This window comes from Oncorhynchus tshawytscha, linkage group LG29 (assembly GCF_018296145.1).
Source record: "Oncorhynchus tshawytscha isolate Ot180627B linkage group LG29, Otsh_v2.0, whole genome shotgun sequence".
In the NCBI taxonomy this organism is placed as follows: domain Eukaryota; kingdom Metazoa; phylum Chordata; class Actinopteri; order Salmoniformes; family Salmonidae; genus Oncorhynchus; species Oncorhynchus tshawytscha.
In genome coordinates, this window is record NC_056457.1 from 6579299 (window position 1) to 6867656 (window position 288358).

General features: G+C 42.3%; 2 protein-coding genes across 3 annotated transcripts; both read left to right on the forward strand.

The window, feature by feature from the left end:
- Positions 1 to 24334: 24334 nt before the first annotated feature.
- Positions 24335 to 203592, forward strand: sugct (succinyl-CoA:glutarate-CoA transferase). Of its 2 annotated transcripts, XM_024393146.2 has the most exons (15): positions 24335 to 24517; positions 29094 to 29142; positions 29341 to 29414; positions 31221 to 31306; positions 34629 to 34679; positions 39506 to 39626; positions 43722 to 43813; positions 44524 to 44667; positions 61040 to 61135; positions 85130 to 85201; positions 85406 to 85503; positions 88894 to 88996; positions 179709 to 179772; positions 201267 to 201338; positions 202605 to 202708. In XM_024393146.2, the coding sequence occupies exons 1-14, from the start codon at positions 24382 to 24384 to the stop codon at positions 201287 to 201289; spliced, it is 1209 nt and encodes a 402-aa protein (XP_024248914.1). In that variant the 5' UTR covers positions 24335 to 24381; the 3' UTR covers positions 201290 to 201338; positions 202605 to 202708. The 2 variants fall into 2 exon arrangements, with proteins under 2 accessions (XP_024248914.1, XP_024248913.1); XM_024393145.1 differs by lacking the exon at positions 201267 to 201338 and having other exon boundaries at positions 202605 to 203592.
- An 8294-nt stretch (positions 203593 to 211886) lies between these two features.
- On the forward strand, positions 211887 to 212222 carry LOC121841296 (uncharacterized mitochondrial protein AtMg00860-like). Its single transcript, XM_042308445.1, has one exon. The coding sequence runs from the start codon at positions 211887 to 211889 to the stop codon at positions 212220 to 212222; it is 336 nt and encodes a 111-aa protein (XP_042164379.1).
- The last annotated feature ends 76136 nt before the right edge of the window (positions 212223 to 288358 follow it).

Genomic DNA, 288358 nt, shown 5'->3' on the forward strand with positions numbered 1-288358 from the left:
AAAAGGCCATGGTGGCAAAGTAAATACAATATAGCAAGTAAAACACTGGAATGGAAGTTTTGCAATGGAAGAATGTGCAAAGTAGAAATAAAAATAATGGGGTGCAAAGGAGCAAAATAAATAAATAAATAAAATACAGTTGGGAAAGAGGTAGTTGTTTGGGCTAAATTATAGGTGGGCTATGTACAGGTGCAGTAATCTGTGAGCTGCTCTGACAGTTGGTGCTTAAAGCTAGTGAGGGAAATAAGTGTTTCCAGTTTCAGAGATTTTTGTAGTTCGTTCCAGTCATTGGCAGCAGAGAACTGGAAGGAGAGGCGGCCAAAGAAAGAATTGGTTTTGGGGGTGACTAGAGAGATATACCTGCTGGAGCGTGTGCTACAGGTGGGAGATGCTATGGTGACCAGCGAGCTGAGATAAGGGGAGACTTTACCTAGCAGGGTCTTGTAGATGACATGGAGCCAGTGGGTTTGGCAACGAGTATGAAGCGAGGGCCAGCCAACGAGAGCGTACAGGTCGCAATGGTGGGTAGTATATGGGGCTTTGGTGACAAAACGGATTGCACTGTGATAGACTGCATCCAATTTGTTGAGTAGGGTATTGGAGGCTATTTTGTAAATGACATCGCCAAAGTCGAGGATTGGTAGGATGGTCAGTTTTACAAGGGTATGTTTGGCAGCATGAGTGAAGGATGCTTTGTTGCGAAATAGGAAGCCAATTCTAGATTTAACTTTGGATTGGAGATGTTTGATATGGGTCTGGAAGGAGAGTTTACAGTCTAACCAGACACCTAAGTATTTGTAGTTGTCCACGTATTCTAAGTCAGAGCCGTCCAGAGTAGTGATGTTGGACAGGTGGGTAGGTGCAGGTAGCGATCAGTTGAAGAGCATGCATTTAGTTTTACTTGTATTTAAGAGCAACACAGTGTCCAAAGAAGGGCAAGAAGTATACAGAATGGTGTCGTCTGCGTAGAAGTAGATCAGAGACTCACCAGCAGCAAGAGCGACCTCATTGATGTATACAGAGAAGAGAGTCGGTCCAAGAATTGAACCCTGTGGCACCCCCATAGAGACTGCCAGAGGTCCGGACAGCAGACCCTCCGATTTGACACACTGAACTCTATCAGAGAAGTAGTTGGTGAACCAGGCGAGGCAATCATTTGAGAAACCAAGGCTGTCGAGTCTGCTGATGAGGATGTGGTAATTGACAGAGTCGAAAGCCTTGGCCAGATCAATGAATACGGCTGCACAGTAATGTTTCTTATCGATGGCGGTTAAGATATCGTTTAGGACCTTGAGCGTGGCTGAGGTGCACCCATGACCAGCTCTGAAACCAGATTGCATAGCAGAGAAGGTATGGTGAGATTCGAAATGGTCGGTAATCTGTTTGTTGACTTGGCTTTCGAAGACCTTAGAAAGGCATAGTAGGATAGATATAGGTCTGTAGCAGTTTGGGTTAAGAGTGTCCCCCCCTTTGAAGAGGGGGATGACCGCAGCTGCTTTCCAATCTTTGGGAATCTCAGACGACACGAAAGAGAGGTTGAACAGGCTAGTAATAGGGGTGGCAACAATTTTGGCAGATAATTTTAGAAAGAAAGGGTCCAGATTGTCCAGCCCGGCTGATTTGTAGGGGTCCAGATTTTGCAGCTCTTTCAGAACATCAGCTGAATGGATTTGGGAGAAGGAGAAATGGGGAAGGCTTGGGCGAGTTGCTGTTGGGGGTGCAGTGCTGTTGACCGGGGTAGGAGTAGCCAGGTGGAAAGCATGGCCAGCCGTAGAAAAATGCTTATTGAAATTCTCAATTATGGTGGATTTATCAGTGGTGACAGTGTTTCCTATCTTCAGTGCAGTGGGCAGCAGGGAGGAGGTGTTCTTATTCTCCATGGACTTTACAGTGTCCCAGAACTTTTTTTAGTTAGTGTTGCAGGAAGCAAATTTCTGCTTGAAATGTTCTGCCTGTGTATAATGGTTTCTAGCTTCTCTGAACAGCTGCATATCACGGGGGCTGTTCGATGCTAATGCAGAACGCCATAGGATGTTTTTGTGTTGGTTAAGGGCAGTCAGGTCTGGGGAGAACCAAGGGCTATATCTGTTCCTGGTTCTAAATTTCTTGAATGGGGCATGTTTATTTAAGATGGTTAGGAAGGCATTTTAAAAAAAATATCCAGGCATCCTCTACTGACGGGATGAGATCAATATCCTTCCAGGATACCCCGGCCAGGTCGATTAGAAAGGCCTGCTCGCTGAAGTGTTTCAGGGAGCGTTTTACAGTGATGAGTGGAGGTCGTTTGACCGCTGACCCATTACGGATGCAGGCAATGAGGCAGTGATCGCAGAGATCTTGTTTGAAGACAGCAGAGGTGTATTTAGAGGGGAAGTTGGTTAGGATGATATCTATGAGGGTGCCCGTGTTTAAGGCTTTGGGGAGGTACCTGGTAGGTTCATTGATAATTTGTGTGAGATTGAAGGCATCAAGTTTAGATTGTAGGATGGCTGGGGTGTTAAGCATGTTCCAGTTTAGGTCGCCTAGCAGCACGAGCTCTGAAGATAGATGGGGGGCAATCAGTTCACATATGGTGTCCAGAGCACAGCTGGGGGCAGAGGGTGGTCTATAGCAGGCGGCAACGGTGAGAGACTTGTTTTTAGAGAGGTGGATTTTTAAAAGTAGAAGTTCAAATTGTTTGGGTACAGACCTGGATAGTAGGACAGAACTCTGCAGGCTATCTTTGCAGTAGATTGCAACACCGCCCCCTTTGGCAGTTCTATCTTGTCTGAAAATGTTGTAGTTTGGAATTCAAATTTCTGAATTTTTGGTGGTCTTCCTAAGCCAGGATTCAGACACAGCTAGAACATCCAGGTTGGCAGAGTGTGCTAAAGCAGTGAATAGAACAAACTTAGGGAGGAGGCTTCTAATGTTAACATGCATGAAACCAAGGCTATTACGGTTACAGAAGTCGTCAAAAGAGAGCGCCTGGGGAATAGGAGTGGAGCTAGGGCACTGCAGGGCCTGGATTCACCTCTACATCGCCAGAGGAATATAGGAGGAGTAGAATAAGGGTGCGGCTAAAAGCAATAAGAATTGGTCGTCTAGAACATCTGGAACAGAGAGTAAAAGGAGGTTTCTGGGGGCGATAAAATAGCATCAAGGTATAAGGTACAGACAAAGGTATGGTAGGATGTGAATACAGTGGAGGTAAACCTAGGTATTGAGTGATGAAGCGAGAGATATTGTCTCTAGAAACATCATTGAAACCAGGAGATGTCATTGCATGTGTGGGTGGTGGAACTAATAGGTTGGATAAGGTATAGTGAGCAGGACTAGAGGCTCTACAGTGAAATAAGCCAATAAACACTAACCAGAACAGCAATGGACAAGACATATTGACATTAAGGAGAGGCATGCTTAGTCGAGTGATCAAAAGGGTCCAGTGAGTGGAGAGGTTGGTTGGGGGTCACGGCGATTTAGACAGCTAGCCAGGCCATCGGTAGCAAGCTAGCATAGGATGGAGGTCTGTTGTTAGCCACCTCTTGCGTTCCGTCAGTAGATTAGTGGGGTTCCGTGTGGTAGAGGGGATTAATCCAAATCACACAACAACAAAAATAAAAACAATAGATATAGTTAGAGGCCCAAGAAGAAAACATAATAATAATAAAAATAAATAAATTGTCCGATTGTCTATTCAGAAAGTAGCCGGTAAGACAGCTAACGGTTAGCAGGCCGCAGGCACGACGGAGGAGCCAGCCGGATCTCCTTCGGGTAGATAACGTCGGCAGTCCAGTTGTGAAGGCCCGGTGGGGCTCCGCGTAGGCAGTAAAACGGGTCCGGATAGGTGACTGCAGCCCAGGAGTGATTGATGGAACTCAGGAGTGAGCTGGCTAGCTCCGGAATAATTGATGTTTGCTCCGGAATCGACGAAGTCACACGGATAGCAGCTAGCTAGCTGTGAGATCCGGGTATGAATGTCCAGAGAGCAGTTGAAATCCAGGGACATGGAGAGAAAAATTGGTCCGGTATGTTCCGAGCCGCGCTGCGCCGTACAAAACTGGCGATAGATTTTCGAGCTAAAGGATAGCTGATGACCACAAACCGTGGTTAGCTGAATACTAACGATTTGCCAGTAAAGAAACTAACTAGCTTCTGAACTAGCTTCTGATTAGCTTCTGGGCTAGCTTCTGGCTAGCTCCTGGCTAGCTTCTGGCTAGTTTCAGGCTAGCTTCTTGGAGGATTACAGATTTGAGGTAAATAATACTTTTTTATAAATATAAATTGGTAAGGCGGGTTGCAGGAGGGTGTTTTGAAGATGAGTTGATGGAAAATAAAAATAAAATGTACGTGAAAAAAGTTGTAAATATATATATATATACACAGGACACGACAAGACGAGGACAAAAGACGTCTGAACTGCTATGTCATCTTGGTTGCAATAAAGTGTCCCACCCACCACCCGCCAACCCCTCTTTTACGCTACTGCTACTCTCTGTTCATTAGATATGCATAGTCACTTTAACCATATCTACATGTACATACTACTCCAATCAGCCTGACTAACCGGTGTCTGTATGTAGCCTCGCTACTTTTATAGCCTCGCTACTGTATATAGCCTGTCTTTTTACTGTTGTTTTATTTCTTTACCTACCTATTGTTCACCTAATACCTTTTTTACACTATTGGTTAGAGCCTGTAAGTAAGCATTTCATTCAGCGCACGTGACAAATAAACTCGAGTTTGATTTGATTTGCCCCCATCTACATGTACAGATTACCTCAACTAGCCTGTACCCCCGCACACAGACTCGGTACCGGTGCCCCCTGTATATAGCCTCGTTATTCTTATTGTGATACTTTTATTATTACTTTTTATTTTAGTCTACTTGGTAAATATTTTCTTCTTCTTGAACTGCACTGTTGGTTAAGGGCTTGTAAGTAAGCATTTCACGGTAAAGTCTACACTTGTTGTATTTGGTGCATGTGACAAATAAAATTTGATTTGATTTTGATTTGAATTAAGCATCCGAGCTTTAGCATCCACACTTTAGCATGATATTGCCCCAACAAAAGGGGTCTAACTGCACAATGTTGCCCTGAGGCAACGAACCAAAAAACACCGTTTTAGTATATAAATGAAACCAAAATAAGTCTTTAAACAATCAAACATACTTCTTTGCATACTCATGCATATAATTTTTTTTATATAAAGTGATTTCAATTTAAACATGTTAAAAAGTGATTTTATCTTACCAATTGGTGGCACTGTGTCCCATGCGGCTTTGCTTCCTGAAAGGACTTCTCCACCACCAGACAAAAGGCCACACCCACTTCAACCCCTCATTTCAGTGGACACAGACATGTCAGGGGATATTATATATATATATATATATTTATTTATTTTTTTAAATTAAAGGGGCGGTGTGAGGTCCAAAAAGGTAGTCAGGCAACACCATGCCATAGAGGATTAAGCTAAAGTGTACTGTTACGTTAGCTGGGTGGCTCTCTAGCTGACGTTATTATTCGTATCTCAGAGCCGTTTGCTTTTCTAGTTAGAGCCTAATGTTAGCTAGCTAACATTGAACATGGTTAGTTAATTCCCAGAACTGTGGCATTGTTGGCACTGTGTTCGTTGTTGTTTAACTAGCTAAAGTTAGCTGGCTTGCGCATTAGCTAACGTTACGTGATGTGTGTACAACACCCGTTGAATATGGCCGGTGTCAGTAAACGTCTGCAAAAAGGCGTAATGAAATTGTTGCCACCAGAGGCTGTTAGGCTATTTTCATGTTATCAGGAGGTAAACAAATCATTGGCCAGAGTGTCAAGTGTGCGCTCCGAGAGCGAAACGAGATTGTTGGGGCTAAAGCTTAAGAGGCTATGAACGGTGCTGAATGGGTGTAGGCCAAGAAGAGCTCTTCACTAGATACCAAAACATTCAAAGGCCATTTTCTCAAAAGTGAGTTTACAAGTTGATCAACTTTCAAAGCAGAATTACTTTTCCATTGTTCCTCAAATGCCGTGTATGATATAAAAACCAAGCAGTCTCTCTCGTTCCCTCCCTCTATTTCTTTCTCTTTGTCTGTCTGTCTCTCCCCCTTCTCCCCATTACTAACCAATCCTGACTGCCCTATAAGTTATATGTCTACAGGTCTGAGAGGAACAGAGGGACACTTCATACAAACAAGGATCATTTGTCAAATGAAAGACAGTAAAGACTAAAAGCCCCAGGTTTTAAAGACAGAACAACTGCCAAGCGAGGGAAGGAAGGACTGAATTATCTGCTAGGCGATCACCACAGCTCTAGAGAAATGCTCAGCCTGCAGCTATACAGAGTTTGCGTCCAAAATGGCACCCTATTCCCTATATTGTGCACTACTTTGGACAGGGCTCTGGTCAAAAGTAGTACACTAGGTAGGGAATGGGGTGCTATTTGGGACGCAGGCTCTGTATAGCTGCAGGCTGAGCATTTCTATAGTGTTTTCTTCACCCCCATTGAGGATTGCACAGCCCTGGCCTGGCTACCCTGAGGGATCGTCTGAGACCAGCCACCAGGACAGCTGATGAAACTGTGGGTTTGCACAACCAAAGAATTTCTGCACAAACTGTCAGAAACCATGTCAGGGAAGCTCATCTGCTTTGTCGAAAAATTACTGAGGATAATAGCGAACGATATTGCCACTCCTATTTGCTACATCTTCAATTTAAGCCTACTAGAAAGTGTGTGCCGTCAGGCCTGGAGGGTAGCTAAAGTAATTTCGCTACCTAAGAATAGTAAAGACCCCTTTATTGGCTCAAATAGCCGACCAATCAGCCTGTTGGTAAAGTTTTGGAAAAAATTGTGTTTGACCAGGTAATACTGTTTTACAGTAAACAAATTGGCCACTGACTTTCAGCACGCTTATATGGAAGGACCTTAAACAAGTACGTCACTTACACAAATGACGGATGATTGGCTGAGTGAGATTTGTCATAAAAAGATTGTGGGGGCTGTTTTGTTAGACTTCAGTGCGGCTTTTGACTTTATTCATCATAGTCTGCTGATAGGTGTTAAAACTTAGGTGTTATGGCTTTACACCCACTGCTATATTGTGGATAAAGAGTTACCTGTCCAACAGAACAGAGGGTGTTCTTTAATAGAAGCCTCTCCAACATAATCCAGGTAGAATTAGGAATTCCTTAGGGCAGCTGCCAAGGCCCCTTACTTTTCTTATCTTTACTAATGAAATGCCACTGGCCTTGAGTAAAGCCAGTTTGTCTATGTATACAGATGACTCAACACTATACATGTCAGCTACTACAGTCAGTGAAATCACTGCAACACCTAAAAGAGATGCAGTTAGTTTCAGAATGGGTGGCAAGGAATAAGTTAGTACTAAATATTTCAAAATCTAAAAGCATTGTATTTGGAATAAATCATTCACTAAACCCTAACTAAATCTTGTAATGAATAATGTGGAAATTGAACAAGTTGAGGTGACTAAACTGCGTGGAGTAACCCTGGACTGTAAAATTGTCATGGTCAAAACATATTGATACAACAGTAGCTCAGATGCGGAGAGGACTGTCCATAATAAAGCGCTACTCTGCCATCTTGACAGCACTATCAACAAAGTAGGTCCTACAGGCTCAAGTTTTGTCGCACCAGGACTACTGTTCAGTCATGTGGTCAGGTGCCACAAAGAAGGACTTAGGAAAATTGCAATTGGCTCAGAACAGGGCAGCACGGCTGGCCCTTGGATATACACAGAGAGCTAACAATAATATGCATGTCAATCTCTCTTGGCTCAAAGTGGAGTCGAGATTGTCTTAATCGCGACTTGTATTTGAAAGGTATTGACAGGTTGAATGCACCGAGCTGTCTGTTTGAACAACTGGCACAGAGCTCAGACACCCATGCATACCCCACAAGACATGCCACCAGAGGTTTCCTCACAGTCCCCAAGTCGAGAACAGACTATGGGAGGCGCGCAGTACTACATAGACCCATGACCACATGGAGCTCTATTCCACATCAAGTAACTCATGCAAGCAGTAAAATTTGATTTAAAAAACAGATAAAAATACACTTTATGGAACTGCGGGGACTGGGAAGAGACACACACATGTACGTGCATATACACACATACGATAACATAGATTTTATGTTGTAGATATGTGGTAGTAGACTAGTGGCCTGAGTGCACACACTTAATATTTTGTGAATGTATTTTAATGTTAAAAAACATTTATAACTGTGTTAATTTTGCTATTTTAACTCGTCAAAATTGTGTTTTTGCATCAAAACTCTACACACAAACCATCAAATGATTAGCTCTTATACACGCCAACAACACACGGATGTGACAAATGTAAAACACTACTATCTTATGTCTTTTGCATGTTCAGTGGAGTCCACGGCAGTTTGTCATAGCACCCACACGTACATGTACTGTATGTGCACAAATATACACCGTATGTATGCATATTCAGTATATATTTACACTATAAACAGAAATGTAAGGGGTGGAAATAAAATGTATTTCTTTCTGAAACATATTTTCATCCAGTTTACAGGATGAACAGAAACAGACAAAACAAATACAGTAGAAGATTAACAAATAGGCTTGTCCTTGTCCTCCTACTTGCCCTCGTCCCCCTCTTCCTCTCACTCCTCTTCCTCTAACTCTCTCTCCAAAATTGGCCTCCGTTCTTGTCCAAACCAAGAAAGCCAACCTGAAGCATATTTATAGTGCTCAAGCTCTGATTTATAAGCGAAGAAATTAGCTATAAGTGTTTTCACACGTGAGCACTGGGTGTAGGTAATCGGTAAATGAGTGAGGCATTTGGAATGGCAGTGTTTTCCAAACCAAACACAAGACCTGTTAGTTTTGAATGATGTGTCTAATGTAGAGAACTGTGTTTAGTGTTTTGCAAAAAAGTGTGTTTTACAATTGCAAACTGAGTATAAAGCAGATAATGTTTCTTGAAGTTTTGAGTGTGCCTCAAGTACCACTTTATGTGTAAGCGATTGTAAAAACAACTGTAAATGATTTCAGTGGGCAAATGCTCATCTTCGATGGCCACTTGCACGCTGGCGAAGTGTGCTCTTCATGGATGATTCTCACTTTCAACTGTACCAGGTAGATGGCATTGTGTGGGCGAGTGGTTTGCTGATATAAACGTTGGGGCCGTGCATTATGATGCTGAAACACGACGTTGTGTCTCTCCAATTTCATGGTATCCAATTGTTTTAGTAGCTATTATCTTGTCTCATCGCTACAACTCCCGTACGGGCTCGGGAGAGACGAAGGTTGAAAGTCATGCGTCCTCCGATACACAACCCAACCAAGCCGCACTGCTTCTTAACACAGCGCCATCCAACCCGGAAGCCAGCCGCACCAATGTGTCGGAGGAAACACCGTGCACCTGGCAACCTTGGTTAGCGCGCACTGCGCCCGGCCTACCACAGGAGTCGCTGGTGCGTGATGAGACAAGGATTTCCCTACCGGCCAAACCCTCCCTACAGTCCTCTCTAACAAGAGAGGAATTTGTTAAATGGCCCTAGCGTTATGAGTTCCCTGAGAGGTCAAGAGCATTTGCCTCCAACACAAATTTCCCTGGAGTCATTGGAGCCATACATGGCACAAACATCCCCATACCAGTACCAACAATTACGATACATACATAGATACATACATGATGAAAACAATGTGCTTCTTGGACATCTATACTAGCTGGCCAGGCTCAGTGCATGATGGAAGAGTTAACAGAAACTGCCTTCTTTACATCCACCTCAAACACACACAGTTTCACATCCTGGGCGATTCTGCATACTCTCTGAAAACATCTCTCCTCACGCCATACCACAATAATGGGGCGGCAGGTAGCCTAGTGGTTAGAGCGCTGGACTAGTAACCGAATGGTTGCAAGGTCTATTCCCTGAGCTGACTAGGTAAAAATCTGTCGTTCTGCCCCTGAACAATGCAGTTAACCCACTATTCCTAGGCCGTCATCGAAAATAAGAATTTGTTCTTAACTGACTTGCCTAGTTAAATAAAGGTATAATAATGGCCATCTAACTGCACAACAGGAAAAATACAACACAGTTCCACCCAGGTTATTATTGAGAAGGCTAAGATACCTTCCCTTGAGAAAACTATTGTTTTTAGAGCTGCATGTATTCTGCACAATTTCATCCTGAAGGAGGAAGCAGAAGACATGGATAAGGATGAATGGGGGTCAGAGCAAGCTCTCCCTGTTGCCCCAGAGAGAAGCACACAGGCAAATAGTTTTTACCTGGGATTTGCCCCTTTCATATTTATTTTGGTCCTGACTAAACTCCCCAGTCCCTGCCAGTGACAAGCATACCTATAACATGATGGTGCCCTATCCATATATTTTATACTTATATATTCTCATCCCATTCCTTTACTAGATTAGGTTTTGTTGTGGAATTGTTAGATGTTATCTGTTAGATACTGCTGCACTGTCGGATCCAGAAGCATAAGCATTTCGCTACACTTGCAATAACATCTGCTAACCATGTGTATGTGGCCAATAACACTTGATTTGATTTTGATTTGATTTGAACCAAAAGTTGTTAAATTTGCCCAGAAAGTTACATTCGTTGCGATATTATTATTACTAGCAGTATTACTTATTAAGGGCGTTGTTGCCAATAGGATGGATGATCAGGATTTGTTTTTGCACAGACTTTCACTCTGTCCCACAGGCCACTAATGTGGAGTGAATGTGATGTTGTTGATCTATGCACAGTTTTCTCACAGCTCAGGGAATTAACTCTGTGGCCGTTTTAAAATTATATTTGGTATCATAGTGATATTCTGAGCAGATTCCATTCTCTCCTGCAGCTCAGTTAGGAAGTATGGCCAAATCCTCGCAGTGCCAGGGTGATATAATACACCATCAACAGATTAATTACCATACTTAACCATACACAGGGATATTCAGTGTCTTGGAATTATTTTGTAACCTCTGATCTGTGCCCATCTAAAAATGTATCTCTGACATGTTTTTAGTTAAATCTAATTTGTGGCTAGGAGGTTCAATTATTGTTTGAAATTCACAATCCAACTTAGGGACCTTACAGAGACAGGGGAGGTTATTATTAAATCCTGAGAAGCACTACTTTTACAAACAGATGGACGCCATTCAATAAATTGTGATTATAGGCTCAAAATTATAAGGTTCCACTGTTGAAGGTACATCCTACCCAAGTCCATCCTAATATTCAGGGTCCTCCCACTGTAATGTTGATACCAATTGTCTCAGAACTTTGCGCCTTTACAATCTCCAACCTTTCCCTCTGCATGTCTAGCATTGTCATTTGGCCTCTAAATTCTTCCAAATACTTATTAAACCACTTCAGAGGATGCTGGGATGGTCTTTTTCAGAGGGTGGATTGCCTAGAAAGTTGTATTTGTATTTAGTAAGGATCCCCATTAGCTGCTCCCACTCTTCGTGGGGTCCAGCAACATAAAGGCAATTATGTACCATTTAAAATATTATGTGACATTTCATAACACTTTATGCAATACATGTACTGTGTTCCCTCAGGCCTCTGCTCCAATATCACATATTTACAATACAACAGCCACATGTACGTGTGTGTAGAGTGTGTGTAGATTGCATGTCTAATCATATGTGTCTGTGCATGTGTGTGTCTCTTCACAGTCCCCGCTGTTCCATAAGTTGTATTTTTATCTGTTTTTAAAATCTGATTCTACTGCTTGCATCAGTTACCTGATGTGGAATAGAGCTCCATGTAGCCATGGCTCTATGTAATACTGTGTGCCTGCTATAGTCTGTTCTTGACTTAGGGATTGTGAAGAAACCATTGGAGGCAAGTCTTGTGGGGTATGCATGGGTGTTCAAGCTGTGCCCCAATAGTTTAAACAGACACCTTGGTGCACCTTGATACCCCTGAACCAGCCCCACTCCCAACTGAAGAAGGAGGTGAGCAGCATTATGTTAAATGACATGTCAGTTGGCATAATTGTAGGGGGTCAGTGGGAAATTATTTTTTTATTATTATGAAAAAAATTAAATGATTAAATCCTTTTCAATTATAATATACATTTTTTCTCCACATAATGATCATTATATGAAACAAAAACAGCCTATAGTCTGTATTGGATGCTGGACAGTTTGAAGCATTAACTGACTCAGTCTTTATAAGTGACAGCCAATGTTAAAATAATACCTTCAAGTCATATGGCCAAGGTATGTCTCCATGGCTTTTATGCAGACTGAAATATGGTCATTTCCTGACATCTAGTGGTGGTGATACACATCTGCTGGTAATTTGGGTCAATATTCTGCAGGATTCAGTGCTGTTTAATTTTTTCTGTGGTGCATGCAGTTATTTTAAATCAACAAAATGGTAGTAACTGAAATACTGGTTATGATGTTATTACAAATGGTATTATATCACAGGACATATCACATGCGTCATATACACTCTACAGAGCTAGGACCCTCAAGTGATACAGTTTTGTCAGGGAGTGTGGAAGTTTTATATTTTAATTTTATTTCACCTTTATTTAACCAGGTCGGCTAGTTGAGAACAAGTTCTCATTTACAGCTGTGACCTGGCCAAGATAAAGCAAAGCAGTGTGACATAGACAACAACACAGAGTTACACATGGAATAAACAAGGCAATAACACAATATACAAGTCAATGACACAGTAGAAAAATAAATAAAGTCTATATACAGTCTGTGCAAAATGCATGAGGAGGTAGGCAATAAATAGGCCACAGGAGCAAATAATTACAATTTAGCAGATTAACACTGGAGTGATAAATGAGCAGATGATCATGTTCAAGTAGAGATACTGGTGTGCAAAAGAGCAGAAAAGTAAAAACAGTATGGGGATGAGGTAGGTAGATTGGGTGGGATATTTACAGATGGACTATGTAAAACTGCAGCGATCGGTTAGCTGCTCAGATAGCTGATGTTTAAAGTTGGTGAGGGAAATAAAAGTCTCCAACTTCAGCAATTTTTGCAATTCGTTCCAGTCACTGGGAGCAGAGAACTGGAAGGAAAGGTGGCCAAATGAGGTGTTGGCTTTGGGGATGATCAGTGAGATATACCTGCTGGAACACGTGCTATGGGTGGGTGTTGTTATTGTTACCAGTGAACTGAGATAAGGCGGAGCTTTACGTAGCATAGACTTATAGATAACCTGGAGCCAGTGGGTCTGGCGATGAATATGTAGCGAGGGCCAGCCGACTAGAGGTCGCAGTGGTGGGTGGTATAAGGTGATTTGGTAACAAAATGGATGACACTGTGATAGCAAACTGGATGCAGTTTGCTGAGTAGAGTATTGGAAGTTATTTTGTAGATGACATCGCCGAAGTCGAGGATCGGTAGGATAGTCAGTTTTACTAGGGTAAGTTTGGCGGCGTGAGTGAAGGGATTAGATCCAAGATGGCGTAGCAGTCAGACGTCTTGTCGTGTCCCTTGTAGATATCGTTTTTTTACATATTTTTCTTCACATATCTTTTAAATCATTTTGCTAAACCTCAACTTCTAAATACTCTCCTGCAACCCGCCTCACCCAATGTAGCGCGGATCTGCTTTTTTTCCCTAAAGTATTTATATTTACTTCGGATCCGGAACCCCTCAACTGAAGCTAGCCAGCTAACTACCAGCTATCAGTCAGCAAACCATTGCTAGCGGTCTTCAGCTAACCGGTCATCAGCTAACCTTTAGCTCGGAAAGCTCTCGCCAGTTCGAACAACGCGACTCTAACCAGAGCATAACGGACCGATAATTTTTTTTATCCCCGGATTCCCACCGCAAACGGAACATTTTCAGCTGGATCTTCACAACTAGCTAACTAGCTAACCGCAACCCCGGATTACTCCTGGCTAGCGTTTCCACCCACTTAGCTTGAAGCTAGCCCAGCCAGAGCTCCTGTGCTACCACCGAAGCATACTCCTGGGCTACAATATCCGGACCCACGACCGGTCTATCGATGTCACCGCATGAAGAGGCATAAACAGACTCACCCCATCGCGACGTCCCCCAAAGGCTAACGTTCTAGCCCTTGCTATCTCCTCGCTTGCTAATTCGGCCTTCTAACTGCTAGCTTGTTTAGCCCCGGCCTACTAACTGTTAGCTTGTTTAGCCCCGGCCTACTAACTGTTAGCTTGTTAGCACAGGCCTGCTAACCGTCTGAATCGCCGCGTCCCAACCACTCACTGGACCCATATTTACTTTCAATCTCTTTTCGATTTTTAATTTGTTTATACCTTCCGGTAACCTGCCTCACCCAATGTGATACGGAATTTTTAGAACACACTCAAGAACCTCCAGAAGCTAACCAGCTATCTAGCTACAAGCTATTTAGTCATTGTTAGCCACTGCTAGCGGCTTTTACCTTTTACCCTCCGCACAGCCAGCCATTTTTTTTACCTGGATAATACTCGCCAGTCTAGCTTCCCTGCCCCATCCACCGCTGCCCCCTGGACACTGATCACTTGGCTACATAGCTGATGCATGCTGGACTGTCCATTAATCACGGTACTCCATTCTGCTTGTTTATGTTTTATCTGTCGGCCCCAGCCACACTCAGGCTCTGTGTGTAGTTAATCCGACCCTCCCTGCCTAGTCAACGCCATTTTATCTGCTGTTGTTGTGCTAGCTGATTAGCTGTTGTTGTCTCACCTACTGTTTTAGCTACTGTTTTAGCTAGCTCTCCCAATTCAACACCTGGGATTACTGTATGCCTCGCTGTATGTCTCTCTCAAATGTCAATATGCCTTGTATACTGTTGTTCAGGTTAGTTATCATTGTTTTAGTTCACAATGGAGCCTCTAGTTCCACTCTTCATACCCCTGAAACCTCCTTTGTCCCACCTCCCACACATGCGGTGACCTCACCCATTACAACCAGCATGTCCAGTGATACAACCTCTCTCATCATCACCCAGTGCCTGGGCTTACCTCCGCTTACCCCACCATACCCCTGTCTGCGCATTATGCCCTGAATATATTCTACCATGCCCAGAAATCTGCTCCTTTTATTCTCTGTCCCCAACGCTCTAGGCGACCAGTTTTGATAGCCTTTAGCCGCACCCTCATTCCACTCCTCCTCTGTTCCGCGGGTGATGTGGAGGTAAACCCAGGCCCTGCATGTCCCCAGGCACCCTCATTTGTTGACTTCTGTGATCGAAAAAGCCTTGGTTTCATGCATGTCAACATCAGAAGCCTCCTCCCTAAGTTTGTTTTACTCACTGCTTTAGCACACTCTGCTAACCCTGATGTCCTTGCCGTGTCTGAATCCTGGCTCAGGAAGGCCACCAGAAATTCGGAGATTTCCATACCCAACTATAAAATTTTCCGTCAAGATAGAACTGCCAAAGGGGGAGGAGTTGCAGTCTACTGCAGAGATAGCCTGCAAAGTAATGTCATACTTTCCAGGTCCATACCCAAACATTTCAAACTACTAATTTTGAAAATTACTCTCTCCAGAAATAAGTCTCTCACTGTTGCCGCCTGCTACCGACCCCCCTCAGCTCCCAGCTGTGCCCTGGACACCATTTGTGAATTTATCGCCCCCCATCTAGCTTCAGAGTTTGTTCTGTTAGGTGAACGCTAGTATAACCAAATGCATGCTTTTCAACCGTTCGCTGCCTGCACCCGCACGCCTGACCAGCATCACCACCCTGGATGGTTCCGACCTTGAATATGTGGACATCTATAAGTACCTAGGTGTCTGGCTAGACTGTAAACTCTCCTTGCAGACTCATATCAAACATCTCCAATCGAAAATCAAATCAAGAGTCAGCTTTCTGTTCCGCAACAAAGCCTCCTTCACTCACGCCGCCAAACTTACCCTAGTAAAACTGACTATCTTACCGATCCTCGACTTCGGCGATGTCATCTACAAAATTGCTTCCAACACTCTACTCAGCAAACTGGATGCAGTTTATCACAGTGCCATCCGTTTTGTCACTAAAGCACCTTATACCACCCACCACTGCGACTTGTATGCTCTAGTCGGCTGGCCCTCGCTACATATTCGTCGCCAGACCCACTGGCTCCAGGTCATCTACAAGTCCATGCTAGGTAAAGCTCCGCCTTATCTCAGTTCACTGGTCACGATGGCAACACCCATCCGTAGCACGCGCTCCAGCAGGTGTATCTCACTGATCATCCCTAAAGCCAACACCTCATTCGGCCGCCTTTCGTTCCAGTTCTCTGCTGCTTGTGACTGGAACGAATTGCAAAAATCGCTGAAGTTGGAGACTTATCTCCCTCACCAACTTCAAACATCTGCTATCTGAGCAGCTAACCGATCACTGCAGCTGTACATAGTCTATCTATCTTTTTATCTACCTCATCCCCATACTGTTTTTATTTATTTACTTTTCTGCTCTTTTGCACACCAATATCTCTACCTGTACATGACCATCTGATCATTTATCACTCCAGTGTTAATCTGCAAAATTGTAATTATTCGCCTACCTCCTCATGCCTTTTGCACACAATGTATATAGACTCCCCTTTTTTTCTACTGTGTTATTGACTTGTTAATTGTTTACTCCATGTGTAACTCTGTGTTGTCTGTTCACACTGCTATGCTTTATCTTGGCCAGGTCGCAGTTGCAAATGAGAACTTGTTCTCAACTAGCCTACCTGGTTAAATAAAGGGGGAAAAAAAGGATGCTTTGTAGCAAAATAGAATGCCAATTCTAGATTTGATTTTGGATTGGAGATGTTTAATATGAGTCTGGAAGGAGTGTTTACAGTCTAACCAGACACCTAGGTATTTATAGTTGTCCACATATTCTAGGTCGGAACCGTCCAGGGTGGTGATGCTAGTCGGGCGAACGGGTGCGGGCAGCGAACGGTTGAAAAGCATGCATTTGGTTATACTAGCGTTTAAGAGCAGTTGGAGGCCACGGAAGGAGTGTTGTAATGGCATTGAAGCTCATTTGGAAGGCAGTTAACACAGTGTCCAAGGAAGGGCCAGAAGTATACAGAATGGTGTAGTCTGCGTAGAGGTGGATCAGGGAATCGCCCGCAGCAAGAGCTACATCATTGAGATATACAGAGAAAAGAGTTGGCCCGAGAATTGAACCATGTGGTACCCCCATAGAGACTACCAGAGGTCCGGACAACATGCCGTCTGATTTGACACACTGAACTCTGTCTGCAAAGTAGTTGCTGAACCAGGCGAGGCAGTCATTAGAAAAACCAAGGCTATTGAGTCTGCCGATAAGAATACGGTGATTGACAGAGTCGAAGCCTTGGCCAGGTCAATGAAGACGGCTGCACAGTACTGTCTTTTATCGATGGCGGTTATGATATCGTTCAGTACCTTGAGCGTGGGATTTGAAATGGTCAGTGATCTGTTTATTAACTTGGCTTTCGAAGACTTTAGATAGACAGGGCAGGATGGATATAGGTCTGTAGCAGTTTGGGTCTAGGGTGTCAACCCCTTTGAAGAGGGGGATGACCGTGGCAGCTTTCCAAAATTTAGGGATCTCAGACGATACGAAAGAGATGTTGAACAGGCTGGTAATAGGGGTTTCAACAAAGGCGGTGGATAGTTTTAGAAAGAGAGGGTCCAGATTGTCTAGCCCAGCTGATTTGTACGGGTCCAGGTTTTGCAGCTCTTTCAGAACATCTGCTATCTGGATTTGGGTGAAGGAGAAGCTGGGGAGGCTTGTGCGAGTAGCTGCGGGGGGATTGGAGTAGCCAGGAGAATGGCATGGCCGGCCGTTGAGAAATGCTTATTGAAATTTTCGATTATCATGGGTTTATAGGTGGTGACCGTTACCTAGCCTCAGTGCAGTGGGCAGCTGGGAGGAGGTGCTCTTGTTCTCCATGAACTTTACAGTGTCCCAGAACTTTTTGGAGTTGGAGCTACAGGATGCAAATTTCTGCCTGAAGAAGCTGGCCTTAGCTTTCCTGACTGACTGCGTGTATTGGTTCCTGACTTCCCTGAACAGTTGCATATCGCGGGGACTATTCGATGCTATTGCAGTCTGCCACAGGATGTTTTTGTGCTGGTCGAGGGCAGTCAGGTCTGGAGTGAACCAAGGGCTATATCTGTTCTTAGTTCAATATTTTTTTTACGGGGCATGCTTTTCTAAGATGGTGAGGAAATTACTTTTAAAGAATGAACAGGCATCCGCGACTGATGGGACGAGGTCAATACCCTTCCAGGATACCCGGGTCAGGTCGATTAGAAAGGCCTGCTCGCAGAAGTGTTTTAGGCAGCATTTGACAGTGATGAGGGGTGGTCGTTTGACTGCGGACCCATAGCGGATACAGGCAATGAGGCAGTGATCACTGAGATCCTGATTGAAAACAGCGGAGGTGTGTTTGGAGGGCAAGTTGGTCAGGATAATGTCAATGAGGGTGGCCATGTTTACGGATTTAGGGTTGTACCTGGTGGGTTCCATGATGATTTGTGTGAGATTGAGGGCATCTAGCTTAGATTGTAGGACTGCCGGGGTGTTAAGCATATCCCAGTTTAGGTCACCTAACCGAACGAACTCTGAAGTTAGATGGGGGGCGATCACTTCACAAATGGTGTCCAGGTTACAGCTGGGAGCGGAGGGGGGTCGATAGCAGGCGGAAACAGTGAGAGATTTATTTCTGGAGAGATTAATTTTTTAAATTAGAAGTTCAAACTGTTTGGGTATAGACCTAGAAAGTATGACAGAACTTGCAGGCTTCCTCCCCCTTTGGCAGTTCTATCTTGACGGAAAATGTTGTAGTTGGGTATGGAAATCTCAGTATTTTTGGTGGTCTACCTAAGCCAGGATTCAGACAAGGCAAGGACATCAGGGTTGGCGGAGTGTGCTAAAGCAGTGAGTAAAACAAACTTAGGGAGAAGGCTTCTGATGTTAACATGCATGAAACCAAGGCTTTTTCGATCACAGAAGTCAACAAATGAGGGTCACCTGGGGATACGCAGGACCTGGTTTTACCTCCACATCACGCGAGGAACAGAGGAGGAGTATGATGAGGGAACGGCTAAAGGCTATCAAAACTGGTCGCCTAGAGCGTTGAGGACAAAGAATAAAAGGAGCAGATTTCTGGGCGTGGTAGAATATATTCAGGGCATAATGTGCAGACAGTGGTATGGTGGGGTGCGGGTACAGTGGAGGTAAGCCAAGGCATTGAGTGATGATAAGTGAGGTTGTATCTCTGGACATGCTGGTTGAAATGGGTGAGGTCACCGCATGTGTGGGTGGTGGGACAAAGGAGGTATCAGAGGTATGATGAGAGGAACTAGGGGCTCCATTGTAAACTAAAACAATGATAACTAACCTAAACAACAGTATACAAGGCATATTGACATTTGAGTGAGACATACAGCGAGGCATAAAGTAATCACAGGTGTTGATTGGGAGAGCTAGCTAAGACAACAACGGGTAAGACAACAACAACTAATCAGCTAAAACAACAACAACAGGTAAAATGGCGATGAATGGGCAGAGAGGGTCGGTTAACTACACACAGAGACTGAGTTCGCGGCTGAGGCCGACAGATAAACAAAAAAGTAAACAGAATGGAGTACTGTGATTAATGGAGAGTCCAGCAGGCATCAGCTATGTAGCCAAGTGATCATAGGGTCCAGGGGGCAGCAATAGATGGAACAGGAAAGCCGCGGAGTAGTCGCTAATACGCTAGCATGCGGGCGACACAGCATTTAAAGTTAGTAGCCCGGGTATTGTAGAAGCGTCTGTCCGACGTCCGACGAAGGCCGGTTGAAGGCAGACCAGTCATGGTGGTGCGGCGGGGCGCCGTGTCGACAAAGGATCCAAGCCAGATGGCGAAAGAGGTATTGTAGTTGTAGTAATTTAGTTTGCTAGCTGGGAGATGCATCTGGCTAACGGCTAACTGGTGCTAGCTTCGGGGCAGGGGCATTAGCCACTATAGCCACTTGGTAGCAGCGGTGATCCGGTGCCAAGGTCCAGAGCTTACGGTAAGGATCCGGTGGAGTAGTGGGTTCTAGCCGTGTTTGGGTGGAGTCCGGTTGAACAACTGAGTAGGCCGGGAGGTGCGCCTCAGGGATTGCTTCGGTACTGGGTCACTCGGTGGATGCTAGCTAGCTGTAAAGGTCAGGAGTAATGGTCCAGGGATTACGGCAGGAATCCACATCATTTTTCTGCCTGATGATACAATCTATTTTGTGAAGCGCACCAGTCCCTCCTGCAGCAAAGCACCCCCACAACATGCTGCCACCCCTGTACTTCACATTTGGGATGGTGTTCTTCGGCTTGCAAGCCTCCCTTTTTCCTCCAAACATAACGATGGTCATTATGGCCAAACAGTTCTATTTTTGTTTCATCAGAACAGAGGACATTTCCCCAAAAAGTACAATCTTTGTCCCCATGTGCAGTTGCAAACCATAGTCTGGGTTTTTTATGCCGGTTTTGGAGCAGTGGCTTCTTCCTTGCTGAGTGGCCTTTCAGGTTATGTCGATATAGGACTCATTTTACTGTGGATATTTTCCTGTTTCCTCCAGCATCTTCACAAGGTCCTTTGCTGTTGTTCTGTGATTGATTTGCACTTTTTGCACCAAAGTACGTTAAACTCTAGGAGACAGAATGGGTCTCCTTCCTGAGCAGTATGATGGCTGCGTGGTCCCATGGTGTTTATACTCGCGTACTATTCTTTGTACAGATGAACGTGGTACAATCAGGTGTTTGGAAATTGCTCCCAAGGATGAACCAGATGTCAAGCAAAGAGGCACTGAGTTTGAAGGTATGCCTTGAAATACATCCACAGGTACACCACAGGTACATGTCAATTAGCCTATAAGAAGCTTCTAAAGCCTTGACATCATTTTCTGGAATTTTCCAAGGCACAGTCAACTTAGTGTATGTACACTTCTGACCCACTGGAATTGTGATAGAGTGAATTATAAGTGATATAATAGTCTGTAAACAATTGTTGGAAAAATTACTTGTGTTATGCACAAAGTTGATGTCCTAACCGACTTGCCAAAACTATAGTTTGTTAACAAGAAATTTGTGGAGTGGTTGAAAGACGAGTTTTAATGACTCCAACCTGAGTGTATGTAAACTTCCGACTTCAACTGTATATACACTTGTTCTGAAAGGCCCCAGAGTCTGCAACACCACTAAGCAAGGGGCACCACCAAGCAAGCGACACCATGAAGACCAAGGTCTCTCCAAACAGGTCAGAGACAAAGATTTGGAACAGGGATGGGTTATAAAAAAGTATCAGGACGGTTGAACATCCCATGGAGCACCATTTTTTAAAGTTTTATTTATTTATTTATTTCACCTTTATTTAACCAGGTAGGCTAGTTGAGAACAAGTTCTCATTTGCAACTGCGACCTGGCCAAGATAAAGCGTAGCAATTCGACACATACAACAACACAGAGTTACACATGGAATAAACAAAACATAGTCTATAATACAGTAGAACAAAAGAAAACAAAAAGTCTATATTACAGTGAGTGCAAATGAGGTAAGTTAAGGAAATAAATAGGCCATGGTGGCGAAGTAATTACAATATAAGGAATTAAACACTGGAATGGTAGATCGATGAATGTGCAGGTAGAGATACTGGGGTGCAAAGGAGCAAAATAAATAAATAAATACCAGTATGGGGATGAGGTAGGTAGATAGATGGACTGTTTACAGATGGGCTATGTACAGGTGCAGTGATCTGTAAGCTGCTCTGACAGCTGGTGCTTAATGCTAGTGAGGGAGATGTCAGTCTCCATTAAACCCATTATAAAAAATTGAAAGAATGTGGCACCACAACAAACCTCACAGACAAGGCAAGGAGAGCATTAATCAGAGAGGCAACAAAGAGACAAAAGATAAACCTGAAGGAGCTGCAAAGCTCCGCAGACGCGAATGGAGTATCTGTTCATAGGACCACTTTAAGTCGTACACTCCACAGAGCTGGGCTTTACGGAAGAGTGGCCAGAAAAAAAAACATTGCTTTACTTCTTCGGGATAGGGGGCAGCATTTTCACTTTTCACTTTTGCTACTCATCCCCAGATTATAAAATAGAAAAAAAACATTGCTTAACGAAAAAAAAACAAGCACACACAAGCACACACAAACTTCGCCAAAGGCATGTGGGAGACTCCCAAAACATATAGAAAAAGGTACTCTGGTCAGATGAGACTGAAATGTAGCATTTGGCCAACAAGGAAAACGCTATGTCTGGCGCAACCCCAACACCTCTCATCACCCCAACAACACCATCCCCACAGTGAAGCATGGTAGTGGCAGCATCATGCTGTGGGGATGTTTTCATCGGCAGGGAGTGGGGAACTGGTCAGAATTGAAGGAATGATGGATGGCGCTAAATACAGGGAAATTCTTGAGGGAAACCTGTTTCAGTCTTTCAGTGATTTGAGATTGGGACGGAGGTTCACCTTCAAGCAGGACAATGACCATACTGATAAAGCAACACTGGAGTGGTTTAAGGGGAAACATTTAAATGTCTTGGAATGGCCTAGTCAAAGCCCAGACCTCAATCCAATTGAGAATCTGTGGTATGATTTAAAGATTGCTGTACACCAGCGGAACCAATCCAACTTGAAGGAGCTGGAGCAGTTTTGCCTTGAAGAATGGGCAAAAATCCCTGCAAAAGGTGGCTCTACAAAGTATTGACTTTGGAGTGGTGAATAGTTATTCACGCTCAAGTTCTGTTTATTTGTCTTATTTCTTGTTTTAAAATATTTTGCATCTTCAAAGTGGTAGACATGTTGTGTAAATCAAATGATTCAAACCCACAAAAAAATATATTTTAATTCCAGGTCAAGGCAACAACACAGGAAAAATGCCAAGTGGGATGAATACTTTTGCATGCCACTGTTGGATGTTGGATGAGTGTGTTGGGAGCAACTCGCCCCCGCCCCCCTACTAGGGGTTCTAGTTACCTCTTTATGGTTATGAATGTGTGTCTACCTGGCATTTAGACAATTTCTAACCCAGTTAGCGCTAGTTTATGCTAGCTTGTTAGCATAAGCTGCTTGGAGTGCTAGCTAGCAACCTTACTACCAGATCGTCTGAGGTAAAATATATAAAAAAGATAATGTAACTCAATCGCATTAGTAAATGTTTCCACTAGTGACTGATATCTTTAATGTTACTTTAAAGCCTTTTAGCTATTTTACACAGCATTTTATGTCATATAGCTAGATAGCTAGCTATGTTTTTAAGAGAGCTTTTCAATCGGCACCTCTCCCCATTTTCAGTCACAGGTGGGGACTGGATTAGGTGTGAGCAGTGTAGAAGGTAGGCTCATGAGTTGGGCTCTAATTTTCCTGGGGATAGCTTAATTTATTGGTGACCTATGTACAAATTGCAATCGTGCACGAGCATAAGAGAGTTGCCACATCAATGTTACACTGACTTAATTACTTAAATTATTGTTATTAAGTGTTATATTCCAATTTTATTTAATGTTATTAGTTATATTCCATTCCAATGTTATATTCCCAATTCACATTTTTTTAATGAATTAAAAACAACTATTGAAAACCTTTTGCTCCTGAATGTAATTTTAAAGACTGCTGGGATTTAAAATCTTGCATTATTGAAATAATATTTAGTGCAATTGTACATAATGGATGGTATTGAAAGGGAACAACAAAGAAAGAACAAAGAGCATGTGAGTTAAAAAGAGGGACTTTTACATCACATCTCCTCATAGTCACATCTCCTCATAGTGCAGATATTAATGGTGACATCTGCGACACCATTTCAGTGAATATTTTATTTAAATAAGTAAAATAAGACAACTATACTTAGCTTTTAAGTATTTCTTACTAAATAATTTCTAAATAGAACGGATATAATTTTAATACACTTGTGTGAAACCCTATGCCATAATCTTCTACCGGGTACCTGGCACCTCGGGTACTTAAAATGATCTTCCCCTTTTCTAAAAACAACAGTTCATGAAAAAACTAAAAACGTGTAAACTGTAGCCATTTATTTCCCTGTATAGTTCATTCGCCTATGCATGACCTTCATTCACCTACCACTTTTTTTCTCCAAACGTTGCTTTTTGTGTCAGCAATTAGACATTGTTCTTAGCTGGTTCTGTTACACCGTATTACCCTATCCATGTGGGGGAAGCAGAACCAAGGCGTGGACCCCGAACTTTTCTTGCTGTCTGTGATTGTCTTCTACCTACAGCACTAGACATCACCAAAAATGACTTAGACTTAAATTAGACAATCTTTTTTTTTTTTAACTGTCTGTTCAAATCACCACTTCAATATGCAATGGTATTGTGCCGGTAAGAGTAGAATGTGTATAGTGTGTCTTGAACGCACCCAAGAGGAGGCAGGGCTATTCAATGCCTTCTGATAGGCTAGTGTAGGCCTAACACACCAACACGGACATCGCTCTGAATAAAGACTCCAAAAACATGTCGAAGATACCAACACGCGTCAAGTGCGGTGCATTTGTTCGACTCTTGGCTAGCGGGATTCAACCCTGTATGTTTCGACAACATCAAAGTATTCGCACTAATCTCAGGCGGCTGCTTTCCAACACACAGCCAGGTATTTGAGCTGAAGTGTCGTTTTCTTATCCTATACTTGCCTACAAGTACGATAGCGAATTAATGTGTCATTAAACTTCTCGCCGATAGTATGCTGCTATTCATCAATTATCAAATTGTTGGATATCCTTATCTAAGTAGGGTCTAAACACCATGAACAAATATTTGATATTGTGTAGTGGACAAATACTGGTAGACTTTTCACTCATCAACATGTTGATGACCTAGGCATATGCATGGTTTTAATCAACACGCCGACGTTTCAACAAACTAGCGTTTCTATTGGACAGGCTTAGTAAATAGGGCGGGACCTACCTGAATCTGTCCAATGGAAAACTGTTTGGAGTAACCATTACACCCCATGCCAAGAAGGTTAGTTACCCATAAAACCGACATTGCGCAGCTATGGGGCAAAACCAATGTTGTTTTTAAACCCTGGATTGCTGATGCTATGTATTGTCCATTGAGAGGCTTTGAAGCCACTGTTCGGACATATTTGCCCACCCTAGTATGCTCAGTCCTCCATAGGAATGAATGTAATTCTACAGTATTATTATTACATGTTTTAAGGACAAAATTATGTATTCAAGTATTTTGCAGTATTGGGGAAAATGTTATATTTGTATATTTAGCTCACATATTGTAAAGTATACACCAAGATGTCTGTAATATAATACATGTGTCAAATGAATGTAGACATTAATAAATGCATTTCTATAGCTTCCCAAATCTTTTTTTTTTTTTTTTTTTTACAATTGAGGAGAACCAAGATGGACGTGTGGTGGCTTCAATACAGAGCTCCCTGTCAGTCATTGAGTTTATAGACCCTACTCCTATGTCTATCTGCAGACCACGTTTACTTCATGCCGTTCCCACCACAATTGAGGCTGCTAGCAAGCTACAGTAGGACACTGCACACAGTGTCCTTCGCCCCAGCCCTCCGAGCACTGTTTTCTCTCAGTTATTTTAATGGTGCTACACAGGGTTTTTGGTTGTAATTTCAGAAAATGTACCAAAAATATATATGGTGCAAACAGTGGAATGATAGTGTTTCACAGTATTACTTACCTGCCAGTGTTGTGGTTGGCTGTGATATTTGATGATTTCTAATGATTTCTCCCACCGGAGCAGCATCTGCTGTCAAAACTGGGAAAGCTGTTCGGCCTTTCTCTGTGTTATCTAGTGTCTGGGCTGATGAGACAGTGGATTGTGCAGTCAGATGGAACAGAGTAAATATTCATCTTAACGTCATGGATTTAGCTGGTGATAACTTGTGGAATAGACACCGGCTGGAACCAATTAGGATTGGACCTACCTGTTGTATAAATTTAAAACAAAAAATTGGTGCAGTCAGTTTCTCCTTAGCTGTGTTTGAATACTCATACTAACATTACCATTTGTGATGTAAATTGAGTATGTAGTATGCTTATTGGTCATAGTATGGATATAGTTAGTATTCCAAAAATTCACGGATGTTGTACTACATTTGCCAAAATACGAAGCATACAAGCAGTGGACACTACTTCCGGGCTTTTAGGGCCCATAATGCAATTCTTCATCAAATGGGCATGGCTTCAACATTTTCAAATTTGAGGACAATATGTAGCTGAATTCCAACGAGAGTGGATACCAAGTCATTGCTGTAACTAATTATGACAAATGTTAAGAAAATGTTGAGCAATGTAATAAAGTAATGACATTTCAAATAGGTTACGTTACACGTTATGTTGGCTGACAATTTGTTAGTTATGCTATCTTTATGAACCGCATAGCATATCATTACACCAGTATGTACCGGTATGTTAGCTAGCTACCTAATGTTAGTTGGCTACTATTACATTGAACTTGCCAGTATATTAACTATAAGCTATCTAACTACTCAACTTTTATTGACTTGATTATTCACGTCATTCTTAGCTAAGTGGTATAGTTGTTCTGTGTTCTCAATGGACTTTGTGCATTAGGGTGCTTTTGTAAAAATTTGCTCTGGCTATCTACTCTGATTTCAGAGCATTCTCGCCTGTGTGCCAAAGCGCAGAATAGCTGTTGAATTTACAAACACGCATTGGCAAAAAAGCGTAATTAAATTGTTGCCAGCAGCACAGTCACCAATGCTCTCTGCTAGGGTGAGTAAAATGGTCAGAGTGTGGTGTTCTGTTATGTGTCTGGAAGTAGCTAGCCAACTTTAGCCAATTAGCTTGGGTGCTTGACTGCCGTTGTGAGGGAGGTCAGAAGGCTCTGATCAACCCTACTCCTCGGCCAGAGCGGGCAGTGTGCGCTTTGAACAGGCTGAATTTATGAACACCCATGCACACTCTGGCACTCCAGATTGAAATTACGAACACACCTAAAGTCGTAAAATGTCTAGCTAGTAATTTCTTATGCTAACAAGCTAGCAAGAGGTTGCGTAGCAACAGCATCAACTTCTGGTAGACAGGCGAAGCTCTAGTACGCTCAACTGAAAGGACGTCATTTGTTTGCAGTATACTAAAATGAACTCAGTATTTACTTTTAGCCAAAAGAGAGACTGGCATGCATAGTATTGAATTTGATATGAATCCTGTGATAGTGAAGAGCTCAAACGTCTTGTTTTGAATGGTTAATGCCAAAATAACTTAAATCAATTTGTATTTGTCGCATGCGCCAAATACAACCGGTGTAGACTTTACCGTGAAATGCATGCTTAGAGTCATTTCCAACGATTGTTTAACATGAGGAATAAAATAGACAAGAAAGGAGCTATGGACTACCATACAGCCTAGTCCCGATTTATCCAACCATTTGGATCAGTTATGGGTCTATTAAGGTCCATAAAGGCACTTTAGCAGGCTACTCATAGGGTATATTTTGATCTGTCTCTCTCTCTCTCTCTCTCTCAAAATTCAAGGGCATTATTGGAATGGGAAACATATGTTAACATTGCCAAAGCAAGTGAAGTAGATAATAAACAAAAGTGAAATAAACATTAACAGTGAGCATTACACTAACAGAAGTTCCAAAAGAATAAAGACATTTCAAATGTCATATTATGTCTATATATAGTGTTGTAACGATGTGCAAATAGTTCAAGTACAAAAGGGAAAATAAACATGGGTTGTATTTACAATGGTGTTTGTTCATCACTGGTTGTCTTATGGCAACAGGTCACAAATATTGCTGCTGTGATGGCACACTGGTATTTCACCCAGTAGATATGGGAGTTTATCAAAATTGGGTTTGTTTTCAAATTCTTTGTGGATCTGTGTAATCTGAGGGAAATTTGTATCTCTATGGTCATACATTTGGCAGGAGGTTAGGAAGTGCAGCTCAGTTTCCACCTCATTTTGTGGGCAGTGTGCACATAGCCTATCTTCTCTTGAGAGCCAGGTCTGCCTACGGCGGCCTTTCTCAATAGCAAGGCTATGCTCACTGAGTCTATGTAGTCAAATCTTTGGGTCAGTCACAGTGGTCAGGTATTCTGCCACTGTGTACTCTCTGTTTAGGGCCAAATAGCATTCTAGTTCCCTGTTTTTTTTGTTAATTCTTTCCAATGTGTGAAGTAATGATCTTTTTGTCTTGATTAGGTTGGGACTAATTGTGTTGTTGTCCTGGGGCTCTGTGGGGTCTGTTTGTGATTGTGAACAGCACCCCAGGACCAGCTTGCTTAGGGGACTCTTCTCCAGGTTAATCTCTCTGTAGGTGATGGCTTTGTTATGGAAGGTTTGGGAATTGCTTCCTTTTAGGAGGTTGTAGAACTTAACGTCTCTCACACTTCTCCAACATCCGATTTTTAATCCATACATTTTTTACCGCATTGAGGAACCATCTCCTTTAGACTCCAATTCCATTTGACTTTTTTCTTTTCAGCGGACAAGAAACTCTTAAATTATTGTGAAGATAACTTTTCACGGGCTGTGGTCCTTGTGTAATTGTTCGACGTTATGACTGTTGTGATAAACTTTTTTTTTTGGGTGCTTTCAAGACAACCGTGAACTCTGACAGTTCAAAATAAAAAAAATCTCCAGTCGGAGTTCGTTTGATTTCCAAGTTCTTAGTTGTCTTCACTGCACTGAAGTCGGAAGTCTGAGATTTCAGAGTTCCCAGCTGTTTTAAATGGCAGTATTTCTGTTGTGTGCTAGCTTCCTACGTTGAGCGCAAGCTCTCTGTCAGCACTACAATAACAATTTTATTTGACAGATACTCTATATGCCCACGTTCTGGCTATGCCAACCGCTAGGCAGGTAGCCTAGTGGTTAAGAGTGTTGAACCAGTAACCGAAAGGTCGCTGGTTCGAATCCCTGAGCCAACTAGGTGAAAAATCGGTTGACGTGCCCTTGAACAAGGCACTTAACCTTAATTGCTCCTGCATGTCGCTCTTGATAAGAGTGTCTACTAAAAAGCACAAAGGGGGACTGATAGAACTGCCAATGGAAAGGTAAATGCCAAAATGCTGACATTTTGAATCCTGGCATAAGTCTCAGGCCTACCTTGATGTGCTTTATGCTAATCAAGGCATATAGCCCACCAAAAGGCTATTGTTGCAAGTTATTATACACCCGGTGCTGTACTAGTCTAACCACTCTATTTGTCTGACGCAGGAGAGAATGTTCGACCACTGGAGGGTGTTAAAGTCCTAGACCTCACAAGGTATATTCACATAGCCTACTCTTTTTTTTTTTTTATAAAAAAAATAATAATTTAATAAAAAAATGTTCTCATTCAATTATCTAATATAATCTATTGTTCTTCGCTTGTTATCCGTCATCCTTGAGGTTAGGGAGGTGGGCCAGAAATTGGTTGTCATTGTGTGTGTGTGTGTGCATGATCTATTTTCTTTTTTTTCAGGGTCCTGGCTGGCCCATTTGCCACAATGATACTGGGAGACCTGGGTGCTGAGATTATCAAAGTCGAGAGACCAGGCAAGTGATGAGACACATTCTGTGTTACATTCTGTTAGGTTTTGGAAAAATATTGATTGTTGTCAGTGGAAAATGTAAACGTGCAGTTACGAAAGGTGCTCACTTGCAACTTTGACACTATCCTAGACTAGAGTATTTGTTGACGTTGTTCTGTTTTCAGTGACTCTGACAATCAGCAGCCACATGGTGTCACTGCTGTGTAAGACTAATGTGAACCTATTTCATGAAGTTTTGTGAATATTTTTAAGGCTCTGTTGGATTGCATCCTTCCTCAAAGTAATCACTGCTGTAACATCATTTGATAGGCGTAAGCAAGGCTTCCAGGGCATTGTTTTCACCAATCATGAGTAGCCCTTTAAACTAGCTCCACATAATAAAGCATTTATAACGGATTACTAAATAGTTTTAAAGAATTTCTTAATAATTTCTCCCACATATGTAAATGTTGGTAACTTAGTTATTCACACACATATAAAAACTTTTAAAGTATTTAATAATGATTCATAACATGTTTAATAACAGTACACAGTTAGTCGCTCACCCTTCTAGAGAACTTGAAACAGACTAACCAGATCTTGTGTCTTGAAGTCACCTAGGCTAGCTACTGCTAGCCAACTTCTTTCACCAATTAGCTTCAACCAGCTGTTGTGAAACCATGGCAAAGTTGGTTTGACATTAGATAGCCTATCTCTGGGGCTAGTACCGTCAATAAATTGCACTGTAAATGGGACAATATTTTAATATTTCATTTTTTTGTGGTCTCATTAAATGCTTTCAATATTTGTATATGCATTTCTACAATTTATAGTTGTTTTGAGGTTTTTAAGGCATTTAGATTTGTAGCTATTGAATTTGTACATTGTGTAATTTGCCCCTCAGGGATATCGAATGTCCAACCAAATTGACTGTGGGCGTTACGATGGTGTCACATGCAGCTGCACTCCGAATGTATGATTACTTGGGTGCTGCCAGATGTGGGAAGGATTCAAATAAACCCAACACAAGGAAAACTGTTACATTACCCTTCATTCTGTAACATACCATTTGTTTCCTATCTCACAAATCTCAGTTTTGGACTAGACTGACTATTTCCACTTTGCAGTACATTTTGACAATAGAATAAATGTTTCTGACTCATATCGATGCCACATACAGTAGGCCATTTTCAAAATGAGAAGTTGCTTTGTATGGGCAGTCGTTCTAACATCTTGTGTTGTGTGCATATTATTTTACCATTGAGGCTGTTTTGAGACATTAAAGAGCATCAGGTACTGCTGGAATGTCTATCAATGGCATGTCCATCTTTTTGTGAGAAATTACACTCAAAACATTTATAAAGTATAAAAGGCCCACACTTTAGATGAGGCCACATAGAAAGACTTAACAAATGATCAGTAAATTGTTTATAAGGACCTATATTAAACGTATTATGAATGGAGTAATGATGAATAAATGATGAATAAACTATTTACGATTAAATCCATAAAATGCTTTTATTACTTGGAGTTATTCTAAAGTGCTTCCCAATCATGTCAGATCAGCAACAACCTAAAAGAAGGGTGGAAGGAATTATATTTTAATTTAATTAAGAAGGTTTTAAGAAGGATTTTGAACTTTCCTTAGCATAGGCAATGGTGATCATTGGCCAATGTTTCACTGGCATCTTAATAATGTAATGACATGTAATTACATGTTTTGAAGCAAATATTATATTGGTTCCATTGCACCAGGAAACCTCAATCAAGCTAAAGTATTTAAAATGATTAGAAATAGTATTTTTTTCTAATTAGTGATCATTTCTGACAGGTGCTGGGGATGACACCAGATCATGGGGACCTCCGTTTGTTGGTGATGAGAGTGCTTATTTTCTCAGTGTGAACAGAAACAAAAAGGTACAACTCTTGAATTTGATCCCAATTTGTTGTGTGACAAAGTTGAATTTTTAATGGGTTTAGTTGTCATTTTATGTAATTGATCTACACACAATACTCCATAATGTCATAGTGGAAAGACAATTCTACAAATGTTAATAAATTAAATAACAAATGTTGTTTCAAACGTATTCACCACTTTTTTTTAATTTTAGGCGAGCCTAAATCAGTTCAGGCGTGAAATGGATGTCCCCCAAGATTTGGCTTAACAAATCATATTTTATTTGACTAGGCAAGTCAGTCAAGAGCAAATTAGTATTTACAATGACGGCCTACCAAAAGCCCTCCTGCGGGGACGGGATAAAAAAAGATATAGGACAAAACACACATCAGGACAAGAGAGACAACACTACATAAAGAGAGACCCACGACAACAAAATAGCAAGGCAGCAACACATGACAACACAACATGGTACAAGCATTATTGGGCACAGACAACAGCACAAAGGGCAAGACGGTTGAGACAACAATAGGTCACGCAAAGCAGACACAACTGTCAGTAAGAGTGTCCATGATTGAGTCTTTGAATGAAGAGATTGAGATAGGTGTCCAGTTTGAGTGTTTGTTGCAGCTCGCTCCAGTCGCTATATGCAGTGAACTGAAAAGACGAGCAACCCAGGGATGTGTGTGCTTTGGGGACCTTTAACAGAATGTGTCTGGCAGAACAGGTGTTGTATGTGGAGGATGAGGGCTGCAGTAGATATCTCAGATAGGGGGAAGTGAGGCCTAAGAGGGTTTTATAAATAAGTATCAACCAGTGGGTCTTACGACAGGTATACATAGATGACCAGTTTACAGAGGACTATAGAGTGCAGTGTCCTATAAGGTGCATTGGTGGCAAATCTGATGGCCAAATGGTAAAGAACATCTAGCCGCTCAAGAGCACCCTTACCTGCCGATATATAAATTACTTCTCTGTAATCTAGAATAGGTAGGATGGTCATCTGAATCAGGGTTAGTTTGGCAGCTGGGGTGAAAGAGGAGCGATTACGAATGAGGAAACCAAGTCTAGATTGAACTTTAGCCTGCAGCTTTGATGTGTTGGGAGAAGGACAGTGTACCGTCAAGCCATACTCCCAAGTACTTGTATGAGGTGACTACCTCAAGCTCTAAACCCTCAAAGGTAGTAATCACATCGGTGGGGAGAGGGGCATTCTTCTTACCAAACCACATGGCTTTTGTTTTGGAGGTGTTCAGAACAAGGTTAAGGGCAGAGAAAGCTAGTTGGACACCGAGAATTATTTGATGTAGAGTGTTTAACACAAAATCAAGGGAGGGGCCAGCTGAGTATAAGACTGTATCATCTGCATATAAATGGTTGAGAGAGCTTCCTACTGCCTGAGCTATGTTGTTGATGTAAATTGAGAAGAGCATGGGGCCTAGGACCGAGCCACAATAATGGAATGGTCTACCGTTTTGAAAAGCTTTGGCCAAGTCAATACAAATGGCACCACAACAATACTTAGAACAAAGGGCAGTGGTGACATCATTTAGGACCTTTTACGTCACTTTGTAACTGTCTCCTTATTTTCAAGCATGGTGGTGGCTGCATCTTGGTATGGGTATGCTTGACATCAGCAAACACTGGGGAGTTTTTCACTATGGCGCTAAGTACAGGCAAAATCCTAGAGAAAAACCTGTTTCAGTCTGCTTTTACACCAGACACTGGTAAAGGAATTCACCATTTAGCAGGACAATAACCTATAACATAAGGCCAAATCCACACTGGAGTTGCTTACCAAGAAGTGGCCAAGTTACAGTTTTGACTGAAACCTGCTTCAAAATCTATGGCAAGACTTGAAAATTGCTGTCTTGCCATGATCCCCAACACCTTGACAGAGATTGAACACTTTAGAAAAGAATAATGGAAAAATATTGCACAATCCAGGTGGTCTTACAGACTTACGCAAGAAGACTCACCGCTAATCACTGCCAAAGGTGTTTCTAACATGTACAGTGAGCTCCAAAAGTGTTGGGACAGTGACAGTTTTGTTGTTTTGGCTCTGTACTCCAGCACTTTGGATTCTAAATTATACAATGACTGTGGTTAAAGTGCAGACTGTCAGCTTTAATTTGAGGGTATTTCCATCCATATTGGGTGAACCGTATAGAAATTACATCACTTTTTGTACATAGTCAAAGAGTGAAATTAACACTCAGTGGTTCAAATCACCACATTATTAGTATTAATAACCAGAGTTATTGTTTTACTCTGTGGAGAGGAAAACATTCCCATCAAAACCACACCCATCATTATCCTATTTCCCATGGTCTACTACAGGAAGATTTTTTTTTGGGGGTTTAATATCTGTTTTTGCATGTACACTGATTGTTTGGTTAATCTTAAAAGCCCAGTGCACAAGAGTTGTAGTAATACTGTGAAAATTATGATAATGCCCTTTTAGTGTAATAGGTGTTTGAAAATACCTGTTTTAGCAAAATTCTTGCCAGTCCTAGCAGAATTCTTGCATGACAAATGTATCTTTGCTAAGAAGCTATTTTTGTTTCTTTTTGACCATTTGCAATTGCAAATAATTACAGTAAGGTACTTAATTCTTACCCCAAAATGATTTGATATTGAGATAAAAACAGCTGCGTTGGACCTTTTCTTAAGCTACACAAAGATAAATAACATACCTTTTTCTAAACTAACCCAATCAGTTAGATTTATTGCACCTGTTACTGAAATGGATGTTCCGGTTTAAATGGTTTAGGTCGTCTCCTTTTTCAATTGTCCTAACCTTGACAGTCATTCTGAATGCAGGTCGCAGGTGAATACAATTCCAACTGTTGGATTCTATTGGAACTCTGGATTCCAATAGAATCACCAATCACTTTGCAAGACAGCTTTATGTGACTTGCAGGCCTAATGTAACCTGTAAACCAGGAAATTCCTAACACCCCTGTGTTACGGTAAAACTAGGCCATCAAAGAAAAGCCTTATGATGTCCCGTATTGTCAAAGTTAGGTTTTTATGATAGCTTTCGCCTAGGAACTAGCTCGGTGAAGGCCACAGGACTTAAAATGGATCAAATTCAACAACCATGTTTCTGTCACTAACAAATACGGTCAAGGGCGGTAACTCTACTAACTATACTACTACTACTAATGTACACAGCTCACTAGATCATATCAGTTACATGTACAAGTAGCAGTGTCTTGTATTGTCACATTGAAAGTTGCTATTGTTTGCTTTACTTCACCATTTGCTTTATCTGATGTATTTGAATTTTGCCTGAAATCTTTTTTGTTTGTTTTAACAATGTATTGATTCTGTTTGTAGAGTGTTGCTGTAAATCTCAAAGACCCAAGAGGAGCCAAGATAATCTTAGAGGTAGGAAGATGATTGGGAATGTGCTATTTCTCAGAATGGTACATTTCATTTGAATTCCACACACATTGAATGGGCCGAAACAGGCTGCTGTTCTCAAGATCATTATCAATCAAATTTTGCTAAGGTGCAGAGCATTCCATTTGCCTCTTGGGGTGTAAAGGAGACCCGGGGTAGCTCCACCACTGCGTGCCGTTTTCAAGGGATTGTTGAATAAATGATTGTAACAGTGTTGTGTTCGAGACCGATTCAAGACCATTATTGCAATTTTGTCACCACAATAAAAAAAGTTCAAAATGTCCAGTATTTCTGTGTTCATATTTCAAAACAACATATGGATTCTTTAGACATTCAAAATGGTGAAGAAATACATGCCGAGGGAAAATAAAGCCAATCTACAAATATTACTAACCCAAACACAGTGGGTAACAATGGGCCTTCTATGCTTTAAAAATAAAAATGATTATAATGATGATAATTATATTATGTTCAATTATGTTCTGATTTAATCTTTAGTTTTTGTTAGAAGGGAAAGGGTTAACACTGAAGAGAAACATTTTTTTCTTTGTTGGTCTCTGGGGAGATCAATCTAGTCAGCTATTGGCTAGGCCATCAGAAGATATATAAAGATATATAAATCTGCCATTTAACTGTATTAGGGCAACATTTTGGAGTGACAGTGGAATCAACCAATCACATTTTGACTTAATGGGTGGGACCGTTTATCCTAAATTTATGGAAACGTCTGCCTTCTTGAAGGCCAATAGATCACTGCGCAATAGCGAGCAGTAGTTTTCTCACGGTCTAGCTAGATAGCTTTTGTTGTTGACTAGTTTGCAGGGGCTGCAGGGGCTTTTTCAGCTAGTTGGCTGTCAAAATTGCACTGATAAACAATGGGGAATTGTAGCCTCCTCGTCCTTCTGCAGCTTGCCTGTCAATGCATGCCTCTCCCAACCAAGCACCCAAGCTAACTAGTTGGCTAGCGAGCTACTTCCAGACACAAATGAGAGAACACCTCACTCTGACCATTTTACTCACCGTAGCAGAGCTGGTTAGGCTGTTTACATTTTATCTAGAGCGTTCTTGACTAACTTACTTTTTCTGTCTATGTTTACTGACACTTGTCATATTCAGCGGGTGTTACGCGTTTGTAGAATTCACCAGTTGTTCTGCGCGATGGCATACTCAGACGAGAAGACTGAAATTTGAGTTGATCGCCAGAGTGAATTTGCAAACAAAAGGGATATGCGAACTGGATAAGTCATTCAAGTTCTTGATAGCTAACCAAATTACACCTGCATCTCTAGCTGTGTATAGCCACTGGAAAACGATGAGGGGAAAGAGGCAGTCACTCACCCACTCCTCCAATGGCATGACATCCTCCTAGCAGCTAGCTAGCTAACGTTTTTAGCTTGCTACATTAATAGATACGCTAGCCTATTAGCCACGTTATGACTGACTTGTGATCATTGCCCTTGCTAGTTTGATTGTATTGCCATTCTCAGCCTTAGTTATATTCGTCAGTTTTTTTGTCCAGAATATTGAGTCATTTAAACTGAAACAGTGTATCCCGAATGGAGGCAGCAAACAATGTACCAGGCCAGCTGTGATTTACAACCCGATGGCAATATTTTTTGGACTACCAAGAAATGTATTTGTGAATTAAATGAATCATGCATTGAAATGCATCTATCTATTCTGCCAAAAATGGCTTAGTGTACGTCACGGAACATTGAGTCAAATAAAAACTTATTTTTAACACCTCTTTATAAAGTTGGTTTTGTAGCACAAAGTGGGATTTTGAAATGTTTTACTTATATTATGATTGTTTGTTTCATATCTGCAAATTACTTCAAACGCAGTCAGTTCCACATTAAACTTTAGGTCACTGGTTACTTTGTGTACTAAACGCGAAATGTTTTTTGGTTTGGGAAGTAATAGTTATACATTTCAATTGGGAAATGCTTAATGGTTGTGTTTTTGTATTCTTATGAATGGGACCTACTAGCGTATTATGTCCGAGTTTATGTACTGCTTATGCTTTAACATCATGCTGTGTGTGACTGCTGTCTTTCCATTGGTCCTATGCAGTGGTGTAGGGGTCCCTGGAGAAGTGCGTGTACAAACATTTTTCCAAAAAGTTCCCAAACGGCACGCCCATCGATGGAAACGCACCCTGCGAAGGAAAGGAACCCTTACGTTTAAAAAAAAATCAATCACGTTTTCCTATAGATTTTTCAGATTTTCACCCTCAAAATCACACCCTTTTTTCATTTTTTTCTATACTACTTTTTATTTTATTTTTACATAGTATGTTTTTCTACGATTTGATGGTTTAAGTCCACAACACTACTTAAACCACACAACTGATTTGATCGACCACAGGACCTGGCTCCCCAGTGGGTGGTCCTCTGACCACCCTGGCCCATGTCTATCCATGTCTATGCCCCAGATGTGAACAGTGCATGATGACATTTGCACATCCCACGTAGCCTACTAACCAACACTTCAGACTAAACTTTTTCAATACCTGGTTTGCATACCCATTGTTGCCAGAGTTAGCATTACATTTTACTGGTGGAAACTGCTTTCCTACCCTACCGGCTACTGATGTCATTCTTCTGTGACATACTCCATGCCAAAACCAGTTGAGAGCTGCACACTTTTGCTGCCTGCAGATGATATTCCGATGAAACTAGGCTATGTGTGCTGCACTCGTGAATATATTTAACGTGCTTTGCAATTGTAAATCAAATTTGATTGGTCACAAGCACATGGTTAGCAGATGTTAATGCGAGTGTGGCGAAATGCTTGTGCTTCTAGTTCCGACCGTGCAGTGACATCTAACAAGTAATACAACAATTACATAACAACTACCTCATACTCACAAGTGTAAAGGAATGAATGAGAATATGTACATATAAATATATGGATGAGCGATGGCCGTGCGGCATAGGCAAGATGCAGTAGATGGTATAGAGTACAGTATATACATATGAGATATGAGTAATGTAGGATATGTAAACATTATATAAAGTGGCATTGTTTAAAGTGACTAGTGATACATTTATTCCATCCAATTTTTCATTATTGTGGCTAGAGATTTGAGTCAGTATGTTGGCAGCAGCCACTCAATGGTAGTGATTGCTGTTTAACAGTCTGATGGCCTTGAGATAGTGGCTGTTTTTCAGTCTCTCGGTTCCAGCTTTGATGCACCTGTACTGACCTCGCCTTCTGGATGATAGCGGGGTGAACAGGCAGTGGCTCGGGTGGTTGTTGTCCTTGATGATCTTTATGGCCTTCCTGTGACATCGGGTGGTTTAGGTGTCCTAGAGGGCAGGTAGTTTACCCCCGGGAATTCCGTTGTGCAGACCTCACTACCCTCTGGAGAGCCTTACGGTTGTGGGCGGAGCAGTTGCCATACTAGGCGGTGATACAGCCCAACAGGTTGCTCTCGATTGTGCATCTGTAAAAGTTTGAGTGTTTTTGGTGATGAGCCAAATTTCTTCAGATTGTCTGTGTGGGTGGATCATTTCAGTTTGTCAGTGATGTGTACGCCGAGGAACTTAAAACTTTCCACCTTCTCCATTACTGTCTTGACGATGTGGATAGGGGGGTGCTCCCTCTGCTGTTTCCTGAAGTCCATGATCATCTCCTTTGTTTTGTTGACGTGGAGTGTGAGGTTATTTTCCTGACACCAGGTTACTTTGTGCATTATTTCTCTATTGTACTACATACTTGATAAGTCGTATACCTACACTACTTTGGGAAGTAGACCTAATGTACTTTTTTTCTTCAACCAATGTAGCCCTACCTAGCGCACATCCCCTTTTAAAACATGTTTGTTAATAAGTGTTTCACCGTTGCTGCTGACAGACATGATAGGCTACATTGATTGATGGACCATGTCAGTATTGCTAGTTATTAACAAGCTAACAGCCATCTAGTTTATCCCTGGAAATCTAAATATTGTTTGATTTGCTTGCCTATAGTGGTGATGGCGGTAGTCCGACTGACTATGTCTACCAGGATGAGGATTTGCCGACGTCAAGCTCTTTCGATGCCAATGTAGCTCTCTTTCAATTGGCATTGAACATGTTAAGACTCCCAGGAAGGTGGGGCGATACTGATAATAGATAATTGAGAAGAGAATTGTATTGTATTCAGCGTTTGTGTACCAGGTCTCCTAGAGGTTTGATATCAGACCATTTCTTACATGAATGTGTCACTTTGATTTGTCTTGCCTTCCAGGTTACCCACTTGGTCATTTTGTAAATACATATGTTATTTTCTGGAACTACTACATGTACCTATCTCATTGTCGTAAAATTATTAGAGATACACAAATTGTTTTTGCACCCACCATGCGTCGTGTCCGCAATGGTCAGGTGTGATGAAACGTGTATATTTTCGAATGTGCATTGGGAGCTTTAACCGTGTGCGGGCATTCTTGTTCTATACCAATACACGTTTACTATCATGAAAATGCAGTTACTTGCTGTATAACTCATCTAGTTCAGACTATGATCTTCTTCAAGAGGTGACTATATTAAAACCAAAGAGTTATAGCTAACATTCATTTAACAATCCCTTGAAAACGAAATGCAGTTGTCAATGGTTTTAGTGCAGTCCTTACCCCCCCAGCAGCCAAATCAAACGCTCTGCACCGCATTGTGACGTTTTATTGATAATCATGCTAGAATGACCTTCGCATTCCATTCCAATCTTTCTTCCGATGATGATATGTGGGTGCATTGACATTTCGAATGACGATTTGGGTGACGATATACAGCACAGGAGAAACCAACGTAATGGGCTGTATTCCTCAGCTTGCAGGGATGTGTGATGTCCTTGTGGAAAACTATCTACCTGGAAAGCTTGATCAGATGGGCCTTGGCTACGACGATGTACACAAAGCAGCCCCGAGACTGGTGTATTGCTCTATTTCAGGTACCTACCCCTGGCTCTGTGCTCATTCCTCTCCACCCAGCTTTCAAATTATTCCAGCATTATATTGAACCCACACCTTTCTGCAACTCCATTTCTGTGATCAACATGTATGAAATATTTAGCATCAGAAAACTGAATAAAGTCTGAATCGTTTTGATTGGAATTCCGTTTCCACACCCTGAATGTAATGTATGGAAAGGGAATTGACCCGACTCTGGGTTTTAGCTAGTCAATGTGCGTGTGTATGGTGTGGGAGAGCTCTAGTTTATGGCTTGCAAATCCTTAATTAAGGAAATGTAATGACTGGGTGACAATTTCTACTCCATTATGTTGATGCCTCTAAAGAGTGTGTTTTTGTTTGTTTTGTTTTGTATTCTGTCAATCTTTACTATCCATGTTTTCAATTAATTTTGGGACCTTGTGGAAAGGCCCATTTCAGTTTACTGTCTGCATTATTCACTCGTAAAGCAAGTGAGGCTTTATGCGAAAATTGCTCCGTTGCCACACTAATCTGTAACTGATGGTGTATGTCTCCACGCTAGAGATTGATTTCGCGTGTGGTCAAGCTGTAAATCCCGGAATCTTGTCACACTCTGTTCAAAAGCCCACGTCACCGTCTCCTGTGCAGTGATGTCGTGTCACCTTGGCATACCCTTCTGTGTTGAAGTGGTATTGCTATATGTTATCATGGGCCTTTTGTGTCAAATCAGATCAAAGTAAATGCCTAAAGTTCTCATTGATGGTCACTAGAGGGAGCCTAACACCCTAGTAAACATGCATTCCCCTGGATTTCTAGTTTCTTCAAACACCACAGTGTCAAGATAAAGTGTCGAAATAAAGTGTCAACCGTTAGTTCATACCTACTGTCTTAGTACCCAGATACGTCAGATGTGGTGAGTTTGTTTAAGATTTGCCATTTTATTCCCTGTGGTAAGGAAAGCAATGAATTGCAGATCGTTTTAATTTCCCCAAGTCTTGTTGGAAGGTGACTTATGTTGCCAAATTTCCAAGCCCACTTTCTTGTTAAATGCTGGAGACATTACCCACGAGGCCTTGGTAAATTGTGGATGGTAAACACTACAGTGAAATTGGAAAGATTTACAATGTTCATGTTGAAATGTTTAATTTAGCTGGATTTAGACAACTTCCTTTTGTGAATCTGTAACTAATGTGTTTTGATTAGCTTCATGTGGCCTTTGCCTCATAAACCATTTTAGTTTTTTGATGTCTCCAGATATTTATAGAATAGCTTTTTCAACCTTATTTATATCCATACACATTTTTCAATTTCAAAGTTGTTTTAAGTGTTCTGATCTTTAATTTGAGCAGACCACCTAGCTCTTTTTTTCAGTATTAAGCCATTAAAGTTCCAGGATAAGACACATTAGGAAAATATACATTTCATCCACCCTTATTTTTGATTTCCCTTCTTAGCTTTATGCTGCAATCAAGTGAAAAGGAAACCATTTATGCCTGTGACAGTTTAAAATACATTTTAGTTCACTTAATGAACGTGCTTGCTTTATGTACAGTGAGCCTCTTGCAATGATGTCATCATTTGATTTATTTTTGCTTATTGGTTGATTGCCTTGGAGACATTTAGTGACCTCGTGGCAATTTTGAGTAGCCATATTTTATGATTTAAAAAAAACTAAGCAGTAACACATGGAGTATGATTGCTTATGTAATCTTTCAGATCCCAGTGATGGCGCATATCGGCAGTCCCACTCATGGAAACGACTTAAGACAGAGTGCCCACTTTGCAAAAGACTCGGCAGTTTTAGTGTCAGAAGTGGTTGAAATCTTCCAATATATTTAGCCTGCTGTTTCCAAAAAACGACAAACTGTAGCCTTGCATGTTATGTCCTTGCCAGTAACTTCAATGGCATTGTCACCCAGAAATATACACTGCTTAATAGAATATTGTGTATTTCTTTTTCTTAAAAGGGTTATGCAGACACACATAGTCAAGCTATCTTGTGACCTCTGTACAGGATGCTTAGCTCCTTACAAAACATGGCTTAAACACTTTGTGGCCACACGTCTGCCCAGTTTTTTCCAATAATCGAATTCGAAGACCGTGAAATATGGTTCGATTTTATTTTATTTTTTTCTCCCCCTGGAGTGCTTATTTTGATTGTGCTGCAGTGGCTATAGCGTAGTACACGTAAACACTCCTGATTTTCTTCTGCAATGTCTTTTTTTTTGGCCTCAATCAAACAAGACCAATATTCCTTTTCCCTGTTTTAGTTAGTTCGTGTTATGCAACATACTGTATGTTTTCAATATATTCTTTAAAAAACATCTATGTCTGCATAAGGTGGGACGTTGTAAGCGAAAAGTTACTTGCTATTATTGAATTAATTACGTCTTGAGCTGACACATCTTAGTCCCTGAAATTGGATAGTAGGCTGTTTATAGAAAAAAAAAAAATTTGTTTTTATTGTACTATATAAAACTGTCAGAAATATAAGTACGACATGTGGCTGGTTTCAGCTTGCCGCTGTGCTTCAAATTATGTGCATTATACTGTAGTACAGTGGATGTAAGCGATACTACATTACCTAGTTTCATAAGAATCCCTGCTAAATCTCTGAAGCTCATGTGTTTTCCATATTTCTGTGTCATGCAGAGAGAAATGCAAGATAAAGTTTTACTCGTCTGTTCTGGGGGAATAGAAAAACATGCATTTCGTCTCTGTAGGAATTTATATTTATTTACCCCCCAGACTTCTTGAAGGTAGATTCCGTTATATGACGTCTCTACTGTATCTATCTTTTTAAAAATAATTTCATAATACATTTTAAAGGTATAAGACAAATAATCCATCATGTCATGAACCCTCTGTTTGAAATAATATTTGTAAAGGATTCAAAGGGTGAAAATACTTTTTCATTCACATGAATAATTCATATAATTTTTTATTTGATACTCAAGATTTGTATATAAAAACAATAATAATTTGTATCATGTATTTGAGCCTGTGCTGTGCCAATTCAGTAAGTCTTATACAAATATGGACTACAGCTCCCAAGCTTTCTGTAGATATAAGGGTTTACTAGTCTATTCTTTATGGCCCTCTCTATACTTCCCGGAATAGCAAATATTGGTTAAAATCACTCCAAGGCTGTCAGCTCAAGATTATATTTGCCCAGTGTTGACACGGGACAACAGAGTTGCAATTGTGTTTACTTTATGTAAAGGGGTTAATTATTTAGTGTGACTTTTCATAGGGGTTAATACCTTGCTGCTGCTGTATAGTACAGGGGGGTTAGATGGTTTGTGTGTTTCACATTGGGGTAAAACATTTCTGCCATGGTATAGAGGTGGAAAGGTTTCGTGCTGAGGCTACGATGTGACCTTTTTGGGGGCAACCCAACCAAATTCATATAGACATGTGAGTTATAGATCTGTCATTATCGTTGAAAGCAAGTCTAAGAAGCGGTAGATCTGTTCTATGTGTGCTATTTCTATGCTTTTAGTTATTAGTGGCAATATGTAACTTTTTGGGAGATGCTGACCAAATGCACATAGAAATGTAAGTTATAGATCTACCACTCTACTTGAAACCAAGTCTAAGAAACGGTAGAGCTGTTCTATATGCACTTTTTTTATGCTTCCCATTCCCATGTTTTGTTTTCACTTCCTTTTATTTTCGGTTTTGTACACCAGCTTCAAACAGCTGAAAAAACAAAATGTTTGGTTATGGAAAATATATCTTTCACAGCGGTTTTGATGGTACAATGATTATCTACAATTTACTTGCTTATTTTGTCACTGAAATTAGGTGAACTATTAAAAGTTTTGGCAACCAGGAAATGGCAGAGTGATTTCTGCATAGTATACTTTAATAACCCATCACTTGTTAGTGTGCTTCTGGCTTAATCTATGAGCATGATCAGTTGGCTCTGGGATTCGAACTAGCGACCTTTTGGTTACTGGCCCAAAGCTCTTAACCGCTAGCAATAAGCAATAAGGCGTGAGGTGCATGATTTATTGTAAATATTCCATGGCCTAGGGGTGTTCTTAGGCATGAAGCCAACGTCCTGCTATGGGAAGGTTATAAAGTGTGTGTGTGTGTGTGTTGGTTCCAAGGCTATGGACAAACTGGGCCGCTGTCCCAGCGACCAGGGTATGACTCAATCGCCTCTGCTGTCTCTGGCATGATGCACATCACCGGCCCTGAGGTGAGTATGTTTCTCTCCCCGATATATACACAGTGTACAAAACATTAGGAATACCTTCCTAATATTGAGTTGCACCCCTTTTTCCCCCTAGACACAGCCTCAATTTGTTTGGGCATGGACTCTACAAGGTGTCGAAAGTGTTCCACAGGGATGCTGGCCCATGCTGACTCCAATGCTTCCCACAGTTGTATCAAGTTGGCTGGATGTCTTTTGGGTGGTGGAGCAATCTTGATACACGCGGTAAACTGTTGAGCATTAAAAACCCAGTAGCGTTGCCGCTCTTGTTGTTTTGCACATTCACCATCTGAATGGCACACATACACAATCCATGTATGAGTTGTTTCAAGGCTTCAACATGATTCTTTAACCTGTCTCCTCTTCATCTACACTGATTTTAAAGTGGATTTAACAAGTGACATCACTAATGCTGACCTGGTCAGTCTATGTCATTGAAAGAACAGGTGTTCTTAATGTTTTGTATGCTTGCTGTACATTGTTGTTTTCAACTTACATTTGACTTTTTACTTTGACATACGTGACTACATTGTTTATTTATAAAGTAATTATAACTCGGCGTGTCCTCACCTGGGATTTTAACTCACAACTCATCCATACGAAGATTTATACATTCACTACTCTAAGTTGCTTTGGATGGAAGTCTGCTTAATGGTTTCTCAATAAAAAAATGTTTTACTTGCTCTGGTGCGCAGGATGGGGACCCAGTTAGGCCGGGCGTCGCAATGACTGACCTGGCCACAGGACTCTACGCCCACGGAGCCATCATGGCCGCCCTGCTGCAGTGTCACAGGACAGGAAGGGGTGTTCACATTGACTGCAACCTGCTTTCCACCCAGGTAACTCACGTTTACCACCAGTCTGGTTGAATCCAGTCCCTTAATAATATAATACTCTTGAATGAAATGGCAAAATGAAGATTTCTGCCTAAATAGACATACACAAAAGTAATAACTTGTAATGCTGCATAGTTTTAGAAAGGTCTGGAACTCACCTTTCTGGTAAAAATAGTTATAAATTGCTGAGGTGCACTCACTTTTGAAGACTAGCTCAAGGACATAGTACAAATATGATAAAAATATGAAAAATCACATGATTTTTTCCCCCTATTCAGTCAGTGGGGCAATAGAGCTTGAAATGACTGAAATGTTTTCTAAATATAGTAACAATCTAATTATAAATGACTTACTGTAATATTTCACCTTTTGTATAACTATAAAATAAATATGATCATATTTAGGTGACAGTACAATATCGGCACTTTCATTTAACTTGACGACAGAGACTGTAATGCCAAACGTCTCCTGAGCGGCACTGAGACACCATTCAAATGTGTGCAGACTCGTTACAACTTAAGCGTTAAGCACAAAGTGATTTCATCCATCTGTGACCAAGAGACGGATGATGTGCAAGTATTTCTACCTGCTCATCATCATCTGCACATCTATCACTCCAGTGTTAATGCTAAATTGTAATTATTTCGCCGCTATGGCCTATTTATTGCCTTACCTCCCTTATCTTACTACATTTGCACACACTGTATAGTGTTATTGACTGTACATTTGTTTATTCTATGTATAACTCGGTGTTGTTTTTTGTCACACTGCTTCGCTTTATTTTGGCCAGGTCGCAGTTGTAAATTAGAACTTGTTCTCAACTAGCCGACCTGGTTATATATAGGTGAAATAAAAATAAGAGAAAGTTACAGAAGCCCTGAAGCCCAATGCAAAAAAAAAAAAAAAACATACTCTTGGAATTATCTTTTTTGAACAACTTAATTGTTCTTTTGTCTAATTCGATCTAATTTGTTGTACAGGTGTTTATTTAAAAAAAAAAAAATCTGTTTGAATTATGCTCTGCTCCACTTTCCCACTTACAAACTCTGCCATTCAAAGCAGCCCTGCTTTAGGCTATCAAAGAACTGTCAATGAATAATCATATCAGTGAATGGAATACGTTAATTAATGGCTGCAGCAATCATTACATGGTTTGACAAGCTGCATAACAAAATTATTATTGGACAAAACAACTATTAAGTCGTTCAAACAAGATGACTTAGAATATATAATATATAATATATAAAATATACTATTTTTAACTAAGTTGTTTGAACAAGATACTAAGTTATTCAAATGAGAATTCCAAGAGTGTATTTGTATTTATTTTTTGGCTTTTGATTTCAGGGCTTCTGTGAAAGGGATATTTGTTTCAATTCTACAAAATTATTTTGTGTGTTTTCTTTTTGAGAGCTATAAATCTGCCTGAGAACATCCCAGCAAAATGAAATTACTATTGTCTGCTACACTCTCCCATTTCATATGCACTATTGCAAGCACAGCTGTGAGTTTCGCAGGCATGATCCCTTAAAATAGCACATTTGAATCGTGACAACCAGCGCTTTTAAGGAACAACACAACAGTAGAGGTAGTATGCATGGAAATAATTAACTGTATTTACAGTGCCTTCAGAAAATATTCACACCCCTTGACATTTTCCACATTTTGTGTTACAGCCTGAATTTAAAATTGTTTAAATTTAAAAAAAATTCTGCATGGACTTACTCTGTGTGCAATAAGTGTTTTTAACATGATTTTTGAAATACTACCTCATCTCTGTACCTCACACATATACAATAATCTTTAATATTCACAGTTGAGCAGTGAATTTCAAACACCGATTGAACCGCAAAGACCAGGGAGGTTTTCCAATTCCTCGCAAATAAGGGAAGCTATTGGTACTACAAATATTGAGGCGTATTTCCTAACTCAGTTGCCGGAGAGGAAGGAAACCACTCAGGGATTTCACCATGAGGCCAATGGTGACTTTAAAACAGTTGCAGAGTGTAATGTCTGTGATAGGAGAAAACTGAGTATGGATCAACAACACTGTAGTTTCTCCACAATACTAACCTGATTGACAGAGTGAAAACAAGGAAGCCTGTACAGAATAAAATCAATTCTAAACATCCAACAAGGCACTAAAGCAATACTGCAATCAATTTGGCAAAGTAATTAAACTTAAATCTGTTTGAAAATCTATGTCAAGACCGGAAAAATGGTTGTTTAGCAATGATCAATAACCAATTGGGCGGCGCTTGAAGAATTTAAAAAAGAATAATGGGAAAATGTTGCACAATCCAGGTGTGGAAAGCTCTTAGACATACCCAAAGGTGATTCTAACATCTATTGACTCGGTGTTGAATACTTATCTCATTTTTATTTTTTCTTTGACAGATAGTACAGATAGTCTCTAAGGTGCAGCTAGGATTAGCTGTTCAGCAGTCTGATTGCCTGGTGGTAGAAGTTGTCTTGAAGCCTGTTGGTCCGAGACCCAATGCACCGATACAGTCCGTGGTTCGGGAAGACTGGAGTCCTTGTCGATCTTTTGGGCCTTCCTCGCCTGGTGTAGATGTACTGGAAGCCAGACAGCTCACCCCCAGTGATGTATTAGGCCGTCCGCACCACCCTCTGTAGAGCCTTCCAGTTGAGGGGGGTGCAGTTGCCGTACCAGGAAGTGATGCAGTCGGTCGAGATGATCTCGATTGTGCATCTGTAGAACTTCTTGAGGATCCGAGGGCCCATACTGAATTTCTTCAGCTTCTGTTGCACCTTCTTCACCACAGAGAAGCATTTATCTTGGCACCACTCTGCCAGGGCCCTTCCTGTTGGCTGTCCCGACATTGTCGGCGATCAGGCCGACTACCTTCATGTCTGCAAACTTAATGATGGTGTTTGAGTCGTGCATGGCCACGCAGTCGTGGGTGTGCAGGGAGCAGGGTTGAATATTTTCCCTGTATTTTACAAATGTTCCATCCGTAGAAGAAATCACTTTTCTCCCAGGTAACCCGGTATTTCTCCCCAAAACCAGAAGTGTCATTCAAAAGCATTATAATGCATATAAATAGGCCTATGTCTGAATTAGTTTCGAGCTTTGATCGAAAGTTCAAGCCTGATGCTACCTGAGCATGGTGAGCCATACATTAAATAAAACATTTTCACACTACATTAAAGATATTTAATTAGCTCATGCCCAAAAAAAGCCCAAATGATTGTGCCGTTATCCAATACATACAAGTGCCTTCGGAAAGTATTCAGACCTCTTGACTTTTTCCACATTTTGTTATGTTACAGCCTTATTATAAAATGGATTAAATAGTTATTTTTCCTCTTCAATCTACACACAATACCCCATAATGACATCGCCAAAACAGGTTTTTAGACATTTTTGTGAATGTATTGAAAACGGAATAATCACAGTTTACATAAGTATTCAAGCCCTTTACTCAGTACTTTGTTAAAGCACCTTTGACAGCAATTACAGCCTCTAGTCTTCTTGGGTATGACGCTACAAGCTTGGCACACCTGTATTTGGGGAGTTTCTCCCATTCTTCTCTACAGACATTCTCAAGCTCTGTCAGGTTGGATGGGGAGCGTCACTGCACAGCTAATTTTCAGGTCTCTCCAGAGATGTTCGATTGGGTTCAAGTCCGTGCTCTGGCTGTGCCACTCAAGGACATTCAGAGACTTGTCCCAAAGCCACTCTGTGTTATCTTCGCTGAGTGATTAGGGTCGTTGTCCTGTTGGAAGGTGAACCTTCACCCCAGTCTGTGGTCCTGAGTGCTATGGAGCAGATTTTCATCAGGGATCTCGCTGTACTTTGCTCCGTTCATCTTCCCTCAATCCTGACTAGTCTCCCAGTTCATACCGCTGTAAAACATCCCCATAGCATGATGCTGCCACCACCACACTTAACTGTAGGTATGGTGCCGAGTTTCCTCCAGGCGTGACGCTTGGCAGTCAGGTCAAAGTGTTCAATATTGGTTTCATCAGACAAGAGAATCTTGTTTCTCATGGTCCGTGTCCTTTTAGGTGTCTTTTGGCAATCTCCAAGCGGCTGTCATGTGCCTTTTTGCAGAGGAGTTGCTTCTCTGGCTACTCTGCCATAAAGGCCTGATTTGGTGGAGTGCTGCAGACGGTTGTCCTTCTGGAAGGTTCTCCCATCTCCTCAGAGGAACTCTGGAGTGCTGTCAGAGTGACCTGGTTCTTGGTCACCTCCTTGGTCACCTCCTTGACCAAGGCCCTTCTCCCCTGATTGCTCAGTTTGGCCGGGGGATGGAGACCACTGTGTTCTTGGGCACCTTCAATGTTGCAGAAAGTTTTGGTACCCTTCTCCAAATCTGTGCATTTACACAATCCTGTCTAGTTGATCTGCCGACAATTCCTTCGCCCTCATGGCTCTTTTGCTCTGACATGCACTGTCAACTGTGGGACCTTATATAGACAGGTGTGTGCCTTTCCAAATCACGTCCAATCAATTTCAATTTACCATAGGTGGACTCCAATCAAGTTGTAGAAACATCTCAAGGATGATCAATGGAAACAAAATGCGACTGAGCTCAATTTCAAGTCTCATATAAAAGGGTCTCAGTACTCATGTAAGTATTTGTTTTTTATTTGTAATAAATTTGCACTAATTTATTGACCTGTTTTTGCTTATTAAATTATGGGGTATCATTTGTAGAATGATGAATTAAAAAAAAAATCTATTTTAGAATAAGGCTGTAATGTAACAATGTGGGAAAAGTGTGTAGACAGCCGTGATTCTCTCGTGAGATAATGTGGTCAGCATTTGATCGTGATGTGTTCCAGGTCAGGAGAACAGAAAGTCTTAAGGGTTTTTACAATACTACAATCACACCATGAGTTGTTGATTATGAAACATACCCCTCCTTTGCTCTTGGTGGAATGAATCCATTCCCGCTAAGCATATAATTTGAGCCACAAGACCAAAGAAGAAAGCGATACTTGGGAACATACATAAATAATCTCTGAATGACTGTGCAAGCAAATCTTTTTTTGCTGTCTGACCATATGCTGTTTTATTTCATTGGATGTTTAAGAGATCAAATCAATTTGTCACATGCGTCGAATACAAAAAAAATATTTTAAATGAAAGTAACATAATTAAAGAGCAGCAGTAAAATATCAATAGCGAGGCTAGATACAAGGGGTACTAGTACAGAGTCAATGTGCGTGGGCATAGAAGCCTCTTGGACCTAGACTTGGCACTCTGGTACGGCTTGCCGTGCGGTAGCAGAGAGAACAGTCTATGACTAGGGTGAATCTTTGACAATTTTTAGGGCCTTCCTCTGACACCGCCTGGTATAGAGCCCCTGGATGTCAGGAAGCTTGGCCCCAGTGATGTACTGGGCTGTACACACTACTCTCTGTAGTAGAGGTCGAACGATTTATGATTTTTTTTAACGCCGATACCGATTTATTGGAGGACCCAAAAAAAGCCGATACCGATTAATCGGACAATTTATTTAAAAAAAAATAATTATAAAAAAATAGAATGTATTTGAATGAATGCTTACGAGCCTGCTGCTGCCTACCACCGCTCAGTCAGACTGCTCTATGGAATATCAAATTATAGAGTTAATTATAACATAATAACACACAGAAATACGAGCCTTAGGTCATTAATATGTTCAAATCCAGAAACTATCAAATAAAACGTTTATTCTTTCAGTGAAATACGGAACCTTTCCGTATTTTATCTAACGGGTGGCATCCATAAGTCTAAATATTTCTGTTACATTGCACAACCTTCAATGTTATGTCATAATTACGTATAATTCTGGCAAATTAGTTAGCAACGAGCCAGGCGGCCCAAACTGTTGCATATACCCTGACTCTGCGTACAATTAACGCAAGAGAAGTGACACAATTTCCCTAGTTTAATATTGCCCGCTAACATGAATTTATTTTAACTAAATATGCAGGTTTAAAAATATATACTTCTGCATATTGATTTTAAGAAAGGCATTGATGTTTATGGTTAGGTACATTTGTGCAACGATTTGCACACGCTTTTGTTCAATCATCCCCCGGTTGGCGAAGTTGGCTGTCTTTGTTAGGAAGAAATAGTCTTCACAGTTGGAAACGAGCCAGGTGGCCCAAACTGCTGCATATACCCTGACTCTGTTGCACAGAATGCAAGAGAAGTGACACAATTTCCCTTGTTAAATGAAATTCAAATCAAATCAAAGTCACGCGCGCCGAATACAATAGGTGTAAACCTTACTGTGAAATGCTTACTTACAGGCTCTAACCAATGGTGCAAAAAAAAGTATGTGTGTGTGTGTGTGTGTGTGTGTGTGTGTGTGTGTAGGTAAGTAAAGAAATAAAACAACAGTAAAAAAACATTTGAACAATGAGTATCAAGGCTATATACAGACACCTGTTAGTCAGGCTTATTGAGGTAGTATGTACATGTAGGTATCGTTAAAGTGACCATGCATATATTATGAACAGAGAGTAGCAGAAGCTTAAAAAGGGGTTGGCGGGTGGTGGGACACAATGCAGATAGCCCGGTTAGCCAATTTATGTAGTATGTACATGAATGTATAGTTAAAGTGACAATGCATATAAGATAAACAGAGAGTAGCAGCAGCGTAAAAGAGGGGTTGGGGGGGGGGGTCACACAATGCAAATAGTCCGGGTAACCATTTGGTTACCTCTTCAGGAGTCTTATGACTTGGGTGTAAAAACTGTTGAGTAGCCTTTTTGTCCTAGACTTGGCACTCCGGTACCGCTTGCCATGCGGTAGTAGAGAGAACAGTCTATGACTGGGGTGGCTGGGGTCTTTGACAATTTTTAGGGCCTTCCTCTGCCACCGCCTGGTGTAGAGGTCCTGGATGGCAGGCAACTTTGCTCCAGTGATGTACTGGGCCATCCCCCCTACCCTCTGAAGTGCCTTGCGGTCGGAGGCCGAGCAATTGCCGTACCAGGCAGTGATGCAACCGGTCAGGATGCTCTCGATGTTGCAGCTGTTGAACCTTTAAAGGATCTCAGGACCCATGCCAAATCATTTTAGTTTCCTGAGGGGGAAAGTCTTTGTCATGCCCTCTTCACGACTGTCTTGGTGTGTTTGGACCAATCTAGTTTGTTGTTGATGTGGACACCAAGGAATTTGAAGCTCTCAACCTGCTCCAATACAGCCCCGTCGATGAGAATGGGGACGTGCTCGGTGCTCCTTTTCCTGTTGACCACAATCATCTCCTTGGTCTTGGTTATGTTGAGGGATAGGTTGTTATTCTGGCGCCACCCGACCAGGTCTCTGACCTCCTCCCTATAGGCTGTCTCGACGTTGTCGGTGATCAGGCCTACCACTGTTGTGTCGTCAGCAAACTTAATGATGGTGTTGGAGTCGTGCCTGGCCATGCAGTCGTGGGTGAATAGGGAGTACAGGAGGGGACTGAGCAAGCACCCCTGGGGAGCTCCAGTGTTGAGGATCAGCGTGGCAGATGTGTTGCTGCCTACCCTCACCACCTGGGGGCGGCCCGTCAGGAAGTCCAGGATCCAGTTGCAGAGGGAGGTGTTTAGTCCCAGGATCCTTAGCTTGGTGATGAGCTTTGAGGGTACTATGGTGTTGAACACTGAGCTGTAGTCAATGAACAGCATTCTCACACAGGCGTTCCTTTTGTCCAGGCGGGAAAGGGCAGTGTGGAGTGCAATAAAGATTGCATCATCTGTGGATCTGTTTGGGCGGTATGCAAATTGGAGTGGGTCTAGGGTTTCTGGGATAATGGTGTTGATGTGAGCCATTACCACCCTTTTAAAGCACTTTATGGCTAAGGACGTGAGTGCTACAGGTCTGTAGTCATTTAGGCAGGTTGCCTTTGTGTTCTTGGGCACAGGGACTATGGTGGTCTGCTTGAAGCATGTTGGTATTACAGACTCAACCAGGGACATGTTGAAAATTTCAGTGAAGACACCCGCCAGTTGGTCAGCACATGCCCGGAGCACACGTCCTGGTAATCCGTCTGGCCCCACAGCCTTGTGTATGTTGACCTGTTTAAAGATCTTACTCACGTCGGCTACGGAGAGCGTGATCACACAGTCATCCGGAACAGCTGATGCTCTCATGCATGCCTCAGTGTTGCTTGTCTCGAAGCGAGCATAGAAGTGATTTAGCTCGTCTGGTAGGCTCGTGTTACTGGGCAGCTCGTGGCTGTGCTTCCCTTTGTAGTCTGTAATAGTTTGCAAGCCCTGCCACATCCGACTAGCGTCGGAGCCGGTGTAGTATGATTCTTAGCCCTGTATTGACGCTTTGCCTGTTTGATGGTTCGTCGCAGGGCATAGCAGGATTTCTTGTAAGCTTCCGGGTTAGAGTCCTGCTCCTTGAAAGCGGCAGGTCTACCCTTTATCTCAGTGCAGATGTTGCCTGTAATCCATGGCTTCTGGTTGAGGTATGTACGTACTGTCACTGTGGGGAAGACGTCATCGATGCACTTATTGATGATGCCAATGACTGATGTGGTGTACTCCTTAATGCCATTGGAAGAATCCCGGAACATATTCCAGTCTGTGCTAGCAAAATAGTCCTGGAGCTTAGCATCTGCTTCATCTGACCACTTTTTTTATTGACCGAGTCACAGGTGCTTCCTGCTTGTAAGCAGGAATCAGGAGGATAGAATTATGGTCAGATTTGCCAAATTAATGGCGAGGGAGAGCTTTGTATGCGTCTCTGTGTGTGGAGTAAAGGTGGTTTAGAATTATTTTCCCTCTGGTTGTACATTTAACATGCTGGTAGAAGTTAGGTAAAACTGATTTAATTTTCCCTGCATTCAAGTCCCTGGCCACTAGGAGCGCCGCCTCTGGATGAGCGTTTTCCTGTTTGCTTTTGGTCATATACAGCTCATTGAGTGCGGTCTTAGTGCCAGCATCAGTTTGTGGTGGTAAATAGATCGCTATGAAGAATATAGATGATAACTCTCTAGGTAGATAGTGTGGTCTACAGCTTATCATGAGATACTCTACCTCAGGCAAGCAAAACCTTGAGACTTCCTTAGATATCGTGCATCAGCTGTTTTATCCTGCCGATAGTGTATAACTCGCCAGCTGTATGTTATTCATGTCGTCGTTCAGCCACGACTGTGAAACATAAGATATTACCGTTTTTAATGTCCTGTTGCTAGGCTCTATGTGCTTGTATTTCGTCCACTTTATTATTCAGCGATTGTACGTTGGCCAATAGTACTGATGGCAAAGGCAGATTAGCTACTCATCGCCAGATCATCACAAGGCACCCCAATCTCCTTCCGCGATACCTTCATCTCTTTCTCCTGCGAATGACAGCGATGAGGGCCGTTCGGGTGTCTGTTGTAAATCCCTCTCATCGACTCATTAAAGGATAATTCTTCATCCAATTCAAGGTGAGTAATTGCTGTTCTGATGTCCAGAAGATATTTTCGGTCATAAGAGACCGTAGTAGCAACATAATGTACAAAATAAGTTAGAAACAATGTGAAAAAACAAACAAAATAGCACTGTTGGTTAAAAGCGCATAAAACGGCAGCCATCCCCTTCCCCTCTTCAGTCTGACCTAACACTTTCTATTTTCTGAACTGTGTCGGATGTCCTCAAAGGTGCTACACATAGCGATTTTGATGGTACCTACACTATTCAGTGCTTGTTTTCTCACAACCTGAAATTGAGCAAACTGCAGATTTTTAACAACCAGGAAATTAGCCATTTCCACTAGATAACACAGCCACAAAGTCAGAACGCTTTCTCAGTTTTACAACCGATGTTGCTCTGGTGGGAGAAATTAATAGGCAAATATTACAGCTTAATCACAACACTGGCGGATAAGTAATACTGTGAAACCCTGTCATTCCACTGTTAATGAAATAATGTTATGGACATTTTCTGTAATTACAATACAAAAAAAATAAAAATGTGTTGGTGCTTTTAACTTTTAGTTTGATAACTATTCAGTTAGGAAATGTGCTATGATGTATTTCTTGAAGAAACAAATATTTTGTAGTAAATAAATTCATAATATTTTGTGAATATTTTTATACAAAATACATGGTATGTTTCTCCCCACAGCCAGCAGCAACATTAAGCAACATTAAGCTGCTCTTAAGCAGCTACACAGTAAGATTTGGCCATGCACAACCTTTGTTCCACCGTATTGTTAGTGTCCACAATCTTTCTGGTCCTATAGTTTCTGAGCAAAACTTTGGTTTTGCTGTTTGGATGACTGTCCATTAGACCCAGTCGCCACAATGCCTGAGATCTGAAAACACTCAGCATACACTAGACCTGATTCAGTGACTATCAATAGAGATTCTGTCTCCTGTTGAGAGCGGAGACCAGACCATTCCGGCGCCAAGAACGTAATTCCATTTAAATCAATGGAGTGTGAAGAACGTCCGCGTTTACATGTCGGCCCGGCACTTGTGTCTCTCCTGACAGCATGTTGCCGTGATCTCTCAGACAGGATGAGTTCAAAGCTGGATCATGTTAGGCTCCTTGGCTGCGTATTCATCTGAGGGATGACACTGTTGCTTTAAGAGAATGGTTTATGTCGTGCTCTCGTTTCTCTCACATCGTAACATGGGACCCATGTGACAATTAAGCTCCACTCGGGTACATTGATAAGGCATGCAGAGTAATCGGTCTAAGAAGCAGGCCTTGTTTAAATAGAACTTGGTGCTTTTTAAAATTTCACAAGATGGATCGATTTAATGTAGGCTTAACTGACAGGCAATCAGTGAACTAATTATTCAACTGTCTTGACATTGCTGCAGGGTATCGGTAGATATTTGTTTTGTAGTAGTCTTTACACATTTTGATGGCTATGGTTGCTGTACCCTGGAGGCCCCACTGAAGTTAAGGATCCCCATCCTTCGAATGCGAGCGGTGTCACTTGCACTACTAGGCAAAGAGGACATTTGAGATTTACTGAAGCCTTTACAAATAAATGTCCTCCTGGAACAGTATGAGAGCACATCGTATCATCTTTGTGAAAAATATCTCTATTTTCCTCCCACCAACGCCTGAAACATTCCAGTGTAACCTTTTCTATTGTCTTATCGTGGCAGGTCGAGGGAAAAGTAAAGCTCAACAAATATTTGCGAGGCTGTTTTCTGCAGATTGCAGTTGGATTGAACCAAAATACACAAATTTAAGGGGTTCTTAGGGAACTAACCCTAATTCACCCCTTTCTCACAGCAGATCTGATGTCCTTGTTCTGTGCCATACATCACTTGGCCAGGGACTGTTAAGTCATACAATGCATTCAAAGTATTCACACCTCTTAACCTTTTCTACATTTTGTTGTGTTACAGACTGGAATGGATTAAAAACAGATTAAATTGATATTTTCTCATTGGCCTACATACAACACCCCATAATGTAAAATGATTACAAATGAATTAAAAATGAAACTCTGAAATGTCTTGAGTCAAGTATTCAACCCCTTTGTTATGGCAAGCCTAAATAAGTTCAGCTGTAAACATTTGCTTTTTAACAAGTCGCATAATAAGTTGCATGGACTCAATCTCTGTTCAATAATAATATTTAACATTATTTTAGATTGACTACTTCATCTCTGTACCGCACACATACGATTAACCTAAAGGTCCCTCAGTCAAGCAGTGAATTTCAAACACAGATTCAACCATAAAGACCAGGGAGGTTTTCCAATGTTCGCCAATGGGTAAAAATAAAAATACATTAAATATCCCTTTAAGCATGGTGAAGTTATTAATTACACTTTGGATTCGGTATCAATACACCCAGTCACTACAAAGGTACAGGCCACCTTCCTAACTCAGTTGCCAAAGAGGAAGGAAACCACTCATGGATTTTGCCATGAGACAGGTTAGAGTTGAATGGCTGTGATAAAATGGATGGATCAACATTGTAGTTACTCCACAATACTAACCTAAATAAATGACAGATTGAAAAGGAAGCCTGTACATAATAAAAAAATTCCAAAACATGCATCCTGTTTTGAAACAAGGCACTAAAGTAAAACTGAAAACAATGTGGCAAAGAAATTGACTTTGAGGCCTGAATACAAAGCGTTATGTTTGGGGAAAACACAACACTCTGAGTACCACTCTTAATATTTTCTAGCATGGTGGTGGCTGCATCATGTTATGGGTATTTTTTTAACCTTTATTTATGCTTGTCATTGGCAAGCCGAAGGGAGGTTTTTTTTGCGTGAAAAGAAATGGAATAGAGCTAAGCACAGGCAAAATCGTAGAGGAAAACCTTGTCTGCTTTCCAATAGACACTAGGAGACATTCACCTTTTCAGCAGGACAGTAACCTACAAAAAATGACAAATCTAGACTGGATTTGCTTAGCAAGACGACATTGAATGTTCCTGAGTGGCTTAGTTACAGTTTTGACATAAATTGGTTTGAAAATCTATGGCAATACTTTAAAATGGCTGTCTACAACAACTTGACAGAGCTTGAAGAATTATTTAAAATAATAATGTGCAAATATTGTACAATCCCGATGTGTACAGCTCTTAGAGACTTACCCAGAAAGACTCACAGCTGTAATCACTGCCAAATGTGATTCTAACATGTATTGACTCATGGGTGTGATTTACTTATGCAAATGAGATATTTCTGTATTTCATTTTCAATAGATTTGCAAAAAAATATATAAAAACATTCTTTCACTTTGTCATTATGGGGTATTGTGTGTCGATGGGGGAGAAAAAGTATACATTTAATCCATTTGAATTCAGGCTGTAACAACAATATGGAATAAGTGAAGGGGTGTGAATACTTTCTGAAGGCCCTGTACATCTCTACATCAATGGTAGGTTTTCCACGTAATACACTTCTGAGGTACAAGATAAGGAGGTACATATACATCAAATGCAGGTATCAGATTAAGTTCATATATGTGCGCTAGGGAGTGCAGCTTTCACGCAATCAGATGTCATAGAATCATAAATTGTCTATCTACCCACAGTATAAAAACTGCAGTATGCCTCATCTGCATAACAGGTGATTAAAATGGATGGTTTTGTTTTATAAATAGCTTTCAGCTTTTATAAATAAATAAAAATGGGCTATTATTTAAAAATATTTAGTTTTGAACTATTACATTTCAACAGTGTACATTTCAATTTTCAAAGCTGCATTTAGATTTAAACAATTTGTTCCTGCTGAATTTTTTTGGGGATTTTGACTCTGATTGTTGATTCCCGCAATTTGGATTTAGTTCAATAGGGGCTTTGATTATTTCCAGGAATCTATGTTAGAGAGTTGACTTGTATTGCCCATTCTCGCTTGTGAGCCTTCATATTGTATCAGACCATGTTGCAGAAATAACCGTTCAGACTCTGTGTCCTTGGATGATACAAATTCCCACAAAGGATGTGGTTTTGGGAGGTAGCTCCAATAATACAATTGTTTGTATCCCTATGTTTTGGGTCAGGGAATTCTTCCTTGGAAGTTTTTATCCACCCTTCATGCATTTCTAAATGTATGGTGTTGTGTGTGGATTGTGGTCGATGCATAAAGTCACATCTGAGGCTTTTAGGTCATGGTTGCTGTGGTCGACCCCTGGGCTGCCAGAGATAAATATATTACCCATCCCCTCCATGTCCAATTGTGCATTCCTACTGATGTCTTGTGGCCACAGTAATCTAACCTCTGAGCAATTTGATGGTGGCTGGACACAAACGAGCATAAAGGGATGGCCAATCCAGATGACCTTTTATTCCCAATCCTTTGGCTAAAAGGGTTGCGAGATGCATAATTATCAAACATATTTTTAAAACCTTTATTTTAAAATCATTTTTTGCAACATTTCCACCTGCATGTAGCGCCAACTTTCAATTACATACCAGCAGTAGCAAAGGATTGGAAATCCACGAGAGGACGTTTTAGAACGCAGCGTGATACTGCAAATTACCTTTTCTTTTCCCGTGACTAGTCGGTCCAACTGTTGTTTTGTGTACAACTTTGTATATTATGATAGGTTCCCATTCTTGATAGCAAAAATGTTAGCAATACAATTTTGGATCATTATATGAAGGTTAGAAGCAGTACTAAAACATTTCAGGTTGTTCTAAGCAGTGTCTTAAAAAAATAAAATGACATTTATTAAGTTATGGCTAAAATATTACTTATTACTCCTTTTAATATATATGCATTACATAACTTTTGCATTTATATATAGTGTATTTCCAAATTGAAATGAGACACTTCTGCAATTGGCTATCAGAGTTCGGTGTATATTAACCAACGGGTTAAATTTGCCATATAACATCTTTTAATTATGTGATTTTCTGGTTGTTAACTGATTTTGTGGTTGAGAAGAAGACGTTTTCCTAAAAATACAAACAAATATTATGCAACCATTGTTCAACCTGAACATGACGTCATTGCAACCAGTTTACCACTGTTTGTCACAATATCAAGTGGTTCTTTAAAAATCAGAAACAAATCCTTTTGAAATAACATCTGTTAATACTCTGAGGTTAATGTAAGGATGAGCCTTTTACAATCGTGGTTTGGAATAAAGACACACACATTAAATGTGTAACCATGATTGCAGGATTGGCTTTTTGAGTACAAACAGTTCTCATGATATGGAGATGTCAGTGCCAAGGCCATGCAGCCTACAATCTGCTCACAATAGGGATATTTAATTCTAAGAAACATTTGAACACACATCTGAGCATATTCTTAAGGTTACAGAATCAAGACTTTATTTGATATTGTTCTCCAACCATGTTTTGATTTCTATGGATGGATGCATCAAATAATCCAACTCTATGATTTAAGTAGGAACATGTCATGCAGGATGCTGAACTATGTGGATGCAATGTGAGCAGAGGGACAGTTGGCTCTGGAAGAGCTCTTGTGCGATCTCCCTGACAGGCCTAAGTGGCTGGGAGAGTGACTGCTGTTCTGGGACCACATTTCTGTTTCAGCCAGTGAGGGTGAACTCTTTATGGCTTACACTTTGTGGGACAATTACAGGACTTGAACCACACCAGCGGATAGTGGAATCGGACCAAAATTGGAACCAGTGGAGGACTAAGACTGACCTATCAGAATGGAGCGCAGACACAAGCTCAGCTTTTTAAAGGCTTGTTTCTATTTGTCCTCATTGCCTTGACTTCAGTAATTGACTCCCTTGTAGACCATTTTTTAAATTTGGTATCGTCATCATGGCCGCCTTGTGGTTTCTGTCAGGGAAATTCATACCCTTCCAATCTAAATTAGGATAGCTCCTGGCAGGCAAGTAGCTCAAATAAATACGAGTTAGAATGAATAGCTTAGAGAAGTCGAAAATTAACAGAGCTGAAGTCATGGCTGTCTGAAAAGCGTACAGTAATTTATTCTTCTGCCAAAAAGCAACAGTGTGGAGCAAATTATAGGCATTGGAATTGCTACTTGGTTCTTGTCCTGTGGAGTAGTCTTTAGGTACTTGGCATGAATGACCACCCCCCATCCGAACGAAGTCCCGACACAAGACACAGTATAAAGAATGACTTGAGACATTCTTAAATAGAGGTTGGGATTGAATTGTAATGCAATGTTATTCATATGGCATCCACTATTGTCATAATCAATCTTGCTATTATTACCAATTTACACAGATGTTTACACACTTCCAGGTGTGATTGTTTAACTTTGTTGAGAGTCCGTTAAAGAACAAACTATAGAAGTCAAGAAGTTGACCAGTGTTATTTAAACACGAAGAGAGACAGTATGTTCCAAAATTGTGCAAACAGTGGACAATTACCTGAATGTAGAAGCTGTTGGAGATGGATAGGCCCGACTCATGGCTGTGTGCCAGGCCAGGCTTGCTGTGGAAGTTGGAATGGGGCTTAGAGGAAGAATGCAGATGCTGTGTGGAGACCCTCCATCCCATTTCTGATATTAAATCATCACTACAGGGCTTTGATCTTGGCAAACTCGCCGAATGTTCCTTTAAACATTTGCGTCAACAGCTTCTAAAAGCATCAGTGTTTACATAGCTAAATATTGTCTCAGCTGCAGAGCCTCTCAAATGAGGTTTCATCTGGGCATTGTCAACTCACCCCGGGAGTCTGCCATTGACACAACAGGAGATACTGAAATGCTACTCTTAGTGCTTAAAACCTTCAAAATGTCTAATATATATCAGCTGACAATAGACAGTTGCTATTTAGTGAATGATAAATCAAAAAGGAAAAGTAGAGGTGAAGCATGTTGCAAGACGTGGTAGAGCTGTTGCTTGTCTTCACAACAAAGTGCTGTGAAGGTTTGAGTTAACTGGACTCACTAAGCAGCGGGGTATAATGAGCTTGCTGACAGGTCATAGATTTCTAGCTCGGCTCTCACTGTGCCCTTCTCTTGCTCTCTCTCTCTCTCTCTCGCTCTCTCTCTCAGGTGGCTTGTCTCACACACATTGCTGCAAATTACCTCAATGCTGGGAAGGAAGCCAGGAGATGGGGAACAGCCCATGAGAGCATCGTTCCATATCAGGTGCAGTGCAACTAGCGTGCTTTCCACTTAACCAGGTTTCCTTCATTTATACCCTTCAGTCTGATACAGTAGCGTTACCTGTGTCTTTGAGACCGGTGGCTTGATCGGTTGCAAAGGTTTCCAATATGCATAGAAAATGGATATGCATGGCCTCGTGACAAAATGGTAAAATGTCAACACAACTGGATACACCCGTCATTTTTGACAGGTTATAATTGATACGGCAGCGCTACAGTACCAAGCAAAAGAGTGTTGAAACGATTGCTAACTAACTGTAAACAATTTTAGCTAGCTAGCTAAGCATCTTAGCTAATTGTGAGGCTAAATAATTCACTTATTTAGCATTAATTAGCCACTGCAAATATCAGTGCTAGCGCGACGGTGTCTCCTAAACGTACATTTTTTAACGTTCTATGAGGTCTCCACTTTCCAAGCACATTAGATACTGGAGGACCGGTCTTGGTCTCAGGCCAAAATGTTAACAATTAATATTCAGAGGTAAAATCAGGTGTGCAGAATCATTTTTTCACATTTCTACAATTTCAATTATTTGATACCTACCGTAGAAGAACGTTTTAATTGCATAATTGTTGAATTTGATAACCCCTCAGTAAAAATTGCTCAGTAGTTTGGCTGGGAGAAAGTGCTTATGAGGAGATTTGAAGAATGAGCATGAAGAATGATTTACAGTAGATTCTGTTATTTGAAGTAGATCATGTGGTTAGGAACCCAACTGAAGTTTATGATGTGTCATGCCACTAAACCAGACTGCCCCCAAGCTGGTTTCAACTGTCACTCTCATTACTTTTCAGTAAAGCAGAGGGCCCTTCTCAATCCACATTTTTGTTATTGTGCACTGCAATAATATCCGTTTTGGATTTGTTTGAAAGCAATGTTAACTGTGGCAATGTGGCTCAGGTAGTTCAACAACATCACACTTTGAACATTGTACTAACTTATGTTTCTCCTTCCACTTAAGCCGATTCATTCTTCACCACTTAGTGCATTCATTAATCTGTTCCTGTTTGGACCCTGTTCATGCGACCATCATTCATACCAAATTAAATGTATTGGTCACATACACGTGTTTAGCAGATGTTATTGCCTGTGTAGCGAAATGCTTGTGTTTCTACCTCCAACAATGCAGTAATATCTAACAATTTAACAACAATACACACAAGTCTAAAGTAAAGGAATGGAATTAAGAATATATACAGTTGAAGTCAGAAGTTTACATACACTGAAGTTGGAGTCATTAAAATTAGTTTTTCAACCACTCCAAAAATTTCTTGGTAACAGACTATAGCTTTGGCAAGTCGGTTAGGACATCTACTTTGTGCATGACACAAGTAATTTTTCCAACAATTGTTTACAGACAGATTATTTCACTTATAATTCACTGTATCACAATTCCAGTGGGTCAAAAGTTTACATACACTAAGTTGACTGTGCCTTGGAAAATTCCAGAAAATGATGTCATGGCTTTAGAAGCTTCTGATAGGTTAATTGACATTATGTAAGTCAATTGGAGGTGTACCTGTGTATGTATTTCAAGGCCTACCTTCAAACTCAGTGCCTCTTTGCTTGACATCATGGGAAAATCAAAAGAAATCAGCCAAGACCTCAGACATTTTCTTTTAGACCTCCACAAGTCTGGTTCATCCTTGGGAGTAATGTCCAAACTCCTGAAGGTACCCCGTTCATCTGTACAAATAATAGTATGCAAGCATAAACACCACGGGACCACGCAGCTGTCATACCGCTCAGGAAGGAGACGCGTTCTGTCTCCTAGAGATGAACGTCCTTTGGTGCAAAAATTGCAAATCAATCCCAGAACAACAGCAAAGGACCTTGTGAAGATGCTGGAGGAAACGGGTACAAAAGTATCTATATCCACAGTAAAATGAGTCTTATATCAACATAACCTGAAAGGTCGCTCAGCAAGGAAGAAGCATCTGCTCCAAAACTGCCATACAAAGCCAGACTACGGTTTGCAACTGCACATTGCGACAAAGATCGTAATTTTTTGAGAAATGTCCTCTGGTCTGATGAAACAAAAATAGAACTGTTTCGCCATAATGACCATCATTATGTTTGGAGGAAAACGGGGGATGCTTGCAAGCCGAAGAACACCATCACAACCGTGAAGCACGGGGGTGGCAGCATCATGTTGTGGGGGTGCTTTGCTGCAGGAAGGACTGGTGCACTTCACAAAATAGATGGCATCATGAGGATGGAAAATTACGTGGATATATTGAAGCAACATCTCAAGACATCAGTCAGGAAGTTAAATGGTTAAATTGGTCACAAATGGTTCTTCCAAATGGACAATGACCCCAAGCATACTTCCAAAGTTGTTTCAAAATGGCTTAAGCACAACAAAGTCAAGGTATTGGAGTTGCCATCACAAAGCCCTGACCTCAATCCTATAGAAAATGTGTGGGCAGAACTGAAAAAGAGTGTGAGAGCAAGGAGGCCTACAAACCTGACTCAGTTACACCAGCTCTGTCAGGAGGAATGGGCCAGAACTTATTGTGGGAAGCTACCCGAAACATTTGACCCAAGTTAAACAATTTAAAGGCAATGCCAAATACTAATTGAGGTATGTAAACTTCTGACAACTTGGGAATGTGATGAAAGAAATAAAAGCTGAAATAAATCATTCTCTCTACTATTATTCTGACATTTCACATTCTTAAAATAAAGTGGTGATCCTAACTGACCTAAAACAAGGATTTTTTTTACTAGGATTAAATGTCAGGAATTGTGAAAATCTGAATTTAAATGTATGTAAATCTCTGACTTCAACTGTAAATATTTGTTTGAGCATTGTCATAGACTAAGATACAGTATATACATATGATATGTGTAATGCAAAATATGTAAACATTATTAAAGTGGCTAGTGTTCCATTATTTAAGTGGCCAGTGATTTCAATCCATGTATATAGGGCAGCAGCCCCGAATGTGCTAGTGATGGCTATTTAACAGTTTGATGGCCTTGAGATAGAAGCTGTGTTTCAGTCTCTCGGTCCCAGCTTTGATGCACCTGTACTGACCTGGCCTTCTGGATGATAGCTGAGTGAACAGGCAGTGGCTCGGGTGGTTGTTGCCCATGATGATCTTTTTGGCCTTCTTGTGACTTCAGATGCTGTAGGTGACCTGGAGGGCAGGTAGTTTCCCCATGTGATGCGTTGGGAAGACCACACCACCCTCTGGAGAGCCCTGCGGTTGCGGGCGGTGCAGTTGCCGTACCAGGCGGTAATACAACCCGACAGGATGCTCTCAATTGTGCATCTGTAGAAGTGTGAGGGTTTTAGGTGACAAGCAAAATTCTTCAGCCTCCTGAGGTTGAAGAGGCGCTGTTGCGCCTTCTTCACCACTCTGTCTGTGTGGGTGGACCATTTCAGTTTGGCAGTGATGTGTACGCCAAGGAACTTGAATCTTTCCACCTTCTCCACTGTGGTCCTGTCTATGTACACTACTCCAAAAAATAAAGGGGACACTTAAACGGAGGACCTGAGCCCTAGGACCATGCCCCAGGACTACCTGACATGATGACTCCTTGCTGTCCCCAGTCCACCTGACCGTGCTGCTGCTTCAGTATCAACTGTTCTGCCTTATTATTATACGACCATGCTGGTCATTTATGAACATTTGAACATCTTGGCCATGTTCTGTTATAATCTCCACCCGGCACAGCCAGAAGAGGACTGGCCACCCCACATAGCCTGGCTCCTCTCTAGGTTTCTTCCTAGGTTTTGGCCTTTCTAGGGAGTTTTTCCTAGCCACCGTGCTTCTACACCTGCATTGCTTGCTGTTTGGGGTTTTAGGCTGGGTTTCTGTACAGCACTTTGAGATATCAGCTGATGTACGAAGGGCTATATAAATACATTTTATTTTATTTTATTTTATTTGATTAAACAACACAATGTAACTCCAAGTCAATCACACTTCTGTGAAATCAAACTGTCCACTTAGGAAGCAACACTGATTGACAATACATTTCCCATGCTGTTGTGCAAATGGAACAACAGGTGGAAATTATAGGCAATTAGCAAGACACCCCCAATAAAGGAGTGGTTCTACAGGTGGGGACCACAGACCAGTTCTCAGTTCCTGCTTCCTGGCTGATGTTTTGGTCACTTTTGAATGCTGGCGGTGCTTTCACTCTAGTGGTACCATGAGACGGAGTCTACAACCCACACAAGTGGCTCAGGTAGTGCAGCTCATCCAGGATGGCACATCAATGCGAGCTGTGGCAAGAAGGTTTGCTGTGTCTGTCAGCGTAGTGTCCAGAGCATGGAGGCGCTACCAGGAGACAGGCCAGTACATCAGGAGACGTGGAGGAGGCCGTAGAAGGGCAACAACCCAGCAGCAGGACCGCTACCTCCGCCTTTGTGCAAGGAGGAGCAGGTGGAGCACTGCCAGAGCCCTGCAAAATGACCTCCAGCAGGCCACAAATGTGCATGTGTCTGCTCAAACGGTCAGAAACAGACTCCATGAGGGTGGTATGTGGTCCCGACGTCCACAGGTGGGGGTTGTGCTTACAGCCCAACACCGTGCAGGACGTTTTTCATTTGCCAGAGAACACCAAGATTGGCAAATTCGCCACTGGCGCCCTGTGCTCTTCACAGATGAAAGCAGGTTCACACTGAGCACGTGACAGACGTGACAGTCTGGAGACGCCGTGGAGAACGTTCTGCTGCCTGCAACATCCTCCAGCATGACCGGTTTGGCGGTGGGTCAGTCATGGTGTGGGGTGGCATTTCTTTGGGGGGCCGCACAGCCCTCCATGTGCTCGCCAGACGTAGCCTGACTGCCATTAGGTACCGAGATGAGATCCTCAGACCCCTTGTGAGACCATATGCTGGTGCGGTTGGCCCTGGGTTCCTCCTAATGCAAGACAATGCTAGACCTCATGTGGCTGGAGTGTGTCAGCAGTTCCTGCAAGAGGAAGGCATTGATGCTATGGACTGGCCCACCCGTTCCCTAGACCTGAATCCAATTGAGCACATCTGGGATCATGTCTCGCTCCATCCACCAACGCCACATTGCACCACAGACTATCCAGGAGTTGGCTGATGCTTTAGTCCAGGTCTGGGAGGAGATCCCTCAGGAGACCATCCGCCACCTCATCAGGAGCATTCCCAGGTGTTGTAGGGAGGTCATACAGGCACGCGGAGGCCACACACACTACTGAGCCTCATTTTGACTTGTTTTAAGGACATTACATCAAAGGTGGATCAGCCTGTAGTGTGGTTTTCCACTATAATTTTGAGTGTGACCTCCAGCTGGTCTGCGCATGCTCTGAGGACACTGCTAGGGATGTCGTATGGGCTGGCAGCCTTACGAGGGTTCACATGCTTAAATGACTTGCTCACGTCGGCCACGGAGAAGAAGGCCGCGTTGGTGGCAATGTGTGTTAAGCTTGTCCGGAAGCAAGACGTCAGTGTCCACGACGTGGCTGGTTTTCCCTTTATAGTCCGTGATTGGCCCTACCATATACGTCTCGTGTCTGAGCCGTTGAATTGTGACTCCACTTTGTCTCTATACTGTTTGATTGCCTTACGGAGGGAATAACTACATTTGTTTGTATTCTGACATATTCCCAGTCACCTTGCCATGGTTAAATGCGGTGGTTCGCGATTTCAGTTTTATTCGAATGCTGCCATCGATCCACGTTTTCTGTTTAGGGTAGGCTTTAATAATCACAGAGGTTACAAGATCTCCTATTCACTTCCAGATAAACTCAGTCACCATATCAGTGTATTCGTCAATGTTATTCTCGTAGGCTACCCGGAACATATCCCAGTCCGTGTGATCAAAACAATCTTGAAGTGTGGATTCCAATTGGTCAGGTATAATTTATCTACAGTGAGCTCCAAAAGTATTGGGACAGTGACAAATATGTTGTTGTTTTTGCTCTGTTGTTTTTGATCCATTCAGACCAGGCTTACTGCTTGAACTTTCATACCTACATTAAATTGAGACATGTATACCTCTAATAATGGCACTTTATTTTTGGGTTTGTTTTCTTTCAAATACTGAAATAGCAAGCTCATATGGGAGTAATTGTATTTACCTCCCCAGGTTGTTCTTAACAGTGCATTTTGTCTTATTTATACAATCCAATATTTGTCACATCTATTGTGCTAAACATTCCATGCACTTACTTAAACGTTAATATGAAGTTGCAAACTTTTGGCATTGCAGGCTCAGCAGTAGTTTTAAAGTCTGTTGGCAGCATGTGCTGGTTTGCTAACCCACTGAATGCAAAGTTACGTGCCAAGCAGTGATGAATTGGGTCCTATTTTACAGTCTTTGGTATGACTTGGCCAGGGATCAAACTCCCAACCTTCTGATCTCATGACAGACACTAACCACAAGGCCACTGAGTTGGTACTGATAAAGGCCCACTCATTAATTTAAGAAACAACAAAATGGCAGACTTGGCACTTGATTTGTATTAGTACACTATTAGGTCTACCTCCTACTATTACTTGTTTTGATGTTTGATTCTCATACAAAACTAGACCTGAAAGAAGAAGCTTCACCACCCTATTTTGATATTGGCCTTATTTATTTTCTATTCATATTTCACCTTTATTTTAGCAGGGGAATGCTCATTGAGACCAAAGTCGCGCCTAGTCTATTTGTCTCACTAAATCAAGATGCGTTATTTGTTTTGTTGCACTAGAAAACAGCCCCACCACCTCTTGAGTCCATTTGAAATGCATTTGAATGGGTTCAAGGGGGAGCTTGGCCTTGGTTCAGGTTGCTTGCAGGGGAAGCTTGAGTGAGCTCTCATACTGCTCTTTTTATTAAGCAAAGACACTGGGAGGAACGGCGCACTCCATTTTGATCTCAATAAAGATTTTTTTTTTACACTGCACCTCATAGAGATTTATGCAGAGGAGGTAGATGCTAGAGGTAGATGCGTCATGTAAAAAACATTTGAACTTTGAGGATAGATTTCAATCACAAAATATTAGTGTGAATTACTTTTGTCCTTGCATTATTTTTGTGGGAAAAAATGGCTATTTTGCTTGAGGTGTAGATTGTCCCCTGATTTCCTGTACTTAGCCGTTACTGTACCTACAATTTGGATTACATTTAGAATGGGGGCAATAAATAGGTGTTTTGTTCCTCATCCAAATCAATGTTGTCATTTTTATTATACATTGAGCTGAGCGGCGTATTTATATTATTCTGTCCCATCTGCTTTTTGAGCAATCTGGGTTACACTGTGTGTTGTTTAAGTGGTAGAGTGTCCCTGTCAAAAGTTTGGACACACCTACTCATTCAAGGGGTTTTCTTTATTTTTACTATTTTCTACATTGTGGAATAATAGTGAAGACATAAAAAATGTGAAATAAGACATTTGGAATCATGTAGTAACCAAAAAATTATATTTTATATTTGAGATTCTTCAAAGTAGCCACCCTTTGCCTTGATGACAGCTTTGCACACTTAGCATTCTGTCAACCAGCGTCACCTGGAATGCTTATCCAACAGTCTTGAAGGAGTTCCCACATATGGTGAGCACTTGTTGGCTGCCTTTCCTTCACTCTGCGGTCCAACTTATCCCAAACCATCTCAATTGGGTTGAGGTCAGGTGATTGTTGAGGTCAGGTGATTGTGGAGGCCAGGTCACCTGATGCAGCACTCTCCTTCAAATAGCCAATACGCAGCCTGGAGGTGTGTTGGGTCATTGTCCTGTTGAAAAACAAATGATAGTCCCACTAAGAGCAAACCAGATGGGATGGCGTATTGCTGTGGTAGCTGTGCTGGTTAAGTATGCCTTGAATTCTAAAGAAATCACAGACATTGTCACCAGCAAAGCACCCCCACACCATCACACCTCCTCCATGCTTCACAGTGGGAACCACACATGTAGGGGTCATCTGTTCACCTTACTCTGTGTCTCACAAAGACACAGCGGTTTGAATCAAAAATCTCACATTTGGAATCATCAGACAAAAGGACAGATTTCCACTGGTCTAATGTCAACTGCTCGTGCTTCTTTACCCAAGCAAGTCTCTTCTTCTTATTGGTGTTCGTTAGTAGTGGGTTCTTTGCAGCAATTCAACCATCAAGGCCTGATTTCATGCAGCCTCCTCTGAACAGTTGATGTTGAGATGTATCTGTTACTTAAACTCTGAAGCATTTTTTTGAGCTTCAATTTCTGAGGCTGGTAACTCAAATTAACGTATCCTCTGCAGCAGAGGTAACTCTGGATCTTCCTTTCCTGTGGCGGTACTCATGAGAGCCAGTTTCATCATAGCGCTTGATGGTTTTTGCGACTGCACTTGAAGAAACGTTCAAAGTTCTTGAAATGTTTCCGGATTGACTGACCTTCATGTCTTAAAGGAATGATGGATTGTCATTTCTCTTTGCTTATTTGAGCTGTTCTTGCTAAAATATGGACTTGCTATTTTACCAAATAGGTCTATCTTCTGTATATCACCCCAACCTGTCACAATACAACTGATTGTCTCAAACGCATTAAGAAGGAATGAAATTTCACAAATTAACTTTTAACAAGGCACACCTGTTAATTGACATGCATTCCAGGTGACTACCTCATGAAGCTGCTTGAGAGAATGCCAAGAGAATGCCAAAAGTTTGCAAAGCTGTCATCAAGGCAAAGGGTGGCTTCTTTGAAGAATCTCAAATATATTTTGATTTGTTTAAATAACTTTTTGGTTACTCCATGATTACATATGTGTTATTTCATAGTTTTGATGTCTTCACTATTATTCTACAATGTAGAAAATAGTAAAAAAGAAAAGAAAACCCAATAATTTGACTGGTATTGCATAATGTTTTTATAATGACTGATATGTTGGAGATGCGTCAATGGATTCATATAAATGTCATCCAGCCTGGCCAGTTCAGCTTTAATTTCTGTTTCTTTTGGTTTCCTTTTTGCTGTTGTGATTACTCTTGGGGAGATTAACTGCAGATAGATGGGCGGAGAATTGGTCCAAACCTTGCCACTTGTCTGGTAAATTTTTCTGGATTTTGAGCCTTTAGTGGTAATACATGTATTCCGGCACTATAGGTCAGGTCTTGCCCAAACACAGCAAATAATCAGTGTCTCTTTTTGAAACATATCTCATGTGTTTGACTGTGTCCATATATGAGAGCAAAGCAATATTGTCAAGTACTGTAGGAAGGAATGATATTTTATCCATGTAGACATTTTTTTTTAATGCATTTTCAGACTAAACTGATTAATAAACCCACATAGGCATGCAAAATGTGCTAAAATGACATAATTGCAGTGCGTTTTATGTAGTTGTGGTCAGGTGCGGTCTTTCCCCTGATGTCTTAATCTTGTCATGAAAAATACATCTTTATCTGCTTGTAACAGACCATTTGGTTGTAATATGCTTATATGAGGTCTCCTCAACTAGAACACCCATTTACAAACCGAAAAGGACGTTGTGCCAAATTAAGTCAGCCGTATATTGTATTATGGCACAAGAGGGATCATGCGGTTTGTTTTAATTCTGGTATTGGAGTTTGATTAAGGATCCTGGGCCCACAAAATAAGGCATATCTGTGGACGGAAAGATTTTTGGTTTATCAGAAAAGGAATCATGTGGGTTTTCCCATCTGACATTTACAGGTAATTCGATAGCTGTGTTTTACTCGCCGCAAGTAGGCCTACTGTGGGAATGGCCATAATTTATATTTTTCCTATAACCGTTAGGTCTCTGTATTGGGATAGAATAATAAAAGAGAGAAAATATATATCAATGTGGTGTGTTAGTGTGTGGGAATATGCATGACTGTTGTTATTCTGTATGTTTAAATGAGTAAACGTTATGGATTTGTTTCCGTGTACGTATTTTCAAATGCTTCTGTGCATGTCTTACATGCATATATTGCCAGTTTGAGAATTGATTTGAACTATATTATTTTCTCTGAATGTCAGTGTTGATATACAGTACATGTTTAGTTTATGTCCCCGCACATCTGTTTTTAGTAGGAGGGAGAATGTACATTCATTGGGTTGGGTCTTATTGTGTGAACATGATATTAAGGCCAGTATCTTTGGTCCAATGAGTGGCCCTTGTAGCGGCTCTCCCTAAATGTACACTCTACCCACAATGCCATTCTCTCTTGGGCCTGGGATGAAACCGTGGCTTTGGTTTGGATTATGGTTGGGCTGTGTTATGTGCAGTGCGGCCAGTTCCGGTCCACACATGAGAGGGGATGCGGCCTGCTTAACAGGGTATCCGGTTTTTAGGATCAAGGAGACGGGTTCTCCTCTTGTTTTTAACTCTTTGCCCCGTAGCTGTGTGTAGCATTGACTAGTGACTTTTATGGAGGAGGAGGAGAGACATTAAACTCGTTCCACAGAAGTGGGAGACTTCAGAAGGACCTTCATAGGAAACAGTTTCTGCAGACTTCTCTTTCATCTGGTGCTCTTTGTCTGCACACAGTTCACAATCTGATGTAAAGTGATGACCTCTTCTGCTTTACTTCCGTATTCAGTCCCATACTGTTATGAATTGGCTTCAAGATTATATCATCATTATAGTTTTGATTTGCATCTTAACCCAGATAATTCATGCAGTGGATGATTTGACAGTCCATTGTTGTACAAGTGAAAACAGAATATTGTCAAATTTGATGACATTGTAAGTGGCAGGCTGTTGCGCATATTGTCCTGGAAAAACATTGTATGTAAATTACAATAATGTGTCATGACTCTAATGCCAATCAAAGTAATTTAGGTCTTACATAGAGGTTTCACATATCGTCAGCATCCTGGAAAAACCTATTTTCCCAAACTTTTTCAGGTGTAGAGAAAACTTTTTTTTAAATTGCCCCAGCCTTTGCCAGAGACTGAGCTTGCCTCAGACTGCTCATGAGTCATTTGAGAAGATGACCTGGAATCAAAGCAAGCAGGGTGATGTTCCCAAGCCATGTGGCCTTCTCGTCCCAGCTCAGCTCCAAACCTTAATGGTTAGATACTGTTACCTCCATATCTAGTCACAGCTGCCATAGTCTCTCAGTTTCAAATAACTACTACAGACTACTAGACTCACTGATGCCTCAGGGATTAAAAAAATAATAAGCGTAGACTCTTGAATTACCTCTTTTTTTTTTACCTTAACGTACCTCAACGTAAGTTGTTGGAACAACTTTGTATCTCAGTCGACCGACTTTGTATCGCAGTCGAACAACTTTATCTCGTTTGAATAACTTCTTACTTAGTCCTTCAAAGGAGATACTAAGTTGTTCAAACAAGATACTAAGTCGTTTGAACAACTTATTATCTAATTTGAACGATTTAATTTGTATTTTGTCTAATAGGCCTCATTTGCAGCTTGTCAGACCGTGTAATGTTTGCTACAGCCTTTTAATTTGTAGAGCACATTTCCCACACTCAATGCACATGTGAAGCTTGTTGGTGCTTGCTTCTTTGCACAAATCATTTGGCCGCTGCAGTTTGAGTTTATTTATTCCTTTTTATTTATGAAAATAAATTAATACTGGCCTTTAATATTTACAATTTACTTAAGATGTTTCAGCTTAATTGATTTATATTATGGTGTTAGTATTCCAATATTTAAAAAGAATATATATTACAGTAGCCTATGTATTGCATACCTAAAACCTCTGTTAATACATTTCAAAATAGAAACTACATATCCTAATGTTAGAAAGTAGAATATAAATTAGATTTAGATACTGTGGGTGGGGTAGGCTAAATAATTACAAACTAATAGGCTTAATTGAAATAATGGTGATAAAGGAAATGAAAAATCCTAGACAAAGCATTCCCAGAGCTTGTTGCTGAGCGGTACCAGAGCACAATTGGAATGGGAGAGAAGGCCAACACCATTTTTTTTAATGAGTTCAAATAATTCTCAATTATATGCTCCTGGCATACAAAATAAGCCCTGCTTTAGGCTATCAAAGAACTGTCCCTGAATATTCATATCAATGGATGGAATCAGTAAATGCAGTAAAATCATTACATGGTTTGACAAGCTGCAAAACAAATGAGACCTAATTTGACAAAATAACAATTAAGTCGTTCAAACGAGATACTAAGTCATTCGAATGAGATAATACCAAGAGTCTAGTTCAATTATTTTTTTTTTGAGGGGTTCATTTTTTTGGGGGTGCTTGGGCTTCAGGTTACTTAGCAAAATTCACAACATCAAACACTCAGGTAATTGAATGTTTCACCTATATATGATGTAGCATGGGGATTATGGGACTGGAGGATTATTTTGTGTTATGTCCCATTCAGAGGGATAATACATTTTGTCAGGGAAACTAGTTGTTGGAATGTGAAAAGTTGTCCAGGTTTGAAATTGAGTTCATATTCCATATTTTTTCAGTTTTTTAATTAAATATTTCATGCTTGTTTTTTACATTTTTTATTAAATATTTCATAATTCATTATTATCATGAAAACCAAACTATTGGGCTGTTCTGTGAGTGAAGTGAGCTTAGCCTATTGTCCAATGAGCCAGCCACGGAAACTGACGACTCCATTTTAACACTGTTGTTCCTCGCTTCATGCCAGCATGTGAGGTGCCCTGGTGGGAGGACAATCGAGGGAACTTGCATTAGGTCAGAGAGGCATCAAACTGGGCCTGTCTGTCTACAAAGCTGTCTGAGTCTAAAGTGTTCCAGAGCAGTTTAAAGGGCGATTGTCTGGGCCCAGTGGGAAACTGGTTTGTCTCCCCTCTCTTTTCTGCCACAGTCCTCCACCATCGCTCCCCTTCCTTAATTTGAAATAATTTGATCTGATGGCTAAAAGTTTGTCAAAACAAAATCTCATTAACCACTGTCTGTGCACTTTGTTCCCTAGTACCCTTTGTGCCACTGGCTGGCAAGGAAGATGAGCTGCAAAAATGTGGGGGCTAAAAGGGGATAGCAACATGAATCAAAGCTTTGTTTTAAGGTGTATCACCCCAGACAAACAATGAAGCATGTCTTGATTTACTCCAGAGTGCGGGAGGGTTGAAAAAACTTGAGGGGTTGCCGGGTGGTTGCAAGGTTATGCCTTTTAAATCACTCCCCGTCGAGACAGCGCTGTCAACAAATGCAAGACAGAAAGCGGGAAGTTGATGACTGTTTTATCTCTTGAAGTAGTGTATGGGAATTGGGAAAGAAACTACTGGATCTCCACCGAACTCTCAAGGACGTTTCGGTTCAAGGGTCAGCGGTTCCTTGTTGTCAACTGTTGTTTTGTCCTCCATACCTGTTACCATATCATTGTCTCTGTGATTTAGCGAACCAAGTAATGTCTAGATCAGTAGCCTGATTGGTTCCCCCGAGAACATCTGGATGGTGAACTCATGGTCTCTTGCTCTGGATCTGTACGGAACTTTTAGAGGGGTTACTAAACCTTAAAGGGGTGTTCCACTCAAAACGCAACATAACTATATAACTAAACGAGAAAAAAAAATGTATTCAACATGTAAAGTGTTGGCTCCATGTTTCAGTAGTTGAAATAAAAGATCCCAGAAATGTTCCATATGCACAAAAGGCATATTTCCCTAAAATGTTGTGCACAAATTAGTTTACATCCCTGTTAGTGAGTATTTCTTCTTTGCTAAAATAATCCATCCACCTGGCAGGTGTGGCATATCAAGAAGCTGATTAAACAGCATGATCATTACACAGGTGCACCTTGTGCTGGGGACAATAAAATGCCACTAGAATGTGCATTTTTGTCACCTAACACAATGCCACAGAAGTCTCAAGTTTTGAGGGAGCCTGCAATTGGCTGCTGACTGCAGGAATGTCCACCAGAGCTGTTGCCAGAGAATTGAATGTTCAGTTCTCTGCCATAAGCCACCTCCAACGTCATTTTAGAGAATTTTTCTGGATATTCCAACCAGCCTCACAACCGCTGACCATGTGTATGGTGTCGTTTGGGCGAACTGTTTGCTGATTTCAACATTGCGAACAGAGTGCCTCATGGCATACCAAGATGGCATAGCAGTTCAGACGTCTTTTGTCCTCGTCTTGTCGTGTCCTGTATATATATATATATATATATTTACAACTTTTTTCACATACATTTTATTTTTATTTTCCATCAACTCATCTTCAAAACACTCTCCTGCAACCCACCTCACCAATTTATATTTATAAAAAAGTATTATTTACCTCAAATCTGTAATCCTCCAAGAAGCTAGCCAGAAACTCCAAGAAGCTAGCCTGAAACTAGCCAGAAGCTAGCCAGGAGCTAGCCAGAAGCTAGCCCAGAAGCTAATCCAGAAGCGACGTTACCTGAATGGCCATCTGCGGCCTGCTAACCGTTAGCTGTCTTACCGATGCTATCTGAATAGACAATCGGACAATATATTTATTTTATTACTATTATGTTTTCTTCTTGGGCCTCTATAACTATATATTTGTTTTTATTTTTGTTGTTGTTGTGTGATTTGGATTAATCCCCTACCACACGGAACCCCACTAATCTACTGACGGAATGCAAGAGGTGGCTAACAACAGACCTCCATCCTATGCTAGCATGCTACCGATGGCCTGGCTAGCTGTCTAAATCGCCGTGACCCCCAACCAACCTCTCCACCACTCACTGGACCCTTTTGATCACCCAAGCATGCCTCTCCTTAATGTCAATATGTCTTGTCCATTGCTGTTATGGTTAGTGTTTATTGGCTTATTTCACTGTAGAGCCTCTAGTCCTGCTCACTATACCTTATCCAACCTTTAGTTCCACCACCCACACATGCAATGACATCTCCTGGTTTCAATGATGTTTCTAGAGACAATATCTCTCCATCACTCAATACCTAGGTTTACCTCCACTGTATTCACATCCTACCATACCTTTGTCTGTACATTATACCTGATGCTATTTTATCGCCCCTACTAGAAACCTCCTTTTACTCTCTGTTCCAGACGTTCTAGATGACCAATTCTTATTGCTTTTAGCCGCACCCTTATTCTACTCCTCCTATGTTCCTCTGGCGAAAGGTGAATCCAGGCCCTGCAGTGCCTAGCTCCACTCCTATTCCACAGGCGCTCTCTTTTGACGACTTCTGTAACCGTAATCCCCCATGCATGTTAACATTGGAAGCCTCCTCCCTAAGTTTGTTCTATTCACTGCTTTAGCACACTCTGCCAACCTGGATGTTCTAGCTGTGTCTGAATCCTGGCTTAGGAAGACCACCAAAAATTCAGAAATTTTAATTCCAAACTACAACATTTTCAGACAAGATAGAACTGCCAAAGGGGGCGGTGTTGCAATCTACTGCAAAGGTAGCCTGTAGAGTTCTGTCCTACTATCCAGGTCTGTACCCAAACAATTTGAACTTCTACTTTTAAAAATCCACCTCTCTAAAAACAAGTCTCTCACCGTTGCCGCCTGCTATAGACCACCCTCTGCCCCCAGCTGTGCTCTGGACACCATATGTGAACTGATTGCCCCCATCTATCTTCAGAGCTCGTGCTGCTAGGCGACCTAAACAAACAACCTCCACTCATCACTGTAAAACGCTCCCTGAAACACTTCAGCGAGCAGGCCTTTCTAATCGTCATGGCCGGGGTATCCTGGAAGGATATTGATCTCATCCCGTCAGTAGAGGATGCCTGGGTATTTTTAAAAAATGCCTTCCTAACCATCTTAAATAAACATGCCCCATTCAAGAAATTTAGAACCAGGAACAGATATAGCCCTTGGTTCTCCCCAGACCTGACTGCCCTTAACCAACACAAAAACATCCTATGGCGTTCTGCATGAGCATCGAACAGCCCCCGTGATATGCAGCTGTTCAGGGAAGCTAGAAACCATTATACACAGGCAGTTAGAAAAGCCAAGGCTAGCTTTTTCAAGCAGAAATTTGCTTCATGCAACACTAACTCAAAAAGTTCTGGGACACTGTAAAGTCCATGGAGAATAAGAACACCTCCTCCCAGCTGCCCATTGCACTGAAGATAGGAAACACTGTCACCACTGATAAATCCACCATAATTGACAATTTCAATAAGCATTTTTCTACGGCTGGCCATGCTTTCCACCTGGCTACTCCTACCCCGGTCAACAGCACTGCACCCCCAACAGCAACTCGCCCAAGCCTTCCCCATTTCTCCTTCTCCCAAATCTATTCAGCTGATGTTCTGAAAGAGCTGCAAAATCTGGACCCCTACAAATCAGCCGGGCTAGACAATCTGGACCCTTTCTTTCTAAAATTATCTGCCGAAATTGTTGCCACCCCTATTACTAGCCTGTTCAACCTCTCTTTCGTGTCGTCTGAGATTCCCAAAGATTGGAAAGCAGCTGCGGTCATCCCCCTCTTCAAAGGGGGACACTCTTGACCCAAACTGCTACAGACCTATATCTATCCTACCATGCCTTTCTAAGGTCTTCGAAAGCCAAGTCAACAAACAGATTACCGACCATTTCGAATCTCACCATACCTTCTCTGCTATGCAATCTGGTTTCAGAGCTGGTCATGGGTGCACCTCAGCCACGCTCAAGGTCCTAAACGATATCTTAACCGCCATCGATAAGAAACATTACTGTGCAGCCGTATTCATTGATCTGGCCAAGGCTTTCGACTCTGTCAATCACCACATCCTCATCGGCAGACTCGACAGCCTTGGTTTCTCAAATGATTGCCCCGCCTGGTTCACCAACTACTTCTCTGATAGAGTTCAGTGTGTCAAATCGGAGGGTCTGCTGTCGGACCTCTGGCAGTCTCTATGGGGGTGCCACAGGGTTCAATTCTTGGACCGACTCTCTTCTCTGTATACATCAATGAGGTCGCTCTTGCTGCTGGTGAGTCTCTGATCCACCTCTACGCAGACGACACCATTCTGTATACTTCCGGCCCTTCTTTGGACACTGTGTTAACAACCCTCCAGGCAAGCTTCAATGCCATACAACTCTCCCTCCGTGGCCTCCAATTGCTCTTAAATACAAGTAAAACTAAATGCATGCTCTTCAACCGATCGCTACCTGCACCTACCCGCCTGTCCAACATCACTACTCTGGACGGCTCTGACTTAGAATACGTGGACAACTACAAATACTTAGGTGTCTGGTTAGACTGTAAACTCTCCTTCCAGACCCATATCAAACATCTCCAATCCAAAGTTAAATCTAGAATTGGCTTCCTATTTCGCAACAAAGCATCCTTCACTCATGCTGCCAAACATACCCTTGTAAAACTGACCATCCTACCAATCCTCGACTTTGGCGATGTCATTTACAAAATAGCCTCCAATACCCTACTCAACAAATTGGATGCAGTCTATCACAGTGCAATCCGTTTTGTCACCAAAGCCCCATATACTACCCACCATTGCGACCTGTACGCTCTCGTTGGCTGGCCCTCGCTTCATACTCGTTGCCAAACCCACTGGCTCCATGTCATCTACAAGACCCTGCTAGGTAAAGTCCCCCCTTATCTCAGCTCGCTGGTCACCATAGCATCTCCCACCTGTAGCACACGCTCCAGCAGGTATATCTCTAGTCACCCCTAAAACCAATTCTTTCTTTGGCCGCCTCTCCTTCCAGTTCTCTGCTGCCAATGACTGGAACGAACTACAAAAATCTCTGAAACTGGAAACACTTATTTCCCTCACTAGCTTTAAGCACCAACTGTCAGAGCAGCTCACAGATTACTGCACCTGTACATAGCCCACCTATAATTTAGCCCAAACAACTACCTCTTTCCCAACTGTATTTTATTTATTTATTTATTTTGCTCCTTTGCACCCCATTATTTTTATTTCTACTTTGCACATTCTTCCATTGCAAAACTTCCATTCCAGTGTTTTACTTGCTATATTGTATTTACTTTGCCACCATGGCCTTTTTTGCCTTTACCTCCATTCTCACCTCATTTGCTCACATTGTATATAGACTTGTTTATACTGTATTATTGACTGTATGTTTGTTTTACTCCATGTGTAACTCTGTGTCGTTGTATCTGTCGAACTGCTTTGCTTTATCTTGGCCAGGTCGCAATTGTAAATGAGAACTTGTTCTCAACTTGCCTACCTGGTTAAATAAAGGTAAACACAATGCAAATAGCCCGTTTAGCCACTGTGCTGCGGGAGTACTGGTTGGTCGGCCCAATTTAGGTAGTATGTACATGAATGTATAGTTAAAGTGACTATGCATATATGATAAACAGAGAGTAGCAGCAGTGTAAAAAGATGGGTTGGGGGGGCACAATGCAAATAGTCCGGGTAACCATTTGATTACCTGTTCAGGAGTCTTATGGCTTGGGGGTAAAACTGTTGAGCAGCCTTTTTGTCTTAGACTTGCCACTCCGGTACTGCTCGCCATGCGGCAGTAGAGAGAACAGTCTATGACTGGGGTGGCTGGGGTCTTTGACAATTAGGCTTTTGTCATGCCCTCTTCACGGCTGTCTTAGTGTGTTTGGACCATTCTTGTTTGTTGTTGACGTGGACACCAAGGAACTTGAAGCTCTCAACCTGCTCCACTACAGCCCTGTTGATGAGAATGGGGGTGTGCTCGGTCCTCCTTTTCCTGTAGTCCACAATCATCTCCTTAGTCTTTGTTACGTTGAGGGATAGGTTGTTATTGTTATGTGACTATGCATAATTTTTTTTTTAAACAGCGAGTGTAGCTGAGGGTTGGTATGTGGGAGTGGAGTTGCTGTGTGGGAGATAAAAGTAAAAACATGTTTTTAAAAAAAAGTCAAAATAAACATCAAATCAAAAATCAAATTTATTTATATAGCCCTTCGTACATCAGCTGATATCTCAAAGTGCTGTCCAGAAACCCAGCCTAAAACCCCAAACAGCAAGCAATGCAGGTGTGGAAGCACGGTGGCTAGGAAAAACTCCCTAGAAAGGCCAAAACCTAGGAAGAAACCTAGAGAGGAACCAGGTTATGTGGGGTGGCCAGTCCTCTTCTGGCTGTGCCGGGTGGAGATTATAACAGAACATGGCCAAGATGTTCAAATGTTCATAAATGACCAGCATGGTCGAATAATAATAAGGCAGAACAGTTGAAACTGGAGCAGCAGCACGGCCAGGTGGACTGGGGACAGCAAGGAGTCATCATGTCAGGTAGTCCTGGGGCATGGTCCTAGGGCTCAGGTCCTCCGAGAGAGAGAGAGAGAAAAGAGAGAATTAGAGAACGCACACTTAGATTCACACAGGACACTACCACTGCAGATACTACTACTACTATAACGTATTTCTAAACCATACATACTTTTAAACAAGCTAGCAAACAACATATTTTCTTCAAGAAATGTACTTTTAGCCTAGAGTTGATTTATTAGAAGAAATACAGCTAGCTATCAGTAGGCCTACATACAAACCTATTCTACATAGTTCTTCAACTACTGTATTTTAGACATTTTTGTGATCTAACTGCCCCACAAGCCAAATTAATATGGTTGATATAGTAGTCTATAAACGTAATCAGAACAGATATTTGACTACATTTAACTTTGACTATATGTAACTGTTTTGTTTTATATGGTAAAGGTAAAAATGATTTTTTTACCTTCTACCACAAAAAAATGCTTTTAAAGTGTAATTTACCATCTAGTTTATAAAGCTCTATTCATTACATAGAGAATCTTTTGTCACCAAAGCCCCATATACTACCCACCATTGCGACCTGTATGCTCTCGTTGGCTGGCCCTCGCTTCATACTCGTCGCCAAACCCACTGGCTCCATGTCATCTACAAGACCCTGCTAGGTAAAGTCCCCCTTATCTCAGCTCGCTGGTCACCATAGCATCTCCCACCTGTAGCACACGCTCCAGCAGGTACATCTCTCTAGTCACCCCCAAAACCAATTCTTTCTTTGGCCGCCTCTCCTTCCAGTTCTCTGCTGCCAATGACTGGAACGAACTACAAAAATCTCTGAAACTGGAAACACTTATTCCCTCACTAGCTTTAAGCACCAACTGTCAGAGCAGCTCACAGATTACTGCACCTGTACATAGCCCACCTATAATTTAGCCCAAACAACTACCTCTTTCCCAACTGTATTTAATAAATTTATTTATTTTGCTCCTTTGCACCCCATTATTTTTATTTCTACTTTGCACATTCTTCCATTGCAAAACTACCATTCCAGTGTTTTACTTGCTATATTGTATTTACTTTGCCACCATGGCCCTTTTTGCCTTTACCTCCCTTCTCACCTCATTTGCTCACATTGTATATAGACTTGTTTATACTGTATTATTGGCTGTATGTTTGTTTTACTCCATGTGTAACTCTGTGTCGTTGTATCTGTCGAACTGCTTTGCTTGTTCTCAACTTGCCTACCTGGTTAAATAAAGGTAAAATTTAAAATAAATAAATAAATAAAATAAAATAAAATGTCATCCGCCGCCATCACCTCATGTTTCAGCATGATAATGCTCTAGTTAAATAATCATCTCCTTACAACGAACATTGTTGCATAAAATAAATGTTGCCCTTAATCGATGACTGAACAAACCAGGATTTAACCAAAGCAATAATTTTAAAACAAAATAACCACTCTCTCTGCTTCTCTGCCGTAGTTTATTTGTCTATTACAGATCAGTCTCTCCAAAGTATTGCTCCTTAAACTACTCTACATGACCAAAAGTATGAGGACACCTGCTCGTCGAACATCTTATTCCAAAATCATGGGCATTAATATGGGTTTGGTCCCCTTTTGCTGCTATAACACCCTCCACTCTTCTGGGAAGGCTTTCCACTAGATGTTGGAACATTGCAGCGGGGACTTGCTTCTATTCAGCCAACAGCATTATTGAGGTCGGGCACTGATGTTGGGCGATTAGGCCTGGCTCGCAGTCGGCGTTCCAATTCATCCCAAGAGTGTGCGATGGGGTTGAGATCAGGGCTCTGTGCAGGCCAGTCAAGTTCTTGCACACCGATCTCGACAAACCATTTCTGTATGGACCTCGCTTTGTGCATGGGGTCATTGTCATGCGGAAACGGGAAAGGGCCTTTCTGCAAACTGTTGCCACGAAGTTGGAAGCACAGAATCGTCTAGAACATCATTGTGTTCGGCAGCATTAAAATGTCCCTTTTACTGAAACTGAGGGACCTAGCCCGAACCATGAAAAACAATCCCAGACCATTATTTCTCCTCCACCTAACTTTACAGTTGCGCTGTACATAGGGGTAGGTAGTGTTCTCCTGGCACCCGCCAAACCAAAATTTGTCCGATGGACTGCCAGATGGGGAAGTCGCAATTGTAAATGAGAACTTGTTCTCAACTTGCCTACCTGGTTAAATAAAGGTAAAATAAATAAATAAATAAATAAGTGTGATTCATCACTCAAGAGAAGGTTTTTCCACTGCTCCTGACGAACAGTTCTTGTGCTGACTTTGCTTCCAGAGGCACTTTGGAACTCAGTGAGTGCTGCAACCGTGGACAAACCATTTTTACGCACTTCAACACTCAACGGTCCCATTCTGTGAGCTTGTGTGGCCTACCACTTCGCGGCTGAGCGGTTGTTCCTCCTAGACGTTTCCACTTCACAATAACTGCACTTTAAAACAATTAAATAATGATATTTTTTTATTTAACCTTTATTTAGCTAGACAAGTCAGTTAAGAACAAATTCTTATTTACAATGGCAGCCTACTGGGGAACAGTGAGTTAATTGCCTTGTTCAGGGAAGAACGACAGATTTTTACCTTGTCAGCTCGGGAGTCAATCCAGCAACCTTTTGGTTACTGGCCTAACGCTCTAACCACTAGGCTACTTGCCGCCCCACTTACAGTTGACTGGGGCAGCTCTAGCAGGGCAGAAATTTGATAAGGCTATTCTAATGCCAATGTTTGCATAGCTGTATGCTCGATTTTTATACACCTGTCAGCAACGGGTGTGGCTGAAATAGCGAAATCCACTAATTTGAAGGGGTCTCCACATACTTTTTGTATATACCGTGATTTCGAAAGGTATTCAGACCCTTGACTTTTTCCACATTTTGTTACGTTACAGCCTTATTCTAAAATGGATTAAATAAATGAACATCCTCAGCAATCTACACACAATTCCCCAGAAAGAAAAAGCATCAACAGGGTTTTTAGAATTGTTTTGCAAATGTATAAATATGAAAAACAGGTACCTTATTTACATAAGTTTTCAGACCCTTTGCTATGAGACTTGAATTGACCTCAGGTGCATCCTGTTTCCATTGATCATCCTTGATGTTTCTACAACTTGGAAGAGTGGCCAGACGGAAGCCACTCCTCAGTAAAAGGCACATGCCAGCCCAATTGGAGTTTGCCAAAAGGCGCCTTAAACTCTCAGACCATGAGAGACAAGTTTCTCTGGTCGATTGAAACCAAGATTTAACTCTTTGGCCTGAATGCCAAGCGTCACTTCTGGAGGAAACCTGGCACCATCCCTACGTTGAAGCATGGTGGTGGCAGCATCATGCTGTGGGGATGTTTTTCATTGACTGGGACTGAACATCTCTGGAGAGACCTGAAAATAGCTGTGCAGCAACGCTCCCCATCCAACCTGACAGAGCTTGAGAGGTTCTGCAGAGAACAATGGGAGAAACTCCCCAGGTACAGCTGTGCCAAGCTTGTAGCATCATAACCAAGAACACTTGATACCAAAGGTGCTTCAAAAAAGTACTGAGTAAAGGGTCTGAATACTTATGGAAATGTGATATTTCAGTTTTTATTTATTTATAAATTAGCAAAAATGTCAAAAAAATAGTTTTTTGCTTTGTCATTATGGGTTATTATGTGTAGATTGATGAGGGGAAGGAAACAATTTAATATGTTTCAGAATAAGGCTTTAACCTAAGAAAATGTGGATAAAGTCAATGGGTCTGAATACTTTTCGAAGGCATTGTGTGTCTTATAGATATATACGCTACCATTCAAAAGTTTGGGATCACTTAGAAATTGTTTTTATAACATCAAATTGATCAGAAATACAGTGTAGACTTTAATGTTGTAAATGGCTATTTTAGTTGGAAACTGCAGATTTTCTTTATTTTTATGGAATATCTACATATGCTTACAGAGGCCCATTATCAGCAACCATCAGTGTTCAAATGGAACGTTGTGTTAGCTAATCCAAGTTGATCATTTTAAAAGGCTAATTGATCATTAGAAAACCCTTTTGCAATTATGTTAGCACAGCTGAAAACTTGTGCTGATTTAAAGAAGCAATAAAACTGACCTTCTTTAGACATGTTGAGTATCTGGACCATCAGCATTTGTGGGTTCGATTACAGGCCCAAAATGGCCAAAAACAAAGACCTTTCTTCTGAAACTCGTCAGTCTATTCTTGTTCTGAGAAATGAAGGCTATCCCATGTGAGAAATTGTCAAGAAACTGAAGATCTCCTACAACACTGTGTACTACTCCCTTCACAGAACAGTGCAAACGGACTCTAACCAGAATAGAAAGAGTGTGAGGCCCCGGCACAACTGAGCAAGAGGACAAGCACATTAGGGTGGGTAGTTTGAGAGACCGACACCTCACAAGTCCTCAACTGGCAGCTTCATTAAATAGTACCCGCAAAACACCAGTCTCAACGTCAACAGTGAAGTGGTGACTCCGGGATGCTGGCCTTCTAGGCATGATGGTCTGTCATTTCTCTATGCTTATTTGAGCTGAACTTGCAATAATATGGACGTGGTCTTTTAACAAATAGGGCTGTCTTCTGTATTCCCCCCCATCTTGTCACAAAACAACTGATTGGCTCAAACGCATTAAGAAGCAAAGACAATTCCACAAATTAACTTTTAACAAGGCACACCTGTTTAATTGAAATCATTCCAGGTCACTACCTCATGAAGCTGGTTGAGAGAATGCCAAGAGTGTGCAAAGTTGTCATTAAGGCAAAGGGTGGCCATTTTGAAGAATCTCAAATATAAAATACATTTTGGTTTGTTTATCACTTTTTTTTTAGTTACTACATGATTACGTATATGTGTTATTTCATAGTTTGTCTTCACTATTCTACAATGTAAAAAAAATAAAAAAAATAATGAAAAGCCTTGAATCTTGTTTTCAGGGTTTCAGAACCAAAGATGGATACCTGGTTGTGGCTGCGGGCAACGACAAGCAGTTTATCAAAGTGTGCAAAGTAAGTAGCATGACCATTCATGCATTATCAAACAGCATAAAATACATAATCTTGCAATTTCATATTGGGCTTAAATGTTACTTTTAGTTAATCTTTTATGTCGAAGTTTGCTATTAGGGTTAGTATTTCACAGTGCTACTAGTATCACTGAACTGTCACCCAGAATCCCTTCCAAGTGACTTAGTATAGACTTTGTGTTTCCAGATGCTAGGCCTGAATCATCTGTCTGACGAGCCCAAGTACAAAAGCAACACACTCAGAGTGCAGCATCGCCAAGAGCTGCTTCACATCCTCTCCCAGAGGTAAAGCCTTCTTCTTCACAGTAAACAACGTTTTTTTTATTTTTATCGGACTTATGGCAATTATTACTTTTTTTTTTAGCTAGAGGCCTTCCTCATCTATATTCATGTGTTGTTTGGTAAGTCTGCAAGTTCTCAGTTTGGCCAGAGAGCCTGTAACGGATGTGGCGTAGAGAAAAGGCAACAGGACACAGAGACCACTCACACAGATGTTTTCATCTGCCCTCCCTTCCAGTCGCTTTGTCATGAAAAGCACTCGTTGGGCCCCAGGCCCGGTCGGCTGTTTCCTCTCTAAGGGGTCAAGGGGCGTGATGGGATCGGAGGCATTTAACAATGGGACGTTATCTAACACCACCGGAGGAGGGTGACTCGTTACATGACACTGACCGTGTCCGAAATCTGGCTTGTCTACTACTTGTTTAAACTGCATACTGTGTACTCATTTGACTGCATACTATGTAGAATGTACTGTTAAGTAAAAACTAATGAAGTAAGCAACAAATAACATTCTAGTCTCATGCTACTTAGAATGTGTCAGCTAAGGCACAATTGTGTTGATTCCCGCCAATCGTTAATTTTGGTACAAGTGCATCCCCAGAGCTGATTGGCAGCTGTGGTCAGACACACATGGGTCTCAAAATACAATTCTCTTCCTCAATATGTCCAGCTAATTGTACTGGATCAAAAGCAGAAATTAGTATGACATCCTGGCATTTAAAGCATGCACATTTTTTTCAATTTCACTTACTATAAAAATTTTAACAAATGTGAAAATGGCTGCTATTTAGAACGCTTGTATGGGTATTCGGACATGACCTTATCGGACAGCAGTGTAAAATCTAATCAAATTCTATTTGTCACATACACATGGTTAGCAGATGTTAATGCGAGTGTACCGAAATGCTTGTGCTTCTAGTTCCGACAATGCAGTAATAACCAACGAGTAATCTAACCTAAAAATTTCACAACAACGACCTTATACACACAAGTGTAAAGGGATGAAGAATATGTACCTAAAAATATATGGAGGAGTGATGGTACAGAACGGCATAGGCAAGATGCAGTAGATGGTATAGAGTACGGTATATGAGATGGGTAATGTAGTGTAAACATTATGTTAAGTGGCATTGTTTAAAGTGGCTAGTGATACTTTTATTACATCCAATTTTTCCATTATTAAAGTTTTTCCATTATTAAAGTGGCTGGAATTGAGTCAGTATGATGGCAGCAGCCCCTCAAATGTTAGTGGTGGCTGTTTAACAGTCTGATGGCCTTGAGATAGAAGCTGTTTTTCAGTCTCTCGGTCCCTGCTTTGATGGACCTGTACTGACCTCACCTTCTGGATGATAGCGGGGTGAACAGGCAGTGGCTTGGGTGGTTGTTGTCCTTGATGATCTTTATGGCCTTCCTGTGACATCGGGTGGTGTAGGTGTCCTGGAGGGCAGGTAGTTTGCCCCCGGTGATGCGTTGTGCAGACCTCACTACCCTCCGGAGAGTCTTACGGTTGTGGGCGGAGCAGTTCCATACCAGGCGGTGATACAGCCCGACAGGATGCTCTCGATTGTGCATCTGTAAAAGTTTGTGAGTGCTTTTGCTGACAAGCCGAATTTCTTCAGCCTCCTGAGGTTGAAGAGGCGCTGCTGTGCCTTCTTCACCACGCTGTCTGTGTGGGTGGACCAATTCAGTTTGTCCGTGATGTGTACGCCAAGGAACTTAACTTACTACCCTCTCCACTACTGTCCCGTCGATGTGGATGGGGGGGTGCTCCTCTGCTGTTTCCTGAAGTCCACGATCATCTCCTTTGTTTTGTTGACGTTGAGTGTGAGGTTACATTCCTGACACCACACTCCGAGGGCCCTCACCTCCTCCCTGCAGGCCGTCTTGTCATTGTTGGTAATCAAGCCTACCACTGTTGTCGTCTGCAAACTTGATGATTGAGTTGGAGGCGTGCATGGCCACGCAGTCGTGGGTGAACAGGGAGTACAGGAGAGGGCTCAGAACACACCCTTGTGGGGCCCCAGTGTTGAGGATCAGTGGGGTGGAGATGTTGTTACCTACCCTCACCACCTGGGGGTGGCCCGTCAGGACGTCCAGTACCCAGTTGCACAGGGCGGGGTCGAAGCCCAGGGTATCGAGCTTGATGATGAGTTTGGAGGGTGCTATGGTGTTAAATGCTGAGCTGTAGTCGATGAACAGCATTGTCACCTAGGTATTCCTCTTGTCCAGATGGGTTTGTGCAGTGTGGTTGCGATTGTGTCGTCTGTGGACCTATTTGCGTGGTAAGCAAATTGGAGTGGGTCTAGGGTGTCAGGTAGGGTGGAGGTGTTATGGCCCTTGACTAGTCTCTCAAAGCACTTCATGATGACGGAAGTGAGTGCTATGGGGCGATAGTCGTTTAGCTCAGTTACCCTAGCTTTCTTGGAACAGGAGCAATTGTGGCCCTCTTGAAGCATGTGGGGACAGCAGACTGGGTTATGGATTGATTGAATATGTCCGTAAGCACACCAGCCAGCTGGTCTGTGCATAGCTGGGGATGCCATCTGGGCCTAGTCACATCGGCTGCAGTGAAGGAGAGTTCACAGGTTTTGGTAGCGGGCCGTGTCAGTGGCACTGTATTGTCCTCAAAGCGAGCAAAGAAGTTGTTTTAGTCTGTCTGGGAGCAAGACATCCTGGTCTTGGGGGCTGGTTTTCTTTTTGTACTCCATGTGCCGTTGAATTGTGACTCTACTTTGTCTCTATACTGACGCATAACTTGTTTGATTGCCTTGTGGAGGGAATAGCTACACTGTTTGTATTCGGTCATGTTTCCGGACACCTTGCCCTGGTTAAAAGCAGTGGTTCTCGCTTTCAGTTTTGTGCGAATGCTGCCATCAATCCACGGTTTCTGGTTTGGGAATGTTTTTAATAGTTGCTGTGGGTAGGACATCGCTGATGCACTTGCTAACAGACTCGCTCACCGAATGAGCGTATTCCGTCAATGTTGTTGTTTGACGCGCTGCGTATTTGTTTTGGGGTGCGTATTTTTCTTTCTGGCTTCATAAAAGGCAAATCAGGCAAGTGTTTCTTTATCCCGAAGTCCATGTGTGTCGGCGAGTATGCATGCCTGTGTGTGTGGTGAGTGTACAACTGCTGGGGATTGTGGGTGAAGAGAGAGCAAGTGCGAGAGAGAGTGCCTCACTCTTGCCATCTTAGGATATTCTGCGATCGAGGGCAAGGCAGGAAGCTGAGTGCAGGGTCTACATATGACCACATACACTTGCTGGAGTTGTTGTGTCTCTGGAACAGCTCCGGCTGTGGCCTCCGACTCCCCGTCCCCTGCTGTAATTTTGAAAGCTTCACTTTGCGGTCTCTTCAAACCACAACCCCCCTTTCTTCTTCCTCCCCGGCTCCCAGGTTCTTGGAAGAGTTGACAGGCGAGTGGCTGAGGAGGTTTGAGGGGACAGGCGTGCCCTGCGGCCCCATCAACAACATCCAGCAGGTGTTCTCCGAACCACAGGTCAGTCCCCACAGTGCTTTGGCTCACATGGCCTCCGAGTCAGTTTCATCTGAGACTCATCCCCTCCTCTTTGTTATTTTAATTTGATTAAATGTTAATCAATACAGGTAAGTGAATTAAGAACAGATATATATTTTTTTCAATGATGACCTGTCAGGAGGCGAGCACAGCAGGTAGGGCAGGGTCTTACAGTTGATCTCTGTAATGACCATGGGTTGTGGGTTCCAAATTCTTCTATTGATGTACACAAATAGCTATTGATTGGAAAAGCGAGGACATTATTCTCATATTTATATTAGGTATGTGCCAGAGGGAGTTGTGAAAATGAACAACCGCTTGCTGCTTGATATCTCGTTATCACCACAGCTCCTCAACCTTTGTTATTATGAGAGATCTTCAAAATAGTTACCCCCGACATCTTTAAATGGATCTCTATGCTAAATGAGGGTGGGTAAAATTAAGTGATTGAAAGAGATTACTGCGGACAGTGTTTCTATGATGACAGAAAAACATATATTTGATCTGTCACAGACATTAATTAAAAGCTTAAATGCTTAAAAGATTGTAGAAAACTAATGACAAACAAGGTATTATTGTGGATCTTCTATCCAGGCTGTCATTGTAAATGTAAAATTTGTTCTTAATTGACTTGCCTGGTTAAATAAAGGTTAACAAAATATATACACACTACCCTTTGGGGTCACTTAGAATTTTCTCTTTTTGTCCATTTTTAAAATAACATCAAATTGATCAGAAATACAGTGTAGACATTGTTAATGTTATAAATGACTATTGTAGCTAGAAACGGGGATATATCTTTTTTTATGGAATATCTACGTAGGCGTACCATTAACAGCAACCATCACTCCTGTGTTCCAATGGCACGTTGTGTTAGCTAATCCAAGTTGATCATTTTAAAAGGCTAATTGATCATTAGAAAACCTTTTTTACAATTATGTTAGCATAGTTGAAAACTGTTGTGCTGGTTTAAATAAGCAATAAAACTGTCCGCCTTTAGACTAGTTGAGTATCTGGAGCATCATCATTTGTGGGTTCGATTACAGGCTCAAAATGGCCAGAAACAAAGACCTTTCTTCTGAAACTCATCAGTCTATTCTTGTTCTGAGAAATGAAGCCTAACATAACAGCCTAACCAGCTCTGCTAGGGTGAGTAATGTTCAGCGAGCTGTTCTTTCATTTGTGCCTGCTGTTTGTACAGAACGCTCAGATCAACCCTTACAGAGATGGGTGGGGCTAACGTTTAAGAGGGTGTGAATGATGCTGAATGGGTGTAGACGAAGAAGGGCTCTCCAGTAGTAGTACCAAAACTTTCAAACATTTTCTCAGTAGTGAGTTTACAAGATTATCAACTTTCAAAGCAGTATTACTTTCAAATTGTTACTCAGTTGTAGTGTGTGAAATACCAATTTGTAGCTCTCCTTTAACCCCCCCAAAAAATCTCATTTGTAATTTTGCTACATAACACCGATTTGAGCAACTCGGTCACACACAGTACCAGTCAAAACTTTGGACACACCTAGTCATTTAAGGGTTTTTTATTTTTACTATTTTCTACATTGTAGAATTATAATGAAGACATCAACTTTGAAATAAGACATATGGAATCATGTAGTAACCAAAAAAGTGTTAAACAAATCTAAATATATTTTAGATTCTTCAAAGTAGTCACCCTTTGTCTTGATGACTGCTTTGCACACTCTTGGAATTCTCTCAGCATTCTCTCAACCTGCTTCATGAGGTAGTCACCTGGAATGCATTTCAATTAACAGTAGTGCCTTCTTAAAGTTTAATAGTTGAATTCAATTCAGAGTCAATGTGCGAGGGGACCAGTGTTGATAATATGTACATGTAGGTAGAGTTATTTAAGTGACTATGCATAGATAATAACAGAGAGTAGCAGCAGCAAAGAGGGGTGGGGGGAATTCAAAGGTCTGGGTAGCCATTTGATTAACTGTTCAGGAGTCTTATGACTTGGGGGTAGAAGCTGTTTAGAAGCATCTTGGACCTAGACTTGGCACTCCGGTACCGCTTGTCATGCGGTAGCAGAGAGAACAGTCTTTGACTAGGGTGGCTGGAGTCTTTGTCAATTTTTAGGGCCTTCCTATGACAACCCCTGGTATAGAGGTCCTGGATGGCAGGAAGCTTGGCCCTGGTAATGTACTGGGCCTTACACACTACCCTCTGTAGTACCTTGCGGTCGGAGGCCGAGCAGTTTGCCATACCAGGCAGTGATGCAACCCGTCATGATGCTCTCTGTGGTGCAGCTGTAGAACCTTTTGAGGATCTAAGGACCCATGCCAAATCTTTTCAGTCTCCTAAGGTTTTGTTGTGCCCTTTTCACGACTGTCTTAGTGTGCTTGGACATTATTCGTTTGTTGGTGATGTGGACGCCAAGGAACTTGAAGCTCTCAACCTGCTCCACTACAGCCCCGTCAATGAGAATGGGGGCGTGCTCGGTCCTTTTCCTATAGTCCACAATCATCTCCTTTGTCTTGATCACGTTGAGGGAGAGGTTGTTGTCCTTGCACAACACGGTCAGGTCTCTGACCTCCTCCCTATAGTTTGTCTCATCCTTGTCGGTGATCAGGCCTACCACTGTTGTGTCATCGGCAAACTTAATGATGGTGTTGGAGTTGTGCCTGCAGTCATGAGTGAAAAGGGAGTACAGGAGGGGACTGAGCACACACCCCTGAGGGGCCCCCGTGTTGAGGATCAGCGTGGCGGATGTGTTGTTACCTAACCTTACCACCTGGGGCCAGCCCGTCAGGAAGTCTAGGATCCAGTTACAGAGGGAGGTGTTTAGTCCCAGGGTCCTTAGCTTAGTGATGAGCTTTGAGGGCACTATGGTGTTGAACGCTTAACTGTAGTCAATGAATAGCATTCTCACATATGTGTTCATTTTGTACAGGTGGGAAAGGGCAGTGTAGAGTGCAGTAGAGATAGCATCATCTGTGGATCTGTTGCTGCAGTATGCAAATTGTAGTGGGTCTAGGGTTTCTCGGATAATGGTGTTGATGTGAGCCATGACCAGCCTTACACTAGTATTGGAGCCGGTGTAGTACGATTCGATCTTAGTCCTGTATTGACGCTTTGCCTGTTTAATGGTTCATCAGAGGGCATAGCGGGATTCCTGCTCCTTGAAAGCGACAGCTCTACCCTTTAGCTCAGTGCAAATTTTGCCTGTAATCCGTGGCTTCTGGTTGCGGAATGTGTACAGTCACTTTGGGGACTACGTCCTCAATGCTCTTATTGGTTAAGCCAGTCACTGATGTGGTGTACTCCTCAATGCTATCGGAAGAATCCCAGAACATATTCCAGTCTGTGCTAGCAACACAGTCCTTTAGTTTTGCATCTGCTTCATCTGACCACTTTTTTATAGACTTAGTCACTGTTGCTTTCTGCTTGAATTTTTGCTTGTGAGCACGAATCAGGAGGATAGAATGATGGTCAGATTTGCCAAATGGATGGCGAGGGAGAGCTTTGTATGCATCTCTGTGTGTGGAGTAAAGGTGGTCTAGAATTATTTTCCCTCTGGTTGCACATTTAACATGCTGATAGAAATTTGGTAAAACTGATTTAAGTTTCCCTGCATTAAAGTCCCCGACCACTAGGAGCGCTGCCTCTGGATGAGCGTTTACTATTTGCATTTGGCTGTATAATGCTCGTTGAGATCGGTTTTAGTGTCAGCATCTGTCTGTGGTGGGATGTGGACAGCTATGAAAAATACAGATGTAAACTCTCTAGGTTGATAGTGTGGTCTACAGCTTATCATGAGATACTCTACCTCAGCCGAGCAAAACCTCTGGACTTCCTTAGATATCATGCACCAGCTGTTGTTTACATATATGCATAGGCCCCCGCCCCGTCTATTACATGAGGCTGCTGTTCTATCCTGCCGATTATAGTGTGTAACCTGCCAGCTGTATTTTCTTAAAAAAAAAAAATAATAATGTATTTCACCTTTATTTAGCCAAGTAAGCTATTTGAGAACAAGTTCTCATTTACAACTGCGACCTGGCCAAGATAAAAAAGCAGTGCGTCATAAACAACACAGAGTTACACATGGAATAAACAAGCGTACATTCAATAACACAATAGAAAAAAAGAAAGTGTATATAGATTGTGTGCAAATGGCGTGAGGAGGTAGGCAATAAATAGGCCATGGTAGGGAAGTAATTACAATTTAGCAGATTAACACTGCTGTGATAAATGAGCAGATGATGATGTGCAAGTAGAGATACTGGTGTGCAAAAGAGCATAAAGTAAATAAAAACAGTATGGGGATGAGGTAGGTAGATTGGGTGGGTTATTTTCAGATGGACTATGTACAGCTGCAGAGATCGGTTAGCTGCTCAGATAGCTGATGTTTAAAGTTTGTGAGGGAAATGTATGTCTCCAGCTTCAGCGATTATTGCAATTCATTCCAGTCACTGGCAGCAGAGAACTGGAAGGAAAGGCGGCCAAAGGAGGTGTTGGCTTTGGGAATGACCAGTGAGATATACAATGATATACAGTCTTAATGTCGTCGTTCAGCCACAACATAAGATATAACAGTTTTTAATGTCCTGTTGGTAGGATATACTTGCTTTCAGTTCGTCCAATTTATTTTCCAGCGATTGAACATTAGCTAGCAGGACCGAAGGCAAAGGCAGATTAGCCTTACAAGGCACCCTGATCCTTAAAAGGCACCCTGATCTTTTTCTGCGAAATCTCACTTTCCTTCTCCAGCGAATGACGGGGATCTGGGCCTGGTCGGGTGTCTGTAGTATATCCTTCCTGTCCTACTCATTGAAGAAAAACGAATTCTAATCTGAGGTGAGTAATCACAGTTCTGATGTCCAGAAGCTCTTTTCAGTCATAATAGTTGGTAGCAGCAACATTATGTAATAAACAACTCACGAACAACAGAAGATTTTGTAAAAGACCAAGTCCATATTATGTAAAGAACAGCTCAAATAAGCAAAGAGAAATGACAGTCCATCATTACTTTAAGACATGAATGTCTGTCAATTCTGAACATTTCAAGAACTTTGAATGTTTCTTTGAGTGTAGTCATAAAAACCATCAAGCGCTATGATGAAAGTGGCTCCTTGAGGACCGCCACAGGAAAGGAAGACACAGAGTTACCTCTGCTGCAGAGGATAAGTTCATTAGAGTTGCCAGCCTCAGAAATTGCAGCCCAAATAAATGCTTCACAGAGTTCTAAGACATATTACAACATCAACTGTTCAGAGGAGACAGCGTTTAATTATTGGTTACATTGTTTTAGTTCGAAAATGCAGACTTTTTTTCTTTAAATTATTGTTTTATGTAGGATGCTACATTTTTGACCAGTTGCAAATGTAAGTAGGCCTAATAAAAAAATCCTACTTCTATTAGGCTGTTAAGCCTCATAGCCTACCTCAGTGCGACAAAAACAAGAAGATAGAGTTACACATAAACAAACGTACAGTCAATAACACAAAAAAATAGAAAAATCTATGTGCAGTGTGTGCAAATGTAGAAGAGTAGGGAGTTAGGCAATAAATAGGCCCTAGAGGTGAACATAATTACAATTTAGCATTACTACTGAAGTGATAGATGTGCAGATGATGATGTGCAAGTAGAGATACTGGGGTGCAAAATAGCAAGAGGGTAAGTAATAATATGGGGATGAGGTAGTCGGATGTGCTACTTACAGATTGGGGGTGTACAGGTACAGTGATCGGTAAGCTGCTCTGACAGCTGATGCTTAAAGTTAGAGAGGGAGATATAAGACTCCAGCTTCAGAGATTTTTGCAATTCGTTCCAGTCATTGGCAGCAGAGAACTGGAAGGAAAGGCGGCTTTGGGGATGACCAGTGCAATATACCTGCTGGAGCGCGTGCTACGGGTGGGTGTTGCTATGGTGACCAGTGAGCTGAGATAAGGCGGGGCTTTACCTGGCAAAGACCTATAGATGACCTGGAGCCAATGGGTTTGGCGACAGATATGTAGTGAGGGCCAGCCAACGAGAGCATACAGATCGCAGTGGTGGGTAGTATATGGGGCTTTGGTGATAAAATGTATGGCACTGTGATAGACTACATCCAGTTTGCTGAGTAGAGTGTTGGAGGCTATTTTGTAAATGTCATCGCAAAAGTCAAGGATCAGTAGGATAGTCCGTTTTACAAGGGTATGTTTGGCGGCATGAGTGAAGGAGGCTTTGTTGTGAAATAGGAAGCCGATTCTAGATTTCATTTTGGATTGGAGATGCTTAATGTTAGTCTGGAAGGAGAGTTTACAGTCTAACCAGACACCTAGGTATTTGTAGTTGTCCACATTTGTAGTTGTCTACAAGTCAGAACCGACCAGAGTAGTGATGCTAGTCGGGTGGTAGGGTGCGGGCAGCAATCGGTTGAAGACCATGCACTTAGTTTTACTAGCATTTAAAAGCAGTTGGAGGCCACGGAAGGAGTGTTGTATGACATTGAAGCTCGTTTGGAGGTTTGTTAGCACAGTGTCAAAAGGAAGGGACAGATGTAGACAGAATGGTATCGTCTGCGTAGAGGTGGATCAGAGAATCACCAGCTGCAAGAGCGACATCATTGATATATACAGAGAAAAGAGTCGGCCTGAGAATTGAACCCTGTGGCACCCCCAGAGACTGCCAGAGGGATGGACAACAGGCCCTCCGATTTGACACACTGAACTCTGTCTGAGAAGTAGTTAGTGAACCAGGAGAGGCATTCATTTGAGAAGCCAAGGCTATTGAGTCTGCCGATAAGAATGCGGTGATTGACAGAGTTGAAAGCCTTTGCCAGGTCGATGAAGACGGCTGCACATTACAGTTTTAGAAAGATTGTCCAGAGCAGCTGATTTGTAGGGATCCAGATTTTGCAGTTCTTTCAGAACATCAGCTGTCTGGATTTGGGTGAATGAGAAGGGGGGGAAAGTTGCTGCAGGGGGTGCTGAGATGTTGGCCGGGGTAGGGGTAGCCAGGTTTAAGCATGGCCAGCCGTGGAAAAATGCTTTTTGAAATGAAAGATTATCGTAGATTTTTCGATGGTGACAGTGTTTCCTATCCTCAGTGCAGTGTGCAGCTGGGAGGAGGTGCTCCTATTCTCCACTTTACAGTGTCCCAAAACGTTTTGGAATTAGTGCTACAGGAAGCAAATTTCTGTTCTAAAAAGCTAGCCTTAGCTTTCCTAACTGACTGAGTATATTGGTTCCTGACTTCCCTGAAAAGTTGCATATCGCGGGGGCTATTCGATGCTAATGCAGAATGCCACAGGATGGTTTTGTGCTGGTCAAGGGCAGTCAAGTCTGAGGTGAACCAAGGGCTATATCTGTTCTTAGTTCTACATTTTTTGAATGGGGCATGCTTATTTAAGATGGAGAGGAAAGCACTTTTGAAGGGCAACCAGGCATCTTCTTCTGACGGGATGAGGTCAATATCCTTCCGGTATACCCGGGCAAGGTCGATTAGAAAGAGCTGCTCGCTGAAGTGTTGTAGGGAGCGTTTGACAGTGATGAGGGGTGGTCGTTTGACCGCGAACCCATTGCTCACGCACGCAATGAGGCAGTGATCGCTGAGATCCTTGTTGAAGACAGCAGAGGTGTATTTAGGAGGCAAGTTGGTCAGGATGATGCCCATGGTTACGGATTTAGGGTTGTAGGACTGACTGGGTGTTAAGCATTACCCAGTTTTTGTTCACCTAACAGCACAAACTCTGAAGATAGATGGGGGGCGATCAATTCACATACGGTGTCCAGGCACAGCTAGGGGCTGAAGGGAGTCTATAACAAGCGGCAAGGGTGAGACTTGTTTCTGGAGTGGTGGATTTTTAAATCACTTGGCTACACATGCCTCTCCCTAATGTCAATATGCCTTGTCTATTGCTGTTTTGGTTAGTCATTTTTGTCTTATTTCACTGTAGAGCCTCCAGCCCTGCTCAATATTCCTTACCTAGTCCTTATGTTCCACCCCCCCACACATGCAGTGACCTCACCTGGCTTAAATGGTGCCTCTAGAGACGAAAGCTTCTCATCGTCACTATATCTCAAATTGTTTGAGCACAGACCTGGGTAGTATGACAGAACTCTGAAGGCTATTTCTGCAGTAGATTGCAACTACTGCAGAGTAGGATTAAAGTATGGCCAAAGGCTAAAAGAACTGGTCGTCTAGTGCTTTCGGAACAGAGAGTAAAAGGAGCAGGTTTCTGGGTGCGGAAGAATAGATTCAATGCATAATGTACAGACAAGGCTATGGTAGGATATGAGTACAGTGGAGGTAAGCCTAGGCATTGAGTGACGATGAGAGAGGTTTCGTCTCTAGAGGCACCATTTAAGCCAGGTGCGTTCACTGCATGTGTGGGTGGTGGAACATAAGGACAAGGTAAGGAATATTGAGCAGGGCTGGAGGCTCTACAGTGAAATAAGACTAAGATGACAAACCAAAACAGCAATAGACAAGGCATATTGACATTAGGGAGAGGCATGTGTAGCCAAGTGATCATAGGGTCTAGTGAATAGCTAGGCAAGCTGGAGGCGCATCGATTCAGACAGCTAGCAGACCTCAGGGGGACGTCGCAACGGCAGAGCCTGTTGAAACCCCCTCAGGTGGTTACGTCGGCAGACCAGTCGTAATGGATCGGCACGGCTCCGTGTCGGCAGCATAGTGTCCAGGCCAATTGGCAAAAGAGGTATTGAAACCCAGGAATGATCTGATTTGATTTCTTTGGCTAGCCGGGAGAGGGGCCTAGCTCCAGGCTAACTGGTGCTTGCTTCGGGACAGAAACTCCCTCGAGATATATATATATATATATACAGTGGGGCAAAAAAGTATTTAGTCAGCCACCAATTGTGCAAGTTCTCCCACTTAAAAAGATGAGAGAGGCCTGTAATTTTCATCATAGGTACACTTCAACTATGACAGACAAAATTAGAAAAAAAGTCCAGAAAATCACATTGTAGGATTTGTTAGGAATTTATTTGCAAATTATGGTGGAAAATAAGTTTTTAGTCACCTACAAACAAGCAAGATTCTTCTTCTTCAAGATGCTCCTCTGTCCTCCACACGTTACCTGTATTAATGGCACCTATTTGAACTTGTTATCAGTATAAAAGACACCTGTCCACAACCTCAAACAGTCACACTCCAAACTCCACTATGGCCAAGACCAAAGAGCTGTCAAAGGACACCAGAAACAAAATTGTAGACCTGCAGCAGGCTGGGAAGACTGAATCTGCAATAGGTAAGCAGCTTGGTTTGAAGAAATCAACTGTGGGAGCAATTATTAGGAAATGGAAGACATACAAGACCACTGATAATCTCCCTAGATCTGGGGCTCCACGCAAGATCTTAACCCGTGTGGTCAAAATGATCACAAGAATGGTGAGCAAACATCCCAGAACCACACGGGGGGACCTAGTGAATGACCTGCAGAGAGCTGGGACCAAAGTACCATCAGTAACACACTACGCCGCCAGGGACTCAAATCCTGCAGTGCCAGACGTGTCTCCCTGCTTAAGCCAGTACATGTCCAGGCCTGTCTGAAGTTTGCTAGAGAGCATTTGGATAATCCAGAAGAATATTGGGAGAATGTCATATGGTCAGATGAAACCAAAATATAACTTTTTGGTAAAAACTTAACTCATCGTGTTTGGAGGACAAAGAATGCTGAGTTGCATCCAAAGAACACCATACCTACTATGAAGCATGGGGGTGGAAACATCATGCTTTGGGGCTGTTTTTCTGCAAAGGGACCAGGACGACTGATCCGTGTAAAGGAAAGAATTAATGGGGCCATGTATCGTGAGATTTTGAGTGAAAACCTCCTTCCATCAGCAAGGGCATTGAAGATGAAACGTGGCTGAGTCTTTCAGCATGACAATGATCCCAAACACACCGCCCGGGCAACGAAGGAGTGGTTTCGTAAGAAGCATTTCAAGGTCCTGGAGTGGCCTAGCCAGTCTTCAGATCTCACCCCCATAGAAAATCTTTGGAGGGAGTTGAAAGTCTGTGTTGCCCAGCAACAAAACATCACTGCTCTAGAGGAGATCTGCATGGAGGAATGGGCCAAAATACCAGCAACAGTGTGTGAAAACCTTGTGAAGACTTACAGAAAACGTTTGACCTCTGTCATTGCCAACAAAGGGTATATAACAAAGTATTGAGATAAACTTTTGTTATTGACCAAATACTTATTCTCCACCATAATTTGCAAATAAATTCATTAAAAATCCTACAATGTGATTTTCTGGATTTTTATCTTCTCATTTTGTCTGTCATATTTGAAGTGTACCTATGATGAAAATGACAGGCCTCTCTCATCTTTTTAAGTGGGAGAACTTGCACAATTGTTGGCTGACTAAATACTTTTTTGCCCCACTGTATGTATATACACACTGCTCAAAAAAATAAAGGGAACACTTAAACAACACAATGTAACTCCAAGTCAATCACACTTCTGTGAAATCAAACTGTCCACTTAGGAAGCAACACTGATTGACAATAAATTGAATATGCTGTTGTGCAAATGGAATAGACAACAGGTGGAAATTATAGGCAATTAGCAAGACACCCCCAATAAAGGAGTGGTTCTGTAGGTGGGGACCACAGACCACTTCTCAGTTCCTATGCTTCCTGGCTGATGTTTTGGTCAATGAGCATCAACCAGCTCATCCAGGATGGCACATCAATGCGAGCTGTGGCAAGAAGGTTTGCTGTGTCTGACAGCGTAGTGTCCAAGGCATGGAGGCGCTACCAGGAGACAGGCCAGTACATCAGGAGACGTGGAGGAGGCCGTAGGAGGGCAACAACCCAGCAGCAGGACCGCTACCTCCGCCTTTGTGCAAGGAGGAGCAGGAGAAGCACTGCCAGAGCCCTGCAAAATGACCTCCAGCAGGCCACAAATGTGCATGTGTCTGCTCAAACGGTCAGAAACAGACTCCATGAGGGTGGTATGAGGGCCTGACATCCACAGGAGGGGGTTGTGCTTACAGCCCAACACCGTGCAGGACGTTTTTCATTTGCCAGAGAACACCAAGATTGGCAAATTCGCCACTGCCGCCCTGTGCTCTTCACAGATGAAAGCAGGTTCACACTGAGCACATGTGACAGTCTGGAGACGCTGTGGAGAACGTTCTGCTGCCTGCAACATCCTCCAGCATGACCGGTTTGGCGGTGGGTCAGTCATGGTGTGGGGTGGCATTTCTTTGGGGGGCGGCACAGCCCTCCATGTGCTCGCCAGAGGTAGCCTGACTGCCATTAGGTACCGAGATGAGATCCTCAGACCCCTTGTGAGACCATATGCTGGTGCGGTTGGCCCTGGGTTCCTCCTAATGCAAGACAATGCTAGACCTCATGTGGCTGGAGTGTGTCAGCAGTTCTTGCAAGAGGAAGGCATTGATGCTATGGACTGGCCCGCCCGTTCCCCAGATCTGAATCCAATTGAGCACATCTGGGACATCATGTCTCGCTCCATCCACCAACGGCACGTTGCACCACAGACTGTCCAGGATTTGGCAGATGCTTTAGTTCAGGTCTGGGAGGAGATCCCTCAGGAGACCATCCGCCACCTCATCAGGAGCATGCCCAGGCGTTGTAGGGAGGTCATACAGGCACGCGGAGGCCACACACACTACTGAGCCTCATTTTGACTTGTTTTAAGGACATTACATCAAAGTTGGATCAGCCTGTAGTGTGGTTTTCCACTTTAATTTTGAGTGTGACTCCAAATCCAGACCTCCATGGGTTGATAAATTTGATTTCCATTGATAATTTTTGTGTGATTTTGTTGTCAGCACATTCAACTATGTAAAGAAAAAAGTATTTAATAAGAATATATCATTCATTCAGATCTAGGATGTGTTATTTTAGTGTTCCCTTTATTGTTTTGAGCAGTGTGTGTATATATATATATATATATTTGTAAAACATATAGATAGATTTGTAAAACATATAGATAGATTTGCAAAACATATAGATAGATTTGCAAAACATATATGGGGATAGGAATTACGTTGATAGAAGCTACAATCTATCTGCAATATTAAGGCTAATAATAATTTAAAAAAAATCTAAACAGTATTAATCATTTTGTAATGGCATAAGCAAAGCCTGTTCATTAACATTGTCTCTTCTTTCGAGGACTACATTCCCAATTATGACAAAGCACCAAGACGGAGAGCATTTGTGAGAGCCGGATTGAGTAAAACACACATGAAAACATTCACACTGGAACATTGCAAGATATCTCTGTCCTCCTACTTCTTCTTTTTCCCAAACAAAAACAAACACGCCTGATTAACATGGTAACAAGCCAGCCTGGCGGAGATGGCAAACCTGCTCCTCATCCAGTCCAGTCAGCTGACATGATAGATTGATCTCCTCACTTTTGCCAGCCTATAACACTGAAGTGGTATGTTTTGCCCCTGCCCTCCAAGTGTAGCGGTTAAGATGCTCCGCGATTCATCTGTCTTCATTGGCTTTCTGTGCCAACCGTTAGATTGATCCAGTTTGGATTGGATCAAAGAGTTACTTAGGGTTTGGGAGCAACAGCTTTGTCACCACCTGGCTCGCAATGAAATGTCATATTCAGAAGACGTCCATTATATGACTCGTTGACATGTTTCTCCGAGGGCTGTGCGTGCTGTGAACCGTCTGAGCAAGTCATATTGCCTTGTGCTTTGAGTCACAATGTTACCTAAGCTGCTCGTTGACCGGCCTGCGTCTCCATCTTGTTGTTCTTTGAAACGTCCATAGAGAGCAGATCGGGCTGTGGCTTTCCCAGGCTGCCGCAACGCCTCTTTGTCGTGGCGCGTAGACCACATCCCCCAGACAATGCCCCAGAACATTCACCACCACAACAAAGACGACTTTGGAATGCTGCTTTGCCGAATTGACACTGGAACCGAGCCTCCAGGGAAAGGCTGCATCGGTTTCACAGACTGTCGTGTAATACCACGCCTTGTCGGAGAGCACACGTGTGCCGGAAACCCAGGCTATAGGCCAAGAGAGAACAATACAGCGAGTGTCTCTGTGGCGAATGTATAGACATGGAACCACAGCACCATAACAAAGTGGCACACCGCCGTGCCTACATCTGCTGATTGACCGTTGACACCAAATAGTGCATCTGGACCATATAACTGCCAGAGAGAGGTACAGTGTATCTCTCTATTACTATATCCCCCTGCAGAGAAAACTCCAACATCCTAATTCACTTTTGAAATCGGTGGTAGCCGTCTGCTCAGACTAAGAAAAGACCCGGTCAGAGGGCGAAGGGTGAGGAAGAGTGATTCGCTGACAGGAGAGGGGATTGTTTAGGGGAGAGTGCAATTGAATAAAAGAGACTGCAAAAAATAAGAAAAAAAGATGGAATAGAAGAGAGGGAATGCAAAGAGAAGACAGAGAGAGTGGATTGAATGAGTGGGAGAGGTTAGTATGAGGAAAGCAGATTTGGGGTGGGGGCGACCTGATGAAAGTTGTGCGAAGCCCTTCAGGTTGATGAAGGGACAATCTTGGGCAGAGACAAAACAAGTCCTGATCTGTCCACAGAAATGTAGGCCAACATAGTGCCTACATAATCAAACAATCAATCAATCCCTCATGGAAAAAAACTCATGAATTTCACGTGATAACATGTCACAAAATGTGAAGCAAAATGTGATAGCATGTGAAGCAACATATGATGACATAGAACTCCACACGTGACAACATGTGAGAACATGAACTCATGAAATTCATGTGAAATAAATGTGTAAACACAGGGATACAACATGTGATACTGTGAAATGACATGTGACAACAGTTGAGCACATGTGAAAGCCCAGGTGTCAAATGTAATTTTGAGTATTTTACTTTACAAGGCATAATTGACATGAAATCAATTTAAACAGTCATGTTTCCATGCAGGTATTGTATAGTTCCCGGTTTATTCCAGGGATGTCCCCAAAGGTGTTTTTAGGATGTTCTCAGAATGTTGTGTCATCGTCCCATGGAGGTTTTTGTCTAGTTGCGTTGAAAATATGGTAAATTTACAACAAGTTACTCTAATTTTACAGCTAAATGAAGGTATTAATGTGAAAGGACAGTATACTACCATATGCTGATTACTTGGGACTCAACCTCACTTGGAGTTTGAGCTCACAACGTCTTGGTTGCTAGCTACCTAAAGTTCCTGCTGGACCACCAGGTCTGTGGACATAATGGAGATTGGATATATATTTATTGACAAAAATACATTTCTGCACTTTGTCTAAAGTTGCATTAAAAATAAAGTAAACATATACAACTTGGTGTTATTTCTATAAAATGACAGTATGCTGCCTTATTCTGATTTCAATTACTTTAAAATATTGTAGAATTTTGTACTGTGGCCACAATTGGGACTCTGCTTTAAATGGGATTTGAACTCATAACCTCTGGGTTGCTAGCAACCTGAAATGACCTGCTACAGTGCAGCTACACCACCAGGTCTGAGAGCATATATGAGAGATGGCTACAGACCTATTGGCAATAACACATTTCTGCACTTTACAAAAAGCTGCCCACACTAAAGTAAATAATTGTCCAATTATCACCACCAACAATTATATCAACGTAAAACTAGCAGTGATCAAGAACACTTGGCGTATAGTATACATTACTGACTCTCTTGCACTGTCTCTATGCACACTCAATGTACTATCCACACACTCACACATGCTACACTGACTCTCCAACACACGCACTACATATGCTCACACACACATGCATATTGACACCACACACACACACACACACACACACACACACACAAAGACATACACATAGTCACACTTTACTTATGCTGCTACTACTCAATTTATTATATATCCTGATTGCCTACTTACTTTTACCCCTTCCTACATGTACAGTGCATTCAGGAACTATTCAGAACCCTTGACTTTTTCCGTATTTCGTTACATTACAGCTTTATTCTAAAATTGATTCAATTGTTGTTTTACTCATCAATCTACACACAATACCCATAATGACAAAACAAAAACTATTTTAGATGTATAAAAAAAACAACCAATGTGACATTTACTCAGTATTCAGACCCTTTACTCAGTACTTTGTTTAAGCAGCGTAGGCAGCGATTACAGCCTTGAGTCTTCTGGGGTATGACGCTATAAGATTGGCACACCTGTATTTGAGGAGTTTCTCCCATTATTCTCTGCAGATCCTCTTAAGCTCTGTCACGTTGGATGGGAACAACTATTTTCAGGTCTCCAGAGATGTTCGATTGGGTTCAAGTCCGTGCTCTGGCTGGGCCACTCAAGGACATTGTCCACTCCTGCGGTGTCTTGGCTGTGTACTTAGGGTCATTGTCCTGTTGGAAGGTGAACCTTTGCCCCTGCCTGAGGTCCTGAGCACTCTGGAGTAGGTTTTCATCAAGAATCTCTCTGTACTTTGTGCTGTTCATCTTTCCCTTGATCCTGACTAGTCTCCCTATCCCTGCCACTGAAAATGCTGCCACCACCATGCTTCACTGTAGGGATGGAGCTTGGCATTCAGGCCAGAGTTCATTCTTGGTTTCATCAGACCAGATAATCTTTTTTTCTCATGGTCTGAGTCATTTAGGTTCTGAATACTTATGTAAATAAGGTATTTCTGTTTTATATTTTCAATACATTTGGACAAAAAATCTAAACTTGTTTTTGCTTTGTCATTATGGGGTATTGTGTGTTGATTGATGAGGAAAAAAACATCTGTTTATCCATTTGAGAAAAAGTCTGTAATGTAACAAAATGTGGATAAAGTGAAGGGGTCTGAATGAATACTTTCCGAATGCACTGTAGTCCCATGATGCTTGTGGGGGTCATCAATCAAAACGGATTACACCATCTCGTTCGTGAGAGCCATCTTTCCATAGTTTGTTTACAAAGCGATTGCAGAGCTGACAGTGTCAAAAGAGGTGCTCAACCTTCATCAACATAATGATAAAACAACTTAAACTGGTACAACATTTCCACTGACAGTTGGCACAAATACAACATATTTTAAACCATACAGCAAATAGAACATATTCCAGCACATTGCCCCTGACAGCTGTAGAAATACATTCATAGTTGTTCCACTATTTTCATCACTACTCAGTAGCTTGTAGTTTCCTGTAAAATTCTATGATTATTTTTTTTTATCCAAATAATTTTTATGCAATATCAAGTGAGGCATGCCAAGCTAATTGCCAGACATTAAACATACAGTACCAGTCAAAGGTTTGGACACACCTACTCATTCATGGGTTTTTATTTATTTGCACTATTTTCTACATTGTAGAATAATAGTGAAGACATCAAAACTGTGAAATAACATGGAATCATGTAGTAACCAAAAAAAATGTTAAAGTAGCCACCCTTGCATTTGACAGCTTTGCACAGACTTTGCATTCTCTCAACCAGCTTCATCTGGAATGCTTTTCTAACAGTCTTGAAGGAGTTCCTACATATGTGACCGACCACCTTGGTTTGGTCTTATGTAGCAACATTAAATTTTTTTTTTTACAATTGTTAAAAGCAAAGATACAGAGCTACTCAATGGTATATTTTACACTGTATTTGAGGATCAATGGGAAAGTTAATTTTGCTTTGAAAGTTAATAAACTTGTCACCTCACTTTTGAGAGTCATACATATGACACTATGTTTAGGTATGGAAAAATGCCTGGCTATTGCGAGCTCAGTGGAACGTGGGCTGCTCTTACCTCTTCCACCAAAAGTCAGTGTTTCAAAGTGAAGCTGGTTATCGACCGACTCCCTGCCAGGACCAACACCAGGTTCCAGTCCTGGACAATATTTGATATTTCCTATGTACTGGCTCCATCGCATCAGGCTGTAGGCCTAGATGTTGGACATTCACAAAATGGCTACCAGATGTGTGAATGGATGGAAAATGGGGTATTCTTATGCACGCAAGCGGACAAAAAGGGAAGGCTGACTTTTTTTTGTTGCTTTTGTTGCACTAGGACTGTTTTTTATGATGCTCAACTCATTTGGGCTGTAAGCCTTGTCTGATTTATCCTCTCAGCAGCTCTTCCTGGACTGTGTTGCGAGAAGAACAATCCATCAATCCATATTGACGTGTGTAGGCTCGCAGTAAAGGTCCAGACAACGCCGCATTGTACTGTAGTCATTACATGTCTTATATCCAACTGTCTAGAGAGCGGGTTTTTCATATATTTGATTCTACACACACCAGCCCTTTGCTAGTTCCCCCCGCCCCAAGCCGGAAAACATGTTTTCCACCACTTCCCACTTATCCCGTAAGCCCCACCCTCCCGAAACTTTCTAAGTTGCCCCCGCCATGCTCCCGCCTAAGGGACAAAAAATGTTTTGTGGCCGTGCTGCCTGCCAACAGTAATCGTCTGATCGATTGACAGATTCAAAGAGCTATCATCTTGAAGTAACATAGTAGATTCAACGCAATTAATATTTACAGTGCATTTGGAAAGTATTCAGACCCCTTCATTTTTTCCACATTTTGGTACATTAGCCTTATTTTAAAATCTATTCAATAATTCATCCTCAACCTACACATAATACCCCATAATTAAAAAGCACATTTATTAAAAATAAACAAAAATACCTTATTTACTGAAGTATTCAAACCATTTGCTATGAGACTCGAAATTGAGCACAGGTGTTCTCACGTTCTGACCTTAGTTCCTTTGTTATGTCTTTGTTCTAGGTTGGTCAGGGCGTGAGTTGAGGTGGGTAGTCTATGTTCTTTTTTCTATGTTTTTGGCCTAGTATAGTTCTCAATCAGAGGCAGGTGTCGTTCGTTGTCTCTGATTGAGAATCATACTTAGGTAGCCTGTTTTCCCCATTTTGGTTGTGGGTGTTTCATTTTCTGTTTAGTGATTTTCTGCACCTTACAGGACTTTCGTTTTTTTCATTTATTGACGTTGTTGTTTTGTATTTCAGTGTTCCATTATTAAAATCATGAACATGTACCACGCCGCACTTTGGTCCACACCTTCTTCCACCTACAACAGCCGTTACAGGTGCATCCTGTTTCCATTGATCCTCCTTGATGTTTCTACAACTTGATCAAATCAAATCAAATTTTATTTGTCACATACACATGGTTAGCAGATGTTAATGCGAGTGTAGCGAAATGCTTGTGCTTCTAGTTCCGACAATGCAGTAATAACCAACAAGTAATCTAACTAACAATTCCAAAACTACTGTCTTATACACAGTGTAAGGGGATAAAGAATATGTACATAAGGATATATGAATGAGTGATGGTACAGAGCAGCATGTGTATGCCGAGGAACTTAAAACTTGCTACCCTCTCCACTACTGTTCCATCGATGTGGATAGGGGGGTGTTCCCTCTGCTGTTTCCTGAAGTCCACAATCATCTCCTTAGTTTTGTTGACGTTGAGTGTGAGGTTATTTTCCTGACACCACACTCCGAGGGCCCTCACCTCCTCCCTGTAGGCCGTCTCATCGTTGTTGGTAATCAAGCCTACCACTGTTGTGTCGTCCGCAAACTTGATGATTGAGTTGGAGGCGTGCGTGGCCACGCAGTCGTGGGTGAACAGGGAGTACAGGAGAGGGCTCAGAACGCACCCTTGTGGGGCCCCAGTGTTGAGGATCAGCGGGGTGGAGATGTTGTTGCCTACCCTCACCACCTGGGGGCGGCCCGTCAGGAAGTCCAGTACCCAGTTGCACAGGGCGGGGTCGAGACCCAGGGTCTCGAGCTTGATGACGAGCTTGGAGGGTACTATGGTGTTGAATGCCGAGCTGTAGTCGATGAACAGCATTCTCACATAGGTATTCCTCTTGTCCAGATGGGTTAGGGCAGTGTGCAGTGTGGTTGAGATTGCATCGTCTGTGGACCTATTTGGGCGGTAAGCAAATTGGAGTGGGTCTAGGGTGTCAGGTAGGGTGGAGGTGATATGGTCCTTGACTAGTCTCTCAAAGAACTTCATGATGACGGAAGTGAGTGCTACGGGGCGGTAGTCGTTTAGCTCAGTTACCTTAGCTTTCTTGGGAACAGGAACAATGGTGGCCCTCTTGAAGCATGTGGGAACAGCAGACTGGTATAGGGATTGATGGAATATGTCCGTAAACACACCGGCCAGCTGGTCTGCGCATGCTCTGAGGGCGCGGCTGTGGATGCCGTCTGGGCCTGCAGCCTTGCGAGGGTTAACACGTTTAAATGTCTTACTCACCTTGGCTGCAGTGAAGGAGAGTCCGCATGTTTTCGTTGCAGGCCGTGTCAGTGGCACTGTATTGTCCTCAAAGCGGGCAAAAAAGTTATTTAGTCTGCCTGGGAGCAAGACATCCTGGTCCGTGACTGGGCTGGATTTCTTCTTGTAGTCCGTGATTGACTGTAGACCCTGCCACATGCCTCTTGTGTCTGAGCCGTTGAATTGAGATTCTACTTTGTCTCTGTACTGACGCTTAGCTTGTTTGATAGCCTTGCGGAGGGAATAGCTGCACTGTTTGTATTCGGTCATGTTTCCGGTCACCTTGCCCTGATTAAAAGCAGTGGTTCGCGCTTTCAGTTTCACGCGAATGCTGCCATCAATCCACGGTTTCTGGTTAGGGAATGTTTTAATCGTTGTTATGGGAACAACATCTTCAACGCACGTTCTAATGAACTCGCACACCGAATCAGCGTATTCTGTCAATATTGTTATCTGACGCAATACGAAACATATCCCAGTCCACGTGATGGAAGCAGTCTTGAAGTGTGGAGTCAGCTTGGTCCGACCAGCGTTGGACAGACCTCAGCGTGGGAGCCTCTTGTTTTAGTTTCTGTCTGTAGGCAGGGATCAACAAAATGGAGTCGTGGTCGGCTTTTCCGAAAGGAGGGCGGGGCAGGGCCTTATATGCGTCGCGGAAGTTAGAGTAACAATGATCCAAGGTTTTTCCACCCCTGGTTGCGCAATCGATATGCTGATAAAATTTAGGGAGTCTTGTTTTCAGATTAGCCTTGTTAAAATCCCCAGCTACAATGAATGCAGCCTCCGGATAAATGGATTCCAGTTTGCAAAGAGTCAAATAAAGTTCGTTCACAGCCATCGATGTGTCTGCTTGGGGGGATATATACGGCTGTGATTATAATCGAAGAGAATTCTCTTGGTAGATAATGCGGTCTACATTTGATTGTGAGGAATTCTAAATCAGGTGAACAGAAGGATTTGAGTTCCTGTATGTTTCTTTCATCACACCATGTCTCGTTAGCCATAAGGCATACGCCCCCGCCCCTCTTCTTACCAGAAAGATGTTTGTTTCTGTCGGCGCGATGCGTGGAGAAACCCGCTGGCTGCACCGCCTCGGATAGCGTCTCTCCAGTGAGCCATGTTTCCGTGAAGCAAAGAACGTTACAGTCTCTGATGTCCCTCTGGAATGCTACCCTTGCTCGGATTTCATCAACCTTGTTGTCAAGAGACTGGACATTGGCGAGAAGAATGCTAGGGAGTGGTGCACGATGTACCCGTCTCCGGAGTCTGACCAGAAGACCGCCTCGTTTCCCTCTTTTTCTGAGTCGTTTTTTTTGGGTCGCCGCATAGGATCCATTCCGTTGTTCCGGTTGAAAGGCAGAACACAGGATCCGCGTCGCGAAAAACATATTCTTGGTCGTACTGATGGTGAGTTGACGCTGATCTTATATTCAGTAGTTCTTCTCGACTGTATGTAATGAAACCTAAGATGACCTGGGGTACTAATGTAAGAAATAACACGTAAAAAAAAAAAAACACTGCATAGTTTCCTAGGAACGCGAAGCGAGGCGGCCATCTCTGTCGGCGCCGGAAGTACAGGAGTACACCTGTGGTAAATTCAATTGACTGGACATGATTTGGAAAGGCATACACCCGTCTAAATAGTGACCATTGGGTTCCCTTTGTCAGGGAACCCAATGGTCACTGACAGAGGTGCAGAGTTCCTCTGTGGGGATTAGAGAACCTTCCAGGAGGACAACCATCTCTGTAGCAATCAGGCTTTTATGGTAGAGTGGCAAGACGGAAGACACTCCTCAGTAAAAGGCACATTACAGCCCACTTGGAGTTTGCCAAAAAACACCCAAAAGAATCTCAAACCATGAGGAACAAGATTCTCTGGTCTAATAAAACCAAGTTTGAACTCTTTGGCTTGAATGCCAAGCATCACATCTGGAGGACATCAGGCACTATTCATCACTTGTCCAATACCATCCCAACGGTGAATGTCCTTGAGTGGCCCAGCCAGAGACCAGACTTGAACCTGATAACTGTGCAGCGACAATCCCCATCCAACCTGACAGATCTTGAGAGGATCTGCAGAGAGGAACGAGAGAAACCTCCCAAATGCTGCTGTGCCAAGCTTGTAGCATCATACTCAAGGCTATAATTGCTGCCAAAGGTGCTTCCACAAAGTACAGAGTAAAGGGTCTGAATACTTATTTACATAAAGTATTTGATTGAATACATTTTCCATTTGTCATTATGGGGTATTGTGTGTAGATTGAGGAACATTTTGTCAATTTTTGAATAAGGCTGTAACGTCACAAAAGGTGAAAGGGTCTGAATACTTTCTGAATGCACTGTACCTTGAAATCCATTTTGTAACTTTGTCCAAGAAGCATTTAACTGCAGGTCACTCCCACATCATATGAAGGAATGTGCCTACCTGATTTAGGGGACACAGTGAACAGTTGCAAGTTGGGGCCAATTTCATCGTTAAACTTTTCCTTTTCCGGTCTGAGCAAACTTAATGTATACGTTGATTGTTTGGATTACATGATGCGGAGGCCATATTGTTCCAATTCACTTAAATCTGTGGACCAAACTTCTTTTTTTTTTATGACTAGGAATCGGAATGTAACTGCAGTTGGTGAGTTTAATAAACGGAATATCGAACACGAGTAGCGTATAGACATGAAACACAAACAATACTGACTGGGGAAAGGACCTAAGGGAGTGCCAGACATGGGGAAGTAATGGAGTCCAGCGAACCCAAACACGGCTCCTCTGGGCGGTACCCCTCCAGAGACTGGAGACTGGAGCCAACCCCGAAGACATTGGAAGTCTGGTTGAGATATGACGACATAGTTCCATACCACACTCTGAGGGGTGTTGTGGGAGACAACATCAGCTAGGTGACCAGGAATCACCGGCCTGAGAAGGGACACATGGAAAAAGTGAGATACCGTAGTCACTGGGAATCTGTAACCTATATGTCACCTCGTTGACCCTCCGGAGAACTTTGAACGGCCCCACAAACCGGGGGCTCAGCTTCAAAAAGGGCAGGCGGAGTGGGAGGTTCCTAGTAGAAAGCCAGACACGATCTCCAGGGTTGTACACTAGTGTCTCACTGTGGTGGTGATCTACCTGCACCTTTTGATGATGGAAAGCGCGCTGGAGTCTTATGTGAGCGTTGTGCCACACTCTGCGTGCCTGAACCACTCATCAACCGCAGAAGCTAGGGCCAGCTGTAAACCCAAAACACATTGGAAGGTGGTTGTTACGAATCCCTTTTGGCCCGGCAGTCTAGGGGGGATGGTAATGAGACCCGTAACATAACTCATGCAAATTATAATTGTGACAAAGTAAAAGTGTGAACGAAATAACCACGATAACTGAAATTATACCGTCAAACTCAGGGTTTATTGTAAAACACACGGTAATGGGGGGAGCAGGGAAAGGAGCTGAGCTGGACCCAAGGAAAGAAACAATAAGCATCCAAAACACCCCTAAGCTAGACTAGCCTATTTTAACAACAGCTACCTAACTAACCAAAAATACAGTGGGTGGTCCGCCCAGTTCTAACTAGTGTTTTTAACAAAGTCTACCTACGGGTAGTGTATGCCCATGGGCGACTTGTCTTGGTTTCCCCTTTTCCCACCAGCAATCAAACACAAACACCATAACCAAAAACAATACTCACAGGAGATGACAAAGTGATTTGGAGGTGCTCAAACAAAAGAGAGGTTAAGACACAAAGAGAGAGTGAAACACAGAGATCTACATACATGGCATTTACAGAGAGATTGAGCTCTAGAGCAAACAACTGATGGGGTTTTTAAACCAAGGGAAAGGAACTGTGATAGGGTAGGAAACAGGAGGAGGTGTGTCTTCTGATTGATGATTGATTGTTGTCTGATTGGGGAGTGATGATGTTCACCTGTGAGGGGAGAAGGATAGAAAATAAACACACACAGGATACACACACAGGATACTTGTATCCGTAACACTTGTATCCGTAACAGTGGTCAACCCAGTGGAGGAGTGACATAGCGAGTTCTGGGAGTACTCCGCCCATGGAAGGAATCAAGCCCACTTTCCCCCCACTTTCCATCAGGAACCTTCCCAGCTCCTGGTTCATCCTCTCCACCTGCCTGTTGGACTGAGGCCTATACCTGGAAGTGAGGCTGACAGTGACCCGAGCTTCTCCATAAAGGCTCTCCATACACGTGATATGAGTTGAGGGCCACGGTCGAACAAGATGTCCTCCGGAAGGGTATAATATCTGCTGGAATAATGTCTTAGCGGCCTGGAGAGCACTAGAGAAACCAGAAAGAGGGATTAAATGACAGGATTTAGAAAATCTGGTGGTGAAACCGTCAGAAGGGAGATCAGTAACAAAGTCAATGGATAGATGGGACCAGGGATGCTAAGGCACAGAAAGGAGTTCCCCATGGGAAGGAGATGGGATTTGACCATTGGGGTGGAAGTGAAACGTCCCTTGAGTAGACAGAAGGCCCCGTCGGCCGCTGGGCTCCACACCAAACTACACGGACCACCCTTTCTCCACCCTTGAAGAGAGGGGTGAGAAGGGTGTCGACTGAGCTGAATTCCTCATGGAATGGTGGCAGACGTTGGCAAACCCCAAAAACTGTTGTAACCCCTTTGTGGTGGTTGGGATTGGCCATGACTTGACCGCATCTAGCTTCTTGTCGTCCATCCTCACGGGCTGATTTGGTAGCCTAAAAATGAAACAGTCTTCTATTAAACGTGTCACCTCTCAGCCTTTGACGAACAGGTGGTTAGCCAGGAGGCGTTGCAGGACTGCTCGAAGGTGAGTAATGTGATGCTCCAGGGTAGCCGAGTAAACCAGGATGTCATCGATATACACAACTACCTGGCGTCTGAGCATATCCCTGAACACCTCGTTAACGAATGCCTGGAACACTGACAGAGCATTGGCTAAACCAAATGGCATCGCCAAGTACTCGTAGTGATAAGACATCGTGCTAAACGCAGTCTTCCCTTCATCCACCTCCCGGATGCGGATGAGAGTATCCACTTCGCTGGTCCAGTTTGGTAAAGAACCGGGCTCTGTGGAGCTGTTTCATGGCTGCCGGCACCAATGGAGAGGGTAACTGTACTTCATGGTGATTTCATTGAATCTTCTAATGTATACATGGACAGAACCCTCTATCCTTCTTGGCCACGAAGAAGAAACCAGCCAATGCAGGAGAAGTGAACGTGCGGATGAAACCTTTTTGGAGCGTCTCTTGGGATGTAATCCTCCATGGTCTGGGTTTCAGCCACAGACAGAGGGTATATGCGTCTGCGCTGAGGTGCAGACCCTGCCAGCAGGTCCATGAGGAAGAAGACAGATGGTGCGTTTCTTGGAGAATACCTCCCGCAGGTCCTGGTATACCTTCGGGATGTTGGGCTGAAGGGAAACCATAAGACTCTTAACCGATGTGGAACCACAGGTGCTGGGGATGCGGGTCCTCTGGCATTCGGGTGACCAGTTTTGATTTTCATCCTTGACCATGAGATGGTGGGGTTATGGCGTTGAAGCCAAGGGAGGCTGATCTTGTGAACTGGTGATGAAGGGGATGTTCTCCTGATGAATGGACTCACGTGAGGGTGAGTGGTTGGGTGATGAGTGTGATGGTTCCGGATCCTAATGGCCGATAATCGAGGGCTTGAACCGGGAACGAGAGGACAGCGGGTATGGGATGATGTTAAGCGATGAGGTAAGGGTCTGGTCAATAAAGTTCCCCAAGCCACCGGAATCCACTAATGCTGTAGACACAGTACATGAGGGACAGTCAACTAGTGTGATGGACACCAAAAAGAGCTTAGCAGAAAGTGATGAAGATGGAATACTCCTGCCCCAGGTGGTGGAAGATCAAGTGACTGTTCCTCTGCTCTTGTGGATCCCGGATTGGGAAGTGCCGGACCCTGCCGGATATGATGCCCTCCTTCACCACAATACAGACCCAGCTGTCTCTGTCTGCATTTATCCGGGAGGGACAAACGGGCATCGCAGACCTGAGCATGTTGCTGAATGGGCTGTTGTGCTTGCTTGACTGGTTGTAGAGTATCCTCCGCTAGTTGACGACAATGCCTCCCGGGCATATTCGAGACGTTCCCCCCCTCGAGGAGCCTCCTCCATAGCTGTCCACAGTTGTACCAGCTGGTCCCGGTGTTGACGTAGAAGGTAAACCCTGCTCGTCGACCATCTGGGAGATATTCTGTTTTGTCCTGCTGCAACTATTGTTTGAGTCAGTATTCTGTAACAAAATCAAGTGGTGAGTTTAATAATAAACATAACATCGAAACATAACAAACACGAGTAGCGTATAGACACAAAACACATAAACAATACTGACTGGTGAAGGGAGTGCCAGATATAGAGGAAGTAATACGTGAGGTAATGGAGTCCAGGTGTGTCTGATGATGACGTGCAGCTGCATGTAATGATTGATGCCAGTTGTGCGTAATGATGGAATCTGGACCGGTGGTTAGTATACCGGCGACATCAGAGGGGAGGAGCCCAGATCATTTATTTATAAAACCCATCATTGGATGATTCAATAGCTGGGTTTCCCAAGGGACTCTATAGGCTAGCATAGCTGTAAATATTTGAAAAAATGAGTTACACAATACCAGGTATGTGCCTTTCAATCTTGGAACGTTCTCAAACCATTACTGTTTTATATTGGATATAATTCCAATATAAATATTGGAATACAGGCATGCCATTTTATTCCCAGTAATATTTTTTTTAAATGTTGCTCAAAATAGAAATTGTGTGAGCAATAATGGTGGAAATCTGTCCTTTGGTCTGATGAGTCCACATTTTTTGATTTTTGGTTCCAACCTCTGTGACATTGTGAGACGCAGAGTAGGTGAACGGGTGATCTTTGCATGTGTTGTTCCCACCATGAGGCATGGAGGAGGAGGTGATGTGATGGTGTGGGGGTGCTTTGCTGATGACACTATGATTTTATTTAGAATTCAAAGCACACTTAACCAGCATGGCTACCATAGCATTCTGCAGCGATACCACATCCCATCTGGGATGTACTTAGTCCCACTATCATTTGTCTTTCAATAGGACAATTACCCAAAACATACCTCCAGGCTGTGTAAGGGCTATTTGACCAAGAAGGAGAGTGATGGGTACTGCATCAGATGACTTGGCCTCCACAATCACCCGACCTCAACCAAATTGAGATGGTTTGGGATGAGTTGGACCTCTGAGTGAAGGAAATGCAGCCAACAAGTGCTCAGCAAACTCACACCCCTGAGTCAATAGATGTTAGGATCACCTTTGGCAGTGATTACAGCTGTCTTTCTGGGTAAGTCTTTAAGAGCTTTGCACACCTGGATTATACAATATATACACATTATTCTTTAAAGAAAAAGCTCTGTCAAGTTGGTTGTTGATCATTGCTAGACATCCATTTTCATGTCTTTCAGTTCTTCTCAAGACAATTTAAGTCATAACTGTAACTAGGCCGCTCAGGAACGTTCAATGTTGTCTTGACAAGCAACTCAATTGTATATTTGGTCTTGTTTTTTACATTGTTCTGCTGAAGGGTGAGTCTGTTGGAAAGTACACTGAACCAGTTTTCCTTTAGGATTTTGCCTGTGCTTAGCTCTATTTCATTTATTTTTATCCTTACCTTACAAGCATACCCATAATATGATGCAGTCACCACCATGCTTGAAAATATGAAGAATGGTACTCAGTGATGTGTTGTTTGGATTTGCCCCAAACATACCACTTTATATTCAGGACATAAAGTACATTTCTTTGACACATTTGTTTTGCAGTTTTACTTTAGTGCCTTATTGCAAACAGGATGCATGTTTTGGAATATTTTTTGTCCTGTACAGTCTTCCTTCTTTGACTCTGTCAATTAGGTTAGTATTGTGGAGTAACTACAATGTTGTTGATCCATCCTCAGTTTTCTCCTGTCACAGCCATTCAACTCTAACTGTTTTAAAGTCACCATTGGCCTCATGGTGAAATCCCTGAGTGCTTTCCTTCGTCCCTGGCAACTGAGTTAGGAAGGACTCCTGTATCCTTGTAGTGACTAAGTGTATTGATACACCATCCAAAGTGTAATTAATAACTTAACCATGCTTAAAAGGATATTCATTGTCTGTTTATAAAAAAAAAAAAGTGCCTATCTACCAATAGGTGCCCTTCTTTGCGAGGCATTGGAAAATGTCCCTGGTCTTTGGTTGATTCTGTGCTTAAAATTCACTGCTCAACTGAGGGACCTAACATATGTTATGTATGTTAAACCCTATTATTGCATACAGTGAATCAATGCAACTTATTATGTGACTTGTTAGGCAAATGTTTAGGCTAGCTATAACAAAGGGGTTAAATAGTGGAATTGACTCAAGACGTTTCAGTTTTTCATTCATAATTCATTTGTAAACATTTCTAAACACATAATTCCACTTTGTTAGTGCTTGTAGGCCAGTGACACAAAATCTCAGTGTAATCAAGTTTAAAATCAAACTGTAAAACAATCAAATGTGGAAAAAGTCAAGAGGTGTGAATACTTAATGAAAAGTATTCATGATTAGAAAGACGGTTAACCCGCAATGTTAAATATATTATGTTCCAATTATGCAGGGAGAGAGAGTTTCTGAAAAGGATGATTTGGTGAAAAAAAGCACAAGATACTTCGACAAACTGTTCTTGACATACAGAATGGTTTACCAAAGTTTTTCCCCTTACCCTCATTTCTTCTCTAGCAAAAGCAGGGCTAAATTATCCAGGCAGCTGCACACAGTAACAGATCATAACCGACCTTGGTGATGTCTCAACGCAGACTTTTACACCAACCATTTACAAGCAAGGGGATAATCTGGGCCCGGCGGAGCTTCGAGTCCACCCCAACAAGCAGACGTCCATGCCGTGGAGCTTAAACCGATGTTGCCAGAAGCAGTAACTTCTGCAGGTTGCAGCAGACCAAGATAAGGTCTTCTCTGACACATGTCTAGTCATTTTACGTAGGTCCCACAGGGACTAAGATTGAATCGTACTACACTGGCTCCGACGCTTGTTGGATGGGGCAGGGCTTGCAAACTATTGCCGACTACCAAGGGAAGCACAGCCACGGGCTGTCCAGTGACACAAGCCTACCATGACTTATGCTCGCTTCGAGGCAAGCAACACTGAGTTATGCATGCGAGCATCAGCTGTTCCGGACAACTGTGTGATCACGCTCTCCATAGCCAATGTGAGTAAGACATTTAAACGGGTCAACATTCACAAGGCCGCAGGGCCAGATGGATTACCAGGATGTGTACTCCGAGCATACGCTGACCAACTGGCAAGTGTCTTCAATTACATTTTCAAGTCTGTAATACCTACATTTTTCAAGCACACCAACATAGTCCCTGTGCCCAAGAACACCAAGGTAACCTGCCTAAATGATGACTGACCTGAAGCACTCACGTCTGGAGCCATGAAGTGCTTTGAAAGACTGGTCATGGCTCACATCAACACCATTAACCCAGAAACCCTAGACCCACTCCAATTTGCATACCACCCCCAACAGATCCATAGATGACTATGCAATCTCTATTGCACTCCACACTGCCCTTTCACATCTGGACAAAAGGAACACCTACGTGGGAATGCGATTCATCGACTACAGCTCAGCATTTAACACCATAGTGCCTTCAAAGCTCATCACTAAACTAAGGACCCTTGGACTCAACACCTCCCTCTGCAACTGGATCCTGACGGGCTGCCCCCAGGTGGTAAGGGTAGGTAACAAAACATCTGCCACGCTGATCCTCAACACGGGGACCCCTCAGGGGTGCGTGCTCTGTCCCCCTCCTGTACTCCCTGTTCACCCATGACGGCATGGCCAAGCACGACTCCAAAACTGTAATTTAAGTTTGCCAACGACACAACAGTGGTAGGCCTGATCACCGACAACAATGGGACGGCATATAGGGAGGAGGTCAGAGACCTGGCCGTGTGGTGCCAGGATAACAAACGCTCCCTCAAGGTGATCAAGACAAAGGAAATGATTATGGACTACAGGAAAAGAAGGGTCTAAGCACGCCCCCATTCTCATCGATGGGGCTGTAGTGGAGCAGGTTGAGAACTTCAAGTTCCTTGGTGTCCACATCACCACCGGACTATCAGGGTCCAAACACACCAAGACAGTCATAAAGAGGTCACGACAACGCCTATTCCCTCTCAGGAGACTGACAAGATTTGGCATGGGTCCTCAGATCCTCAAAAAGTTCTACAGCTGCACCATCGAGAGCATCCTGACTGGTTGCATCACCACCTGGTATGGCAACTGCTACAGAGGGTTGTGCGTATGGCCCAGTACATCACTGGGGCCAAGCTTCCTGCCATCCAGGACCTCTATACCAGGTGATGTCAGAGGAAGGTCCTAAAAATTGGCAAAGACTCCAGTCACCCTAGCCTTTGACTGTTCTCTCTTCTTTCACACGGCAAGTGGTTCCGGAGCGCCAAGTCTAGGTCCAAAAGGCTTCTTAACCTCTTGAAGCTAGGGGGCACTATTTTTATGTTTGGAAAAATAATGTTCCCAAAGTAAACAGCCTATTTCTCAGGACCAGATGCTATAATATGCATATAATTGACTGCTTAGGATAGAAAACACTCTAAAGTTTCCAAAACTGTAAAAATATTGTCTGTGAGTATTTTATTTTTTACCTTTATTTAACTAGGCAAGTCAGTTAAGAACAAATTCTTATTTTCAATGACGGCCTAGGAACAGTAGGTTAACTGCCTGTTCAGGGGCAGATGACAGATTTGTACCTTGTCAGCTCGGGGGTTTGAACTTGCAACCTTCCGGTTACTAGTCCAACACTCTAACCACTAGGCTACCCTGCCGCCCCGTATAACAGAACTGATATTGCAGGTGAAAGCCTGAGTAAAATCCAATCAGGAAGTGACTCTTCTTTTGATTCCCCTGTCTTTCTATGCATCCCTATTGCCCATTGAAAGGGTTATCAACCAGATTCCTTTTTCTATGGCTTCCCTAAGGTGTCAACAGCCTTTAGACATCGTTTCAGGCTTTTATTTTGAAGAATGAGCGTGAACGACCACATTGCGTAAGTGGACAAGTGGAGGCTCTCAGAGTGATTTGTGTGCAAAAGAGAGAGGTGGCCATTGTTACACCTGGTCCTAGTGAAAAGCCAACTGTCCCGGTTGATATATTATTGAATAGATATTTGAAAAACACCTTGAGGATTGATTATAAAAAACGTTTGACATGTTTCTGTGTACATTATGGATATAATTTGGAATTTTTGTCTGCGTTGTCGTGACCGCTCTTTCCGGTGGATTCCTGGGCATAACGCACCAAACTAACGGAGGTATTTGGATATAAAAAATATCTTTATGGAACAAAAGGAACATTTGTTTTCTAACTGGGAGTCTCGTGAGTGAAAACATCCGAAGATCATCAAAGGTAAACGATTAATTTGATTGCTTTTCTGATTTTCGTGAGCAAGTTACCTGATGCTAGGTGTACTTATTGTATTGTGCTATCGATAAACTTACACAAACACTTGTATTGCTTTCGCTGAAAAGCATAATTTCAAAATCTGAGATGACGGGGTGATTAACAAAAGGCTAAGCTGTGTTTAGCTTTATTTCACTTGTAATTTCATGAATATTAATATTTTCTAGTAATATTATTTGACTGTTGCGCTATGCTATTCTGCGTTGCTAATGACAAATATACCGGATCCGGGATGGGTGGTTCTAGTTAACAGCTTCTACCCCCCAAGCCATAGAACTCCTGAAAAGCTAATCAAATGTCTTCCCGGACTATTTGCATTGTCCCCCCCACCCCATACGCCGCTGCTACTCTCTGTTATTACCTATGCAAAGTCACTCTACCTACATGTACATATTACCTCAAATACCTCAACTAACTTGTGCCCTTGCACATTGACTCTGTACCGGTACTTCTTGTACAGTTGAAGTCGGAAGTTTACATACACCTTAGCCAAAAACATTTAAACTCCATTTTTCACAATTCCTGACATTTCATCCTAGTAAGAATTCCCTGTCTTAGGTCAGTTAGGATCACCACTTTTATTTTAGAATCTGAAATATCAGAATAATAGTAGAGGGAATGATTTATTTCATATTTTATTTCTTTCATCACATTCAGAAGTTTACATACACTCAATTAGTATTTGGTAGCATTGTCTTTAAATTGTTTAACTTTGGTTAAACATTTCGGGTAGCCTTCCACAAGCTTCCCACAATAAATTGGGTGAATGTTGGCCCATTCCTCCTCCTCTTGACATTGCTGGTGTAACTGAGTCAGGTTTGTAGACCTTGCTCGCACACGCTTTTTCAGTTCTGCCCACAGATTTTCTATAGGATTGAGGTCAGGGCTTTGTGATGGCCTCTCCAATACCTTGACTTTGTTGTCCTTAAGCCATTTTGCCAAAACTTTGGAAGTATGCTTATGGTCATTGTCCATTTGGAAGACCCGTTTGCGACCAAGCTTTAACTTCCTGACTGATATCTTGAGATGTTGCTTCAATATATCCACATAATTGTCCTTACTCATGGAATCATCTATTTTGTGAAGTGCACCAGCTCCTCCTGCAGCAAAGCACCCCCACAAGATGATGCTGCCACCCCCGTGCTTCACGGTTGGGATGGTGTTCTTTGGCTTGCATGCCTCCCCATTTTTCCTCCAAACATAACAATGGTCCTTATGGCCAAATAGTTATATTTTTGTTTCATCAGACCAGAGGACATTTCTCCAAAAAGTACGATCTTTGTCCCCATGTGCAGTTGCCAACTGTAGTCTGGCTATTATTATGGCGGTTTTGAAGCAGTGGCTTCTTCCTTGCTGAGTGGCCTTTCAGGTTATGTCGATATAGTACTCATTTTACTTTGAATATAGATACTTTTGTACCTGTTTCCTCCAGCATCTTCACAAGGTCCTTTGCTGTTGTTCTGGGATTGATTTGCACTTTTCGCACCAAAGTACGTTCATCTCTAGCAGACATAACGCATCTCCTTCCTGAGCAGTATGACAGCTGCATGGTTCCATGGTGTTTATACTTGCGTACTATTGTTTGTACAGATGATCGTGGTACCTTCAGGCGTTTGCAAATTTCTCCCAAGGATGAACCAGACTTGTGGAGGTCTACCATTTTTTTCTGAGGTTTTGCCTGATTTCTTTTGATTTTCCCATGATGTCAAGCAAAGAGGCACTGAGTTTGAAGGTAGGCCTAGAAATACATCCACAGGTACAATCAGAAGCTCCTGAAGCCATGACATCATTTTCTGTAATTTTCCAAACTGATTAAAGGCACAGTCAACTTAGTGTATGTAAACTTCTGACCCACTGGAATTGTGATACAGTGAATTATAAGTGAAATAATCTGTCTGTAAACAATTGTTGGAAAAATGACTTGTGTGTCATGCACAAAGTAGATGTCCTAACCGACTTGCCAAAACTGTAGTTTGTTAACAAGAAATTTGTGTAGTGGTTGAAAAACAAGTTTTAATGAGTCAACTTCCGACTTCAACTGTATATAGCCTCGCTACTTTTATTTTATTGTTGCTCTTTAATTATTTGTTATTTTTTCTGTTTATTTTAGCAAATACTTTCTTAACACTTATTTTTCTTAACTGCACTGTTGGTTAAGGGCTTGTAAGTAAGTATTTAATTGTAAGGTCTACACCGGTTACATTCGGTGCATGTGACAAATAAAATGTGATTTGATATGATTTTAGATGGCTCATGTTCATGCCTTACCATAGAGTAGCATGGCTGTATGTTCCATGTAGGCGACAAGGCTAACATTAAGAGATATCGTCGTGCTGCTAGGACTCTATTACTGATTAATAGAGCTTGTGTAGTGCCTACACAATGTCACCATGAACATTATTTCAAAGTCTCTTTCCTCCTACAGAGAAAGCTGTTAGTGAGTGCAAGTGTCCTTGGCAATAGTACCTTTTCATCCACAATTTGTTTTTTATTTCTACAGTTTCACTATGAGTAGCCATTGGGCTGGGAACTTTTGTGTCACCTGTCAACCCTAGTTAGCTATCTCTGAGAGGCAATTTTTCTTTTATAAAATACATTTATTTAAGGGACATGGTTAATCTTTCTGTGATGTTGTGTTATAATACAATAATTTTATTCCTCCAATACATCCAAATGTACATATTTTCCCCTTGGGTAGGAGGTGGCATCAACTGTATAACTAGTGTATACCATGAGTGTCAAGGAATTTACCGTCTTAAAGCAGATCTTGGGAAACAACATTAGTCCTTCATTGAATGGGTTAAAAGCTCCCGTATATCACCTTTCAACTGCAACGTCAGTATTTTATTGCCATCTGTGGTGCTGTGTGAGCCATAGTTACAGGAGGAAACAAGTTCACAGTGATCCGTTTGAAGAATGTCTCATTTGAGTAGCACACATGAGTAATGACTTCAGAACTTTTGGGCTTCTGCTCGTATTTGTTTTGAAAGGAGCTGTGAAAATCAAGTGTGACTTTGACCATGCAAGTGTGTCTTTCAGCTGTATACACAAGGCTTTGTATCATTGTTATGGTTCTCATTCTCTGCTATGAAAGGATAACCTGCGTGCTTGGTAACGCAATATGACTGCTCGTTCACCGTTATGATATAAGCCCTATGGATTGTCTTGACCTCTTGCTCACATTGCTCTGCATTTTGTATGACCTCCTAATGCCTACAGTGCCTTCAGAAAGTATTCATACCCCTTGACTTATTACACATTTTGTTGTGTTACAGCCTGAATTCAAAATGGATTTTTAAAAAATGTTCTAGACACAATACCCCATAATGACAAAGTGAAAAAAGAATATTGAAATGTTAGCAAATTTATTGACAATTAAAAACATTTCTAATTTAAATAAGTATTCACAAATTCACCATGCTCAATTTTTTTGTTTTGTTTTTATTGTATTTTTTTTTACCCATCTACACTAGGTACCCTTCTTTGTGAGACATTGGAAGACCTCCTTGGTCTTTGTGGTTGAATCTGTGTTTGAAATTAACATTTTGACTGAGGGAACTCACTGATAATTGTATGTGTGGGGTAGAGAGATGAGGTAGTCTTTCAAAAATAATGTTAAACTATTATTTTACACAGAGTGAGTCCATGGAAGTTATGTGAGTTGTTAAGCACATTTTTGCTCCTGAACTTATTTAGACTTGCCATAACAAAGTGGTTGAGTACTTATTGACTCAAGACATTTCAGCTTTTCATTTGAAATTATATATATATATATATATATATATATATATATATATATATATATATATATATATATATATATATATATATATAAATATATATATATATATATATATATTTATATATTTATATATTTATATATATATATAAAACATGTAAACATAATTCCACTTTGCCATTATGGGGTATTGTGTGTAGGCCAGTAATGAAAACATACATTTAATCTATTTTAAATTCAGGCTGTAACACAACAAATTGTGGAGAAAGTCAAGGGGTGTGAATACGTTCCGAAGGCACTGTATGTTTCGGTTCACAAGCATAAAGAACAACACAGGGAGTCATTTGTGTCTTATCCAAACAGCTGAAACTGACCCGATTAATGACACTAATGATGGACATCAATGCGTTGAGTAACAAGCCGCAACCAGTCATTCTTGCTGCCAAGATCGGTGTTGGACCTCACAGGATTTGTCTTCAAGCTTTGAAAATCAGCCATTCAGTTTGTACAAATGGATAACTAAGCTTTGTTTTTTCTCTCTAGCCCTGCAGCAAATGTGGCCAAAATAATGAAACCAAAACGCTAATAATAAAAAGAAAAACACTCCAATTGCTTTGAAGGTGTTACAGTCAATACATCTCAGGCAAATAACCTGAATGGCATGGCTCCCAGGGTGTTAGCTTTCCACATGATGTGTTGTTTTAGGACATGGCCACTTGAAGGATTGAAGCACAGACAGGGAGTGATGGGAGTTTTTGGGGAAAGCAGCGAAGCATCAGGGAAGGGTCTGGTGTGAATTAAACAGGAATTCCCGAGAACTGGATTTTCCAAAAACCAAATCCAAAGTCCTGACACTGATATTGTTGTATCGGGTTGCTTTTGATGAACTTAAAAATATAGATAAGGGCCACAATCAATCAGCAAAGGCTTATAGTGATAAGAATAAGGGAATCTGTTGAAGTCATTTGCAATGGAAATGTTATCTCGTCATTTGTTTTTTTTCTCGTTTTGTTGAACTCTGTAAAAGTAAGCCCAGGAACTGACACTATGAATTGGATTTTGAATGTCTAGTTTTTCTTATTGTGTTTGACAAGATGGAGTGCTTGAACTCCTCTTTCATTGTTTCACACTCTGTTATTCCTTGAGTCTCTGAGAGTATGTGAATGAGTGCCTCGTCGGTTCCAAACATTTGCTGTGATGGCTTTGAGCTTTAATACTGCTGGCTCCAGTGGCTGAAAGCTGGAGTGAATTAGATTGCAGTCAAGGGACCGTCCACTCGGCCAGCCTTCCATTCTTTTCCTCTCTCTGTGAGTCACCGTGCGAAAGACTCTTACCGGCCCTGAGAAGATAATTTGCCTGACGCCTCGCCGGAATATATATCCTCAGGATTTCCAGGAGAGGAAGAGATGAGGATGAGCAAATGAATGAAAGCATTAGAAAGGGAAAGGGGAAGATTTGACTTGTGTGCAACACAATGGAATCCACCCTGTGGTCATCCTTAATTAGCCCAAGCAGCTGCCTCCAGTAAAAAAGAGTAAAACAGTTGTCTAATGATGTTGTACTGGATTAAAAAAAAAGATAACTGCAATGTTCACTGCCACATTCTAGTAGTTTACAGGAACTGCAATGCGAAAGACCCTTTGCTTTTCATTCAAAGCACAGAGCAGGCCATTGTTTACAATTTTGGCTGGCCAGACATGGGTGCTTCAAACTCGACTGAGACAGGATTACAAAAGAAAAAGCATCTGCAAACAATAGAAATGCCTTATTAAGGATACTTGGAATTTACACAGTGACCACCTCCCCGATACGGAAATAATTTATAACCACTTTCTTGTGGTGGGACATTTTATATGTCCAAGTAGTCCTGAAATGTCCCAGAATCCTGCTGGGGGAAAGGAGGGAAACAGTAAAGTGTGCCCTGGAAGTAGACTTTGTGTGTCTTACCGGTGCTGTAATTGTCAAACCTTGGGGTGGAAGTCACACACATGCAAGCCCCGTGAGTGCTTTCACGCCCGCATTGAAAGACACAGGGATGGCCCCTCTCTAATGGTTTTGCCCGCCCGTGCCTCCCCCCACAAACACACACTTGTCTTTCCCCTGTAGTGGAGGAAGGCTTTGCTTTAATGATCAAGCGTCGCTGGCTGTGACAGGGGCTTGTACAGCTGTGTGGGGTGGCCTTGCCATGAGCTACAGGTGAAGACCTTTCACCTGGGTCTCTCCCCTATCTTGGCAGCTTCCCTCCCATTCCTTCCTGTTCTCTCCCTACCTAAACATGGGTTCTCCTCCAGGTCAGCCACAGAGACACTTCCTGATCAATGCTCTGTGTGTGTGGGAAGCATCTTCATGAGAGATTACAACAGGGAGAGGTCCAAAGGAGGGAAGGCTGTTGCCTTTCGGAGGACATGAGCAAGATCAATTTATTGTGTGTGTCCCTGTCCCGTCTCTCTCACAGCTGGGTCACAGCACAGGACAGACGGAGGCCGAGAGCCCTAAGGGAAGGGATTGAGAACAAACACTCATACACGCACGCGAGATAGGATGGTCATGGTCACAGCGGGGGGGGGGCTTAATGATGCCCTGTGTGAATGCTACGGGTCAGTTGGCTAACCTCTCTGGCATGGTCAGTGGTGGGAGGGAAACCATTTACGAGGTCTTTAAGGTCTCAAGATCATTATCATTTTAGTGCTCATCAGAACTGATTTCAGACTGAAAGGCATGGTCGTGTAGCTGTAGTAATTCCAAAATGGGAAATGGATGGGACGTCTCTCTGTCTGTTGGTCTGTCCGTTTGCCTAGCTCGCTCACTCACTCACTCACTCACTCACTCACTCACTCACTCACTCACTCAAAAGGTTATTCTGCTGTCCCCATAGGATACCCCTTTTTGGTTCCAGATAGAGCCCTTTTGGGTCCCATGTAGAACCCTCTGTGGAATGAGTTCTACACTATATATACAAAGGTCTGTGGACACTTCTTCAAATTAGTTGATTTGGCTAGTTCTGCCACACTCGAAGCTGACAGGTGTAAAAAAAAATCAAGCACACAGCCATAAAATCTCCATAGACAAATATTGGCAGTAGAATGGCCTTACTGAAGAGCCACCTTTCCAACAAGTTAGTTAGTCAAATTTCTGCCCTGCTAGAGCTGCACCTGTCAACTGTAAGTGCTGTTATTGTGAAGTGGATATGTATAGGAGCAACAACAGCTCAGCCGCGAACTGGTAGGCCACACAAGCTCAAAGAACGGGACTGCCGAGTGCTGAAGCACGTAGCGTGTAAAAATTGTCTGTCCTCGTCTTGCAACACTCACTACCGAGTTCCAAACTGCCTCTGGAAGCAACGTCAACCCAATAACTGTTCTTTGGGAGCTTCATGAAATGGGTTTCCAAGGTCAAGCAGCCACTCACAAGCCTAAGATCACCATGTGCAATGCCAAACGTTGTCTGGATTATTGTACAGCACTCAGTGGAAATGCATTCTCTGGAGTGATGAATCCCGTTTCACCATCTGACAGTCAGACGGGCAAATCTTGGTTTGACAGGCAAATCTGGGTTTGACGGGCAAATCTGGGTTTGGCGGATGCCAGGAGAATGCTACCTGCCCGAATGCATAGTGCCAAATCTAAAGTTTGGTGGAGGAGGAATAATGGTCTGGGGCTGTTTTTTCCTGGTTTAGGCTCCTTAGTTTCAGTGAAGGTAAATCTTAACGCTACAGCATATAATTACATTCTAGGCGATTCTGTGCTTCCAACTTTGTGGCAACAGTTTGGGGAAGGACCTTTCCTGTTTCAGCATGACAATGCCCCCGTGCACAAAGCGAGAACCATACAGAAATGGTTGGTTGAGATCGATGGGGAAGAAATTGACTGGCCTGCACAGACCCCTGACCTCAACTCCATCGAATACCTTTGGGATTAATTGAAACGCTGACTGCGAGCCAGGCCTAATCGTCCAACATCAGTGCTCGAGCTCACTAATGCTCTTGTGGCTGAACGGAAGCAAGTCCTCACAGAGATGTGCCAACATCTAATGGAAAACTTTCCCAGAAGAGTGGAGGCTGTTATAGCAGCAAAGGGAGGACCAACTCCATATTTTTTACTATAATTTTGGAATTTTATGTTCAACGAGCAGGTGTACACATACTTTTGGTCATCAACTGTACATGGAACCAAAAAGGGCAATCAAAAGGTTTTTTTCTAGAGGTGCAGGCAAGTTCAAATCAAACTTTATTTGTCACACGAATACAACTAGTGTAGACCTTACCGTGAAATGCTTATTTTCAAGCCTTTTACTGACAGTGCAGTTCAAGAAGTTCAATGTGCAAGTTGTTTTTTAAGCACTCAAAGATGTTTAGACCATGCATGTGTAAGCAATGGTTAAGTGCCGGTGTATTCTGGACTGTTGCAGAGGGCATTTGTTTATAAATGGGCTTCTCCGCTCTGGTGTTCATGAGAGCTGTCCTTGAACGACCTTCAGACGTCATTTCCTTGCCATCGCTTGTTATTTTTCATGACTGTTTTTTTTTCAGGGCACCTGGGAAACATTTGGCAGCTCCAACAAACATCTGTTTGAATTTTTTGGGGAAAAAACATCCCTCTTTTGGAAGTACTCCTCGGGTTCAGACATCAAAACAGTTAGGGAGTGACGTGGAATTTTATTGACTCGTATCACAGTTTTCTCCTTCCACTGTGAGACTCAGATGCTAGGCTGTTTTTTTTCCCCCACCTGGCTGGCTTTGATATGGTTTTCAGGAAAGTGTGGTGGCTACATTTTAGGGAGACATTTTTGAGGATTCCAAAAGTGTAGCTCTCATCAAATATGCTCAATAGTTCACATGACATTCACTGCATTTTGAGACAAGTTGGAATGCAACAGTGTAGTGGGTTGCTTCAAGAGCATTACGTTTCTACAGTACAGCTGCATTCAGCCCACATGAGTTATTGCTGTCTTTGCATGGACGTTTAAATATACAATGCCTTCAGAAAGTATTCACACCCTTGGAATTTTTAAAACATTTTGTTGTTACAGTTTGAATTTAAAATGGATTCAATTGAGATTTTGTGTCACTGGCAAAGTGGAATTATGTTTTTATTTATTTATTTATTTATATTATAAAAAATGTCTCGTGTCAATATTAATTAATCCCTTTGTTATGGCAAGCCCCCCAAACATAGAGAGTAAAAATGTGCTTAACAGTTCACATAAGTTGTATTTAATGTGATTTTTGAATGACTAATTTATCTGTAAGTTCTCTCAGTCGAGCTTTGCATTTCAAACACAGATTCAACCACAAAGACCAGGGAGGTTTTCCAATGCCTCTCAAAGAAGGGCATCTATTGGTAGATGGACATTTTGAAAGCAGACATTGAATACAGTGCTTCCGTTTATCCTCATTTTGTTACATTACAGCCATATTCTAAAATGGATTAAATAAATAAAACATTTCTCATCAATCTACACACAATACCCCATAATGACAAAGCAAAACAGGTTTTGAGACATTTTTGCAAATGTATTAAAAGTAAAAAAACAGATACCTTATTTACATAAGTATTCAGACCCTTTGCTTCGAAATTGAGCATTGTTTGCATTGATCATCCTTGATGTATCTACAACTTCATTGGTGTCCACCTGTGGTAAATTCAGTTGATTGGACATGATTTGGAAAGGCAAACACCTGTCTATATAAGGTCCCACAGTGGACAGTGCATGTCAGAGCAAATAGCCAATAGCCAGATGCCGCTCTGGTCTGGTGGAAGTGTCGCCGCCACGTCGGCCTGGCCGACTGCAGGGATCCCTCCCCAAACGGGTCTCCCCCTTGCCTGGAGTACGGAGCTAGTAGGATGCTCCTGGATGATTTGGGGGATGTTCATGTTCTCGACCCAACCAAACACCCATGGAGATATGTCACTCACTGGGGATCCAGAGGTTCCGGCGCCTTCTTCCCTTGGTGCTTCGGATTCGAGATTGGATCCAGAAGTTCCTGCTCCTTAATCCTCTGTTCTGTCTCCTTCTCCCGTGGCTTCTACCTCGGATTCAGATCCTAATAGTTCCCACCCTCATGAGAGACCATGAGGCTGCCTGAGAGACTTTCCCATTCATCATCCACAGTGGATACTGCAGCTTGCTTTGGTCCATCGGGCCCCATCGCCCTCCGGTCCTTGAGGGGTTTGCGAAACCACTCGAGGCAAAAGAACTGCTGGACCTCCTCAGGCATTGCACTAGCTGTCGTCATCGGCAGCTCTTTTGTAAGAAACAACTTGGTTCCTGGGGCAAAAACCATGTGCTACCCAGGAGCACGAGTACAGGACATTACAAGGCTGCTTCCGAACCGTTCCACAACAGGGAGCTGATGCTGTCATAGTTCATGTGGGGTCAAACAACCTCAGGACTGCTAGCTCATAACTTTTGAAAATTGATTTTAAAAACTGATTCTAGAACTGAAAGAATCCAAAAAATGGCCAACCATTTCAAGTCCGGTTCCGTCGTTGGGTTTGTGATCATGGAATATTGTGTGTAAATGGTGAAAAAAGTAATATATGTAATCCATTTTTAATTCAAATGTGGGATATTTCAAGGGGTATTATTAAGTTCTGAAAGCACTGCAAATGTCAAGATTAAACAGTTGTGCTCTGGAATGATAGTATTCAATATTTATATACAATTGAAGTTGGAAGTTTACACACACTTAGGTTGGAGTAATATTTCCAACAATTGTTGACAGACTAATTAATTCACTGTATCACAATTCCAGTGGGTCAGAAGTTTACATTCACTAAGTTGACTGTGCCTTTAAACAGCTTGGACAATTCCAGAAATTAATGTCATGGATTTAGAAGCATCAGCTATGTTTGAGTCAATTGGAGGTGTACCTGTGGATGTATTTCAAGGCCTACCTTCAAACTCAGTGCCTCTTTGCTTGACATCATGGGAAAATCAAAAGAAATCAGCCCCCAAAAAATGTAGACCTCGATAAATCTGGTTCATCCTTGAGAGCAATTTCCAAATGCCTGAAGGTACCACGTTAATCTGTACAAACAATATAATGCAAGTATAATCACCATGGGACCACACAGCCGTCATACCGCTCAGGAAGGAGACGCATTCTGTCTCCTACAGATGAACGTACTTTGGTGCGAAAAGTGCAAATCAATCCTAGAACAACAGCAAAGGACCTTGTGAAGATGCTGGAGGAAACAGGTACAAAAGATCTGTATCCACAGTAAAACGAGTCCTATATCGACATAACCTGAAAGGCCACTCAGCAGGGAAGATGCCACTGCTCCAAAACCGCCTTAAAAAAAGCCAGACTACGGTTGGCAACTGCACATGGGGACAAAGATTGTACTTTGTGGAGAAATGTCCTCTGGTCTGATGAAACAAAAATCAAACTGTTTGGCCATAATGACCATTCTTATGTTTGGCGGAAAAAGTGGGAGGCTTGCAAGCCGAAGAACACCATCCCAACCGTGAAGCACGGGGGTGGCAACATCATGTTGTGGGGGTGCTTTGCTGCAGGAGGGACTGGTGCACTTCACAAAATAGATGGCATCATGAGGGGGGGAAATTTTGTGGAGCTATTAAAGCAACATCTCAAGACATCAGTCAGGAAGTTAAAGCTTGGTCGCCAATGAGTCTTCCAAATGGACATTGAACCAAAGCATACTTCCAAAGTTGTGGCAAAATGGCTTAAGGACAATAAAGTCAAGGTATTGGTGTTTCCATTTCAAACCCTGACCTCAATCCAATGTAAAAATTTGTGGGCAGAACTGAAAAAGCGTGTCCGAGCAGGGAGGCCTATAAACCTGAGTCAGTTACACCAGCTCTGTCAAGAGGAATGAGACAAAATTATCGTGGAAGCTTGTGGAAGGCTACCTGAAACGTTTGACCCAAGTTAAACAATTTAAAGGCAATGCTACCAAGTACTAATTGAGTGTATGTAAACTTCTGCCCCACTGGAAATGTGATGAAATAAATAAATGCTGAAATAAATCATTCTCTCTACTATTATTCTGACATTTCACATTATTAAATTAAAGTGGTGATCCTAACTGACCTACAGTGCCTTGCGAAAGTATTCGGCCCCCTTGAACTTTGCGACCTTTTGCCACATTTCAGGCTTCAATCATAAAGATATAAAACTGTATTTTTTTGTGAAGAATCAACAACAAGTGGGACACAATCATGAAGTGGAACGACATTTATTGGATATTTCAAACTTTTTTAACAAATCAAAAACTGAAAAATTGGGCGTGCAAAATTATTCAGCCCCTTTACTTTCAGTGCAGCAAACTCTCTCCAGAAGTTCAGTGAGGATCTCTGAATGATCCAATGTTGACCTAAATGACTAATGATGATAAATACAATCCACCTGTGTGTAATCAAGTCTCCGTATAAATGCAACCGCACTGTGATAGTTTCAGAGGTCAGTTAAAAGCGCAGAGAGCATCATGAAGAACAAGGAACACACCAGGCAGGTCCGCGATACTGTTTTGAAGAAGTTTAAAGCCGGATTTGGATACAAAAAGATTTCCCAAGCTTTAAACATCCCAAGGAGCACTGTGCAAGCGATAATATTGAAATGGAAGGAGTATCAGACCACTGCAAATCTACCAAGACCTGGCCGTCCCTCTAAACTTTCAGCTCATACAAGGAGAAGACTGATCAGAGATGCAGCCAAGAGGCCCATGATCACTCTGGATGAACTGCAGAGATCTACAGCTGAGGTGGGGGACTCTGTCCATAGGACAACAATCAGTCGTATATTGCACAAATCTGGCCTTTATGGAAGAGTGGCAAGAAGAAAGCCATTTCTTAAAGATATCCATAAAAAGTGCCATTTAAAGTTTGCCACAAGCCACCTGGGAGACACACCAAACATGTGGAAGAAGGTGCTCTGGTCAGATGAAACCAAAATTGAACTTTTTGGCAACAATGCAAAACGTTATGTTTGGCGTAATAGCAACACAGCTCTCATCACTGAACACACCATCCCCACTGTCAAACATGGTGGTGGCAGCATCATGGTTTGGGCCTGCTTTTCTTCAGCAGGGACAGGGAAGATGGTTAAAATTGATGGGAAGATGGATGGAGCCAAATACAGGACCATTCTGGAAGAAAACCTGATGGAGTCTGCAAAAGACCTGAGACTGGGACGGAGATTTGTCTTCCAACAAGACAATGATCCAAAACATAAAGCAAAATCTACAATGGAATGGTTCAAAAATAAACATATCCAGGTGTTAGAATGGCCAAGTCAAAGTCCAGACCTGAATCCAATCGAGAATCTGTGGAAAGAACTGAAAACTGCTGTTCACAAATGCTCTCCATCCAACCTCACTGAGCTCGAGCTGTTTTGCAAGGAGGAATGGGAAGAATTTCAGTCTCTCGATGTGCAAAACTGATAGAGACATACCCCAAGCGACTTACAGCTGTAATCGCAGGAAAAGGTGGCGCTACAAAGTATTAACTTAAGGGGGCTGAATAATTTTGCACGCCCAATTTTTCAGTTTTTGATTTGTTAAAAAAGTTTGAAATATCCAATAAATGTCGTTCCACTTCATGATTGTGTCCCACTTGTTGTTGATTCTTCACAAAAAAATACAGTTTTATATCTTTATGTTTGAAGCCTGAAATGTGGCAAAAGGTCGCAAAGTTCAAGGGGGCCGAATACTTTCGCAAGGCACTGTAAGACAGGGAAAAACTGAGTTTAAATATATTTGGCTAAGGTGTATGTAAACTTCCAACTTCAACTGTCTAAATTTTTTTTACATAATGTATTTGGTGAATGTAGAATCTCCTCTGGGTCAGTTTCAAGCATTATTCATTAACAAGTGCTTGTATTTCATGGAATTGTGCCAATTTTTTTTTTTTCTTTGGAAATTCCTCCCCAATAGCAATATCAAACACACACTGATTCAATAGTCCAAGTGTGAATATAAACTACACTTTTCGAAAAAAAGGTGCCATCTAGAACCTAAAAGGGTTCTTCGGCTGTCCACCCTTTGAAGAACCCCTTTTGGTTCCAGGTATAACCCTTTCCACAGAGGGGTTTACCTGGAACCCAAAAGGGTTCTACCAGGAACCATGAAGGGTTATTTTATGTGGACAGCGAAAGAACCCTTTTGGAACCCTTTTTTCTAAGAGTGTAGGCTACAATATGACTGGATAAATGACTTCTCCTCTTGGTAGTCAATACATTATTCAACTTGTTTATCATCCCTCAGGATCAAATACATTCTAAATCAAAGTATCGCTATCCCATTGTTTTTCTTAGACAATGTAATTATGCAATTTTAACCACTGCTGGTCCGTGTCCCATATTCTGATCCACTCTGCTGGTAAATGGGAAGTGACTGAACTGGTTGTTTTCTTTGAAACATAGTCGATATTTAGATGCAATCTGTCTTCCTGTCCATAGAGGTCCCCTGTGCTCTTGCGGATGCAGCTTTTTCCCAATGGAGCTGCAATCAGAATGGGTGCAACTGCTCAGTGACGTGTAAAAGGAAAAGGTTGCAATGCAGAATATTGGCTGTAACAAGGACATTTATGCTTTTGATTATTTTATTATTTTATGGCCATGCAGATGCATCGACAGTTATAGATTTTGTGTGACACTTTTGCAGGGGTGAAGCAGATTTACGTTCTTTCCGGTACAAGGCTTCTATGTTTTGTACATTTTTCAGTGGGTCTAATCATGGAATTACATAGAATCCCTGTTAATTTAGAATGATCTCTGTGGTCTATTAGGCCTAGTAAAGATCTGTCGTATAACTGTTATTATGTGTTATCTTTTTAATGTGACAAACACAACTACACTGTGGTGGCAGCGTAGCCTAGTGGTTTGAGCGTTTGACTAGTAACCAAAAGGTTGCAAGATCAAGTCCATGAGCTGACAAGGTAAAAATCTGTCATTCTGCCCCTGAACAAGGCAGATAACCCCTGTTCCTAGGCCCTTAGCTGACTTGCCTACTTAATTAAAGGTTAAAAAAAAATCAGTCATGATGTTTTCATCTGACTGACAAATAATCACTTCAAAAGGCTCTCCTATTGGCTAACTGCGCACATTTGGCCACTAACAAAATAATTCCAGCATCCAAACAGCACAACTTGATGAATGGAAATGGACATCTATAAAAGAGTAATGGCATTTGGTCATTGTCATTTGGCCCACTACACTTGTAGCCAGAATTGATGCACATCTCCGCCATGGCAAAAGTTTGTCTAGTTTTGATTTACATTTGGTTGAGTTATCAACTAACGTGAAATCAACCAACAATTTCACCCTGTCATTGGATTTAAGTTAAAAATATTACATTTCCGTACGTTCATTACTTTTTGCTAATCCAATCAGTTTTCCACGTTGATTCAACATCATCACATAGATTTTTTTGGGTTGAAATGTCATGAAAACAATGTTGATTCAACCAGTTTTTACCCAGGGGATATTAGTGTTCTCATTGAACCACAATGCAATTTGGAGGATAATACCACCCATTTTCAAGTCAATTTGCAAATTTTCATGCAGCTGACATACGGCAATTTTAAATAATGGTGTAACTGCCTTTAGTTTACTTGCCATTTGTTGTAATTATTGTGATAGGCACACATTTTACAAGTACGCCGTACCGCCACTATTTATTTTGCCAGGTGCCGGACCGGACCATTCCGGTTTACTTTCACCCTTGCACTTATGCAAACTTTCCCAGGGTCATAATTTGGCATGAGCAGCAGGAAAGAATGCAGAGTCCAATTAAGGCTGACACTGGTGGTGGTGCCAGAGACGGTCACAACTTCCAGAGAGCTCTGGACAACATATCTGTGGCCTGTCTCGGCCCTCTTTGATCGGCTGCCCATCCATGCCCTCGCTTAATCGAATGGTAACCGTAACCTCCGCCAATCACGTTCGGTACATCTGTCCCCGTGAACCTCAGAACAGCCCCTAAAAGGGCTACCTCCCTACTGTGGCTTATGATGACTAGGGACCACCAAGTCCCTTGCTTTAAGACTTCTCCTCAATTAATGATGTTGTTTCTGGACACCAAATCATAAAATTGTTAATGATGAGGATCTCAACAGTCATGCACTGATAAAGGAGTCTGAGGAGAAGGGTTGTCTCTTTTTGTTATGACTAATAGAACACACCAAACAACACAAGTCTACTCATGACAAAAACAAAGTGTGCAGGAAAGGGAACTTCCCAGGAGGTTGGTTGAGGGTTGTCAATGAATAATGGTGTTGTGTCATGTTGTTTATGCATAACAATGCACCAGAGAGAAATGAGAGAAGACTTGAGATGAGGTAAATGTAGTAACCTCACAACACTAATAGATTCAGCAACAAGTAAAGATTCCGTCAAATAGCAAAAAAGTGACGGACGTATTGTGTTGGTACAAACCTACATTTTAGATTTTTCTGTGACCTAGCAAAAGAGGGTTGTTAAAACTTAGAATTGACCCAAGATGAATTGCAGACACACCAGTGGGTCCAGAGCCACCATTTGGAAAACTGAAACAAACGACAGGAATGAATATGAGAAATCGGAGCCATAAAATTGTCCTATGAAGTGTGTCCATCCAGTGGCAGGGAGAAGACTGGGAGGTGTGGTGGCACGTTCCCACTCCGAATGACCTGGCTGGCATTCCTCCCTTCATCTGATTGGTTGGTTAGTCTGATTGGTTGGAGAAGAGCTGGATGCACGTCTGAGGGAATCCCTCTTCGAGCTGCCTGTGGCGCCCTGTGGACCATCCTCAACACTGGGATTGTTTTTTAATATCTTTATTTATTAATATAATATCATCCAGACTACAGGAATCACAATACAATAAAATCCCACATTTTAACCAAAATTAAAACATTTCGGTGGCCAGTGGAAATGGTATTGGTTTGTCAAATTATGTTGATCGTGTACAGTTGTTAGTTTGGTTGTTGCAACATTGCATCCAGCTTTTTGCAGGGCTGTGTTTTACAGGTGTAAATCACAAGAGGTATAATCTGAAAAGTTTAATTTGAAAATTAGGGGGGTTTGACTGAAGGAAAACATCTTGAGATATCATTTAGGCTAGTGTGTTTTGTGAAGCTTGGTGGCACTTCAATGCTCTCCTCTAAGTATTGATGTGTAAAGGCATGTTGTGGCTTCATATTGATGTTGTGGCTTTAAAGGGTTGATGGAAAAATCAAACCATGTAGAGAGTGGGTTGAAATCAGTTATCAATAAATAGACTTGTGAAGTGTTGCTGCATTAGAATAGCAATGTAACTATTTGGTATCTGTAAAACATAAAACAACAATAATGTGGTTTTTATTTTTGCCTCGTGACCCTTTCATAATGATTTTTTTTTAAATTTTGCCTCCGATCCACTGAGCTATATTTCAACAACAAGAACGATAATGCCACAGTGCACCACAGTACATTGTCATAATGACATTTTAACCATGTGTAATGGAAGAAAGAGCACAGTTATGTTTAGATGAATAAATTATATTCAATCAATTATTGAACGACGACAGTGAAGTATTCATAACTAAGTTACAGATCCTAAAAATGAAGTGTTAAATGTGTATGTGTTTCTTGGCATATTCCAAACCTATATACTGCAGTTTCCCATCTGTCCTTGTAGTCATCTTCAGACTAAGCCACACTCTCTCTGTCCTTAATGTTTGCGATCTGGGGGATGAATCTTACACGAGCCACGAGCACTTAGAAGCCTGGCACGTGTGCCTTCCGCATCCCATGGGATCTGATCAGTCTGCTCTGAGAGACTGAGGCCAACTCGCCTACTCACAGGTCCCGTCAGGTCAATGTCCTATCACTCAGTGGCACCACACAGACAACGTTCTGTGACCAGACGATGCACCACTTCTCCTCGCGTACCTCTGAGTTCAAGCAGACACACCTGCATATTTTGACTGTACAGATGTAGGATTCATTTTAGCCAGCTTGCTGCAGAAGGAACATAATCATGCAGCAACAGCAAATGTGAAATATTATGTGGATCAGAATTAATGGTCATTTGTATAGGGGTAGATTCATTTTCTGGAAGGGAAAATCAAGTGTACAATTTCAATGTTGAATTACAAACTTCAGAAGCCTTTTTAAATCTCAAATACACTACAAGTTTTAAATGTCCTGCATTGCAGGAAAGTTCTCCTGCAACAGGGTGATCAAATTAAGATCCTACATCTGCACATTATGTTATTGTGGTAGCTGGGGGCATTGGAGGATGTAAATGGAGGGAATGACTTTGAAGAGGTCATTTAAGTATACACTTGAGGGCAATGCTTTACAATAAGTTACTCAATATTGTGTAACTTACTTGGTAGGAGTGGAGTAGCTTACCTAGCTACCTACTACGGAGTCCAGTGGCAACGGAGCTCAAACTTCATCTCTTGAGTCCTACTATAGAGAAGCCATAGACGACGGGAACGGTGAATGCACAAGACACTATGCTACCTACCTGCCCCAAGACCTTAACTGCTTTTTATCATAATCATCTCTCTCTGCGTTGGTTGGTGGAGAGCTTTGCCATGGTGTGGGCACTGAGGCAGACACCCATTGAGAGAGGAACAATCAGAGGCCCCCAGAACGACGGGACAGGACAAGAAAAGAAGTGGAGGGTCTGGATCTATTTTCAGAGCAAGAACAGAGGCTCCCCTGTCACAAGCTCCTCCATGCGGACAGCAACATTGAAACGAGGCCCTGAGCAAACAGTGACAGAAGTGTGGTCAGTCTCCCCGCCAGAGCCATGTGTATCTCTCTCTCCTCTCTCTCTCTCTCTCTCTCTCTATTTTGTTTAACACTTTTTTAGTTAAAACATGATTCCATATATTATTATTACATATATTATTCTACAATGTAGAAAATAGTAAAAATAAAGAAAAATCCTTGAATGAGTAGGTGTGTCCAAACTTTTGACTTGTACTGTAATAACTTTTAGATTTTTTTATGTAATTAAACCTGTTAATGTATTAACTTGCCGGTTAACGTAATAAAATGTTGAACGTTTAATGCAATACTTTATTACAATAAGCACACATGACCACACATGCACATAATATGTTATTACATTAACCGGTGGTTATTACATTATCAGGTGAGTAATAACTTGTTTTTAATTAATACATTAACCGGTGTTATCATATCTACTGTTGTTACATTCTCTGCCTCGGCCTGAGAGGCCGGCTGTTTACTTCAAATGGAGTCTGAGGACTTGGGAAAGTTCATGCTCTAATTATCAAATTGCGTTATCTGGCTTCGTGCTTTGTTGGCCACATGACATTTGTTTCCTGGGCCCTAGGTAGCCTGGGTAGCTTGATTGAATGGCATTGGTGTGGCAGCCCTTTGTTCGATATCGGTCACTCCAAAGAATGTCACCTTCTCCTACTTCTGACCAGACCCCCTATCCTCTTTGTTTGGGTAGAGAAACACAGAGATTAATAGCCACAATTGCATAGACCACACAGTGAGTCACCAGATATCCTGCGACTGAGGCACAATTTTCACCAGACAACCAGTTTGATATCAGTGGGTGTTCTAGTGTTGCCGTTCTGTTATTCCAAGATAATTCCTCACTCCAAATGGAAGTGGCAGCAGAGCAGTCTTGGCAATATACCAGTAAGCTCGTAAAAATTCTAAATGTATTCATGACGTTGAACACTTCTCACATTGTAACTTTTGAGTTCAAGTGAATAGCAAACCATAATATAATGCTGTTGGGACAGCCTTTTCCTTTAATCCTTAACCACAAGCACACACTCAATTTCAAAGAGCGAGCCCGGGGAAGCACGTAGTGCAGCGCTATAGTTCCCCACACTGGGTTTTCTTGGGGCATTGCCGAAACCGAGGGAGGGCTATGCGATAAAAGTAAAAGTTTGGGGAATTTATCCACGGCCTTAAATATTAGGCACTCCTGATATAGCATTTAGCCTTCGCTCTAGGTGCAGTTCTTTTTCATCAAACTGTGTGCTGTGCAACAGATGTGGGTCTCGACTCGACTGCCAACAACCGATCTTCCCTCCAGGCCCTCTGGTTGCACTCCAACTGATCCTGGAGATTTCTGAAGTCGTTATTCAATTATCGTTAATGGCACTTCAAAAGATATAACAGAAATGTATCTCCACTATATCTGAATCAAAATCAGATCTTACATCTGGTACAATATCCAGCAATTAGTTATGTTTGATTGATCTGTGCACCGGACTTGTAGTATTTTGTAACATATCGTGAACGCGGGCAGGATCAGCTAATGCAAATGTGAAACAAAGCGTGAGTGTGTCACCCAGAGCCAACTGAGTGAAGCAGGTCTCGACGTGAGGGGACAGCTCCTGCCCGAGGGGCCCTTCATTCACAGGGAGTCGGTGACTGACAGTGTGTCCACCTGTGACACAATACTCCCAAAGTCGAGCGTCATACCAGACCCAGGCTGTCCGCGAACACCCTTTTGTCCAAAAAGGCATGGTTTATATGAGGATAAACCTCTCAGCATACATTCATTCAAAAAGGTCATCCATTCATGGTACATCAAAGCTCTCTCCTGGTGATAGACTTGACTTAACTTTCAACTCTGGGAGCTTCTCTATACAGGGAATGGCAGCGGTGTCCACTTTTTTTTACAGGCAGGTGAAATATGAAAGAATTTCAAAACATGGTTATCCTCCGGTGAGGTCAGACAAGGAGGAGGAAACTTCAGGGGAGCGACATTGAGCTATAGTTTCAAACAGAGCTCTGAACCGTATCTGGGTCATTTTCATCTCCTGTCCTCACCTCACCTCCACAAACCGCCTCACCATCCCTTGCTCAATCAATCCATTAAATGGGCTATTGACTTGAGCCAGGATGCGGCACAAATAATAAGGTCGTGTGCGTGTGTTTCTGCGTGTGTTTTTTGGGGCTGGTCGATACTGGTTGTGTGTGCGTGCAATTGTGTGAGAGAATGAGTGAGTGTGAAACCGTTTTCTCTGAAAGATTGATGCTTTGCTGTGAGTTTGCCAGATATGAAGGGCAGGCTTTCCGGAGGCCTTCTATGTTTATGTGCAGAGACAAACGAAGACATACCGCTCAGACAGCATTCTGTTCTCACTTAGACTTAATCTGACTTGACCACAGAGTTTTGCTCTGTCCACAGTCAAGCCACAGGAATTTGAGAAATTATTGTGGATTACGAGCATAACATGATCCATGAGAATTATTTTGGTGGCAGAAGTCAAAAGGCTTCTCATGGATATACACTCCCCTCCATATGTATTTGGACAGTGAAGCTAACATTTTTTTTATTTGGCTCATATATTTCCAGTTGCGTGTATTCATGGTTGCCAATGGAAGCCAGGCTTCGCCAAAAGATTGACCCAGAAAAAAAGAAAAAAACATTGAATAATTTATCTTTTGTCTCTCTGTTTCATAAATGTCCTTAAATTCGCAAGACGTTAGAATGTATATCAGCAGAGAAAGCATCTGAGCAAACGAAACAGCACCCTTCTGTCTCTGTATGTGTAGTGTATCTATCTGGTGCTGGCTGGTCAGAAAGAGTATGAGATTATTGCTGCCCGTAGCATTGAATGCAAGGGAAGCCAGTGAGCATTTGGCATCCCTTGATAAAATGTTTTTAAAATGTTTAAAAAATAATAGCCAATCAGCATTGAGCTAAACTGAGTGAGGTCAGCTGTGAATGGTCCTGGCACAACAACAAAAAAACGTGTCAAGGGAAGCCCGTTTGGATTTGGCTTCAGACCAATCACATCATAAGACAAACATCATTATTGACTGAAAAAACTTGAGATGTTGCATTTCGTTGTGTTGTCCTCCGGTGGCTAGCTTGCTAGCTAAAATGGTCCCTTTGCTAAATTCGCCATGGAAGGAGATAGGGATTTCGACTTGGTTTTACTTAATTCTCCTTACTGGCCAATGGTTATAATGGTGATTCTGATCCAACCATAAATTCATAAACGGTGCCCCTGGTCTGAAAGGATGGAAGTTCAACATGCAGCTAGATGCAGTATGCTTAGCTAGCTGGCCTGGCATATCGTTGCCTATGAAAGGAAGTTAGGCTAGCGAGCAAGTATTTTAGCCAGGTAACCTAGGACAACAAAACTCAAACGTGAAAGAGTCATAAATGCTTTAGGGAACATGAAAGAGTGGAGGATGGCATGTTTTGTGATAACATGCGTCTTGGTGAGAGGTGTAGGAGTCAGGCGCAGGAGAGCAGCGATGTCTGAGAAGCGTGTTTAATAATATAGTCCACCAATACAAAACGGCACAGACAAAAATCCCAAAACTACGCTCTCGAATACTCAGAAACTCGTGCAAACGCACGGAGGAACAAACACAGTTCCGACACTTTACATACACGTGCGTAATAGTGAAAAAACAACAAACATCAAATACAATCGAGCGCAATACACACAAGTCTAATCCTGCACGAATTACGGCAGGTAACAGGTGCCCTATATACCCACAGAAATCAAAGCAATTGAAACCAGGTGTGAAAAGGAACACAGACAAAACAACCAGAAAAAGAAAAAGGGATCGGTAGTGGCTAGTAGACCGGCGACGCCGAGCGCCGCCCGAACAGGGAGAGGAGTTACCTTCGGTAGAAGTCGTGACATGTTTTTTCTACTTGCAGGCACACACACACACAAAGAAATCAGTACAATGGACTGCCACATTATATTTAGTTTACATTGATTGGACTAAATATATTTTGGGGTATCTTTTAGTTGTCACTGTATTAGATTCAGCACAGCTGATTAGATGTGCTTCTAAATCAAAAGTTGTTTTGTAGTCCAAAAATGTCGGAATCAATACCTTGCTTAACCATGCTGTTGGTCGTGTAGCTGTTTTCAGGCTGACCCCAATTAGTTGACTGGTCGATTGTTTAGTCGTTAGGCTGTTGGTCAACCAAGATAGTTTTAGTCAAGCAGCAACAAATATATATAGAGTACCAGTCAAAAGTTTGGATACACCTACTCATTCAAGGGTTTTTCTTAATTTTTTACTTTTTTCTACATTGTGGAATAATAGTGAAGACATCAAAACTTTGAAATAACATGTAGTAACCAAAAAAGTGTTAAACAAATCCTAATATATTTTATATTTCAGATTCTTCAAAGTAGCCATCCTTTGCCTTGATGACAGCTTTGCACACTCTTGGCATTCTCTCAACCAGCTTCATGAGGTAGTTACCTGGAATGCATTTCAATTAACAGGTGTGCCTTGTTAAAAGTTCATTTGTGGAATTGTGTTCCTTAATGAGTTTGAGCCAATCAGTTGTGTTATGACAAGGTAGGGGTGGTATACAGAAGATAGCCCTATTTGGTAAAAGACCAAGTCCATATTATGTCAAGAACAGCTCAAATAAGCAAAGAGAAACAACAGTCCATCATCACTTTAAGACATGAAGGTCAGTCAATATGGAACGTTTCAAGTATTTTGAACGTTTCTTCAAGTGCAGTCGCAAAAACCATCAAGCGCTATGATGAAACTGGCTCTCATGAGGACCGCAGGAGGAAACGAAGACCCAGAGTTACATCAGCTGCAGAGGATAAGTTCAGTAGAGTTACCAGCCTCAAATTGCAGCCCAAATAAATGATTTACAGAGTTCAAGTAACAGACACATCTCAACATCAAGACTGCGTGAATCAGGCCTTCATGGTCGAATTACTGCAAAGAAACCACAACTAAAGGACACCAATAAGAAGACTTGCTTGGGCCAAGAAACACAAGCAATGGACATTAGACTGGTGGAAATCTGTCCTTCGGTCTGATGAGTCCAAATTTGAGATTTTTTGTTCCAACCATTGTGTCTTTGTGATACGCAGAGTAGGTGAACGGATGATCTCCACGTGTGGTTCCCAACGTGAAAAATGGAGGAGGAGGTGTGATGGTGTGGGGTGCTTTGCTGGTGACACTGTCAGTGATTTATTTAGAGTTCAAGTCATACTTAACCAGCATGGTCACCACAGCATTCTGCAGCGATACACCATCCCATCTGGTTTGCCCTTAGTCCCACTATCATTTGTTTTTCAACAGGACAATGACCCAAAACACAACTCCAAGCTGTGTAAGGGCTATTAGACCAAGAAGGAGAGTGATGGAGTGCTGCATCAGATGACTTGGCCTCTACAATCACCCAACCTCAACCCAATTGAGATGCTTTGGGATGAGTTGGACTGCAGAGTGAAAGGAAAAGCAGCCAACAAGTGCCCAGCATATGTGGGAACTCCTTCAAGACTGTTAGAAAAGCATTCCAGGTGAAGCTGGTTGAGAGAATGCCAAGATTTTGCAAGGCTGTCATCAAGGCAAAGCGTGGCTACTTTGAAGAAGGTTCTGGAAGGTTCTCCCATCTCCACAGAGGAACTCTGTATCTCTGTCAAAGTGAGCATTGGGTTCTTGGTCACCTCCCTGACCAGCTTCTGACCAGCTCTAGGAAGAGACTTGGTGGTTCCAAACTCTTCCATTTAAGAATGATGAGGGCCATTGTGTTCTTGGGGACCTTCAATGCTGCAGAAATGTTTTGGTACCCTTCTCCAGATCTGTGCCTCGAGTCAATCCTGTCTCTGAGCTCTACGGACAATTATTTCAACCTCATGGCTCGGTTTTTGCTCGGACAATGCCTTTCCAAATCATGTCCAACCAATTGAATTTACCCCAGCTGGGCTCCAAATAAGTTGTCGAAACATGTCAAGGATAATCATTGGAAACAGGATGCACCGAAGCTCAATTTCGAGTCTAATAGCAAAGGGTAGGGCCCTTTGCTAGGCTGTAACAGGCTGTAACATCACAAAATGTGGAAAAAGTTAAGGGCTCTGAATACTTTCCAAAAGGACTGAATATGTATTTTGCCACACTATGTGGTTGGAATAATACTGTGAAATTATGCAAATAATGATAATGCCCTTTTAGTGTATTAGCTGTTTGAAAAGTCCCTGAACTTTCATCCTGTTTTGGTCAGATGGAGTTTTTGCCTGCCTGATGACATCACCAGGTGCTAAGTTAGTTAATAGACCAATAAGAAAGAGAGTTCCAAACCTCTCTGCCAATAATAGCTAGTTTTCCCCTCCTCACTCAGACTACCCCGAGACAGTCAGAACAATTATTGCATGAAAAGTTGCTCTTTGCTATTACTTAACATTTAGATCCATTTTGTTTCATTATGGCCATTAGATGACTTTTTAAATGTGATTTTGCTACAGACTTTGCCCCATGACATAAAAAGTACCATTCCAGACTCGATCACAAGCCCAGAGGATCGTTTGATTGTACTGCCACAAAACCAACACTAAAATCAAAGCACATCAGCCATGTAAGTGTTATGTGTATGTTTCAATGACAAGCTTAGGATCAGACATAATGATGTAAATATTACAGACTCCTCTGAGCAACATGGCTACCCACCTGCTAATCAGAAACAGTGTTAACCCAAACGCCCTCTCTCTTCGGTGTGGATTCATTTATTTTATTTTATTTTACCTTTATTTATCTAGGCAAGTCAGTTAAGAACAAATTCTTATTTTCAATGACGGCCTAGGAACAGTGGGTATAGCTGTCTGTTCAGGGGCAGAACGACAGATTTGTACCTTGTCAGCTCGGGGTTTTGAACTTGCAACCTTCCGGTTACTAGTCCAACACTCTAACCACTAGTACTTCCAAATGCAGGAAGACGCTGATATTACAAATAAAATAAATGTCTTTCATGTGATGTTTGGAGGTCCGTTAAAAGAGGTTTCTGATTGGGTCCTTAATCTCCAAATGATGTTCATGTGCTCACCTGCATTGAGTGTCTCGGAAAATGTTGTTTGTTTTGACTACAGTAATGACTGATTTTATTATGCCCTGTAAATCTAAATAATTTTGGGTGAACCTTTCCACGGACTTGAACTATACAACAACATGCCTCCTTACATGTTAAAGTACAGTAAATGTAAAACCCAGGTGGATGGAATATACTGTTCTCGTAATTCATTTGTTCTTATTGTCTTATAGTGTGTCAAAGCTCTGTTGAGGGATGACAGTGGAAGGAAAGTGACCGAGAGGATAATCGGGTATTTGTCCGTGTGAACGGATCTTTACTTCATATAATCAGAGACCACCATAGCAGCTTGACAGGCTCAATTACAGGAGGGTCCTCTCCTCCGTGGTTCCTTTTCTTGTAGTCTCGCTCTTTCACACACTCCAATACACACCGGGGTCTTAGTGTGACATGGTCTTTTGCTCTTAACCAATGCACATATGCTCACACACAACAATGTGTGACTGAGGTTATGACAACCAAAAATTACAACCAAAATAGCCAGTGTGTTTAGCCTGTCAGAATTTGGTCTCCACCACTAATGTAGATTTATATTGTCACAAATATTTTTTTAAATGTATTCCACACAAGCTTAGGTTCAGGCAGTCTAAAAAACATGTCTTTCATCAAATCCAATGTTATTTGTCACATGCGCCAAATACAACCTTACAGTGAAATGCTTACTTGCAAGCCCTTAACCAACAATGCAGTTTTAAGAAAAATACCACCCAAAATAAGTAATAATAGTAACAAATAATTAAAGAGCAGCAGTAAAATATCAATAGGGAGGCTATATACAGGGTGTACCGGTACAGAGTGAAGGTGCTGGGGCACCGGTTGTCAAGGTAATTGAGGTAATATGTACATGTAGGTAGAGTTATTAAAGTGACTATGCATAGATAATAACAGAGAGTAGCAGCAGCGTAAAGGGGGGTGCAATGCAAAAAGTCTGGGTAGCCATTTGATTAGATGTTCAGGAGTATTATGGCTTAGGGGTTGAAACTGTTTAAAAGCCTCTTGGACCTAGACTTGGCGCTCCGGTACCCTTGCCATGGGGTAGCAGAGAGAACAGTCTATGACTAGGGTGGCTAGAGTCTTAGACAATTTTTAAGGCCTTCCACTGACACCGCCTGGTATAGAGGTCCTGGATGGCAGGAAGCTTGTCCCCGGTGATGTACTGGGCCATACACACTATCCTCTGTAGTGCCTTGCATTCGGAGGCCGAGCAGTTGCCATACCAGGCGGTGATGCAACCCGTCAAGATGCTCTCGATGGTGCAGCTGGATAACCTTTTGAGGATCTGAGGACCCATGCCAAATCTTGTCAGTCTCCTGAGGGGGAATAGGTTTTGTTGTGGCCTCTTCACGACTGTCTTGATTGAGGGAGAGGCTTCTTGTCCCTGCACCACACGGGCAGGTATATGACCTCCTCCCTATAGGCTGTCTCGTTGTTGTTGGTGATCAACAAACTTAATGATGGTTTTTGGAGTCGTGCCTGGCTGTGCAGTCATGAGTGAGATCAGGAAGGGACTGAGCACGCACCCCTGAGGGGCCCTGACGCTTTGCCTGGTTGATGGTTTGTCAGAGGGCATAGCGGGATTTCTTTTAAGCTTCCGGGTTAGTCCCGCTCCTTGAAAGCAGCAGCTCTACCCTTTAGCTCTATGTGGACGTTGCCTGTAATTGATGGCTTCTGGTTGGGGTATGTACGTACTGTCACTGTGGGGACAATATCATCAATGCGCTTATTAATGAAGCCAGTGACTGATGTGGTGTACTCCTCAATACCATGGGAAGAATCTTGGAACATATTCCAGTGCTAGCAAAACTGTCCTTTAGCTTAACATCTGTTTCATCTGACCACTTTTTTATTGACTGAGTCACTGGCTTTATCAATAAGTTAATCGATGTCGTCGTCCCCACAGTGACTGTACGTACATACCCCAACCAGAAGCCATGGATTAACAGAAATGTAATTATGTGTCCCGGAACAAAGGGGGGTCAAAATCAAAAGTAACACTTAGTATCTAGTGTAATTGTGCTTGTGCTTATAGTTCCAACAGTACAGCAATATCTAACATGTAATCTAACAATTCCACAACAACTACCTTATACAGTAGGGCAAAAAAGTATTTAGTCAGCCACCAATTGTGCAAGTTCTCCCACTTAAAAAGATGAGAAAGGCCTGTAAATTTCATCATAGGTGCACTTCAACTATGACAGACAAAATGAGAAGAAAAAAATCCAGAAAATCACATTGTAGGACTTTTAATGAATTTATTTGCAAATTATGGTGGGAAATAAGTATTTGTTCACCTACAAACAAGCAAGATATCTGGCTCTCACAGACCTGTAACTTCTTCTTTAAGAGGCTCCTCTGTCCTCCACTCGTTACCTGTAGTAATGGCACCTGTTTGAACTTGTTGTCAGTATAAAAGACACCTGTCCACAACCTCAAACAGTCACACTCCAAACTCCACTATGGCCAAGACCAAAGAGCTGTCAAAGGACACCAGAAACAAAATTGTAGACCTGCACCAGGCTGGGAAGAGGAATACCTATGTGAGAATGCTGTTCATCGACTACAGCTCGGCATTCAACACCATAGTACCCTCCAAGCTCGTCATCAAGCTCGAGACCCTGGGTCTCGACCCCGCCCTGTGCAACTGGGTACTGGACTTCCTGACGGGCCGCCCCCAGGTGGTGAGGGTAGGCAACAACATCTCCACCCCGCTGATCCTCAACACTGGGGCCCCACAAGGGTGCGTTCTGAGCCCTCTCCTGTACTCCCTGTTCACCCACGACTGCGTGGCCACGCACGCCTCCAACTCAATCATCAAGTTTGCGGACGACACAACAGTGGTAGGCTTGATTACCAACAACGACGAGACGGCCTACAGGGAGGAGGTGAGGGCCCTCGGAGTGTGGTGTCAGGAAAATAACCTCACACTCAACGTCAACAAAACTAAGGAGATGATTGTGGACTTCAGGAAACAGCAGAGGGAACACTCCCCATCCACATCGATGGAACAGTAGTGGAGAGGGTAGCAAGTTTTAAGTTCCTCGGCATACACATCACAGACAAACTGAATTGGTCCACTCACACAGACAGCATCGTGAGGAAGGCGCAGCAGCGCCTCTTCAACCTCAGGAGGCTGAAGAAATTCGGCTTGTCACCAAAAGCACTCACAAACTTCTACAGATGCACAATCGAGAGCATCCTGGCGGGCTGTATCACCGCCTGGTATGGCAACTGCACCGCCCTCAACCGTAAGGCTCTCCAGAGGGTAGTGAGGTCTGCACAACGCATCACCGGGGCAAACTACCTGCCCTCCAGGACACCTACACCACCCGATGCTACAGGAAGGCCATAAAGATCATCAAGGACATCAACCACCCGAGCCACTGCCTGTTCACCCCGCTGTCATCCAGAAGGCGAGGTCAGTACAGGTGCATCAAAGCTGGGACCGAGAGACTGAAAAACAGCTTCTATCTCAAGGCCATCAGACTGTTAAACAGCCACCACTAACATTGAGTGGCTACTGCCAACACACTGTCAATGACACTGACTCTACTCCAGCCACTTTAATAATGGGAATTGATGGGAAATGATGTAAATATATCACTAGCCACTTTAAACAATGCTACCTTATATAATGTTACTTACCCTACATTATTCATCTCATATGCATACGTAGATACTGTACTCTATATCATCGACTGCATCCTTATGTAATACATGTATCACTAGCCACTTTAACTATGCCACTTGGTTTACATACTCATCTCATATGTATATACTGTACTCGATATCATCTACTGTATCTTGCCTATGCTGCTCTGTACCATCACTCATTCATATATCCTTACGTACATATTCTTTATCCCCTTACACTGTGTATAAGACAGTAGTTTTTTGGAATTGTTAGTTAGATTACTTGTTCGTTATTACTGCATTGTCGGAACTAGAAGCACAAGCATTTCGCTACACTCGCATTAACATCTGCTAACCATGTGTATGTGACAAATAAAATTTGATTTGATTTGATTTGAAGACTGAATCTGCAATAGGTAAGCAGCTTGGTTTGAAGAAATTAACTGTGGGAGCAATTATTAGGAAATGGAAGACATACAAGACCACTGATAATCTCCCTCGATCTGGGACTCCACGCAAGATCTCACCCCGTGGGGTCAAAATGATCACAACAACGGTGAGCAACAATCCCAGAACCACACAGGTGGGCCTTAGTGAATGACCTGCAGAGCTCTGGGACCAAAGTAACAAAGCCTACCATCAGTAACACACTACGCCGCCAGGGACTCAAATCCTGCAGTGCCAGACGTGTCCCCCTGCTTAAGCCAGTACATGTCCAGGCCCGTCTGAAGTTTGCTAGAGAGCATTTGGATGATCCAGAAGAAGATTGGGAGAAAGTCATGTGGTCAGATGAAACCACAATATAACTTTTTGGTAAAAACTCAACTCGTCGTGTTTGGAGGACAAAGAACACCATACCTACTGTGAAGCATGGGGGTGGAAACATCATGCGTTGGGACTGTTTTTCTGCAAAGGGACCAGGACGACTGATTGGTGTAAAGGAAAGAATGAATGGGGCCATGTATCGTGAGATTTTGAGTGAAAACCTCCCATCAGCAAAGGCATTGAAGATGAAACGTGGCTGGGTCTTTTAGCATGATAATGATCCCAAACACACCGCCCGGGCAACGAAGGAGTGGCTTCGTAAGAAGCATTTCAAGGTCCTGGATTGGCCTAACCAGTCTGCAGATCTCAACCCCATAGAAAATCTTTGGAGGGAGTTTAAAGTCTGTGTTGCCCAGCAACAGCCCCAAAACATCCCTCCTCTAGATGAGATCTGCATGGAGGAATTGGCCAAATACCAGCAACAGTGTATGAAAACCTTGTGAAGACTTACAGAAAACGTTTGACATCTGTCATTGCCAACAAAGGGTATATAACAAAGTATTGAGAAACTTTTGTTATTGACCAAATACTTATTTTCCACCATAATATGCAAATACATTCATTAAAAATCCTACAATGTGATTTTCTGGAAATGTTTTTCTCATTTTGTCTGTCATAGTTGAAGTGTATCTATGATGAAAGTTACAGGCCTCTCTCATCTTCTTAAGTGGGAGAACTTGCACAATTGGTGGCTGACTAAATACTTTTTTTGCCCCACTGTACATACAAATCTAAGTAAATGAATGGAATAAGAATATATACATATACATATATGGATGAGCAATGACAGAACAGCATAGGCAAGATGCAATAGATGGTATAAAATACAGTAAATCCATATGAGATGTGTATTGCAAGATATGTAAACATTATTCAAGTAGCATTATTTAAGTGACTAGTGATCAATTTATTTAAAGGGGCCAATGATTTCAAGTCTGTATGTAGGAAACAGCCTCTTTGTGTTAGTGATGGCTGTTTAACAGTCTGATGTCCTTGAGATAAAAACTGTTTTTCAGTCTCTCGGTCCCAGCTTTGATGCACCTGTACTGACTTTCCACCTTCTCCATTTGCTGTCCCGTCGATGTGGATAGGGGGTGCCCCCTCTGCTGTATCCAGAAGTCCACTATAATCTCCTTTGTTTTGTTGACGTGTTTTTAGTTTGTCCAATTTCTTACCCAGCGTTTGTACATTGGACAGTAGTACCGATGGCAAAGACAGGTTAACCATTCGTTGCCGGATCCTCACAAGGCACCCCAATCTCCTTCCGCAAAACCGCTGTCTCTTTCTCCTGCGAATGACAGGGATGAGGGTCTGTTCAGGTGTCTGTAGTAAATCCCTCTCGTCCAACTCATTAAAGAAAAATTATTTGTCCAATTTAAGGTAAATAATCGCTGTTCTGATGTCCAGAAGAATCTTTTTGGTCAGAAGAGACGGTAGCAGCAACATTATGTACAAAATAAGTTACAAAAATTGAGAAAAATCTAACAAAATAGCACGGTTGGTTAAGAGCCCATAAAACGGCAGCCATCCCCTCCGACGACATTATCCTCAAATGAGGACACGTGTTACAGTTACATGTGATTACTCCGTTGTCAGAAAACTTTTGTTGAGGATAGGGAAGGATTTAAAAATAACAATCACTAGAGACTGAAGAGGCAGGGTTTTTGTGAATGATAAAAGTGAGGGAAATATCTTGTCTGGCTTAAACAAGTTATGCAATTTCATGCACCTGTTTGCCCTGAGCTCTGCTGTCAAGTGAATCATCTCTTGTTGACCAGAGAGCCTTTCCCTCTCGGGGATGGTCAAAAAATATTACCAAATGGCAAAGACATTCTGATTCTATCATAGACAGTTCAGGAAGGAAATTTTAGCTTATCAACCTCCAACCCTGATCCATCAGTGTTTTCACAATTTACCCCGAACCTCCAAGAGCCAGCAGCTTCTCCCATTGTTTTTTAGCCTGTGCCTGTCCCATCAGAACAGGGAGGACTGGGGATCCTGTTCACTGCCTTTATCACCTCTCCTCCATCCCTTTCTCTCATTCCCTCCTCCTTTTACTCTCGTATCATTCTCTTTCCAGACTGAGCTTCCCTCTGCCAGTTGTATGGCTGTATTGTGTACAAGCCCACCCGTATACACAGAAGGTAGACGCTGTCTGTCTGTGCTCGGCGTCTTGGCCATACGGAGCCGTTTTGTTTTCTTGGGCAAGTTGAATCCAGAGGTGCCGCTTGACGGAAGAGTTTACCCCCCCTCCCCTTCCCTTGAGCCACCTTTAGTTTTGCTCCTCTTACCCAAGGGCCAACAAAGTCAGGGAATCTCCCATATTTTCAACACTGCTGGCTACAGAAAATACAGTAAATTGTTATGTTTGAACCCAACTGAACCATTGAATGACTCGCTTAACCTCTTTATTTCCCAAGCGTTTCTCTGTCTGTGAGAATCTGGGCCGATTTCCTCTTATATTACTGCCAGATAGATCTAGGCTGATTTTGAGGATGTGGCGCCCTTCTAGAGAACCCTAACCATTAATAATTTGCCCCTGACAATCAGATGGCAGGCTTAGGCTCTAATCAGTGAAATGTGCTGCTGTGTGTTCAAATATTTACACAAAATACATTCTACATCCACATGGGTTTCTGGGGATAGAGATTGGGATCCACGATTATGGATTTTTATCCCTAAAATGTACTGGTAAAGCGTTTCTATACGCATATGGTGTCAAAGCAGTCACTCCCATTTTGAATTTTACTCTCACGTTAGATGTCATGTTTTCATCAGCTGTGATCCACAGCATAACTTCTTTTATCACCAGGGAGGTAAATGAGTTTGGGTGGTCTTGTAGCTTGTTGGGTTTTTTTTGGACTACGAATGTCACTACTCGGCACACTGTGTGAGGAATCAGGGTTTATCAAAGTTAGATACTGTATGTGTTGTAGTTACACTGAATGCTTCGAGAGTCTCTTTTCTCCAAATGACTTAGGGGTCCATAATAGGGGAGGGTTGTCTAACTTTGTTTTTGCTTTGGGGAGGGTTGTGTGTTTTTTAAATTTGGCACAGGGGAGGGAAGTGTGTGTTTTCCATGGTTTACATTCACCATTTTGCAGGTTTTACTATACACTTTCTTTAATTTTAGACACATTCCCTAATCTGCTTTCTTACGCCCCCTATCAAGGTGTTTTGGTACTTCCCTTATGCACTACACTTTTCCCTTCACTTATTTTACCACAGGTCAATATAATCTACCAGTCTAACTGTCTATCCTTCCCTCTATCCGCCATGCATAGTGACAATAGTAGTAGATGGATTGTTTTTCCAGATCTGCAATAGAATAACTAGTAATCATACCACACATAAAATCATTCAAACTGCACTTTTTTATATACAGTGCCTTGCAAAAGTATTCATCTCCCTTGGCGTTTTTCCTATTTTGTTGCATTTACAACCTGTCATTTAAATAGATTTTTAATTGGATTTCATGTAATGGACATACACAAAATAGTCCAAATTGGTGAAGTGAAATTTAAAAAAATTACTTGCCCCCCTGGAATTTTTTTTTACAGAAAGTGGTGCGTGCATATTTATTCACCCCCTTTGCAATGAAGCCCCTGCATAAGATCTGGTGCAACCAATTACCTTCAGAAGTCACATAATGTGTTAAATAAAGTTCACCTGTGTGCAATCTAAGTGTCACATGATCTCAGTATATATACACCTGTTCTGAAAGGCCCCAGAGGCTGCAACACCACTAAGCAAGGCGTACCACCAAGCAAGCGGCACCATGAAGACCAAGGAGCTCTCCAAACAGGTCATGGACAAAGTTGTGGAGAAGTACAGATCAGGGTTGGGTTCTAAAAAAATATCCAAAACTTTGAACATCCAACGGAGCACCATTTTAAATTCATTATTAAAAAATGGAAAGAATATGGCACCACAACAAACCTGCCAAGAGAGGGCCGCCCACTAAAACTCACAGACCAGGCAAGGAGGGCATTAATCAGAGAGCCAACAAAGAGACCAAAGATAACCCTGAAGGAGCTACAAAGCTTTGTAGACCACTTTAAGACGTTTTCTTTAAGATAGACCACTTTAAGCCGTACACTCCGCAGAGCTGGGCTTTATGGAAGAGTGGCCAGAAAAAACATTGCTTAAAGAAAAAAACAAGTGAACACCTTTGAGGTTCGCCAAAAGGCATGTGGGAGACTCACTAAACATATGGAAGAAGGTTCTCTGGTCAGATGAGAATAAAATTGAGCTTTTTGGCCATCAAGGAAAACCCTTTGTCTGGCACAAACCCAACACTTCCCATCACCCGAGAACACCATCCCCAAAGTGAAGCATGGTGGTGGCAGCATCATGCTGTGGGGATATTTTTAATCGTCAGGGACTGGGAAACTGGTCAGAATTGAAGGAATGTTGGATGGCAATAAATACGGGGAAATTCCGAGGAGAAACCTGTTTCAGTCTTCCAGAGATTTGAGACTGGGACAGAGGTTCACCTTCCAACAGTACAATGACCCTAAGCATACTGCTAAAGCAACACTTTAAATGTCTTGAAATGGCCTAGAGTGGTTTATGACTTAAAGGGCTGTAAACATTTAAATGTCTTGGCAGCGGAATGGCCTAGTCTGAAGCCCAGACCTCAATCCAATTGAGAATCTGTGGTGTTATAACAGGTTATAACATGACTTAAAGATGGCTGTCTATGTATGAAAAGTCAAATCTGTTTTCCCATTCATAAAGCATTTATAGCTAAGCCCTTCATGGTAATTAACTGTGCGTGTTGCCATCTGATCTATAACACCAGCATTAAAGGTATATGTATGAATTATATGCAGTCAATGTGCTGTCATTTCTATTTTGCATTCATAAAGCATTTACAGTGCATTCGGAATGTATTCAGACCCCTTCACTTTTCCCACATTTTGTTACGTTACAGCCTTATTCTAAAATTGAATGAACAATTTAATCTATCTACAGACAATACCCCATAATGGCAATGCAAAAACAGGTTTAAATATAGCATCAACATTTTGAAAATCTGATATCCCCCTAGCTGATCATTGTCTGCAGCCGGCTCTGATCGTAAAGTAATGAGATAAGCAGGTATTCTCCTCCGTGGTAATTTGCGAACCCTTAACTTTCTGGCCCGTAGCCCTGCGTGGCATTGATTATGCCACAAAAGTCGATATCCACGTTTATAAACACAGGGTCACTACTGTTATTGTTTTTTGTGGTCGTAATCATACTTTTTTTGTTAATTCAATGTGGGGGAGCGTGATTTTATTATTTTTTTTACGGGAAGGTTATGTGAAAATATGTTTGGGGAGGTTGGGGAGGATGTGCATTTCATTTTTTAATACATTGAGTTGGACCACCCCTCACACCCCCAGTAAATTTCAAACTGTCCCTTAAACCACTTCATCACTGTCCACTCTTTTCCAGCTAGATCCGCAACAGTGGTTAGGCCTTTAACCCACTTTGTCTCCCAGCTGTCCATATGGTCAGAGTATCGCTACAAAACACACATTTGGTAGCCAGCTCCTGGTGTCAAGGGAGGAAAGCTGTGAGGCACTCGATCCTGTCCTTCGTGGACCGGGAAAGTCGTGAGTCAACAGAAAGGGTCACGACTGAGGTCTCGGAGCAGTTAGCACTGTTGTCATTCTGAAATGAAAAACTCCATAATACGTCTAGTGTTTAGGATATTGAACCACAGGGGTGATATTTGAGCGTGGCTTGGGCAGCCCTATTTAGATCTGTACCGTGCCGTACCTGTATCGACTCGCCGCCCGAGACCTAATTGGAGTATTGGTTACGGTGTGAGTGTACTGAAGAAACCAGGCACGACAATGCATATCCTCTTGCAACGAGGAAACTGGTTTGGCTTCTTTAGCCAGCTCTTATGAAAGAGTAAACCATTTTTCATCATAATTTTGCAAACCATTGAATTTGGCCATCAATACGTCATTCTGACTGACCATGTTGCGGTGAAAAAAGCATTTACATATTTATGAGAACATTGAACAAACCTTTCCCAGCCTCTTTGATGTTGTCATGAAAAGGGCAACTTTACTTGGTTCTAATTTGCTTGTTATTATATACCAGAGACATCCATACATCAAACAGAGCTGAAGTAGAAAATTCTATCAGGCCCCCACACAACCCTGCTTTACCTAGTGTAATCATGTGCAGGGCCACTTGATGTGCAGTGAAGTTGCGTTATGGGTTGGAAGTGATTGGGCTTGTGCATTGCGCTGCTAGTGGCGGGAAGGGCAGTGCCTCTCCTGTGAGCTGGTTGATAAGGCTAATACAAGTCCTCAGACTTCTTCGCAAAGAGATAGGAAGAGAGACAGGGTATTAAATGGCCACACAGCAGGATGCTGGTGTGACCCCAGCGAAGACTGCGAGGCCGCTGCAAAACGTTCATCTCCCTTTCAGTTTTCATCTACGGCACGGAGGACTTTTCTGTGACCCCGGCGTAGCCGCAGGTGTCACCAGCTCCTTCCGGAAAGACGAGTGCGAGATCGCCTGCAATGGGCATCAAAGCCAACTAGCTGAGAGATTTAGGAGACTTGCTTAAATTAAAGCACTGAATTTGCGCCTGTCAGATTGAAATAACAAGGGGGGAGATTGTTGTGAGCCTTTCTTTCGCTGATCAAATACAAATGTTATTGCACACTCTCCCTCCAGAACCTGTTTCGGCGGAGTGTTTTATGTTCTCCTACCACTTGTCAGACACCATGCTTAATTTGAACATATATAGAATAGGAACCAGCGTTTATGTATTTTGGATTCATCTTAAATGCTCTCAGGACCAAAAATGCATTGTTTTATATAAGCTGACTCACAATAAAGAAAAATGAATATCATCTTGGCACTTACAGTGCATTCGGAAAGAATTTAGACCTTCACTTTTTCCACATTTTGTTGTAACGTATACAGCCTTGTTCTAAAATTAATTTAATCGTTTTTTTCCCTCATCAATCTACACATAATACCCCATAATGACAAAGCAAAACAGGGTTTCTAGAAATATTTGCAAATGAAAAAAATATAATAATAATGAAATATCACATTTGGGTAAGTATTCAGAGCCTTTACTCAGTACTTCGTTGAAGCACCTTTGGCAGCAATTACAGCCTCAAGTCTTCTTGGGTATGATGCTACAAGCTTGGCACACCTGTATTTATGGAGTTTCTCCCATTCTTCTCTGCAGATCCTCTCAAGCTCTGTCAGGTTGGATGGGGAATGTCTCTGCACAGCTATTTTCAGGTCTCTCCAGAGATGTTAGATCAGGTTCAAGTCCGGGCTCTGGCTAGGCCACTCACAGACATTCAGTGACTTGTCCCATGCTGTCTTGGGTGTGTGCTTAAGTCTTGAGTGTTCTGGTGCAGTTTTTCATCAAGGATCTCTCTGTACTTTGCTCCGTTCATCTTTCCCTCGATACTAACTAGTCTCCCCAGTCCCTGCCGCTGAAAAACATCTCCACAGCAAGATGCTGCCACCACCATGTTTCACCTTAGGGATGTTGCCAGGTTTTCTCCAGATGCGACACTTGGCATTCAGGCCAAAGAGTTCAATCTTGGTTTCATCAGACCAGAGATTCTTGTTTATCATCGTCAGAGAGTCTTTTAGATGCCTTTTGGCAAACTCCAAGCTGGCTTTCATGTGCCTTTTTACTGAGGAGTGGTTTCCGTATGGCCACTCTACCGTAAAGGCCTGATTAGCGGAATGCTGCAGAGATGGTTGTCCTTCTGGAAGGTTCTTCCATCTCCACAGACGATCTCTCAGCTGTGGGACCTTATATAGACAGATGTGTGTCTTTCCATATCCAATCAATTGAATTTACCACAGGTGGACTCCAATCAAGTTGTAGATACATCTCAAGGTGATCAATGGAAACAGGATGCATCTGAGGTCAATTTCGAGTCTCATAGCAAAGGTTCTGAATACTTATGTAAATAAGGTATTTCTGTTTTTAATTTTTAATACATTTGCAAACATTTCTAAAAACCTGTTTTTACTTCCGCTTAGTCATTATGGGGTATTGTGTGTAGACATATGAGGATTTTAGAATAAAGCTTTAACGTAACAAAATCTGGAAAAAGTCACGGGGTCTGAACACTTTCCGAATGCGCTGTATGCAGAGATGAAAAATGAAAGCAAGGAAGGGGAAAGAGAGATTGTAAACAGTCAAAGAGAATGAGGAGGAGAGTAAGCCACAGGAACATATTGTTCTCATCACCGGGTTATCTTTTGATCAAGCCCTGTGTCGGAACGAATACTGAGGTGGCTTCAAACATTAAAGCACATGTGATTCAGGGCTGGATTAAAGCATACTTGTTTTTTTATATGTATTTTTTTACTTTCCCCAATGTTCAAATGGTAAGTCAGTATTATTCTTTAAGTTTTTCCCCATACACAATACTACATATGCCAGACAGGTAAGGATCTTGAGAATCTTGAGCCTTTTTGCCACATATGCATAACATTTTGATTGGCCAGGATACGGTGAAATTATATGGCCCAAATGCAATCAATGTAAAATATTGTGACCAAAAGTAATGGCATATGAGGGTGGTTAGAATACATATCAGGAGGCAATCACAATTGCAAACATTATTGCTTATACTCATTAGAGTGATTAACATTTTGATGATATACAAAAAAAAATCACTAATCAAATCCAAGCATTGTGGTGAGCATTTCAAGAAAACATTATCCTAGAGGTGGTTTGTACAGTAGGTCTTGTCAATCTTCAGGTGAGGGATGCTGTTGTAAGCTTAGTTGGTTGTAAGGCAACGGGCAGCCAACTCCTAATCCTGATTTGTAAAGAAAATGATATACAAACACTTTGTTCCATCCCATCCCTCTGTAGTTGTATTCGGTTCACTGACAGAGATAATTTGTCGACATTGCCCTCGTTAGCTGGGCATTTACAACTCCTGCTGTTCTGTGATTGCCTTGGGCGAAATGAGAAACCAGCAATGTGGCTGTTTAGGCTAATGCTGACTATGCGCTTCCACGTTGGATTTTTATTGCATTTCAAGTCTTCCATGTCATCAGTAAAACTGGATTCTGGGTATTCAAAACAATGTTTTTGCTAAATTCTGACATTCAGAATGGGGCATAGAAGGATGTTTAGGTGAATCAATTTGATAGGTAAATGGAATGAGATGCAGTAATGGCAAAGTAGGCCCCCTGAATGCAACGGTGGCACATCTGGGTTATATAAGATTTTTAATTATAAGAAGTATGGTCTAGAAACTGCTATCAGTTCAGCTTCACTGGACTTATCACTCCAGCTGTTGGAGATGCTATGTGACATTTTAGATGTAACCTGCTCCTTTGCATTGGCAGTGTCATCTCATTTCACCCTTGTGGTAACAATTTATTTAAAGTTATGCAATGGGTGGTTAAAACCACATTCCAGCCGGTGTCTATTCCACAAGTTACCACCGGCTAAATCTATGACATTGAAATGTCTATTTCATCTGTTCCATCTGACTGCGCAATCCACTGTCTCATCAGCCCAGCCAGGCAATTTATAAAATTGAACTCCACTATTAAAATCTAGACATTATCTCACGTTTCTTTTTGACGAACATTTCGTTTTCAACAGCGGAGATTTGTGTAAACCTTGCTGTCGGTCTCTCTGACATTTGCAACATTGTTTCAATATTCAAATTCGATCTCAAGCTGTCCCATAGTAATGAACATGTCGGGGGTCGGGATGAGACAGACAGGAAAGCAACTTTTCTCAGACAGTTGAAATCATGAATCAGCATAATTTTTATGGATATATACAAAAAACTATCAATAGAAAACAAGTAAAACAAAACAAAGTGCAGCTAGTTTGCTGTCTTTCCAGCTTCAGTTTGAAGTGATCGTGTCAGCTGTGTTGTTGGCTAGCTCCTCTGAAAAACAGTGTGCTGATGAGAGAGCACATTTTCTACGGCAGGCGAAATTGTAGCTCATTGTTATGGATCCAAATAAATGTAATTTGAAAATTGCTTAAAAAACAATGTCAAACAAGCAATGTTTGACGTGACTGTAAGTTAGCTGTAGTTGGCTAGCAAGCAAGGGATATGAATGTTGTCAGCCAGTATAGCAATGGAACATTTAGAATGAATGACTGGGTTGCGTCCATATATACAGAATGAAAAGACTGGGTAATGTCTCTGGCAACCGAACTGATTGAACAAACGATCAACCAGCTTAGGTAGTAACCCTAGATTTGTGTCAGGACTATATTTTGTGGAAAGATTAATTACTATGAATATTTTTTTAATGAAAATATGCAATCATTATTTTAATATGTTTTTAACCCGTTGTAGATCCCAGAAATATTCCATACGAACAAAAACCATATTTCTTTCAAATATTGTGGACAACTTTGTTTAAGTAGATTATGTGTTATTAATTTGTAATGTACTTCAATTTTGATCCCCTCGAAGCTGGTGTTTTGAGGATATATTGGCACGGTTTGCCGTACAACACTATATATCATCCAAACATCGGCTTCTCGGGCATTATCACTTAAGTACATAATGACTTAATAACACTGTCATGTTATTTTATTATGCCTTTGTTTTAGTATGGTCAGGGCGTGAGTTGGGTGGTTTGTCTATGTTCCTTTTTCTATGTTTTGGGATTTCTGTGTTTGGCCTGGTATGGTTCTCAATCAGAGGCAGCTGTTTATCGTTGTCCCTGATTGAGAACCATATTTAGGTAGCCTGGTTTCACTTTTGAGTTGTGGGTGATTATTTTCCATGTTAGTGTTTCTTACCACACGGGACCGTTTTGTTTGTTTCACGTTGTTATTTAGTATTTTTGAAGTGTTCAGTTTGTCTGATTAAAATGGACACTTACCACGCTGAAAATTGGTCCGATCTCTCTTACTCCTCATCAGAGGAAGACGACGAATGTTACAAACACACAATCTACGTAATTGCAAACTCCACTTAAAGCATGTTTGGTCAATTATTTAATTACCACTATAGTATGTAGGAAATTTGTTGTCAATATTTAATAACTCAACAACCATGGTGACACAAATGTCTGACAATTTGTCTGAAAACAATGCCTGGTGTCCAAGTGTATAGATTGTACAGTACATGGATTTAATTATTAAAAAATAATAATGAATATACTACACGTACATTTTACTGATGCATGCAACAATTTCAATTTCTTTTACTGAATTACAGGTCATATACAGTGGGGCAAAAAAGTATTAAGTCAGCCACCAATTGTGCAAGTTCTCCCACTTAAAAATATGAGAGAGGCCTGTAATTTTCATCACAGGTACACTTCAACAATGACAGACAAAATGAGAAAAAAAATCCAGAAAATCACATTGTTGGATTTTTAATGAATTTATTTGCAAATTATGGTGGAAAATAAGTATTTGGTCACCTACAAACAAGCACGATTTCTGGCTCTCACAGACCTGTAACTTCTACTTTAAGAGGCTCCTCTGTCCTCCACTCGTTACCTGTATTAATGGCACCTGTTTGAACTTGTTATCAGTATAAAAGACACCTGTCCACAACCTCAAACAGTCACACTCCAAACTCCACTATGGCCAAGACCAAAGAGCTGTCAAAGGACACCAGAAACAAAATTGTAGACCTGCACCAGGCTGGGAAGACTGAATCTGCAATAGGTAAGCAGCTTGGTTTGAAGAAATTAACTGTGGGAGCAATTATTAGGAAATGGAAGACATACAAGACCACTGATAATCTCCCTCGATCTGGGACTCCACGCAAGATCTCACCCCGTGGGGTCAAAATGATCACAACAACAGTGAGCAAAAATCCCAGAACCACACGGGTGGGCCTTAGTGAATGACCTGCAGAGCTCTGGGACCAAAGTAACAAAGCCTACCATCAGTAACATACTACGCCGCATGGCACTCAAATCCTGCAGTGCCAGACGTGTCCCCATGCTTTAAGCCAGTACATGTCCAGGCCCGTCTGAAGTTTGCTAGAGAGCATTTGGATGATTCAGAAGAAGATTGGGAGAATGTCATATGGTCAGATGAAACCAAAATAGAACTTTTTGGTAAAAACTCAACTCGTCGTGTTTGGAGGACAAAGATTGCTGAGTTGCATCCAAAGAACACCATACCTACTGTGAAGCATGGGGGTGAAAACATCATGCTTTTGGGCTGTTTTTCTGCAAAGGGACCAGGACGACTGATCCGTGTAAAGGAAAGAATGAATGGGGCCATGTATCGTGAAATTTTGAGTGAAAACCTCCTTCCATCACCAAGGGCATTGAAGATGAAATGTGGCTGGGTCTTTCAGCATGACAATGATCCCAAACACACCGCCCGGGCAACGAAGGAGTGGCTTCGTAAGAAGCATTTCAAGATCCTGGAGTGGCCTAGCCAGTCTCCAGATCTCAACCCCATAGAAAATCTTTGGAGGGAGTTTAAAGTCCGTGTTGCCCAGCAACAGCCCCAAAACATCACTACTCTAGAGGAGATCTGCATGGAGGAATGGGCCAAAATACCAGCGACAGTGTGTGAAAACCTTGTGAAGACTTACAGAAAACGTTTGACCTCTGTCATTGCCAAGAAAGGGTATATAACAAAGTTTTGAGATAAACTTTTGTTATTAACCAAATACTTATTTTCCACCATAATTTGCAAATAAATTTATTAAAAAACCTTCAATGTGTTTTTCTGGATTTCTTTTTCTAATTTTGTCCGTCATAGTTGAAGTGTACCTATGATGAAAATTACAGGACTCTCTCATCTTTTTAAGTGGGAGAACTTGCACAATTGGTGGCTGACTAAATACCTTTTTGCCCCACTGTAAGTAAATCAGTGAATTTAAATAAATTCCTTCGGCCCTAGTCTATGGATTTGACTGGGCAGGGGCTTAGCCATTGGTCGGCCTTGGAGGGCATAGGCCCACCCACTGGGGAGCCAGGCCCAGCCAATCAATACTTATTTTTCCCCACAAAAGGGCTTTATTACAGACAGAAATACTCCTCAGTTTCATCAGCTGTCTGGGTGGCTGGTCTCAGATGATGTGGGCTGGCGTGGTTACATGTGGTCGGAAGGTTGTTAGGCCGGTTTGACATACTGCCAAATTCTCTAAAATGACGTTGACGGCGACTTGTGGTAGAGAAATGAACAATCAATTCTCTGGCAACAGCTCTAGATGAAATTCCTGCAGTCAGCATGCCAATTTCACGCTCCCTCAAAACTTGAGACATCTGTGACATTGTGTTGTGTGACAAAACTGCACATTTTAGAGAGCCTGTTATTGTCACCAGCACAAGGTGCACCTTTTTAATGATCATGCTGTATAATCAGCTTATTGTTGTGCCACACCTGTCAGGTGGATGGATTATCTTGGCAATGGAGAAATGCTCACAAACAGGGATTTAAAGACATTTGTCCACAAAATTTGAGAGAAATAAGCTTTTTGTGCGTATGGAACATTTCTGTGATATTTTATTTCAGCTCATGAAACATGGGACCAACACTTTATATGTTGTGTTTATATTTTTGTTCAGTATAGATAAAACTCTACAGCAGAATTTCCCCCCCAATGACAGGTTTTTACGGGCCTCTAACATTAAGATTACCAAGCGTACTGCTTGCTAGCCTACCAAATGAGGGATGTGGGCCATTGTATGTTCATACATTTGATCTCCCATTGTAAGGCCAATATCATAAGCAGAGGCCTCCATGGTGACTCTTGTTGCAATGTGATAGGCATGCGCTTAGCAGTGTGGTTTTGTGCCACCCCATATTCATTCCCTTCTTTGATCTTCAGAGAGCAGCATGCTTGCTTTGACATAAATCCTCTTTTATTGCACCCAAAAAGTCCAGTCCCACTCTGACTTGGTACTCCACACATCTCACAAAGGGATGCCCATACTAGCCAGATTCCAACCCGTTTGCTCCTTTTAATTGTTATTGTTAATAGATGGACTCCCCTACGGTAAAACCACATGATTTCACTTGGAAAATCTCATGATTTCTGATGTGAAATTTAACATCTGAAATCATGTGAAAATCTGTTTTTGGAACAGTTCACAAGTGACATTTCACATGTGAAAACGTGTTTTTGGAACACATCACGTGTGACATTTCACATGTGAATTAATGTGCAAGTTAAATTTCACATGTAAAATCATGTGCAAAAACTTGTTTTTGGAACACTTCACATGATAACTTTTTGCTTACATGTTTTAACATGTGCAGTTTCACCAGTGGAGGCTCCTAAGAGGAGGAAGGGGAGGACCATTCTCCTCACTGAATTTCATAAGAATTCTAATTGTAAAACATTTAAAAGTTTTCCTTTTTAGAAATAACTATACTAAATATAATCACGCCACCAAATAATTGATTAAAACATACTATTTTGCAAAGAAGGTCTATAGTAGCCTCAACAGCACTCTTGTAGGGTATCACCATGGTGTAGCCAGAGGACAGCTAGCTTCCATCCTTCTTCTGGGTACATTGACTTCTGGTCACCCCCTTCCATAGACTTACACATTAATTCTGACAACTTCCAGACGACGTCCTCCAGCCTATCAGAGCTCTTGCAGCATGAGCTGACATGTTGTCCACCCAATCAAAGGATCAGAAAATTAATCTAGAACTGAAAGCATAAGCTACAGCTAGCTAGCAAGCCATGCAGTGTATAAAATGTGACCGACCGTCTGAAATCGGTCTTATGTAGCAAAATTTGAAATTGTGTTTTTTACATTGGATGAAAGTAGAGACTCAGAGCTACAAAATGGTATATCATACAGTTGAGGAACAATGGGAAAGTAATTTTGCTTTGAAAGTTGATAAACTGAGAAAATGGCCTTTGAATAATTTGGTACTACTACTGCAGAGCCCTTCTTTGTCTATACCCATTCAGCATCATTCACATCCTCTTTAAGCTTTAGTCCCATCCATCTCTTTAAGAGTTGATCCGAGCGTTCTGAACTAACAACAGCAGTCAAGCACCCAAGCAAACTTGCTAGCCACTTCTCGACACAAATGAGAGAACAGCTCACTGAACATTACTTGCCCTAGCAGGGCTGGTTAGGCTGTTATGCTATCCAGTTGGTGACTGCAGCTGTGCTGTCAGATTGTCTGTTCGTAAATTCAGAGCTCTCGGGGCATTCAGAGTGCACACCGGACACAATGGCCGATGAATAGGGTTGATCTGAACCTTCTGACCTCACAACTGCAGTCAAACACGCAAGCTAACAAGCTACTTCCAGACACAAATGAAAGAACATCCAGCTCTGACCATTTTACTCACACTAGCAGAGCTGGTTAGGATATTTTCATGTTATCCAGAGTGTTGGTGACTGTAACTGTGCAGCTGGCAACAATTTAATTACTCCTTTTTGCCGATGTTCACTGACACTGGCCATATTCAATGAGTGTTGAGAGTTTGTGAATTCATCAGTCATTCTGCGCTCTGGCACACTCATACAAGAGTCTTTTGTTAAGACATGCAGCTAGCTAACTACCAACCAGGTTCAATGTCAGCTAGCTAACATTAAGCTATAATTAGTCAAGCAAATGGCTCTGAGAAACGAATAATAAGATCATACACGTGACGTTAGCTAGCGAGCCAGCCAGCTAACTTTAGCTAGCTAACAGTACGCTTTAACTTGAAATGAAACCACTTTCTGTCAAAATTAGAAATGTGTAGTATCTGAAAATGTAGCTAGCTAAACTATCTTACTCATACATCATGGATGGATGCATCTCCTGTCGGATGCCATGGTTGCCCTTAGTTTGAAGATGTAGTAATTCATAGACAGGTGTTTTCTCCATCTCCTTATCTATCATACAAAGTTAACTGTGTTTGAGCGTGATCAGCGGTGTATTCATTCCACCGATTCTGTTGAAAAATGTTTCTTTAGCCTTTTTGGGATAGGGGGCAGCATTTTCACTTTTGGATGAATAGCGTGCCCAGAGTGAACTGCTACTCTGTCCCAGATGCTAATATATGCATATTATTATTAGAATTGGATAGAAAACACTCTGAAGTTTGTAAAACTGTTTGAATGATGTCTGTGAGTATAACAGAACTCACATGGCAGCCGAAAACCTGAGGAAATCCAACCAGGAAGTGGGACATCTGAGGTTTGTAGTTTTGCTTGGCCTACCGAATACACATTGAGATATGGATAAAGTTGCACTTCCTACGGCTTCCACTAGATGTCAACCGTCTTTAGAAACTTGAATGAGGATTCTACTATAAAAGAGGGGCTCATGAGACCTCTTTGAGTAAGTGGTCTGGCAGAGTGCCTTGTTCTCATGACGGGCGCTCCCGTTAAAGTTACCTCTCGTTCCAGAGCTTTTCTGAAGACAAAGGAATTCTCCGGTTTTATGTTAAAAACATCCTAAAGATTGATTCCATACATCGTTTGTGTTACGGTTTTCTTCCGTCGAAAGAGAGTCGGACTAAAATGCAGCGTGGTTAATACGATGAAACACGACAATACAAAAACAACAAACGGAACGTGAAAACCTATACAGCCTATCTGGTGACAACTAACACAAAGACAGGAACAAATCACCCACGAAACACTCAAAGAATATGGCTGCCTAAATATGGTTCCCAATCAGAGACAACGAGAATCACCTGCCTCTGATTGAGAACCGCCTCAGGCAACCATAGACTTTGCTAGAACACCCCACTAAGCCACAATCCCAAAACCTACGAAAAACCCCCATACATAAACACAACACAAAATAAACCCATGTCACACCCTGGCCTGACCAAATAAATATAGAAAACACAAAATACTAAGACCAGGGCGTGACAGAACCCCACCCCCCCCAAGGTGCGGACTCCCGGCCGCACACTTAAACCCATAGGGGAGGGTCCGGGTGGGCGTCTGTCCACGGTGGTGGCTCCGGCTCGGGACGTGGACCCCACTCCAACCAAGTCTTAGTCCCCCTGTAACGCGTCCTTTGATTGGCGACCCTCGCCGCCGACCTTGGCCTAATAACCCTCACCGAGGACCCCACTGGACTGAGGGGCAGCTCGGGACTGAGGTAGAAGCTCGGGACTGAGGGGAAGCTCGGGACTGAGGGGAAGCTCGGGACTGAGGGGTAGCTCGGGACTGAGGGGTAGCTCGGCACTGAGGGGAAGCTCGGCACTGAGGGGAAGCTCGGCACTGAGGGGAAGCTCAGCACTGAGAGGATGCCTAGTACCGAGAGGAAGCCCAGTACTGAGAGGAAACTCAGGAAGGTAGTAGGCTCTGGCAGATCCTGGCTAGCTGGTGGTTCTGGCAGATCCTGGCTGACTGGCGGATCCTGGCTGACTGGCGGATCTGGAAGATCATGGTTGACTGGCGGATCCTGGCTGACTGGCGGATCTGGAAGATCCTGGCTGACTGGTGGATCCTGGCTGACTGGCGGCTCTGGAAGATCATGGCTGACTGGCGGATCCTGGCTGAATGGTGGATCCTGGCTGACTGGCGGATCCTGGCTGAATGGCGGATCTGGAAGATCCTGGCTGACTGGCGGATCCTGGCTGACTGGCGGCTCTAGCTGCTCTGGCTGCTCCATGCAGACAGGCAGCTCTGGCTGCTCCATAAAGACTGGCAGCTCTGGCTGCTCCATGCAGACAGGCAGCTCTGGCTGCTCCATGCAGACTGGCAGCTCTGGCTGCTCCATGCAGACTGGCAGCTCTGGCTGCTCCATGCAGACTGGCAGCTCTGGCTGCTCCATGCAGACTGGCAGCTCTGGCTGCTCCATGCAGACTGGCAGCTCTGGCTGCTCCATGCAGACTGGCAGCTCTGGCTTCTCCATGCAGACTAGCAGCTCTGGCTGCGTTGAACAGGCAGGAGACTCCGGCAGCGCTGGAGAGAAGGAAGGCTCTGGCAGCGCTAAACAGGTGGGAGACTCCGGCAGCGCTGGAGAGGAGGAAGGCTCTGGCAGCCCTAAACAGGCGGCAGACTCCGGCAGCGCTGGAGAGGAGGAAGGCTCTGGCAGCGCTAAACAGGCGGGAGACTCCGACAGCGCTGGAGAGGAGGAAGGCTCTGGCAGCACTAAACAGGCGGGAGACTCCGTCAGCGCTGGAGAGGAGAAAGGCTCTGGCAGCGCTGAACAGGCGAGGCGCACTGAAGGCCTGGTGCGTGGTGCTGACACTGGTGGTACTGGGCCGAGGACACGCACAGGAAGCCTGGTGCGGGGAGCTGCCACCGGAGGACTGGTGTGTGAAGGTGGCACAGGATGGACCGGACCGTGAAGGTGTACTGGAGAGCCTGAGAGCAGGACTGGCACACTCTTCACCAGCCGACAAACACGCACCTCAGGACGAGTATGGAGCGCTGACCCAGGTGCCATCAAATCCCCGACACGCTCCGTCGGGCGAATATTGTATCTTAAGCACCAACCTAGCAACTCCCTCATAACTCTCTCCTCCACTTTCCCCATTAACTCCTTCACAGTCTCTGCTTCACTCACCTCCAACACCGGCTCTGGTTCTGGTCTCCTCCTTGGCTCCTCACGATAAACAGGGGTTGGCTCAGTTGGCTCTGCCAGGTCTGAACCCTGACTCAGAGACAACGAGAATCACCTGCCTCTGATTGAGAACCGCCTCAGGCAACCATAGACTTTGCTAGAACACCCCACTAAGCCACAATCCCAAAACCTACGAAAAACCCCCATACATAAACACAACACAAAATAAACCCATGTCACACCCTGGCCTGACCAAATAAATATAGAAAACACAAAATACTAAGACCAGGGCGTGACAGTTTGACATGTTTCTAAAGGACTGTAATGGAACTTTTCGAGTTTTTGTCTGGACGAAGTGCCTGTGCCTCATGAAGATGGATTACTGGGCTGAACACGCTAACAACAAGTGGCTATTTGGACATAAATGATGGACTTCATGGAACTTTATGAAACAAATCAGTCATTTATTGTTGAACTGGGATTCCTGGGAGAGCCTTCTGATGAAGATCATCAAAAGTAAGTGAATATTTATGGTGTTGTTTCTAACTTTGTTGACTCCAAAATGGCGGATATTTCTCTGGCTGTTTTGGGTTCTCAGCGTCGTTCTCAGATTATGCTTTTTCCGTAAAGTATTTTTGAAATCTGACACAGCGGTTGCATTAAGGAGAAGTCTATCTTTAATTCTTTGAAAAACACTTGTATATTTTATCAATGTTTATTATGAGTATTTCTGCAAAATCACCAGATGTTTTGGAATCAAAACATGACTGCACATAAGGTGACAATGTAAACTGAGATTTTTGGATATAAATATGCACATTATCGAACAAAACATACATTTATTGTGTAACATGATGTCCAATGAATGTCATCTTATGAAGATCATCAAAGGTTAGTGATTCATTTAGTGATTCATTTTATTTTCTCTTTTTTTTCTCTCTCTTTTCTCCCCAATTTTGTGGTATCCAATTGTTAGTAGTTACTATCTTGTCTCATCGCTACAACTCCCGTACAGGCTCGGGAGAGACGAAGGTCGAAAGCCATGCGTCCTCCGAAACACAACCCAATCAAGCCACACTGCTTCTTAACACAGCGCGCATTCAACCTAGAAGCCAGCTGCACCAATGTGTCAGAGGAAACACTGTGCACCTGGCGACCTGGTAGCGCGCACTGCGGCCGGTCCGCCACAGGAGTAGCAAGTGCACGATGAGACAAGGATATCCCTACCGGCCAAACCCTCCCTAACCCGGACGACGCTAGGGCAATTGTGCGTCGCCCCACAGACCTCCCAGTCGTGGCCGGCTGTGTGACTCCTATCTTCGGCTGGAAAAATGGCTGTGTGTTTTTTCGACTGGGCTATGACCTAACATAATCATATGTTGTGCTTTCACTGTAAAGCATTTATGAAATTGGACACGATGGGTAGATTAACAAGATGTTTATCTTTCCTTTGCTGTATTGGACTTGTTTCAAAAAAATATTTTTGAATTTCACACCCTGCCTTTTCAGCGGAATGTTGAGAACCCCTGCCCTAGAAAGAACAGACAAAATGAGGATAACATACCTGAATTTGTCCAATTGAATCTTTGCAACTGTTGGACTAATGATTACAGCCTTTATCAGCTAGATGCAGGCAATTTTTTATTTTTTTATTTCACCTTTGTTTAACCAGGTATGCTAGTTGAGAACAAGTTCTCATTTACAACTGTGACCTGGCCAAGATAAAGCAAAGCATTGCGACACAAACAACAACACAGAGTTACACATGGAATAAACAAACATACAGTCAATAACACAATAGAAAAAAAAGTATATGTACAGTGTGTGCAAATGAGGTAAAATAAGGGAGGTAAGGCAATAAATAGGCCATAGTAGCGAAACAATTACAATTTAGCAATGAAATACTGGAGTGATAAATGTGCAAGTAGAGATACTGGGGTACAAAGGAGCACATTTCTTTTTAAATAACAGTGATCTGTGAGCTGCTCTGACAGCTGGTGCTTAAAGTTAGTGAGGGAGATATGAGTCTCCAGCTTCAGTGATTTTTGCAATTTGTTCCAGTCATTGACAGCAGAGAACTGGAAGGAAAGGCGGACAAATGAGGATTTGGCTTTGGGGGGTAACCAGTGAAATATACCTGCTAGAGTGTGTGCTACGGGTGGTTGCTGCTATGGTGGCCAGTGAGCTGAGATAAGGCAGGGCTTTACCTAGCATAGACTTATAGATGACCTGGAGCCAGTGGGTTTGGCGACGAATATGAAGCGAAGGCCTGCCAACGAGAGCATACAGGTCGCAATGGTGGGTAGTATATGTAGACCATCCAATTTGTTGAGTGGAGTGTTGGAGGCTATTTTGTAAATGACATCGCCAAAGTCAAAGATCAGTAGGATAGTCCGTTTTACAAGGGTATGTTTGGCAGCATGAGTGAGGGATGCTTTGTTGCGAAACTATGGTGACAGTACTCTCGGGCTTCCATCTGCGCCGCCGTGCTGCCTCCTCATACCAGCGCCTCTCCACCTTTGCTGCCTCCAGCTGGCGATATTCTCCTGGCTGTGCCCAGGGACCTTTACCGTCCAACTCGTCCTCCCATGTCCATTCCTCCTTGCCCTGCTCCAGCTGCCGCTGCCTGTCACCACGCCGGTTGGTCCTGTTGTGGTGGGTGATTCTGTCACGATCGTCGTAAGAAGCAGACCAAAGCGCAGTGTGGTGTGAATGCATAATTTTAGTGGATGATGAAAACACAAAAGAACTATGGTCAGAACGTGACACACTTAGGTTGGAGTCATTAAAACTCGTTTTTCAATCACTTCTTGTTAACAAACTATAGTTTTGGCAAGTCGGTTAGGACATCTACTTTGTGCACGACACAAGTCATTTTTCCAACAATTGTTTACAGAATGATTATTTCACATATAATACACTGTATCAAAATTCCAGTGGGTCAGAAGTTTACATACACTAAGTTGACTGTGCCTTTAAACAGCTTGGAAAATTCCAGAAAATTATCTCATGGCTTTAGAATCTTCTGATGGAGCTAATTGACATCATTTGAGTCAATTGGAGGTGTACCTGTGGATGTATTTCAAGGCCTAACTTCAAACTCAGTGCCTCTTTGCTTGACATCATGGAAAAATCAAAAGAACTCACCAGGACCTCAGAAAAACATTGTAGACCTCCACAAGTCTGGTTCATCCTTGGGAGCAATTTCCAAACGCCTAAAGATGCCACGTTCCTCTGTACAAACAATAGTACGCAAGTATAAACACCATGGGACCATGCAGCTGTCACACCGCTCAGGAAGGAGACGCGTTTTGTTTCCTAGAGATGAACATACTTTGGTGCGAAAAGTGCAAATCAATCCCAGAACAACAGCAAAGGACCTTGTGAAGATGCTGGAGGAAACAGGTACAAAAGTATCTATATCAACATTAAAACAAGTCATATATTGACATAACCTGAAAGGCTGCTCAGCAAGGAAGAAGCCACTGCTCAAAACCCGCCATAAAAAGCCAGACTATGGTTTGCAACTGCACATGGGGACAGAGATCGTACTTTTTGGAGAAATGTCCTCTGATCTAATGAAACATAAATAGAACTGTTTGGCCATAATGACCATCCTTATGTTTGGAGGAAAAAGGGGGAGGCTTGCAAGCCGAAGAACACCATCCCAACTCTGAAGCACGGGGGTGGCAGCATCATGGTGTGGGGCTGCTTTGCTGCAGGAGGAACTGGTTCACTTCACAAAATAGATGGCATCATAAGGGACAAAAATTATGCCTTGATGACAGCTTTGCACACTCTTGGCATTCTTTCAAACAGCTTCACCTGGAATGCTTTTCCAACAGTCTTGAAGGAGTTCCCACATATGCTGAGCACTTGTTGGCTGCTTTTCCTTCACTCTGCAGTCCAACTCACCTCAAAGCATCTCAATTGGGTTGAGGTTGGGTGATTGTGGAGACCAGGTCATCTGATGCAGCACTCAAATCAAATCATGTTATTTGTCACATACACATGGTTAGCAGATGTTAATGCAAGTGTAGCGAAATGCTTGTGCTTCTAGTTCCGACAATGCAGTAATAACCAACGCGTAATCTAACCTAACATTTTCACAACAATTACCTTATAAACACAAGTGTAAAGGGAGATGTATAAATAGATACATAAAGTTATATAAATGACTGATGGTACAGAACGGCATAGGCAAGATGCAGTAGATGGTATTGAGTACAGTACATACATATGAGATGAGTAATGTTGGGTATGTAAACATTTAAAAGTGGCATTATTTAAAGTGGCTAGTGATACAGGTATTACATAAAGATGGCAAGATGCAGTAGATGGTATCGAGTACAGTATATACATATGAGATGAGTAATGTAGGGTATGTAAACATTATATTAAGTGGCATTGTTTAAAGTGGCTAGTGATACATTTTTTACTTCAATTCATCCAATATTAAAGTGACTGGAGTTGAGTCAGTATGTTGGCAGCAGCCACTCAATGTTAGTGGTGGCTGTTTAACAGTCTGCTGACCTTCTGATAGAAGCTGTTTTTCAGTCTCTCGGTCCCTGCTCTGATGCACCTGTACCGACCTCGCCTTCTGGATGATAGCCGGGTGAACAGGCAGTGGCTCGGGTGGTTGTTGTCCTTGATGATCTTTATGGCCTTCCTGTGACATCGGTTGGTCTAGATGTCCTGGAGGGCAGGTAGTTTGGCCCCGGTGATGCTTTGTGCAGACCTCACTTCCCGCTGTAGAGCTTTACGGTTGTGGGTGGAGCAGTTTCCGTACCAGGCGGTGATAAAGCCCAAACAGGATACTCTCGATTGTGTGTCTGTAAAAGTTTGTGAGTGCTTTTGGTGACAAGCCAAATTTCTTCAGCCTCCTGAGGTTGAAGAGGCGCTGCTGCGCCTTATTCACCATGCTGTCTGTGTGGGTGTGGGTGGAACACTACTGTCCCGTCAATGTGGGTGTGGGGTGCTCCCTCTGCTGTTTCCTCCATTGCGTATCGCTGCAAAATGCTGTGGTAGCCATGCTGGTTAATTGTGCCTTGAATTCTAAATTAATCAGACAGTTCCACCAGCAAAGCAACCCCAAACCATTACACCTCCTCCTCCATGCTTCACGGTGGGAACCACACATGCTGAGATCATTCGTTCACCTACTCTGCGTTTCATAAAGGCACGTCTGTTGGAACAAAAAAACAAACATTTGGACTCATCAAACCAAAGGACAGATTTCCACCGGTCTAATGTCCATTGCTCGTGTTTCTTAGCCCAAGCAAGTCTCTTCTTATCATTTGTGTCTTATTTGTGTTTGGTGGTGGGTTCTTGAATGCCTGATTCATGCAGTCTCCTCTGAACAGTTGATGTTGACATATGTCTGTTACTTGAACTCTTTGAAGCATTTATTTGTGCTGCAATTTCTGAGGCTGGTACCTCTAATGAACTTATCCTCCGCAGCAGAGGTAACTCTGGGTCTTCCTTTTCTGTGGCGGTCCTCATGAGAGCCAGTTTTATTAGAGCGCTTGATGGTTTTTGGTTCTTGACATTTTCTGGATTGACTGACCTTCGTGTCTTAAAGTACTGATGGACCGTCATTTCTCTTTGCTTGTTTGAGCAGCTGTTCTTGCTAGAATATGGACTTGGTCTTTTAACAAGTAGAAGAAGAAGGAAAGAAATTCCACAAATTAACTTTTAACAAGGCGCACCTGTTAATTGAAATGCCTTCCAGGTCGTAAGCTCATGAAGCTGGTTGAGAGAATTCCAAGAGTGTGCAAAGCTGTCATCAAGGAAATAGGTGGCTACTTTGAATAATTTCAAATATTAAATATATTTAGATTTTTTTAACACTTTCTTGGTTACTACATGATTCCAAATGTGTAATTTCATAGGTGTGATTTATTCACTATTATTCTACAATGTAGAAAATAGTAAAAATAAAGAAAAACCCTTGCATGAGTAGGTGTGTCTAAACTTTTGACTGGTACTGTTTATGTTGGGAAAATAACATATTTGAATGCACAAAACAATCATATACGTATATTTATATATATGTAATTATTATGTTTATGTTTAAACTAAAGCATTCGATCAATGTTGATCCATATAAATGTTTTCCCCTCTCATGTAACCACAGAGCTTCCCAAGCAGATACTTGTGAAGAGTGTGGCAGTAGAGGAGACAGTGAGGCCTGGTTCGATGAAATGAGGCACATAAATAAAATGAAAAATGAGAGACACATAAATAAACAGGGCTTTTACTGCCTGCTGACACAGGCATAAAGTAAACCCTGTTTCAAGTGTGCATCGGCGGAAATGGGAGATGCATGTGGCGCTCATGTACCACCTTTTCATTTCCACAATTGTGTTTTTGATTATCTGTCAAATCCTTGTAAGGAGGAGGCAGCTGTCAAGTTCAATATCAGCATCTGGATAAGCTGGGAATTGAAATGTTTATTTTCCTATCGCTCCCTCACTTAATCATGTATTTAGGAGATTGACTGTCTTGGATTACTGTTTGGAGGATGATAAGGTTTTTTTAAGCTACCGTTTTATCTTTCATTCTCTAAACAGTTTTCCCATCCATTATTACAACACGCCATGATGGTGCTGTGTCAAGTGTTTACCCTTTACAATATTGTAGAACATTTCTCAAGAAGTTCAGATCTATTGGCATAAAGACGAACATGTAGGGTTGACACAGTTGCTGGACCTGGCTTTTGGTCTCAGGCCAGGCTAACCCATATTTACTGCAATATTATAATTCATGACGTGATTCATACAAACCAATAAAAAGTACCAAACATTTTCATTGAGGTCTTTGGAAGAGCAGTACAAAAGTTATGTTGAGCATGTGGCCACCTGGCCATTCATATGCAGTTTTCATTTCAGACTGCAAATCTTATTTCCACATTTTTATGAAGTTGCTGGATAAGTTTATAAGGTAGAAGTCCAACTCTGGGCTCAATTCAATCAAACAATCAATGTTTCTCACGCCTTATATCCTGGGGCCAAATGGGAAGGTTCTGGGCACTGTCAAAATAACAGATGGTTTCCTCTCAAAGTTGGATGCTTAATTTCTTTTAGTTTCCATGTGAGACAGAATTTGTTAACAAAGATGGCAGATTTTATTGAATCAGTCCCATAGTCAACTCCAGCCTTCTCCAGGTAGCTGTCAACCACAAGGTCAACCATGTTTCTTACTGAATGAAACAAACAAGAGTGAGATATGAGGCAGGCCAATATTCCTGGAGAATCTGAACTCTATCAGGTCATCTTGCTCTTGTTCAAGGTCAGGGTGGATTAGAGACTGGGAAGGAAAAGCCATCGTCTTTCATGGCTGTCTCATAGACCTGCCATTTGCAGGGAAAAATGCGAGATGGACAGAGCTACGGTCATGGCTCCCCCTGTTAAAGGAAGTACACACCATTCCACCATTCGTCTTAAGGGAGAGAATCATCATTCTGTCCTTTGAGTAAGGAATTCTCGTCTTTAATCATTGTCCTACATATTGGGATTAATGGGTTTATGGGCCTCAAATGAAAATTCAGAGCCAGAATAACTTTTTTTGTGTAGCAACAGTTGGAAGAGTAAACTGCCTAAAATTAGATATACACTTCCATTCAAAAGTTTGGGATCACTTAGAAATGTCCTTGTTTTTGAAAGAAAAGCCCATTTTTGGTCCATTCAAGTAACATAAAATTGATCAGAAATTCAGTGTAGACATTGTGAATGTTGTGAATGACTATTGCAGCTGGAAACGGCAGATATTTTATGGTATATCTACATAGGCGTACAAAGGCCCATTATCAAGAACCACCAACTGGCAGCTTCATTAAATAGTACCCGCAAAACACCAGTCTTAACGTCAACAGTGAAGAGGCAACTCCAGGATGCTGGCCTTCTAGGCAGAGTTCCTCTGTCCAGTGTCTGTGTTCTCTTGCCCATCTTAATATTTTATTTTTATTGACCAGTCTGAGATATGGCTTTTTATTTGCAACTCTGCCTAGAAGGTCAGCATCCCGGAGTCGCCTCTTCACTGTTGACTTTGAGACTGGTGTTTGCGGGTACTATTTAATGAAGCTGCCAGTTGAGGACTTGTGAGGCGTCTGTTTCTCAAACTAGACACTCTAATGTACTTGTCCTCTTGCACAGTTGTGCACCGGGGCCTCCTACTCCTCTTTCTATTCTGGTTAGAGTCGGTTTGTGCTGTTCTGTGAAGGGAGTAGTACACAGCATTGTACGAGATCTTCAGTTTCTTGGCAATTTTTTGCATGGAATAGCCATTTCTCAGAACAAGAATAAACTGACGAGTTTCAGAAGAAAGCTCTTTGTTTCTGGCCATTTTGAGCCTTTAATTGAACCCACATATGCTGATGCTTCAGATACTCAACTAGTCTAAAGAATGCCAGTTTTATTGATCTTTTAATCAGGACATCAGTTTTCAGCTGTGCTAACATAATTGCAAAAGTGTTTTCTAATGATCAATTAGCCTTTTTAAAATGATAAACTTGGATTAGCTAACACAACGTCACATTGGAACACAGGAGAGATGGTTGCAGATAATGGGCCTCTGTACGCCTATGTAGATATTCCATAGAAAATCTGCCGTTTCAGGCTGCAATAGTCATTCACAACATTCGGCTGCAATAGTCATTCACAACATTAACAATGTTGACACTGTATTTCTGATCAATTTGATGTTATTTTAATGGACACAAAACATGCTTTTCTTTCCAAAACAAGGACATTTCTAAGTGACCCCAAACTTTTGAACGATTGTGTACATTTCTAGATACCCACTGATTCTGCTGTCTAAAGAGCCAGCAGCAATCCGTTTCATATTCATAAGACATACACACAAGAAGTTGGAACCAAATGTGGGAAAGTGATCTCCTTTGCAGCACCTCCGAAAGTGCAACAACGCATGGAAAGTATGGTGTGGTGACTCTGCTGTACATTATCCTAAAGTTAGCCTGTCATGACCTCTGTGAGTGGGGACCAGGCTGCTGTTTTTAAGCCTGTTTCACACATCGGCCTCACTTGTTTATAAGGGACTTATTCTTACCTGAAAAGTGAGACCGGGAGATCCATTGTCATACATAAAAATAGTACAAGGCCAGAGATATCTACCAGTTAGTACTCCATAAAACTCTCTCTCTCAATCTCTCTCTCTCTCGGTCTCACTCATGTATTAAATGTGCCGTAGACTATGACGGTCTGGAAGCATTTGCATTTCAAGAACCAACAAGCGAGTGTATTTTTTTTTTATCTGTTCAAAAAATGAATAGAGAGAGAGTCATCAATGATGCATAAACTGTGCCTGAAGACAAATACATAACACCCTTGTGTGCGAGAACAGTGCGATAATTGGAACCCTTTTCAATCAAACTTGGCAAACAGGTCTTCAGAATAAACTATTGCCCCCTTGAGCTTCAAGAAAGCATTTGGAGTCGTACTAATCAAACCCATGGTTTCAATGTGCAACAAGAAGAGACTGCATATTAAAGGTGCAATTGGCAATATTTACTGTAATTTCAATGAATTGTATAACTTGATCATGTTGATCTTGTGGACTGTCAATCCTTGTATCCATAGCTCCTGCTATGCATTTGAGAATGGTTACATTTCTCCAGCCCCATCCTTCAATGTCATATAGCAAACCAAGTGGTAAAGCTGCTGCTGACTGAAAAACAAATTAAGAATTGTGTCAAATTTATGTTCATTCTCTGTGCAAGGGCTATGAGTATTTTTTTTATTTTAAGTGCAATAAGCTGGCGTTCTGTTAACTCCACAACCCTGGCATTCAAAGCATCAGCAAACTTACGCTGAACTATGGCTGGTGGTGAACACACAGAGTTGCTGCAGTGTCAGTTGTGTGTATGTGTGACTCTAATGCTGTGCAAAAAATGTCCAATCCGCATAACGACCAGTCGGCATAACTGGACAAGAAAGCAAGAAAGAACCATCAAAAGCAAGCCAGCATAACTGTATGTGTTGCTATGGTGATTTCGGTACAAAAGCAATGCTACGGCAGACAGTAAAAGTTTTAAATATTATAACTTTGACGGGAAGCCCCGTCTACCGTGGCGGCTGACGTCATTCACAGCGAGCCACAACGGCATTTGTGGCTCGGTGTGAAATGACATCCATTTTGCCGTCTACCTCGTACCATGTAAACGCGCCGTAAGTGGGCTCTTCTGTGCATGACCTCCCTCTACATGAAGAACGCAGATACCAATGGGAAAGGAGGAGACAGAGACAGAGACTCACGTCTGGGCAGACTGACGCAAACCCAACTCTAGCTCATTACCCATGAGTTTTTTATTTATTTCACCTTTATTTAACCAGGTAGGCCAGTTGAGAACAAGTTATCATTTACAACTGCGACCTGGCCAAGGTAAAGTGCACCACCACATATTGGCTGTCCCGTAGAGAGGAGAGAGAGGTGCCACGTGAATCACCACCATGCAGACTCTAAATAGAACATGACGGAGAGGCGCACTCTCTCGACGCTGTCGCTGTGGTAATATGCTCCGAGGGTCAGCGAGTCCATGTCGATGAGAGACCGAGAGTGTCACACATGTCTGGTGGTCTGACTCTTTGTCCTTATGTAACTGTCTGACTTCAGCTTGCCCACACTCTGATGTATAGCGCTAATTATCCTAAGTTAGTTAAACAGGCCGGATAGGGAGCCTTTTGATTCAACTGTGGGGCGATGTCGACGTTTCGAGTGCAGGTGGTTTATGATATTAAAATGCATAGTGTATAGAACAGACTACAGATCCCCCCGGTGAAGGGGGTTCTAGGCTAGAGCACTATCTAGCCCTTGAGCACTTTTCTGTCAGACTGCCAGATGGTGAAGCGTGATTCTTCACTCCAGAGAATGCGTTTCCACTGCTACGGAGTCCAATGGCGGCGATCTTTACACGACTCCAGCTGGCGCTTGGCTTTGCTCATGGTGATCTTAGGCATGTGTGCGGCTGCTCGGGCATAGAAACGCATTTCATGAAGTGCCCAACAAACATTTATTGTGCTGACATTGCTTCCAGGTGCAGTTTGGAACTCGGTAATGGGTGTTGCAACTGAGGACAGACAATTTTTACACGCGCTTCAGCACTTGGCGGTCCCGTTTTGTGAGCTTGTGTGGCCTACCACTTCACAGCTGACCCATTGTTGCTCCAATTGACTGGGGCAGCTCTAACAGGGCAGACATTTGATGAACTGCCTTGTTGGAAAGGTGGCATGATGGTGCCACGTTGAAAGTCACTGAGCTCTTCAGTAAGGCCATTCCACTGTGAATGTTTGTCTATGGAGATTGCATGGCTGCGTGCTCGATATTATACTCCTGTCAGCAACGAGTGTGACTGAAATAGCCGAATCCACTAATTTCAAGCGGTTTCCACATACTTTTGTATATACTGTATAGTGTATGTCTGTTTTATGACAGTGTTCTTTAGCCCTTATGGCCAAGTGTTAATGAAATAAATTGATAAAGAAGAGTGAATGGTTCTTAATCTTAATCTTTTGTATATTTTTGTTCAGGTTGCAAACAATGGCCTTATACTGGAGATGAACCACCCAACAGCTGGAAAGATTGCAGTACCAGGTAAGAGCCTAAGCCCTACAGGGATACTTGTGACAATAGATTGTTTCTCCCATTTTAAACAAATTACAACGTAAGTCATACCAAAGACTGTAAAAGTGGGACCCGATGCATATCTGCTTGACACATTAAGCATTAAGGAGATCGATTGGGGGTAAGGCCCTGCAATAGACTAGCCTCCTGTCCAGAGGGTGTACATCAAGCTGCGTCACGCTACAGAAACAGGATATAGGCTCCTGCTCCTATGAGCCCCTGTGGCTCGCACAGAAAAACAAATCATATTTAGATAAATAAAAGTTTTTTGAAAACAAAATAATTATTTTATGACTGCCAAATATTCAATCAAGGACCAAAAATTACAACAGTTTAATTCGTGTAAATATATTACCATTAGCACATGGTTTGGAGGGCTGTCCTATATGAATGTTTATACACAGCCTATAATGATATAGGCTATATAATTATAATACTAATGATTTTAGAATACATTTAAACATGCTTAACATTAACATTTATCGATCAAAATAATGGAAAGTAATACAAATGTACAGTTATACAACTCTTTTTATACCCCTAACCAAACAGATGTTGCTTTATTTTTTTTTTACATTTATTTGCATTGAGGTAAATATAGCTGGATACACAACTAATGGCCTGGGACATAGACATTGTTTGGCCTGAAAACATCTGATGAATGTCCCTTTCAGTCATTTAGCTAGATCTAAGCAACAGTCAGAGACATGGGCTAATCTTACCATTTGAATAAAACACTTTTGCAGTTTCAAAATGACTGAGAAAGAAGTCATTGACAAAACAAAGAAAATATCAACATAAAGTGTCTTAATACGAGTTGGGCCACCATTTACCAGAACAGCATCAGTGTACCATGGCAATCGGGAATCAAGGTAAGACCCAAGTGAAGACTGTGTGAAGTTACAATGTTTATTGTAATCACAGGGGCGGGCAAATGACAGGCTAAGGCAGGCGGGGTCTTTAATCCAGAGCAGAGGCCAAGGTACAGGACGGCAGTCAGGGTCAGGTCAGGCAGAGGCCGGTAATCCAGAGGTGGAGCAAAGGTAGAGGATGACAGGCAGTGGTCAGGCTGGTGGGTACAGGGTCAGGACAGGCAAAGGTCAAACACCAGGAGGCCGAGAAAAAGAGAAACTAGGGAAACCTAGGAGCTGAGACAAAATGCTGGTAGGCTTGAACAAACAAGACAAACTGGCAGCAGACAGACAAAAAACACAGGTGTAAATACACAGGGGATAATGGGGAAGATGGGCGACACCTGGAGGGGGGTAGAGACAAGCACACGGACAGGTGAAACAGATCAGGGCGTGACAATGGCATAGATTTTTACAAGTGTCTGGAACTCTACTGAAAGGATGCGACACCATTATTCCACTAGAAATTCCGTAATTTGGTGTTTTGTTGATGGTGGTGGAAAGCGATGTCTCAGGCGTTAAGTGCTCAATTGGGCTGAAATCTGGCGACTGAGACGGCTATGGCATATGGTTTACATCGTGTTCATGCTCACCAAACCATTCAGTGACTACTCCAGCCCTGTGGATGGGGGCATTCACATTCTATGTGGACATAGCTGTGGTAGTCAAAATATTGGCCTGCCCAGCATTTTTATATATGAGCCTAAGCATGATGGGATGTTAATTGATTAGTTAACTCAGGAACCACCTGCTTTCAATGTACTTTGTATCCCTAATTTACTCCCAAGTGATTCCATTATTTTGTCAGTTACCTGTACATTTTCATAATCAGTGAGACATAAGGTAATTCAGTGTCACATCATGTTCCTATACATCTTTAGTAACTGATTACTACAATAGCAAAATGATTGTTACATAGGACTTTAGAAATTGCTTCATGTTAAGTGTTACTGAGAATGATAACAGTAACAACATATGGCTAGTAAGTGGGTAATGTATCTAAATATCCTAGGGTTAGCTGTTCAGCATTCTGATGGCCTGGTGGTAGTAGCTGTAACTTGATTATCTACACATGGGGCCTGTTCAGGAAAATGGAAATGTCAAATCAAATTGTATTGGTCACATACACATGGTTAGCAGATGTTATTAGCGAGTGTAGCGAAATGTACAGTATGTTCAGATGGAAATGTATCACGTATGATCTACTGTCAGATGGATTGGAATAGTATAGGAAATTGTGTGCTCTATTCATTATATTTCTATCTGCAACATGAAGTTCGAAATACAGACTTTTGCCATTAGTTGATGGCAGCCAATCTAATAGTTTCTGAAAAGTAGTCACTTCCTGAGATATGTATTTAAATAGTTGTAAAAAAAAGTAGTTGTTTCTCAGATCTGCATTCAAATAGTTTACAATGTAGTTGCTTTCTGAGATCTGTATTCAAATAGTTTTTAAAAAGTAGACACTTCTGATCTGTATTAAATTGTTTTAAAAAGTAGTTATTTTGAGGGATCTGTCATCAAACAGTTGTAGTCACCTCCAAACTAACTACATATTTAAAACTATAGTTATCCCAGGTCTGCTACAGTATGTACTGCACCAAGGAAGTCTGATCTGTAGTGCACATTTTTTGCACAAATCTTGTATTTTTTTATGAACTTGAAATGTGTTGTTCTATTCTGAGCTCACTGCTGGAACAGGTATGTTTAGAAGCTGATTTCTCAATTAATTCTAAATGGGTGATATATCCTCCCCCCCGACAATCAGTGGTGGGCTTTGATGTTTTCAATGTGGTGTTTACCATTGTGTATCCTGAACATTGATGTGCCAATCCAAGCTAAATCAAGGATAATTGTGAAGAATGATCCACAAAGACAGGAAAACCACAACAGACACCTAGTACCATGTCACGGGCCCCTGACCAAGCATCTTTCCAACATATACATTACATCTCTGAGTACTTCTATTCTCTCTAATCTTCCTCCTGTGATTTGCATAAAACCAAACATCGACCAAAGAAGGGGTTATTTTGGGGGAGTTGAGCAGGGAAGGGTCCTAGTGCATCGGAAGTTCAGTCCCATTTAACTTGCGGAAGACGGCCTGCTTTTCTGTCTGTGCACTTGCAAATTCGCCACAGTAATTGTCATTTTTTTGCCGTTTCATGAGTGAAAAAGTCAGAATAGGGCACAATAATTGTGCCTATATGGCCTCACCTGTCTTGGGTGAATGGCGATGAAAATATGCATGGCTAAAGAACACAATGAAGAGCAATTAATGGAATGACAGCAAAATTATGTGCAAAATTGGCAATTAGCTGAGTTGGAAGGGGGTGGGGCTTTTGGGTCTGAAAGTAAGTCCCTTAAAATGGATGTCCAGAACAGTCAAACAAAAGGAGATGATTAACCTCTGATGGGAAGTAAGTCAGTTCAAGAAACCACTCTGATGAGTCCTGATGAATTCCACATTCCACCATTCTTCAATGATGGTCTTTGTCTGTCTTGCCCATATCAGTGATGGAGAATAGGCTTCGAATAGGTTTTTGTGCCTTTGATTGTGAGAAGCTGCCTCATTAGAGATTGTGCAGAACTGTTTATTGTGTGGCATTCCCCATGGGGATCCTTATTAGCTGGACCAGCGGCATGCCTTTTGAAGTTCACAGCTAAAATGGACACAGCTGATCCTGGACTGACGGGATGCCCCTTATACAGTATTCTGCAACCAAATTTCTATTCTCGAATATTAACAAACGATTCAGTCATGTAATTAAATTTGGCTAAAATATGCATGTCATTATGCTACAGTTGGTATCATAAATATTCACTGTCTTTTTCTCAGATTTTGTTGCATTAAAAAGTGGGATTGAAATAGATTTTATTGTTTTTTTTGTCATTGATTTAGAAAATGTTTTAATTAATACATTTCTTGAGGCTCTTGGACACATCATCAGTGATGTAACCTGGGGTCATAGGGTGTTTTGGGTCTTACAAGATCAGACACCCTCGCCCAGGCGACCCAGACAAGGTTGATCAGACCCTGACTTGTATCCAGGTGACATTACTCTGCTCTCCATGCATCTCCTCTTTTGATCTAGATCCATCTTGAGGCTTTTTCGTCTGCCTTGGTGTTGCTGATGTCTCTCCTCCTCTTCGCTCCATTGATACAGTGTGCTTTAGACTCTGTAGAGGGATTGCCCAGAAAAACTCCTGCAGCCTTCCAGCAGGCTATGACTAGTCCCTCGTACTTGGCCCTCTTCCTCTTGTACTCTTCCTCAAGGCAATTCTCCCAAGGGACTGTGAACTTCAGAATAATTATGGTCTTTGTGGACTCTGGGACCAGGGTTATGTCTTTTCTCAGGGTTGTCTTGAGCTCCACGCACCAGGCTGTCTCCTCCCTCCAGGTTCTCCCTCCTGTCCGGAGCTGCCAGAGTCTCCCTCCTGTCAGGAGCTGCCAGAGTCTCCCTCCTGTCCGGAGCTGCCAGAGTCTCCCTCCTGTCCGGAGCTGCCAGAGTCTCCCTCCTGTCCGGAGCTGCCAGAGTCTCCCTCCTGTCCGGCGCTGTCGGAGGGGGTACTGTCACGTCCTGACCTTAGTACCTTTTTTTATGTCTCTATTTTAGTTTGGTCTGGGCGTGAGTTGGGGTGGGCGTTCTATGTTTTTGTATTTATGTGTTTGGCCTGGTATGGTTCCCAATCAGACGCAGCTGTTTATCGTTGTCTCTGATTGAGAACCATAGTTAGGCCGCCTGTTGTCCCACTATGACTTGTGGGTCGTTGTTTTCTGGTTTGTATTAGTTACCAGACAACTGTTTCGGTTGTTCTTTTTGTTTTACTTTGTATTGTAGTGTTCAGTTCAGTTTAATAAAATGACGAACACTTACCAAGCTGCATATTGGTCCGATCCTTCCTACTCCTCTTCAGAAGAGGAGGAGAACCGTTACAGCCTTGATGAAAGCGTTGCACACGCTTGGCATTCTCTCAACCAGCTTCACCAGGAATGCTTTTCCAACAGTCTTGAAGAAGTTCCCACATGTGCTGAGCACTTGTTAGCTGCTTTTCCTTCACTCTGCGGTCCAACTCATCCCAGACCATCTCATTTGGGTTGAGGTTGGGTGATTGAGGAGGCCAGGTCATCTGATGCAGCAGTCCATCACTCTCCTTGGTCAAATAGCCCTTACACAGCCTGGAGATGTGTTGGGTCTTTGTCCTGTTGAAAAACAAACGATAGTCACACTAAGTACAATCCAGATGGGATAGCGTATCACTGCAGAATGCTGTGGTACCTATGCTGGTTAAGTGTGCCTTGAATTCTAAATAAATCACTGACAGTGTCACCAGCAAAGCACCATCATACCGCCTCCTCCATGATTCACAGTGGGAAACACACATGCGGAGGTCCTCCGTTCAGCTACTCTGCATATCACAAAGACATGGCGGTTGGAACCAAAAATCTCAAATTTGGACTCATCACACCAAAGGATAGATTTCCACTGGTCTAATGTCCATTGCTCGTGTTTCCTGACCCAAACAAGTATCCTCTTCTTATTAATGTCCTTTACGAGTGGTTTCTTTTCAGCATGAAGTTCTGATTCACACAGTCTCCTCTGAACAGTTGATGTTGAGATGTGTCTGTTACTTGAACTCTGTGAAGCATTTATTTGGGCTTCAATTTCTGAGGCTGGTAACTCAAATTAACTTATCCTCTGCAGCAGAGGTAACTCTGGGTCTGTGATGGAAGGCAGTATCATCATAGCGCTTGTTGGTTTTTGCGACTGCACTTGAAGAAACGTTCAAAGTTCTTGAAATGTTCCATATTGACTGACCTTCATGTCTTAAAGTGATGGACTGTTGTTTCTCTTTGCTTATTTGAGCTGTTCTTGCCATAATATGGACTTGGTCTTTTACCAAATAGGGCTATCTTCTGTATACCCCTCCTACCTTGTCACAACACAACTGATTGGCTCAAAGGCATTAAGAAGGTAAGAAATCTCACAAATGAACTATTAACAAGGCCCACCTGTTAATTGAAATGCATTTCAGGTGACTACCTCATAGCTTAGAACCCCCCTGTTCCTTTATCACAATAAAAAAAAGTGATGTTACTTGTTATTCAAATCCAGCAGATGATTCAGAATTAATCATGTTTTCTTAGTATTAGTCTATATCTAATGTAACTTGTATCAGATGGAATGTCCCATGTATTTAAGGAAAATAACACAGACATATTCCATTTACTGCAACCATGACCAGGCCAGGCAGTTTTATGGTAAAGATTGAGAGCCCAAATACTTTTCTCAGCGAAACGGTTGTGGATATAACATTTCTAGTCTTACAATGTTTATTGTGTCCCTTTGGGGAAATGTGTTTTCCATCTCATATCAAACAAATACATGTGTAGGTAGGTTCACCTCGATAAAATGGAGATAGACCTTTGGAAATGGGGGGAATAGGATATAGCCTAGAGAATTTTGTGGTTATGCATATAATATACTGAACAAAATATAAATGCAACTTGCAACCATTTCAACGATTTTACTGAGTTACAGTTCATATAAGTAAATCAGTCAATTGAAATAAATTCTTTATGGCCTAATCTATGGATGTCACATGACTGGACAAAGGGTCCTGGGTCTGGGAGGGCATAGGACCACCGACTTGGGAACCAGGCCCAGCCAATTACAATTTGTTTTTCGCCACAAAAGGGCTTTATTACAGACAGAAATACTCTTCAGTTTTATCAGCTGTCTGGGTTTCTGGTCTCAAACGATCCCGCAGGTGAAGAAGCCGGATGTGGAGGTCCTGGGCTGTTATGGTTCCACATGGTCTGCGGGTTGTGAATCCTGTTGGACGTACTACCAAATTCGCCAAAACGATGTTGGAGGTGGCTTATGGTAGAGAAATTAACATTAAATGATCTGGTAACAGCTCTGGTGGGAATTATTGCAGTCACCATGCCAATTGCACGTTCCCTCAAAACTTGAGACGTGGCAATGTGTTGTGTGACAAAAGTACACATTTTAGAGTGGCCTTTTATTGTCCCCAGCACAAGGTGCACCTGTGTAATGAGCATGTTGTTTAATCAGCTTCTTGACATGCCACTAAAAGGGATGTAAACAAATTTGTGCACAAAATGTGAGAGAAATAAGCTTGTGTATGGAAAAATCCTGGGATCTTTGATTTCAGCTCATGAAACATGAGACTAACACTTTACATGTTGTGGTTATATTTTTTTCAGTATATATGAATATTATATAAGTCTCTAATGCAATGTTTCCCATGGAATTGTATCTCCAAGTCAATGTCTCCTAGTGCAGATGCCAAAGTTATTTTATCTTATTTTAAATGCAGGCTTACCTCATCCTAGAAGCACCCTCAACATCTGACAGTTATGTTAATAAAGCTTTTCAAAGCATTTATGGTGACATTGAAGAATACGAGTTATCACGGGTTGTGAATAGATTTGATAACTCACACATTTAATGAACCACGCTTAAACCTCATCAAAGCAAAATTAGAAAGGCTTAATTAAAATGAGTGTCATTTGAAACAGTCATTAATCAGATCATCCATGCAACTGAAGGAGATTGATGGAGATGATGATATACAGTGCATTCGGAAAGTATTTAGACCCCTTGACTTTTTCAACATTTGGTACGTTACAGCCTCATTCTAAACATTTGTTTATATATAATTGTCCCTCATCAATCTACACACAATACACTGTAATGACAAAGCAAAAACAGTTTTCTAGAATGTCTTTATGCACATTTATTACAAATATAAAACTGAAGTATCACATTTACATAAGTATTCAGACCCTTTACTGAGTACAATGTTGAAGCACCGTTTGCAGCGGTTACAGCCTCAAGTCTTCTTGGCTATGATATTTGGGGAGATTCTCCCATTCTTCTCTGCAGATCCTCTCAATCTCTAACAGGTTGGATGGGGAGCGTTGCTGCACAGCTATTTTCAGGTCTCTCCAGAGATGTTAGACTGGGTTCAAATCCGGGCTCTGGCTGGGCCACTCAAGGACATTCAAAAACTTGTCCGAAGCCACTCCTGTGTTGTCTCGGCTGTGTGTTTAGGATTGTTGTCCTGATGGAAGGTGAACGTTCGCCCCCAGTGTGTGATTCTGAGCTCTCTTGAGCAGGTTTTCATCAATGATCTCTCTGTACTTGTTCCGTTCATCTTCCCCTCGATCCTGACTATTCACTCAGTCTCTGCCGCTCAAAAACATCCCGACAGCATGATGTTGCCACCACCATCCTTCACCGTAGGGATGGTGCCAGGTTTCCTCCAGATGTGATGATGCTTGGCATTCAGGCCAAAGTGTTTGAATCTTGGTTTCATCAGACCAGAGAATCTTGTTTGTCATGGTCTGAAAGTCCTTTAGGGGCTGTCATGTGCCTTTTACTGAGGAGTGGCTTCCGTCTGGCCACTCGACCATAAAGGCCTGATTGGTGGAGTGCTGCAGAGATGGTTGTCCTTCTGAAAAGTTCTGAAACTCCCATTTCCACTGACAAACTCTGGAGCTCTGTCAGAGTGACCATCGGGTTCTTGGTCACCTCCCTGTCCAAGGAGGGGGTTCTTGGTCACCTCCCCTGATTGCTCAGTTTGTCTGGGCGGCCAGCTCTAAGAAGAGTCTTGGGTGGTTCCAAACTTCTTCCATTTAAGAACGATAGAGCCCACTGTGTTATTAGGGACTTTCAATGCTGCAGACATTTTTTGGGTCCCTTTCCCAGATCTTTGCCTCGACACAATCCTGTCTTGGCTTGGTTTTTGCTCTGACATGCACTGTCAACTGTGGGACCTTATATAAACAGGTGTGTGCCTTTCCAAAGCATGTCCAAGGAGGCACCTGAGTCTCATACAAAAGGATCTGAATACTTTGGTAAATCAGGTATTTACATTTTTTTATATACATTTCCAAATTGTAAAAAAAAAAAAAAAATGGTTTTCACTTTTTCATTATGGGGTATTGTGTGTAGATTGATGAGGACCGTTTTTTATTTAATCCATTTTCGGATAAGGCTGTAACGCAACAACAAGTGGAAAAATTCAAGGGGTCTGAATACTTTCCGAATGGGTATATTACCGGTGTATTTTATATTATTTTTTAACTGTTTTTGTTTGAACCCTGAATGCTGATTGGCTGTCAGCCGTGGTATATCAGACCGTATGCCATGGGTATGACAAAACATTTATTTTTACTGCTCTAATTATGTTAACCATTTTATAATAGCAATAAGGCACCTCAGGGGTTTGTGGTATATGACCAGTGTACACTACATGGCCAAAAGTATGTGGACACCTGCATGTCGAACATCTCATTCCAAAATCATGGGCATTAATATGGAGTTGGTCCCTCCTTTGCTGCTATAACAGCCTCCACTCTTCTGGGAGACTTTGGAACATTGCTTCCATTCAGCAACAAGAGCATTATTGAGGTCAGGCACTGATGTTAGGCGATTAGGCCTGGCCTGCAGTCGGGGTTCCAATTAATCCCAAAGGAGTTCAATGGGGTTGAGGTTAGGGCTCTGTGCAGTTGTGTCAAGTTCTTCCACACCAATCAGGACAAACCATTTCTGTACAGACCTCGCTTTGTGCACGGGGTATCGTCATGCTTGAACAGGAGAAGGCCTTCCCCAAACTTGTGCCAGAAAGTTGGAAGCACAGAATTGTTGAGAATGTCATTGTATGCTGTAGCGTTAACATTTCCCTTCACTGGAACTAACGGGCCTAGCCCGAACCATGAAAAACAGCCCTAGACTAGAACGCTTTACAGTTGGCACTATGCATTGGGGCAGTTAGCGTTCTACTGGCCAAACCCAGATTTGTCTGTCGGACTGCCAGATGTTGAAGCGTGATTCAGAACCTGTTTCCACTGCTCCAAATACCAATGGTGGCGAGCTTTACACCACTCCATTTCAGATGATGATCTTAGGCTTGCATGCGCTGTTGCTCGGCCGTAGAAACCCATTTCATGAAGATCCTGACGAGCAGTTTTAGTGCTGACGTCGCTTCCAGAGGCAGTTTGGAACTTGGTAGTAATTGTTGCAACCGAGGATAGACGCTATGCGCTTCAGCACTTGTATGTCCATTCTGTGAGCTTTTTTGGCCTACCACTTTGTGGCTGAGCCGTTGTTGTTTCCACTTCACAGTAAAAGCACTTACAGTTGACCGGGGCAGCTCTAGCGGGGGAAGAAATTGACAAACTGACTTGTTAGGAAGGTGGCACCCTATGACAGTGCCACGTTGAAAGTCAATGAGCTCTTCAGTACCGGCCATTCTACTGCCAATGTTTGTCTATGGAGATTGCACAGCTGGGTACTCGCTTTTATATACCTGTCAGCAACGGGTGTGGCTGAAATAGCCGAATCCACTAATTTGAAGGGGTGTCCACATGCATACCAACAGGCTAAGTGCTGTATCTAGGCAATCAGCGTTGCGTTGTGCATAAGAATATACCACACCCCCTCGGGGCTTATTGCTTAATATGACACAATGGAAAACTCCCTTACTCGCTTATTACACCAGCTCTGTACACAAACCCCTGCGTTTTTTGTTGTTTTCTACCATGTTTTTACTCCTGAATAGAAATGGCATCTCCTTTTCATTCCCGGAGGCAAGAATTTAGAACAGACAGGAAGAGCAGGGTTGCGGTATGGGTTCAACTGATTCAACAATATAGATCAAAACTCCAATGTGTCAAACTCAAGCATGTTTTCAGATGAAATAGGCACCTCACTGGCCCCAAGGGTACTGGAATGACAGTACAAGGTTCTTGTTATCTACAAACAGTCTGCCACTCGGTACACTAGGGCAGCTATTGACGTTAATGGGAGGGTCCCAGCATGAGTTGCCCAGGCTGAAACATCTCTATCTCCTCCCCACTGCAAACCCACCGAAGCACTTGCTTCCAAAGAGCTGCTTGGGTGCTGAGGGAACCACCAGGCCTCTTAACTCTGACATCAAGGTTCTTTAAGCAGCATTTCCTCCTCAGGCTATTTTATCTTACATAGCATGTAGGTCACTGTCAGCTGGATGTAGATCCCTCAATGAAGCATTCGTTGTAAAATACACATTTTTGTTTTCTTAAACTCTTATGGTGGATGGTGGAATCGTGATGCAACAAAGTCATGGCGTGCGTGCGTGCGCACATGGCTACATAGAGTACATGCATGTATACAGTCGGGGTGTGTTTTAAAAATTGTCTGGCAATAATCAGGGAGGAGAAAAAGTTTTCTGTGAGATCAAAAATGTGACTTTTTCATCCAGACCACTCTGTATCCATTTCTCAGAAGAGAAATGCCCATGAAACATGTATTCCACCGTTCAAGGGAAGCCAGGGAGGCTGATTAAAGAGACTGAAAAGGGGTGACTTGTTGCGTGGGTTCAAAGTGCAGAGGATGAAGATGTACTTCAACCGACAGCTCTGCTGTGGAGCTTCATGCTGTGAATGAGTGTGTGTGTGTGTGTGTGTGTGTGTGTGTGTGTGTCCCCATCTCTCCTCTCTCCATCATTTTCTTTGAAACTGGAATAAGAGCCAAAGAGAGTAACAATTGCAAGAGAGAGGAGAGAGTGTCCTGTTCTTTTTAATATAATGAGCAATACTTTGTCACGATACATCGGAAAGTATTCTCTTCTCATAGCCCTACTTCATCTGACTGCTTTAGTTATTGCTTTAAAGAAGATCTACATTCTGATTCTCCCTCCCACATATTTTATTTACCTTGATCAAACAGATGCGAAAGAAAAGTGTTTGATACATGGTAGCGAGGGGCAAAAACAGAAGAGTGGCTGAGACGTGTCTCAAACCCCTGTCGTTAGGGGTTATGTGTGGTCCGGAGCTGGCAGCACTATCACTAGACCAGATTCTGACGGACTGTTTCAGAGTTTGAACCCCTCTCACTTCATCTTTGTCCCGGATGTGCCCCCACCCCACGCAACCAGCAGGGACCAAGAACCTCTAGGGATAGGTCTGCACATGAGCACCGCTCTTTTGTCCCATTCTTGGCCCTTTTGTGCCAACCCACTGGGCAGACAGTCTTTTTAAATTCTTTATCTCAATCGTCTGTCGTTTCACAGGGTAACGTCAGGAATGGGCCATACAGAGAGCTCCAGTACGTGTTGACTCACCGCTTATTTAGGTATTTATCAAATTCTCTGGACTTTTCCACAAATCTCCTGTGGGCCTGTGGGTCTGTTGGCTGACTCATGGGCCACTGAGCACTGAAACCTCAGGCTCGGCTGCATGCTATTTCCTCAAGGGGGTCAGGAAGCCCCGATGCCCTCTGTCTCACTGGCTTAGTCTCCCTGTCTCTCTCCATCCGTGTCCCCCAAAAGGGTGCTTCCTGAATGGGACTGTCTGCATCGGACCGATCCATCCCATTTACAATACTCTGGAGCTGAGCCATGGCCAGTAATGAGTTGGCACCGACTATGGAACTGCTGGGCACAGAATGTGGGTTGGTGGGTGTGTGTGTATGTACATGCATATTTCAATAGAGGGATAAATCCCTTTTGCTTTACGATGAGGCCTTGAGTTTTTCACCTGATGAATTGATCTCCAATAGAAATGAAAGCAGAGAGGTTGGGATAGACTCTAGATAGAGGGAGAGAGAAAGTCTGTTGTAAGACCCAGCGGAAGACTAGAAAAGGAAAGATGGAAAGACCCAAACAGAGAGCTTTTTGTGGTGAGACTACGAGGAGCATCTTCCTCCGATAACGGAACAGTGTGGGAAAGCAGATGTGGCCTTGCGGCCGCCCATCGTATCGAAGGAGAGGGGGAGGAAATAGAGGATGTGGTGAGGGCATCGTTCATAACTGCTGAGGCATCAAAAGGCAGAGGGAAACCGCACGTGTCCTCACACACGCACACAGCCATGTTCAGGGTCCTGTTCTCCCCTCTTTTCTTTCCCTCCCATCTTTGCTTTTCATTCTGATCTCACATTTTACGGCCTGGCCTCATCTTTCATTGAAAACAGCCTCAGTCCTTTGGTGCGTTCTCTCAGTTTTGTAGTTAACCTTCCGTCTGAAAAGTTGGTACAGAGATTTGGGTGTCATATGGGGCATTGGTTTCAGTCCAGCCCTTGTGGTTTATTTGGAAAAGCATTGTATGGCTCTTATTTTTCAATATTCTCTACATCTAAACTGTCTCTCATAACGCAGTATGTCATGGTTCCAGCAAACAGTCATTAGATCAACGGATTTATTTACTCGCAGTGGCAGAGAGAGAAATCACAAACTGGAATTTTATGGCAGCGCCCACCAATTGAAAAATCCCTATTTCCAGTCTGTCGAAAACGTATGTCCTCTACAGAAATGCAATCATAGAAAGCGTCAGGAAATGGTTATAGAATGTTCAGACCTTGATCGGATCCCTCTGAGGATGTGGAGATGTGGCCCTTTATCCTCAAATGGCTTGTTTTTGTCTAACATCCCCCGCGAGTCTCCAAAGCTATTGAAAAGCGCAGCGATTGATATGTGGTGTAAATACCAGATGACAGACTTTACTGCATACCAAAACTCTGCTTTCGGGTTGCTTTACCGCAATGTCGGTGTCCTTGTGTTGCATTACCCACAATTGTTTAACTTCTGGGGTTGGATATCATTCGTCAAACAGTAAGGGACTTGTATTTGAAATTCACTGTTTGATAGTCAATGAAAAGCTTTTGTATACATGGCATAGATTTTGACCAAGAGGGGGATTGTACAGGATACTCATCAGTTTATGTTAAGCGGAGCAGCACAGGGGAACCCAAGAGCAGACTCAGACCAGGAAACGGGGATGAATGAACCAAGATTTTTATTGTAACACAGGGAGAGATGAAGTGCAGATCCAGGGAAGCTTGGATGAGTTGTAGGAAACCAGATGTGGAGGCTGAGGTTGTATTGAGCTGAGTTGGGACAGGGTAAACAGGTCTAGAGGGGAATCCAACGGAGTGATGAGTTTAATCCAGAACAGGGTAGCAGGGTGGTGAGATGTGGAACAGGAGACAGGAACCAGAGTCAGAGCGGCAAAACTGCAGTGAGGAGGAGAAACAGTGTCATGCAAAGAAATAGGCACAGCAGGATACAGGATCTTATATAACAAATAGCTAGAAGCATGACTGAATGAACAGTGATTACGATCCGGCAGAGTGAAAGTGGCAGGACTGAGTATTTGTAGAGGTCTTGATTATGGAACGGATTGCAGCTGGTGAGGATCCGCTCTGGCTCCAGCACACCCATCTCCACTCCCTTTCTGTTTGTGTGTGGTTGGAGAGAGAGAGTCTACTGGAGGAGTGGCTACAGGTTAAGGAGACACCGGATGTCCACTAGGGGGTGTGGCAGGAGCAGATGTGCAAGTACACCTCCCTACGGGCGCACTACCTGGCTTGTCAGGGTGTGAGGAATGGAAATCCTGTAGGAGGGATGGGTCCAGAATGTGACAGGGCACCCAGCAGCGCTCCTCAGGCCCGTATCCCTCCAAGTCCACCAAAATACTAGCAACCGTGACCCTGATGGAGTATTTCCAAAAGCCGCTGGACAATATAGGCAGGATGGTCATCGATGAGCCGAGGGGGTGGAGGAGCAGCTGCAGGGGGAGACAGGTGACTGGAGCAGACTGGTTTAATTAAAGACACATGGAAGATGGGGTGGATTTAGAGAGCGTTTGGGAGTTTTAGATGCACAGCAGAGGGCTTAATGACATGATCAATCTCAAATGGACCAATGAATCGGGGCGCTAGTTTTCTGGAAGCCACTTTCAAGGGCAAGTCCTTAGACAAGAGTTATACCCTTTGGACTGGAGCTGAAGCACGTCGACATTTAGCTTGAGATTGGGTCCTGGTGGAGGCACGAAAAGCAGCCCGGGCCCTCCTCCAGGTGCGATGACAACGGCGCATGTGGTCCTGGACTGAGGGCACCTCGACCTCTTGGGCAGGGGACAAGTTGGGTTGGAAACCCAGGGAACACTCAAAGGGTGACATATCTGACGAGGCATTGATGAGGGTATTGTGGGCATATTCCACCCAGGGTAACTGGGCACTCCAGGAGGAAGGGTTAGCCGAAGTCACAGCATAGGGCAGTCTCCAACTACTGATTGGCCCACTCGGTCTGGCCATTGGTCTGGGGGTGATATCCAGATGAAAGGCTAACCTTAATACCAAGTGCTGTGCAGAAGGCTCTCCATACCTGGGAAGTAAACTGGGGTCCCCTGTCAGAAACGATATCAATAGGGATGCCATGCAGCCACAACACATGGGATACCAGTAGGTCCGTAGTCTCCCTGGAGGAAGGAAGCTTGGAGAGGAATGAAGTGAGCCGCTTTGGAAAATCGGTCAATAATAGTGAGGATGACTGAGTTACCGTTAGATGGAGGAAGGCCAGTAACGAAGTTCAGAGTTATGTGTGACCAGGGGCGACTGGGTATGGGAAGAGGGCGAAGCAGACCGGACGTATGTTTGGTGGATGTTTTATTCCGGGCACAGAACAAGCCAGCTGAGATGATTTTCTTTTTTTGATGATGATTGTCTTTTTTAAAGTTTTAACCATGGATGACACAGAAGCAGGGGAGAGTTGGGACTGTTAATTATGTGGTAAACTGATCTTATCCTGGTGATTACCAGAGAGACGTAGGATGACTGGAACGGTTTTCTCACAGACACGGAAGAGAAGCTTGGCATCGAGAGGGGCGTTAAGTGGAATGGTGTCCAGGCCCAACTTTTATTGGACGCAGGGAACAAGTGGAGACCAGGTGGCCAACCTGGCCACAGTATAGACACGCCGCTGCCTCTCCTCTGGAGATAGACTGGTTCGGCCGAGCTGCATTGGTTCAGGCTTAGAACATGCCTGGGGTAAGGATGCAGTCGGAGGAGAAGGGAAAGGCACTGAAGCAGATGTTAAGGAACTTGCAACCCTACCTACCCTCCGACGCGCCCCGGAGGCAGTTGTCAATGCGGATAGTGAGAGAAAGGAGTTCAGCAAGATCAGTATCCTTCCATGGATGCCAACTCACCTTGAGGCTCAGTGAGTGAGTTCCGGATAGCTCCATGAAGAGCCTCTTCATTTCAGCCACTCTCTGCGGCGAGGGTGCGGAACTCACATGCCATTTCAGCAACACTCTGGGCGCCTTGTTTAGCAGCATCCTTTCCGCAGATTGGGTGGTCGAAGACCTTCCTCCTCAGTGAATCTGCTATAGGAGAAGCCAATGGGTGACAGTCTCTCCCACACAGCAGTGGCCCAGGAAAGCGCTGCACCACAGAGGCAACCAATCAAAAACAAAATATTGGCTCTTTCACTAGAATAAGAGCTGGGATGTTGCTCAAATACTAGTGAACATTGTACTAGAAAAGCTCTGCAAGCTCAGATTTCCATCGTAGCACTCGGGAGTAGGAACAGGTTGTGAACTTTGGGCGAAGGTTTGACTCTGTAGAATAGACCGGTTCAGTGAAAACTCATGTGGGGATGAATGAACCAAGATATTTATTGTAACACAGGGAGGGATGAAGTGCAGATCCAGGGAAGCTTGGATGAGTTGTAGGAAACCAGATGTGGAGGCGGAGGTTGGAGTGAGCTGGGTTGGGACAGGGTAAACAGGTCTAGAGGGGAATCCAAGGGAGTGATGAGTTGAATCCAGAACAGGGTATTAAGATGTGGAACAGGAGACAGGAACCAGAGTCAGAGCGGCAAAACTGCAGTGAGAGGAGAAACAGCATCAGGCAAAGAAATAGGCACAGCAGGAGACAGGATCTTAAATAACAACAAATAGCTAGAAGCATGACTGAACAGAGATTACGATCCAGCAAAGTGGAAGTGGCAGGACTGAGTATTTGTAGAGGTCTTGATTATGGAACGGGTTGCAGCTAGTGAGGATCAGCTCTGGCTCCAGCACACCTGTGTCCAACCACACAAACAGAAAGGGAGCACCCCTATCAGGGGCCTCGCAAAGAAGGGCCCCTATCAGTATATAAAAAATAAACAGACATTGAATATCCCTTTGAGCATGGTGAAGTTATTATTACACTTTGAATGGTGTACCAATACACCCTGTCACTACAAAGATACAGGTGTCCTTCCTAACTCAGTTGCTGGAGAGGAAGGAAACTGCTCTTGGATTTTATCATGAAGCCAATGGTGACTTTAAAACAGTTGCAGAGTTTAATGAAAACAAAGTGTTATGTTTGGGGCAAATACATTACTGAGTACCACTCTCCATATGTTTAAGCATAGTGGTGGCTACATGAGGTTATGGGTATGCTTGTAATCAGTGGCGATTTTAGCATGTAAATCTTGGTGGGGCAAAAAAAACAAAATTGTGTAATGCATGCCAGCAAAGCCACTACACAACACAACACTAAACAATACATGAATTGCACTATATGCCCACTAACTGTTAGGGCCTGCATAAATCTATCCCAACAGCAGTCCCAACATCTTACCACTGCTAAACCTGGCTATCAGCAGAGCCTTGTCTGGCAGCGAAACAGTTAATTCAACAATTCATTTGCTGCCTTTAAAAAAAACAGCTGATATGGCTGACTTGCTTAAACAAATGTGGTTTCTAATGACAGTTGATATGTACAAACTATGGCATAAGGGGACGACAAGCAGATAAGAGACAATCCGTCATTTCGATTAAGACAATGAGCGGGCTAGGATGGACGTAACATTAGTTCTAAACTATTTGTTTAGCACTTTTGAAATGTACAGCGATAGTGCTCTCTCTGTACACCAAGTTAAACCGTAGGATAAATAAAGGGTGCATATAAGCAGACAATGAAAGCTCTTACAATATTCGGTGATTACATTTCTCTAAAACAGGTTATAGGCTACAGTAGAACAGTCAGAACAGTAAGTGAAATTAAGAGGGGTAAATAGATCACGTTATTAGGGTGAGGAACATGGGCTACTAACATCTTACTGCACAACATACACATAGTATTACTTTCTTAGCTACAGTATACATATCTACCTGGCATATTACATAATTTATGCAGCAGCATACAATACATTTTTGGACTCACGTTGTGCTCGGCTCACTTGAACAGGAAGGTGGAGCGGCGGTCCTACGACTTAACATTTGTTTTGAGCGCGGCACAAATCTTGCTTAATTGACAGCATGGCCAATGTTGAATATATCATTTTAAACTTGGAAAAGAGCCCCTTAAGCCTATATTTGGGACCACACAGCCACTGGCACTGATTCCTTTCAAACCACTCATTGAATTTGGGATTTCCAACTTGTTGTGTAATTTTTATGTCCAATGAGCACCGATACGTTTTATAGATCATTCCTCTTAATTATTTATCTTCTTATGACAACGATTAAAAAGGATTTGCTAGTAGATTGTCGACTTGATTCATGATGATGACTACTAGCTAAAATTGTGAAAGTATCAGTCCAATCAAAGGTACTATGTATATAACGTGATTTGATGTCATTTTTTTCTGTGGCCAATGACCTTGAGCCTTCTTGGATGGGCACTTCTATGGCAGCAGCCGAAGGGCTAGAATTTTCAATGTCTTACGCTTAGCAGTGACGTAAAGTCCCCATAAATGACAGAACACTGAGACAATCACAGGTGAAAACTCCATATTTCTTGCTGGCTTGCCCCACCACAGAAAGCAATGAGCTAGGCTGAAACACCTGCATTTTGTAGTTGCCTTACTCTAGAAAACAAAAAAGAGACCATGTTTGTATGCGGCTTTATTAACTCAATGATATATTAGTTTTACATTGTTTGTTAACTGATATGTGACACAGGCAAGCACCCCAAGAAAATGACAGGTCGCCACTGCTTGTAATCATTACGGACTGGGGAGGACCGATAGCGTCTCACCTGGCCAACATCCAGTGAAATTGCAGAGCTCCAAATTCAAATACAGAAATACTCATTATAAAAATTCAGAAAACATACAAGTATTTTACATAGGTTTAAAGATGAACTTGTGAATCCAACCACGGTGTCAGATTTCAAAAATGCTTTACGGCAAAAGCATACCTTACGATTATTTGAGAACATCGCCCAGCAGAGAAATCATTACAAAAAGTAACTAGCCAATTAGAAGAGTTGTACAAGTCAGAAATAGAGATAAAATTAATCACTTACCTTTGATGATCTTCATATGGTTGCACTCAGAAGACATTAATTTACTCAATAAATGTTTGTTTTGTTCAATAAAGTCTCTCTTTATATCCAAAAACCTCAGTTTTGTTTGTGTGTTTTCTTCAGTAATCCACAGGCTCAAATGCAGTCAAAACAGGCAGATAAAAATCCAAATTGTATCTGTAAAGTTCATAGAAACATGTCAAACGATGTTTATATTAAATTCTCAGGTTGTTTTTGGCCTAAATAATTGATAATATTTCCACTCGACAATAACGTCATCAATTTAAAAGTAAACAAGAATAGCACTCTCTCGGTCGGGCGCATGAAAAAGCTCTGTGACACTGCAGAGTCCACTCATTCAGACTGCTCTTACTCCCTCATTTTTTAGAATACAAGCCTGAAACAATTTCTAAAGACTTTTGACATCTAGTGGAAGGCATAGCAACTGCAATTTGAGTCCTAAGTCAATGGACACTGTAATGGCATTGAATAGGAAACTACAAAACAAAACAAAATCCTACTTCCTGAATGGATTTTTCTCAGGTTTTCGCCTGCCAAATCAGTTCTCTTATACTCAGACACAATTTTTATTTTTTTATTTTTTTGAATTTTACCCCAATATCGTGGTATCCAATTGTTTTAGTAGCTACTATCTTGTCTCATCGCTACAACTCCCATACAGGCTCGGGAGAGACGAAGGTTGAAAGTTATGCATCCTCCGATACACAACCCAACCAAGCCGCACTGCTTCTTAACACAGCGCGCATCCAACCCGGAAGCCAGCCGCACCAGTGTGTCGGAGGAAACACCGTGCACCTGGCAACCTTGGTTAGCGTGCACGGCGCCCGGGCCGCCACAGGAGTCACTGGTGCGCGATGAGACAAGGACATCCCTACCGGCCAAGAGCTCCCTAAGTCGGACGACGCTAGGCCAATTGTTCGTCACCCCACGGACCTCCCGGTCGCGGCCGGTTACGACAGAGCCTGGGCGCGAACCCATTTTCTAAAGAATAATGGGCAAATGTTGCACAATCCAGGTGTGGAAAGCTCTTAGAGACTTACTCAGAAAGACTCACAGCTGTGATCACTGCCATAAGGTGCTTCTACAAATTATTGACTCGGGTGTAAATACTTATTTAAATAGGAAATTTCTATTGGTTCTCAATCAGGGACAGCTGTCTATCGTTGTCTCTGATTGAGAACCATACGTAGGTACCCTTTTTCCCCACCTGTTTTGTGGGAAGTTAACTTTGTAGTTGTTCAGGGCACATAGCCCAAAGCTTCACGGTTGTATTTTTGTTCTTCGTTTTGTCGGCGTAATTTTTAAATAAAGTTAAAATGTACGCTTACCACGCTGCACCTTGGTCCAGTCCTTCAGCCAGCTGTGACAGCCATTCTGCACATAAAGGCTTAATGATGTAAACACAAATGTATTAACACTTAGGGAATTATCACTAACAGCTGAAACAAATAAAGACATGTTTAAACCATACATTTCCTTATATTTGTACATTTTTAAAACAATTCAAATACATTAACTTTCACAAGGTCCAGCAATGCAATTACATTGAACATTGCAAAGGGCTGTGAATAGTTTAGCTCTACCCTGAGCTGGCAGACAAATGGTCCTCTGCCTGCTGGATGTACTGCATGTTGGTTCCAACCTTAAAAGTAACAACAAAGAAAGGTAGCATGTCTGTTAAGAAATGCTTATGTCACACCATCTGGATAAGGCATTTCTTTGCTGTGCTAGGAACTCTAAATGGGGAGATGTAGAAACTCCATTTGATTCGCATTATTATATTCCTCTTTAATTTACAAATCTCATGATGTGACCATGAGACGTGGCTGTATTTAGTGGGATTTTTATATAGCTGAGTCTGCTAGCTAGTTACATTTAGGCTAGTTAGCAATTGCTGTGAAGTCACCAAAAGTATTTGAAATAACAATTGAGGTAGCTACAATGTAATCTAACTCAACTACTACAAACTACATTGAACAAAAATATAAACACAACATGTAAAGTATTGGTCCCATGTTACATGAGCTGAAATGTAAAAATCCCAGAACTGTGCCATATGCACAAAAAGCTTATTTGTCTCTAATGTTGTGCACAAATTTGTTTTCATCCCCATTCGTATGAATTTCACATTTGCCAATATAATCCCTTGCGTAACCAGGTGTTTTGTAGGGAAAACTAATTGGCTGGGCCTGTCTCCCGAGTGGGTGAGCCTGGCTGCCGAGTGGATGGGCCTATGCCCTCCCAGGCCCACCCATGGCTGCACCACTGCCCAGTCATGTGAAATCCATAGATTAGGGCCTAATTAATTTTTTTCAGTTGACTGATTTCTTTATATAAACAGTAACTCGGTTAAATCTTTGAAATTGTTCAATGTTGTATTTATTTTTGTGTTCAGCAGTATTTAAATTAACAAAGGGTAAGTCAATTGTTGTTTATTTTCCAGTGGCACCACAAGTGTGCATTTGATTTTGCGAACTCGCCATATGATCAGCGTCAAGTCAGCAACACTAAAAAGGTTAGATTTCTCAAATTATCTAAATAAAAGTCCCCCACGTAATAGTAAAAACGTGTCAATAACCTGTATTTATTCATGATATATATGAAACAATTTATCTAAACATTAACAATGATTCATATTTGTTCATATTTAAGTGACATTTGCATTAAATGTTGGTTTTAAGATATTCCAAAGTCAAATAAATGTCCCCATTGCGAATCACTGTATATGGAATAGATATTAGCATAGAGCGAGTACTATTCTGGGTGCCGAAGTAAAAGTATTGTAGAGAATACTCAGTAGGGTCTGTAGATTGTAAATATAGTCATTTCATGGGGCTCTGAATAATACGAAGTGTTGCTGGCTTTTTACTCCACCCATTCCATAGCGGCCACAATGCGAATCACTGTATATGGAATAAATAATCATCATATGCAATTACTGCTCTACAGAAAACCTGCTAACCAAACAACATTCATGCTCACTGAATTAAAGGGAAACCACACAAAAATATCAACATTTCATAGATTTTTCCCAAACCTCAAAAGTCTACCCCTGATGTGGTGATGCATTGTTGTGAAGACAGAAAATGACATTTGCTTGTTTTCTATATTTTTTTAAGTGTGAACAAAATGGGAAAACCTGAAAGAATGGGGGAAATCCAAAACTTGGAAAAACCGAACCGAGAGAATCTAATTTCGGGGATAAAAAAAAAAAAATGTTTTAAAAGGCTGTAGAGCATTTCTGAGAAGGTTAAGGTCAGGTCCAATATTGACAATGCACCCAAGAGGGAAAGAGGTTGGGCCATCCTATAAATGTTTTAGAGTAATATTATATATATATATATATATATATATATATATATATGACTTACAGTCATGTGTGAATAAATTATTATGCATGGATGGTCCCGGGAATCAAACCCACTATCCTGGCATTGCAATGCTCTACCAAGATGCATGGCCTGGTTATAAATGCTTTGTGAATCCCCAATAATAAAATTTATAAGGCCTTTATTAAGAGGTGCTAATGCCACCTTTTATAAAGCACAGGTTTATGTCATATTTGACATAGTGGGTTATGTCACATTTGACATGGGTGGTTATGTTACACAGTTATGCCACATTTATGAACCCTTTATAAAGCATTACATACGGTTATAGATTATGTGTAACACATGTAGTGTTTATGAAGGCTTTATGAAGCATTTATAAGCTGCACCAAAAGTCGGAAGTTGTAGTTTGTTTTTAGTGTAACCAATTTGTATCTACTCTTTTTCCACAGGGCCAGCGGTCCGATTCAGCACCTTTGAGAGCAGGGAGCCGATGCCCCCTCCCGTGATTGGTCAACACACTGTGCAAGTTCTCAGAGACAGCCTGTCCTATAATGATGATGTCATCAATCAGCTGCTGGCATCAGGGACAGTTGCCCAGAATGAAGTGCATTGAGAACTGTGCTCTATCTCAATAACTACATAAGCACTACATAAAGGTGGAGAGAGCGGAAGCAAAGAATCTAGAAAATAATAATTGAGAAAGAGCACGGGTGAAATTGGTATATGAGCCATTTGCACACCCTGGATGGAGCACAACTGTTAACCAATGAAAACCTTCATGTTCCACCTAGGGTTGCAAAATGCTGGTAACTTTCCCAAAATTCCTAGGTTTTCCAGATATCTCAGGGATTTCCACCTAAGCCCTGTTTGGACCACTCTGCAGGATTTTTTTGTGTTACTTCCTTGATACAAAGGTTTTGCTTTTGTAAACCATGAATAACCATCAGCGAGCAAAATTAAACCACCAACGTAGCAATAATGACATAATGATGTATGTACACACCCTTTCCTTAGCCAACTAGCATTTTATTTGCATCTCTGCTAGGTCTCAACGGCATCACTTTGTGATTCACACATGATTGATCAATATGACACACTCTACCGTAGGTCTGACATTTCACTCAGGCCAGTGAAATAAGGAAAACATTTCAGCCTTTGGAAGGATATCGCTTAATGCTATCTTGGTGGTCAGTCATCACTCATTACTGCACTTAAATCCTTTATATCATATCCAGAGTTGATCCATGTTCAGCCAAGTGCACGTTTGTGCTGGAGATGCATACAACATTTCTTTTAAGGAACGTAATAAAATATTTTTGTCATGAAATGTGCTTTACACATGTAAGAAATTATTATCAACCAGTGAGATCCAACTAGGTGATTTGTAATTGTTAACCTGACATTCATTAGCAACAAATAAAATGGTTCTGAACATTGTTCTTGTTATTTCACTGGACTATTTGTCTTGTGACCATTAGCTATGTTTTGCCTCTTAGCTTTTGCAAGTAAACATTTCTTATGGTTCAAACCACTCAAATGAAAAGATTAATCAGCACATTTAATTTTTTTTAAATCCATATGATATTTAAAAACGGACGTGTCCTAACTAATGTTGCAAAAAGGAATCTGAATCTTAAAAAGGATGAGAAATGTAACTATCTTGTCTGCAATGTCTTGGGTGGGATGGATATATAGTGGATGTTACAGATCACAATGTCCCATGTAATGGGGCAATTCCACAGTAATGGAATTACTCTTTGAATCAGATTTTTCACTTAAAAATGTTTGCCAAACAATAACCATTGATATCAAAGTTTAACGAACCATACAACTCTATGCACAAGGACTATTTTAAACAATTTACACAGGAAATGTCACAAAAACACATTTACTGGAAGAACTTTACAGATACAAAGTTTGGTAACAGAATTACAGTAAATTCTCCCTCAGCTTTTTTTTTATGTGACCACTTTTTCCAAAAAGCTCTGTTAAATATTTGTTCCGAATTAAGATTCCAAGAGTGGGGTGTCAGCTATGACATGACACCTTGAGTTGGAACAAATATATTTGTGTTAGTAAACTACGCTAGGTAAAGGAATTACGGTAACAGAATTACATCATGGTTCCCTGATCTGTACTATACCGAAATGCATATGAATATCATTATCTTCATGGTGATGTATCCTGAATAGGTATACAACTGTAGAACTGCCTAATATCCTTCTTTGGCATATTTGGGTATTATTCTTGTAACGGGAATTCTTCGTCCTCCTCTGACGAGGAGTAAGAAATGTTGGACCAATGCGCAGCATGGTATGTGTTCATGATGTTTATTGACTGAACACTGAAAATACAAAAATAACAACGTGAAATTAACGGAAACCGAAACAGTCCTGAAAAGTGCAGAAAACACTAGACAGAAAATAAACACCAACGAAACACAAGTGGGAAAAGGCTACCTAAGTATGATTCTCAGTCAGAGACAACTAACGACACCTGTCTCTGACTGAGAACCATACCAGGCCAAACGCAAAACACAACATAGAAAACGGAACATAGACAACCCACCCAACTCACGCCCTGACCATACTAAAACAAAGACATAACAAAGGAACTAAGGTCAGAACATGACAATTCTACACACGGGCTATAATGGTAATGAGCTCTGACCCCAAACAAGATCACATTTGGTTGGTAAAGGACCATACCAAATCTGAAACAATCATAGACGTCTTTGTTTCATAAGTTTGGACATCACAGCACAGTACAGTAAAGTAGATATCTTTAGTACGGTACATTATGCTGTACCCTACTTTGCTGTACATTACTGTACTTTAATATACTGTACTGTGCTGTCCAAACTTGTGAAACATAGACTTCTGAGATTGTTTCCGGCCAGGGGCAGAGAGAGGAAGAGTGAGAGGAAGGCGTTGCCCAAACTGTTTTCACAGTCTTGCTTTGACCACCAAATGACAGAAAGAGGGGAAAAAAACAGTTATTTAGCTGAACATAACAGTGTGGTAGTGTCAGAGTCATGTGTATAGGAGGCAGGGAAGTCAGGCGCAGGAGAATCAAACTGAGTGTAATGGAGTTATTTAATAACAATGAATGAAACATACTCCAAACAATAATATCTTAAAGATTTGTTGGTTTTCGGTAACGGAACTACAAGGCACAAGGAAATGTTTCTTAAACTTACACAAGGCAATTAATTTCTCCAAAACGAAATATAAGTGTTGATATTAGTTGGTAGGGGTCTTTACTTCAACATTAATGTGTTTTAATGTATTTCTAATACCCTTTAAGACTTTTTCTGGTATATGTCATCTGAGACCCCTTTTCCATCTGCTTGACCAGAAATCAAAGCATTTGCTTATTTCCTAATTTTAGGATGGAAGATTGTTGAAAAATGTATACATGTCTTAATAAAATAAAAATAAATATATAGACTCATCTTTCATTTGACACCCAATTTGACATGCTCCCAATATGACATGCACATGGGTCCTTTTGGATGGATAAACCAATGGCTATAGAGTACCACAGTATCAGTCATAATACCCATGAAACCTAGCGGTCATGCAGGGAAATGTTTGCAATTGTTTTTCCACCATTCATTTTTCCCATAGGGGATTTTAGAAACACTTAAAATAATGGCTGTTTCGAATAGGCTTACCCTGGCGTGACATTTTGATAACCGTGTAAATCTCTATAGGACAAGGTGCCTTTTATCAATATATTCGCTTGTACAATCCTTTCGGAAAGTATTCAGACCCCTTTCCACATTACGTTACAGCCTTATTCTTGATTAGATGTTCAGGAGTCTCATGGCTTGGGGGTAGAAGCTGTTTAGAAGCCTCTTGGACCTATGCCTCTTGGACCAGGAGCTGCTGCTCCAGTTTCAACTGCTCTGCCTGCGGCTATGGAACACTGACCTGTTCACCGGACATGCTATCTGTCCCAGACCTGCTGTTTTCAACTCTTCAGAGACTGCAGGAGCGGTAGATATACTCTTAATGATCGGCTATGAAAAGCCAACTGGCATTTACTCCTGAGGTGCTGACTTGCTGCACCCTCGACAACTACTGTGATTATTATTATTTGACCATGCTGGTCATTTATGAACATTTGAACATCTTGGCCATGTTCTGTTATAATCTCCACCCGGCACAGCCAGCAGAGGACTGGTTGCACATTTAAAATGCTTTGGTAAAACGGCTTTAAGTTTCCCTTGCATTAAAGTCCCCAGCCACTAGGCGGGGTGCCTCTGGATGAGCGTTTTCCTGTTTGCTTATGGTGGTATACAGCTCATTGAGTGCGGTCTTATTGCCAGCATCGGTCTGTGGTAGTATGTAGACAGCTAAGAAAATACAGATGAAAACTCTCTTGGTAGATAGTGTGGTCTGCAGCTTATCATGATATACTTACTTACTTACTTACTTACTTACTTACTTACTTACTTACTTACTTACTTACTTACTGACTTTATTGTCCCCATGGGGAAATGTTGTTGCAGTACTCTACCTCAGGGGAGTGTAACCTCCAGACTTCCTTAGATATCATGCACCAGCTGTTGTTTACAAATATACAAGGACTGCCACCTTGTCTTACCAGAGGTTGCTGTTATATCCTGCCGATACAGTTTAAAACCCACCAGCTATATGTTACTAATGTCGTCATTCAGCCACGAGAAGGTGAAAAATAAGATATTACAGTTTTTAATGTCCCATTGGTAGTTTTCTTGTTCGTAGGTCAACGATTTACAGTATTTTCCAATGATTGCACTTTGGCCAATAGAACGGATGGCAGTCGGGATTTACTTGCTTGCCTACGAATTCTCAGAAGGCAGGCCGACCTCTGCCCCCTTTTTCTCTGTCTTCTCTTCACTCAAATGACAGGGATTTGGGCCTATTCCTGGGAAAGCAGTATATCCTTCACGTCTGACTCATTAATTAATGCAACCGCTGTGTCAGATTTCAAAAAAACTTTATGGAAAAAACATAATCTGAGAACGGTGCTCAGAGCCCAAAACAGCCAGAGAAATATCTGCCATTTTGTAGTCAACAGAAGTTAGAAATAACACCATAAATATTCACTTACATTTGATGATCTTCATCAGAAGGCACTCCCAGGAATCCCAGTTCGACAATAAATGACTGCTTTGTTCCATAAAGTCCATAATTTATGTCCAAATAGCCAATTGTTGTTAGCGTGTTCAGCCCACTAATTCATCTTCATGAGGCGCAAGCACTTTGTCCAGACAAAAGCTCGAAAAGTTCAGTTACAGTCTTTTAGAAACATGTCAAACGATGTATGGAATCAATCGTTGGGATGTTTTTAACATAAAACATCAATAATGTTCCAACCGGAGAATTCCAATGTATGAAGAAAAGCACTGAAACGAGAGGTAACTCTGTCGGGAGCACGCGTCATGAGACTAAGGCACTCTACCAGACCACTGACTCAAAGAGGTCTCATGAGCCCCTCCTTTATAGTAGAATCCTCATTCAAGTTTCTAAAGACGGCTGACATCTAGTGGAAGCCATAGGAAGTGCAACTTGACTCCATAGACACCGTAGGCCAAGCTTTGAAAAACTACAAACCTCAGATGTCCCACTTCCTGGTTGGATATTTCTCAGGTTTTTGCCTGCCATATGAGTTCTGTTATGATCACAGACATCATTCTAACATTTGTAGAAACTTTGTAGAAACTGTTTTCTCTGCAATACTACTAATAATATATGCATGCATATATTAGCATCTGGGACAGAGTAGGAGGCAGTTCACTCTGGGCACGCTATTCATCCAAAAGTGAAAATGCTGCCCCCTATCCTAAAAAGGTTAATGACTGGCAGACCCCAGAGTCAGGGCAGGCAGAGGTCAGTAATCCAGGGTTGTTTGACAAGGTACTGAACAACAGGCAGGCTCAGGGTCAGTGCAGGCAGAATGTTCAAAAACTGGAAAAGCTAGAAAACAGGAACAAGAGACAGAAAAGAGCATGGGAAAAAACACTGGTAGGCTTGACGAAACAAAACTAACTGGCAACAGACAAACAGAGAACACAGATATAAATACACTAGGGATTATGAGAAAGGTGGGCGACACCTGGACGGGGGGTGGAGACAAGCACATAGATAGGTTAAACAGATCAGGGTGTGATAAACGACCCTATGCACGCAGCCAAGAAAACACAGGAGTGGCTTCGGGACAAGTCTCTGAATGTCCTTGAGTGGCCCAGCCAGAGCCCGGACTTGAACCCAATCTAACATCTCTGAAAAGACCTGAATGTAGTGCAGCGACACTCCCCATCCAACATGACAGAACTTGAGAGGATCTGCAAAGAAGAATGGGAGAAACTCCACAAATACGGGTGTGCCAAGTTTGTAACGCCATACCAAAGAAGAATGGCGCCAGAGAGGATGGCTGATGTTTTACGTGCTCCTAACCAACTGTGTAATTTGTTAATTTTTTACGTTGTTTGTAACTTATTTTGTAACCTATTCTGTACAATATTGCTGCTACCGTCTCTTATGACCGAAAATAACTTCTGGACATCAGAAGAGCGATTGCTCACCATGAACTGATAAAAGCTTTTTCCTTTAACCTTTCTAGCGCAGCGGAACGCCTCGACAACATTCTGCTGAAAAGGCAGTGCGCGAAATTCAAAAATATATATTTTTAAATATGTAATTTTCACAGATTAACAAGTACAATACAGCAAATGAAAGATAAACATATTGTTAATCTACCAATCATGTCCGATTTCAAAACTGCTTTACAGCGAAAGCACAACATATGATTATGTTAGGTCGTAAGTAAAGAAAACACAGCCATTTTTCCAGCCAAAGATAGGAGTCACAAAAAGCAGAAATATAGATAAAATTAATCACTAACCTTTGATGATCGTCATCCGATGACACTCATAGGACATCATGTTACACAATACATGTATGTTTTGTTCGATACTGGGCATATTTATATCCAAAAATCTCAGTTTACATTGACGCCTTACATGCAGTAATGTTTTGATTCCAAAACATCCAGTGATTTTCTACGTATTCCCCAAGGTGTCTACAGCATTGTGACGTAGTTTTACACATTTATGTTGAAGAATAGCCTTAGGCGGCTGGCTACATTGCGTAAGTGGTCACCTGATGACTCCCAGGGTGACTCTCGCGTAAAATATAGAGGTAGCCATTACTCCAATCAGTCCTACTGAAAAACGAATTGTCCCGACGGATATATTATAGAATAGATATTAGAAAAACACCTTGAGGGTTGATTATAAACAGCGTTTGCCATGTTTCTGTCGATATTACGGAGCTAATTTTGAATATTTTTCGCCGTTTTCAAGACTGCAATTTCCCAGCCAAATGTGAAGAACAAACGGAGCTAATTTCGCCTACAAAAATAATCTTTTGGGAAAAAATTAACTTTGGCTATCTACCTGGGAGTCTTGTGAGTGAAAACATCCAAAGTTCATCAAAGGTAAACAATTTAATTTGATTGCTTTTCTGATTTGTGACAAGATTGCCTGCTGCTAGCAAGGCATAATGCTATGCTAGACTATCAATAAACTTACACAAATGCTTGTCTAGCTTTGGCTGTAAAGCATATTTTGAAAATCTGAGATGACAGGGTGATTAACAAAAGGCTAAGCTGTGTCTCACTATATTTCATTTGTGATTTTCATGAATAGGAAGTTTTTCTAGGGATATTTATGTCCGTTGCGTTATGCTATTTAGTGTCAGGCGATGATTACGCTCCCGGACCTGAGATGGGGAGTCACAAGATTAATTAAGTACCTTTCGGACTCTGCTCTGGCCTACTCAACTCTGCCTGCCCTTTGACTTGTCGTTTGCCTACCCCCCTGTTTTTGTTATTAACATTGTTACTTTGAAACTGTCTGCATCTGGGTCTTCTCCTAAGCCTTGACAGTACGAACTGGCCATGACGGTCCCAGCAGACTCAGACCAGCTTCGCAAAGCCGTCTCCTGCCAAACTGACGCCGTTTCTCGCACAGTGTTCTATCATCATCGAGCAGCAGCCCTCTTCCTTCCCCTCGGACTGCTCGAAGATAGCTTACTGGGAGGGCTCTCACCTGGGATTCGGCCATGTGGGAACAACAGTTGCACGTATGCTTCAGTCTGGAGGAGTGCATAGTTTTTGATTCTCCATTGTCCAGGATAGAGACTGCCCAGAAGTTACTCCAGCTTCGGTAAGACTCCCGCAATGTGGCAGACTATGCTGTGGATTTTCGGACATTGGCAGCTGAGAGTGCCTGGAACCCGGATTCACTGTTTCGACACGTTCCTGCACAAAGTATTGTAGGAGGTTATGGACAAACTAGCAGCCCGGTAACTATGGATGGATCTCAACTCACTCATTGCCTTCACCATCCTGATCAATGGGTGGCTACGGGAACGCAGGAAGGAGAGGGGATCCGATTCCACTCGCCCGCCAAACAATTCCACCTCGTATCCGAGGTATCCCGGAAGTCCCGACATCTCCATTGCCGAGAGGACTCGAGGCTATCAGAGTTCCCCCGAGAGTCTCCGAAGTCTGCAGAATCATCTCTTCCTCAGCCGATGCAACTAGACAGAGCTAGACTGTCCCCATCTGGACATCTACACCGGCTTCACTTGTAGAGGTGCCTGTATTGCGGGACTACTGGTCATTTCGTGTCCTCCTGTCCACTAGAAGACCAGGCTCACCAGTAGGGGTGAGTACTTTGGGAACCAGTCAGAATCTCTCTGGGTACTCATTGACTCTGGGGCAGATGAGAATTTTATGGACGCTACCCTGGCGTCCGAGCTAGCCATCCCCACTCAGCCCTTTTCCATTCCCATGGAAGTTGGAGCGCTGAATGGGCACACTCTAGGCCAGGTCTCCCACAATACCACTCCCATTAAGTGTCAGGGTACCACAGTGAGGCTATCCAATTCATGCTAATTAAGTCTCCTCAGGTTCCTGTGGTATTGGGATTCTCTTGGCTCCAGCAACACCATTCCCTTTTTGACTGGACTGCTGGTGCCATCATGGGCTGGAGCCCATTCTGCCATGCCCATTGTCTGAAGTCAGTGCAACCTCCCTGTGGTCCTGGTACTCCGCGGGAATGGCATTTTAGTAAGGCCCGGACCACCTCACTTCTTCCGCACCGACCCTATGACTGCGGGATAAACCTTCTCCCAGACATCACACAGCCCCAGGTCCGTAGACCAAGGCTATGGAGACCTACATCGAGGACTCCCTAGCTGCAGGGTGTATCTGTCCTTCTGCCTCCCACGCCAGCGCAGGCTTCATCTTTGTGGAGAAGAAGAACAAAACGCTGCGTTTGTGCATTGACTACCGGGACCTCAATGACATCACGGTTAAGAACCGCTACCCACTACCACTCATCGCCTCGGCCTTCGAGCCACTCCAGGGGGCCACCTTTTTCTCCAATTTGGACCTGCGGAATGCCTACAATCTGGTGCGGATACGGGAGGGGGACGAGAGGAAGACTGCCTTCACCATGGCCAGCGGTCACTACGAATATCTGGTCATGCCATTTGTCCTTACCAACACCCCAGCAGTGTTCCAGGCCCTGGTCAATGACGTTCTCTACGACATGTTGAACCGGTTCATCTTCATCTACCATGACAACATCCTCGTTTTCTCCCACTCAGCCCAAGAACACGTGCTCCACATACAATAGGTCCTCCAGCGCCTCCTGGAGAACCAGCTTCAACATGAATGTGGAGAAATGCGAATGCCATCGCTCCATCTTCCCCTTTCTTGGTTACATCATTGCTGCAGGGAATGTACAGATGGATCCCGGGAAGGAGAGAGCAGTGGTGGATTGGCCCCAGCCTACGTCCAGAGTGCAGCTGCAACGTTGCCTGGGATTTTCCAACTTTTATCCCCGCTTTATCTGGGGCTACAGCACCCTAGCTTCCCCCCTGTCTGCACTCACCTCTCCCAAGGTTCCGTTCATGAGGTCCCCAGTTGCTGACCGGGCATTCCGGGAAGTCAAACACCGCTTCACCACAGCTCCCATATTGGTTCATCTTGACCCGTCCTGTTAGTTCGTGGGGAGGCTGATGCTTCGGATGTCAGAGTGGGGTCTGTCCTGTCCCAGCATTCTGATCTCAAGTTACATACCTGCGCCTTTTTCTCCCATCGCCACAGAGAGGAATTACGATGTGGGAAATTGTGAGCTTCTCGTGGGGAAGATGGTGTTGGAGGAGCGGAGACACTGGTTGGAGGAGGCGGAACATCCGTTCATTGTGTGGACAGATCACACGAACCTGGAATATCTCCATCCCGCCAAACGTCTCAATTCCAGGCAAGCTAGGTGGGCACTGCTTTTCACCCTGTTTAACTTCTTTGGGATAGGGGGTGATATTTTGACGTCCAGATGAAAAGCGTGCCCAAAGTAAACTGCCTGCTACTCAGGCCCAGAAGCTAGGATATGCATATAATTGGTAGATTTGGATAGAAAACACTAAAGTTTCTAAAACTGTTAAAATGATGTCTGTGAGTCACCTGGTGAGGCACCTGGTTGCAGTTCCTATGGCTTCCACTAGATGTCAACAGTCTTTAGAAATTGGTTGATGTTTTTCCTTTGAAAAATGAAGAAGTATGGCTATTCAGAATGAGTGTCAAGCCAAGTGGACTCTTTTGTTTGGGGCGCGCGACCTGTAGCTCTCTCCACTCTGATTTTATCCGCTATTGAACACAGTATATTCCGTTTACATTTTAGGATACCTAAGGATGGATTAGGAAAGTTGTTTGAAATGTTTGGACAAAGTTTTCAGGTAACTTATTAGATCATTTGTAGTCATGTTGGGCGATTTGGAACCAGTGTTTTTCTGAATCAAACGCGCCAAATAAATGGACATTTTGGGGATATAAAAAAGGAGTTTATCGAACAAAAGGACCATTTGTGATGTTTCTGGGACTTATTGGAGTGCCAACAGAAGAATATCCTCAAAGATAAGGCATGAATTATATAGTTTTTTCTGACTTTTGTGTCGCCACCTGCCTGGTTGAAAATGATTGTTATGCACATGTATTGTGGGGTGCTGTCCTCAGATAATCGCATGGTTTGCTTCCGCCTTAAAGCCTTTTTAAAATCTGAGACCGCGGCTGGATTAACAAGAAGGTAAACTTTATTTTTCATATTGCATGTGTATTTTCAAGAAGGTTAAATGTTTACAATTCTGTGGTTTGAATTTGGCGCCCTGCACTTTCACTGGATGTTGGTCAGGTGGGACGCTACCGTCCCACCTAGCCTAGAGAATTGAACTTCTCCCTCTCCTATCGACCGTGTTGCAAGAATATCAAGCCAGAAGCGCTGTCATGCCACTATAGCCCCGCTACACTCTCGCACCCCAAGACCATCCTTCCCACCTCGTGCCTGATGACGGCACTCAGTTGGGAAATAGGGAAGCAGGTCCGTGAGGCGCTGTGTTCCCAGCCGAATCCCAGGGGGCCCAGATAACCGGATGTTTGTTCCTAACGCTGTCCGCTCCTCGGTCCTGGAGTGGGCCCACTCCTCCAGGCTTGCCTGCCACCCAGGTTCCCGTCAAACCCTGGCCTTTGTGCGGCAACGTTTTTGGTGTCCGACCATGGTCCCGGATGTCTCTGCGTTCGTTGCGACCTGCACAGTCTGTGAGCAGAACAAGACTCCTCCGCAAGCTCCGGCTGGTCTCCTTCAACCTCTGCCTGTCCCTCACCGTCCCTGGTCTCACATATCCCTGGACTTCATCACGGGTCTTCCCCCGTCTGATGGCAACATCGCTATCCTGACAGTAGTGTACCGGTTTTCCAAAGCCGCCCACTTCATTCCCCTTTTGGACTCCCGGTGGACATGGTCTCCAACCAGAGACCTCAGTTCTCGTCCCGTTCCTGGAAGGCATTCTGCATGTTCATTTGGTCATCGGCCAGCCTGTCCTCTCGGTTCCACCCTAAGTCCAATGGCCAGTCAGCAAGCCAATCAAGACCTGGAGACGACTCTTCGCTGCCTTGTCTCCACCAACCCCATCATCTGGAGCCAGCAACTCATGTGGGTTGAATAAGCCCGCAACATCCTCCCCTGCTCTACCACTGTCCTCTCGCCTTTCGAAGAGGTCGGCATACCCTCAGCCCAGATGTTTGTCCGCCGCTGTCGCCATACCAGGTATCGACAACAAGCGGATCACCACCGAACCCCAACTCCCCGGTATCATCTCAGGCAGCGGGTATGGCTGTCCACTCCAGACCTGCCCCTCCGGGTGGAGTACCACAATCTTTCCCCCCATTTTATCAGCCCTTTCCGCATCTCCAAGATTATTAGGCCATCTGCTGTTCGTCTTCTGTTACCCCATATCCTCCATATGCATCCCACTTTTCATGTGTCTAGGATTAAACCTATGTCTCACAGTCTCCTGTTTCTAGGCCCACCCCTCTTCCCCATGTCATCGACTGCCAACCGGCATACACGATGATGTGCCTCCTGATGGTTTGATCACGGGGCAGGGGATTCCAGTACCTGGTTGAAAGGGAGGGTTGTGGCCCAGAGGAGAGGTGCTGGATTCCCGCTAGAGACATCCTAGACCCAGGCCTCGTCACTTAAGTTCCAATGCTGGCACCCTGGTCAGTTTCTTTGGGGTATCTGTACATGACTTTATTATTCATATTTTTGACTACTTTTACTTTCACTTCACTAAATACCTAAAGAAAATACTGTACCTTTTACTCCATACGTTTTTCCTGACACCCAAAAGTACTCGTTACATTTTGAATGCTTAGCAAGATAGGAAAATTGTCCAATTCACACACTTATCAAGAGAACATCATTCATTTATAAATGATGTCTGAGTGTTGGAGTGTGCCTCTTGCTATCAGTAAATAAAAAATAAAACATTGTATGGTGCCGTCTGACTTGCTTAACAAAACTTGCTTGACTTGCTTAACATTTACTTAAGTATGACAATTTGGTACTTTTTTCACCACTGCCCCCTGCCACATACGCCTCAGATCCGACCCACTGAATTGCTCCTCCATTTTGTCCCTATACTTGGGTCTCGCCATCTTGATGGATCTGCATAGATTGCATTTGTACTGTTTAACCATACAATTGTCCCCGGTCAACTTGCCGTGTTTATAAGCAGCATCTGTCTCGTTCAGTTTCCTGACAAGGCTGCCATCAATCCACAGTTTTTGATTTGGGTAAGTTATGAAAGACACCATCGGTAACACATCATCTTCAGCCACACCAAGCTACGAACGTACAGTACATGGTAGGCAAAGGGAAAGTACATTGTGTCACGCCCTGGTCTTAGTATTTTGTGTTTTCTTTATTTATTTGGTCAGGCCAGGGTGTGACATGGGTTTATTTTGTGTTGTGTTTATGTATGGGGGTTTTTCGTAGGTTTTGGGATTGTGGCTTAGTGGGGTTTTCTAGCGTAGTCTATGGTTGCCTGAGGCGGTTCTCAATCAGAGGCAGGTGATTCTCGTTGTCTCTGATTGGGAACCATATTTAGGCAGCCATATTCTTTGAGTGTTTCGTGGGTGATTGTTCCTGTCTCTGTGTTAGTTTGCACCAGTTTAGGCTGTTTCGGTTTTCACGTTACGTTTATTGTTTTTGTATTGTTCGTGTTTCATCGTAATTAAAGATGTATCATATTAACCACGCTGCATTTTGGTCCGACTCTCTTTCGACGGAAGAAAACCGTAACAGAATCACCCACCACACCAGGACCAAGCGGCGTGGTGACAGGCAGCGGCAGCAGGAGAAACACAGTTTGGAATATACGACTTGGGAGGAAATAGACAGGTGGGCGGTCGACCCAGAGAGAGTGCCGGAGCCCGCCTGGGATTCGCTGGAGCAGTGCGAAGAGGGTTATAGGAGAATGGAGTTGAAGAGGCGATACGAGGGAACACGGTTGGCAAGGAAGCCCGAGAGTCAGCCCCAAAAATGTCTTGGGGGGGGGCTCAGGGAGAGTGTGGCAGAGTCAGGGTTCAGACCTGAGCCAACTCCCCCTGTTTATTGTGAGGAGCAGCGATCACAGGACTTCTGGACTTGGGAGGAGATATTGGACGGAACAGGACCCTGGGCACAGCCTGGAGAATATCGCCGCCCCAAAGAAGAACTGGAGGCGGCGAAAGCGGAGAGGCGCTGGTATGAAGAGGCAGCACGGCGACGCGGATGGAAGCCCGAGAGTCAGACCCAAAAATCTATTGGGGGGGGGGCTCACAGGGAGTATGGCTACGCCAGGTAGGAGACCTGCGCAAACTTCCTGTGCTTACCGGGGGGCTAAAGAGACCGGGCAGGCACCGTGTTATGCTGTGGAGCGCACAGTGTCTCCAGTGCGGGTGCATAGCCCGGTGCGGTACATACCAGCTCCTCGTATTGGCTGGTCTAGAGTGGGCATCGAGCCAGGTAAGGTTGGACAGGCTTGGTGCTCAAGAGCTCCAGTGCGCCTGCACGGTCCGGTCTATCCAGTGCCACCTCCACATACCAGTCCTCCGGTGGCAGCTCCCCGCACCAGGCTTCCTGTGCGTGTTCTCGGCCCAGTACCAAAAGTGCCAGCACCACGCACCAGGCCTTCAGTGCGCCTCACCTGTTTAGCGCTGTCAGAGCCTTCCTCCTCTCCAGCGCTGCCGAAGTCTCCCGCCTGTTTAGCACTGCCAGAGCCTTCCTCTTCTCCAGCGCTGCCGGAGTCTCCCGCCTGTTTAGCGCTGCCAGAGCCTTCCTCCTCTCCAGCGCTGCCGGAGTCTCCTGCCTGTTCAGCGCAGCCAGAACTGCCAGTCTGCATGGAGCAGCCAGAGATGCCAGTCTGCATGGAGCAGCCAGAGCTGCCAGTCTGCATGGAGCAGCCAGAGCTGCCAGTCTGCATGGAGCAGCCAGAGCTGCCAGTCTGCATGGAGCAGCCAGAGCTGCCAGTCTGCATGGAGCAGCCGGAATGGCCAGTCTGCATGGAGCAGCCAGAGCTGCCAGTCTGCATGGAGCAGCCAGAGCTGCCAGTCTGCATGGAACAGCCAGAGCTGCCAGTCTGCATGGAGCAGCCAGAGCTGCTAGTCTGCATGGAGCTGCCAGAGCTGCCAGACTGCATGGATCAGCCAGAGCTGTCAGTCTGCATGGAGCAACCAGAGCAGCTAGAGCCGCCAGTCAGCCAGGATCCGCCAGTCAGCCAGGATCTTCCAGATCCGCCAGTCAGCAATGATCTTCCAGAACCACCAGTCAGCCAGGATCTGCCAGAACCACCAGCTAGCCAGGATCTGCCAGAGCCAACTACCTGCCTGAGCATCCTCTCAGTACTGGGCTTCCTCTCGGTACTAGGCATCCTCTCAGTACTGGGCTTCCTCTCAGTACTGAGCTACCCCTCAGTGCCGAGCTACTCCTCAGTCCTGAGCTTCCCCTCAGTCCCGAGCTTCCCCTCAGTCCCGAGCTTCCCCTCAGTCCCGAGCTTCTACCTCAGTCCCGAGCTGACCCTCAGTCCAGTGGGGTCCTTAGTGAGGGTTATTAGGCCTAGGTCGGCGGCGAGGGTCGCCAATCAAAGGACGCGTTACAGGGGGACTAAGACTTGGTTGGAGTGGGGTCCACGTCCCGAGCCGGAGCCGCCACCGTGGACAGACGCCCACCCGGACCCTCCCCTATGGGTTTTAGTGTGCGGCCGGGAGTCCGCAACTTGGGGGGGGGGTTCTGTCACGCCCTGGTCTTAGTATTTTGTGTTTTCTTTCTTTATTTGGTCAGGCCAGGGTGTGACATGGGTTTATTTTGTGTTGTGTTTATGTATGGGGGTTTTTCGTAGGTTTTGGAATTGTGGCTTAGAGGGGTTTTCTAGCGTAGTCTATGGTTGCCTGAGGCGGTTCTCAATCAGAGGCAGGTGATTCTCGTTGTCTCTGATTGGGAACCATATTTAGGCAGCCATATTCTTTGAGTGTTTCGTGGGTGATTGTTCCTGTCTCTGTGTTAGTTTGCACCAGTTTAGGCTGTTTCGGTTTTCACGTTACGTTTATTGTTTTTGTATTGTTCGTGTTTCATCGTAATTAAAGATGTATCATATTAACCACGCTGCATTTTGGTCTGACTCTCTTTCGACGGAAGAAAACCGTAACACATTGAAATAACTGGAGATAATATAAACACAAGGGTGACTTGGAAGGTATTTTTTTGGTAATTACGTGGTAATAAATGATAAATTACCATGTATGTTTATTGGTATGTCTTCGGTATTGCTTTGAAAGAGACTGGCATGACTATGTATTCCCATAGTATTAAGTTGGTTCTTACTTGTACTTACCTTTAGGACTAAAATGTGTTAGTATACATTTTGTGACTGTGTTCCTTGGTGTTTCTTATATATTATATTGAAATAGTGGCGTGACTAGGTATTTACATACTGTAGTTATTAGCTGTTACTTAGTTATACCTACCTTTTTACTTACTTGTATTTACCTATAATAAAACAAATTTACTTTTTTATTTACTAATTAAGTACATAGTGTTTACTTGCTTGATTACTAGTAAGAAAGTTTATGACTAAATGGTTACTACATATTTTGTTTTTCTTACTATGTATTTAAATAGTAATTAACGGGCTTACCAGTGTGTTTTTTAAAATAATTCCCAGCATTATATTGACAGTGCTTACAATTCCTCATTCAAAAAGCTCTTAATATCTATGTGTAATGAAATTATAAATAAAGTGCTGTATACTGCTGTTTTAAACATAATCCCTCTGATCATAACCCGAAATGTGGTGGTCTTGAGCAACTTCAGTCACTCCTGTGCTATTACGTGCTCTGATTCCCATGAGTTACAGTGATGCTTCTGCAACTGAAACAAACATTTCTTATTGGATAAGCCCAGGTTAGTCCCTCCCAGTTTCAGCCTGTTTGCTTCCATTTGGTTCATGGTGAATACACCTCAGGAATACACAGCCATTGTTAATTTTGATCCACATAAGACTATGAACAATCCTGAACTAGGCCCTGTTCAAATACTCTTCAAGTGCATCCTTCATTCATCGCCTCTTTAAAGTCAATAATCTGACAAGACATAAATGGTGAAAGCCTTGCAATGGAAAGCTATTTTACCCCAATCTAGTCATGACAAAACATTGATTATTCAAGGAAGGGAGGAAGTAAGGGGCTGATTAAATCTGTATCGTGGAAAATCCATTGTGTAGCGTGGTTTAAATGTAAAGGTCATTTCCGAATGAGCCGACATATGCAGTGTTTACCGTGAATGCAGTCTGCGAATGCGGGAGGATTGTCTTTAAATTTAAATCACACTATAACATGCATCTTCCACGATTGAAGATTGAGTCGAGCCCTAATGATGATTAAACATGGAGTAACCAAACAGGGAACTTGAATTGCTATGGGTGTCATGCAAATTGACATGGCACAAGGGCCCATGGATATTATTATGTTTCTACAGCCACCACAGCGAACGGATAGTGTGATGCACATTATATTGTTTTTCTGCTTTTATTTTCAGACTGTCTCCCTCGGGAGCGATTATACAGTAGGGATGCTGGTTTTTTGGGAAATATATCTGATAAACATTCATTGTTCAGAATTCGGTTGCAAATAGGTGAATAAAAGAGGAGCAATGCACGAAATACCAAAGATAAACGAGAAATGGTACAAAGTTCAAGCAATGTTGTTTTTATGTAATATTTTATATAAGACCTCATCATCTCATTTTGAGCACATTGATATGAAGTCTGATGAGAGCTGTGGAAAAGACTTCCTGTTTTCCGTATGCGGTCTGCTGACGCTTTAAGGGGATGGACCGATTATCCAGCTGGGGCAGCTGTTCATGACATTACCTTTCCCCCCACGGCCCACGCTGCACTGCCCTGGCTTCAGCCAATGGGAACTGAACCGCATCACCATCACTTCCAGTTTCATGTGTGTACCCCATTTCCATAGCAGCAATTGATTCCCACCCCTACCCCATATTTTCTAAAGAAATAACATGCAATGAGATTAAATAACCAGACCAAAGACGAATCTATGGTTTTAACTGAAGTGCTGGGGAAGGACAGGAGAGGTTGAATGCATAACACATCTGTGTGGCTGCCTGAGGAATATGGAAGTATTTTATATTTGAGCTTTCTTTATTTCATATGGCGAGCAGTTCAATTCACTGGTACTACGGAAAGAAAATACTTATTATCAAGTAATATCAATAACCCTCCTTTATTATCATTGACTGAGCAAGCTAAGTGTAACTTAAAATAAAATCAAGTGTTTCTTATTGGACAGATGGTACCTCCCAGTTTTACTGATTTCCAGAGTGTTTTCTTCTGTTAACTTCCTACCAAATATGACTACAGAAATGTGTGTTGTTTAGCAACAAAACTGATGTGTGTGCAAGTGTGGAGCACAACAGGCGAGGTTGGCTAAGAATCAAAGGATTGTTGACAACATGTCAACTATATTTCCTTTCCAAATCTTTATTGAAAATATAAATACATTTGCACAAAGAGAACTTGCTGTCTCTCAAATACATTGTTACGGTTTGTTTTTTTTTCTCCCCAATTTCATTATATTCAGTTGGTAGTTATAGTCTTGTCTCATTGCTGCAACTTCCGTATGGACTCGGAAGAGGCGAAGGCCGAGAGCTGTGCGTCCTCTGAAACACAACCCAACCAAACCACACTGCTTCTTGACACAATGCCCACTTAACCCAGAAGCCAGCCGCACCAATGTGTCAGAGGAAACACCATACACCTGGCAACCATGTCAGCGTACACTGAGCCCGGCCCGCCACAGGAGTTGTTCGTGTGTGGTGGGACAAGGACATCCCAGCTGGCAAACCCTCCCCTAACCCAGACGACGCTGGACCAGTTGTGCGCCGCCCCATGGGTCTCCCGGTTGAAGCCGGCTGCGACAGAGCCTGGACTCAAACCCAGAAACTCTAGTGGCACAGCTAGCACTGCAATGCAATGCCAAGACCACTGCACCAATTGGGAGGCATACATTGTTACAGTTGTTGGTTAGCTAGCTTTTGAATTTTAGCCATATTAGCATACACGTGACGAATCAAAACACCTCAAAACATGGTATCAATAGCAAGATACAACAAGCTGAAACGAGCCACAGATGATTCCCCACATTGCAGCTTCTTGTCATTGTTGCTAGCTATATTGAACATCAATTTTCGTGAAGTTGTCTATACCATTTGGGACATTATCGTGACAGGCAGGAAAGAGTCAATCGATCAGAAAGAACGCGAAGCAAGTCGACTAATTTAAGTTTTCAAATACCTGGTCTTCAATCCACATTAAAGGTTGACACAGGAGTGAATATTCAAGCCAACTCTGGGTAAGTGCAAGGGCTGCCTTCATTTCCAAAATCACCTCTGTCCAGGTAACTGAGTGCTGAGCAGCAGCAAGCTGAGAAGTTTCTATGGCTACTCACAAGCAGAGTGGCTGTATTGCATTCGTGGAATTAGTTCTCAGGGCATATCTGCCGGATATAGCTAGCGGGAATTGGGAAAATTAGCGTGGTAGGTTAGGATAATTAGGTTAAGGTTAGGAAAGGGGTTAGGATTAGCTAAAATGCTAAAATTGTCCCTGACATGACTCAAATATATCTGGGTACAACCAAGCTTGCCCTGAGAACAATCTTGGTTTCCACTAATGTGATTGTGGCGCAGAGTGGGGACAGAAAGATTAGCAACTGGGAGGAAGTTGTTTTTGATTTTTGTGTGTAAAAATGAGCACTGGAAGGGACGGGAGTAATTTTTATCATATCAGAAAATATACTGCAGCTAGACTCTTACCCGTATACAGTGCCTTCAGAAAGTATTCAGTCCCCTTGATATTTTCCACATTTTGTTACGTTACAGCCTTAATCTAAAATTGATTAAACAGTTTTTCCCCTCATCAATCTACATACAATGCCCCATAATGACAAAGCAAAAACAGGTTTGTTGAAATGTTTGCAAAAATATCACATTTACATAAGTATTCAGACCCTTGACTCAGTACTTTGTTGAAGCACCTTTGGCAGCGATAACAGCCTAGAGTCTTCTTGGGTATGACGCTACAAGCTTGGTGCACCTGTAATTGGGGAGTTTCTCCCATTCTCCTCTGCAGATTCTCTCAAACTCTGTCAGGTTGGATGGGGAGTGTCGCTGCAGAGACTGGATTATGGATTAAACATTTATTTAAAAAAACGATTCTCACCCATCTACACACAGTAGCTCATAATGACAAAATGAAAACATATTTTTAGAAAATGTATTGAAAATGAAATAAAGAAATATCTGATTTACTTACAGTACCAGTCAAAGTTTGGTTGCTCCACTAAAGGTTTTGCGGTTATGCTGCTGGATTTAGATGTAATTTGTGGTTTAGTACGGTACTCTCCGTCACTCTTCATTGCTCCAGACCAGCGCAAGGGGGAGTTAGAGCACTGATTATGCTTTTGTGTCCCAAGGTGCTACTGTTTCTCTAACTGACAATGAATGGGCGACATAAACCTAAATAGAAACTGATAATTGTGCACGACTTCAGTATTACTTACTAAAACTGTTGTTACACTAAGGGTGTGGAAATGTTAGGATTAATTTGCTCTTACTTTAGTAGTGTAGCCTACTCCCGACTGGTCACTTTGTACAGCACCTGAGTGGCGAAATCATTTCCAAAATATTGTTAATTTTTTTGAACAAAGCGATTATTATTAGTAGTATTCATTCAGAATTATATAAAAGCCCCTTGGATATTCTCACAGATATATTATTAACCGTGTTATTAGCAGGACAATATATATTGGTCATGGCTCCCTAGTGGCACACAATGGGATTGCCTTACAGTTCTCCAGCTGTAGCCACTGAAATAGCAGTGGGTGCGCAAGGTTCAAGGCATGAGGGAAGGAGCCACACACAGAAGACGGACCTAGCCCATGGGGAAGGGAGGAAGTGGAAGGAGGAGTGGACCCCCGCCCCACTGGGTAGCACAGAGCAACATTTTAAGGGGCACTGCACTAATAATGGCGCTGACTAGGGAAATGTACACACTGTTCTTAGTGCCAGTCTGCACTTTCAAACTAAAACAATGTAAATAATAATGATATGAAAAATGCCCCTTAGATATGAATTCAGAGGGCAGATATTATTAAATATAACATTTTATTTACAGTAGTGATGGGACAGCTGGTGGCATTTTGAAAACAGTTTTTCAAACACTTGTGGCCCGATTAGCAGCATAATCAAAGTGAGGACAATCGGCGATCTGCTGTATACATATGGCCTGTTGTAAACTGAAAGTCACACCTTTCCAGAACTCCTCACCCCACCCCAATATCCACCCTTAACACAGTTACCATTCAAAAACGAGCTGTTTATCTAAAAAAAAATGACATTGCAACCAAAGAGAACAGACGAAATGGACATTGTTTTCATCAAGCCAGCTGCTTTCTATGGTGCTACCCATTCCAGGGTTAGGATTTTAACCACTTGAAAATGAGCCGGAACTGAGAGGATCACCAAAACTAAAGGTATTTTGGTTTCTTAAAAAAATATGTATATAGCCTATCAATGTGTAGGCATAATGTGTAATAAAATCAACAATTTAATAAAGGTTAAATAAAAATGATTGTGTTCTAAATACGTAAATGTGTTTTTGCAGAGCATACAACTATGCCGACAACCATCCGTGGATATCAGTGGACAAAGGGCTGGTGCCACGGCCGTCAAAAGGAGGAGACCAAGGCGCAGTGTGGTATTGTCCTTTATTACAAGAATGAACACTGAACAAAACTAACAAAACAAACCATGACGCTATACAAATGAGTGCTGAACAGGCAACTACACATAGACAAGAACACACAAATACCCAAGGGAAAATGGCTACCTAAATATGGTCTCCAATCAGAGACAACGATAAACAGCTGCCTCTGATTGGGAACCATATCAGACCACCAGAGACAAAAATATACCTAGAACTACAATACCCCTAGATAAAAAATAAAAAACCTAGACAAGGAAAAACTAGCATACCCACCCTAGTCACATCATGACCTAACCAAAATAATAAAGAAAACATAGATAACTAAGGTCAGGGCGTGAGTTAATGAATGAAGTGAGGAATGGGAGAAGGTCTCCAGAGATGGTCTGGAGAAGGGAGGAGGGAATGGGGTCGAGCGGGCAGGTTGATGGGCGGCCAGACCTCACTAGTCACAGGATGTCATCTGGAGAGAGAGGGAAGAAAGAGGTCAAGGTGTAGGGTAGTTATGTGTGAGTGAGACCAGTGGACTTAGTAGGCTGAATGAGTAGCGGATGTTCTCAACCTTCTTTTCAAAGTGGTTGACAAAGTTGTCGGCAGAGAGGGAGGGAGGGTGGAGGATTAAGGAGGGAGGAGAAGGTGGAAAATTTCCTAGGGAAATTCAGAGTGGTAGAAAGTGGTTTTAGCAGTGGATACAGAGGAAGAGAAGGTAGAGAGAAGGAAGTGAAACGATGATAGGTCCTCCGGAAGTTTAGTTTTTTGCTCATATGTCTGCAGCACTGTTCTGTAAGCTTGCAATGAGTCCCTCTGCCACGGAGCAGGAGGGGAGTGCCAAGCCGGCTGGGAGGAAAGGGGACAGTGCTAGTCATAGGATGCGTAATGGGAGGAGAAAGGGGTGGAAGGGGCAGAATCAGGAGACAGGAAGGAAAAGGCTTAGCAGAAGGGAGAGATGAGAGCATAGAAGAGGAGAGAGTAGTGGGATAGAGAGAGTGAAGATTTTGACAGCGCATCACCATCTGGGTAGGGGCTGAGTGTTTAGGGTTGGAGGAAAGGGAAAAAGAAAAGGAAACAAAGTAGTGATCAGAGACCTGGGGGGGGGGTCGCAATGAGATTAGTAGGCCAGCATTCTCTAGTAAAGAGTCTTTCTTGACCTCTACTGTCCACAACTACTGACCACAAGTACTGACCACGTACATACTGTGGGGCCCAAAGAACCTCCAACACAACGACACAACTACCAACCACAACTACTGACCAGAAATACTGCTCTTGTCTGCACTAGCTCTGGTCCAGCAGTGGTCTTCACGATACATTATAACTACTTAAATAAATAAGCATAAATTAGCATATAATACCCACCAACAGTAATTGTAACTCTTGAACCATTCAAGCCAAACCAACTTTAATTTCATCTACCTACATGTTCAACTATAACGAGTTACCACCATTACTACTGCAGACACTACCACCAACTTTCACATACATGTTCAGGCTATCCTAACTTCAAATTTGGTAAAATGTTTATCAGCTATAGGTATATCAATTTGTATACATTTCAATAAAATAACCCATCAACAGTAACTCTTGAACCATTCAAGCTAGTTACACCAAACCAACTTTCGTATGTTCAACTTTTCATATTACCTACTTTTTCAACTATAACCAGTCACCATCATTACCACTGCAGATACTACTACTACTATAACGTATTTCTAAACCATACATACTTTTAAACAAGCTAGCAAACAACATATTTTCTTCAAGAAATGTACTTTTAGCCTAGAGTTGATTTATTAGATAGAAATACAGCTAGCTATCAGTAGGCCTACATACAAACCTATTCTACATAGTTCTTCAACTACTGTAGTTTAGACATTTTTGTGATCTAACTGCCCCACAAGCCAAATTAATATGGTTGATATAGTAGTCTATAAACGTAATCAGAACAGATATTTGACTACATTTAACTTTGACTATATGTAACTGTTTTGCTTTATATGGTAAAGGTAAAAATGATTTTTTTTAACCTTCTACCACAAAAAAATGCTTTTAAAGTGTAATTTACCATCTAGTTTATAAAGCTCTATTCATTACATAGAGAATCTTTTGTCACCAAAGCCCCATATACTACCCACCATTGCGACCTGTACGCTCTCGTTGGCTGGCCCTCGCTTCATACTCGTCGCCAAACCCACTGGCTCCATGTCATCTACAAGACCCTGCTAGGTAAAGTCCTCCCTTATCTCAGCTTGCTGGTCACCATAGCATCTCCGACCTGTAGCACACGCTCCAGCAGGTACATCTCTCTAGTCACCCCCAAAACCAATTCTTTCTTTGGCCGCCTCTCCTTCCAGTTCTCTGCTGCCAATGACTGGAACAAACTACAAAAATCTCTGAAACTGGAAACACTTATCTCCCTCACTAGCTTTAAGCACCAACTGTCAGAGCAGCTCACAGATTACTGCACCTGTACATAGCCCACCTATAATTTAGCCCAAACAATTACCTCTTTCCCAACTGTATTTAATTTTAATTAATTCATTTATTTTGCTCCTTTGCACCCCATTATTTTTATTTCTACTTTGCACATTCTTCCATTGCAAAACTACCATTCCAGTGTTTTACTTGCTATATTGTATTTACTTTGCCACCATGGCCTTTTTTGCCTTTACCTCCCTTCTCACCTCATTTGCTCACATTGTATATAGACTTGTTTATACTGTGTTATTGACTGTATGTTTGTTTTACTCCATGTGTAACTCTGTGTCGTTGTATCTGTCGAACTGCTTTGCTTTATCTTGGCCAGGTCGCAATTGTAAATGAGAACTTGTTCTCAACTTGCCTACCTGGTTAAATAAAGGTAAAATAAATAAAATAAAATAAAAATCTCAAAGACACTGTAAAAACAAACAAAGACAAACTTGCGCGATGTTCTTCCACAGCTTGACATGATAAGGTGTTGTTCAGATAGGCTGTTCAGAAAGGCTAGGCAGTATCTTAAGTGTAGAGACCTTCGATGGCATGGAGCTTTTCCATCAGGCACCTCGTTCATTGTCTTCTTCTCCTCTGTAGGTAGGTTGGATAGTCTTATGTAATCAAATAAAGCGTGCATGTTCAAGATAGCATGTATAGGTTGTCGCAGGTCTATAGAGAACTTCACAATAGCTGTAAAAATCGGTGCACAATCGTGAACTGCATTGATCACTTTTAATGTAATCTCAACTGCAATCCAGTTTGGTTCTGCGGTTAGATGAAGCACTGTGATAACACATTAATCTGTTGTATAAATAAACAAAATATCTCTACTATGCTTTTAAATGGTGGAAAGCACAGTGATAACACATGGGAAATTCAACTAACCTTTGGTTGTCTTTTTGAGTGGGTGAATATAGGTTGCAATCTCATTGATAAATATCTGCCTAGAAGAAATTTTATTTATCAGACCCAAAACCCATGCGGGGTGTTCTCGGGTGCCCCGGCCGCTTTGGTGACTCTAGATAACCTTGGAGCCGATCGCGCGCCCTTTGTGGAGATGATGTCTCATTCGAATGTCTGCCCTATCAACTTTCTATGGTACTTTTTGTGCCTACCATGGTGACCACGGGCAATGGGGAATCAGGCTTCAATTTCGGAGAGAGAGCCTGAGAAATGGATACCACATCTAAGGAAGGCAGTAGGCGTGCAAATTATCCACTCCCGACTCGGGGAGGGAGTGATGAAAAATAACAATACAGGACTCTTTCGAGGCCCTGTAATTGGAATGAGTATATTTTAAATCCTTTAACGAGGATCGATTGGAGGGCAAGTTCGGCTACTATTGTCATTTACAACATAAAAAATGTCCACACTGTATTTCTGATCAATTTGATATTATTTTAATGGGAAAAACGCCTTTTCTTTCAAAAACAAGGACATTTCTAAGTACTGTCACGCCCTGACCATAGATTGCCTTTGTTTTTATATGGTATAGTAGGTCAGGGCGTGACTGGGGGGTTTTCTAGTTATTATTTTCTATGTGGGGTTCTAGTTTAGTTTTTCTATGTTGGTGTTTGGTTTGATTCCCAATTAGAGGCAGCTGGCTATCTTTGTCTCTAATTGGGGATCATATTTAAGTAGAATTTTTTTCCACCTGTGATTTACGGGATATTGTTTTGAGTTAGTGTTACACCTCTTTGTTACGATTCGTAGCTTGTTTCGTTCTTTCTTTGTTGTTTTGTGCGTTTCTAAAAAATAATATGTGGAAAACATATCGAGCTGCAGCTTGGTCCGATAATTATTCCAGCGAACGTGACAGAGTCCATGTCCATGTTAAATCACATAAGAATACATTTAATGTAATTTTTCTTCCAGATCTAACAAATGTAGATTTTTGAGTGTAATTCCAATTGGGTGCGGGCAGCGAACAGTTCAAAAGCATGCATTTACTTTTACTAGCGTTTAAGAGCATTTGGACGCCACGGAAGGTGTGTTGTATGGGATTGAAGCTCGTTTGGAGGTTTGTTAACACAGTATCCAAAGAAGGGCCAGATGCATACAGAATGGTATCATCTGCGTAGAGGTGGATCAGGGAATCACCCGCAGCAAGAGCGACATTGTTGATAATATATACAGAGAAAAGAGTTGGCCCTAGATTTTAACCCTGTGGCACCCCCATAGAAACTGCCAGAGGTCCGGACAACAGGCCCTCCGATTTTACACACTGAACTCTATCTGAGAATAAGTTGGTTAACCAGACGAGGCAGTCATTTCAGAAACCAAGGCTGTTGAGTCTGCCTGATCAGAATACGGTGATTGACAGAGTCGAAAGCCTTGGACAGGTCGATGAAGATGGTTGCACAGTACTGTCTTTTATCGATGGCAGTTATGATATCGTTTAGTACCATGAGCGTGGCTGAGGTGCACCCGTGACCAGCTCGGAAACTGGATTGCACAGCGGAGAAGGTATGGTGGGATTCGAATGGTCGGCGATCTGTTTATTGACTTGGCTTTCGAAGACTTTAGAAAGGCAGGGCAGGATGGATATAGGTATGTAACAGTTTGGGTCCAGTTTGGGTTTTAGAAAGAGAGGGTCCAGATTGTCTAGCCCAGCTGATTTGTATGGGTCCAGTTGTTGCAGCTCTTTCAGAAGATCTGCTATCTGGTTTTGGGTGAAGGAGAAGCTGGGGAGGCTTGGGCAAGTAGCTGCGAGTGTTGCGGAGCTGTTGGCGAGGGTTGGGGTAGCCAGGAGGAAAGCATGGCCAGCCATAGAGAAATGCTTCTTGAAATTCTCGATTATCGTGGATTTATCGGTGGTGACAGTGTTACCTAGCCTCAGTGCAGTTGTCAGCTGGGAGGAGATGCTCTTATTCTCCATGGACTTTACAGTGTCCCAAAACCTTTTGGAGTTATAGCTACAGGATGCAAATTTATGTTTGAAATTCTGCTTTCCTGACTGACTGCGTGTATTGGTAACTGTCTTCCCTGAAAAGTTGCTTATCGAGGGGACTATTCGATGCTAGTGCAGTCCCCCACAGGATGTTTTTGTGCTGGTATAGGGCAGTCAGGTCTGGAGTGAACCAAGGGCTATATCTGTTCTTAGTTCTGCATTTTTTTAATAGGGGCATGCTTATTTAAGATGGTAAGGAAATTACTTTTAAAGAACGACCACTCATCCTCGACAGACGGGATGAGGTCAATATCCTTCCGGGATACCCGGGCCAGGTAGATTAGAAAGGCCTGCTCGCAGAAGTGTTTTAGGAAGCGTTTGACAGTAATGAGGGGTGGTCATTTGACCGCGGACCCATAGCGGATGCAGGCAATGAGGCAGTGACCACTGAGATCCTTATTGAAAACAGCAGAGGTGTATTTGGAGGGCAAGTTGGTCAGGATAATATCTATGAGGGTGCCCATGTTTACGGATTTAGGGTTGTACCTGGTGGGTTCCTTGATAATTTGTGTGAGATTAAGGGCATCTATCTTAGATTGTACGACTGCCGGGGTGTTAAAACCAGTTATGCATTAGGGGGCGCTATTAAAAATGTTGGATGAAAAACGTTCCCGTTTTAAACAAGATATTTTGTCATGAAAAGATGCTCGACTATGCATATAATTGACAGCTTTGGAAAGAAAACACTCTGACGTTTCCAAAACTGCAAAGATATTGTCTGTGAGTGCCACAGAACTGATGTTACAGGCGAAACCCAGATAAAAGTCCAACCAGGAAGTGCAGCCTTTTTGGAAACCGCCTCATGCCAATGACTCCTTATATGGCTGTGAATGAGCTACGAATGAGCTTACGTTTTCCAAGTATTCCCCAAGGTGTCTACAGCATTGTGACGTCTTTTTAGGCATTTCCATTGAAGAATGGCCGTAAGGGACCATATATAGCATGTGGTCCCATGGTGTCTCCCGCAGAAAATCTCGCGTAAAATACTGAGGTAGCTATTTTTCCAATCGCTTCTTATGAGAAACCAATTGCCTCGACGGATATATTATCGAATATATATGTTAAAAACACCTTGAGGATGGATCCTAAACAACGTTTTCCGTGTTTCTGTCGATATTATGGAGCAAATTTTGAAAAAAGTTTGGCGTTTATAGTTGCAGCATTTTCCGGTCGATTTCTCAGCCAAGTATGATGAAGAAACAGGAGCTATTTCGCCTACAAAAATAATATTTTTGGAAAAAAGGAACATTTGCTATCTAACTGGTAGTCTCCTGAGTGAAAGCATCCGAAGTTCTTCAAAGGTAAATGATTTAATTTGGTTGCTTTTCTTATTTTCGTGAAAATGTTGCCTGCTGCCAGCAGAGCTAGCATAGCATTATGCAATGATAAACTTACACAAATGCTTGTCTAGCGTTGGCTGTAACGCATATTTTGAAAATCTGAGATGACAGTGTTGTTAACAAAAGGCTAAGCTTGTGTTTGAATATATTTATTTCATTTCATTTGCGATTTTCATGAATAGGAAAAGTATTTATGTCCGTTGCGTCATGCAAATTTGTTTGAGGCTATTATTATGCTCCCGGATCTGGGATTGCTCGTCGCAAGAGGTTTTTTAAGCATATCCCAGTTTAGGTCAGCTAACAGTACAAACTCTGAAAATAGATGGGGGGCAATCAATTCACATATGGTGTCCAGGGCACAGCTGGGAGCTGAGGGGGGTCTATAACAGGTGGCAACAGTGAGAGACTTATTTCTGGAGAGATTCATATTTTTAATTAGAAGCTCAAACTGTTTGGGCATAGACCTGGAAAGTATGACAGAACTTTGCAGGCTATCTCTGCAGTAGATTGCAACTCCTTGTCACGGCCGTTGAATGAAGAGGACCAAGGTGCAGCGTGGTGAGCTTACATATTCTCTTTATTTGGAAAATGATGCCAAACAAAACAATAAACACTACAGAAACAAACCGTGAAGGTAAAGGCTATGTGCCATAAACAAAGTCAACTTCCCACAAACACAGGTGGGAAAAAGCGCAGCCAAAGTATGGTTCTCAATCAGAGACAACGATAGACAGCTGTCCCTGAATGAGAACCCTACCCGGCCAAAACATAGAACTACACAACATAGAACATAGATTACCCACCCCAACTCACTCCTCCCTGTTTGGCAGTTCTATCTTGACGTAAAATGTTGTAGTTGGGGATGGAAACCTCTGAATTTTTGGTGGCCTTCCTAAGCCAGGATTCAGACACGGCAAGGACATCAGGGTTGGCGGAGTGTGCTAAAGCAGTGAGTAAAACAAACTTAGGGAGGAGGCTTCTTCTATCAAAACTGGTCATCTAGTGCGTTGGGGACAGAGAATAAAATTAGCAGATTTCTGTGCATGGTAGAATGGATTCAGGGCATAATGTACAGACAGGGGTATGGTAGGGTGCGGGTACAGTGGAGTTAAACCCAGGCAGTGAGTGACGATAAGAGAGGTTGCATCTCTGGACGCAGTTATGCTGGGTGAGGTCAGCGTATGTGTGGGAGGTGGGACAATGGAGGTATCTGTGGCATGAGTGGGACTAGGGGTTCCGCAGTAAACTAAAACAATGATAAGTATCCTAAACAACAGTATACAAGGCATATTGACATTTGAGAGTGACATAAAGCGAGGCATAAAGCGATCACAGGTGTTGATTGGGAGAGTTAGCTAAGACAACAACAGGTAAGACAACAACAGCTAATCAGCTTAGACAACAACAGCAGGTAAAATGGTGATGAATGGGCAGAGAGGGTAAGTTAACTACACACAGGGCCTGAGTTTGAGGCTGGGGTCGACAAATAAACAAAAAATAAACAAAATGGAGTACCGTGATTAATGAACAGTCCAGCAGGCATCAGCTATGTAGCCAAGTGATCATTGGGCCAAGTGATCATAGATTGGGTAACATGTATGTGTACATTTATTTTGCGACGCAAGCAGTGTGGTCAGCATGTTAGGTTTGACTTTTTAATTAAGCCAATAGTGGTTAACCAGGTGTGGAATAATGTCAATGTTGCGTGGATTAGATAGTAGCTGGGAGCTTGTGTAACAGCTGTCCAGCGAAGACAAGAATGCTGGTCTCGGCACTAGTGTAACAGATGTGATCGTACTTCTCTTGCATTGTGTTTTTAAAAAAGTACTGTCCAGCCACCGATCCCAGTTGATTGGTGTTTATTCTGACGATAGACACAAGGATGACAGTAGGCCCTCCATGGAATGAGTTTGACACCCCTGACCTAACCACTGTCCCAATAAGGGATATATTGTGTAGATCAAAAACAACTTGATAGATGTAATCAATAGGGTTATGCACTTTGAAGTAAATATCAGCTCTCTTAAAAGTACACTCAAGAAAAACCTTTATCTATCATAGTGATTCAAGAGTATCATTAAAACAGGTTAATATGCCCCAGCAACATGAGACAACTATACAAAAAGCCCTTAAATTGTTGATGAGAGAATCACTGATGAGAGAATAGTCAAGTTATCTGATAACTGACACAGACAAGGTGGCATAGCAGGAATCTCTGAATGCTGTGAACCAACAGGTTGTAATGTTCAAATCCCAGGTGAGGACATGTTGAATACTAATTACTTTATAACTCAACATGCATATTGTAATCAATTGTGTCAAATATGTAAGTTGAAAGAATTGTGTGTCACCCTAAACTTGCCAACAGACAAAATATTGGCGGGAACTAGAACACGATCCACGGCATGCCAAACATGCTCAATTGTGTACAAATGGGGCCAACATTATCATGCTGAAACACGAGGTAATGGCAGCAGATGAATGGCACAACAATGGGCCTCAGGATTATAACCCCACTGCCACCATGGGGCACTCTGTTCACAGCGTTGACATCAGAAAATCGCTTGCCCGCTGGGCACCATGCCATCTGCCTGGTACACTAGAAACCGGGACCCATCCGTGAAGAGCACACTTCTCCAGCGTGCCACTGGCCATCAAAGGAGAGCATTTGCCCACTGAAGTTGGTCACAACGCAGAAATGCAGTCAGGTCAAGACCCTAGTGAGGATGCAGTTGAGCGTCCCTGAGATGGTTTCTGACAGTTTGTTTAGAAATGTTTCGGTTGTGCACACCCACAGTTTCATCAGCTGTCTGGGTGGCTGGTCTCAGACGATCCCGCAGGTGAAGAAGTCGGATGTGCAGGTCCCGGGCTGGCATGGTTACACGTGGTCTGCAGTTGTGAGGCCGGTTGGATCTACTGATAAATTCTCTAAAACGACATTGGAGGTGGCTTATGGTAGTGAAATGAACATTCAATTCTCTGGCAACTTGAGACTTGGCATTGTGTTGTGTGACAAAACTGTACATTTTAGAGTGTGCTTTTAATGTCCCCAGCACAAGGTGCATCTGTCTAATGATCATGCTGTTTAATATGCTTCTTGATATGCCACACCTGTCAGAAGGATGGATTATCTTGGCAAACATTATCACTGACAGAGATGTAAACAAATTTGTGCACAAATGTTGAGAGAAATAAGCTTTTTGTGCTTATGAAACATTTCTGGGATATTTCATTTCAGCTCATGAAACACAGGACCAACACTTTCCATGTTGAATTTATATTTTTGTTCAGTGTAGATAAGTTCTGCTTGACATTAAGGGAATGTTCTCCTAACTTTAACACAAAAACATGCTATAAAGGACCTCAGAAGGTTTTTGCTAACATAGATAGAACGTTCCCCTAACTAACGGAAAACTGGACACGCAGAAATTAGGGGAACATTATGGGTAACATTACAAAAACGTTCTATCCCCATATAATATTTACCTGGGTCATCCTCTCTCTCTGCTTTAATGTAATTATTTCTCCTCTCTCTCTCTCTCTCTCTCTCTCTCTCTCTCTCTCTCTCTCTCTCTCTCTCTCTCTCTCTCTCTCTCTCTCTCTCTCTCTCTCTCTCTCTCTCTGTGCTTGGTTGCCCTGTTACTGTAGGGACAGGACAGTGAGCGATAGCTGAGGCTTCTGCTGAGAGAGTGATCACTCATGGTTACACAGACGTGTCCCAGATGTTCTTCCCAGGCAGCCTGCCCCAGTTATGGCCCCATCACATGGGGGTGGGATGACACCGAGGTGGGGCTGAGAGGGAAACGGAGATGACAGATCGCAGTGGAGAAGAAATATCCAAAAAACACATTCCCATTCGCACACCCAGTTCTCCCCCGACGCAGTAGCATATCAAACAGAGGGCCTTGTGTGGGCTTCCAAGAGTCACACAATATTCAATTACGTCAACCTCTTTTCATTCATGCTGTATTTTCTTTGCTAAGAAAACACTCATAACAGTTCAATATTGGCGGCAAAGCAGCATGGCTGACACCTCTTGCAAACAGTATTAATTGAAGGCAATGGATGACATGGTAGAATTCTATTGAAAGGTGTTGATGAGAAAACTGACCTCTGTTTACACCCCAAGCTACATTTCTGCCCCTCTGTTAAAGTAAACCCAATTGGCATGTACTGTAAACATATTTTAGGACAGCGGCTGCAAATGTACCATGACCAAGATGTCAGTCTTGTATGTTAATTACAACAGGCTGCAGCTTTTCCAAATTCTGTGTAGCTTTCTGAACTTGTTTTGTTCTTTAAAAAAAAAAAATGTCCACCACCTCAGACATTAAACAGAAAAAAACTATTGCATCAATCTGGGGTCTGAGCAGCGATAGAGGACCTCACACGGCATCATGGCCCATATAAGCCTCCATTTCCCACATGCCTATGCAGTGCAGTGCTGGAAGTGCAACTGTCTGCCGTCCCTTCTGAAGTCTTGCCATGGGCGTGCTCTGTTTACTGGGAGCTCTGGGAAATGAGGGGTGGGGAGGCAGTTCCAGTCTAAACAGCCAGTCCAGCTGTTACTCAGAGGTGCGTGGGCCTATAAAAAAAGCCTGATGCTCCTCCCTTTCATCACATTCAGAGGGCCCTGGTTCAAGCTTCGCTACCTATGGAGTTCGCTCTGTTCGATGCTCCGACAAGTTTGCGGCCTAATCCGTAGGTGCCTGTTGTTCACTCTACTTTCTCACTACTGTAGAGTGTGTCATCACGTTGAGTGGAAAATGGCAAACGTTTTCCGCAAATACAAGACGCAAATGTTGACCCCCTCTTGAACTCTGAGAGAGAGAGAGAGAGAGAGAGAGAGAGAGAGATAGAGAGAGAGAGAGAGTCTACAGTCTCCTTCAGGGATTTTCTTTTCCGGAGAGTTCACTTTGGGAGAAAGTTCAGTCCAATGAAATGGCGGGGGGGACGGGCTTCCACTCTTGACCCATTCAACACAAAGGAAGTGTACGTTTTTCCAATCACATGAACAGGCTCAGTCCTGCCCTGACCAAACACCCCCTGAATGCTTTAGCAGAAAGAAGGGCTGTGAAAGGGCGAGGACCTAACTGTTTCTGTCAGCCAAAGACACATCCTATGATCACTTGTATTACTTCTAGTACGACAAAAGGAACTGGTCCTTCTTGGACCTTGATAATTTCCTTTGGATTCCTGATCTCTCTTGTTACAACACAAAGCGTCCCAAGACAGCTGAAGCGCTGCCTTACTTTTCAAGTTTTCACATACAACTGGGTCAGACCTCAGATATTATGTGATTTTACAGGTCAATTTGGTATTGAAGATCCATGTGTTATTTTTTGTACTCTAGAGTCAAATAATCTAATGAGGCACTTATACAGTGGTAATGATGTAATAATGAAGCCTGCCCATGAGTGTTGGTGCAATACATAGCATAGAAGGGACAATGCAAGTGCATCTGTCACCTTGGCATCTATGCAGAGCAAGTTTCTATCAAAGTTCAAAGGTGAGTTCTCTTACTCTATCAATTTGTCCTGGTTGAGGTCACTGCAATCCCAATTGGTGAGAGAGCAGCAGATTTTCTCCCAGCGTTTACACACGTGTCAAAGATCTCCCTGTTTAAACCAGTGAACTAGGTCAGGTGTTCTGTTGTTTTCCAGTTGTTTTCTCCTGTTGTTTTCCATGCTCTTTGCTCCCTTGGTGTAGTCTTTCTCTCTGTGCTTCCTCCAATCCCTGCTCCTCCTCATCCCCCACTGTGACTGTCCCCCCATGAGGTTGCCGCAAGCAAACCCTACACAAGCCACACAGCAGGGCTTTGAATGACAGTTCTGCCTACACCCCCACTGTCTCATAGAGTACACATCTCTAGATTAACCTGCGTCAGTAATGGCTCATGATTGGAGCCCGGAGAGCTCTCCATCTCACCCTTTCCCCCAGAGTTCTTAGACTGTATTCTCGGCTTTTGCTTTTTAGTTCAGTTCTTTACTTGATTATTTCAACCATTTAAAAAAAAACAAGCACACATAAAACTTGAAAAAGCCATAGATGCACATGAGTAAAATCATTGAGGATAACACACAATAAAGTCTGGGACTTATTTCCATTGTGGTCCTCTTGAGACAAGATGGCTAGGCAAGATGGAACACAGTTAAACACAGTATGGCATGGAGATAATAAAACATCAAAACAAAGAAGAAGAACATCTATCTCATCATTGCAGTTACATCATAGGGGTTATTTATATGGGCACAGAAGACAGCAAACACATTGTTTCTATATTTTTAAAGCTGCCCAGAGAGGACGTTGTTTTTATGGGCAGAGGCAACTCATTCCATTCTGAGGCTCCAGCGTACAAGAAAGTACCTTTCGCAGCATTACTCCTGAACCTGTATAGTCACACATCAGCAACACCTGATCTGGTGCTGTGATTGTGTGCATACCTAACACGAGGAAAGTAATCAGTTAGATATCTGGGGGCAGAACCATAAATACTCTTGTAAACCAAACCATGTCTAATCTGGGACACCCTAGCCTCAACAGGTTTAGCTCCCGAAAGCAGCTCCTGCCTATGTGAGTACGTTGACTCACCTTCAATACTACCCTGATCAGCTTATTCTGCGCTATCTGGAGCTTCTCCTTCATAAGTTTAGATAAGCCCCCAAACCAGAATGTACTAGCGTAGTCAAAATGGCATTGAATGAGGGCAGTGGCTAGCACTTTCATGGAGTTCTTATCAAGCAGCTTGGACTTTCTAGCCAAAAACGTAGTCCTGGCATTAACCTTCCCTAGCACATTTTTGGCCATGCTCACACCTCCCAAGCTTCCATCAAGGATACATCCCAGGTAGCTAACAGAGGTTTTAGTAGTCAGCACCTCACCCCCTAACTCCACTCTGATTTCTGAGGACCTACTCAATTTAGGTCTGGATCCAAAAATAATTGCCTCGGTTTTCCCGAAGTGCAGAGATAGCTTATTATCTTACCTCCAAGCCATTTGCTAATGTTAGTAAGCTCTGTGCTAAGTATGCTCTCCAACATAGTTTTACTATTGTGAGACACCAGAAATGTAAGTGAAGTAGACACCAGAAATCAAGTAAAGTAGACATGAATTAGTGGAGTGTGTTTTTCTAAAACCCGACTGAAAATCATACATTAGACTTTGTTTGTTGACATATTCATGCATTTGCTCATGTACAACTCTCTCCAGGATCTTTGCTTGTACCATGTCCCTGGGAAAGATGCCTTGTTCAAGAGAGAGATTAACGATATGCGTAATACAAGGGCCAATTTGCTCAGCAGAATCTATAAGAAACATTGCAGGAGTATTATCCAGGCCTGTGGCTTTGGAACATTTAAGCTCTGCTAGCAAACTGACTATTTTTGCTGTTGTCCCTTTTGCAAAAGAAAAAGGGTTTGGCTGGACCCCTAACTCTGCATAATACTTATTGGTTGTTTCCATACAATCTAGAACTGGTGGGCAGCTTGCTATCCAGCTTTCTTTCAACAGAAGTAAAACAATTGTTGAATTAATTGGCAACCTCTGTTTTTTCATATAGCATCTCCCTTGATGTTCAGTCCAAAACTATTTAGTTTGTTTTTGGTAGTAATACTGCAGCCTAGCTCCTTAAAAGATTTCCAAAGCTTTTTAGGGCCATTTTGTTCTCAATTATATTCTCAGCAAAGTAACCCTGCTTAGCTTCATCCATCCTGCTCTGTGCTTCGTTTCGGTGATGTTAAACTCTCTAGGATATTCAGGACGCAACCGTCCCACCTCAACAACAGCCAGTGAACTTGCTTTACGACGAAAGCACAACAAACGATTATGTTAGGTCAGTACCTAGTCACAGAAAAACACAGACATTTTTCCAGACAAAGAGAGGAGTCACAAAAAGCAGAAATAGAGATAAAATTAATCACTAACCTTTGATGATCTTCATCAGATGACACTCATAGGACTTCATGTTACACAATACATGTATGTTTTGTTCGTTAAAGTTCATATTTATATCCAAAAATCTCAGTTTACATTGGAGCGTTATGTTCAGTAGTTCCAAAATATCCGGTGATTATGCAGAGAGCCATATCAATTTACAGAAATACTCATAATAAACATTGCTAAAAGATATGCATGGAATTTAGAGATAGACTTCTCCTTAATGCAACCGCTGTGTCAGATTTTAAAAAAGCTTTACCGAAAAAGCACACAATGCAATAATCTGAGTACAGCGCTAAGACACCAAAACAAGCCTTACAGATAGATATCCGCCATGTTGTGGAGTCAACAGAAGTCAGAAATAGCATTATAAATACTCACTTACCTTTGATGATCTACATCAGAATGCACTCCAGGAATCCCAGTTCCACAATAAATGTTTGATTTGTTCGATAAAGACCATAATTTATGTCCAAATACCTCCTTTTTGTGCGCACGTTTAGTACACAATCCAAACTCAGGAGGCGCGGGCAAGTCCAGGCGAAATTTCAGACAAAAAGTCATATTACAGTTCGTAGAAACGTCAAACTAAGTATAGAATCAATCTTCAGGATGTTTTTAAAATAAATCTTCAATAATGTTTCAACCGGAGTATTACTTTGTCTGTAGAAATGCGATGGAACGCCATTAACTCTCACGTGAGGGCACGTGATCAGCTCATGGCACTCTGCCAGACCCATGACTCATTCAGCTCTCATTCCCCCCTCCTTCACAGTAGAAGCATGAAACAAGGTTCTAAAGACTTGACATCTAGTGGAAGTCTTAGGAAGTGCAATATGACCCCATAGACACTGTATATTCGATAGGCAATGACTTGAAAAACTACAAACCTCAAATTTCCCACTTCCTGGTTGTATTTCTTCTCAGGTTTTTGCCTGCCATATGAGTTCTGTTATACTCACAGACATAATTCAAACAGTTTTAAAAACGTCAGGGTGTGTTCTATCCAAATCTACTATATGCATATTTTAGCTTTTAGGACTGAGTAGCAGGCAGTTTACTTTGGGCACCTTTTTATCAAAGCTTCTCAATACTGCCCCCCAGTCCCAAAGAAGTTAACATAGGACAAAATCAGACTGCTCTTGAGAATTCTTACATTTCTGAACACTTGTGTTGTCTTAAGGCTAAAACATGACCCACCACTATGTTTAACAGCAGAGAAATCCCCTTAAATGATAATTTTCAACTTAAAATTGGATTACTTTTCCTAGAGTGACCCCAACATTAGAAAAAGTGAAACATCGCCTTTGTTGGTTATAAAGATTGTCTTAATATCATTTTTGACCCGGCAGTTATAAAATAATTCTCACACACACACACACACACACACACACACACACACACACACACACACACACACACACACACACACACACACACAAAGAGAAATTGAGATTATGTGTGCTACTGATTGAACTCGGCCAGCAGCTCCTGAAGAGGAAGATCACCGTGGTTGGCACAGTTAGAAATGACAAGCCTGAGCTCCCCCCTGCACTCCTCACAACAAGGGGGAGAGAGGCCTTCTTATAAAAGTTTGCCTTCACCCCACCACCACTCTAGTTTCTTACCTCCCAAAGAGGAACAAGAATGTGGTCCTCCTGAGCACACTGCACGGAACGGCTGAGATCAGTGATTGTGAGGACAGAAAGCCAGCCATCATTCTGGACTACATCCACAAGAAAGGAGGCGTGGACAACCTGGACAAGGTCATTGGAACTTACAGCTGCCCGCTGGCCCCTGGTCATCTTCCATAACATTGTTGATGTGTCCTCATAGAATGCCTTTGTGATATGGAACAAGATCAACCCTACCTGGATACCTGATAAGCGGGACAAGAGGAGGGTGTTCCTGGAACAGCTGGGAAAGGCACTTGTAACCCCACACATTCAAAGAAGGGAGCGCCTCCCCCGCACGGCAGCCTCTGCAGCGCTTGTGAAAGCTGTTCTGGGGGCTAAATCTTGTCCTGATCCACCTGAGGCTGCAGCTGGGGCAGGTAAGAGGAGGAGATGCCAATTCTGACCCCCAAAGAAGGACTGTAAAATAAATACTATGTGCTGCACATGTGAGAAATACACCTGCAAAGTCTATGCACGCACACTTGCATACTGTCCTACTTTTGCTAATTTGAGTTGATTGATTTATGTTCTTCACATTTTTGTTTTGTATGTATTATTTTATTTTATTATTATTTATTGTTGTTGTTTATACACCTTTTAGTTGGGGGCAATGGTTAAAAAATGTGAGAAGACTAGTATTTTGTAGTTGAATTCCTCATTGTACAGTATATATGAACATATCACAATTTTGACAAAACCGTTCAAGACTGTTATTGTTTCCCTTCAATAAAATGCATTCAAACTGCTTTCTGCACATTTCTGCTACGTTCTAAGGCTATATAAGTGCTATCTCTTGCTAAATAAAATATGTTTACACCTATGCAGTGCCTTTAGCAATAATAATAATAATAATAATAAGCCTCTACTTTAGTAAAGAAAACAATTATGACAGGGTGTGTTGAAATAAAAATGAGTGGTGTCCACTGATTAAATGCAGTCTTTCTGCAGTGTAAAGAGGGAAAACCCAGATATCACGTCAAGTTTGTGATGAATGACAGGTTGTTTCTTCGTGCAAAATAGATTTGGGGTTTAAATTTAAATTAAGATGCTTTATTTTAGGGGTTTAGTGAAGGTGGGTCATTTTTTATCCTTAGGACAAGGGGAGTATACAGAACGTTAAGACTACACAAGGGTTAAATGTCTTATTCCTGGCTTGGATAGATTTTAGGATCTTATTATTTAACCAAGGGCTAGATCTCTGCTTTACCCTGACCAGTCTAATGGGAGCCATCACATTCACCACATCAAGGAATCTACATTTAAAGACTTCCCAGGTGACCAGTCAATTTTACCCACGTCCTCCCTAAACATTTCAACACAGTATTTTTTGAGTCCTATGATTCTAACGTTTTTGTGACACTTACAGTTGACGTCGGAACTTTACATACACCTTAGCCAAATACATTTCAACTCAATTTTTCACAATTCCTGACATTTAATCCAAGTTAAAATTCCCAGTCTTAGGTCAGTTAGGATCACATCTTTATTTTAAGAATGTGAAATGTCAAAATAATAGTAGAGAGAATGATTTATTTAAGCTTTTATTTCTTTCATCACGTTCCCAGTGGGTCAGAAGTTTACATACACAATTAGTATTTGGTAGCAATGCCTTTACATTATTTAACTTGGGTTAAACATTTTGAGTAGCCTTCCACAAGATTCCCACAATAAGTTAGGTGAATTTAGGCCCATTCCTCCTGACAGAGCTGGTGTAACGGTGTCAGGTTTGTAGGCCTCCTTGCTCGCACATGCTTTTTCAGTTCTGCCCACAACTTTTCAATAGGATTGAGGTCAGGGTTTTGCGATGGCCACTCCAATACCTTGAATATGTTGTCCTTAAGCCATTTGCCACAACTTTGGAAGTATGCTTGGGATCATCAAGACCCATTTGCGACCAAGCTTTAACTTCCTTGCTGATGTCTTGAGATGTTGCTTCAATATATCCACATCATTTTCCTTCCTCATGATGCCATCTATTTTCTGAAGTGCACCAGTCCCTCCTGCAGCAAAGCACCCCCACAACATGATGCTTCTGAGTCACAAACAGTAAAACATAAGACACCCACCTCTGATTTGCAAACCAACAGGCGTATCTCATCAATCTTCGGTAGTAGTCTTCGGACGTTTAAGTGCACAAAATGTATACCCTTCTTTCCAAAGGCCTCACTGAATTTCCCATCCACTTGTAACTCGCCTCCCACTGCACTACCATCTTCCCGCTGCACTGCCTCAGGTGGCCTCTCTGACGCCATGGAGCACCCCTCCCCAGGTGCTGCTCCATCGTCCTCCCCACCGAGTCCCCTGTCACTCGCCTCTGGTGGCCTTCGGCCGCTGTGGACCCCCCTCCTCCGGTGCACTCTCCACCATCAGTATGTCCTCTGGTCCCACTCCACCTTCAATGCTCACACACCCCACGGGTACAGCATACAGGCAGCAAAGGTAAGCTTCATTGACCCCATGCCCAAAGCTAGCATCGCTGCATTTAAGATGAATCCACTGCACGCATTCCAAACATACCAAAGCTTTGATGTTACTCTTTATCCAATGAGGAGCATGGGTGCATAGGCCGTTTGATGGTGTTTGTGATAAACTGAGGTCCAGATATCCAGATATCACCCGATAAGAGAAGGCATAGAGTTATTATAAGATCTCCACCATTAATTTGACATTTCAGACTGATGATCGTTTTGGTTTGTACCAAGTTGCTAAGAAAGTTTGATATATAACATACCTTCCAAATCTGAAGTGCTGGATGCCATCAAAAGTGTTTGCATGACTTGAGAAGTTGCTGACAATTATTTACTATTCTTTAATCTAGATTGCAGATGCACTTTTTTCCAGTGACATTTAAAATAAACACATAAAGTAAAAGTGCTGCCACCATGCTGAACTTGCCGGTCACCATTTTTCAACCCAATTCCGTGCTACACCTGATGACCTGGAAACACAATGAAATGAGCTGCATGAGCAGCAGAGATTATTGTGACAATACTTAAAACATTAAGTGTTAGCTTTGGACTGTCACCAATAGTGACCCCCCTCATATTTCAAACAAACACACTGGACAAACTGAATGAAACAACATTGTTTTCAATTTGACCTTTTATTTAACTAAGCAAGTCAGTTAAGAACAAGTTCTTATTTACAATGACAGAGAAACGTCCATGCGTCCATCTGAGACAAATCTTGTGTGACGATGTAACAGATAAAAGATTAATAAAGCCTACACCAGCTAGATCACATGCATATTTTTTACCTGTATTTAAATAAGCAAGGCAGTTAAGAACAAATTCTTGTTACAATTACAGCCTACTCCGGCCAAACCCAGATAATGCTGGGCCAATTGTGTACCGCCCTATGGGACTCCCAAACACAGCCAGTTGTGATGCAATCTGGATTTGAACCAGGGTGTCTGTAGTGATGCCTCTAGCACTGAGATGCAGTGCCTTATATGACTGTGCCACTCAGGAGCCCCCCAAAAATGAATGTCCAGCACTGGGCACGAACATATAATGCTTGCCTTGAATGCTTGGCGTTTCAACACAACAATTCAATGTTGAATCAACGCGGAAAACTGATTGGATTTGCAAAAAGTCATCAACATAAGGGCATTTCTTTTAACATAAATCTTGCTTCTACAGCTGCATTGCTTGCTGTTTGGGATTTTAGGCTGGGTTTCTGTACAGCACTTTGAGATATCAGCTGATGTAAGAAGGGCTATATAAATACATTTGATTTGATTTGATCTTATGACTTGGTGAAATTTGTTGAACTCACGTTTGTTGACAACTCAACCAAATGTAAATCAAAACTAGACATTGAACTGATATCTGTGCCCAGTGGGAAGTCTCTCCATCCCCTCTCACAAACATACTCAGGTAGTAAAGAAAGTGATAAAACAGCCTTGCAAACAACCTTAAGCCACCAGTTTTCCCTCTTCCGTTGTGTTGGTCCACGTACATCATTTGATGGACAGTTCAAGGGTGGCTCATGCTAGAACAGTCAGACAGACATGGCTTCCAAGAATCAAAACACAAAAGGTGATTGGCTCCCCCTCAGAAAAGTTAAGGAACAAAACACGTTACCACTACCCACTATCAGCTTTGATGACAACGGTAACACCAAATGATGACTCAATAGACAGGTGGGTATTTCCATCCATGGAGGAAATTCTAGGAATTGCCACCGATGCGCTTGGTTGCGTGTGTGGATGGGTGTATAGGACGTCGCTCCCTCTTGTGTTATCATTCTCTTGTTCATGTTCTTCTGAATCCACTAGAAATCATACACACACGCACATACACATACACTACCGTTCAAAAGTTTGGGGTCAGTGAAGAGTGAAGAGGTGACTCCGGGATGCTGGCCTTCTCGACAGAGTTCCTCTGTCCAGTGTCTGTGTTCTTTTTCCCATCTTAATCTTTTATCTTTATTAATATGTATTTCTCTATGCAACTCTGCCTAGAAGGCCAGCATCCCGGAGTCACCCCTTCACTTTTGACGTTGAGACTGGTGTTTTGTGTGTACTATTTAATGAAGCTGCCAGTTGAGGACTTGTGAGGGATCTGTTTCTCAAACTAGACAGTCTAATGTACTTGTCCTCTTGCTCAGTTGTGCACCGGGACCTCTCACTCCTAGCCTTAATTTCTCAGAACAAGAATAGACTGTCCAGTTTCAGAAGAAAGATATTTGTTTCTGGCCATTTTGAGCCTATGATAAAATCCACATATGCTGATGGTCCAGATACTCAACAAGTCTAACACGGAACCCAAACCGGCTGCATGTGTGCCCCATCGTGCGCTATCATGCATACATTTATTGTGTCCCCCTACACCAAATGCAATCACGGCACGCAGGTTAAAATATCAAAACAAACTCTGAACCAATGACATTAATTTTGGGACAGGTTGAAAAACATTAAACATGTATGGCAATTTAGCTAGGTAGCTTGCACTTGCTAGCTAATTTGTCCTATTTAGCTAGCTTGCTGTTGCTAGCTAATTTGTCCTGGGATATAAACATTGAGTTGTTACTTTACCTGAAATGCACAAGGTCCTCTACTCCGACAATTATTCCACACATAAAACGATCAACCGAATCGTTTCTAGTCATCTCTCCTCCTTCCAGGCCTTTTCCATTTTTGAACTTATATGGTGATTGGCATCTAAACTTTCATAGTATTACCATGACAACCAGCAACACAGTTCGTCTTTCAATCGCCCACGTGGGTATAACCAATGAGGAGATGACACGTGGGTACCTGCTTCTATAAAGCAATGAGGAGATGGGAGAGGCAGGACTCAGAAATAGAAAGGACTTCTATTTTAGCCCTTGACGCGTGCGAGCAGTGTGGGTGCAATAATTGAATAACATAGATTCCTAAATTTATTTTCCGACGTGAGCAGTGTAGTCAGGGTATAAAGAAGGCCAGTTTTATTGCCTCTTTAATCAGCACAACAGTTTTCAGCTGTGCTAACATAATTGCAAAAGGGTTTTCTAATGATCAATTAGCCTTTTAAAATGATAAACTTGGATTAGCTAACACAACATGCCATTGGAACACAGGAGTGATGGCTTCTGTACGCTTCTGGCTTCTGTGCGCCTATGTACAGTAGATATTCCATTAAAAAATCTGCCGTTGTCAGCTACAATAGTCAATTACAACATTAACAATGTCTACACTGTATTTTTGATCAATTTGATGTTATTTTAATGGACAAAGAATGAGCTTTTCTTTTAAAACAAGTACATTTCTAAGTGACCCCAAACCTTTCAACGGTAGTGTACATTTTCATTGTGTTTGAGAGATCATTTGGGTATAAGTACGTTTCATTTCTTTGTTTCATCTAATCTTTGGACGTGTGACTCAAAGCTTGCAGGCAAGTCTAGCAGAGACACTAATTGCCTAATTAGGTGGAGTGTGGTAGCGGAGTGGCTGCTTTAGTGTCGTTGTCACAGTGCCACAGATGGGGTGACAGTCATTGTGCGCCTATCTTTGGGTAGCTCTTTGCAGTGTGCAGATGCAGCCCCCATCTCACCGCCAATCAAGGTGAACAGGTTAATCATTAGATTATATTTTAGATTTGAAGCTGGTGTTTGATTGTAATGGATGCATCATATACGGCTAAGAGAGAATAACAGAAAGGGGGGGGTGAGGCGGTGAGGGGTTCGCGAGCTGAAAAGGTTAGCTGGTGAAAAAGTGGGGCAGATATATTTTAAGTTCAACTTGATCTCACAACCATGAGAAACAATTTCCAAATTACAACAGCATGAGAAACGCTCATATTTTACCGAATTGCAAAACGGCCAAATTTACATGCAATCGCGACAGGTTAGATTTAGTCATGGTATTGAGAGGTTGGGTAAGTGGTAGGGTAAGGTTAAGTTGAGGCATGCAAGCGAGTGATTACCGTTTAATTGTATTTTATACCTCATTGTGATAACAGTCAGATTTAGTTAGTGGGATGCATAGATGGACAGACTGTACTCAGACAGACTGACACGAGCTGCCTATTTTGAGTGTAACAAAGGAATTGAGTGAAAGTTCTCCATTGATTGGCGAGTTGTGCCTCCCACACCTCTGATGGATTGTGGGTTTGTGACTCACAGCAGTGAGTGGAGGCACCTGGCCCTCTCCAGCCCAGGGGAACGAGGAGTGTAGATAGTTCATCCAGAAGCAGCACACTTCACAAGCCGGAGCTCTCTCTGCCCATGCCACCCTTGTCTATCCACCACATCATTAGGAACCAAGTGAGGACCGGTTACGTTAAAGAAAATAGATCTTACGGGGCATTTTACGGAGCTCCTCTTGAACAAGACGGCGCCCTCTTGAACTTTACCTCCCTATTATATTTCTACATGCTCACCCATACAAACACAAAAACACAGTGCCTCAGACAAAGCATTTGTCTCGGAGATACCTCTGAGAATCCTCAAGCGCACTGAACAACAAGTCCCCGTGTGTTTTAATGAGAGCTCTGTTTTAGACAGTGTTGAGTGGAGATGCCTCAGTGCACTCGGCCCCCATGATAAACCCGGAGCAGCGGATACTGGGGTGCAGTCAAACCTTCACCGCCTGCCCCTCACTGCTCTAGTATATGAGACTGGAGAAACACTGTCTTTCCTGTGTGTTGCCATGGTGTATATTAATCATCACATGCATGGAACATTACAAGGAGCCTTTCTCTGTCCGCTCGGGGAGAGCATTTATTGGCCATGTAAGAGGGCAGGGCTATTGCTTCTGTCATGTAAATAAAAACCCTGAAAATATTGTTATATAAAATGATCGGAATTGTGTGCTGACAAGGAACTCAACACTACAGCATGCATTGTTTGGCCTCGCTACATAAACCAAGTGGGTAGCGTATTTCCACTTCTCAACTAACTGTCATGTAATGGCCACCCCTTTGCTTTTACTGGCTCGTCCAACGGAACAGTGTTTGTTCGTCTTGTGTGACATAGATTTTACTGCATTTGCTCCTACCTTTCTGTCCAATGGAAATGTCCCTGTCGGTTCCGTTTCTCTATATGCCTGGTGCAAAGGAGGAATTGCGAAACAGATTATCGAAGCCTTGGGTTAAATGATGACCTCCTTTCTTTCTGTAGCCTGTCCCTTTAGAGGGGAACCTACGTTTAAAATGAAGCTGCGAAAGTGGACGTGGGATATGAATAAAGCCATTGTAAGTGAATACATTTGTCTTGCTGCTGAACTCTCCTTCATTTCCCTACTGCAGAGGGAGACTAAAAGGGGGCGCCTCACTGTTTTGAGGTTAGTGGCGCCAAGCTGGAGAGGCACGACAAGCTTGCCTGGGGGGGCGGAGTGTAACCAGTGAGGGCAGGGGTCATGATGATGTGGAAAACTCAAGTAACGATTCAATCGGCATAACATAAATAGTTCTTCCAAGTACATGGAGTGACTCATCAAGGTGAGTTTGAAGTGTTTGAGAGAGCGTTACGTAAAAGGCACTTGCAGGTCCTTGTGTTTTTGTAAGAAGCAGTTCACATGAATATCAATCAGTCCAACCTAACAAGGATAATAAAATGTATTTGCCCCCTTTTTAGTCATGATCATACAGTACATTTTCATGCATGTTCACATTAGCCCTTCTAATACCAGTACAGTTTATCTTCACTGTAAACCCCAAACTTTTGAGGAAACCCATTGCTCTTATTATATCTGAGTACAGTTACTTAAAGTGATTTTGTAGTCATTACTCAAACTAATAGTCACTGTGACCAAATAGGGGGTCCTGATTTAGGTTGTATCAGTTTTTATGTAACGCCACCACTATGCCACGACTCCAATATAATGTCCCTGTGTGCCTTGCCTTTTTGAGTGAATTGTAGAGTTTCCACCAAAGACTGTATTTGTTAATGACAGAGGCATTGTTGTTGAATTTGTTGATTTTCAGTCCTGCGACCTTCACCAAGTGAGTTCATAGGTGAATATTGTCATTAAACGCTTTATGACAATACATTACATAAGGCCAAATGTTGAGGCCTAGCTTTACCCTAATACAGCTGTCTGAAACTCATGGTTACAGGCCACATTAGGCCTGCAAGTAGGGTTGCAAAATTCCAGTAACTTTTCCCAGATTTTTGTCATTGTAACGATTTTCGTTGGTGGAAGAAGGAGTAGACCAAAGCGCAGTGTGGTACGTGTTCATGATGCCTTTAATAAACTGAACACTGAATACAAACATACAAAATAATAAAGGGTAACCGAAACAGTCCCGTATGGTGAAAACATTGAAATGGAAACTAATCACCCACAACTCAAAATGGGAAAACAGGCTACCTAAGTATGGCTCTCAATCAGAGACAACGATAGACAGCTGCCTCTGATTGAGGACCATACCAGGCCAAACACATATGTAGAAAAAGAAAACCTAGACCTACAACATAGAATACCCACCCACATCACACCCTGACCAAACTAAAAATAGAAACATACAAAGCAATCTACGGTCAGGGCGTGACAGTCATCCAACCGGGATTTGTGGAAAACCTGGTAAATGTACCAGATTTTGCAACCATAGCTGCAAGTCACATTATGCTGGCATAAGTGATGTGTATTTCCTATTGGAATCCAGCCAGAGTTAGACTATCAAACAGTTGGATGTTAGAACGTATGTTAGAATGTTATTTGTTGTTATTCATTTTCGTGTAGCATAAGATTGATTGATTAATCACTCAATGTACCTGCAAAAACACAGATCAACCTGCAGTAGACCATGTTGGGTAAAAAGTTAATTTGTTATCATAACTTTTTGAACATGTGTTGATGTGACTTGAGTCAGTACCACATACATTTTTTTTGTGTGCATTTTACCCCGTTTCTACCCAATTTCGATCTTGTCTCTTGTCGCAACTCCCCAATGGGCTCGGGAGGCAAAGGTTGAGTCATGCGTCGTTTCCCCCAAATTTCGATCTTGTCTCTTGTTGCAACTCCCCAACGGGCTCGGGAGGCAAAGGTCGAGTCATGCGTCGTTTCCCCCAAATTTCGATCTTGTCTCTTGTTGCAACTCCCCAACGGGCTCGGGAGGCAAAGGTCAAGTCATGCGTCCTCCGAAACATTACCCGCCTAACCGCGCTTAACACCCGCCTGCTTAACCCGGAAGTCAGTCGCACTAATGTGTCGGAGGTAACACTGTTCACCTGACCACCGAGGTCAGCCTGCAGGTGCCCAGCCAAGTGAAGCCCCCCCGGCCAAACCCTCGCCTAACCCAGACGACGCTAGGCCAATTGTGCATCATCCTATTGGACTCCCGATCACGGCCGGTTGTGATACACCCCAGATCGAACCCGGGTCTGTAGTAACGCCGCTAGCACTGAAGTGCAGTGCCTTAGACCGCTGCACCACTCGGGAGGCCCCACATAAACATTTTAAGTAATTATGGCTTTTCATTGACTTTGAGTTTTACTTACAAGAGGAATTTGAGTAAAAAATACACTGCATTGTTGTATGGAAAAAGTGATACACCAATATTAGTTTTCAATGTATTCCATAAAACAATGTCATTCAGTCCCATAGGGTGGCGCACAATTGGTCCAGCGTTGTCCGGGTTTGGCCGGTGTAGGCCGTCATTGTAAATAAGAATTTGTTCTTAACTGATTTACCTAGTTAAATAAAGGTTAAAAAAAATATGCACGTTATCTCGCTGGTGTAGGCTTTATTAATCTTTTGTATCTTTTATCTGTTACATCGTCACACGAGATTTGTCTCAGATGGACGCATATTTTTCTCGCAAACTCTGGATTTCAAATGACAGGCCCTCTGGCTCCCTGTGTGTAGGTTGCAATCTGGGATTAATCTGTGGAATCCGGAGATGACGCTCACCTGTCACTTCCAATTCCTTGCCCAGGCCCAACGCTCCAGGCACCTGAAGGCATAACTCAGGCAGAGTTCTCTGGCTCCTATATTCATATATGACATTTAGACAAGCTAGGCTTCGACTCAGAGCAACTCGAGGGCGAGGACATTGAAGCCGTAAAAGTTGAAAGGATAGAATCTTTACAAGCGGGTCCAACTGGTTGCTGTGACATCAGCCTGTTGTCTTTTGTGACGTCACTGTCAGGTTGTATACTGGTTGTAAAAAGGACCTTTACATCAGAAAGTGAAATCATTATGGCATTCAGAGTAGAGAGAGGGCTCTTATTTTGAAACACCAGTACCACAAAATTAAATCAAAGTTTATTTGTCGTTGCTCTTGAATACAACAGGTGTAGTAGACCTTACAGTGAAATGCTTACTTACAGGCTCTAACCAATGGTGCGGGGGAAAAAAGGTGTGTGTGTGTGTGTAGTAAAGAAGTAAAGTAGAGAAATAAAACAACAGTGAAAAGCCATTTGAAAAAAAGAGTAGCAAGGCTATATACAGACACCTGTTAGTCAGGCTTATTGAGGTAGTATGTACATGTAGGTATCGTTAAAGTGACTATGCATATATGATGAACAGGGAGTAGCAGAAGCGTAAAAAGTGGGGTTGGCGGGTGGTGGGACACAATGCAGATAGCCAATGTGCGGGAGCACTGGTTGGTCGGGCCAATTTAGGTAGTATGTACATGAATAAGATAAACAGAGAGGGGGAGGCACACAATGCAAGTCCGTGATCAGTAAGTTGCACCTATTATACAAATCAGGGCCATCATGCCTATTGAGATAAATCATGCCCCCTCAAGTCCATCCAATGGTGACTTCAAGATACAGCACATGTTGTTGATATTAATAGCGTTATACTGAAATTTAAACCTAGACAGCAAAGTTTGTCATCAGTGGTTCTGTATTCGGTTGTATGACGCCTTCAATGTGTGTCACGCAAGTTCCTGCATCCTTCCACGAGGACCCTCTCTGATCTTTGCCTATACTCACAGTTGTGAAAGCCAACTGACTGAATCCACTGATGACATGAGGACACAAAGCCGTGATCCGGTGTGTGCGTTTGTGTTTGCCGTGTCTATTATTGGAACTAGAACAACAGTCGTTCGAACGATAACAGAAACAACAGAGAGCATCTCATCCGTTGTTTTGATGACATTAATCACAGTCATCCTGACACAAAGTATAACCTAGGCAAGCTATGTTTGCGATCATTGGCTGACCTAAACAACAGTTTCTCTCATGAAATGTGTAACGTCTGTTGTCATTGGCTGACACCAGCTGTCATGACTGTTTGGTTATGACACCTGTTGCATCATGATTATGACAACTTTATGGGGCCCTTATGACAGTATTATGGAGACTTTATCACGGAGAGTTCAAGTATAGTGCTACCGTTTGTTGCCAGTTGAGGATGTGGGCATTCTTCTTCCGTCTCTGATATTCACATGGCAGCACTCATCAACAAACATCCACTCCCCGCTCACATCCCATGATCCTCAAGCAGCAGCTTCAGGGGGCGAGCATAATCCAATGCATCTGGTTCCGGATACCCATGTGCCCCCTGTGCCACAGCAAGTTGGGATTGGCTGTGTAATCGTGTTCCCTCTCATCAATGGCGCTGTCATTCAACAACTGCTCCGTCATCGAACCTAGCTAATGTCCTGGATATGGGGCAGCCACATTTGCGTCACTGGTTGCTGTGCCTTATGCCAAGCAGTGACTCATCCCATCTGAAGCCCTGGATAGTCGGAGATGGCCCGAATGTAATCATCGAATGCATCTATGATTATAGATAATCAAGCCTGGTCCCAGATCTCTTGGCGCTGTCTAGCAGTTGACAAGACAGCACAAACCTATCTGTGACCAGGCTATTGTTAATCCCCTGCTCTCTAACAAAATGTTAGGTATCTGTTTTGGCTTGCTGGTTACGTTTTTTTGTGTCTTTTATCTTTAGGGGGTGAATTCATGGCAGGACAATAAAAGTGGGAGATTGACTGACAACTGGAACATCTCAGTTTCAGATCCTAGGTACCATCCACTGCCGTTGTGCCCTTGAGCAAGACAATTAACCTCTAAGCCTTGCTCCAGGGTTGCTGCAATGCGGCTGACCTTGTGCTAATCGCAACTGGGTCATGTGCATTTGTGTTGTCTGGGGAGCATATTCTATCATTTTGTATTTTGTTCTTTGGGAATTTCTAAATGGTTCTTACATACAGTGGATAGGTGACACAAGCTGTAGCTATAAGGATCCCCCTGCTGGCTTATGTGCATGAGTAGACTTGTAACCCAACATCCCTTATCAGCAAGGAGAATCATAATTCAAAACCCCTTGACTTTTTTTCCTTCCACAAACACATCGGTGTCTCCTCAATAACTAATGAATTTACTAAATGCACTGTTTGCTCTCCCAAGGCTCACATTATGTAAATAACGCACTCCGGTTTTTACAGATCAGTTTCGGTGGCCCTCTGCTTCTTCCAGCTACAGTGATCTATAAACCATATGCTTCCATTCATTCAGATGTGATGGGGAGACTGGACACAAACAAGGCAGAGCAGTGAAAGCGAAGTTGGCAACACGCTTCTCTCCTGTATTTATGATAGTGTCTTACATGACTGTACAGAGTGACCTTCGTTCCTCAAGTGTACCCTCTTTCCCTTCAATCGAGTGAAATCAAAAATGCCATTGATTTATTTTTTTTGCTCTGAAAATCCCTAAACAGAGTTCCCAGAAAATGTTTAAGGGGGAAAAAACAACACAGTCAAATAATGGTCATTGGAGGCCAGGAATGTGTTGTGTGTCTATTTGTGAACATGCACTGGGCTCTCGTGTTATTTTTTTTGTCCATTTATCATGCTGCATTAAAACAACATATGGATTAGTAAAAGGTCTAGCTTAAAAGAACAAAAAAGTGTTAAATCAACACTGAACGTGTTGTGTCTGTGGACCCATATAGATGCCAGAACAGGGTTTAAAATCCAGGTAGCAGATAATGGACCTTATCAGATATTTATGTAGTTGGTGCTGTATATTAACTAACATTAACTAATATATATGGGTTCTAACTTAAAACATTCTTTGTAAGTTTATAATTAATTGCACAACTTATTCTCCCCACATATAAAAACAATGAAAACTGCCTGAAAGCCACAAAGGCAATATAATAATTTCTATGACTCACACGGTGGAGGAACATTTTGCCTGTAAACTGTAAACTGTAAACTGTAAACTGTAAACTGTAAACTGTAAACTGTACACTGGTGCGCATCAAAGTGGTACTTCACTTTTTACTATGGAAAATGGCTGTGAGGATCTTTCTACAATATTCACAACATATTGGCACAATTACAATCTTTAATCAGTTACATGTGGACAAATGTATTTGAGTGAACATTAGGAAGCCAGCAGCAGATGAAACAGAAAGTGAATTCTCCTCCCTCTTCATCTGGTTTTAACTTGTAGCTCTGACTTTCTAACTAGCTAGGTTTAAGATATTATATAAGTTGGAAGAGGATAGCTATAGCAAGCTTACATTATCTGCTGCCCCTTAAATAAATTAAATTATATATATATATATAATTTATATATATATATATATATATATATATATATATATATATATATATGTAAGAAACCAAATTAAAGCTACACCGATTTCAAAAAGGCTTTTCGGCGAAAGCAAACAATGTTATTATCTGAGGATAGCACCTACGCAAACAAATAGAGAAAGCATATTTCAATCCTGCAGGCGTGACACAAAATGCAAAAATAAACATTTAAATCATGCCTTAGCTTTGACAAGCTTCTTTTGTTGGCACTCCAATATGTCCCATAAACACCACAAATGGTCCTTTTGTTCGATTAATTCCGTCGATATATATCCAAAATGTCTATTTATTTGGCGCGATTGATCCAGAAAAACACTGGTTCCAAATTGCGCAACATGACTACAAAATATCTCAAATGTTACCTGTAAACTTTGCCAAAACATTTCAAACTACTTTTGTAATACAACTTTATGTATTTTTTAAAGTAAATAATCGATAAAAATGAATACGGATGATCTGTGTTCAACACAGGAAGAAAACAAACTGACGCTACCTTTCTGTTCACGCACCTCTATCTGATAGTACACTTGAAGAGACCCTCGTTTTGAAGAGGGCTACTTCTTCATTACACAAAGGAAAAACCTCAACCAATTTCTAAAGACTGGTGACATCCAGTGGAAGCAGTAGGAACTGCAAGAAGGTCCCTTAGAGATCTGGATTCCCAATGAAAACCCATTGAAGAGTGACCTCAAAACAAAAAATATCTGAATGGTTTGTCCTCGGGGTTACGCCTCCTACATAAGCTCTGTTATACTCACAGACATGATTCAAACAGTTTTAGAAACTTCAGTGTGTTTTCTATCCAAATCTACTAATAATATGCATATCTTATCTTCTGGGGATGAGTAGCAGGCAGTTGAATTTGTCATGCATTTCATCCGGACGTGAAAATATTGTCACCCTGTCACCAAGAAGTTAAAACTGCACAATTTTCTTTGCACCCTTGATACAATCTGTAGAATTGGAGGAAATAATCTTTAAACCTGCAAAATTCTCTCCACCAACAAGAGGGGTATGAACAGTTTGTCATGAACAATGCTTGTACCCATAGAAATAGATGTGGCGTGTGGGGGGTGCAGGATGTCCCCAAATGCTGGAAGAGGGGCCCCGAGTAAAAAGTTTGGGAGCCCCTGCCCTAGCCCATAGAAGATGTCAGAATATATTCTGCTGGAGGAGTCCATCAACCCGCACAGATCCATTCGACAAATCGTCCACACACACACAGGCACACACATATCCGAGTGCAGTCAGTCAGCAGCTCCCAAAACACAACTCATGGCGAGCTCCAGAAATAAATGTTCCCATTGACCAAAATCCACACTCCACCCTTCCAAAGAAAGCCTGGCTTTCCCAGAGCCACAGAACGACCAAATTACCGCAACGCACAGCCCCCACAAACACCTTGAAAACTACACTTTCCCATAGGCTTGTACTATCTATGATAGCATCAGAAGTGAGCTACCCACAGCTGGCAGACATGTTTAAATTTGGTTAGTTTTTTCAGTGCTATTTAGATGGAAGACGTGAGCTAAATGCTATAGCTCTATAGCTAGCTAATGTTAGCATAGAGGTAGCAGCTAGCTCTTTCACTTACCCAGTTCCCTGCCAGTGATAATGCTTGGCCTCTGCTGGTGCTGCTGGCTGTTTGAGATACTTTAGAAGCCAGTTAATGATAGGAACATAATCCACTTTGAGAAGCAACTTCTTGCTGAAGCCCTCCTTCCATTGTTGATAGCCGTGGAAGTTGTCAGGGACGGAATGTGCCCCGCAGATTGACGAGTAGAGCTGATTTGGAGAAAACCTCCAACCCAACTTTTAGAACAACATTACAATATTCTAACAATTGATTTAAGATTTGAGAATGATTTATTGGGATGCTCTAAGTTACTATTATATGTTTTTTTCTGCCATTGAGAAGTAGGAGCTAAACTCCCTTTTAAATTAACACACTGCTTAGTGTAAAGTCTTATTCAAATACTTCCCAGAGTTTCTTGGATTTCAAGTAAATTGCATTACCACCCATTATTGTATTTGTTAATGACAGAGACAAGGTTGTTGCATTCATCCATTTTTTGGTCTGATGGACTTTACCAAGTGAGATCCTAAACTAATATGTTATCATTTTAAAAAAGTAACAATTTAACACAATACCATATGTATTTCATAAGGCCTTATTTTGAGGGCCTAGTTTTACCCTAAAACACGGCCTGAAACTCATACCAGAGATCTGAATATAATGACGAGATGCTCAGTCATGTCTCCGCCTTAACAATGGGAGTCGTTGTCCCATATGCAGGAATGCAAGTGACATGCTTAGGTCCAAAATAAGCCCATAGAAACACATTGAGCTTATTTTGGACAGATGTTGGCGAGAGTGAAATCTCTCGCTTCACTGCGTCGTCTTCTTCTTCTTCTTCTTCTTCTTCTTCTTCTTCTTCTTCTTTGGGGTTTGGTTGGCGGATTGCATTCAACTTTTAGGTGCATACACCGCCACCCATTGTACTGAAGTGTGAGGCCAGTCACGGCCTACCTACATTCAATTCCATTAATTAGTCATGCTCCTCTAAGAAAGTGAAATGCAGTCCTAGACACCACCACATACTCTCATTAAAAACCCACTAACCCATTGCACTTACTGAAGCATAAATTACTCATTGGCCTATACCTCTGTGTTGGCACAAATTTACTACACAGGATCCCTCAACCTTGACCCATTCTCTACTTTTTTCACTGCCTCAGCATACGACATCCACTGCACTACTCTGACTCTGGCCACTTCAACATGCCTCTCTCACACCGGATATGTCCGATCCCCAGCAACATGGACACCCCTACAGTTAACATACACAACTTTATCCAACAGAACTACACAATCCTCTGTCCCATGCCCTGCTGCACACTTCCCACATCTTGGAATCTCCTTCCTCCACACTGCAGCAACATGTCCATAAATGTTACACCTGAAATAACACAGTGGATTTGACACAAAAGCTCAAACAGGATAACTGATATATTCTAACATGACTTCGTCGGGTACAGACTCTGACTCAAAACTCAAAAGGACTGACAGTGACTCGTCTGTTTCACCACGCTCCCCACCAAACGACGGGTGTCACAAACGCCAGGAATCTTCAACACTTAACGCTACCCCAGAAATCACTCCTTTCAATGGTGCCCTGATCCTAAGAGCAAAGCAAGAAACAGAGCTTGACACAAGTTGCGTGACATGGAGCGCCTGCTCCCGTTGGTCAGAAGAAACACAAAGAACTATCACTACAGGTTACCTTCACTGATTCAACTGCACCCAATTCCTTTCTCACCCACCCTGAAATCACAAATGGATCCGCCAAAAAGGCAAGTGTCCACTTTCTCCCCAAAATTCACGACTACTGGACCACATTCTTCTGTATTATGTACAAACTCAGCAATCCTCACCACAGGTACTTCATCCTCACTCTCATCAGGTTCCATCTCTGATCTGCTGGAGCACGTATCCCTCTTTTTGCACTTGAAGCCGTCACTTTGAAGCCACGCCCATCATTATCATATTTCCCAGCATGCTCCATTTCAGGTTGATTTTATCTTTGTGCATTGTTTGATTAATCTTATGACACCAAGTTAAATCAATATTTTTTTGTCGTAACCAATCTGTTAGTGTCTTTATACCTATTTCTGTCATTTTTGTACGAGTGGAAATCTGTTAAGTAGTTTCATATGTGGTTGAAAACTGCTTGTGAGGAATAATGCTAACTGTTGGATAGTCTAAGTCATCTGGATTCCAATGAGAATTACACATTGATTTGCAAGATAGAATAGTGTTACTTGCAGGTAGAGTTGTGGGGTCCTGGGAACTTTCCCAGGTCTTCCAGAAACCCTGGTTGGAAGTTTTGTGGGAATGGAAAAAGGAACTCTGAAATCCTTCTAATATGAACAATCAAAATCATGTTTTTCATTAAATGTGATGATACTTTAAGGAAGCCAGAACAAAGCGTAACATCACATTTAATGAAAAACATGAAATGACTGTTGCTTCTTCATTGATGAAGTTTCATCATAGAGTTACTGGTCCCCTCCCTCATGTCAATAAGGAGACAAGGTGACATCACCTTAACTTTAATTTTAACACACCAACGCTAACATGATATCCTCTTGCCTAATTTAAACATCGGAGAAGGCGTGTTTGCAGAGGGGAGTGGTTTTTATAGCAAGTTCGCTACTCTACTGGTGCCAGTAGGGTGTCAGCAAACTGTTTACCCTATTAATCTATGGCAAAGATACTTATATGTATCCCCTTTCATCTGTGTCTGGTGTTAGCTAGTTACTGGAGCTCTGAGGCATGTGTCGAAATCACTAAGCAGTTTATTTCAAGCACTGTGCTGACTCGAGGACAAGATTGGATGGAGACAAAGGGTGTTGCTCCACAGCAAGCAAATCGAGGAATCCAGTAGACAGAGAGTGTGCTTGTTTGAAATGGAAACGTGCTGCGATAGCTATTGATATAGAACATCAAGACGAAGCAGCTGCTTTACAAGTGGGATGCATTGTTAAGCGTCACGTCTTGAGGGTTTCGTTCTGATTCTATGGAAATTGTGACAGCCGGTTAAATGGCGTCCCTTGACAAGGCAAGAACAGAAGTGCAGTATTATCATAAGGAAACTTCTACTTGGAATACGGAGGAGGAATGGAGGGAAAAAGAGAGGCAGAGGAGGTCTAAGAGAGAGGAAGGAAAAGAGTGTGCTTGAGTCGGTTAAAAATGGAGGGAAAACGGAGATGGTTTGTTATAGAAGAATTGTAGAAAGTGTAAGCAGAGTGAGTTGAAGACCGGAGGAGATATTGAAGTGAATGAGGGCGAAGTATCGGGTGTGGTGAAGTTCTAGAACACTGAGGCTTGCACCGAGGGTCAGGATAAAGATGATTCTGTGACAGTAGGAGTGAAGTTTTTGGAAAAATTGGACCCTTTCCTTTTGGCGGATCCATTTCTGGGTTCAGGATGGGTGAAAACAGAGTTGGGTGCTGTGGAATCGGTGAGGGTAACCCGAAGTTGTCTTGTGATAATTGTTTCTGTTTCTGCTGGTCAGCGGGTGTTCCATGTTAAAAGAATGGGGGCAAGAAAAGAGAGCCATTGAAAGAAGTGATTACTGGGGTAGCTGTCAATGTAAAAGCTGGCCAACTGAAGGGGAAGATTCCCGGTGTTTGTGATGCTCATTGTTTGGTGCGACGCAGACAGTTTTGATGTTGAGACTGTCTGACAAAGTGATGTTACGATATATAAGAGAGAGAAGTGTGCAGGGCATGAGACAACGAAATGTGTCGCACTGGGGAAAGTAGTGGTATGTGTTAATGGTTGGGGTGTCCATGGGGCCAGGGTTCAGTCCCTTGCAAGAGAGGCAGGTTGAGGTTTCCAGGGTTAGAGTAGTGCAGAAGATGTCATATGCAGTGAAGAAAGGAGAGGAAGATGGGTCAAGCGGTAGGGATCCTGAGAGGAGTGGTGTGAGTAGTAGATCTGTACCAGTATGGAGGGATCAACCAACAAGTGATATACAGTGCCTTGCAAAAGTATTCGGCCCCCTTGAACTTTGCGACCTTTTGCCACATTTCAGGCTGCAAACATAAAGATATAAAACTGTATTTTTTTGTGAAGAATCAACAACAAGTGGGACACAATCATGAAGTGGAGCGACATTTATTGGATATTTCAAACTTTTTTAACAAATCAAAAACTGAAAAATTGGGCGTGCAAAATTATTCAGCCCCCTTAAGTTAATACTTTGTAGCGCCACCTTTTGCTGCGATTACAGCTGTAAGTCACTTGGGGTATGTCTCTATCAGTTTTGCACATCGAGAGACTGAAATTGTTTCCCATTCCTCCTTGCAAAACAGCTCGAGCTCAGTGAGGTTGGATGGAGAGCATTTGTGAACAGCAGTTTTCAGTTCTTTCCACAGATTCTCGATTGGATTCAGGTCTGGACTTTGACTTGGCCATTCTAACACCTGGATATGTTTATTTTTGAACCATTCCATTGTAGATTTTGCTTTATGTTTTGGATCATTGTCTTGTTGGAAGACAAATCTCCGTCCCAGTCTCAGGTCTTTTGCAGACTCCATCAGGTTTTCTTCCAGAATGGTCCTGTATTTGGCTCCATCCATCTTCCCATCAATTTTAACCATCTTCCCTGTCCCTGCTGAAGAAAAGCAGGCCCAAACCATGATGCTGCCACCACCATGTTTGACAGTGGGGATGGTGTGTTCAGGGTGATGAGCTGTGTTGCTTTTATGCCAAACATAACGTTTTGCATTGTTGCCAAAACGTTCAATTTTGGTTTCATCTGACCAGAGCACCTTCTTCCACATGTTTGGTGTGTCTCCCAGGTGGCTTGTGGCAAACTTTAAACGACACTTTTTATGCATATCTTTAAGAAATGGCTTTCTTCTTGCCACTCTTCCATAAAGGCCAGATTTGTGCAATATACGACTGATTGTTGTCCTATGGACAGAGTCTCCCACCTCAGCTGTAGATCTCTGCAGTTCATCCAGAGTGATCATGGGCCTCTTGGCTGCATCTCTGATCAGTCTTCTCCTTGTATGAGCTGAAAGTTTAGAGGGACGGCTAGGTCTTGGTAGAATTACAGTGGTCTGATACTCCTTCCATTTCAATATTATCGTTTGCACAGTGCTCCTTGGGATGTTTAAAGCTTGGGAAATCTTTTTGTATCCAAATCCGGCTTTAAACTTGTTTACAACAGTATCTCGGACCTGCCTGGTGTGTTCCTTGTTCTTCATGATGCTCTCTGCGCTTTTAACGGACCTCTGAGACTATCACAGTGCAGGTGCATTTATACGGAGACTTGATTACACACAGGTGGATTGAATTTATCATCATTAGTCATTTAGGTCAACATTGGATCATTCAGAGATCCTCACTGAACTTCTGGAGAGAGTTTGCTGCACTGAAAGTAAAGGGGCTGAATAATTTTGCACGCCCAATTTTTCAGTTTTTGATTTGTTAAAAAAGTTTGAAATATCCAATAAATGTCGTTCCACTTCATGATTGTGTCCCACTTGTTGTTGATTCTTCACAAAAAATACAGTTTTATATCTTTATGTTTGAAGCCTGAAATGTGGCAAAAGTTCGCAAAGTTCAAGGGGGCCGAATACTTTCGCAAGGCACTGTATGTTTCAGTAACATTGGAAAATTTTACATTGATAAAAATGGTTATCAACGGTACTGCAGGGATGGAACGTGAATCGCAGAAAATGTAGGTTGTGGTGGCAGTTACAGAGAGGTATTTGGGTGTGTGAGAGTTGATTTCAGAAGAGTTACATGGTGTGTTAAGTGGTGGTGTGGTATTTATGGTATTTGGTATGGTATGGTATTTAGTATGGTATTTATTTACTACTATTATTATTTTATTTTTTAGTGAGTGTAGTGTTAGATGGTAGGGTATTTGTTTATTTTTTTTCAAGCAAAGTGTAAGGGAGTTATACTCCAGTCTACAATAGTAGGTGGGAGTTATGCAACATTTATTGGGATACCAACCGTCGTTAAACCTCACCGAAGAAGAAGAAGAAGTGTGCTGAAGCATGTGATCAGTGGCGCCTGAAGCTTCATTTAGTTGAATAGCCACCTGATTGGTTTAGTATGGGTTTAGGTAGAAAACAAAAAGGCTACACTGCACATGCGCTATGGCGTCATATATAAAAATGTGGCTGTTCTAAATTATTTTGACCAGCAGGTGCCACTAGTGTACACTGTGTTCCCCAAAGCCTCAAGTAATGAACCTATTTTCAACACAATTGCCAAGAAATTCTCAATGCTTCAGGAAGCTTTGTTTCCCTATCACTAATTACTGGCTACCTAGGTCTTTAGTCAGCACGTAACAAAAGGGGGAATGGTGGTTCAAAACTCCAACATGTAATCAGAATGAGTTCCAGGGTTGGGAAAACGAAGCGCTGAGACTACCTAAAGCATCTACATTGGATCATTTTCTGTGTGGGAATGTCACTATGTGAAGTGTTCCCAAAAGAAATGAAATTGTGATTTTCCATGAGAAGTCATGTCCATAACGGGGGTGCCAGCAATTTCGATTTCCTGCTACGCCGCCAGATTGGTAGCCATGACAGAGATCGGCAACAGATTTATTGGCAATGCACTGCTAAAATCTGCTGAGAATCAAGTCAATAACTGTTTAATTAGCTGACAACACGTAGCAGTGCTCAGGGACACTTGACATTAATACTCTCAGGATTTGAACTTGCGACCTTTTAGTCCGGAGTGCCAAAACCGTACCATATTGACAATGTGCAGGGATACTGGAGGAGTAGGGATAGATATGTATAGGAATAAGCTGACTAGGCATCATGATATATGATAGAATAGCTACAGCATATATGATTGTGTGTGTTGGTGCGTCTGTGTAGAGTCAGTATGAATGTGTGTGCATGTTATGTGTGTGTGAGCAAATAAAGTGTGTTTGTGTGTTTAGCAGTCTTATGGCTTGTGGATAGAACCTGTTCAGGAGCTAGGACAGCAGAGTCCCTGTCCAGCTTCTGAAAACATCAGAAACCCTAGCTTTATGATCAAACTTTTTGGTCCTCATACTTTCAAATATCATCCAATTTCACGAAAAACATCATTTGAAGTCTCTCTGGATAGGAGCATCTGATAAAGGACGAACATGTAAATGCATGGCTATTTGGTTTCACTTGGACTTATATCAGCCTTTAACAAGACTGGAGAGCTGACAGTGTACAAGATTTGTATTTATGAACAGAATACAACAGATCACATTCCTTCTCAAGGGAGACCAACAAAAAAAAGCTAGCTGACAGCCACTCCTGCATTATTCTGATAGGCTACCACTGCTACAGTACGCTGCCAATTAGCAAGAAATGTTGCATGTTGTCAACGTAAGAGTCCGTGAAGGCACATTTAGGTTATTGGCAATTATTGCTGGTGGCAGCCATTTTGCCTGTGGATTTCTGGCAACATTTTGCCAGTAAATTATTGTGACAAATTCACAGCAAAGTAGTCACTGGAAAAGTCCTACAACACTTCTACTAACAGTTGGCACAAATACACATATATTTGACCACGTCCTCAAATATTCTGAGCCCACACGTACATTGCACCACCTATCATAGCGCAGTGATGATCGTACATGATGTTGAATATACTGGGTAGAATAATGTCCCATTATACAGTACCTACAGGGTACCGTACAGTACCATATGAGTTCATATGTGTACCTGTGAAGTGTACCTTTGACTATTTTTGTACTACAGTGAACAAGACTGTAACCTAACCATTCCTGTCTTTTTTTGTGTGTGTGTTACAGTTTCTGACCATTGCTTACACATGATTTCTGAAACTATGGCTCCTTTCCTCTAGACTCTACAAACAAAACCCCAAAACACACACGCAACATGCAAAACGTTGCACATCTCTTGCAAAACCAAACTCTTCTCAAAAGGGTTCGTTTGCATCAAAACTCTACACACAAACCATCAAATGATTAGCTCTTATACACGCCAACTACACACAGATGTGACAAATGTAAAACACTACTATCTTGTGTCTTCTGCGTGTTCAGTGTGCAGTGGAGTCCACGGCAGTTTGTCATAGCTCTCACACGTACATGTATGTGCACAAATATATACAGTATGTATGCATATTCAGTATACATTTACATTATGAACAGAAACGCAAGGGGGGGGGGATAAAATGTACTTCTTTCTCAAAACATTGTATTTTCATCCAGATTTCTGGATGAACAGTAACAGACAAAACAAATACAGTAAAAGGTAAACAAATAGGCTTGTTAATATAAGGAAAAAAACAATTAGGGTCTCCTATTTGGGTCTGGCCACAGCACCTCATCAACATCACAAGTGATGTTCTCTCTGGCTAAACAGTGGGGGAAGTAGCATCTGGAGTGCCGTATCCAGCCCTGGCATGCCCCCTCGTCCCCCTCTAACTCTCACTCCTCTTCCTCTAACTCTCTCTCCAAAATTGGCATCCATTGTTGTCCAAACCAAGCAAGCCTAAGCGAAGAAATTAGTTATACGTGTTTTCACACGTCAGCACTGGGTGCAGGTAATCCGTAAATGAGTGAGGCATTCGGAATGGCAGTGTTTTCCAAACGAAACACAAGACCTGTTAGTTTTGAATGATGTGTCTAATGTTGAGAATTGTGTTTAGTGTTTTGCCAAAAGTGTGTTTTACAATTGCAAACTGAGTGTAAAGCAGATAATATAATTGTAGTTTTGCAGACAAAGTCTTAAGATTAGGTACATGAGTTAATGGTTTCACTGAGTGTGCGTCAAGTACCACTTTTAGTGTGTAAGCGATTGTAAAAACAAAACAAAAAAAAGCTGTAATACATGTTTCAAGAAATCAGTATGAGCCTGGTGGAACTGCAAAACATTGATGCACTCAACCAAGAGGTTCAAACCCCAAAACATGAATGTGTACTCTATGTCAGGTGTCCTTGAGCACTGCTAGTGTAACGTTGGTGGTGATAATTGGAGAATTATTTACTTGATTATGGGCTTCTTTTAGCAAAGTGCAGGAATGTATTCTTGCCAACAATTCAGTAGCCATATCTATTTTATGCTCACTGATCTGGTGGTGTTGCAGGACATTGCAGGTTGCTAACGACCAAGAGGTTAAACGTTCAAATACCAGTTAAGGCTGAGTCCCAAGTGTTGTCACAGTACAATATAATACTTTTTTTGTACACTAATTGAAATCAGAATGCAGCAGCATACTCTAATTTCATAGAAATAACACCTTACAGTTGTATATACTTAAAGCAAAGTGCAAAATGTGTTCTTGGCAATATACAGTATGTATAGACAATCTCCATTATGTCCACAGACCTGGTGGTAAAGCAATAACTTTAGGTACCTAGCAACTAAGAAATTGTCAGTTAAAATCCTATGTAAGGTTGAGTCCAAAATAAGCCACACTGTTAGCCACTTTTGTAATTTCATCAGTAACTTACAGTATTGATCAACAGTATGACACTAATACAATAGATTACCGTAGAATTCTCAGTAAAATACCGTAATATTTGTTTTACAGTATTAGTTATGGTGCATTGTGTGAAAATATTGTCCTGAAACTCTACAGTAACTTACTAGCCAATTGCTGCCAGTAATTTGTTGTAATTCAGAATACAGTCCCATTCTGCATTTTAGGAGCACCAAAAACATTTTGAAAACTAGTGTGTGCATGGCATTGTTGTTCCTAAAGTGTGAGTGATAGAAAACATAATAATATCAGTTGGTATGCTGTAAACTAAATTAAATATTCAATGTTGGAAATTGCTTTTTTTTTTCTTGATAAAATCCCACAATACCATAATGCTGTATTGCTGTTTTGCTATATATTTACTGCAGCATACTGTAAATTATAGTGCATTGTGGAGAAATGTTGTGGGAGGAGAAAGAATCACTGGCTCATTAACATATTTGAAGACGTCCCTTGTAAGTTGCTATACGATGCCTTCAGAAGGGTTCACACCCCCTGATTTTCTCCACATTTTGTTGTGTTACAAGGTGGGATTCAAATGGTTTTCACATTTTTTGTCAACGAGCTACACAAAATACTCTAATGTCAAAGTGGAGAATTTTTTTGAACATTTGTAAAAAAAAATATATATATATATATATATATATATACATATATATATATATGAAAAATTAAACACTAATATGTCTTGATTACATAAGTATTCAATCCCCTGAGTAAATAAATGTTAGAATCCCCTTTGGCAGCGATTACAGCTGTGAGTATTTCTTGGTAGGTCTCTAAGAGCTTTGCACACCTGGATTGTACAATATTTGCATATTGTTATTTGCACAACTCTGTGAAGTGTGTTGTTGATCATTGCTAGACAGCCATTTTCAAGTTTTCCATAGATATTTAAGATGATTTAAGTCAAAGTCACTCAGGAACGTTCAATGTCGTCAATGTCGAACTCCAGTGTATATTTGTCCTTGTGTTTTAGGTTATTGTCCTTCTGAGAGGTGAATTTGTCTCCCAGTGTCTGTTGGAAAGCCGACTGAACCAGCTTTTCCTCTAGGATTTTGCCTGTGCTTAGCTCCGTTTAGTTTCTTTTTATCCAAATAAAACTCCCTAGTCCTTGCCAATGACAAGCATATCCATAACATGATGCAGCCATCACCATGCTTGAAAATACATAGAGTGGTACTCAGTCATGTGTTGTGTTGGATTTGCCCCAAACATACACTTTGTATTGAGGACATAAATTTCATTTTTTTTTTGCAGTTTTACCTTATTGCAAACAGGATGCATGTTTTTAGAATATTTTAATTCTGCACAGGCTTCCTTCTTTTCACTCTGACATTTAGCTGAGTATTGTGGAGTAACTACAATGTTGTTGATCCATCCTCAGTTCACTGTTTTAAAATCACCATTGGCTTCATTGTCAATCCCTGAGAAATTTCCTTCCTCTCAGTCAACTGAGTTCGGAAGGACGCCTGTAACTTTGTAGTGACTGGGTGTATTACAGTAATACAACATCCAAGGCCTAATTAATAACTTTACCATGCTCAAAGGGTGCCCTTCCAAACGGTGCCCTTCTTTGCGTGGCATTGAAAAACCTCCTCGGTCTTTGTGGTTGAATCTGTGGTTGAAATTCACTACTCAATTGGAGAAAATCAAGGGGTGAGAATACTTTCTGAAGGCACCGTATGCTGAAAAGCCCTGTTAGTGCATAGCTCAAATTAGCTTTGAATTTTAAAAATCTTTTTCAGCTTCAGGCAAAAGCTAAATGCTTCACTTAAAACGTAGCTTTTGTATTAGTAGAACAATTGTAACAAGGGTATTCTGGATGTTCATTAAGGCACGTTATGTAGTCCCTCCCATTTTCAGTAAATTTTATTCTCTTTGCTTCCAAATAAACATGGCCCAGGTTCAGCAGTCAAACAGGTACTCTTATTCCTCGTTCACATGCTAGTTGGAACTAGGAAACTCAAGCATTTCCTACTGATTGTAGTTATACACTTGCCGGGTTCAACCAGTAAGAAAGTTGGACATTTCAGCGTATCCTAGTTCTGACTAGCACTTGAACACAACATTAAGACAAACCCTATTGGCTGTATACAGGCATTACATTAAGACTAACTGAGGCTACTATAAGGCAGGGTTTCTCAAACTCTGTCCTGGAACCCCCCCTGGGTGCACGTCATAGGTGATTCAAATAACCAACTCATCATCAAGCCTGTGTTATTTGAATCATCTGTGTAGTGCTACGGCAAAAAACTAAACGTGCACCCAGGACGAGGCCCCAGGACGGAGTTTGGGAAACGCTGCTATAAGATACCTACAGACCGCCTTTCAGATGTGACGTTAAACGGGTGTACTGACTCTGCTGTCACTAAAGATCTCATGGCACTCATCGTAGAAGTAGGCGTGTTAATCCCAGTGTCTAGGCTAAATTCTCAATCTGGCCCTCATACTATCATGGCCACCTAATCATCTCCAGCTTCCAATTGGCTCATTCTTCCTCCTCTTCTCCCCTGTAACTATTCCCCAGGTCATTTCTGTAAATGAGAATGTGTTCTCAGTCATTTCTCCTGGTAAGATAAGGGTTAAAGAAAATAAACTATGCTATTCCACTCAAATTTGTCTGAAATGAAGGTCCCTCCAAAGTAAAGTGTGACGGGCTGCAGCATGAAATGCAATGAATAATCATGTCGATTCAGGAGAGCACATTTATGTTGGGGAGGAAACAGATCCCTTAAAACAAAACCCCATTGAAACGTAATTCTCTGGGAAATAGCTATAGTGCAAATAATATCTCCCTATTTCTAAGGAACATTGGAAAACCATCCTTGTTTACTTTGGTCAATTGATTGGGGACTGCTTAGTTTCAGGAAGCTATTTAGTGTGACCGGACTAGCGGTGATCTCATGTTCATGGTCCTCTGTGAGGCAGAGAGCGCTCATCATGACCCCAGTGTGGGCCCAGAGTAGGGTTGCTCTCCAGAAAGTCTAGACATAATAAAGATCAGGGATTAAGAGCACAGGAGATGCAAACAAGTGAAACCGCATATCATGTGAGTTACGCCACAAAAAGGCACTTTTTGATGTTTCCTAACACTAGTTTTTTTTGTCGTTGTTGTTTTTTAGTTGAAATCCTCACAAGTTTCACATATGCATTTTCACAGGTTCCCCCCAAAATACCACATGATCACTTTTTCCACACATTTCTTTCTCCCCACATTTACCACTTCCAGCTACATCTGGTTTCCCATCCAGAGACCAACCAGGACTGACCCTGCTTAGCTTCAAAGACAAACCAGCAGTGGGATGCAGCGTACTGTTGCTAGAATGAATATGTCAAACCTTGCAACTGGAAAAAAGGCAATAAAAGCAAAGACCAGGGTAACATAACCAGAGATAGGGAAAATTGCAGGAAAGAGGGAGGTGTTTTATTTAATTGCGTTATCATAAAAAATATATATATTAGCTACGTTTCCATCAAATTGGTGACAGATTTTAATGACCATTTTCTAAAATCTGCATTAAAACAATATGCGCTTTTTCCCACCAGAGATGTGGTTCCATCGAATTGACTTGTGAATAAAAGGCTGTGCGTGATGACATAGTGCACATACAAATCACTTTTGCGGTCAAATTCCCTTGTACCAAATAAAAAGTTTCCATTGCATTTTCAACTTTTCGGGTGGTTTTGCCAGAATTTTTTTTGCGTTATATAGCAAATGTGCCCACTCTGGTCTTGGGACATGTGCTCTAGCCAAAAGCTTGCAGATACAGTGTATGTAGGCAACCTACATGATGAGATTATTATGAACAAAAGAGCAAGCTCATTTTTATTTATCAAACAGCAGCCAAGCGTCGATCATTATGTCACCAGAATAAGACCCTCAATATTTATTGGAAAGGAGCATCAAGTTGATCACTGCACTTTCACACGCCTATGAAGTTCATCATAACTAATTTCGTCTGTAGCAGAATAAATTGCATGCTTTCCTGAGTCTTAGATGGAGGACCACACATCAGATCATCAAATCAAATCAAATGTATTTATATAGCCCTTCTTACATCAGCTGATATATCAAAGTGCTGTACAGAAACCCAGCCTAAAACCCCAAACAGCAAGCAATGCAGGTGTAGAGCACGGTGGCTAGGAAAAACTCCCTAGAAAGGCAAAAACCTAGGAAGAAACCTAGAGATGAACCAGGCTATGAGGGGTGGCCAGTCCTCTACTGGCTGTGCCGGATGGAGATTATAAGAGAACATGGTCAAGATGTTCAAATGTTCATAAATGACCAGCATGGTCAAATAATAATAATCACAGTAGTTGTCGAGGGTGCAACAAGTCAGCACCTCAGGAGTAAATGTCAGTTGGCTTTTCATAGCCAATCATTAAGAGTATCTCTACCGCTCCTGCTGTCTCTAGAGAGTTGAAAACAGCAGGTCTGGGACAGGTAGCACGTCCGGTGAACAGGTCAGGGATCCATAGCCGCAGGCAGAACAGTTGAAACGAGCGGTGTGACTCCAAGTTTACTTCAATATAATGGTTATTATTATTATTGAGCATAAAGGCGTTTCCACCGCCATTTCCCACCTTGTCTAGCGTATTTTGTTTTGTCCACATTTGGAAAGTTGACTGACAAATTTGTTCTATACATCAGTTCTGTCGTTAAAATCATTTGACATATAGTACCAGTCAAAAGTTTGGACACACCTACTCATTCAAGGGTTTTTTTAAATTTACTATTTGCTACATTGTAGTATAATAGTGAAGACATCAAAATGTTGAAATAACCCATACGGAATCATGTAGTAACCAAAAAAGTGTTAAACAAATCAGAATATATTTTATATTTGAGATTCTTCAAAGAAGCCACCTTTTGCCTTGATGACAGCTTTGTACACTCTTGGTATTCAAATCAACCAGCTTCACCTGGAATGCTTTTCCAACACTCTTGAAGGAGTTCCCACATATGCTGAGCACATGTTGGCTGATTTTCCTTCACTCTGCAGACCAACTCATCCCAAACCATCTCAATTGCATTGAGGTTGGGTGATTGTGGAGGACAGGTCATCTGATGCAGCACTCCATCACGCTCCTTCTTGGTCAAATAGCCCTTACACAGCCTGGAGGTGTGTTTTGGGCCATTGTCCTGTTGAAAAACAAATAGTCCCACTAAGCGCTAACCAGATGGGATGGCGTATCGCTTTAGAATGCTGTGGTAGCCATGCTGGTTAAGTGTGCCTTGAATTCAAAATAAATCACTGATTATGTCACCAGCAAAGCACACTTCACAGCGGAGATCATCTGTTCACATACTCTGCCTCTCACAAAGACACGTCGCTTGGAACCAAAATTCTCAAATTTGGACTCATCAGACCAAAGGACGGATTTTCACTGGTCTCATGTCCATTGCTCATGTTTCTTGGCCCAAGCAAGTCTCTTAATATTGGTGTCCTTTAGTAATGGTTCCTTTGTAGAAATTTGACCATGAAGGCCTGATTCACACAGTCTCCTCTGAACAGTTGATGTTGAGGTGTCTGTTACTTTAACTCGGAGGCATTTATTTGGGATGTAATTCCTGAGGCTGGTAACTGTAATTAACTTATCCTCTGCAGAATATTTATAGTTTGACAATTGCTTACACATGATATCTGAAACTATGGCTCCTTTTCTCTAGACAAAACCCCAACACACACAACGTCACACATCTCTTGCAAAACCAAACACTTCACTCAACTATTTTAACTCTTCTCAAAATTGTGTTTTTGCATCAAAACTCTACACATGGATGTAACCAATCTAAAACACTATCTTGTGTATTTTGCATGTTCAGTGGAGTCATCGGCAGTTTGTCATAGCACTCACACGTACATGTATGTGCACAAATATACACAGTATATATTTACACTATATACAGATATTCAAGGGGGGGAAATAAATGTATTTCTTTCTCAAAACAATGCATTTTCATCCAGATTTCAGGGTGAACAGTAAGACAAAAATACAGTAGAAGATAAAAAAACAAAAAAATATTAGGGTGCATCCTGTGTCCTATTTGAGTCTGGCCACAGCACCTCATCAACATCACAAGCGATGTTCCCGCTGGCTAAACAGAGGGAGAAGTCGCGTCTGGAGTGGCATATCCAGCCCTGGCATGCCCCCTCGTCTATGAGAAGGGGAATGCGTTGGTGGAGTTGGCAATCGTATACCTTCCAATGTCACGCCAAAAATAACTATTCTATTGGGTTTATAAATGGAGAATATGGTGGCAGGTTGAGCATTAAAACTTGCAGATGGTCAATGAACCAATTACGGACCAGAGCAGCCCGGGGAAACTTACATTGTCCCAAGATGACAACAAACCCTGGACTGCTCTGGCCCATTCCTCTGGTCATTGGGAATGAGGATATTATGCAGGGTGTCAAGGAAGGTGGTAATGTGGGCAGTATTGTAAGGACCAATAGTGTCATGAAGGAAACCTTTCTGACTAATGGCTGCACACATTGTGATGTTGCCACCACTCTGTCCAGGGACATTGACAATGATGCAGTGTCCTATGAGGTTTCTTCCCGAGTCTTGTTTTGGCTAGGTTAAAGCCGACATCAACGTAGAGAAAAACATGATGCTCTGCAGCAGCATCATGTTCCATAACTCTGAAAGAGACTAGACAAAACATTGTTTGACAGTATGAATAGACAGAGCAGTCAATATGTAGCACAATTAAATGGAATACAGTCAACCAAAGTGGCCGGGATCGCATCTGTGATTGTTCTCTTTCCTCCTCTTCCTTGTCCCACTCAAAGTCCTCGTTCTCCCTCCTCATCCTTGTCCTCCCCCTCATACTCTCACTCTCACTCCTCTTCCTCATACACTCACTCCTCTTCCTCTAACTCATTCTCCAAAATTGGCCTCCATTGTTGTCCAAACCAAGAAAGCCAGCCTGAAGCCTATTTAGAGTGCTCAAGCTCTGATTTCTAAGTGAAGAAATGAGCTATAAGTGTTTTCACACGTGAGCACTGGGTGTAGGTAATCCGTAAATGAGTGAGGCATTTGGAATGGCAGTGTTTTCCAAACAAAACACAAGACCTGTTAGTTTTGAATGATGTGTCTAATGTAGAGAACTGCGTTTAGTGTTTTGCAAAAAGTGTGTTTTATAATTGCAAACTGAGTGTAAAGCAGATAATGTGCTTGCAGTTTTGCAGACCTGGTCTGAAGATTAGTTACATGAGTTAATGGTTTCACTGAGTGTACCTCAAGTGCCACTTTTATTGTGTAAGCCATTGTAAAAAAAACTGTAAAAAAGAAAATCTCCCTTTCTTGTGGTGGTCCTCATTAGAGCCAGTTTCATCATAGCGCTTGATGGTTTTTGCGACTGCACTTGGAGAAACTTTCAAAGTTCTTGACATTTTTCAGATTGACTGACCTTCTTGTATTATTAAAGTAATGATGGACTGTCGTTTCTCTTTGCTTATTTGAGTTGTTATTGCCATAATATGGACTATTTTACCAAATCGGGCCATCTTCTGTATACCACCCCTACTTTGTCACAACACAACTGATTGGCTCAAACACATTAAGAAGTGAAATTCCACAAATTAACTTTTGACAAGGCACACCTTGTTAATTGAAATGCATTGCAGGTGACTACCTCATGAATCAAATCAAATCAACAAATTGTATTTGTCACACATTTTTTTAAATGCTTTCCTAACCATCTTAAATAAACATGCCCCATTCAAGACATTTAGAACCAGGAACAGATATAGCCCTTGGTTCTCTCCAGACCTGACTGCCCTTAACCAACACAAAAAAATCCTATGGCGTTCTGCATTAGCAGCCCCCGTGATATGCAGCTGTTCAGGGAAGCTAGAAACCATTATACACAGGCAGTTAGAAAAGCTAAGGCTAGCTTTTTCAAGCAGAAATTTGCTTCCTGCAACACTAACTCAAAAAGTTCTGGGACACTGTAAAGTCCATGGAGAATAAGAACACCTCCTCCCAGCTGCCCACTGCACTGAAGATAGGAAACACTGTCACCACTGATAAATCCACCATAATTGAGAATTTCAATAATTATTTTTCTATGGCTGGCCATGCTTTCCACCTGGCTACTCCTACCCCAGTCAACAGCACTGCACCCCCACAGCAACTCGCCCAAGCCTTCCCCATTTCTCCTTCTCCCAAATCCTTTCAGCTGATGTTCTGAAAGAGCTGCAAAATCTGGACCCCTACAAATCAGCCGGGCTAGACAATCTGGACCCTTTCTTTCTAAAATTATCTGCCGAAATTGTTGCCACCCCTATTACTAGCCTGTTCAACCTCTCTTTCGTGTCGTCTGAGATTCCCAAAGATTGGAAAGCAGCTGTGGTCATCCCCCTCTTCAAAGGGGGGGACACTCTTGACCCATACTGCTACAGACCTATATCTATCCTACCATGCCTTTCTAAGGTCTTCGAAAGCCAAGTCAACAAACAGATTACCGACCATTTCGAATCTCACCACACCTTCTCTGCTATGCAATCTGGTTGCAGAGCTGGTCATGGGTGCACCTCAGCCACGCTCAAGGTCCTAAATGATATCTTAACCGCCATCGATAAGAAACATTACTGTGCAGCCGTATTCATTGATCTGGCCAAGGCTTTCGACTCTGTCAATCACCACATCCTCATCGGCAGACTCGACAGCCTTGGTTTCTCAAATGATTGCCTCGCCTGGTTCACCAACTACTTCTTTGATAGAGTTCAGTGTGTCAAATCGGAGGGTCTGCTGTCCAGACCTCTGGCAGTCTCTATGGGGGTGCCACAGGGTTCAATTCTTGGACCGACTCTCTTCTCTGTATACATCAATGAGGTCGCTCTTGCTGCTGGTGAGTCTCTGATCCACCTCTACGCAGACGACACCATTCTGTATACTTCTGGCCCTTCTTTGGACACTGTGTTAACAACCCTCCAGGCAAGCTTCAATGCCATACAACTCTCCTTCCGTGGCCTCCAATTGCTCTTAAATACAAGTAAAACTAAATGCATGCGCTTCAACCGATCGCTACCTGCACCTGCCCACCTGTCCAATATCACTACTCTGGACGGCTCTGACTTAGAATACGTGGACAACTACAAATACTTAAGTGTCTGGTTAGACTGTAAACTCTCCTTCCAGACCCAAACATTTCCAATCCAAAGTTAAATCTAGAATTGGCTTCCTATTTCGCTCACAAAGCATCCTTCACTCATGCTGCCAAACATACCCTTGTAAAACTGACCATCCTACCAATCCTCGACTTTGGCGATGTCATTTACAAAATAGCCTCCAATACCCTACTCAACAAATTGGATGCAGTCTATCACAGTGCAATCCGTTTTGTCACCAAAGCCCCATATACTACCCACCATTGCAACCTGTATGCTCTCGTTGGCTGGCCCTCGCTTCATACTCATCGCCAAACCCACTGGCTCCATGTCATCTACAAGACCCTGCTAGGTAAAGTCCCCCCTTATCTCAGCTCGCTGGTCACCATAGCATCTCCCACCTGTAGCACACGCTCCAGCAGGTATATCTCTCTAGTCACCCCCAAAACCCACCAACTGTCAGAGCAGCTCACAGATTACTGCACCTGTACATAGCCCACCTATAATTTAGCCCAAACAACTACCTCTTTCCCTACTGTATTTAATTAATTAATTTATTTTGCTCCTTTGCACCCCATTATTTTTATTTCTACTTTGCACATTCTTCCACTGCAAATCTACCATTCCAGTGTTTTACTTGCTATTTTTGTATTTACTTTGCCACCATGGCCTTTTTTGCCTTTACCTCCCTTAACTCACCTCATTTGCTCACATCGTATATAGACTTGTTTCTACTGTATTATTGACTGTATGTTTGTTTTACTCCATATGTAACTGTGTCGTTGTATATGTCGAACTGCTTTGCTTTATCTTGGCCAGGTCGCAATTGTAAATGAGAACTTGTTCTCAACTTGCCTACCTGGTTAAATAAAGGTGAAATAGAAAAATAAAAAATAAAAAAATAAAAAAATATACACATGGTTAGCAGATGTTAATGCGAGTGTAGCGAAATGCTTGTGCTTCTAGTTCAGACAATGCAGTAATAACCAACGAGTAATCTAACCTAACAATTTCACAACAACTACCTTATACACACAAGTGTAAAGGGATGAGGAATATGTACATACAAATATATGAATGAGTGATGGTACAGAACTGCATAGGCAAGATACAGTAGATGGTATCGAGTACAGTATATACATATGAGATGAGTAATGTAGGGTATGTAAACATATAAAAGTGCCATTGTTTAAAGTGGCTAGTGCAACATGTATTACATAAAGATGGCAAGATGCAGTAGATGGTATAGAGTACAGTATATACATATGAGATGAGTAATGTAGGGTATGTAAACATTATATTAAGTGGCATTGTTTAAATGATACATTTTTAAATCAATTTTTCCATTATTAAAGTGGCTGGAGTTGAGTCAGTATGTTGGCAGCAGCCACTCAATGTTAGTGGTGGCTGTTTAACAGTCTGATGGCCTTGAGATAGAAGCTGTTTTTCAGTCTCTCGGTCCCTGCTTTGATGCACCTGACCTCGCCTTCTGGATGATAGCGGGATGAACAGGCAGTGGCTCGGGTGGTTGTTGTCCTTGATGATCTTTATGGCCTTCCTGGGCGTGTAGGTGTCCTGGAGGACAGGTAGTTTGCCCCCGGTGATGCGTTGTGCAGCACTCACTACCCTTTGGAGAGCCCTACGGTTGTGGGCGGAGCAGTTGCAGTACCAGGCAGTGATACAGCCCGACAGGATGCTCTCAATTGTGCATCTGTAAAAGTTTGTGAGTGCTTTTGGTGGCAAGACGAATATCTTCAGCCTCCTGAGGTTGAAGAGGCGCTGCTGCGCCTTCTTCACCACGCTGTCTGTGTGGGTGGACCAATTCAGTTTGTCCGTGATGTGTACGCCGAGGAACTTAAAACTGTCTACCATCTCCACTACTGCCCCGTCGATGTGGATAGGGGGTGCTCCCTCTGCTGTTTCCTGAAGTCCACGATCATCTCCTTTGTTTTGTTGACGTTGAGTGTGAGGTTATTATCCTGACACCACACTCCGAGGGCCCTCACCTCCTCCCTGTAGGCCATCTCGTCGTTGTCGCTGCATGGCCACGCAGTCGTGGGTGAACAGGGAGTACAGGAGAGGGCTCAGAACGCACCCTTGTGGGGCCCCAGTTTTGAGGATCAGAGGGGTGGCGATGTTGTTACCTACCCTCACCACCTGGGGGCGGCCCGTCAGGAAGTCCTGTACCCAGTAGCACAGGGCGGGGTCGAGACCCAGGGTCTCGAACTTAATGACGTGTTTGGAGGGTACTATGGTGTTAAATGCTGAGCTGCAGTCGATGAACAGCATTCTCACATAGGTATTCCTCTTGTCCAGATGGGTTAGGGCAGTGTGCAGTGTGGTTGCGATTGTGTCTTCTGTGGACCTATTGGGGCGGTTAGCAAATTGGAGTGGGTCTAGGGTGTCAAGTAGGGTGGAGGTGATATGGTCCTTGACTAGTCTCTCAAAGCACTTCATGATGACAGAAGTGAGTGCTACGGGGCGGTAGTCGTTTAGCTCAGTTACCTTAGCTTTCTTGGGAACAGGAACAATGGTGGCCCCCTTGAAGCATGTGGGAACAGCAGACTGAGATAAGGATTCATTGAATATGTCTGTAAACACACCAGCCAAGCTGGTTGAGAGAATGTAAAGAGTGTGCAAAGCTGTCATCAAGGCAAAGGGTGGCTAGAATCTCAAATATAAAATATATTTTGATTTGTTTAACACTTGTTTGGTTACTATATGATTCCATATGTGTTATTTTATAGTTTTGATGTCTTCGCTACTTTCTACAATGTAGCAAATAGGAAAAAAATTGGAAAAACCTTTGAATGAGTAGGTGTGGCCAAACTTTTGACGGGTACTGGATACTTTACTCGCATTAAAAGGTTTGATGGAAACCTGGTTACTGAAAACTTTTTTTTCATCCATGTGCTATTAATTTGTTCTTGCATTTCGAAAGTAATACCTTGCAATTGTTTGTTTTGCTATCGATAGTGTTGTGTTTTTCTTTCAATACCATTCATTTTGTTTGCAATACTAAGAATGTTGTTCTTGACTACAAAAGTAACTCACTCACTAGACGATTGCACCATAATAACACTATTACTCAGTTAAAGGTGCTTAAAGCGGTAAACCTTAATTGAAACATTAATAAAGTGTCTTCCCTGCCGCAGTTTCAGTAAATAACTGAGGGATGAGACTGGAGCATTGCAACCACTCTCAAATTAAACTTATATTTTGACTTATGTTGGGATACAACAGTTAAACTAAGCTCATGAGGCATTTATACATTATATTCTTCAAGAATAAATGGGTACATATCATTAGTTTATCCCAAAACAAAGAGTCCAAAAATGTATGTAGCACTGAGGATTGTGCCTTTAACAAGTAGTGCCTTCATGCAGCAGCAGATCATTTGAATGTGATCCATTAACATGTTCCCCCTCCCAAAAAAGTAAATTATCTATTCACAATGCAAATTAGTGACATCTGCTGGTCAGCAATACATTTCAGCATGTGATACGTTTTTAATCAAATCTCTGTGGCGCATCATTAAGTTGTTGGCTTTAGTAGCCTATAATCAGTGAGAATACCAGGTATGCATCTTACATCATGTTTCCCTTCGTTTGCCTTCAAATTAAAAAAAACGTGATCTATGTTAGAAAGTTCCCTACTCTACCTGCTAAACTACCAGTCAGGTGAAACTTTTTGTACAAACTCCTAACTATATTTCTAAGTACGGTGTCCACTAGAGGTCAGTGCTTGAAAGCAGCTTGGAATCGGAAAAAGCACCGGAACCATGGCGAAATCAGTAGGATCTGGCAGAAGACTGCAGGTGTAGTTCATTGGAGGAGATTTTTTATTTTATTTTTTCGTCTCCCATTAGAGGGAATCTCATCCCAGTCAATCTCGTCTGTTGTATTCTGTTCATAAACAGAGCTGTCAGTTCTGCAGCCTAGATAAGTACATGTATTACAAGAGATCCTTTTGTTATCTGAGTTTCTCAATAATACACTTGCGCAAGTTGAACTTAAATGATTGAAAAAAAAGATTAACTTCCTGTGAACCAGCTGCCATCAACCTACCAGAAATTGCACAGTAAATTCTTTACAGCAAAGCTCTTGATTATCACAAGCTTTTACAAAGATTGCAGAACTGACCGTGCCAAAGTTGCTCAACAATGATCAACACAACGATAACACCACTTAAACTGGTACAATATTCCAACTAACGGTTGGGACAAATACAACATATTTTAGACCATGCCCCCCAAATATGTTAATGAACCCCCACCAAGACATTGCCCCCACCCACATTTCAAAGTGCAGTACAGCTGCATTCACATGCTAGTTGGAACTCTGAAATTTCCGACTTGCTAATTTGTTGAACTCGGCACGTGAAATAACTACAACCAGTTAGCAATTCAGATGTTTCTGAGTTTCCTAGTTCCGACTAGCATGTAACCAAGTGGGAAGTGGGACTTTACAACACATGACTGGGAAAATTCACTTGAACGGCCATCCAACTGGTGATTATTAGTGGCAAATTTGGCTATTATCTTGAGCTCCCACTTCTCCCACATGCTGACCTCTGACGTCACCTACTAAGGAAAGTACTTTTATAACAGCATTTCGGCAGTTAAATGCAACAACAAAACATTATTAATAAAAAGCAATCTATTAATATGGTTTTTGAATACTATAATTTGTTTACAAGCATGCTAACTGTACTTTTAGGTCATGGTTTACACCAGCTTGTTGGCCATTAGACAATCAGCGATTCTTAAGTAGTTCAAATCACCTGAAGACATCCAACTGATATTTACAACTTCACGAATTCCCACCTCCCACATGGTTATGAATGCAGCATTAAATTGAATATATTGGGTCGAAAAATGTACCGCACATGTACCCTAAAAGGTACTGCCCAGTACCATGTGAGTTCCTATGTGTACCTTTGACCTTTTTGTACACCAGGGAACAACACTATACCATAACACCGTTACACCTCTGACGTTGCCGAAACACCAACTATGTGGGTGACAGCTATTGTGTGTTTATGCTTGATCTGAATTTAGGCCTTAAGTGTTTCTGAGCACTGCTACTTCTTCGTTGGTGTTGTCAGATAATAGCACTATTATTGACTTGATTCCGGGAAATTTTTAGCAATGTGCAGAAATGTACTCGCATCCAAGATGTCACGAGTTCAAATCCCAGGTGTGGTTGCTCCCCAAGGGCAGTGTTTTTGGATGGTATTAAGTCGGCGCTATTGTCAAACGCACATTCGTTTGCAGTTTTGTCATGTAAAAACCGGCGCACTGGCATTTTCCAGCCCTAACACCAGGTTCAGCAATTTACATGTGTTATATCAGCTCGCTTGTGCTCAGATGGTGGAGCTCAGATGAAAACATGATCCAAAGTGCTAATTTTAGGAAGCGCTGATAGGGATATTTAAGGCCAACCAAAAGCTGGTTTTAACGGTAACGCAGTTGGTTACACATTTACTACCTATCATACTGTAACGACTGTCTTCGGGTGAAAGAGAGGAGGACCAAAATGCAGCGTGAATATTATCCATATTTTATTTAATGAGATACTTAAACAACGAACAAAACAAATAACCGACAAAAATCAACGAAGATGAAACAGTCCCGTAACGTGAACACTAACACTGGAACACTGGAAACAGGAACAATCACCCACAAAGAATATGGCTGCCTAAATATGGTTACCAATCAGAGACAACGATAGACAGCTGCCTCTAATTGAGAACCAATCTAGGCAACCATAGACACCTAGAATACAAAACACCCCCATAAACATACAAAACCCCTAGACAAGACAAAATACATGCAGTACATCACCCATGTCACACCCTGACCTAACCGAAATAACAAAGAAAACAAAGAATACTAAGGTCAGGGTGTGACAAATATGTCTCTGCACTTATCAGAAGAGTGCCATCATCATGCTAACATAGTTATCAGTTACTCTCTCTTTGACTATTCTCTCATTCTCTCATCATTCATTATATTTACATATTTCAGCAATTTGAGGGTTTTCTGTATAATTATCTAATGCTGGTGGGGCATATAATTTTGTATTAATGTTACACCTGAATCACTATGATAAATATAATTGTTTTTCTTGTGTATTTTCAACAAAGCTGAGATGTACTTTGAACTGCAGTGCAGAAATACAGGCGAAATATGTTATTGACACAGGCATGGCGGTGTAGCCGGATGATCAGAATGCAGTGCAACAAGAGGTTGTGAGTTCAAATCTCAGTTAAGGACATGTTGAATAGTAATTTCTGTAAAAACATACACAATATAGTCTGGTGTGTCAAATATGTTGAAAACACTTTGTGTATCATAACTACTTTTTGTTTGCAGGGAATCACCTGTGAAATCTCATGTGAAAATGTGAATCCACATATGAAAGGTTAGGCGATTACATGTGAAATATCATCACATGTGAAGTGTTCCAAAAACACATGATTTCACATGTGCAAAACGTGGATATGTCACATGAAATCGTGGTTTTTCTGTAAGGGGTCACCCTAATTCCATCGGTGGAAACATTGCTGCTGGAAGATGTTACAAGATGTTTTCACATGTAAAAGTGAGATTTTCACAGTTTGAGCTTTCTTATATGTGAAACTGCATATCAGATTTTCACATGTAACACCACAAATTTCACATGTCAGACTGCAATTCACATCTGAGCTGAAAACATGTTATTCTCCTCACATGTGAAAAGGTTGTTGTGAACATGTGAACTTTTTCACATTATTTGAATATATACAGTGCATTCGGAAAGTGTTCTGGGGAAGGGTACCAAAAAATGTCTACAAAATTGAAGGTCCCCAAGAACACAGTGGCCTCCATCATTCTTAAATGGAAACAGTTTGGAACCACCAAGACTCTTCCTATGGCTGTCCCCCCTGCCAAACTGAGCAAACGGGGGAGAAGGGCTTGGTCAGGGAGCTGACCAAGAACCCGATTGGCAATCTGACAGAGCTCCTGAGTCCCTCTGTTGAGGTGGTAGAACCGTCCAGAAGGACAACCATCTTTGCAGCACTCCACCAATCAGGTCTTTATGCTAGAGTGGCCAGACGGAAGCCACTCCTCAGTAAAAGCCACATGACAGCCCAATTGAAGTTTGCAAAAAGGCACCAAAAGGACTCTCAGACCATAAGAAGCAAGATTCTCTGGTTTGATGAAACCAATATTGAACTCTTTGGCATGAATGCTAAGCGTCACGTCTGAAGGAAACCTGGCACCATCCCTACGGTGAAGCATGGTGGTGGCAGCATCATGCTGTTGGGATGTTTTTCAGCGGAAGGGACTGGGAGACTAGTCAGGATCGAGGGAAAGTTGAAAGGAGCAAAGTAGAGAGAGCTCTTTGATGAAAATCTGCTACAGAGCGCCCAGGACCTCAGACTGGGGCGAAGGTTCATCTTCCAACAGTACAACAACCTTAAGCACACAGCCAAGACAACACAGGAGTGGCTTTGGGACAGGTCTTTGAATGTTTTTGAGTTGCCCAGCCAGAGCCCGGACTTGAACACGATCCAACATCTCTGGAGAGACCTGAAAATAGCTGTGCAGGGACGCTCCCCATCCAATCTGACAGCGCTTGAGAGGATTTGCAGAGATGAATGGGAGAAACTCCCCAGATACAGGTATGCCAGGCTTGTAGCATGATAGCTAAGAAGACTCAAGGCTGTAATTGCTGCCAAGGGTTGTTCAGCAAGTACTGAGTAAAGGGTCTGAATACCTATTTAAATGTGATATTTTTTCATTACATTTGAAAAAAATTCAAAAAACCTGTCATAATCGAGCATTGTGTGTAGATGAGGGGAAAAAACTATTTAATCCATTTTAGAATAAGGCTGTAACTTAACAAAATGTGTAAAAAGTCATGAGGTCTGAATATGTTCTGAATGCACTGTATATGGTTTCACATGTGCAAATGTATTTTTTTGTATGGGTAAGGATGAGCCTTTCCTTACAGCCCTTTGCACCCATTATGATGGTCAAAGTGGTCTCTCTTAAAAATACATAATCTCAACGGCACAAACCGGGATAGAGTTAAGATTTTTTTAAATATTAAAAACAGATTCTAGCCCAGGTGATCAGATGGAACCACTTGTTTCTATCAAATGGTATTACTATAAAAGGTTGAATAAATAATTGAAAACTGAATCACTCGTTCTATGAGTCTGTTCTATGGTTGCATCTAAATTTGATTCCTCACAGACGATGCGACTGATGTAAGTAAATTGATTACTGCTCTTATCCCTACAGTTATATTTTGGCATGTATTCAGTGTTTCAATCTGTCCCTCGTTAAATGAATCACTATAAACAAGCAGAGTATTGTTCTGAGTGGGTGTGGCCCTATGAAGTAAACAACCGACTCGCACAAACACTCTAGCCAAGTTAATTGTGGTCGGTTTAGGATGTCATAGGCAAATGGCAAACGTCTCAAAATGGTGCCAGGCTGCTATATAAATTCCCTCAAGCAAAACAGAGCAGATGTGAAGCATAACACAGAGAGGAGCTATTAAAGTAGATTGACAGATGAATTTCATAGTCTTGCTGCCCATTTTCTTGGAAATCCAGACACCGCTCTTAAAGGACATAATCATAACTGAAGAACATCCCCGGGGATGTTTAATAGAATACAATTTGTATACAATGTCACTCCGACACACCCACTCACGTGTCGGAGGTGGTGTCAATAGCTTCCTACCCACTGCTATGGGGCAGGTAACAACATGCCAGGCTTTTGTTACACCCAATCACGTGTCGGATGTGGGGCCAATAGCTTGCTACCCATTGCCATGGGGAAGGTAACAACATGCCAGGCTTTTGTTTACCACAACTCCCTTTTTTCGATACAACCTATTGGTATTCGCTCATGATGACTCCAAATATGAGTAGCCCGTGCCCAGACAGTCCCAAGTCTTTCCAGCTGGTGTTACGTCATTGGGCTTCCCCCTGGGATTATTAATATGGTGCTTATCTCACCAGGGCGTGTTACCTTACTAGGCTTCCCCCTCAATGAATCACTCCATCTCTTATCGTACTAAGCGGTGTTGTGTAATGTTTCAAAGTTCCTCCGATGTGATTCAGGTACCTAGGAATCCTCACCTGGTGTTACATTTCCCAGACTTTCTCTGTCTGGACTGACCCTTTGGCCGGGATTCAATCCGATCAGCGGCAGATCCGCGTTATAGCATGCTTGATACATGAAGGTCATTTCTGATGGAGCCACATGTTAACTGTGACTGCAGATTACTTTGACATTATGGTTATTCTATCAACTATTGCACAAAATAATATTCCACTGCCATTTGTCATATGATCAATTTCAAAAAATAATCTAGCGTATTTTTGTTTTGTCTACATTCGGAAAGTTGAACTGTTTCCATCAGGCCTGTCGTGAGATTTTCTTTGTTCCTGTCGTACTTTACTAGCAGAAATATGGCTGGATGGAGCCATGGTTAGTGCTTATAATTGTGTGTGTCTGTGTTATATTTTTCTGTGTGTTTGTGAATTTATTCTGGGAGAGTCAAAGGCTTGTTTACTAATCTTTTGGGGTGTACCGGCACTGATCAAAGCTGGGAATTGGCCAGACAATGGGAAAGAGAATAGGAGCTTCCTTGATGAATGCGGGTTAGGGTTGTGCCAAGGCTCAGATAAAACGGCCAACTACTCCTGCTTTTCAGGCATATGTCCCTAGGACCCATTGAGGACTTGTTATAGAATTATTTTGATGAATGCATCAAAATGTTACAAATCTGTATACATTTCTGCGATGAAAACAATATAATGTTTGTGAGTTAACGGTGATCTATTAGGTTAAGTGTGCTCCTCAAGTAACAGTGAAATTACAGTGGCGGTAATGGAATACAGACTTTTTAATTGATTACCAAACATTAATGACAGAATTCTGGGTCTGAAAACACTGAGAGAACGGGTGATGAGTCACATACAAGTGTGAGGCATACTCCTATTGACAGGCGGGACTGGTTTACATTTACGCTCTCCCTGTCTTTAATGAAGGCCTCGGGGCGCTACTGTGAAAGAGAGAGAAGGGTTAAAAAAAAAGAGTGCGGCGGGCCGCCCACGCCACATGCTGACACACGCACACACACACCGCTCGATCATACAGACACACTCTACCAGCCCAAATATAGCTTAGACCTGCTAATCCTGGCCTATTTCCCCACGAGTGACTGATCCCCACTAACAGACGAGGCGAGCGAGGTGATATCACACAACACATTGTCTGATGGCATGGAAACCCACCAGACGATACACACACACAAACAGACCTGACCAACAGACAGACAGAGTGACGAACAGACAGAAGGCTCATACCGCATGGCTTAATGTGTCTTAATCACACCGACATTCCTCATACATGCAGTCCACCTGCAAGGTGATCCACAATGTGTTTTTTTGCCATGTTGACTCAGGATGGGTAGTGTTTCACAAATGGTGTTTGGTGTAAGTGTAGTATAGACTTGGGTCGTGTTCATAATGGCATGCATCGCATAACCTCTGTGTGTGTGTGTGTGTGTGTGTGTGTGTGTGTGTGTGTGTGTGTGTGTGTGTGTGTGTGTGTGTGTGTGTGTGTGTGTGTGTGTGATGTGAAGATGGATTCTATTCTAATCTAACCAGTCTGGCACGGGATGGCTCTTCACAACATTGACCTCTGGACCGTTACCTCTTTGACTTGAAAGTCTTCTGCCACACAACCCTGAAGCAGTCCGTCTAGCTCCTCTTTTGGATGCTTCATTTTTACAATGATTATCTATGGCTGAAACTGTATTTCAAATATACATTGTAACAGAGTCGTAATATTGTCAATGCCAGTGCCCCCCCCATTTTGAAATGGCATTTTTGTCCCCCAGTTCTATCATTGGAATGTGATATAAAACCAGACAATGGTGTGTTTTAGGACCATGGGGATACCTCTGAGCGGTAGAGTAGGCTGTTTGTAGTGTTTATATGACTGGATAAAAAAGATACAAATGTAAATAACAAACCAAAGTTGCATCCTTGGTCATTACGGTATGACTTATAGTTCAAATGAAGTGTTACTCTGTTCTATGTGCTTTGATATCTTATATTTGATGTTTTGTATTTGCTACTCTGTCAGTTGGCTCACAAGATTCCAACTTTTTCCATAGAGCTCCCGGATGTTAAAATGAATATGGTACAGAGATGAAGGGGAGAGGACAGGCGAGGTCATGCAAGGAGGAGAGAACAGGAAACTAATGAAGAGGAAAGGAGAAGTGAAGACATGAGAGAAGTGAAGAAGTGAGGACAGGAGGAGAGGAGAAGAAGTTGCCTGGCTTCCCGAACTCCTTGCTCCGGCCAAACGCAATGCCATGCCCAAGGTTATTAGTGTCTTCTTCGCAATAAGTCTGGATCTGAGTACCCTCCCGACACTTCACCAAATGCGAACACATTCGGGGCTGCCTGATTGGTTCAGAAACCGATGGGTTGGGCTAGAGACAGAACACACATGGGTAAAGTGGCGGTTGGAAAATGTGTCACTGGCTTTGATACTCTGATTGGTTAGAGACAATCCAATCACTGATGTCTTTGATTAGTTAAACATCCCTCGTGCCCCTCACAAATGATGGCAGTCTCAGACTGAAGTATGTAGCGAATGACAGAGCAGCGGAATCATTTCGTGTGAGTCTTCAGGCTAGAGAAGAAGAGAGGAGAAGAGGGTAGGAGAGAAATTAAAGGAAAGAATATGTGCGGAAAAGGGAAAGGAGAGGTGAAATTGAGAGGAGGAAGAGTGGAGAGGAGTAGAAGATAACGGAGAATGATGACGTTTCCAGCAGCAGGTGGAGAGAAACTCATCATTGTTTATTTGTTGTTTTCATGTGAAAATAGCACTCCCAAAACCTTTTCCCTAGATGCAAGGTGACTTTTCACATTTATCTTACACAACAACGCACTTGAATGAGTCAGTTAAAACATGCTGATTGACTGTGGTCAGTGTCACAATTATTGCCTCTATTTTGATATCGGGTAAGAGATCTCTCCTCTTGTTCCCCACATTCTTGAAGTGTGTGTGGTGTGTGTGTGTGTGTGTGTGTGTGTGTGTGTGTGTGTGTGTGTGTGTGTGTGTGTGTGTGTGTGTGTGCGTGTGCTGCATATGTGTGTGCGTGCTGATGTGTGTGTGTGCCTGTGTGTGTGTGTGTGTGTGTGTGTGTGTGTGTGTGTGCGTGCCTGTGTGTGTGTGTGTGTGTGTGTGTGTGTGCCTGTGTGCCTGTGTGTGTGTGTGTGTGCTGCATATGTGTGTGCGTGCTGATGTGTGTGTGTGCCTGTGTACCTGTGTGTGTGTGTGTGTATGTGTATGTCTGGAATTATTATGTATGAAGGAATGGTCTCATAAAGCATTTTTGAAAAAGGCCCAGTGTCATTATTCTCGCAAGGGAGGGGGTGCCAGAGTATTCAAAACAGGGGTGCCAATCATTTTGACATCCTTTTTACCGCTAACTTTTTACTTGTTAAATAAAATCTCTTTCTCTGAAGAATTGTATTAGTATAAAACAATGGAATTTCCCTTTTTTTTGGAGCATACAATATACAGGTAACTGCCAAAATAATGGAAGCATTTGAGTAAATGAGGTATACAAAGTATATTGATAGCAGGAACGCACACAGGTGCTGTTCCTGAGTTAATGCTTAGGGTCAGGTATAAAGATGCTGGGCAGGCCATTATTTTGGCAACCATGGCTATGCCGCCAGAGGATGACAATGCCTCCATCCACAGGGAACAAGTGGTCACTAAATGTTTTGATGAGCATGAAAATATAAACCATATGCCATGGCTGTCTCAGTCACCAGATTATGGAGCGATGCCCGAGACAGCGGTTTCCACGTTTTCCATCAACAAAACACCAAATTACGTCATTTCTCGTGAAAGAATGGTGTCACAGTTCCCGACACTTGTAGAATCTATGCCAAGGTGCATTGAAGCCCAACACCCTATTAAAACACGTTATGTTGGTTTTTCCTTTATTTTGGCAGTTACCTGTATTTATTTGTATTACGTGTTTTATACAGTCTTTTTTCTCATCTTTATCAAGGGTGCCAATAATGTTGGACTTGACTGTAAGTAGTGTGTGTATATCTATTAGGGAGACATAAACAAGGAGTCTGAGATAAAATCCTCAGTTTTAACTGACAGTCAAAGTATTTCCAGTTGCTCTCATTGTGAGTAATTAGCCTAAATCTCTTCCGCTATAACTCATAATTTCCATCCACAAGAACTTGGCATCTCCCTCCTTATTTTCCCTTAGACACTTTTTGATCGCCCTCGGGCGTTGGCAAAAGGATACATCTAGCAATGTGTTTATGCCCGAGGCGCGTAAAACCAGGCATTTTTAGAATTCCAAAGATTTGAACATTGTATTCTTACGAACATGCTTTACCAAGTCTGCACTTGAGTGAGAACAAGAGCCACAGTTTTTTTTACAAGTACAGTATACCATTTACAGTACACTAGACCTGTGCAAATACCTTGTGATTACAATGTTAAAATTTGTGTTGGAAAGCGGTGTGCAGCATGTGTATGTTGCGTCCATTCAGGTGCAGCAGTCGCCTTGAAATCCTCAGTTAATGTTTTCACTTCACCATTTGGTTTAATCTGTTAGACTACCCTCAATATGCATTAGATCAATTCAGATGAGACAGTATTCCAGCTTTGGTATATAGGTTACCAAGTATGAAGTACTGTTAAGTATTGTTACGGTCAGTACTTAACAGTACTTAACAGTGACTTAGGACTCTTCAATCTGGTTCAGCCTCTTCGTCATTCTGTCAGTTACCATGGGACCCCTGTCACAGGCCACCTTACACACATCATTACTGGGACGACGATAGCTTGTGGCCTCGTCACAGGTCAATGAGGGGTCAAGTAGTTGCAAAACATTGTGGGCCAACCAAGTTG

Coding starts and splice junctions, on each gene's coding strand:
- sugct (XM_024393145.1), top strand. CDS start 24,382: ATGTCGAAGATACCAACACGCGTCAAGTGCGGTGCATTTGTTCGACTC. Junction 24,518..29,093: donor GCTTTCCAACACACAGCCAG/GTATTTGAGCTG, acceptor TGTCTGACGCAG/GAGAGAATGTTCGACCACTG. Junction 31,307..34,628: donor GTGTGAACAGAAACAAAAAG/GTACAACTCTTG, acceptor TTCTGTTTGTAG/AGTGTTGCTGTAAATCTCAA.
- LOC121841296 (XM_042308445.1), top strand. CDS start 211,887: ATGAATGTGGAGAAATGCGAATGCCATCGCTCCATCTTCCCCTTTCTT.